At 38.2% G+C, this 256,096-nt stretch overlaps 4 protein-coding genes and 1 pseudogene across 6 annotated transcripts; 3 read left to right on the forward strand and 2 right to left on the reverse strand.

Annotated features, from left to right (window-relative positions):
• Positions 1 to 19,072: 19,072 nt before the first annotated feature.
• On the forward strand, positions 19,073 to 73,719 carry NPHP3 (nephrocystin 3). Of its 2 annotated transcripts, none has more exons than XR_011445986.1 (27): positions 19,073 to 19,528; positions 21,348 to 21,473; positions 22,192 to 22,342; positions 24,124 to 24,276; positions 25,456 to 25,589; positions 27,240 to 27,400; positions 37,227 to 37,383; positions 39,832 to 39,906; positions 41,399 to 41,572; positions 43,984 to 44,087; positions 46,048 to 46,162; positions 46,411 to 46,554; positions 47,019 to 47,116; positions 49,751 to 49,853; positions 50,296 to 50,378; positions 52,044 to 52,182; positions 54,047 to 54,211; positions 62,640 to 62,734; positions 63,355 to 63,477; positions 65,058 to 65,247; positions 65,404 to 65,645; positions 66,906 to 66,981; positions 68,660 to 68,787; positions 70,045 to 70,285; positions 71,249 to 71,394; positions 71,990 to 72,105; positions 73,065 to 73,296. XR_011445986.1 is itself a non-coding variant. In XM_069565544.1 (27 exons), the coding sequence occupies exons 1-27, from the start codon at positions 19,133 to 19,135 to the stop codon at positions 73,243 to 73,245; spliced, it is 3,996 nt and encodes a 1,331-aa protein (XP_069421645.1). In that variant the 5' UTR covers positions 19,073 to 19,132; the 3' UTR covers positions 73,246 to 73,719. The 2 variants fall into 2 exon arrangements, 1 of the variants encoding a protein (XP_069421645.1); XM_069565544.1 differs by having other exon boundaries at positions 71,269 to 71,394; positions 73,065 to 73,719.
• Positions 73,720 to 76,638: 2,919 nt separating this feature from the next.
• UBA5 (ubiquitin like modifier activating enzyme 5) lies at positions 76,639 to 111,109 on the reverse strand. Of its 2 annotated transcripts, none has more exons than XM_069565976.1 (12): positions 110,285 to 111,109; positions 103,695 to 103,740; positions 103,490 to 103,579; positions 100,441 to 100,550; positions 98,008 to 98,094; positions 97,288 to 97,372; positions 95,419 to 95,523; positions 95,113 to 95,240; positions 79,869 to 80,004; positions 78,591 to 78,666; positions 78,335 to 78,441; positions 76,639 to 77,809 (listed from the first exon to the last, which is right to left on the reverse strand). In XM_069565976.1, exons 1-12 carry the CDS (start codon positions 110,443 to 110,445, stop codon positions 77,726 to 77,728), a joined length of 1,215 nt encoding a protein of 404 aa, XP_069422077.1. In that variant the 5' UTR covers positions 110,446 to 111,109; the 3' UTR covers positions 76,639 to 77,725. The 2 variants fall into 2 exon arrangements, with proteins under 2 accessions (XP_069422077.1, XP_069422068.1); XM_069565967.1 differs by having other exon boundaries at positions 79,869 to 80,022; positions 110,285 to 111,050.
• On the forward strand, positions 82,094 to 85,116 carry LOC138427009 (serine/Arginine-related protein 53 pseudogene; annotated as a pseudogene).
• Positions 110,862 to 226,541, forward strand: ACAD11 (acyl-CoA dehydrogenase family member 11). The gene is made up of 20 exons (XM_069565630.1): positions 110,862 to 111,400; positions 128,894 to 128,993; positions 131,157 to 131,282; positions 140,202 to 140,363; positions 146,083 to 146,247; positions 165,057 to 165,198; positions 165,547 to 165,668; positions 167,502 to 167,608; positions 169,175 to 169,301; positions 177,650 to 177,727; positions 178,414 to 178,552; positions 180,449 to 180,556; positions 185,367 to 185,465; positions 199,750 to 199,816; positions 200,450 to 200,535; positions 202,320 to 202,391; positions 204,731 to 204,885; positions 221,792 to 221,908; positions 224,128 to 224,237; positions 225,365 to 226,541. The coding sequence occupies exons 1-20, from the start codon at positions 111,252 to 111,254 to the stop codon at positions 225,477 to 225,479; spliced, it is 2,346 nt and encodes a 781-aa protein (XP_069421731.1). The 5' UTR covers positions 110,862 to 111,251; the 3' UTR covers positions 225,480 to 226,541.
• Positions 186,019 to 190,985, reverse strand: ACKR4 (atypical chemokine receptor 4). Its single transcript, XM_069566105.1, has 2 exons — positions 190,647 to 190,985; positions 186,019 to 188,172 (listed from the first exon to the last, which is right to left on the reverse strand). The coding sequence occupies exon 2, from the start codon at positions 188,161 to 188,163 to the stop codon at positions 187,111 to 187,113; it is 1,053 nt and encodes a 350-aa protein (XP_069422206.1). The 5' UTR covers positions 188,164 to 188,172; positions 190,647 to 190,985; the 3' UTR covers positions 186,019 to 187,110.
• Positions 226,542 to 256,096: the final 29,555 nt, after the last annotated feature.

Here is a 256,096-nt window from a genome sequence, read left to right on the forward strand (position 1 = left end):
CCACTTATGGTTTTGAGTGGAATTTCTCATAGGTGAAGTTTCCCTTAAGTGAATTACTGATACATGGAAATGACAGTCTATAATGTTCATTGACTTAAAAAAAAATTTTAATGTATTATTGTCTGGGCAGAGGGGGTACTGTGCTATAGCTCTTCATTGCAGTGTGCCGGCTTAGCTGCACAGAGAAATGTGGGATCTTAGTTCTCGACCAATGACCTAACTCATGTCCCCTACATTGGAAGATGGGTTCTTTACCATTGGACCACCAGGGAAGAACACATTGATTTTTATCAATGATGAGTATAATGGCAGACTTAGATGGCAACCTATGGTTGCTTCTTCTGGGACCCCCTATAATTCAAATGTTGGTGTGTTTGATATTGTCCCTAAGGTCTCTGAGACTTTTCTCAGTACTTTTCATTCTTTTTACTTTATTCTGCTCTTCAGAAGTTATTGCCACCATTTTATTTTCCTGCTCACTGATTCCTTTTTCTGCTTCATATATTCCATTATTGATTTCTCCTAGAGTATTTTTAATTTCAGGAATTGTGTTGTTTGTCTCTGTATGTTTATTCTTTAAATCTTCTAGTTCTTTGTTAATTGATTCTTGCATTTTCTCCACTGTTTTCAAGGTTTTTGATCATCTTTACCGTCATTATTCTGAATTCTTTTTCAGGTAGTTTGCCTATTTCTTCTTCATTTATTTGGACTTCTATGTTTCTAGTTTGTTCCTTCATTTGTATAGTATTCTCTGCCTTTTCATTATTTTTATTTAAACTTACTGTGTTTGAGGTCTCTTTTCCTCAGTCTTCAAGGCTGAATTCTTTCTTCCTTTTGGTTTCTGCCCCACTATGGTTGGTGCAGTGGTTTGTGTAAGCTTTGTATAGGGTGAGATTTGTGCCAAATTTTTTGATTGTTTGTTCGTTTCTTTTTCCTTTGATGGGCAAGGCTAAGTGAGGTGGTAATCCTGTCTGCTAATGATTAGGTTTGTATTTTTCTTTGTTGTTTAGATGAGGCTGCACAGGGTGCTACTGGTGGTTGGGTGATGACTGGTATTGTATTCAAGTGGTTTCCTTTGTGTGAGTTCTCACTATTTGATACACCCTAGGGTTAGTTCTCTGGTAGTCTAGGGTCTTGGAGTCAGTGTTCCCACTCCAAAGGCTCAGGGCTTGCTCTCTGGTCATGAAAAAGATTCCACACGTGGTTTGTTATGGCATTAAGTGAGATTAAAATAAAATCCAAAAACAAGAAATCAAAGATGAACCCCAGATAAATGGCAGTTACAAAATAGGTACATAATAATTAAAATAATGGAATATACACATATACATATACATATACACCCATGAGCAAAGTCAAAATAGTCCAACAAAACTAAAGCACAATAGATTGACCTGGAGAACAAAAGAAATCAAAAATCATATTTCCCAGTTAAGAATAAAACTAAAGCACAAAGTGGAAAACAAAACTACATCAAGGTGCCAGATGGGGAAATAAAACAATGAAAACAAAACTAACAAATATGTTGAGAGGAAAGGAAAGCAAGAAAAGAAAGAAAAAACATATATGCAAAGTTAAAGAGAGGTAAATGAAGAAGATTTATATACATTAAAGATTAACTGCAAGGGGAAAAGAACATCAGGAAAGGCAAACAAAGGAATAAATGTAGAAAAATATAACAGGTTTAAAAAATTAAAAGTTAAAATTATAAAAAAGAGAAAAGAAAGAAAAAAAAATGGAAGAAGAAAGAAAAAAGGAAAATGCCCCAGAACTTTAAAAGCCCAATGTAGAGGCAGAGGTTTATAACAACGGTAAAAAGTGTGACTTAATATGCACGTATACATACACACCCATAAGCAAAATAAAAACAGTCCATCAGAAATAAAGTACAGTAGATCAACCCAGGAAAACAAAACTTATGTCTACCAGTACAAAACTAAAGCATAAACTGGAAAACAAAACTAATGCAAGGTGCCAATTCAGGAATAAAGCAATGAAAATAAAATTAGCAAATACGTTTGAGAGGAAAGGAAAGAAAGAATGAATAGATGTGCAAAGTTAAATAGAGGTAGATAAAGAAGATTTATATACATTAAAGATTAACTGCAAGGTGAAAAGAACAGTAGGAAAAGCAAACAAAGGAGTAAATGTAGAAAAAATAATAATAAGTTTAAAAAATTAAAACAAGAGAAAAGAAAATAAAGGAAAATGCCCCAGAAGTGCAAAAGCCCAACGTAGAGACAGGGATTTATAACAACAATAAAAAATGTGACTGAGAAAAAAAAGAAAAGAAAAAGCTCAAAAGTTTAATTGGATTTCACATTGCCAATAAAAACGACAGCTACAATGGGGTGGAGGTGGCGGGGGGAGGGGGGGAATCCAAAAGAGTCAGATTCTAATCTGGTCCTACTCCTCTTGTTCTTGCCTCCAAGATCCACAACTATCAGAACTAGTGCATTTTCTTTTGTGGGAGTTCTCAATGCCCTTTTATATATTCCATAGACAGTGAATCTGCCTAGCTGATTGTGTGAATTTAATTTGCAGCTTGTACAGCTGGCGGGAAGGTTTTGGGTCTTCTTCCTTAGTCACACTACCCCTGGGTTTCTATTGTGGTTTTATTTCCACCTCTGCATGTGGGTGGTTCACTGGGTTTTGCTCCTTGAGGCTGCCCTGGAGGACTTGAGTTTGCCCCTGTGAGGGCCAGTTGTGGAGGTGGTGCAGCTGCTTGGGTCACAGTGGTTCTGGCAGCACCAGGTACTCAGGGGAGTCGGCGGCTAGGGCAGCAGGAATTATAGTGCTCTAGAAGGGTATGGCAACTAGTATTGGCCAATACGGTCCAGTATCCTTGCCTGGAGATAACCTATCCCTCCCTGACAGAGAAGCCTGGCAGGCCACAGTCTACAGGGTTGCAAAGGGTCGGACATTACTGAAGCGCCCCTGCACACATAGATGCAAGCCTTTTTTTTTTTTTTTTTTGCTTGTGGCAGCTTTGCCCCAGTGAGAGCTGAGCATGAAGGTAGTGCAGCTGCTTGTCTTGAGGTGACCCTGGTGGCACCAAATGTGCAGGGACATGGACTGCCTCCACCACAGGAGTTATGGCTCTATCAGAGTCTTTTTTCCAGCCTCTTGTAGCTGGCAAACAGAAGGCCTCTTTGGCCAGTCTTTCTCCATAGCTTGGCCCATTCAAACACTTAGTGGGCTCCCTTGCCCAGGGTCCTTCTCTGTTGTTCTGCGTGTCAGGCACATAAAGGGTACCCCTTGCTGGCGTCCTACTCTGTAGATCAGTGAGTCAGGCACTTAAAGGGGCACCCTGGCTGGGGTCCTACTCTGTAGTTCAGTGCATCAGGCGTTTGATGGGCCAGCCTCTCTATATTGTTCAGCTGCCAATGCTGTGGTGGGGAGAGAGGCTATAGTAGTGGCTTCACCCCCTATGCATGACTCACCAGTATTGCCTTGCTTCCATGGCTTCCCAGCTTTCCTCCACAGGTATTTCCCACCACAGTCTCCTCCCTCACATCCCCTCCATCTGTCTCTCCGCAGTCATCAGAAGCTCTCGCCCAGGGATTGCCCCACAATCCCTAAACTCCAAATCCCAGTGGCTGTGCCTTCCGGGGGACCTGCGTCCCTGTCTAGGGTACGTGTGGCTGCACAAGGATTGTCTGATTCTCACTCCATTTAGGCTGCCACTGATCAGCGGTTTCACTGTCAGCCTTAAATGTTTCTCCTCTGACTCAGACAATCGCCCCGATGTGTGCTTCAGTTCCCCCATCCACCTCGGACAGGTCCAGTCCTACTAACACTCCTGTTTTCCCCCCTAGTTCCTTTGTCCTACTGAGTTTTGCGTGGGTCTATATATTCTCTTCCACTGGTCAGGCATTCCTGTCCACTCTCAGCTGGTATTCTGCATTCGCCTCTGTGTCTGAAGGTGTATTCCTGATATATCCATGGAGAGAGATGTACTCCATGTCCACCTACTCCTCCACCGTCTTGTTCTCCCCTGCCTTTGTTTCACTCTTGTACTCACTTAAGCATCAAAACCCTCCCCTTCACCAATTCCTGCCCCCACCTCAAAATAATGATAAAAATAAAATAAAAAATCCAGTACACAGTGAAGTTTTTTGTGAAAGTGGAAGTTTATTGAAGATTTGGGACATCTAGGAAAGCACTGCTCCATTTAATCAGGTGTGCTTGTCCAATAGGCATAGCTTTCCAGACAGAGAGCCCAGTGATTGTGAAGGGATGGGGAGGACTTTTTCTGAGTGGTTACTGAGTTGGGGTCAGGAGTGCTGGATTCTGTGGTTAGTTTAGGATTTCCCTTCTTGGTGGGAAGTTCCATTACTTACAATGTTGTAACCAACTTTCTATCAAAAGTGAGAATTAGGGGGGAAGGAAGGGTGGGAGTCCATGGGGTCGGGCACGACTTAGCGACTTCACTCTCAATTTTCACTTTCATGCATTGGAGAAGGAAATGGCAACCCACTCCAGTATTCTTGCCTGGAGAATCCCAGGGACAGAGGAGCCTAGTGGGCTGCCATCTATGGGGTTGCACAGAGTTGGACACGACTGAAGCGACTTAGCAGCAACTTAGCAGCAGCAGGAAAGCACTGCACATTCCATCATCTCTCTACATTCTTCCTTCCCTTTTCCCATTTCTTCAATCTCTTCCCCTTCCCTGTTCAAATTAATTCAGTATGGTCCTCTGTCAATCAGGACAGGCTGGGATGTGCTACAGTACAAAAAGCCCTCAAACCAATCGCTTAAAACAAACATTTATATGGGAATGAGACCTTCACTGATATGCTTTGAAAGTGCCCACAGAGATAATTTGAACCTTAAGCTCTACATATATATCTTTTATACCATGTATATAGAAAATAATTACAATATGCCAAGGAGGACCTTATAGTTCCCTAAAAGGAGAATTTTATTTTGGCCTGTGTGTGTGTGTGTGTTAGTCTGTCAGTTATATCCAACTATTTGCAACCCCTGTAGCCCACCAGGCTCCTCTGTTCATGAAACTCTCCAGGCAAGAATACTGGAGGGGTAGCCATTCCCTTCTCCAGAGGATATTCCCAACCCAGGGATTGAACCCGGGTCTCCTGCATTGCAGGCAGATTTTTTACCAACTGAGCCACCAGGGAAGCTCCTATTTGGGCCTGCTGCTGCTGCTAAGTCGCTTCAGTCGTGTCCGACTCTGTGCGACCCCATAGACAGCAGCTCACGAGGCTCCCCCGTCCATGGGATTCTCCAGGCAAGAACACTGGAATGGGTTGCCATTTCCTTCTCTAATGCAGGAAAGTAAAAAGTGAAAGTGAAGTTGCTCAGTCGCGACCCCATAGACTGCAGCCCACCAGGCTCCTCCGTCCATGGGATTTTCCAAGCAAGAGTACTGGAGTGGAGTGCCATTGCCTTCTCCGCTATTTGGGCCTAATGGTTGCAAAATTAGGACTTGCTTCAGAATCATGTAGGGACAAAAAAAAATTCAGATACTTTAAATTCTACGCCGCATTCTCAAATACTCTGATTCGGTGGATCTGATGTACATTCCAGGACTTTAAATTTTTAACAAGCTCCCCAGGTACTAGTAAAAGTTATCCAGGTTTGAAAACTACCCCTCTAATTCAGGCATCAGCAAACTATAGGCCTCAAGCCAAGTTAACCCTGCCATCTGTTTTTGTAAATAAAGTTTAATTAGAATGTGGACATGCCCATTCATTTATGTATTGTGTATGGATGTTTTTATGCTATAATGGCAAAGTTGAGATAGAAACCATATAGCCCATAAAATGTAAAGTATTTGTTATTTGGTCCTGTATAGGAAAAGTTCACAGACCCTTGCCTCTTGTCTATTTCATGACTAATTTCCAGAAGTCATGTTATCACTTGTGGTGGAAACTAAGTAAGGCAATGTAGTTTATCACTATTGAAAACAATATTACCTGTACTGAATTCTTTGCAATCTTTATCTTCACATGAGAAAAATGATTCTTTTTAATATATGCAAGTAACAAGCCAAATTTTTTCCTGAGTTACACTGCCCCCTGATGGTAGAAATGTTAAATCACAGATGTTTAATCAGATTAGGTGTTAAATAACAACCAACTCCAGTGTTCTTGCCTGGAGAATCCCAGGGACGGGGAGCCTGGTGGGCTGCTGTCTATAGGGTCACACAGAGTCGGACATGACTGAAGTGACTTAGCAGCAGCAGCAGCATTGTTACTCAATTCCTGAAATCAGTCTCTAGATTTGGTAACAGGGACTTTAGGAATCAGTTCACCTGGCAGAACTGAGTAGAACTAAATGGCCTTGGAGAAGGCTGGCAATTTTAATAAGAATTAGAATGTTTTCCCTTTGTGAAATTCTTTTATCTTCAAAGGCTATTAACTCTCTGTATGTACAATTAGACAGTCATTTATCCCAAGGTGGTATATTTTCTTGGGGACATTTTGGCCATTTGTGATGCTATGTCATCACCACAACTAAAGAACAATGCTATCAACATGGTCAAAATTACATGTGCACTCACTATGTGATGAAAGGAAGGGAAGCTTAAACAGGAATCAGGATGCATACAAACATCCCAAAGTGGTTTCTAAGGGGGACTGCACACCTGTTGGCAATAATGAGTTAGCAGAGGATAAAACCATTAATTTCCCCCTTTAACTATTGACTAAAATCTTCCAAGAAGCTTTTAAAACATGACAGCCAAATCCTCCCTGGCCCTTGACCCCTCCCTTACACCCCCCTCAACCCACCTGACACATTATGACCTAACAGGCAGCAGTGTTTTTTTTCTTTTTAAGTTCTGCAAGTGATTTTCTGTGCAACTAAGGTTAAGAACTACTCTTCTACAGCAGTTTCTCAAATTTTAAGGTATATTCAAATCACCAGGGGATCTTTCAGATGTGCACAATGATTCAGTGGGTCTGTGATGAAACCTGAGAATGATTCCTCAGTTCAGTCACTCAGTTGTGTCTGACTCTTTGCGACCCCATGAATCGCAGCACGCCAGGCCTCCTGTCTATCACCATCTCCCGGAGTTCACTCAAACTCACGTCCATTGAGTCGGCGATGCCATCCAGCCATCGCATTCTCTGCCGTTCCCTTCTCCTCCTGCCCCCTATCCCACCCAGCATCAGAGTCTTTTCCAATGAGTCAACGCTTCACATGAGGTGGCCAAAGTACTGGAGTTTCAGCTTTAGCATCATTCCTTCCAAAGAAATCCCAGGGCTGATCTCCTTTAGAATGGACTGATTGGATCTCCTTGAAGTCCAAGGGACTCTCAAGAGTCTTCTCCAACACCACAGTTCAAAAGCATCAATTCTTTGGCGCTCAGCTTTCTTCACAGTCCAACTCTCACATCCATACATGACTACTGGGAAAACCATAGCCATGACTAGATGGACCTTTGTTGGCAAAGTAATGTCTCTGCTTTTCAATATGCTATCTAGGTTGGTCATAACTTTCCTTCCAAGGAGTAAGTGTCTTAATTTCATGGCTGCAATCACCATCTGAAGTGATTTGGGAGCCCAAAAAAATAAAGTCAGCCACTGTTTCCACTGTTTCCCCATCTATTTCCCATGAAGAGACGGGACCAGATGCCATGATCTTCGTTTTCTGAATGTTGAGCTTTAAGCCAACTTTTTCACTCTCCTCTTTCACTTTCATCAAGAGGCCCTTTAGTTCTTCTTCATTTTCTGCCATAAGAGTGGTGTCATCTGCATATCTGAGGTTATTGATATTTCTCCCAACAATCTTGATTCTGGAAAGCAATCTTGAGCTTCCTCCAGCCCATGGTTTCTCATAATGTACTCTGCATAGAAATTAAATAAGCAGGGTGACAATATACTCCCTTGACGTACTCCTTTTCCTATATGGAACCAGTCTATTGTTCCATGCCCAGTTCTAACTGTTGCTTCCTGACCTGCATACAGATTTCTCAAGAGGCAGGTCAGGTGGTCTGGTATTCCCATCTCTTTCAGAATTTCCCACAGTTTATTGTGATCCACACAGTCAAAGACTTTGGTACACTCAATAAAGCAGAAATAGATGTTTTTCTGGAACTCTCTTGCTTTTTCCACGATCCAGTGGAAGTTGGAAATTTTATCTCTGGTTCCTCTACCTTTTCTAAAACCAGCTTGAACATCAGGAAGTTCACAGTTCATGTATTGCTGAAGCCTGGCTTGGAGAATTTTGAGCATTACTTTACTAGCATGTGAGATGAGTGCAACTGTGCGGTAGTTTGAGCATTCTTTCTTTTGGATTGGAATGAAAACTGAACTTTTCCAGTCCTGCGGCCACTGCTGAGTTTTCCAAATTTGCTGCATATTGAGTGCAGCACTTTCACAGCATCATCTTTCAGGATTTGAAACAGCTCAACTGGAATTCCGTCACCTCCACTAGCTTTGTTTGTAGTGATGCTTTCTAAGGCCCACTTGACTTCATATTCCAAGATGTCTGGCTCTATCAAGTGATCACACCATCATGATTATCTGGGTCGTGAAGATCTTCTTGTACAGTTCTTCCATGTATTCTTGCCACCTCTTCTTAATATCTTCTGCCTCTGTTAAGTCCATACCATTTCTGTCCTTTATCGAGCCCATTTTGCATGAAATGTTCCCTTGGTATCTCTAATTTTCTTGAGAGATCCCTAGTCTCTCCCATTCTGTTGCTTGCCTCTATTTTTTTGCATTGATCTCTGAGCAAGGCTTTCTTATCTCTTCTTGCTATTCTTTGGAACTCTGCATTCAGATGCTTATATCTTTCCTTTTCTCCTTGGCTTTTTGCCTCTCTTCTTTTCACAGCTATTTGTAAGGCTTCCCCAGACAACCATTTTGCTTTTTTGCATTTCTTTTCCATGGGGATGGTCTTGATGCCTGTCTCCCGTACAATGTCATGAACAATGTCCATAGTTCATCAGGCACTCTATCTATCAGATCTAGGCCCTTAAATCTATTTCTCACTTCCACTGTATAATCATAGGGGATTTGATTTAGGTCATACCTGAATGGTCTAGTGGTTTTCCCTGCTTTCTTCAATTTAAGTCTGAATTTGGCAATAAGGAGTTCATGATTTGAGCCACAGTCAACTCCTGGTCTTGTTTTTGCTGTATAGAGCAAAAACTGTATAGAGCTTCTCCATCTTTGGCTGCAAATAATATAATCAATCTAATTTCAGTGTTGACCATCTGGTGATGTCCCTGTGTAGAGTCTTCTCTTGTTTTTTTTGGAAGAGGGTGTTTGCTATGACCAGTGCATTCCTTTGGAAAAACTCTATTAATCTTTGCCTTGCTTCATTCAGCATCTGAAGGCCAAATTTGCCTGTTACTCCAGGTGTTTCTTGACTTCCTACTTTTGCATTCCAGTCCACTAATAATGAAAAGGACATCTTTTTGGGTGTTAGTTCTAAAAGGTCTTGTAGGTCTTCATAGAACCGTTCAACTTCAGCTTCTTCAGCGTTATTGGTTGGGGCATAGACTTAGATTACTGTAATATTGTATGGTTTGCCTTAGAAATGAACAGAGACCATTCTGTCATTTTTGAGATTGCATTCAAGTACTGCATTTCAGACTCTCTTGTTGACAATGATGGCTACTCCATTTCTTCTAAGGGATTCCTGTCCACGGTAGTGGATATAATGGTCATCTGAGTTAAATTCACCCATTCCAGTCCATTTTAGATCGCTAATCCCTAGAATGTCAACGTTCACTCTTGCCATCTCCTGTTTGACCACTTCCAGTTTGCCTTGATTCATGGACCTGACATTCCAGGTTCTTATGCAATATTGCTTTTTACAGCATCGGACCTTGCTTCTATCACCAGTCACATCCACAACTGGGTATTATTTTTGCTTTGGCTCCATCCCTTCATTCTTTCTGGAGTTATTTCTCCACTGATCTCCAGTAGCATATTGGGCACCTACCAAGCCAGGGAGTTCCCCTTTCAGTATCCTATCATTTTGCCTTTTCATACTGTTCATGGGGTTCTCAAGGCAAGAATACTGATGTGGTTTGCCATTCCCTTCTCCAGTGAACCACATTCTGTCAGACCTCTCTAGTTTGACCCTCCCATCTTGGGTGGCCCCACACGGCATGGCTTGGTTTCATTGAGTTAGACAAGGCTGTGGTCCTAGTGTGATTAGATTGACTAGTTTTTTGTTATTATGGTTTCAGTGTGTCTGCCCTCTGATGCCCACTCGCAACACCCACCGTCTTACTTGAGTTTCTCTTACCTTGGATGTGGGATATCTCTTCACAGCTGCTCCAGCAAAGCACAGCCACTGCTCCTTACCTTGGACAAGGGGTATCTTCTCACCGCCACCCTCCTGACCTTGAATGTGGAGTAGCTCTCCTCAGAATCATTAGAATGATTCCTAATAACCTTTAAAGTAGGGAGTACCCAGCCTCCAGTCTGAAGACTGGTGCCTCCTGTCAGATCAGTGCCAGGATTAGACTAGAAATATAGTGCAAAATAAATGTCATTCACTTGAATCACCCTCAAACCATCATCCCCACCCCCGGTCCATGGAAAAAAATGTCTTCCACGAAATTAGTCCCTGGTGCCAAAAAGGTTGGGGATGCTGCTTTAAGGTGATGTTGCTGCTGGACCACACTCTGTGTAGGAACGAAATAGATTATTGTTAGGGTATGGACCTTACAGAAGCAGAAGATATTAAGAAGAGGTGGCAATAATACACAGAAGAATTGTACAAAAAAGATCTCCACGACCTGGATAATCATGATGGTGTGATCATTTATCTAGAGCCAGACATCCTGGAATGTGAAGTCAAGTGGGCCTTAGAAAGCATCACTACGAACAAAGCTAGTGGAGGTGATGGAATTCCAGTGGAGCTATTTCAAATCCTGAAAGATGATGCTTTGAAAGTGCTGCACTCAATATGCCAGCAAATTTGGAAAACTCAGCAGTGGCTGCAGGACTGGAAAAGTTCAGTTTTCATTCCAACCCCAAAGAAAGGCAATGCCAAAGAATGCTCAAACTACCGCACAATTGCACTCATCTCACATGCTAGTAAAGTAATGCTCAAAATTCTCCAAGCCAGACTTCAACAATACATGAACCATGAACTTCCAGATGTTGAAGCTGGTTTTAGAAAAGGCAGAGGAACCAGAGATCAAATTGCCAACATCAGCTGCATCATGGAAAAAGCAAGAGAGTTCCAGAATAACATCTATTTCTGCTTTATTGACTATGCCAAAGCCTTTGACTGTGTAGATCACAATAAACTGTGGGAAATTCTGAAATTTCTGGGAATACCAGACCTCCTGATCTGCCTTTTGAGTAATCTGTATGCAGGTCAGGAAGCAACAGTTAGAACTGGACATGGAACAACAGACTGGTTCCATATAGGAAAAGGAGTACATCAAGGCTGTATATTATCACCCTGCTTATTTAACTTCTATGCAGAGTACATCATGAGAAACGCTGGACTGGAAGAAACACAAGCTGGAATCAAGATTGCCAGAAGAAATATCAATAACCTCGGATATGCAGATGACACCACCCTTATGGCAGAAAGTGAAGAGGAACTAAAAAGCCTCTTGAGGAAAGTGAAAGAGGAGAGTGAAGAAGTTGGCTTAAAGCTCAACATTCAGAAAACTAAGATCATGGCATCCAGTCCCATCACTTCATGGGAAATAGATGGGGAAACAGTGGAAACAGTGTCAGACTTTATTTTTGGGAGCTCCAAAACCACTACAGATGGTGACTGCAGCCATGAAATTAAAAGATGCTTACCCCTTGGAACAAAAGTTATGATCAACCTAGATAGCATATTCAAAAGCAGAGACATTACTTTGCCAACTAAGGTCTGTCTATTCAGGCTATGGTTTTTACTATGGTCATGTATGGGATGTGAGAGTTGGACTGTGAGGAAGGCTGAGCGCCAAAGAATTGATGCTTTTGAACTGTGGTGTTGGAGAAGACTCTTGAGAGTCCCTTGGACTTCAAGGAGATCCAACCAGTCCATCTGAAGGAGATCGACCCTGGGATTTCTTTGGAAGGAATGATGCTAAAGCGGAAACTCCAGTACTTTGGCCACCTCATGCAAAAGAGTTGACTCATTGGAAAAGACTCTGATGCTGGGAAGGATTGGGGGCAGAAGGAGAAGGGGATGACAGAGGATGAGATGGCTGGATGGCATCACTGACTCGATGAACGTGAATCTGAGTGAACTCCAGGAGTTGGTGATGGACAGGGAGGCCTGGTGTGCTGCGATTCATGGGGTTGCAAGGAGTCGGACACGACTGAGCTGAACTGAGACAGAATTTTTATGCAAACTCAGTGGTTATGAGATCTTAAAGTATGTGTCACTTGGGAGATAACTAAACATGCAGATTTGCAAGCTCCAGTCTCAGAAATTAAACCTTAGTGGATCTCAATAAACATCCCAAGTGATTTTGAGATTCACAGTCTGGGTACCAAACCTATACTAACCTACACAACTGATAGTTACTCTACAAATCACATTGTTTAAAAGATGGCAGCATTATTTACTAATTTTACAAGCTACCCTCACCAAATGTGGGGAAATTTTTCTCTTGCTCTCAGTATAAGAAGAAATTACCCTCAAATTCATTGGCTTAAACCAACAATTATATATATTTCATGATTCTGTATTTCAGGACTTGGGCAGAGGTTGACTGGGTGATTTTTCTACTCTCCTTGTGGTGCCAACTCAAGTCACTTAGTAGTATCCAGCTGGCAAATAGGCTAACCTGAAGAGTCCCAGATGGCTTCACTTCACATGCCTTGGCTGGAAGGCTGGGCAACTGTTGCCTGGAATGCCTACACACAAGCTTACCAGTCTGGCAGTTTTGGCTAAGGTAATAGATCTCCTTACATGGCAGCTCAAAGTTTCAAGTGTTTCAGGACACAGGAAGTGGAAGCTGCCATTCTCTTAAGGTATGGACTCAGAAACTGCCACAGTCATTTCTGCCATAGTCTATTGGTCAACGCAGTTTTACAGAGCCCAACCAGATTCAAGGAGAGGAGTCAATAAACAGAGTAGAGTAATGGGCATACAGCCCTCTGGAAAAACTCAAGGGCAATTGAATAGGGATATGAACGCAAAAGGATTCCATTCTTCATTTATTGCTATTTTAAAATTCTTTATAATTTTTGAATGAAGGTCACTAGATTTTCATTTTGCACTGCCACCCACAAATTATGTAGCCTGTCTTCATCATAAACCTCACTTTACAATGAATAGAGTATTTAACATTTTTTGGCCGTCTTTAACTGGCCATAAGCTTCCTCAATCCTTACCATCATTCTGTATTCAAAATTATCCTTTCAAAATGCAGACTGAGGTTTGTGGCATAAATTCAGCATAAAGAAGGGAAAAAAATTATAAGGTTGAAAATTGGAACAGATGCTATGGTAAGTTTAGGATTAAAAAGTGTTGGAAACCAACCACATTGATTGTCTGCTGACACCTTTTAACTGATCACCTCCGGGCCCACTCACTCAGTTAGGTCACTTAGGCAGTAGCCAACAGGTATCCAGGGTCAGTATCTGTGCTGATGTATATTGTCCTGGATGAGAAATTTCCTTGATGAGTATATTTTCCTTGATGAGAAGATAGCCAGTAATCACTATATAGAAAGAAGTCTCAGCAAACCCGGATTTGTTTTGGAGGCAAAACTATGCAAAGGTTATTAGAGAAGGCAGTGACAACTCCTATGCTTTTGGAGAACCCCAGCCACATTTGACATTTCTTTGGGTCATCAGCCATTTGTGCTACATTATATTCTCAGCAGGTGTCCAGTAAGGTTGCTGGTGATGAATCTAAGCAATAAATGGCCTCAAAACAGTAACAACTACCAAAAACCAAGACAGATAGAATCGAGACACAATTAATGGAGAACAAGGTCAGAAAAAGTTAAGTACAGATCTTTGCACAAAGATGAAGATTATTGAATTGAAACTATTAATAAGATAAACTCTTGAAAGATATGATTGTCCAGTGAAAGTTTCTTAGGCAAAGAAGTTAGACTTTGAAAGAAATGAGGGTTGGCAGAGTACTGAAAAGAAATAGAAACTATGTTGGTATAAGGACCAAAAGAAAATCAGCCCTGCTAGTGTGGAGGAACATGGGTAGAGGAATGTTACAAGACAAATTGGAGGTGAGGAGAGGAGAGCCATTGCTCCAGGGCACTGTTCCAAGGCTGCAGAATCTGAATTTACTCCACAAGCTATAGGAAGTTTGCTATTGGTTTGGAGGAAATGAGTGATGGCCTTTTACTCTATTATTCAAGCATAATAGTGGAAGTCTCCAGCTGATGCACATTCCTTATCTCAGGAGATTATTTGAAGAAGTTAATATGTATCTCTTGGAGTTTGAAGAACATAAGGGTCTGGTGTCTGCACTCCCACCTGAAGAAAATCTAAAGGGTCAAAGAAAAGATGACTAGCTACTGTGATGGAAGGAGTGAGAATTGGCCTGCATTTCCAGAGTTCTTGGAGGCGAAGAGTGTGTCTTGTGTGGTGGTAGATGTGATGCCTGAAAGACTTGTTTCTCCAACCACTGGGAGTGACGCCAGCAGACATTCCCCCATGATCAGTCTCCTGGGGATTGTTTTGGCTGAAGAAAGATGATAACTAGATGGTATAGGGGTATAAAGTCCCAGTTTAGGAAAATTAGAAAAATTCTGCAGGGCCAGCTTCAACACTTCCTGTAGCCTGGCTAAGGCCTCTGTTGAAATTGTAGCAAAGCTCAACTTCTCCTGCTAATCAATTTAGACTCTTTTCCTTCCTTTCTTTTTCTCCACTCTTCTCCAGGAGCATATTGGACACCTACTGACCTAGGGGTTCATCTAGCAGTGTCATATTTTTTTGCCTTTTCATACTGATAATGGGATTCTAAAGGTAAGAATGCTGAAGTGGTTTGCCATTCCCTTCTCCAGTGGATCACGTTTTATCAGAACTCTCCACCATGACCTGTCTGTCTTGGATGAGTCTACACAGGGTGGCTCATAGTTTCATTGAGTTACACAAAGCTGTGATCCACATGATCATTTTGGTTAGTTTTCTGTGACTGTGGTTTTCATTCTGCCCTCTGATGGATGAGGATAACACTGAAAGATGAAGCCCCCAGGTCAATAGGTATACAATATGCTACTGGAGAAGAGCAGAAAAATAGCTCCAGGAGGAATGTAGAGGCTGACCCAGAGCAGAAGCAATACCCAGTTGTAGATGTGTCTTGTGGTGAAGTAAAGTCCCATGCCATAAAGAACAATATTGCATAGGAACATGGAATATGAAGTCCATGAATCAAGGTAAGTTGGAAGTAGTCAAACAGGAGCAAAAGCAAGAGTGAAATAAACATTTTATGATTTGCTGAGCTAAATGGATGAGAAGGAGCAAATTTAACTCAGATGACCATGATATCTAATCTCTTAGAGAAATGGAGTAGCCCTCATAGTCAAAGAAAGAATCTGAAATGCAGAACTTAGGTGCAATCTCAAAAATGGCAGATTGATTTCAGGCTTATTTCTAAGGCAAATCATTCAATATCACAGTAATCCAAGTCTATGCCCCAATCACTAATACCAAAGAAGATGAATTTGAACAATCCTGTTCTAAAAAAAGATGTCCTTTTCAACACAGGAGACTGGAATGTAAAAGTAGGAAGTCAAGAGATATCTGTAATAGGCAAGTTTTGCCTTGGAGTACAAAATGAATCAGGGCAAAGGCTAACAGAGTTTTGCCAAGAGAACACACTGGTCATAGCAAACACCCTCTTCCAATAGCACAAGAGATGACTCCCCACATGGACATCACCAGATGGTCAATACCAAAATTAGATTGATTACATGCTTCACAGCTGAAGAGAGAAAATTTCTATACAGTTAGCAAAAACAAGACCTGGAGCTGACTGCAGGCTCCTTATTGCAAAATTCACGCTCAAATTTAAGAAATTAGGGAAAACCACTAGGCCAATCAGGTATGATCTAAATCAAATTCTTTATGATTTTATACAGTGGAGGTGATGGATAGATTCAAGGGACTAGGAGCTAGTCCTTTCAGAGTGACTGAAGAATTATGGACGGATGTTCATACCATTGTACAGCAGGTGGTGAAAAAAACATTCCAAAGGCAGGGGGAAATGCAAGAAGGCAAAACGGTTGTCTGAGGAGGCCTTACAAATAGCTGAGAAAAGAAGAGATGTGAAAAGCAGAGGAATAAAGGAAGGATATACCTATCTGAATGCAGAGTACCAAAGAGAAACAAGGAGAGTTAAGAAAGGCTTCCTAAGAAAACGCAAAGAAATAGAGGAAAACAATAGAATGAGAAAGTCTAGAGATCTCTTCAAGAAAATTAGAGATACCCAAGAGAACATTTCAAGCAAAAATGGGCACAATAAAGGAAAGAAACAGTACTGACCTAACAGAAGCAGAAGAGGTGGCAAGACTATACAGAACTGTACAAAAAATGTCTTAATGACCCAGATAACCATGACGTTGTGGCCATTCACCTAGAGCCAGACATCCTGGAGTGTGAAGTCAACTGGATCTTAGCAAGCATTACTATGAACAAAGTTAGTGAAGACGACGGAATTCCAGCTGAGCTATTTCAAATCGTAAAAGATGGTGCTGTTAAAGTGCTGCACTCAATATGTCAGCAAATTTGGAAAACTCAGCAGTGGCCACAAGACCAGTAAAGGTCAATTTTTGTTCCAATCTCAAAGAAGAGCAATGTCAAAGAATGTTCAAACTACCACACAATCTCATTCATTTCACATGCTAGCAAGGTAAGGCTCAAAATCCTTCAAGCTAAGCTTCAACATTGTGTGAACTGAGAACTTACGGATGTACAAGCTGGATTTAGGAAAGGCAGAGGAACCAGAGAAAAAATCGCCAACATCTGCTGAATTATAGAAAAAGCAAAAGAATTCAAGAAAAAACATCTACTTCTGCTTCATTGACTATGCTAAAGCCTTTGACTACACAGGTCATAATGAACTGTGGAAAATTCAAGAGATGGGAATACCAGACTTTACCTGCCTTCTGAGAAACCTGTATGCAGGTCAATAAACAGTAGTCAGAACCAGACATGGAACAATGGACTGGTTCCAAATCGGGAAAGGAGTACGTCAAGGCTGTCTGTTGTCACCCTGCTTATTTAACTTCTATGCAGAGTACATCATGTGAAATGCCAGGCTGAATGATGCACAAGCTGGAATCAAGATTTCTGGGAGAAATATCAATAATCTCAGATATGCAGATGACACCACTCTAATGGAAGAAAGTGAAGAGGAACTAAAGAGCCTCTTGATGAAGGTGAAAAAACAGAAAAAGCTGGCTTAAGACTCAACATTCAAAAAATTAAGATCATGGCTTCTGGTCCTATCACTTCACACCAAAGAGATGGGGAAAAAAAATGGAAACAGTGGCATATTTATTTACCTGGGCTCCCAAATCAATGCAGGCTGCATTGGTGACTGCAGCCATGAAATTAAAAGACTTGCTCCTTGGAATAAAAGCTATAACAAATGTAGACAGCATATTAAAAGGAGGTCCTTATAGTCAAAGTTATGGTTTTTTGTAAGATTTGAACCATAAAGAGGGCTGAGCATCAAAGAATTGAGGCTTTTGTGTTGTGGTGCTGGAGAAGACTCACGCGAGTACCCCTGAGAGCAAGGAGATGAAACCAGTCAATTCTAAAGGAAATCAACCCTGAATATTCACTGGAAAGACTGATGCTGAAGTGAAGCTTCACTACTTTGGCCACCTGATGGGAAGAGCCAATTTATTGGAAAACACTGTGATATGGGAATGATAAAGGTCAGGAGAAGTGGACGACAGAGGACAAGATGGTTGGATGGCAGCACCAATTCAATGGACAAGAGTTTGAGCATGATCCAGGAGATGAAGGACAGGAAGCCTGCTGTGCAGCAGTCCATGGAATCGCAGAGAGTTGGACACTACTGAGCGACTATTACCTGTCCTCCTACCAAGGGTTCCAAACCTGGAGAGGTTAGAAACTTGGCAGAGGGGCAAGAGCACAAGACAGCATAAGCAAGATGATAACCCCACTCTTTCCCTGACTTAAAAGTTTAAAACTGTTCCCCATCTCTTCATGTTTTATGATATGGCTCATAGTGGACCCTTTCCTTTAATGGGTTAAATGTACCATATTCTTCTGAAATGCAGGTCTCCAATGTCCCACGTTGCAAAAAAAAAATTGAACTTTCACTTTGTCTAAGGTGAAACTGGTGGTCCCAGTCTGTAAAACCTAGAAACATTGTCTTGGCTGATACTATGTCTCTCTGGTCATTCCAACTGCAGGCATTCTGAGAGCTGCATGCATGCTGCTGCTGCTGCTAAGTCGCTTCAGTCGTGTCCGACTCTGTGTAACACCATAGACGGCAGCCCACCAGGCTCCTCCGTCCCTGGGGTTCTCCAGGCAAGAGCACTGGAGTGGGTTGCCATTAATGAGAGGCATATAGCAGTCGCTCAATAAATTTCTGACTTCCTAACTGCCTTTGGGTTCGATCCTTGGGTCGGGAAGATTCCCTAGAGGAGGAAAAGGCAAACCCACTCCAGTATTCTTGCAGGGATAATCCCATGGGCAGAGGAGCCTGGCAGGCTACAGTCCATGGGATCCTAAAGAGTGGGACGCGGCTGAGCACACACGCATGCAAACAACCTTCGGAGAGGAGAGCAGCGTCTGGAAAGGCCGCAGCATATAAACTGCAGCAACAGAAGTTGAGCTACATGGGACCCAGGCCAGAGCTCGATGTGAGGCACGCACCCGTGGGGAAGTCTTGGCCAAATAGAGGGAACTGTGAGAAGCCTACTTGCGCCCTCCCGTAGGCACTGACAAAGTGCAGTGGCGGGCCAGAGCCACATCCCTGCTGCTCTGCGCGCCACGCCGATCGCTTGCCCAGCAACCCGCTGGCGGGCTCGGCTACGTAGCCCAGCCCAGTCCCGTCCCGCCCCGCCCCATCCGTTCTGCTCCTCTGGCCCCGCCCTGTCCTTCTTGCCCGCCCACTGGCCCGCCCCTCTTTGATATGCTCGCTCCGCCCCTTCCTGCTGCCCCGCCTCGTCTATCTGGTCGTGTCCCGCCCCCTCCTCGTACCCTGCTGGCAATTAGCAGCGCCAGCCGGCGCCATGGGTACCGCTTCGTCGCTCGTGAGTCCCGCGGGTGGGGAGGTGATCGAGGACACGTATGGGGCGGGCGGCGGCGAGGCCTGCGAAATCCCTGTGGAGGTGAAGCCCAAGGCCCGCCTGCTGCGCAGCTCGTTCCGCCGGGCCGCGGGTGTGGCGGCTGCGGGAGCCGGGCCCGGTTCGCTGCCCCGTGGAGCGGGCGGCGGCGGGCTGCTAGGGGCCAGTTTCAAGTCTACTGGCTCGTCGGTGCCCGAGCTGGAATACGCGGCTGCTGAGTACGAGAGGCTGAAGAAGGAGTACGAGATCTTCCGGGTCAGCAAGAACCAAGAGTTGTTATCCATGGGCCGTCGGGAGGCCAAGCTGGACACGGAGAACAAGCGGCTGCGGGCCGAGCTGCAGGTAATGCTGTGCCCGGGCACTCACCGGAGATGACCGCGACACCTGGGAACTGAGGCCCGGGGCCGTCTGCCCACCGCCCCGCAGCCGCATGGCGGCACTGCCAACTGGACCCTGAACGCCTGACTTCGTCCCTTGTCCGTCCTGCCTCATCTCCAAACCAAGAAGTTTTGAAAGTTAAGCAGAAACTGCTCTGCATTTTACTTTGAGACAGCATACTGCCTTGCGGTCTAAACTGATTCTTTAGGAACCACCGGCTCCCCCCACCTCCCCACCTTTTTTTTTTTTTTTCTGTCTTTGGGCCATTCATTCAGACACCTTGAAGCTATTAGCCCGGAGCAGCAAATGCTCGGGGCTTCCCTGGTAGCTCAGCTGGTAAAGAAAATGTGAAAGTGAAAGTCTCTCAGTCGTGTCCGACTCTTAATAGTCCATGGAATTCTCAAGGCCAGAATACTGGAGTGGGTAGCTTTATCCCTTCTCTAGGGGATCTTCCCAATCCAGGGGTTGAACCCAGGTCTCCCGCATTGCGGGCGGATTTTTTACCAGCTGAGCCACAAGGGAAGCCCAAGAATACTCGAGTAGGTAGCCTATCCCTCCTCCAGGGGATCTTTCTGACCCAGGAATCGAACTGGAGTCTCCTGCACTGCAGGCGGATTCTTTACCAACTGAGATATCACAGAAGCCCTGGTAAAGAATCCGCCTGCAATGCAGGAACCCCTGGCTGGATCCCTAGGTCGGGAAGATCCCCTGGAGGAGGGTATGGCAACCCACTCCAGGATTCTGGCCTGGGAATCTCCATGTATAAAGGAGCCTGGCGGGCTATAGTTCATGGGGTTGCAAAGGGTCGGACACGACTCAGCGACTAAACACAGAGCAGCAGCAAATGCTAATCTCCAGGGAAGTGGGTCTGCCAGGACCACACAGATACACAAAAGACTTTGGTGACATCCTGTTGAGGCAGCTCATCAAACCCTTCGTAGGTGTTTAAGACCCTGCCCCCCCACCCCCCCCCCCAAATGCAATTGCAACAGGACAGAGTGCACAGGGGTGACAAATGTTCCAGTCCCAGGTTATTTCTGTTACCAATCCTGATTTCTTATGTAACCTTTTTTCTTCCTTTTTCATATACCTAGGCATTTAAAACACACACACACACCCTATATTTATTTTATCCATTCAGTCAGACATTTACTGAAGACCTGCAGTGTATCAGCCTTGGAGCTAGCAAGAGGAGTGAGACATGGAGCCAAGGAGTTCACAGTCTCACAGAAATAATTATCCTTCAGGTTAAACCTTATAAATTGTGATTTGTTCTCTTAAAGGTGGGAAAACTGAGTTGTAGTGAAGATTCAGAACTGGTGCAGTATTTCAAAGAAAAAGTATTAATTTCCATTGAAAGCTTAATGTTGAATATCTTCATTTATAATTCAAGCACAGTTGCAGGGTTTTTTCCCCATTATATGTTTGAATAGAATGGCGGTATGCAGTTCTTGAAAACTGGTGAAAAACTAGACTGTTGATATTCTGAGACAGGCAATATGTATATGAGAGTGTTGGTTGCTCAGTCATGCCTGACTACCCCATGGACTATAGCCTGCCAGGCTCCTCTGTCCATGGAATTCTCCAGGCAGGAATATTGGAGTGGGTTGCCATTTCCTTCTCCACGGAATCGTCTGGACCCAGGGATCGAACCCAGGTCTTCCCACACTGCAGGCAGATTTTTTACCTCCTGAGCCAGAAGGGAAGCCCAATATGCATATAACATAATGTAAAATTTGGGAGGCATGCTATTTTTTAGAAATAACAAGGTAAAATATTCCAGGCACTTCAAAAAACTTACCAGAAGATACTTCGGGAAAAGGAAAGTGCTTTAGAAGCAAAATACCAAGCAATGGAGAGAGCAGCTACATTTGAACATGACAGAGACAAAGTTAAGAGGCAATTTAAGGTAAATTTCATGCATCTTTATCCCCAAAGTGACAGGGAATAAAGCAATATATTTTAAGATTTCATATAATACTGTGATGAGTAAATAGAAGTAAATGATGTAGGAGTCATGAAAGGTATAAGAGCTAAAGTCTTATAAAAAGTAAATACTTTTTACTTTTGAAGTATTTGAGTTGGACCAAGTAAACTTGAGATAATTTCAAAGAAAAGGTATAAAAGTGAACATTTTAGTCGGGGGGTGGGGGAGGGGAAGGAAAGTGTTTGTATTAGGGGAGAGCATGTAGAAATATTTGGGGATGTGTCCTTTGGGAGGGCATTACTGGCAATAAGTGTGCATGCTAAGTCAGTCCAGTCGTGTCCGACTCTGTGACCCTACGGACTGTAGCCCACCAGGCTCCTCACTCCATTGTATTCTCCAGTCAAGAATACTGGAGTGGGTAGCTGTGCCCTCCTCCAGGAGGACAATAAGTGGGAGGGGGGCAATTTGCTAAACATCAGGTAGCACACATGGCAGCCCCACACCTTAGATATATCCTTCTGGAATTCCACTGGGTTCCAGTTACAAAACAGTGACAGAGAGGTATTCGCCTTACAAAAGAGGGAGATCAAGTACCAAATGAATATTGATTTTATGAATGAAAGAATTTTCCCTTAAAAGTTGATGATATCACTTTTTGCTTATGGAAAAGGATTTCAAAATTAAAATATATCTTTTAAAGATTTTTAGGGAGACCAAGGAAAATGAAATTCAGGATTTATTGAGGGCCAAGCGAGAGTTGGAGAGCAAACTTCAGAGGCTACAGGCTCAGGGGATCCATGTATTTGATCCTGGAGAATCTGATTCAGATGACAACTGTACAGATGTCACTGGTAAGTTTATTTCCTATTTATAATGTTTTGAGATATCAAAATATTAATAGGTATAATGATTGTAGAGCCAGCTTTGAATCCTTGTACTGATAAGTAATTGCTCTTACAAATAGAGTTGCTCTTTCTTTCTCATGTTATAACAGGTCTTTTCTGTAGAAGTCTATGGCGTAGAAGCTGAGGTTCCTTCTATTTTGTTGCTCTGCCAACCTTAACCCATAGCTTTTCTCTCTCTGGTCTAAGATGGCCCCTCCAAGTCCCATCACATCTACAGTTTAGCTAGAGGAAGTGGGGGAATACATTACTTTCCTTGAAAGCACAATCTGAAAGATAATACACATTACTCCTACTCAAACCCCATCGGCCTATACCTTCCTCTACCTAGGAAGATGGGAAAGTGTAATTATTAGTAGAAGAGCCATGTATGCACGTAAAGTTTGGGGTTGTGTCATTAAAGAAAGGAGAGAATGGATGTTGGACAACAGTTAGTAGTCTCTGTCACATTTTCCCACATAATGGATGTATTCTTGCAGCTATCAGAGTGTCTACATAATGTTTCATCAAGTGGTTTCCAATACAGTTTTTTGAAATATTTTAAAGTTTTTGTTTTATAATTAAACATATTAAATGTCCTTCTAGAAATAAAGAAAAACTCAGAATCATAGAATGAAAATGTCCACTATGTTAATAGGAAATAATAATGAAGTGTGATTGACATTGAACAATATTCTATTTTAACTGTAGTGGGAAGATGCAGTCACTCTCCTATTTATAAAAAAACTGTAATTATATTCTTCCAAATTAATGTATTTTGGAGTAAAATATGGCAATTGATAATCCCCTCTTAATTTGCATTTTAGTACCATTGAAATTTGACCAGCGTTCTGAGACTTTTATTACTAACTTTTGAGGAAAAAAAGGTGAAGAGATTCTTAATGGCTTATTATGACTAAGACATTAGTCTTAGCGGTTATTTCAGTGTTGACATATGCTAAAATATAGTGTTTCAAAACTATTATATTCTAATTTTCTTGGCAAGTTAATAAAAACAAGTTAATATTTTCTCCTGGGTCTTTTTTCCTATTTTGATATAAACATGAAGGAGGAATGCTTGAAGGAATATTGCTCATTATTTGTCACCTACAAATAAAAATCAGTTTTGCCAGAGATTGTCACCCAAATACCAGTTTACTTAAGTTTAGTCAAGGACTCCATGTTATAGCAAATATTCCTTATTTTAAAAATGTTTGTTAGGAAGTACTCATTAATTCAGACATTAATTTTGTTCCTCTGGGAGGTTAAAGAGAATGTACTCTTTACATCTTTGGCTCATATCCTAGTGAATTACCAATATCAATTACTAATGTGCCAGTAATAGTCTTCCTTTGAAATTCATCCCTTCACATTTTACACTGATACCTAAATCATATGGTTAGAAAAGTTTTTTAGAAATTTTTGTTGGGGAGCATTTTTAATTCCTCTCTCTGTTATTATAATTTCTTTGGTTATTATATTCCTAATTTCTTTTCATCTTTCTCTCTTTAATCCCCCTTTTAAGATTGAGATAACCAAAACTGTGTTAACTACCACCTTAGAACATGCCAGAAGTTGGTGGCAAAGTACTTTCAGAATTATTCTTTTGATTTTGAAATCAAAGTTTTAATATTTGTTGTATTTATGATCTTATAGTACTTTTTTGGATTAGAAATCCTGTTGAGTATATTTGATAAGGTTTTGAAGTTTCAGTATTATTTGGTTTTCATCAGATGAAATCTGCTTTACAGCTGCTGGAACCCAGTGCGAATATTGGACTGGTGGAGCCTTGGGAAGTGAGCCTTCCATAGGGAGTATGATCCAGCTTCAGCAATCCTTCCGGGGCCCTGAGTTTGCCCACAGTTCTATAGACGTGGAAGGACCGTTTGCTAATGTCAACAGAGGTAATTAGCCATTTGCTAATTAGCTTAGTTAATGGTAATGATTGTTTGTGTACTACAGTCTTGTGCTGGGAGAACTGCCATCAGCAGAGCGTAAGACTTGTTTGCTGGGTGTCTTCCATGGTCAGGCCAGTATGTTCTGGTACTTGTCACTGACCAGAAAGGATGAAGTTACATAATTCACATCAGGATCAGATGGTGTGCCCCAGCCTGACTGACCAATGAGTTCTACTAACTGAAATTTTGGTCTGGATTCTCAGGCATTTTAGTTGAGTAGTGAGAGTTTACTGTAGATCTGCTGAAACACAGTGGTTTTCAGTCTTTTCTTTTGCATCTTTGATGGTGTTGAAACATTGTGTGTGCATGTGTGCTAAGTCACTTCAGTCACATGTGCACCCTATGGACTGCAGCTTGGCAGACTCCTCTGTGCATGGGATTCTCCAGGCAAGAGTACTGTAGTGGGTTGCCATGCCCTCCTCCAGGGGATCTTCCTGATCCAGGGATCGAGCCTGCGTCTCTTATGTCTCCTGCACTGGCAGGCAGGTTCTTTACCACTAGCACCACCTGGGAAGTCCAGTTTTACTCATTATCTTTGTATAATTTGGTATTCAAAGCAGCTCTTAAGATCTGTTCAGAATTTCAGTACCACAGCTGACCTGAGATATTATAGCTCCATTCTTTTCTTAAAACTATGAAATTATTTATCTATTAGCAAAATGAAAATTATTTTTTAAATAATGCATTTTCAATTAGTCAAATACATCTTAAAATATTCATTCTCACTATTTTTAGGTTACTTTTCATTTTATACCACTCTTAAACTTTCTTTTTGACTCAGTATATTTCAAGAATAATAAGTAAAACCAGTCTGGGAATGTAGGTCTTCCTCAAGTTACAAACTAACTGAACAGCCCATGTGGCCTAGTTCCCTGACATTTGACTGGAGCCATGGCTACCTCAGCAGAGACCACTGGTGACTGTGATTGCTTTAAACCCCAGGATAGAATTTGAGATTAGAGAACTGATTGCCTTTTAATATGTTATTCTAGAAGTTATGTCAGTATTACAAGTGAGATAAGATATCATTCTACGATGCCAGTTGTGTTTTTTCACTTTCAGACATCTTATCATATGGTCTTCTAATAATTCTTTTGCGGAACTTATGAGAAATTTTATTTTCAGATGACTGGGATATTGCTGTGGCTAGTTTATTACAAGTTACCCCCTTGTTTTCACATTCTCTATGGAGTAACACTGTCAGATGTTACCTCATTCATACCGATGAAACCCAGCCTGAAATGGATCTTTTCCTTAAGGTGAGGACATTTATAAATTTTGTATTCACTGATTTAAAATACAAGTTAATATTGTATTCTGGTTATGATACTACTGCATCTGAACCAGGTAGTTTACTACATACAAGATTACATCTTAAAGAGTAGGAGGCATCTTGGGCTTTTCTTAAGAAAATGTCTTAGTATTTTCAGTATATTCAAATTAAGTCCTTGGAACTTTATGCTTTTGAATGCTTTATTACACATTTTCCACAGTGTTTAGCTGTGCCTGCTTTAGTTAATCTCTGCCAGCCCTATTCTTGAATCTGTTTCAGATTATAACAAAATGTAATCCTTGTCATGATTTTCAATTTTTCACAGCAGCCATTGGGGTTAATCTAAGGCAGGGGTCAGCAAACAAAAGCCTGTTGGCCAAATCTGGCCTGAAGTCTGTTACTGTGTAACCTAGAGCTAAGATTGGTTTCTGCGTTTTTAAATGATTGAAAAAGAAATCAGAAGAATATTTTGATGTGAAAATCATATGAAATTCAAATTTTGTTGTCTATAAATTTTAATTAGAACACAGCCACATACAACATATTGTCTCTGGTTGCTTCACATTAATGGCAGAATAAAATTATAGTGGCACCTAAATGCACCACAAAAACCTCTGCCAAAACAGGCAGCTTCTTAAACTATTATTAATTTGCCATCTGGCTCTTCGCAGAAAAGTTCACCAGTTACGTTTCTAACTGAATTTTCAATAAATATGTGTGGCACATGCAATACCTTCAATATTAACATCCTCTGGATTGTTGATTAATAAGTCCATTTAGCTTTCCTTTTTGATATTACTCAATTTTGGTAAACAGACACAGTATTTTGAAAATCAAAGCTTCTACTCACTAACTGAGTATACATTATTCCCAAATACATGTTGAGGGAATTACTAATTTATTGCATAGTAATAATCAACATTACTAAGTAAGTTAATTTGTCATCAGTTCAGTCACTCAGTCGTGTCCGACTCTTTGCAACCCCATGGACTGCAGCATGCCAGGCTTCCCTGTACATCACCAACTCCCGGAGTTTACTCAAACTCATGTGCATCAAGTCGCTGATGACATCCAACCATCTCATCCTCTGTTGTCCCCTTCTCTCGCCTTCAATCTTTCCCAACATTAGGGTCTTTTCAAATGAGTCAGCTCTTTGATAATTTGTAATAGACCAGCATATTTTTATTTTATATCTGTTTGCTTTAGTGTTCATGGCAGACACTTTTAACTATATAAATTTATGGGTTTATGTTTGTCACCCTGTAACAATAAACAGAAGTTATTTGTAAGAATAATAATAAAAATATATACCACAGCAAAACAACTTAATACTGTACTCCTGTTGTTTTAAGTTTTATTATGAGATAAATCATTTTCTGAACTAGGAAACAGCCGAGCTGCTAAGCTATTACTATTTTCAATTTATAAAGAAGTTTGCCTTTCCTCTTAAAGATTTTTTTTTAATGTGATTATGATTTTTTTAGTTTTAAATCAGAGAATATCCAACATAACTTGTGATAAAGCATGTTTTTTTTATTTTAAGTAGATGAAGCTAACTAGATCTTCAGTTAAATAAGCTATGCTATCTTTCAATTTGCACATGAAAGATATTTGCTATGTTTCAATTTATTTTTAGGATTACTCACCTAAACTTAAGAGAATGTGTGAGACAATGGGATACTTTTTCCATGCTGTGTATTTTCCAATAGATATTGAAAATCAATACCTCGCTGTAAGAAAATGGGAAATTGAGAAAAGTTCATTAGTTATCTTATTCATTCATTTAACCTTACCAAGGTAAGCTGAAAATTCTATAATTTATTATAGGGGTTAAATTTGTAAATAGAATTAAGCTTGCCAAGTGAACTTGAAACGTAAGTTCTAATTGCATTCTTGTTTTTTTAACTTATTTATTTTTTAATTGAATGATGATTGCTTTACAGAATTTTGCTGTTTTCCATCAAACCTCAACATGAATCAGCCTTAGGTATACATATATCCCCTCCCTTTTGAACCTCCCTCCCATCTCCCTCACATCCCACCCCTCTAGGTTGATACAGAGCCCCTGTTTGAGTTTCCTGAAACATACAGCAAATTCCCATAGGCTATCTATTTTACATATGGTAAAATAAGTTTCCATGTCACTCTCTCCATACATCTCATCCTCTCCTCCCCTCTCCCCTTGTCCATAAGTCTATTCTCTATGTCTCTTTCTCCACTGCTGCCCTGCAAATAAATTCTTCGGTACCATTTTTCTGGATTCTATATATATGCATTAGTATACAATATTTATCTTTCTGACTTACTTCACTCTGTATTGTAGGCTCTAGGTTCATCCACTTCATTAGAACTGACTCAAATGTGTTCCTTTTTATCGCTGAGTAATTTCAGTTGTGTTATATTTATAAAAAGTAATGGATACTTCTTTATCCATTCATCTGTCGATGAATATCTAGGTTGCTTCCATGTTCTAGCTATTGTAAATAGTGCTGTAGTGAACAATAGGATACATATGTCCTTTTCAGTTTTGGTTTCCTTAGGGTTTATGGGTAGGAGTGGGATTGCTGGGTTATATGGTGGCTTTTTTTTATTCCTAGTCATCTAAGGAATCTCCATACCATCTTCCGTAGTGGTTGTATCAATTTACATCCCCACCAACAGTGCAAGAATGTTCCCTTTTCTCCACACCCTCTCCAGCATTTATTTGTAGGCTTTCTGATGATGGCCATTTGACCAGTGTGAGGAGATATCTCATTGTAGTTTTGATTTGCTTTTCTCTAATAATGAGTGATATTGAGCATCTTTTCATGTGTTTGTTAGCCATCTGTATGTCTTCTTTGGAGAAATGTCTCTTTAGATCTTTTTCCCACTTTTTGATTGGGTTGTTTGTTTTTCTGGTATTGAGTTGTATGAGCTACTTGTATATTTTGTAAATTAATCCCTTGTCAGTTGTTTCCTTTGCTATTATTTTCTCCCATTCTGATGGTTGTCTTTTCACCTTGCTTATAGTTTCCTTTGCTGTGCAAAAGCTTTTAAGTTTAATCAGGTCCCACTTGTTTATTTCTATTTTTATTTCCATTACTCTAGGAGGTGGGTCATAGAGGATCTTGCTTTGATTTATGTCATTGAGTGTTGTGGCTGTGTTTTCCTCTAAGAGATTTATAGTTTCTGATCTTACATTTAGGTCTTTAATCCATTTTGAGTTTATCTTTGTGTATGGTGTTAGGAAGTGTTCTAATTTCAGTCTTTTACATATAGCTGTCCCATTTTCCCAGCACCATTTATTGAAGAGGCTGTCTTCGCCCCATTGTATATTCTTATCTCCTTTGTCAAAAATAAGGTACCCATACATGTGTGGGTTCATTTCTGGGCTTTCTATCTTGTTCTATTGGTCTATATTTCTGTTTTTGTGCCAGTACCATACTGTCTTGATGACTGTAGCTTTGTAGTATAACCTGAAGTCAGGAAGGTTGGCTCCTCTAGCTCCATTCTTCTTTCTCAAGACTGCTTTGGCTATTCAGGGTCTTTTATGTTCCCATATGAATTGTGAAATTTTTTGTTCTAGTTCTGTGAATGATGCCATTGGCAGTTTGATAGGGATCACATTGAATCTGTGGATTGCATTTGGTAGTATAGTCAATATTGATTCTTCCTTCCCAGGAACCTAGAATATCTCTCTATCTGTTTATGTCATCTTTGATTTCTTTCATCAGTGTCTTATAATTGTTTGTGAACACTTCTTTTGTCTCTAGGTAAGTTTATTCCTAGATATTTTATTATTTTGTTGCAATGGTGAATAAGATTAATTCCTTAATTTCTCTTTCTGATGTTTCATTGTTAGTATATAGAAATGCAAGTGATTTCTGTGTATTGGTTTTGTATCCTGTGACATTGCTAAATTCACTGATTAGCTCTAGTAATTTTCTGATAGTATCTTTAGGGTTTTTTATGTACAGTATCATGTCATCTGCAAACAGTGAGAGCTTTACTTCTTTTCTAATCTGGATTCTTTTCATTTCTTTTTCTTCTCTGATGGCTGTAGCTAGGACTTCTGAAACGATGTTGAATAATAGTGGTGAAAGTGGACACCCTTGTCTTGTTCCTGATTTTAGGGGGAATGCTTTCAGTTTTTCACCATTGAGAATAATGTTTGCTGTAGGCTTATCATATATGGATTTTATTATGTTGAGGTAGGCTCCTCCTATGCCTATTGTTTGAAGAGTTTTAATCATAAATGGGTGCTGAATTTTGTCAAAGGCTTTTTCTGCATCTATTGAGATTATCATATAGTTTTTATCTTTCAATTGGTTAATATGGTTTATCACATTGATTTGTGTATATTGAAGAATCCTTGCGTCCCTGGAATAAACCCACCTTGATCATGGTGTATGAGCTTTTTAATGTGTTGCTGAATTCCGTTTCCTAAATTTTGTTGAGTATTTTTGCATCTATGTTCATCAGTGATATTGGCCTGTATTTTTCTCTTTTGGGGGGGTTGTCTTTGTCTGGTTTTGGTAGCAGGGTGATGTTGGCCTCATAGAATGAGTTTGGAAGTCTTCCTCTGCTATTTTTTGAAAGGGTTTTAGAAAGAAAGGCATTAGTGCTTCTCTGAATGTTTGATAGAATTCTCCTGTGAAACCATCTGGTCCTGGACTTTTGTTTTTTGGGAGATTTTTTATCACAGTTTCAATTTCAGTGCTTGTAATTGGCTTGTTCATAATTTCTGTTTCTGTTCCAAGAATCTGTCTATTTCTTCCAGGTTATCCATTTTATTGCCATATAGTTGTTTGTAATAGTCTCTATAATTCTTTGCATTTCGTTTCTAATTTTGTTGATTTGATTCTTCTCTCTTTTGTTCCTGATGAGTCTGACTAAAAATTATGGTTATCTTCTCAAAGAACCAGCTTTTAGATTTATTAATCTTTACTATTGTTTCTTTCATTCCTTTCTCATTTATTTCTGCTCTGATCTTTATCATTCCTTTCCTTCTGCTCTGTTTGGGTTTTTTTGTTTTTTTTTTTTGTTGTTGTTGTTCTTTTTCCAGTTGTTTTAGGTGTAGAGTTAGGTTGCCTATTCAATGTTTTTCTTGTTTCTTGAGGCAGGATTGTATTGCTATAAATTTTCCTCTTAGAACTGCTTTTGCTGCATCCCATAGGTTTTGAGTTGTCATGTTTTCATTGTCATTTGAATCTAGAAATTTTTTGATTTCCCTTTTGATTTCTTCAGTAACTGTTGGTTATTTAGAAACATTTAATCTTCATGTGTTTGTATGTTTTACTTTTTTTTTTTCTTGTGTATCTAGTCTCATAGCATTGTGGTCAGGATGCTTTCAGTTTTCTTAAATTTACTGAGGTTTGATTTGTGACCCAATATGTGGTCTATCGTGGAGAATGTTCCATGTGCAGTTGAGAAGAAGGTGTATTCTTCTGCATTTGGATGGACTGTCCTAAAGATATCAATAAGATCCATCTCATCTAATATATCATTTAAGGCATGTTTCCTTATTAATTTTCTGTTTTGATGATCTGTCCATTCTTGTGAGTGGGGTGTTAAAGTCTCCTACAATAGTAACCGTATTGTATTACAGTCAGTTTTGCCTTTTATGTGTTAATGTTTGTCTTACATACTGAGGTGCTCCTCTGTTGGGTGCATAGATATTTACAACTGTTATGTCTTCCTCTTGGATTGACCCCTTGATCATTATGTAGTGTCATTCCTTATCTCTTGTAATATTCTTTATTTTAAATTCTATTTTGTGTGATATGAGGATGTTACTCCAGCTTTCTTTTGTTTTCCTTTTGCATGGAAAATATTTTTCCATCCTCTCAGTTTCAGTCTATATGTGTCTTTAGGTCTGAAATGGGTTTCTTGTAAACAGCATATAAATGGGTCTTGTTTTTGTATCCATTCAGCCAGTCTGAATGGATTGGAATACTTAATCCATTTACACTAAAGTAATTATTGATATATATATTCCTATTGCCATTTTCTTAATTTTTTGTGGTTTTATTTTGCAGATCTTTTTCTTCTCTTGTATTTCTTGACTATATAAGTCCCTTTAACATTTGTTTACTAAATTCTCTTAACTTTTGGTTGTCTGAAAAGCTTTGGATTTCTCCATCAGTTTTGAAAGAGATCCTTGCTGGGTAGAGTAATCTTTGTTGTAGATTTTTCCTTTTTCAGTACTTTTAATATATCCTGCCATTCCCTTCTGGCCTGCAGAGTTTCTGCTGAAAGATCAGCTGTTAAACATATGGGGTTTCCTTGTATGTTACTTGTTGCTTTTCCCTTGCTGATTTTAATATTTTTTCTTTGTATTTAATCTTTGTTACTTTGATTAGTGTGTGTCTTGGCGTGTTTCTCCATGGATTTATCCTGTATGGGACTCTTTGCACCTCTTGGACTTGATTGACAAACCCTTTTCCATGTTGGAGAAATTTTCAACTCTAATCTCTTCAAAAATTTTCTCATACCCTTTCTTTTTCTCGTCTTCTTCTGGAACCCCTATAATTTGAATGTTAATGTGTTCGATATTGTCCCAGAGGTCTCTGAGACTACCCTCAGTTCTTTTTTTCTTTTTACTTTATTCTGCTCTTCAGAAGTTCTTTCCACCATTTTATCTTCTAGCGTGCTGATTCCTTCTTCTGCTTCAGATATTCTGCTATTGATTCCTTCTATTTTTAATTTCAGTAACTGTGTTGTTTGTCTCTGTATCTTTATTCTTTAATTCTTCTAGGTCTTTGTTAATTGATTCTTGCATTTTCTCTTCTGTTTTCAAAGTTTTTGAGCATCTTTACTATCATTATTCTGAATTGTTTTTCAGCGTTTGCCTGTTTCCTCTTCATTTATTTGGACTTCTGTATTTCTAGTTTGTTCCTTCATTTGTGTAATATTTTTCTTCCTTTTCATTATTTTTATTTAAACTTACTGTGTTTGAGGTCTGCTTTCCCCAGGCTTCAAGGTTGAATTCTTTCTTCCTTTTGGTTTCTGCCCCACTATGGTTGGTGCAGTGGTTTGTATAAGCTTTGTATAGGGTGAGATTTATGGGAAGTTTTTTTTATTTGTTTGTATTTCCTCTGATGGGCAAGGCTGAGTGAGGTGGTAATCCTGTCTGCTGATGACTGGGTTTGTATTTTTGTTTGTTGTTTGGATGAGGTGTCCTTCATAGGGTACTACTGGTGGTTGGGTGATGCTGGGTCTTGTATTCAAGTGGTTTCCTTTGCAGGAGTTCTCACTATTTGATACTCCCAAGGGTTAGTTCTCTGGTGGTCTAGGGTCTTGGAATCAGTGCTCCCACTCCAAAGGCTCAGGGCTTGCTCTCTGGTCAGGATCAAAGATTCCACAAGTGGCTTGTTATGGCATTAAGTGAGATTAAAACAAATACCCAAAAACAAGAAACCAAAGATGAACCCCAGATAAATGGCAGTTACAAAATCAGGCAAATAATAATTAAAATAATGGAATATACACATATACATATATACCAATAAGCAAAATCAAAACAGTCCAAGAAAAATAAAGTTCAGTAGATTGACCAAGCAAACAAAGAAAACAAAAATTATATCTAACGGTTAAGAACTAAGCTAACTAAAGCACAAACTAGAAAACAAAACTAAAGCAAGGTGCCAAGTGGGGAATAAAGCAATGAAAATAAAACTAACAAATATGTTGAGAGGAAAGGAAAGAAAGAATAGATATGCAAAATTAAATAGAGGTAGAAAAAGGAGACTTATATACACTAAAGCTTAACTTCAATGTGCAAAGAACAGTCGGAAAAGCAAACAAAGAATAAATGTAGGAAAATAATAATAGGTTTAGAAAAACTAATATTAAAAAAGGAGAAAAGGAAAAAAGGGAAGAGAAAAGGGGGAGAAAAAGTAAAAAGAAGAGAGAAAAAAAAGGAAAACTCCACAGAACTGCAAAAGCCCAACATAGAAGCAGAGGTTTATAACAAGGAAAATCGTGATTGAAAAAAAAAAAAATCAAAAGCTTAATTAGATTTCATGATGCCAATAAAATCAACAACTACAACAGGATGGGTTGAGGGGAAAGGACAGAAAAGGAGACAAAGGAAAAAGAAAAAAAAATCCAAAAGAAAGTACCAAACAAGTTAAAACATAAGAATAATAAATGTTTTTCTTGAGTCACTGCTGTTAAGATCCTTTCCCTCACTGGGAGTCACAGCCCACCTCACCTCCCTAGGATACCCTCCAACACTGTGCTGGTCTCTGGACCTGCTATGGGGGCAGCTCAGATTCTAATCTGGTTTTATTCCTGTGTGTTCTTGCCTCCATTGTCCACAGCTATCAGAACTAGTGTGTTTTCTTTTGTGGGAGCTCTCAATGTCCTTTTATACATTCCATAGACACACAGTCTGCCTAGTTGTTCATGTGAATTTAATCTGCAACTTGTATAGCTAGTGGGAAGGTTTTGGGTCTTCTTCCTTAGGCACCCTGCCCCTGAGTTTCAATTGTGGTTTTATTTCTACCTCTCTGGGTCGTCCACTGGGGTTTGCTTCTGAGGCTGCCCTGGAGGACTTGGGTCTGTCCCAGAGAGGGCCAGTTGCAGAGGTGGTACAGCTGCTTGGGTTGCAGGGGTTCTGGCAGCACCAGGTACTCAGGGGAGTTGGCAGCTAGGGCAGCAGGAAATATAGTTTTCTAGAAGAGTGCAACCAGTAATGGCCACAATACTCCAGTATTCTTGCCTGGAGAGCCCCGCTAATAGAGAAGCCTGGCAGGCCATAGTGCACAGGGTCACAAAGAGTTGGATATAACCAAAGCAACCCCGTGTGCATAGAGGCAAGACTTTTGTTTTGCTCGTGGCAGCTCTGCCCACGTGAGGGTTTAGCATGAAGGTGGTGCAGATGCTTGGTTTGCAGGGACTTGGCAGTGCCAAGTGTGCAGGTTCACAAACTGCCTTCGCTGCCAGAGTTATGGCCCTATCAGAGTCTTTTTTCAAGCCTCTGGTAGCTGGCAATCAGAAGGCCTCTTTGGCTAGTCTTTCTCTGTAGCTCCACCCATTCAGACACTTAGAGGGCTCCCTTGCCTAGGGTCCTTCTCTGTAGTTCAGTGCGTCAGGTACATAGAGGCTGGGGTCCTACTCTGTAGATCGGTGAGTCAGGCACTTAAACAGTCACCCTGGGTGGCGTCCTACTCTAGTTCGGGTGCGTCAAGGGCTTGGTGGGCCATTCTTTCTATTGTTCATCTGCCGATGCTGGCTGTGGGAGAGAGAGTAGTATTGCCTTGCTTCCATGGCTGCCTGGCTGCACCTTCTAGGGGACCTGCGTCCTTGTCCAGGATGCATATGGCTGCGGCAAGGACTGTCTGATTCTCATTGCATTCAGGCTGCCACAGGTCAGCTGGTTCACTCTCATAAATGTTTCTCCTCTGACTCAGACAGTTGCCCCAGTGTGTGGACTGGACCCCTGCTTCAGTTCCCCCACCCACTGCGGGCAGTTCCAGTCCTACTAACATTCCTGTTTTTCCTCCTAGTTCCTTCATCCTACTGAATTTTTGTGTGGTTCTGTATATTCTTTTCTGGTGGTCTGGTACTCCTGTCTGCTCTCAGCTTATGTTCTGCACACACGTCTGTGTCTGAAGGTGTATTCCTGATGTGTCCGTGGAGAGAGATATACGCCACATCCACCTACTCCTCTGCTATCTTGTTCTCTCTTTCTAATTGCATTCTTATAATCAAAGACAATCCTTGAAATTCAAAAAATTCTATGACTTTCCATACTTAAATATTAATAAAAACTTTCACACTGTTAGGCTTATTTTTGATAGGTTATAAGATTAACATCATTAATGTAAGATCATTTTAATCAGGGGTTAGCAAACCATGGCCCTCAAGTCAAATCCAGTCAGTCACCTGTTTGTTTAAATAAAATTTTATTGGAACACAGATACGTTCCTTTCTGTGTATTGTCTACAGCTGCTTTCACAGTGTACCACCAGTGTTGATTATTTCAGCAGAGACAGTGTGTCCTGCAAAGCCTAGAATGCTGGCTAGCTGACCCTTCACAGAAAAGGGTGGTAACCCCTGATTTCAGTAATTAGCATTAACCTTCATTATTTTCTTTGTTCAGGTACAGATTGAGAGGCAATTGAACACTTGTACAAGTGTTAAATCATACTTTTAATTTGCTGAGGAGGTAACTACTTAAATCCAGTAAAGTGAGCAGTTTTATTATAATGTGAATATAATCACACCAACGAATCTAATCTGCAAACAAAGTTGTTCTTTTTTTTTTTTAACCAGTTAGATATATAGATAGAAGACAGAATAGGATAGATAGAAGGTAAAATAAGGGGTTAAGTTTTCTTTCTATACTTTCTTTCTGATTGGATTTAATCCTTCCAAAGCATTTTTTCCTGTTTTTATTGAGGACCAACTCTGACTTTAACTGTGTATGGAAGTGTCTGGAGCCCTAAGCTTTACTAGAGACTCTGCAGTATAACCCATCCTTGATCCTTAGGACTATAGAGTATAGTCTGGATAGCCAGAGGCGAGGTGGCTGGGGAACCACCTGGTCAAGGAACCTTTTCCCAAAACAAGATTGAGGATTCCTTCAACTTGATTTCCTCCAGTTGGAGTTCTTTACCTCCCCTCCCTGTTTTCCTTTCTTGTTTTGTTTTTATATTTATTAAGAATATATCCTGTTTTATATTTAACATCTGGGTAATATTTTATCTCAGACCATAGTATATGTCATTTGTTGTTTTTCTCGTTAATTCTTTAATCTTTGCAACCATGTTTTTTTTCGGTTTTCCTCTTTGTTTTTTCTTCTGTTTTATATTAGGGCTGGTATTTTAGTTTTTTAATGAAAATTCTGAATCGTATAATGGCTTTCCCTTGTATATACACACTTATTTGCCTCCCTAGACAAACTTTGACTTAATGCCTTTTAGAAAGGGAAACTGTTTATAGTTTTCCTTGTGATATAGAAAATGCTAATAGTCTATAAGATTTCTAGAATTTAAATAGGAATAGTACAAACTATAGTTATAGTTATAGTACATTGTAACAGAATTTCTTTTTAACCTTTACCTTGGTCAAGATTTTTACTGGCTGCCTAGCCTTTCTCATTTACCTCTGGATCTTTCTTACAATGTATCTGGGGTATAAGGATTCAGGTCATTTATTGTATGAGTAAAGGCTAAAGAACTAGAGAAGAGAAAATCTTGAAACCTTGAGGCTGATAATATTTGTGTTTTAACTTGAGAATTATATAATTGTAAACGGAATTAGGTTTTCCATTGATTTGCAAAGTCTTATGAGTCTGGTCCATTATTTTGAGCAATGTTTAACAGTATTTTTGAGAAGTTTTTTTTAAAAAAATTATATTTAAATAAAGTTATGTATGATTTTAAATTTAATTTATTGCACAGTTTATTGTCTGCTATTGTCTAGTCTGTCTGCTAGTGAATATACTGTACTTAATATAAGCTAGAACAAAGCTATAAAAAGCATCCATTTTTGGAAAGTTTCACTTGTTCTGCAGCAGGGCCTTTCCTGGCCACTTGTCATTGTAGGAAATCCCCTTCTTGGCACTTAGGTAAATAGACTATCTGTGTGCTGCCACAGTGCAGTGTAGCACAAGAAATACTGATTTCCAATCTAGCCTTTTATTGGAAGACTGTGAAGAAGCTTTTCTGAAAAACCCCGAAGGCAAACCACGATTAATTTATCATCGTTTGGAGGATGGGAAAGTCAGTTCTAACTCTGTCCAGCAACTGATTGATCAAGTTTCTAACCTGAACAAGACCAGCAAAGCCAAGGTAAAGTTCATAGGTTGTTTTTAAGAACATTCTTGGGAGAGCAGTGTGCTGGGACGAAAGCCATGAGGGGGGAGTGAGCCTGGCATGTTTGAGGAAAGGAAGGAAGCTTGTGTGGCTGGAGCAGAGTGAGTGAGGGGACGTGAGTAGGAGAGGTCACAGGGGGCCAATCCTGAAAAACCTTGGTTTTCCTTACGTAGAGAGAGGTGGGGAGCCACTGAAGGACTTTAACCAAAGAGGAAGAAATGCTGTTGTGACCAGGCTGTCTTGGGCTGCTGTGTAGAGAATTGAAGGGAGGGCAGTGGATGGGTCAGAGCTGGAGAGCTCCTGCTGTTATCCAGACGAGAGTGGCTGGTGGCTCAGACCAAAGGATGTGATGAGAAGTGATAGGATTCTGGATAAACTGACAGAGTCAATAGAGTTACTAAGAGATCAGTTGTGGACTATGAGAGAATGAGACACAAATAGTGATATATACCTAAAAAGTGTATGATAGGTAAGTGGACAAATCAGAATCATTACTGTGCATTTTTCTCAAGCACAGAGTCCTTCTATCTATTATTGGCCAAGGATCAGTGTAAGGAAGAGCCTTTTCCTGGTAACCATTTCTGAGGGCTTTGGGAAAAGCCAAAAACTGATGGGAGAAGGATTTGATCATCCCTAGATGCAAAGCAGAATGTATTTTGGAATAGAGATTACAGGCTTTGCATTACTGCATGCTGAGATAACTTGGTAAATGTTTATAGTTAATGATAAGAATGCAATTAAATAACTCTAGGGTTTTCACAAAGTTTCTGTTTCTGTATGTCCAGCCAAAAAATGAGATCAAATGTGAATACAAACATTTTTCTTGAGGTCAGCATAATACAGTGAAGAGTCTAAGGAAAAAAGAGTACATTTTTATTATAGTTAATCTCCAGAGCCATTTCATCTTATTTTAATTTATTTTAGTACCAGTCTACATTACCAGATGCTATAAGTGAAGTTACTTATTCTCTAGATACTACTTTTAAAAATTAGTATACCACAGGTTGAATTTTTTTATATAGGAGTCACAATCTCTCTACTATGATTATAAATTTAAATGTAGGCTAAACTTCTTTGCTTTGTTTTGTAGAATTGTAGTTTTACTGGCATAAAGATGGATTTTGAATGTTATGTATATTGAATGGTACAGAAATACATAAGATGAATTAGCTGTTTAATTTATGTGTGTGTGACTGTGTGTTTAAGAAAAAAAAAATGCCATTCAGGACATCAAGAGAAGGGACATTCAGCAGAGTGATTAAAACAGTAAAGGCTGGTATTTGGCTTTGCCTAGCTTTGGAATGTTCATAACCCAAAAGATGAAGTGATTAGCAAGGTATCTGCAAGTTTTTACCTGAAACAAAACTATGAGAATTCAGCCACTGGAGTTTTCCTAAAAAAAAAGACTATTCCTTTCACCTGGGCCAAGCCCCCCAGCCAAACAGGGAAAGAGCTCAGAGTGGCAGTTGTGGGGGTACCTTGTCCTCTGCACCCCCACCTGCTCTCCAGGTGAAGGCCCCTCAGCCTTGGCACATGGCCCCCTCCCCCCACCACTCCTCTAGATCATTCTATAAATAACCCACAGATTTGCTGACCACCTAGGCCCCAGATCCACAGAGAAAAGCAGAGGAAGCCCCATTAACTCCCACTAAAGAAAGTCTGGTCCCCCCTGCCCACAACCAGGGACCCCAGCCCTTCCACATTTCTTCAGGTTATCCTGATTACCCTTCCAAAACACATATGCAGAAAGCAAGCAATATTCAGAGAGGGCTTTTATATGAGCCTACGTGTTGACGTTGCAGGACAAGAAGAAAGAAACAAAAATTATTTCCCCCAAGGCTGTGAGATAAAATCAAGCCAAACTTAGGAATACTTTCCACAGTCTTTGCTCCACATGATAAAATCTGCTTCTGTTTGCAGGCAGAGATGGAGGCTCCATGGCCTCGCAGCACACCCAGGGATGTAGACACTGCTACCAGGCCCCAGCACATACCATCCCACCTATCCAGGCCCTTAGTCGGTTCCTGCTCTCTCATGTCACAATGGTCAGCTTTGTGCATCAGTCCAGACAAGGTGGATTTTCAGTGGTGATACCAGGTCCTGGACAGAGTTTTGGCATCACCAATACCAGTCACCTTTCCAGATGGACACATGAACCAAAAAAAAAAAAAGCATACTTTTTGTTTTATTTGCAACATTGTTCACAAAAAATCCCTTGCGTGACCTTAGACAAGGTATTGAACTTGCCTCAGTTTCCTCTTCTAGAAAATGGAGAGAATAACAGGGTTGTGAGGCTAAGTGAGCTATACACATAGAGCACTTAGAACAGTTCCTGACACATAAGCCTGTGAAAATGTTCAGTACCACCTCCTCCTCCTGTTAGTACTGCTTTTGCTTGTTGTTAAACTTTTTCTCCCCCCCTAGATCATTGATCACTTGGGAGATCCTGCAGAAGGAGTCTATAAAACCTATATTTATGTAGAAAAGATTATTAAACAGGTAAATATGCATTCCCTGTAAGATTTCATCTCAAATATCTTGACTGATTTCAATATAATTGAGTTTTCCAGAGAAAATCACTTGTTTGCTTTTTTGAAAACAATACCTGGGTTGTGTGCCCTTATTTCTGGCAAGAGTCCATCCTGTAGTATTGTTGTGACATTCCCAGTACCGTGTATCTGTATCTCTGAGCTCACAAATGGTTTGATTCTTTAATACCCATCAGGTATAAAATGGATTACAAAAGTGGTAGGTAAAAAGCAAGTATTTGAGGGATAATGTTCGTCCTGTTCAGTAGAGAGTTTCCTCAGGTTCTGTGTGCACCTTGAGTTTTTGTAAACAGAAAAATTCAGGATGGATTTTACTATCCTCCTAACCATAGAGAGGAGTGAAAATATACCTCAGTGTGTCTGAGGTCATGGATCACAGAGACATCTCAAACTAAAAGTTTCTATGGTATCTCAGGATTATCTTGAAACTTTATATGAGTTAAATATTTTGCTTGATATTTACCTGTCTTTATTAGTATTAAAAATCATTTAAAATTATGTGTCAGCAAAAATGCTAATAATGATAATAAAAAGTGTTTCCTATCTTCAAGTAAAATGGGCACAAGAAGATGTTTAGCCTGTGTTTATTCTTACCTGCTGACCTCTCCCTCAGGGTACTGGGAACCCTATTTGAGAAGTAAGGGTTTAGATTATTTTTTAAAAATTAACTCGTGTTTAAGTATGGAGATATAGAGTGAGCCCTGAAATAAGATGAATTAAACAGAATAAATGGTAATAAATGAAAATGGACATACTCACCAACTTTACCACTTGTAGGACAATATATTTTCAGTGATTAGTATAACGAGTAGATATCACAGCAGAGATATTTAACATCAAAAAACTCTATCTTAGTAATTACATTCTTATAAAAATGTAAAGCAGCATATATCTTAGACATTAGCACAGTCTTTAAAATCGTTCACTAGCCAAATACAACCCTATTGTGTAATATTTTTCAAAAACCAGATTCCCTCTAACTTTAATGAAAGAGAGAGGTCTTTGTTTTTATTATTTTAATATTTCTTTGTGTTGTTCTGTTAGTGACTCAGTTGTGTCCAACTCTTTGCGATCCCATGTACTATAACCCACCAGCTTCCTCTGTCAATGGATTTCTCCAGGCACGGATACTGGGAGGGGTTGCCATTCCCTTCTTCAGGAGGTCTTCCTGACCCAGGGATTGAACCTGGGTCTCCTGCATTGCAGGCAGATTTTCTATTGTCTGAGCCACCAGGGAAGCCCTAATATTTCTTTACTTTTATTTTTAAACTATTGCTTAATTTTATAGTTACAAATTGATCCCTGGAGGTCCCATAAAAGGCCATAGGTTTGAACTTACCCTCCAAGGTAGATGAGGGCCACCTTAGGCCTGTGTGCTGACTATACTGTACAAGGTCTTCACTTCCTTCATTCACTTTTGCGTGCTTGCTCTTGGTGTTCAGGACATCCTGGGCTTTGAAAACACAGACCTGGACACCAAGGATTTGGGCAGTGAAGATTCTATTCCAGAAGAAGATGATTTCGGTGATGTTCTGTGGGACATACATGATGAACAAGAGCAAATGGAAGCTTTTCAGCAAGCTTCAAATTCAGCCCATGAGTTGGGATTCGAGAAAGTAAGCATTAGGTTTACAGTTCCAACAAAAATCAGTTGCACTTAAAAGCTGTAACATAATTGTGGTTTAATCTAATTATAGTCAAGGTTAAGGACTATGTTAGTAACTTCCTCATGGCTTAATTATTTATGTTGAGACATGTGCTTAGGTTTGTATCATGTGAAAAAAAGTGAGATTCAAATATACTTATGAACATCAAACATGTTTAGTTAGATTGTGCTTGTGTGCAAAGTCACTTCAGTCATGTCTGACTGTTTGTGACCCTAATTGCCGTAGCCTACCAGGCTCCTCTGTTCATGGGATTCTTCAGGCAAGAATACTGGAGTGGGTTGCCATGCCTTCCTCCAGGGGATCTTCCCAACCCAGGGATTGAACCCATGTCTCTTATGTCTCCTGCATTGGCAGATAGGTTCTTTACCACTAGTGCCACGTGGGAAGCCCTCTTTACAGATTAGGATTTGTCAACTATATGTTTATTATGCTACCATCTGCAATTCTCTAAGATAATATACCTGGGAAACCTGATAAAAATAGTAAGGCTATCTATTCTTCCAGTTCCTAGAGGAATCAAAATATCAAACATCCAGAAAACAAAGCAGAGTAGTTAATGCAATAGGCAGATCTGTCCTTCGGCGTCTTTAAATATCTAAGTGAATAAACAAGACTAGAAGTGTACAAAGAATCTACCTTCAAGTTTAAAAAGCACTTAATATTTAAAAATTAATAAAAGAATATCTTAAAGAATATTATGGTAACTGTCACTAACAGCTATGTTTTTATAGAACTTTTAATGGCTTTTATAATTTAGACTGTCAGTTTTATGTCTTGGTTCCACTGTTTCCTCACTATGGCTTTTGATCAAGCCACTTAGCTCTAAGCTTTGACTTTCTTGTGTATAAAATGAGGATGACTAATAGAACCTATCTCACATGGTTGTTGGGGGGACTAAACCAGATCTTGCACATATAGCACTTGACACAGTACCTATCACATGGTAATGTTAAATTGTTATTTCATAAGGAAGGCAAGATATCACTATTTTGTAATTGAAGAACCTAAGGTTCAGATTATAGTTTGCCTATGAGCCTACAGAGTGTAGATTGCAGGTGTAAGATTTTAACCTAGGTCTTCAGGCTATAAATCCTATGCTTTCTTCTGTGGCAAGGAGCCCTAATTTGGGAAACACAGGTCTATAAAAAGACTCTGTGTACGTGCTGCGTAGTATCTGACTCTTTGCTACCCTATCGACTGTAGCCTGCCAGGCTCCTCTGTCCGTAGGATTCTCCAGGCAAGAATACTGGAGTGGGTTGCCATTTCCTCCTCCAGGCGATCTTCCTGATCCACAGATTGAACCCAGGTCTCTTGAGTCTCCTGCATTGGCAGGCAGATTCTTTACCACTTTAAGCCACCTAGACTTTAGGTGGAGCCGTGAACTAAATTGTTAGGTCATACAACCTAACAATTTACGAGGTTTATGAGGTCATAAATCAAATAAGCCCTTTGTTTCTTGAGAAGCATCATTTCTATCAGAAATATTTGATTTCCTGGGAAATATGATACAACAAACAGAAAAACTGATTGAAAAACTATACTAAGTAATTATTTATTGTAATTGCTAGAAATCTCTGCTACCCTAAAGCTCACACAAACTGCTTATTATACATTCTTTTGATTCCTCATCAGTTATCATTTACACCACTGGTACACTTAAACATCCTAACCCCCAAGATGACTTTGGAAACTCCTTTATAACAACTGAGATATTGCAGTTTTCTGAGCAAGTTCCTTTTCAGCTCTGAACCAAGTTTTCCTATCAGGGAAGGCCTCGGAAATAAGAGTTCTTGGGCTTTGCATAGAATTCACTCAATTTCAAAAAGATCTTAGGTGACCTGTCATAACTTGATTCTCTGTAGTGAGTTCAGTGACTCCAAGGCTTCAGATAAGGCCTTCTCATTGTTTCTCAGGAATCCCTGGAAACTGAGATGGTCTTCAGAACAGGTATTCTTCTGACCAGGAGATATAGGATGCCTGCTGATGATTCCCTCAAGGTCTTCTGTGGTTCTTTCCAAGGTTCAGGAGCTCAGGGTAATACAGTAGCCTCCCTGCAACATTCTGCAGAACATCTGAATGGTGCAAAGCCCCACAGTGATCTGAAAGGCTGCCCCTCACCTATTAATTTACATTAATACTGTAGCAGAAGAAATTGGGGCCCATTCTTAGTTTACTCCTTTGGACATATTTAACCAATCATAAAAAATAAGCAATTATGAGGGTACTACTGATTAAAAGTAGATTTCATTTTTTCGTACAGCTTTTCTCCACTGATTTCAGAGGATAATTGGAAATTGACTCTGTTTAGTATTTGAAGAGGCATGTTCTTCCTCACAATTTAAATTTATTTTTATTTCTAGTACTACCAGCGCCTTAATGATCTTGTGGCAGCACCAGCACCAATTCCACCCCTTCTTGTATCTGGAGGACCAGGCTCTGGAAAGTCCCTTCTTTTATCAAAGTGGTATGATGCAGTGCAATTAAAAAGTTATTGTTGTCATCATTTGAACTACTGAACTCATTCAACAAAGTGAATTATTGCATGTCTACCTTCCTGCAAGGCCTGTATTGAATATTAAAAAAGCAAAAAGAGTAAAATAACAAACTCATGCCCTGAGAAATATAAAAATTGAATGTTAGGGAGAAGATGCAGAATGAGAAAGGAATAGCATTTGTGATTGTGTACATAAATTATGTTGTTGTTTAGTCTTTAAGTCTGACTCTTTTGCAACCTCATGGATGGTAGCCTGTCAGGCTCCTCTGTCCATGGGATTTCCCAGGCAAGAATAGTGGAGTGGGTTGTCATTCCCTTCTCCAGGGGATCTCCCCAACTCGGAACGAACTTGGGTCTCTTGAGTCTCCTGCACTGGCTGGCTGGTTCTTTACCACTGAGCCACCAGGGAAGCCCACATAAATTATATAGGTCAGAGCTAAGGGAGTGGTCAATATCAATATCAATAACCTCAGGTATGCAGATCACACCACCCTGATGGCAGAAAGCTAAGAGGAACTAAAGAGCCTCTTGATGAAAGTGAAAGAGGGAGTGAAAAATCTGGCTTAAAACTCAGCATTCAGAAAACTAAGATCATGGCATCTGGTACCATCACTTCATGGAAAATAGATGGAGAAACAATGAAAACAGTGACAGACTTTATTTTCTTGGCCTCTAAAATCACTGCAGATGATGACTGCAGCCACAAAAATTAAAAGATGCTTGCTCCTTGGAAGAAAAGCTATGACCAACCTAGACAGCATATTAAAAAGCAGAGATATTACTTTGTCGACAAAGGTCTGTCTAGTCAAAGCTATGATTTTTCCAGTAGTCATGTATGGATGTGAGATTTGGACCATAAAGAAAGCTGAGCACTGAAAAATTGATGCTTTTGAACTGTGGTGTTGGAGAAGACTCTTGAGAGTCCCTTGGACAGCAAGGAGATCAAACTAGTCAATCCTAAAGGAAATCAATCCTGAATATTCATTGCGAGGACTGATACTGAAGCTGAAGCTCTAATACTTTGGCCACCTGATTCGAAGAACTGACTCATTGGAAAAGACCCTGATGCTGGGAAAGTTTCAAGGCAGGAGGAGAAGGGGATGACAAAGGATAAGATGAATGGCATCAACAACTCAATGGACATGAGCTTGAGCAAGCTCTGAGAGTTGGTGATTGACAGGGTAGCCTGACGTGCTACAGTCCGTGGGGTCACAGAGTTGGACTGAGCAGTTGAACTGAACTGAAGGGAGTGGTCAGTGTGACAGGGAATTAGGTGAATTATAGAGGCATGTACCTTTATTTTCAGTTACTGGGCTCATCTTTAAAGATTAATTGGGATTTTAAATATTTGAAATAGGACAGACTATTTAGAGTGAAATAAATCATACAGAATATAAAAATAAAGGATAATCTTTACTATGAATATAAAACTAGTTCTTTAAATTATGGACTAAGTTTCCTTTAAGCTGATAAATTCTTATTTAGTCCCTCATGTTATTTAAAAACAAGAGGTAAGACCGTTTCCTTTCATTCATAGTTATTATTTACATTGAGGAGTTACCATATGGTATTTCCTTTTTATTGCCCTTTTATTCAAAGTTATATTTCAAAATATTAATTTTGTACTTACCATAGAAACTTCTTTCTTCCTAGGTTAATGTTCATTTTACCAATACTTTAACCTCAAATGTATAGTGTTTTGATTAACATTAGTCGCATCAACTTGTAAGTAAAGTGAAGCTATAATTTTTAATGGTTTATTTAAAAGAATCTAGAAGTGGAGTAAAAATGGAAGTTTCCCACATTAATTCAAAATTAACTGATCGTGTAATTACTGACAGGTAGCAATTGATGCTTCATGCATTGTGGATTCTTTTTTGTTGACAGTAAAGGAGGTTTATCATTCTTACAAAAGGTCTTTTTCTTTCAGGATCCAATTACAACAGAAGAATTCCCCTAACACACTAATTCTTTCTCATTTTGTGGGGAGGCCCATGTCAACCAGCTCAGAGGCTTCCTTGATTATTAAACGACTGACTCTAAAGGTAGAATATACCATTTTTGGAGTTAGTTACTACAATTTTTATTTAGATTCAGAAGTTGAGGACCTGATGATAAACTGATTTTCAGTATTACCCATTTGTTTTGGTTTTGCATACGGGTAAAAGTATATTTAATGCTATTGGGTCCTTCTGGTGACAATTTTGGTTTAAAATGCAGAGAGAGAAATATTTCTCACCAGCTGTGTGATAAAGTGTAGCTGCTTTAATTTGTATGTGTTCTCACCTTGTAGTTGATGCAGCATTCTTGGTCAGTATCTGCTCTGTCATTGGATCCTGCTAAGCTTTTGGAAGAATTTCCACGTTGGCTGGAAAAACTCTCTGCCCGTCATCAAGGCAGCATCATCATCATTATTGATTCTATAGATCAAATTCAGGTATGTTTTCACCTTGTAACCTGTTGATACACTCAGAAAGAGACAAAAATATCAGTAATGACAGATGTTTAAATCATGTTTGTGAGAAAAAAGTGTTGATTTTGTTTATTTCTGCTTAATTTATAGAGAGGAAGCATATGGATAATGCAGAAACACACACACACAAACATATATATATGCCAATAGACACTTGTATCTTGTTAGGAAGGACCAACTATATTTTCACAATTAGCAAATATTGTTCATTTTGACATAGTTTTAGGGCTTTGACATTTCCTTACATGCCCAGAATTCAGATCAGTGATGGTAGTGTTTTACCACTTGTTCTTCTAATATTCTGAGATAAATAATCCCCAAATAAGATTTTATCCTTAATGAGAAATATAATGAGAATTTCATTTTAATTGGAAAGCTTTTGGAATATTTTAAATTAATAGATGGAATTTTGTTTTTATATATTTAAGCAAGTTGAAAAACACATGAAATGGCTGATAGATCCACTGCCTGTGAATGTAAGAGTAATTGTTTCTGTGAATGTAGAAACGTGCCCTCCAGCATGGAGGTAAGCTGCTAACGTTAGTTATTTCTGGCTACATAAAATATTTTAAGTAGAAAGAAAGGTTTTTGATACATGATTATTTCTCATATTTTTCATGTAAGTGGGAGTGAGCATAGGGGAAGTGCACAAATTCAGGAAAAGGATACAATCTATAGCATTTTGTGGGAAGTTAGATCTGAGATGTGAAGGAGAAGACTAGGATGGCCCCCAGGTTTCTGGCTTGAGAAATAAAGTAAATTGTGGTTCCATGAACTAAGATGGGAAACACAGAGGACAGGCAGGTTTGTGAAGGAAAGGTCATGAGTTTTGTTTTCAGACATGGTTTGTTTGAGTTGTCAATTATAGCTCCAATTGGTGATTTCTGTCTGGTAGGCAGTGAAATTTATGGGTGAGGAAAACAAGGGCAGAGCTGGACCAGGAAAAATAAGACTAGCCAGCTGTGATCCTGAAATGCAAGTCCAGTACTTAAAAAGGGATGCAGTGGTTGAGTTCTGTGAAGTGGTGTTTCTCAATCTATTTTGTCTCCCTACCCCAGGAGCCTTTTTAGTAATGTTCTTCCTAATCACCTCCCTACCAAGAAATTTTAATATCACACATATACCATATATAAATTCATGAACATAAACAGATATATGTGTATTTGTTGTTCAGCTGCTAAGTCATGTCTGACTCTTTGCAACCCCATGGACTGCAACATGCCAGGCTTCCCTGTTCTTCACTATCTCCTGGAGTTTGCTCAGACTCACACCCATTGAGTCAGTGATACCATCGAACCATCTCATCCTCTGTCTCTCCCTTCTCTTTTTGCCTTCAATCTTTTCCAGCATCAGGGTAGCCAAAGTATTGGAGCTTCAGCTTCAGTCCTTCCAATGAATATTCAGGGTTGATTTTCTTTGGGATTGACTGGTTTGATCTCCTTGCTGTCCAAGGACTCTCAAGAGTCTTCTCTGGCACCACAATTTGAAAGAATCAATTCTTTATCATTCAGCTTTCTTGCAAAGATTAAAAGTATACTCAGTGCAATTGGGTCCTTTTGGTGACAATTTTGGTTTAAAATGCAGAGATAGAAATATTTCTCACCAGCTGTGAGAAACATGACTCATACCCATACATGACTATTGGAAAAAGCATAGCTTTGACTATATGGACCTTTGCTGGCAAAGTGATGTTTCTGCTTTTTAATATGCGGTCTAGGTTTGTCATAGTTTTTCTTCCAAGGAGCAAGTGTAATTTTGTGGCTGCAGTCACTGTCCACAGTTATTTTGGAGCCCAAGAAAATAAAACCTGTCACTGTTTCCACTTTTTCCCCAGCTGTTTGCCGTGAAGTGAAGGGCCCAGATGCTATGATCTTGGTTTTTTGAATGTTGAGTTTTAAGCCAGCTTTATCACTCTTTCTCCTTCCTCAAGATGTTCTTTAGTTCCTCTTTGCTCTCTGCATTAGGGTGGTGTCATCTGTATATCTGAGGTTATTGATATTTCTCCCAGCAATCTTGATTCCAGCTTGTGAGTCGTGCAGCCTGGCATTTTGCATGATGTGCTCTGCATATAAGTTAAATAAGCTGGGTGACAATATACAGACTTGATGTACTCCTTTCCCAGTTTTTAACCAATCTGTTGTCCCGTGTTCAGTTCTAACTGTTGCTTCTTGACCTGCATACAGGTTTCTCAGGAGGCAGATAAGGTGGTCTGGTATTCCCATCTCTCTAAACATTTTCCACAGTTTGTTGTGATCCACACAGTCAATGGCTTTAGCCTAGTCAATGAAACAGAAATAGATGTTATTCTGGAACTCTCTTGCTTTTTCTATGAGCCAGTGGATGTTGGATATTTGATCTCTGATTCCTCTGCCCTTTCTAAATCCAGCTTGTACATCTGGAGGTTCTTGATCCCATACTGTTGAAGCCTAGCTTGAAGGATTTTGAGCATAATCTTGCTGGCATGTGAAATGAGCATAATTGTACAATAGTTTGAACATTCTTTGGCATTGCCTTTCTTTGGGATTGGAGTGAAAACTGACATTTTTCAGTCTTGTGGCCACTGCTGAGTTTTCCAAATTTGCTGGCATACTGAGTGCAGCACCTTAACAGCACCATCCTTTAGGATTTGAAATAGCTAAGCTGGAATTCCATCACCTTCACTAGCTTGCTGGGGAGGGGAAATCTTACACTTTTTATGTATAAAGCACAGATTTGTGGTTTATAAAAAGCGTAAGATTTCCCGTCTCCAACAAAGAATTTCAGCATTTCACTGAGACTGGATGTTATAGGGTATTAAATTTGACTGAATTACAAGCAATGTTTGGTAAAAGACTATGTCTGGCACTATTCCTCATAGGTACCAATACTGATGTTATTTTACTGATCGTATAGAACATAGAACTAGAAATGTTTTACCAGTTTACTGTCAATATATGCGCATTTATCTTATAACAGTGTTTGTTGTGATTAATTGCTAAAAGTGATGACATGCATGTTATAACATGTATAAAGGAAATAATATTACTATGTTTAACAGAGATTAATTTTATGAAGGTAGTATAAAAAATTAATTCTTATAATGGACTTTGATTTGTATTATGGGAAGCTTTGTTGTTTCATTAGAAAAGAATTTGATTTTTCCTTTTTCTTTAAATAAAAGGCTGTGGCCTACACTTCATCTTGACCCTTTAAATCCAAAAGATGCAAAATCTATTATAATTGCAGAATGCCACTCTGTAGACATTAAATTGAGTAAAGAGCAGGTAAGTATTTTTAATTTTGCTGCTCTCTTTTACTCTCTATAGATTTCTTTATTTAAAAAAAAAATACCTTATATGAGACTTAAAATTCAATATAGGAAACTCTATGTGGTTCCAAGGAAAATTGGAATTTAGTTATTACTTTGTTAAATGGATTTACCCTTAAACTAATCAGATATAGAACAAGCAATAAAAAAGACTTTGGTCTTAAGGCTTACTTTACTGTATTATATTAAGCAGTATTTTAAAAGTGAAAAAGCATTTGTATGTTGACAGCACTTGTAGTTTACCACAGCACGGCAGTGATGCCACTGATGAGGTGGCAGGAACTGTGTTATTTCTTCAGGGGCATTTGCTGATGGCTCAGTTGTAAAGGCCACTTAATTCCAGGGTGGTTTTGTATTTTTGTTTTGTTTTGTTTTGTTTTTTTGGTTAACTGGTACAGGAGAAGAAGCTAGAACGACACTGTCGTTCTGCTACAACCTGCAATGCTCTTTACGTCACTCTTTTCGGCAAAATGATTGCATGGTAAGTGGTAGTTATTTTATGTCACCTTCAGCAATTTTGTGTTTGCTGCAGAATGCTTCCTCACTGGGTGAAACAGAACTGATCATTATGGCAATCTCTCAGGCCACTAAGATTCTGGTGTTCTAACTGTGATGCTATGACTTGACTGTGATACTGTAACTTGACATCCATGATAATGTGACAACTGAAAATTGCTAGCCCTTGAATATCAGAACTTGTTGGAAATATTTGTCTGGTTTTCATCACACTAACCTTTTCTCAACTTGGGGCTGCAAAAGAAGGCAATCTTTGTTCTAAATTGTCACCTTGAGGCCCGTAGTTTTGGGAAAGTGAGGAGGCAAATGAGGCATAAAAAATGTTATTCAGGTGTCTTTCAATATCAGTAGATAGATGTATTGGTAGGAATTTTTAATTGTCTCTGTTCCCACATCCTGATAAATGTTTCATCTTACAGCGGAGACTTCTATTTTAGACATTCATTTGTAATGTGCCTTTATATAAGCAGTAGAGAGTTTTACCTGGAGAAGGCAATGACACCCCACTCCAGTACTCCTGCCTGGAAAATCCCATGGACGGAGGAGCCTGGTGGGCTGCAGTCCATGGGTTCGCTGAGAGTTGGACACGACTGAGCGACTTCCCTTTCACTTTTCACTTTCATGCTTTGGAGAAGGAAATGGCAACCCCCTCCAGCGTTCTTGCCTGGAGAATCCCAGGGATGGGGGAGCCTGGTGGTCTTCCGTCTATGGGGTCGCACAGAGTCGGACACGACTGAAGCGACTTAGCAGCAGCAGCAGAGAGTTTTACTACCTTTACTTCTTCAGGACAGCCTCACCTTACGTTGTTTGCAACCAGAGGTAAAAAAAAGAAAGACTAATACTTGTTTTGGTATTCATCAGAGTAGGTTGTAATCCTAGCACAGTTCATATTGGGGAAACTGAAACTAGTACTGTTGTCTCGCAATTCCACATTCTCACCTGAAGGACCACATTTGAAATGAAAAAAATCTTTCAAAACTTTGAATTGCCTGTGATATTTTCACTGACCCCTCCCCCTGTCCCCAGAGTTGTAGCAGTGAATCTGAGAACAACAGTGGCTTGCATGAGTACAATTCAAGAGTGTTAAGTCATGCATTTCATATATTTTGAAGTAATCTCTTTTAAGAGGGACTATGGATGATTTTTTGTTTTTTCACCATTCTTTACATATTGAAAAAAGAAACTACTGGTAAATATGTAATGTTTTAAAACAAACCCTATCTACTGTTTTCTTTAAGCTGATGTTTTCCAAATTCTGGTTCTGTTAGTTTGCATGGCTAACTAATAATACTTACTTGTAATTATTTTCTTGCTTCCTGTATGTAGGTGGCGCACATCTAGATGTACCATGTCTTATTTTTATGTTCCACAGTGTGCAGTAATTACTTGATACGTAGTTAATTCCCAGCATATGTTTATTGCATTGAATTAAATGGTATACTAAAATAACTCTGATGATTCTAGCAGTCCCATAAAACTAACGTTTTCCTGAGCCATGTTTTATCGAATTCCTGCTGTCATCAGTTGAACAGTATAAAAAAAGATAAAGTAGAGCATTGTTTTTATTTACCTCCAATTATTCAGTTGTTGGCAGATTGTAAGAAATTAAATCTGTTCTCAATTCCAACAGTGCTGGGAGAGCAGGCAATTTAGATAAAATCCTTCTTCAGTGTTTCCAGTGTCAAGACACTGTTTCATTATACAGACTTGTTCTGCGATCTATCCAGGAGTCCATGGCAAACGATACAGATAAAGAACTAATGAAGCAGGTAAAATGTAATAAACTTATAAAGGGAAGATTATTTTGCCATGTTTGGATTTGTGTGTGAATTGAAGTAAATGGTAAATCCCTGTAATGTTATGTTTCAAGCATACCCACTGCCATAGCATGCTTATGACCAGAAGTGATATCTCAGAGAATCTTCATTTTCCTGATTATCATGGAGATTTTTCATCTTTTCATGCTTCTTGGCTATTCTTGTTTCATCTTCTGTGAGTTGCTGGGTCAGGTCCTTTACCCATTTTTTAACTGAGTTGACTTTTTCTTGTTGATCTGTTAGTTTTTAAAGGTTCTGCATATTGAATACAAATTCTTCTTTATAGAGTTTACAAATTAATGTCTTCCCTGTTCTTGTGTTTTAACCTTATGGCATCATTATACAAAGTTTTATTTTAATAAAGTGAGATTTAGCCACAGTTTCTTTTATGGTTTATGCCTGTTTATCTTTTTTTTTTTTATCCTTTGCTGTCATAAAAATGATTTGATATTTTTCCCTTCAAAATATTTTATAATTTTGTTCTTCATGTATAAGTCCTTAATGCACATTACATATTTTTATTTATTGTGTGAGGAAGGAATCTACTTTTTTTTTTTTTTTTTTTTTTGCCACGCTGCACAGCTTGTAGGATCTTAGTTCCCTGACCAGGAATTGAACCTGGGATACTGCAGGGAATTCCCAGGAGCCTAATTCTTAATCTTTTAAAATATAGCTAGTTAATTGTTCATTTTACTTTATATATCTTTTCTACTGATTTGGGATGCCACCTCTCAGGTATCAAGCTCATATATAAACATGAGTCTGTTTCTAGGCTCTTCTGTTCTAATTTACTATTCTTTATCAATACCACTGTCTTAACTATTAGAACTTGAAAGTAAGCTTTGATATTTCATTGGGCAAACCCCCTCTTAATATTTTTCATAGTTGTCTTGGCTCATTTCCCATGTGTATCTTTAGAGTTGGCTCAGCAAGTGCCACGGAAATTCAGTATGCAATTTTAATTGGAATTGCACTGAATTTAGAGGCGAATTTAGGGAAAATTATCTTATATCTTCTCCTTCATGAAAAGCTAGATAGTTCTCCATTTATTTAGTCATTGTCTTGAATGATTTTCAAATAACATTTTATCTTCTTTCCCATAAAAGTTTTGAACATCTTTTGTTAAAATTTGTTTCTAATAACTCTGTAGTAGTTAAAATAACTTGTAAAACTTTTTTTTGTTGCTGGTTATTCAACTTAGTTTTTGGAAATTCACTAACAACCTTGCTGAGCCCTTATGCTTTTAACCTGGATCCATTTTTGTGTTTATTTCTCAGCTTGGGGGGTTTCTGTAGTTGGACTTTAATTTCCACCTCTAAGCCCACAAGCTTCCTTCCTTGTCTTCTTGTTCTGCTATTTATCTACCTAAATTTTCAGTTTACTATTTGGGATACTTGGGGGATTTCCCTTTCTTTTCTGAAGGTTCAATTATGATTTTAGAAATGTTTTGTTACTTGTTGTTATCTGATATTAAGAGGCATTTGTACTAAGAGGGTTGTTTTCTTCCCCCATCTTCCCAGAATTGGAACTCTGTCATTAGTTTTAATAATACATTTCCTGCAGTTTTAATTTCACTAAACTTTTTCTATATGTATATTATCTTTGGCACGCTACATTTTATATATACACTGTCTTATTCTTGATTAGTGTCTTTTGGAAAGTGTGTTCTAAGAAATCTGTTTCTTGGTTTATTAAATCACTTGAATGATAAATTTGAATAAGTTAATAAGCTTAAAAGAATTATGGACATTTTAATGGCTATTAGTTAACAATAGAGGTACTGTATAATCACTGTTAATTTATTTTATCTACCTAGATTCTCTGCCTTGTAAATATTAGTCACAATGGTGTGAATGAGTCAGAATTGATGGAACTCTATCCTGAGATGTCCTGGACTGTCTTGACCTCCCTTATTCACAGTTTACACAAAATGTGTTTGTTGACGTATGGTTGCGGTTTGCTTAAGTTTCAACATCTACAGGTAAATGTTATCTTAGTAAGGTTTTTTCACTTATTGAAATGTCTACATATCATCGCATATGTATTATGCTATATAATACCATATTATTTCAAATATTTCAATTAAAAGACAAAATTGAAATCTCATTTGGCATTACAGATATTTTTCCAGTAATTTTAGGTTAGATACAAAATTTGGCTAGTATTCTTATGAAGTAAAACCTTTATGAAATGGCTATTACTTTAAAAAGTAGTTTTTTCTGAAAGAGAAAAATGTTTTTTCAATTTTATGTTTCATTGTATTGTTGGTATATTATACATGTTTTAGGAGCTTGGGTTCTGTCACTCTGCCTCAGTTCACAGCCCAGCTCTTTACAGCTTAATGTAACCCTGGGCAAGTTATCTGAGCCTTGGGCAGATGTTTCCAGCTCACCTCAGGGGTTGTGAAGATAATTAATTGAAATGGTGAATAATTAATTGGTCCTGGTGAAGTCCTAAACATGATTTCTAGCACCTAGTAAATAATGACTAATATAACTCTTTTTTTTGTACCGCATAATTTGCATCTGTTAATCCCAAATTCCCAATCCTTCCCTCCCCAACTACCCCTTCCCCTTGGAAAACGCAAATTTGTTTTCTATGTCTGTGATTCTGTTTCATAGATATGTTCCTTTGTGTCATATTTTAGATTCCACATATAAGTGGTAATCACAGTTTGTCTCTTTCTGACTTCGCTTAGTATGAAAATCACTAGGTCTATCCATGCTGCATTTTCATTCTTTTATTTATGGCTGAATAAATATTCCATTGCTTATATGTACCATGTATTTTTTATCCATTCTCCTATTGATGGACATTTAGGTTTTTTCCATGTCTTGGCTATTGTAAAGAGAGCTACCATGAACACAGAAGTGCATGTATCTTTTTGTTTGTTTTTTGTTTTGTTTTGTTTTTTGTTTTTTTTTATTTTTTTAATTTTAAAATCTTTAATTCTTACATGTGTTCCCAAACATGAACCCCCCTCCCACCTCCCTCCCCATAACATCTCTGTGGGTCATTCCCATGCACCAGCCCCAAGCATGCTGTATCCTGCGTCAGACATAGACTGGCGATTCAATTCTTACATGATAGTATACATGTTAGAATGCCATTCTCCCAAATCATCCCACCCTCTCCCTCTCCCTCTGAGTCCAAAAGTCCGTTATACACAGCTGTGTCTTTTTTCCTGTCTTGCATACAGGGTCGTCATTGCCATCTTCCTAAATTCCATATATATGTGTTAGTATACTGTATTGGTGTTTTTCTTTCTGGCTTACTTCACTCTGTATAATCGGCTCCAGTTTCATCCATCTCATCAGAACTGATTCAAATGTATTCTTTTTAATGGCTGAGTAATACTCCATTGTGTATATGTACCACAGCTTTCTTATCCATTCATCTGCTGATGGACATCTAGGTTGTTTCCATGTCCTGGCTATTATAAACAGTGCTGCGATGAACATTGGGGTACATGTGTCTCCTTCCATTCTGGTTTCCTTGGTGTGTATGCCCAGCAGTGGGATTGCTGGGTCATAAGGTAGTTCTATTTGCAATTTTTTAAGGAATCTCCACACTGTTCTCCATAGTGGCTGTACTAGTTTTCATTCCCACCAACAGTGTAGGAGGGTTCCCTTTTCTCCACACCCTCTCCAGCATTTATTGCTTGCAGATTTTTGGATCGCAGCCATTCTGACTGGTGTGAAGTGGTACCTCATTGTGGTTTTGATTTGCATTTCTCTGATAATGAGTGATGTTGAGCATCTTTTCATGTGTTTGTTAGCCATCCGTATGTCTTCTTTGGAGAAATTTCTGCATGTATCTTTTTGAATTACAGTTTTTTCTGGATAAATGCCAAGAGTGGAATTGCCAGATCTTATGATTACTCTATTTTTAATTTTTTAAGAAACCTCCATGCTGTTTTCCATAGTGGCTGTACCAGCTTACATCCCTACTAGCACTATGGGAGGGTTCCCTTTTCTCTACACCCTCTCCAACATTTGTTATTTGTAGACTTTAATGATGGCCATTCTGACTGGTGTGAGATGGTACCTCACTGTAGTTTCGATTTACATTTCTCTAAAAATTAGCAATAATGAGTATCTTGTCATATGCCTATTCACCATCTGTATGTCTTTGGAGATATATCTACTTAGGTCTTCTGCTCATTTCTTGATTGGGTTGTTTGGTTTTTTGTTATTGAGTTGTATGAGCTGTTGGTATATTTTGGAAACTAAACCTCTGTTGGTCACATCATTTGCAAATATGTTCTCCCTTTGTTTGTTTGTTTATGATTTCCTTTGCTGTACAGAAGCTTATAAATTTGATTAAGCCCTGTTAGTTTAGTTTTGCTTTTATTTCTATTGCCTTGGGAGACTGACCTAAGAAAACATTGTTACAATTATGTCAGAGAATGTTTTGCCTATGTTCTCTTCTATGAGTTTTATGGTGTCATGTCTTATATTTAAGTCTTTAAGTCATTTTGAGTTTGTTTGTGTGTATGGTGAGAGATGTGTTCTAACTTCACTGATTTACATGCAGCTGTACAGCTTTGCTAACACCACTTGCTGAAGAGACTGTCTTTTCTCCATTGTATTTTCTTGCTTCCTTTGCCGAAAATTAATTGACAGTAGGTGTATGGGTTTTTCTTGGCTATTTCATTCCGTTGATCCATAGGTCTGTTTTTGTGCCAATATCATGCTGTTTTGATTGCTGTAGCTTTGTAGTTTTGTCTGAAGTCTGGGGGGGTTATGCCTCCTGCTTTGTTCTTTTTCCTAAAGATTGCTTTGTCAATTCTGTGTCTTTTTTTGGTTCCATATAAATTTTTGGATCATTTGTTCTAGTTTTGTGAAAAATGTCATGGGTAATTTGGTAGAGATCACATTAAATCTATAGTTTGCTTTGGGTGGTATGTCCATTTTAACAATATTAATTCTTCCAATCCAAGAGCATGGGATATCTTCTATTTTTTGAATCATATTGTTTCCTTTATTAATGTTTTATAGCTCTCAGGATATAAGTCTTTCACCTCCTTGGTAAGATTTACTCCTAAGTAAATTTTTTGCTATGACTTTAAAAGGAATACTTTTTTACATTCTCTAATATTTCATTGTTAGTGTAAAGAAATACAACTGATTTCTTTATGTTAATCTTATATCCTACTATCTTCCTGAAATCATTGATCTGTTCTAGTAGTTTTTGTGTGGAGTCTTTAAAGTTTTCTATATGCAGTATCATGTCATCTGCATATAATGACAATTTTAAATCTTCCCTACCAATTTGAATACCTTTTACTTTTTTTTTGGTCTGATTGCTATGGCTAGGACTTCAAATACTATATTGAAGAGAAGTGGGGAGAGTGGGCATCTTTGTCTTCTTCCAGATTTTAGTAAGAAGGCTTTCATCTTTTCATCATTGAGTATTATACTGGCTGTGGGCCTGTAATAAATAGCTTTTATTATGCTGAGATATGTTCCCTTTGAATCTACTTTGGTAAGAGTTTTTATCATAGACGGATATTGAATTTTCTTTTTTTTTTTAATTGAGTTTTCTCAAGTGCTTTTTCTGCCTTTATTGAGATGATCATGTGTTGTCTTTTCTTTGTTGATGTGGTATATCACATTAATTAATTTGCATATATTAAATCATCCTTATGACTCTGGGATGAATCCACCTTGGTTGTGGTGGTGTATGATCTTTATGTGTCACTGAATTAGGTTTGTTAATATGTTGTTAAGAATTTTCGCAACTATATTCATCAAAGATGGCCTATAATTTTCTTTTTCAGAAGTGTCTGTTGTGGTATCAAGGTGATGGTGGCTTCATAGAGTTTCTTTGGGAATGTACCTTTCTCTTCAGTCTTTTAGAAGAGTTTAGAAAAGACTGGTATAAGTTCTTCCTTGTATGTTTGGTAGAATTCGCTTGTGAAGCCATCTGGCCTTGGAATTTTGTTTGTAAGGAGTTTATAAGTTACAGATTCTATTTTACTTCTAGTTATTGGTCTATTCAAGTTATTTATTTCTTCTTGATTCAGTTTTGCTGGATTGTATGTTTCTAGAAAGTTGTCCATTTCTTCTAAGTTGTTGAATTTGTTGACCTATAATTGTTCCTAGTATTCTCTTATGGCCCGCATACCAAAAAATGTTAAGTCCACACAGGCTACACAGGGATGCTCTGACATAAAAATGGTCCTCCAAGACCACAGTAGATAACTGTTTCTCCTAAATCCATAGAGTAAGAGAAATATAAGTAAAATGAAGCAGAGGAACCACTCCCAAATAAAAGATCAAGAGAATTCTCGTTAAATGAGACAGACTTCTTCAATCTAATAGACACTAAAACAACAAGATAATGAAAATACTGAAGGAATTAAAAAGGACTATTCATAGTAATGTAGGTTACTGTACAAAGAGACTAGAAACTAGAAGGAGGAGCTGAGAAAAATTAGAAAATTCACTTGCTGAAATGAAAGCTGAGCTAAAGGCAATGAATAGCAGAATAAATAATGCAGAAGAATGAATAAGTGATCTGGAAGATAGAATAATGGAAATCACCCTATCAGAACAGCAGACAGAAAACCAAATGAATTAAAAAAAAAAAAAGGCAATATAAGAGACCTATGGGATACTATAAAAGCATGTCAGTCTATACATAGTAGGGATCCCAGAAGGAGAAGAAAGAGAGAAGGGGGATTGAAAATATATTTGAACAAATTATGCCTGAAAATTTCCCAAACCTAAAGGAAGAAACATATCCTCCTGTGTACAGGAGGCACAGAAGGTCCCAAACAAGATAAACCCAAACAGACCTATATCAATACATACTATAATAAAAAATGGCAAAAGTTAAACATAAAGAGGGCTAGAGAATAAGGGGTGACAGAGAATGAGTTGGTTGGATGGCATCACTGACTCAATGGACATAAGTTCGAACTAACTCTGGGAAATAGTGAGGGATAGAGAAGCCTGGATTGCTGCACTTCATGTGGTCGCAGAGTCAGACATGACTTAGCAATTGAATAACAACAAAATATAAAGAGAAGATACTAAAGGAAGCAAGAGAAAAACAAAGAGTTAATTATAAGGGAATCCCCATAAGGCTATCAGCTGATTTCTCTACAGAAACATTATAGGCCAGAATAGAATGAAAAAATATATTCAAAGTCCTAAAACAGAAAAATCTGTAACCTAGGATACTCTACCCTCCAAGATTATCATTTAGAACTTTTCAGATGGGCAAAAACTTAAAAAAAAAAAAAAACAGCAATACTAAACCCATCCTAAAGGAAATATTGAAAGGCCTTATCTAAATAGGAGAGAAGTAAGAATCAATAGGGAAAAGAAAACCACAATTGGAAAGTAAATCATTTAAATAAGCTGGTTTGTTAGTTAGTCACAAAGTCATGTCCAGCTCTTCTGCGATCTCATTGACTGTAGCCCGCCAGGCTCCTCTGTCCATGGGTTTCCCAGGCAAGAGTACTGGAGTGGGTTGCCATTTCCTTCTCCAGGGGATCTTCCCAACCCACGGATTGAACCTGCGTCTCATGCATTGGCAGGCAAATTTACCACTGAACCACCGGGTATGCAGATATTTAAAAATTTCTGTGAAAGTGGTGATAACCACAACAAACAGCAAAAGGACAAACATGAAGATATAAAAGAGGACATCAAGATCATAAAATGCGGGGGACGAGCATAAGAAAATGTAGACTTTTTTCCCTAGAATGTGTTTGAGCTGTATAACTACCAGTCTAAGGCAAGCAGATATAGGAAGGGGGTTAGCATACATGAAACATAGGGTAACCACAAATCAAAAACATATAATAGATTTACAAAAACCAAAGAGAAGAGAAGAGAAGCATAATGCAAAAGGAAATCATCAAACCCCAAAAGGAAAAAGGAAAAGAAAGGAACAAAGAAGAAATATAAAATCATGGAAAAACATTATTTAAAATAATAATAAATACATTTCTATTAATAATTACTTTAAATGTCAATGGACTAGATGCTCAAATCAAAAGACACATAGTCACAGAAAGGATAAAAAAAAAGAGTATAGAATATGCTGCCTACAAGAGACTCATTTTAGGGTAAATGATACACATAGATTGAAAGTGAGAGGATGGAAAAAACCATTTCAAGCAAATGGAAATGACAAGAAAGCAGGGGTTACAATATTCATATCAGACAAAATAGACTTTAAGTCAAAGGTTATAAAGAGAGATAAAGAAGGATACTATATTATGATAAAAGGATCAATACAAGGAGATGATAGTACACTCATCAACATATATTCAGTCAATATAGAAGCAACTAAATACATAAAACAAATACTACCAGACATAAAGGGATAAATTGATGGGAATACAATAATAGCAGGAGACTTTAACACTTGACTCACATCAATGAACAGATCTTTGAGACAGAAAATCAGTAAAGCAACAGACAGCCAAAATGATACAATATAATAGTTAGACTTAGTTGATATTTTCAAGACATTACATCAAAAATGTAATGTCTTGAACTTCCTGATGTTCAAGCTGGTTTTAGAAAAGGCAGAGGAACCAGAGATGAAATTGCCAACATCCGCTGGATCATTGAAAAAGCAAGAGAGTTCCAGAAAAACATCTATTTCTGCTTTATTGACTATGCCAAAGCCTTTGATTGTGTGGATCACAATAAACTGGAAAATTCTGAAAGAGATAGGAATACCAGACCACCTGACCTGCCTCTTGAGAAATCTGTATGCAGGTCAGGAAGCAACAATTAGAACTGGACATGGAACAACAGACTGGTTTCAAATAGGAAAGGGAGTATGTCAAGGCTGTATATTGTCACCCTGCTTATTTAACTTACATGCAGAGTACATCATGAGAAATGCTGGACTGGAAGAAACACAAGCTGGAATCAAGATTGCCAGGAGAAATATCAATAACCTCAAATATGCAGATGACACCACCCTTATGGCAGAAAGCAAAGAGGAACTAAAAAGCCTCTTGATGAAAGTGAAAGAGGAGAGTGAAAAAGTTGGCTTAAAGCTCAACATTCAGAAAACGAAGATCATGGCATCCGGTCCCATCACTTCATGGGAAATAGATGGGGAAACAGTAGAAGCAGTGTCAGACTTTATTTTGGGGGGCTCCAAAATTACCGTAGATGGTGACTACAGCCATGAAATTAAAAGACGCTTACTCCTTGGAAGAAAAGTTATGACCAGCCTAGATAGCCTATTCAAAAGCAGGGACATTACTTTGCCGACTAAGGACCGTCTAGTCAAGGCTATGGTTTTTCCTGTGGTCACGTATGGATGTGAGAGTTGGACTGTGAAGAAGGCTGAGCGCCGAAGAATTGATGCTTTTGAACTGTGGTGTTGGAGAAGAGTCTTGAGAGTCCCTTGGACTGCAAGGAGATCCAACCAGTCCATTCTGAAGGAGATCAACCCTGGGATTTCTTTGGAGGGAATGATGCTGAAGCTGAAACTCCAGTACTTTGGCCACCTCATGGGAAGAGTTGACTCATTGGAAAAGACTCTGATGCTGGGAGGAATTGGGGGCAAGTAGGAGAAGGGGACGACCAAGGATGGGATGGCTGGATAGCATCACGGACTTGATGGACATGAGTCTGAGTGAACTCCGGGAGATGGTGATGGACAGGGAGGCCTGGCGTGCTGCGATTCATCGGGTCGCAAAGAGTTGGACACGACTGAGTGACTGAACTGAACTGAACTGAACATCAAAAATAGCAGAATACACATTCTGTTCAAGTGCACCTGAAACATTCTCTAGGATTGAGCACATGTGTGTGTGTGTGTTCAGTCCTGTCCAATTCTTTACAACCCCCTGGACTGTAGCCCACCAGACCCCTCTGTCCATGGAATTTTCCAGGCAAGAATACAGGGATGAGTTGCCATCCCCTTCTCCAGGGTATCTTCCCTTGAACTCGCATCTCGTAAGTCTCTTGCATTAGCAGGCAGGTTCTTTACCACTAATGCCACCTGGGAAGCCCTTCATTGCCATGGTTAATTTATATATGTAATCTAATGTAAATAAATTCTTTCATTTGAGTATGCTGTGTTATATGTAGGTGTAGAATATTTGTAATTTCACAGGCTTATCTTTCTCCTTTGTAGTATTAATACATCACTTAAATATAGTTTCCTTTTTTTGTACTTTTGCAGTCCACATTTCAGATTTTTAATGTATTCACTAAAAGTTTGAATTGTACTATATTTTGAGTTCTAACAAGAATTATGTCAGTTGTCACATAAATACATACTGAATTTTTAAATATTTTAATGCTATTTCTATTCTACAACTATAAATTGAAATAATTATAAGTTTCATTTTAAAAATTCATTGTTAGATGTACAGTGACTTACAGAAAATAGACTGTGATATTTTTTCTTTTTCTCCATAGGCTTGGGAAACAGTGAGACTAGAATACATGGAAGGCCCCACCATTATTGCTTCATATAGACAAAAGCTAACCAACTATTTTACCATGCAGCTAAGGTATTACAAACGTCCATTTTGTTGTTCTTAGCTTCTGCAACACACTATACCTCTGTGTCCTTATTTTTTTCTTTCTTAGAATAATTTAAAATATAAAAATTTACTTACTATTTTAAAGGTTAAGTTCTCTCCTGTTAATGCCGAAAGAACAAAATATAATTATGCAAGTCAGTCTTTTAATATTATGCTGAAGATTTAAGTGAAATCAATGCAGGATCATTTTATTATTTTTATTTTATTCTAGTTAAATAATTTAAGTAGTTAAAAAAATATGTGTATGTCTGTAAATACCTGGTTGTATACAGTTGTGTCCATTGATGGGGTATTTTTGATAATTCAATTTGTGTCCATTGATGGTTTTTTTAATAGTTCAATGCCTACTCTATAGGTATAGGAAAATACCTATAGAGTTTGATCAGTGGTCCTGAATATCACTTTATTTCCATAGTTAGGTTCATAAAGTTTCTGATTTTTACCTAATTTTCTCAGTATTATTCATCGAATCAGGGATAGGATATATATCAAATATGTATCTCCTCCTTTAACATTTGCCAGTAGTCTTTTGAAGCAATCCCACTGTGGGACAGCACTATTGAATGTTGTCCCTTCTCTTCTAATAGTCAGGACCGAGTGACTTGGAGGAGTGCAGATGAACTACCTTGGCTTTTCCAGCAGCAGGGAAGTAAACAGAAGCTGCATGACTGTCTTCTTAACCTCTTTGTGTCTCAAAACCTCTATAAAAGGTAAAAAACTTATTTGTAGGACATCTTTCCCCAGAAAAACAGATTCAAACAGTTGTTTGGGGTAACGGGAGAAAATGGCATTCTTCATTTAAAAATTAGTCCACTTTCAGTGGTAACCGTAGTATAAAACAATATGGGAGAAATTTTAAACAGTTTGCAAATTGCCATGTCTACTTTTCCCAAGAGGTAAACAAAAAAGATGCTGTGCTGTGCTTAGTCACTCAGTCATGTCTGACTCTGCAACCTCATGGACTGTAGCCCGCCAGACTCCTCTGTCCATGGGCGTTCCCAGGCAAGAATACTGAAGTGGGTTGCTGTGCCTTTTTCCAGGGGATCTTCCCAACCCAGGGATTAAACCAAAATCTCCCACATTACAGGCAGATTCTTTACTGTCTGTGCCACCACGGAAGCCCAAACAAAAAAGATAAAGAGTATTGTTTTTATAAAATCAGAGCTGGCATGCTCTCGAGGTAGCTTTGTATCTTAATCTTTCACTGAAGCAGGTTTAAATTCAGACCACCCAGAGAGGTGGTTCATGATGTCTACCTCTTAGGGCATCCAAGTATTTTAAAGTATAGCCTTCAAGCTAGACTTTGGGCTCTTCATAGGATCTGACTGGTGTCAGAATTTAAAGAAAGGATTACCCTTTTCTTATAATAATCTTTTTTAAGTTTTTATTCTATCTTTTTGGCTGTACCATGTGGCATGTGGGATCTTATTTCTCATACCAGAGGTCAAACCCACACCCCATGCAGTGGAAGCACCAAGTCTTAGCCACTGGCTAAGGGAGATCCTTTATGTCTCATTGGTATCTCCTGGTGTGTCTGAATTTGCGTCTTGCAGAATCACCTTTTTATGAGCCAACCTTCTGACCTCTAAGTCCCACCTCCGTCTCACCTAGAAATTTAGACACTTCTCATAACTTAGCTGCATGATTTGTTTTGTTCCTTAATGATCTCTCTCAAATTTCTTTGTTGCAGCTCATAAATTATTTCTGATCTCCATCCAGTTTCTCATGATTTGAAATGAGATTCATCCTTTAGTTTAACAGCTCTCCATCCTACTTAATACCATCTACAGATGAATAAGCTTACTTTTATCATTCCATTCCTTGATGAAAATACAAAGCAGGTATTCTGACAGCTTGCCTGTGCTTTGTTTCTTCTGTTCGTATTTCCATCATTTAAAATAATTTTGGGGTGAACTCAGCTGTTGACTGCATATCGTAAAAAATCTAAACAGGATTCTGATAGGGTTCCATTGGTGAATAACCATAATGGTATTCATGGTATCAGCCAGCACTATGGAGTACTTGCTACATGCCGTGGTCTCCTTAAAGCAACACTTGAGGCAGGTGCTGTCCGTGTGCTCTTTCTGCAGTCGAGAATGATGAGGTAGGAGAGAACACAGCTAGAGCGCTGTGGACTCAGATGGCAGGCCCGGTTTACACCTTTACCTCACTACACTGGACTGGCCTCCTAATACACTGTCAGTAGCTTGATATGAATTTGTGGCATCTTCACTCAGTAGTGGGGTTTAACATTTCTTTTTCATTATATCACTGTTATTTGTTGAAACAGAGGACATTTTGCTGAGTTGCTGAGTTATTGGCAGTTTGTTGGCAAAGACAAAATCGCAATGGCAGCAGAATACTTTGATTCACTGAAGCAGTATGAGAAAAACTGTGAAGGCGAAGAGAGCATGGTTTGCTTAGCTGACCTTTATGAAACCCTGGGGCGATTTCTCAAGGATCTAGGCCTTCTCAGTCAGGTAACTTCAGTAGGGAGTTAGAGGCTGTGGGTCTTCATGTTTACTCTCTTCTCCTTCCTAGGAATTGATGTAGCTTTCATTTGTTGTGCTAATCAGATGGCAAATCTTACAGGATTTCACTCACATTAATTGGTCTTTAACCTTTTTCTTCCCCAGGCTGTTGTGCTTTTGCAGAGGTCTCTGGAAATTCGAGAAACAGCTTTAGATCCAGATCACCCACAAGTAGCTCAGTCTCTCCACCAACTCGCAAGTGTGTATGTACAGTGGAAGAAGTTTGGCAATGCAGAACAACTGTATAAACAGGCATTGGAAATCTCAGAAAATGCCTATGGTTCAGACCATCCACATATTGCTCTCGAACTTGAGGCACTTGCAACTTTGTACCAGAAACAAGATAAGTAAGATTTCAATGAGTAATTCTCTGGTTTTTTGACAGGGAATTAGTGTTCTTAATGTACTTATGTGGGAGGCATTGTTTTGTGGCTGTGTACTTTTCTTTATCCTGTACTTTCCTTATCCTATATTCTTTTGAATCTACCATATTCAAATATTATTCTTTGTCTGGGTCTTCATGGGGTAAACAAAATTAGAACTGCAAGGTTCATCTCTGTTTCAAGGACAAGGTTCATCTCTGTGGAGGACAGAGCATGGACTTTGGAGTCATAGAGCTGGATGTGCAAATGAGCTCCTTTGCTGACTGGCTTTCTAATACTGAGTACTACTAATACAGGGGACAGCAAACCATCACCCACATGCCCAGTCCAGAAGGTCCCCCCCTGTTTTGGACCTAAGGTTGTAGTGGAACACAGCCATAGTTTTTTGTTTTTTTTTTTCATTTACATATTATCTGTGGCTGCTTTCATGCTTCAACAGTAGCTTTTTAGTTTGAACAGCAATCACATAACCCACAAAGGCAAAAATGCTTACTATCTAGCAGTTTACAGAAGTTTGATCCCTAGTATAATACAACCTCTGAAAGGTATCTCTTCTCTATCTGAAATCATTTCTTTTGCTCAATCATAAGCGACACATATTGGAATTTTTTCTTTTAACTTCTAAAAATATTGTTTCACACAGATTTTGTGTGAATTTCCCATTTCTATGTGACCAAAAATTAGTTGATATAGCAAACTAAAGTTTTGAATTTTCATTTAATTGGATTGCATTTTAGAGATTGCCTTTTAAACTCAAACTGAGTTTAATCAGCTAAAAAATAGTTAAATGTCAGCTAGTTGGAAGACGTGTTCTTTTAGTTGCTAAGTCATGACTGAGTCTTTTGTGACCCCATGGACTATATCTCGCCAGGCTCCTCTATGCATGGGATTTCCCAGACAAGAATATTGGAGTGGGTTCCCATTGCCTTCTCCAGGGATGCATTTCCCTTCTCCTGACTCAGGGATTGAACCTGCATCTCATGCATAGGCAGGCAGATTCTTTACCACTGAGTCCCATGGAAGCCCACTTGGAGGACTAGATTTATTAGATTTTGCTTTGTGAAAGTTTTTGGTTAAGATTTTTCATTCCATATGACTATCACTTCTAGAAATAATGTTGTATTTAATTAGCAAAAAAAAGACTTTACATTGGTGCTTTATTTCACTGAAGTATGAAACTTTGGACATGTTGCTTTCCTTTGACTTATTTTTTTTTTTTTTAAGATATGAACAAGCTGAACATTTTAGGAAAAAATCGTTTAAAATTCGTCAGAAAGCTGCAAGGAGAAAAGGCAACTTGGTAATGAGAGATTTCTTTTGTGTTGTATTTTGAACAAAAAGGAAAAGAACATCTCCATATCATAATGTAGATGCATAAACCTCACATATTTAAAAACTTTTGACTTTAAAAATTGATTTCTAGGGAAATACTAATTAATATTTTCTAATTTAAAATACATGTTTAAATATTAGTATCACTGAGAAGTACAAATTAGTGTATGTTTATAAAGTGGAACTATATATTTTGGTAATCATTTTACACTATATACATGTCATATCATAATGTTGTACACTTTACACAGTTTTATATGTCAATTATATCTCAATAAAGCTGGGGAAATTTTTCTTTTTAATTTTTAAAAAGTAGAACTATATAATCCAAAGACTAGATTTTAGTGTGAAGCAATTATACTCCAATAAAAATTAACAAAAATGATAAAGGTTAGATTTTAGAAGATGAACTTAAAAGCTGTTTCCATTTTTTAAAGAGCTGGAAAAGAGAATAAAAGAAATTTAGTAAACATTTAATGTTACATTCAAATGCCAAGAAATTATTATCCTTAAGTGTAAAAAATTTTTCATTTTTCTAAGCTGCTGACAAAATAAATATAGCATATTTATTTTAACTTAAAATGCTATATTCAGTTTTTTATTAAAATGTATTTCACATCTAACACTATGTAAATATAAGATGTACAACATATTTATTTGATGCATTTATATATTGTAATATGATTACACCATAACATCACATCACAAAATTATTTCTTTTTTGTGATTGGAATAATTAAGATCTAGTCTCTTAGCAAGTTTGATGATTATAATACAGTATTGTTGCCATTATTACCTATGCTATACATTTGATTTCCAGGACTTACTTGTCTACTAGTTGCAAGTGCTATGTGCAATTTTAAGTTCAGTTCAGTTCAGTCACTCAGTTGTGTCTGACTCTGCGACCCATGAATCGCAGCACGCCAGGCCTCCCTGTCCATCACCAACTCCCGGAGTTCACTCAGACTCACGTCCATCGAGTCAGTGATGCCATCCAGCCATCTCATCCTCTGTCGTCCTCTTCTCCTCCTGCCCCCAGTCCCTCCCAGCATCAGAGTCTTTTCCAAATGAGTTAACTCTTTGCATGAGGTGGCCAAAGTACTGGAGTTTCAGCTTTCGCATCATTCCTTCCAAAGAAATCCCAGGGCTGATGTCCCTTAGAATGGACTGGTTGCATCTCCTTGCAGTCCAAGGACTCTCAAGAGTCTTCTCCAACACCACAGTTCAAAAGCATCAATTCTTCGGCGCTCAGTTTTCTTCACAGTCCAACTCTCACATCCATACATGACCACAGGAAAAGCCATAGTAGTACTTGGTATTAAATGTTTAGTAATAGGGTTAATAAATATATGCACATTAATTCTGTTTCCTAATCTTTTTGATGCATTTAGGGATTCTGTTCATTTTGCTAAAATATCATAGTCATTTTCACAAAATAGTTTTAAATGAATTTAAGAATGTGATGTCACTGGGAAGTTTGTATACTTTTTAATAATCATTAGAGTAATTGAGTATACTTAAAGTAATTGTAATCTACTTTAAAGGAAACAAAAGGAGAAAGGATTTTTTCAGAACCCTAGTATATTGCTTCAGAATCAGAGATTGCACTTTCTTGATGATTGTTGTGAATTTCTGTGTTTCTCCAGTATGGATTTTCCCTTTTACGTAGACGGGCCCTACAATTAGAAGAGCTCACATTAGGTAAGGATACACCTGACAATGCTCGGACCCTCAATGAACTGGGTGTACTCTACTATCTTCAGAACAACCTAGAGTGAGTACCATACTGTTCATATTGAAAACAGGTATTCATTTCATCTCTTGCATCTATCAAGCCAAGCTAGAAAAAACTGACAGAATTTTTCATGTATGATATCTTATGAACATGGCCACATTTAACAAAGACCATGACAATTTCTCCACTGTTTTCTTTCACATTGTTTATTTAGTAACTAAGATATTCTGTAGTTTCCTTAGTATTTTATGTTTATAACAAGTGAGTTTGTGTAGATATTGTACAAAAGATCTCACATAAGAACAAACTTGGGACTGAGAGAAAATAAAGAAAAGAATGTAGATGGCTGCTAATTTTATTCTTCAATTTATTTGGGTGTAGACTCAAAAAGACTCTTTTATGATAAATGAGTGTTTTTTGGACTTCTTCGTATGTCAGCAAAATATAATAGACTTGACATTTTGGATATCAGAAAAATACAAATATTTAGCCCACTTCACAAAGGAGCAAGCTCTACTGTTTGTTGTGGTGCTCAGGCTTCTCATAGTGGTGGCTTCTTTTGTTAAAGAGCATGGGCTCTAGGGCACATGGGCATCAATAGTTGTAGCACACAGGCTCAGTCATTGCGGCTCCCAGGCTCTACATTATAGGCTGAGTAGTTTTGACCCACAGGCATATGTAGTCTTCCCAGACCAGGAATTGAACATGTGTCCCCTGTACCGGCTGGCGGATTCTTATCCACTGCACTATCAGGGAAGTCCCACAAAGGGTTCTTTAATTAAAACTTATTTAGTACTAGGGAGCTCCCTTGTAGCCTGGTGGTTAGGATTTGGCTCTTTTACTGGAGAGGCCCGGGTTCTACCCCTGGTCAGGGAACCATCTTGCATGGTACAATGCAGCCAAAATACCAAAAAAAAACTCAACCAGATTTAGTACTAACTCCAAAGGGAGGGAGAAAGAAAGGATACCAAAATCCTTTGAGTTTGGCTTAGTAATTTTTAAGATATAAAAAGTTTGTTTTGGAAACTATTTATGAGTTTGTCTTTTAGGAGAAGTGAAGTGGAGAACTGAGACAATTATCCAGATACTTTAGGGTCTCACACTACCAGGAAGGCATATTTAATTTTTGGAAAAGGGCAGAAAGAGATGAGAGATGGGAAAGAGGATTTTGAGCTGAATCCTTCATTTTAACTATCTTGGATTTAAGAATAAAAGTACTTCAGTTCTCCTCCTAATTAGGACTAGGGTTCTGACTTCTAGAGGATAGTTTAAACCATCCGGGTGTTTTGTTCATAGAACAGCTGACCAGTTTCTGAAGCGTTCCTTGGAGATGAGGGAGAGAGTTCTAGGACCAGATCACCCTGACTGTGCCCAGTCTTTGAATAATCTGGCGGCTCTGTGCAATGAAAAGAAACAGTATGACAAAGCAGAAGAACTTTATGAAAGAGCCTTAGACATTCGGAGACGAGCATTAGCTCCTGACCACCCTTCTTTGGCTTATACGGTAAAGCATCTTGCGATCTTATACAAGAAAATGGTAAGTAATCCACAGCATGCCTACATGTGTTTTATAATATACCAGTTAAGCCATAATTGCTGTAAGGAAAACAATTTATCTTCTGATGGATAGATTATTTTCTATCAGCTTTTAAATCACAATGATTTAATTATTTCAGACTTAACTAAATTAAGGTCCTAGTTTAGTTTTTAACAATACATTCTAAATACAAATGCATTTGTCAGCACTCCAGCTAGAACTTATTCTTCTTTTACATTTCAGAAGTTCTAAAATTCAACCAGTATTAAGTTTGCTGTGTTAGGCTACCACAGACATAACAAATCACCCAATTGTCAGGACTGAAGAAGTCTCCATAGCTAATGAAATGACCATTTCACTTTTTCTTTTCTTTGCTTACAGTTAAATGTAACCATTCTTTACCACAGAGTTCTAGCCTAAGTGATATTTGGAGTTTTTATAGCTGTCCTTAAAACAAATGAAAATCAGGAGAAAAAACTGCTTTCATTTAGTGTGGTTACAGAGTTGTATAGACTTTGTGGGACTGTTGCTAACCCTCCTAGTACTGAAGTTGATGTTTCAATATAAAGGTTGTTGCTATTTCTACCTAAATTTCAAGTAAAAAGAAATAATCAGAAAAATCGGGAAAGTATTTGGTGGAAAATGAGTTTTAAAATAAAAACTGATGCTACCTCTAGATTACATATAGTAGCAAACATACTTTAACTGGCATGTGTTTATGTCACCAGAAAGTTATAATGGGTGATCCTAAAGAACTTTCTGAGTTATCAGAGAAAATGTTCTTATATTCTATATAGCTTTACTTACATATTTTATTAGATTTCAGATATCCATAAACTTATCCATTAAACTGGGAGGAAATATTTCTGAACTTTTTTCCTCAAAATTACTTTTTACCATAAAGCTGTATTTATGGAACAAGCTCTGATCATAAAGTATTTATTGCTTTAATATTTTTGTTAGATTTCACTTTTGTGTTTTAGGGGAAACTTGACAAAGCTGTACCTTTGTATGAGCTGGCTGTTGAAATCCGGCAGAAGTCCTTTGGCCCAAAGCACCCAAGTGTAGCTACTGCCTTGGTGAATTTAGCTGTTCTTTATAGCCAAATGGTAAGTTCCCATACTATAACACTTTATAAATGAATAGTTTTAACATATGAAATATAGGTAAACATGTATTAGATATAGGTAAACATGTATTAGATATGACACAGTAAAAATAATTAAAGGACATTTAAGGCTATCTACTAATGTTCCCTTTAATACTTGAGAAATTATTAAAGTTACAACTCTAAGACAGCCCATTCTTCTTAGCGTGAAATACTGTTTAGTTCATTGCATAGGCTTATTTATTTCTGGAGACTCCCTACATCTCTTTATGTAATACTGTTTCTAAGATGTATCATTTGCTTGTCATGAGTAAGTGATATGGTACCCTGGGGTACCGCAAAGAAGTTTGTGCTTATATAATTGGATTAATGTCAGTTGTTACCAAGCCAAGTCTAAAACTTAAGTTTCTGAATTTTATTATACTACTTCTCCAATTATGATTACTCCAAAATTAATCAGTTTATCTACATCTTGTAGGAGGATATTAACTCTTTTAAAGTGCTTAGCCAAGTAGGTCAGCTCAGTCTAGAGTACCTTAAAAGTAATTTCAGAAACCCAATGTGTTCAAATGAGCATTGTTTTCTTTTTTAATAAGAAAAAACACAGTGAGGCCTTGCCGTTATATGAACAAGCATTAAAGATTTACGAGGACAGCTTGGGTCGGATGCATCCTCGTGTTGGAGAAACACTAAAAAATTTAGCTGTGCTTAGGTAAGAATTCTTCACTTTCCTCATATTAGCCAAAATCCCTTTTAGGACATCTTTGATTCATCATAGAACCCCACAAAATAGTTATTGCTGATATGCTTTTTATTGGAACAGAGGGTTTATTTTTGGCTGATCTAGTTCAAGACACATTGAAATAATATCCAGAAGTGAAATTGACGGTGGCACAACCTATTTTGTAGAGGAGAGTATCATGACAAATAAGAGGATGGATTACATTTGCAGCTAACTGGCTCTGGGGGTAATCTGGGCAGTTTGCTATGCTCAAAGTGGATTTACCATGTTGACTTTTGCATTCTGTTTCCCTCAGGATGCTAACTTCCTTCAGCAGTTTCACTGTACCCATTACAATATAGTCTTAATGGTGCCCCTATAAGACACTTGGCAGCAGACAAAAAGAAGAATTTGGGTATTCTGTTTTATTGGTTTGCCTGAAAACAGACTTTTCTTGCAGAGTAAAATTTACAAACTGAAGTTAAAATATAAAGTAAGATCATTTCTTAGGCAAAACACAAAACCTAGAAATGATCCACAGACTTTCCAAGTAATGGGTCAAGCTGCCTCTTGCATGTCACTGTGGGACCATTCACTATTTCACAGTGCACAGAAAACCCAGCTGTAGGGTTTTACACAAGGTGAGGTGGAGAGCACTTCTGGGTAGATTTCAGGTGGATTTTTTTTTCAATTATTTATATTTTGTCATATGGTTAAATGACTAGCAATTGGCTGAAATAATCTTGGAAATCCTGTGATAGTTGGCATTTTAGAAAATTTTGAAAGCATTCAACAAATATAACTTTTTCTATATGAAACTCTAATAATAAAAACCTCCAGTTTTTCAATCTTCAGCTTGGAAAAAAAGAGCACAACTTGTTTTTCTGTATCCTATAAGATCATTTAGAATTGTTAAAAGAGAATTTTCAGAATTTTTTTTTCTCCCAAAGCTATGAAGAAGGGGATTTTGAAAAAGCTGCTGAACTATACAAAAGGGCAATGGAAATAAAAGAAGCAGAAACGTCACTTTTGGGTGGAAAAGCTCCTTCCCAACATTCATCAAGTGGAGATACATTTAGCTTAAAAACAACCCATTCTCCTAATCTTTTCCTTCATCAAGGACAAAGGTGACAGCAGCAACTACAATTCATTGGAAATGCACCTTAGGATAAAAAAAATAAACATTTGGAACTTTAGAATTTAAAATTTATAAAAACTGTTAAGAAAATTTAATTTTACTTTGTGTGATTTAACTGATTATTTGTATGATATTGGACTACATTGAAGTTTGAGTCATGGCTATTTCAATTTTAGCTGTTTGAAACAATTACCTTTCCTATTGTGTGGGAACCAATATATACACCTTGGAATCCTAAGATGACATGAAGAATTAAGTGATCATGGAGAATAGACTGGTCTCTGTTCTGTAATAGCAGTTATAACTCTTTATTAGCAGTTAATACAAGTTGTTCAAGAATTCCATGATTCTTATCTTTCAAAATCTACTTTAGCCTCACCATTCCTCATCTTGCTATTCAGTAGCAGTCTGGCCCAGTTGTCTACCTCAAAGAAAAGTTTTGGAATAAAGGGATAATGTTTATGGGACATATGAATTGTCTTCTGTAAAATGAACTAGTATTAGGAATCTGTCTGCTACATTTCTTTTATTCTACCTTTTCCTTGAGCAGATATGGCTAAGCCCAGTGTTTTCTGTGCTTTCTACATTGCATATTGTTTTTGCTGTGTAGAATGTCCTTGCACAATCTGAAGTCAATATTGCAGTAACAAATCAAGCTCTTTGGCATTCTTTTAACTTTTCCCAAAATATGGACATGACCTTCTTCCTTAAATGGCCTAAATCTACCTCTTCATTTATCTTGAACTCAAATTAGTTGCCCATTTTATATTGAAAATTAAATATTTTTATAGGTTTTATAAATATTGCCAATCTGGGGTAGTTTCATGCCATTTATGTATTTATATATATATATATATAATAAAATTTTCAATTTTAATACTTGTAACATTCCAGTATGTATTAATTGTAAAGGTGAAAGATGTGATAACCATATTTCACAATTTTAAAATAAAGGTGAAATTTCAAGTTCTTTTTTCCACTCCAGTTTATACAAAAGGATTATATTTACATAATTAAGAAAAATGTTGAACACTACAAAAAAGAAGAATTAGCATTGTAGTTTGCTAATTCACTGAGTAGTTTGCTCAACTTGAGCTTCAGTAACACCTTAGGATTTTATGTTCTCTAAGGCTTGGCTACTCAAGGTGGTCTGTGGACCAGAATCATCAGTATTACCCTGGGAGCTTAGTAAAAATTCAGACAGGCACCCCCCACACCTACTGAATCAGCATCTGCAATGTAGTTAGATTCTCAGGTGATTCATAGGCACAGAAGTTTGGGAAACAGTGGTCTAATTTTAAGGCACTGGAGTGGTGACCTAAAGTAAATGAGGCAGAATCTTACAAAATGAGCATCATTCTTCTCCCTTCTGGCAGAAGTACAAGAGGGAAAAAAGAAGATTAACTACAACCATAACACGTATTTCTGGGTTTGTCAGCTATGAAAGGCACAAAGCAATTGACTTCACAAATATATCAGACACTGACTGATTTTATTTAATTTTTTATTTATGTTTTTTAGGAAACTGATTTTAGAATTAACCTTTTAGAGTTTAAAATTTGATTATTTAGTGGTATAAGTAATTTAACACATCATAAATAATACATTAAATTTAAATGCCTTAAACTTTAGAAAATAAACTGAGATTGATATCCTAGAAGAAGCCTGAAAAAAGGAAAAACTAGCAAAAGGATAACATGCATTTTTGTTTGTTCCTATAAAATTTGCACTTGAAAAATATACAAAAAGTGAAAACTTACATTATTCAAAGTGACTTTAAGTTATTAATTATACTTGAGGGGTGATTATTTCAAAAGGTTTAAGTTTAAATATAGTTTTTAAGACTATATTTACTAATTATACTACCAACTCAAATGTTTTCATGTAGAATGCCTACTTAAAAAAAGATAAAAAATAGGGACTTCCCTGAAGGTCTAGTGGTTGGGACTCCATGCTTCCACTATAGGGAGCATTATGATCTCACATGCCATGCTGCATGGCCAAAAAAAAGAAGTTCTCAAAAGGAATATTATGTGCACTTTAATATACACCTTTAACATGAAAAGCATAGGTTTAAAATAATTATAAATCTGAATTGGAATGCTTGAGTTGAAATATGGTAGTTATAATTAATTTTCATTCATTAATACTTTACAAAAAAAAACATGATGGGAGAAGTTAAAGCTTCATTAATATTCTCAAATATTTATTACATTTTTGGGTTGGTCAGTGTGTTTATAGGTATTCAGGAAGTAATATTTTTACTTAAAGAAACTCATAATACTTACTTTTTCTTTTACTACATAAAACATTTGAACAGTACCATGCCTGGCGTGCTGTGATTCATGGGGTCGCAAAGAGTCAGACACGACTGAGCAACTCAAGTGAACTGAACTGAACTTATGAATTAACCTCCCGTTAAATTAAAAGGGATTAAAGTTAAACATATTGTTTGTTTTACTCTAATTTAGAGTATTTGTGCTACGGCAATTTTGGGAGTGTGTTTCCATCTTTCACACTTGAAGCAATAGTGTTATAAATCTGGTCAAACACTATAGGTTTATTTAGTAATGTAAAATCCAGTGATGATTAATTTCTCATAGTCAGCTGTCTACATATACAAATTTTCATGACATACAGACTGTCAAGAGAGCACTCTAGATTACAAAAGATATTTGTTACCAGATTTTTTTCTGCTAAAATAATAACTTTAATGGAAAATAAAAGAAAAAAATTAGATAAGATTTTATAAAATATAAGATACCAGCAGGGTACAAATAAAGAACAGGAAAAAAAATCTTTAGAAGATAGTAGGTTCTAATATGTATAACTGATTCATTTTGCTGCACACCTGAATATAAACACAACATTGTAAATCAACTATACATCAATAAAAAAATTTTTTTAAAGACTGTAGGTTCTAGCTATTTATCAAACTATATAAACTTAAACTTGTAAGTATAGCCTTACCAAATTGGTGTACCAAAGGAATGTTATTTAGAAAGACTGCATTTCTTTGCTGAAATTCAAAGCATCTCTATGAACTAGAAAAGTTATTTTACAGATGAATATACTAAGCTTTTAAATAACTGCAATGACCTACCAAGGCAACATAAATACATTTCAAGCCTAGGAAGCTATCCCCATACATCCTGACATTACTGTAAACGTAAGAATCACAGTACCCTAAAATCTCAAAACTAATATATTAAACATATTTGATATTTGGAGCTTTCTGAAATTAGTTTGTAGAATCTTATTTCATAAATAGGAAGGGTACCTGTAATTTTCAATTACATTTTCCCCTAGAGATAGAATTTAGACATTCTCTCTTCAAAGCAAAAAAATCATCAAAATAGGAGACAAGCACAGTAACAGCCTACAGATAATGGTTACCCATGCATGTTTATTAGTCTTCAAACCATTTGGAATTTACTTCAACCGAGGCTCTCTAAGCCTTCATTATTTGTATGCAAACTCCAGAGAAAAGCAGTTTAGCAAATTACAATGATCAGGGAAAATGATACTCTTCCCTGTGAAGAAAATACACGTCAGTCATTTCAGAAGTAATGTAGGCTTCATTTATTATCTGCTACCCAGGACAAGCCTTTGCCAGTAACTAATTACCCAGGGAATCAAATTTGAATAAAGTAAAGTATTAGAAGGTAGCCCATATGATGGGTACAATTTAGGTGATCTTAAGCCTAAACTTATCTTTTGCTCCTCAGTAAAGCACACTGACTCAGACAGATGATATGCTTTTTCTTAGTACAGAAATACAATTTGTACATCCTGAAAATATCTTTATCTGACTATCCATGAAGGAAGTTTCTTTTTATTTGCCTGTCTTGCTTAGATTATATATATCACAAGTTTACAAACTTTTCCAGTGCCTACATTTCAGCTTATATTTCATCAGGAAACACTTGAGAGGATGTTTTTATTTTGTAGGTTTACAACTTGAAATTCACTATTGCTCAAGTTAGTCGTAGTGGGCAGTTTTCTTGTAGAGAGCAATTCCAAACACAATGAGTATGTGCCCGCTGGCTATAATAATCAACATGCTGTTCCTCTTGTTCTTTCCCTGTATTTGATCACACACTATTCTATCTATTGTCCATGGCTGCAGGCAACAGACTGCAAAGGATTATTGGAAAGAAAAGGAATATACCAGCAAATTGGTCCTTTCTTCTCACCCCCCCCACCCCAAAGGTCAAAACAGTTCAGTGGCTAACCTACAATTAATCCTTTGAAGTTTTCTTACTAGAATGAAACATGAGTTTTAAGAGAGTTTCTGATTTAGTTAAAGGAGGGGAGCAACAAGCAACAGTCACAGTATTTCCAAAGAGTTAATAACAACTCAGTGAAGATTACACATCAATTGATGTTAAGTTTTCTCAGTTTTTAAATGATTTTTTAATTGCAAGGGAATAGGTTTAAATATAGGAAATAAAATATAGGCCAGTCCATTATTTACATGTTCTTCATCTTGGCCATAAGGTCTTCCAAGCTTTCACCAGAATCTTCTACTGTTACTTCAGGTACAGAATCTTCTTGCTATCAATAAATGAGGGAAACATGGTGAAAAAATAATCAAAGTTCTTGATGCTTAGGAACATATCAGTAAGCTATAACTATGTTCAAAAAATTTACGAAGTAAACCTTCTTTCATAAATATGCCTTCTAATTTTTAGGAGAGATAAAGTCCTTTATTTTCTCCACCAGTCTTTTGACTCAAAAGGCAATAATTTCAGTTTTCTTGAGATCTCTACTGAACTGGTATTTTTAAATGGTTTTGTGGCCAAAACTATCAATATACAGAAAAGGTAGTCTTAATCAAAATCTATTTCACCGATCCATCAATGAATGAACAAAACTATTTTATGTCTACATTTTCAAACAGTTTAAAATGTGCTGTGCACATTTCCATATTAACACTGAATACCTCTCTCACAAATCTTAATGTAAAATATCTAAAATAAGAAATTCTGCATTGGCATTATAAAATAGGTTGAAGATATAAGAATATAAATAGACATTTTCTCTTACATCTTCTTATGGTAAATCGGATTTTAGATGTACCTTTTGGGGAACTGTATATGCCACCATAATTCCTTCAGGTAAGTCAGGGATTGGACCTGAAGAATTTTTCAATTCCTCTTCTGAAATCTCAGATACCAACTCAATACCTGTAAAGTTAAACTTAATCTTAAAACCGCTTTCAAGGAACTTAATGAGCAATAATCATTCAAAACTTGTATAATCTTAATAATAATTAGGTTCCCTCCCATAAAAGAATGTTTTTTGCTGCCATTTCAATTTATAAAACAATTCCTACCCCACTCATTGTCTTCATGTATTATCTCTCCTTCTTCTTGAATTACCTCCTGTTTGGGCAGTGCCGCTACCTTTTTCTGTAGAAATCAAACAGTTTCAGTGTTTTTACTCATTCTCAGTTCTCTGAAGCATTATTCAGACCTGATCAGAATCAAGAATTCAGACAGACTTTTTCTAAGGTCTATATACAGAGACTTTATGCAATACACAGACAGACCCAGCAGACATGTATCACTAATCATCAGGGAAATGTGAATGAAAACCACAATGAGATAACATTTGTCAGAATGACTACCATCAAAAAGACAACAAATAACAAGTGTTAGCAAGGATATGGAAAAAAGGCAAAACTTGTGCACTGTCAGCAGGATTGTAAACTGGTGCAATCACTGGAAAACAGGATGGAGGTGTCTCAAAAAACTAAAAACACAACTACCATGTGATCTAGCAATTTCACTCCTGGTTGTTTTTTTTTTTTTTTAAATGAAAACAAAACCACTCAGAAGATATATAATCCAATGTTCATTGCAGCATTATTTATAACAGCTAAAACATGGAAGTAAACTAAATGTCTATCAAAAAATAACTGGATAAAGAAGGTGTGGTACATATATATACAATGGAATATGACTCAGCCATAAAAAAATTTACTATTTGCAACATGGATGGAACTACAAGGCATTATGCTAAATGAAATAAGACAACCAAAGACAAACACCATATAATCTCACTTAAATAAAGGATCTAAAAACAAAACGAAAGGAAAACAGACTCACAGATACAGAGAACAAATAATGTTGCCACAGGAGAGGCAGGAGTGCAAAATAAGTGAAATGAACAAAAAGGTCTAAACCTATAATTATATAATAAGTCACAGAAATATAATTTACAGCATAGGGAATATAGTCAATAATATTTTAATAACTTTGTATAGGAAGAGATGATAACTAGACTTATCACAGTGATCGGTTGATAATGTATGCAAATGTCAAATCATTACGTGGTACACTTGAAACTAGCATAATATGTATGCAACCATATTTTAGCTTAAAAAATTAAAATTTAAAAACGGAATTCAGACAGGCTTTTTATCTTACAAAAAAACAAGAGAGGACTTTGAACAAAATTTTCATTTTTAAAGCACAGTGAATAAATTAGAACTTTAAAAATCCAAAATCCATTTACCTTGTATTCCAAATCTAAATGATTATTTCTTCTTTTTTAAGTTTCTGTCCTATGCAATATGATCTCTCATGCATTGTGACACATTGACATATACCTTATATTCCTCCTGCTGCTTCCTACAGTTTCTGTCATCACACTGAGGATTTGGCTTCATGGACATAGTAGGGAAAAAATCCTGCATTGCATTGTATCCAAGGTAAAAACTAACAGTACCAAAATTTAACAGAAACCTAGAAAAACAAAGCAGACTTAAAGAAACAAAACCATAAAAATATTAGAAAAAACTGATACTTAAAAAAAAATTCTTTTGAAGGTAATGATTTCTGTAACAAGAACCCAGAAAATAATTTTTTTATCTTGTTTATAGTAGATTTTCTTGAATTAAACAACAGAATGCACTATTATTTTTTGAACCTGTAATAAAGATAAAATGCTACCAATTAAACTATGACATGTCAACAACATTAAGAAGCATATTAATTTCAGAGAAGCTCAAATGTGAGATATCAAAGATATCTTAAAAACATCTTTTGAGATATGGTTCTAAATCTCATTTTTAAAAGTTTTTTACATATGACACTGCAAAGTTTGCTATCTTAAATTTGTATTAAATCTCAATAAAATTTTACAGAAGTATTCACTCATGTAATAATCACTACCAGATCAAAATATAGTTGGCCCTCCATACCTATGAGGAATTGATTCCATAACACCCCCAACCCAGGATACCAAAATCAAGTCCTGCACAGTATTTGCAGATAACCTGTGCACATCCTCCCATATACTTTAAATCATCCTGGTGGCTCAGACAGTAAAGAATCTGCCTGCAACGCAGGACACCAGGGTTCGACTCCTTGGTCAGGAACATTTTCTGGAGAAGGGAATGGCCACCCACTTCAGTACTCTTGCCTGGAGAAATCCATAGACAGAAGCAGGCTACAGTCCACAGAGTCACAAAGAGGCTGACATGACTGAGCAACTAAGCACTGAGCACTTTCACTTAGATTACTTACAATATCTAATATAATGTAAATGCTATGTAAAAAGAAAGTGAAAGTGAAGTCACACAGTCGTGTCTGACTCTGTGACCCCATGGACTGTAGCCTACCAGGTTCCTCCATCCATGGGATTTTCCAGGCAAGAATACTGGAATGGGTTGCCATTTAATAGTTCTAAATAAAATGCAAATACTATATAAACAGTTAACAGCTTGTGGCAATTCACATTTTGCTGTTTAGAACTGTATGGATTTTTTTTTTTGATCCACAACTGGTTGATTCTGCAGATGCAGAACCCAAGGAAATAAAGGACCAGCTGTATAGTACATTTCCAATATGCCACAAAGCACCCTTGCTCCCTTACATTTAAATCTGATTTTTTTTTAAAGTTTTTATTTATTTATTTATTTTTGGCTACCCTGGGTCTTCATTGCTGCACACTGGCTTTTCTCCAGTTCAGTGTGTGGGGTTCTTATTGCAGTGGCTTCTCTTGTTGCAGTACATGGGCCCTAGAGCACTCAGACTTCAGTAGCTGGGGCATGTAAGCCCAATAGTTGAGGCATGTGGGGCAGGCTAAGTAGTTGTGGCACATGGGCTCAGTTGCCTCTTGGCTTCCTAGAGCAGGAATTGAACCTGTGTCCCCTGCATTGGCAAGGGTATTCTTAACCACTGGACCACTGGGGAAGTCCCTGATTCCTTTTAGAAGCTTATAAGTAGAGGAAAAGTCATGTACAAACATAAACAACGAAAGGAAAAAAATTGAAAAATGTATAGTCTCAACATACAACAAAGAAAGACCAAAAAAAAACTGAACAGAGACAGAACAAGGTGGCAGAGCAGAAGGTGGACATGGAGTACTTCTCCCTCCACGGATGTGCACACCACCAGCTGAGAGTGGACAGGAGTACCAGACCAGTGGAAAAGAATATATAGAACCATGCAAAACTTGGTAGGGCGAAGTGGGGGAGAAACAGGAGTGGTACTAGGACTGGACGTGCCCTCGGTGGGTGGGGGAACTGAAGCAGGGGTCCGATCCCCACATCAGGGCAACTGTCTGAGTCAGAGGAGAAATAGTTAAGGCTGAGAGTGAAACAGCTGATCTGTGGCAGCCTAAATACAATGAGAACCAGAGGTTCTTGCCACAGCTGTATGTACCCTGGACAGGGAAGCAGGTCCCCTAAAAGGTGCAGCAGCTGGGAGCTGGAGCTTAGGGACTGTGGAGCAGTCCCCGGGTGAGGGCTGTTCACTGCGGAGAGAGGGACCCAGGGGATGTGAGGGAGGAGATTGTGTTGGGAAATGACTGTGGAGGAAAGCCAGGCAGCCATGGAAGCAAGTCGATACTCTTAAGTCAAACATAGGGGGTGTAGCCATCACCATAGCCTGTCTCTCCACACATGCCAACATAAGCAGCTGAACAACAGAGACTGGCCCATCAAGCACCTGATGCACCGAACTACAGACTAGGACCCCACCCAGTGCACTCCTTTAAGTGACTGATGCATGGAGCTACAGAGTAGAACCCCACCCAGGGTGCCTGTTTAAGTGCCCGACACACCAATCTACAGAGTAGGACCCCAGCCAGGGGGGCCTTCTATATCACTGACATGCTGATCAACAAAGAAATACCCCAAAAGGGAGCCCTCTAAGGGCCTGAACAGGTGGAGCTATGGAGAAAGACTAGCCAAAGAGGCTTCTGATCGCCAGTTACCAGAGGCTCGAAAAAAGTCTCTGATAAGGCCAAAACTCCTGTGGCTGAGGCAGTCTGTGTCCCTGCAGACTTGGCGCCACCAGGGTCCCAGAGACCCAAGCAGCTGTGCCACCTTCATGCTCAACCTTCACTGAGGGAGAGCTGCCACAAGCAAAAAAGTCTTCCCATCTATGCACGGGGAATAGATGGGAAGGCTGAGAGTGAAACAGCTGATCTGTGGCAGCCTAAATACAATGAGAATCAGAAGTTCTTGCCGCAGCCATATGTACCCTGGACAGGGAAGCAGGTCCCCTAGAAGGTGGGGTCCCTTCCATCGTGTCTAACTCGCTGTGACCTTGTGCACTATGGCCTGCCAGGCTTCTCTGACAGGGGGCATTCCCCAGGCAAGAACACTAAAGTGTATTGGCCATTACTGGTTTCCATACCCTTCTTTGCTGCTAAGTCGCTTCAGTCGTGTCCGACTCTGTGCAGCCCCACAGACGGCAGCCCACCAGGCTTCCCCTTCTCTGGGATTCTCCCGGCAAGAACACTGGAGTGGGTTGCCATTTCCTTCTCCAATGCATGAAAGTGAAAAGAGAAAGTGAAGTTGCTCAGTCATGTCTGACTCTTAGTGACCCCATGGACTGCAGCCTACCAGGCTCCTCCGTCCATGGGATTTTCCAGGCAAGAGTACTGGAGTGGGGTGCCATTGCCTTCTCCAATACCCTTCTTTAAAAGCACTATATTTCCTGCTGCCCTAGTCGTTGACTCCTCTGAGTACCTGGTGCTGCCAGAAACTCTGTGACCCAAGCAGCTGCACCACTTCCACACCTGGCCCTCACAGGGGCAGACCCAAGTCCTCCAGGGCAGCCTCAGGAGCAAACCCCTGTGGACAAACCACATGCAGAGGTGGAAATAAAATCACAAATGAAACCCAGGGGCAATGTGGCTAAGGAAGAAGACCTAAAACCTTCCTAGCAGCTATACAAGCTGCAGATTAAATCCACATGATCAACTAGGCAGACTTTATGTCTATGGAATATGTAAAAGGACACTGAGAGCTCCCACAAAAGAAAACACACTAGTTCCGATAGCTGTGGAAAATGGAGGCAAGAACACACAGAATAAGACCAGATTAGAGGAAGGCGGTGAGCTTAAACTGAAGCAAGGTCGGTGAACGCCGGCGGCGCCCAGATTTGAAGAAACATTTCTAGGTCTGCGGCGCTTTCAAGTCTACTGGAGGTGTAAGCCCGAAGGCCGGAATCCAGAAATGGGCCGCCGGTCATCAGATACTGAAGAAGAAAGCAGAAGCAAGAGAAAAAAGAAACACCGTAGACGATCTTCTTCCAGCAGTTCTTCAGATAGTAGAACGTACAGCCGAAAGAAAGGCGGAAGGAGATCAAGATCAAAGTCAAGATCTTGGTCCAGAGATCTTCAGCCTCACTCACATTCTTATGATAGAAGACGCAGACATCGATCAAGCAGTAGCTCTTCTTATGGCTCTAGAAGAAAACGAAGTCGAAGTCGTTCACGGGGTCGAGGAAAATCATACAGAGTTCAGAGGTCTAGGTCAAAAAGCAGAACAAGAAGGTCCCGATCAAGACCTCGGCCACGTTCCCATAGTCGAAGCAGTGAAAGGTCAAGTCACAGAAGAACACGTAGTCGGTCTCGGGATAGAGAACGACGTAAAGGCAGAGATAAGGAGAAAAGAGAAAAGGAAAAGGATAAAGGCAAGGACAAGGAATTACACAACATCAAACGTGGGGAATCTGGAAACATCAAAGCTGGATTAGAACATCTGCCACCAGCTGAACAGGCCAAACCAAGACTGCAATTGGTTTTAGAAGCTGCTGCAAAAGCTGATGAAGCATTGAAAGCCAAAGAAAGAAATGAAGAAGAAGCAAAGAAAGGAGGAAGACCAAACCACCCTGGTAGAACAAGTAAAAAGAGTCAAAGAAATTGAAGCCATTGAAAGTGATTCTTTTGTTCAGCAAACATTCAGATCAAGTAAAGAAATCAAAAAGTCAGTGGAAGCTAGTGAAGTGAAGCATGCAGCAGCCACACCAGGACCAGCATCAGTGGTGTCTGATCCACCGAGTACTGAGAAGGAAATAGACCCAAGCAGCATCCCTACTGCTATCAAGTACCAAGATGACAATTCTCTGGCTCATCCAAATTTATTTATTGAGAAAGCTGATGCTGAGGAAAAATGGTTCAAGAGATTAATTGCTCTCCGACAAGAAAGGCTAATGGGCAGTCCTGTGGCCTAAAGTAATATTCACGTGGTTGAATTAACAGTAACATTGCAAATTTAGGTTTTTAAATCCTAGTATTAACTTTTTACTCTTAAAAATAATTTAGCTGATTATATAAAAAGGGTAATCTCATTTCATTCTTTTCTCATGTAGGCTCTACTAGTTGTTGATTTGAACTTAATCAAACATTGTGAATTTTGAAACTAGTATAAAGTTTAAGAATGCATGAAAATGTCATACTGTTAATAAAGCTAATCCTAAAAGTATTAGTATTAAAATAAATGGTATACAGTAGTGTTTCTGAGTACAATTTGAAAAATATCAAGTTGCTGTTTAAAGACAATTTTGATTGGTCATGAATATAAAAGAATCAAAATATTAAAAAAAAAAAAAAAAAAAAAAGACCAGATTAGAATTTGAGCTGCCCCAACAGCAGGTCCAGAGACCAGCACAGTGTTGGAAGTACCCTAGGTGGGTGAGGTGGACTGTGACTCCCAGGGAAAGGACCCTGACAAAAGTGATTCAAGAAAAACATTTATTATTCTTATGTTTTGACTTCTGTAGTTTCTTTTTGATTTTTCTTCCCCCCCGCCTCTGTTGCAGTTGTTTTTAATGGCACTATGAAATCTAATTAAGCTTGTAGGTTTTTCTTTTTCCAATCACACTTTTTATTGTTATAAACCTCTGCCTCTTATGTTGGACTTTTGCAGTTCTATGGAGTTTTCCTTTTTTCTTCCTTCCCTCTACCTATTTTTTTCTTTTCTAATTTTAATTTTTAACTTTTAAAAACCTATTATTTTTTCTACATTTATTCCTTCGTTTGCTTTTCCTACTGTTCTTTTACTCTTGCAGTTAATCTTCAATGTATATAAATCTTCTTTCTAAAGCTATGTTTAACTTTTCATATCTATTCTTTTTTTCTTTCCTTTCCTCACAACATACTTGTTAGTTTTGTTTTCATTGCTTTATTCCTCATTTGGCACCTTACTTTACTTTTGTTTTCCAGTTTGTGCTGTAGTTAGTTTTGTTCTTAACAGGTAGATATGACTTTTGGATTGCTCTGTTCACTCTGTCAATCTATTGTACTTTATTTTTGTTAGATTGTTTTGATTTTGCTAATGGATGTATATGCATATGTGTATATCCCATTATTTTAATTATTATTTGCCTGATTTTGTAACTGCTATTTGTCTGGGGTTCACCTTTGGTTTCTCACTTTGAAGTATTTGTTTTAATCTAACAAATAATGCCATAACAAACCACTTGTGGAATCTTCGTTCCTGACCAGAGATCAAGCCCTGAGCCTTTGGTGTGGGAGCACTGACTCCAACCCTAAACTACCAGAGAACTAACCCTAGGGAGTATCAAATAGTGAGAACACACACAGAGGAAACCACTTGACTACAAGACCAGGTATCATCCAACCACCAGTAGCACCCTGTGCAGGACACCTCATTCAAGCAACAAACAAAACAAAAATACAAACCCAATCATCAGCTGACAGGATTACTACCTACTCAACCTCATCAGAAGAAACACACAAAAAAACTTAGTACAAATCTCACCCTATACGAAGCTTACACAAACCACTGCACCAACCTGAAGAGGGCAGAAACCAAAAGTAAGAAAGAATTCACCCTTGAAGCCTGGGAAGAGGAGACCTCAAACACAATAAATTAAAAATAATAATGTAAAGGTAGAGAAATACTGCACAAATGAGGGAATAAGCTAGAAACACAGCAGTCCAAATAAATTAAGAGGAAATACGCAAAGTACCTGAAAAAGAATTCAGAATAATGATAGTAAAGATGATCAAAAACCTTGAAAACAGAATGGAGAAAATGCAAGAATCAATTAACAAAGACCTAGAAGAATTAAAGAGTAAACATACAGAGACAGACAACACAATTACTGAAATTAAAAATACTCTAGAAGGAATCAACAGCAGAATATCTAAAGCAGAAGAACAAATCAGTGAGCTGGAAGTAAAATGGTGGAAATAACTTATGAAGAGCAAAATAAAGTAAAAAGAATGCAAAGAACTGAGGAAAGTCTCAGAGACCTTGGGGACAATATCAAACACACCAACACTGAATTATAGGGGTCCAAGAAAAAGAGAAAAAGAAATGGTATGAGAAATTTTTTGAAGAGGTTACAGTTGAAAATTCCCCCAACATGGAAAATGAAATAGTCAATTAAGTCCACGAGTGGCAAAGACTCCCATACAAGATAAACCCAAGAAGAAACACACCAAGACATACACTAATCAAAGTAACAAAGATTAAATACAAAGAAAGAATATTAAAAGCAACAAGGGAAAAGCAACAGGTTACATACAAGGGATACCCCATATTTTTAACAGCCGATCTTTCATCAGAAACTCTGCAGGCCAGAAGGGAATGGTAGGATTATATTTAAAGTACTGAAAGGGAAAAATCTACCACCAAGTTTACTCTACCCAGGAAGAACCTCATTCAAAATTGATGGAGAAATCAAAAGCATTTCAGACAAGCAAAAGTTAAGAGAATTCGGTACCACCAAACCAGCTTTATGACAAGTGTTAAAGGGACTTATATAGTCAAGAAATACCAGAGGAGAAAAAGATCTACAAAATCAAACCCCAAACAATTAAGAAAATAGCAATAGGAACATATATATCAATAATTACTTTAAGCATAAATGGATTAAATGTTCCAACTGAAAGACACAAATTGGCCAAATGGATACAAAAAGAAGACCCATATATATGCTGTCTACAAGAAATCCACTTCAGACTTAAAGACACATATAGACTGAAACTGAGAGGATGGAAAAATATATTCCATGCAAATAGAAAGCAAAAGAAATCTGGAGTAGCAATCCTCACATCAGACAAAATAGACCTTAAAGTAAAGAATACTACAAGAGCTAAAGAAGGACACTACATAATGACCAAGGGATCAATCCAAGAGGAAGACATAACAATTGTAAATATTTATGCACTAAACATAGGAGCACCTCAATACATAAGACAAACACTAACAGGCATAAAAGGAGAAATGGACATTAACACAGTAATAGTAGGAGAGGTCAACACCCCACTCACACCAATGGACGATCATCAAACCAGAAAATTAATAAGGAAACACAAGCCTTAAATGATATATTAGATGGATGAATCTCACTGATATCTTCAGAGCATTCCACCCAAATGCAGAATACACCTTCTTCTCAACTGCACATGGAACATTCTCCACAACAGACCACATCTTGGCTCACGAATCAAACCTCAGTAAATTGAATAAAACTGAAATCATATCAAGCATCTTTTCTTACCACAATGCTATCAGACTAGATATCAATTATTGTGTAAAAAAACACAATACTATGGAGATTAAACAATACATTTATAAATAACCAATAGGTTACTGAAGAAACCAAAAGGGAAAGAAAAAAATTTCTAGAAACCAATGAGAATGAAAACACAACTCAAAACCTATGGGAAGCAGCAAAAGCAGTGCTAAGAGGGAAGTTTATAGCAATACAATCCTACCTCAAGAAACAAGAAAAACATCAAGTAGACAACCTAACTTTACACCTGAAAGAACTGGAAAAAGAACAAAAACCCCCCAATTAGCAGAAGGAAAGAAATCAAAAAGATCAGAGCAGAAATACATGTAAAAGAAATGAAAGAAACAATAGTAAAGATTAATAAAACTAAAAGATGGTTCTTTCAGAAGATAAACATAGTTGACAAACATTTAGCCAGATTCAAGAACAAAAGAAAAAGAATCAAATCAACAAAATTAGAAATGAAAAAGGACAGGTTACAACAGACAATGCAGAAATCCAAGGATCATAAGAGACTATTATGAACAAAAACATGGCAATAAAATGGATAATCTGGAAGAAATGGACAGATTCTTAAGAAAGTTCAATCTTCTGAGACTGATCCAGGAAGAAAATAGAAATTATGAAAAATCAAATTACAAGCACTGACATTGAAGCTGTGAACAAGTATCCCCCAAAACAAAAAAGCCCAGGGGCAGATGGTTTCACAGGAGAACACTATCAAACATTCAGAGAAGAGCTAATGCTCAGAGCCAAAACTCATTCCAAAAACTGCAGAGGAAGAAACCCTTTCAAATTCATTCTACAAGGCCACCAACACCCTGATGCCAAAAGTAGACAAAACAACACAAGAAAAAGAAAACTATAGGCCAATATCACTGATGAACATAGATGCAAAAATACTTAACAAAATTTTAGCAAACAGAATTCAGCAACACATTAAAAAGCTCATACACCATGATCAAGTTGGGTTTATTCCAGGGATGCAAGGATTCAATATATGCAAATCAATCAATGTGATACACCATATAAGCCAATTGAAAGATAAAAAACATATGATAATCTCAGATGCAGAAAATGCCTTTTACAAAATTCAGTACCCACTTATAATTAAAACTCTTCAAACAATGAGCATAGAAGGTACCTACCTCAACATAGTAAAAGCCATATATGATAAGCCAGCAAATTATTCTTAATAGTGAAAAACTGAAAGCATTCCCTCTAAGATCAGGAACAAGACAAGGATGTCTACTTTTGCCACTGTTACTCAACATCATTTTGGAATTCCTAGCTACAGCAATCAGAGAAGAAAAGAAATAAAAGGAATCCAGATCTGAAAAGAAGCAGCAAAGCTCTCACTGTTTGCAGATGACATGCTACTATACATGGAAAACCCTAAAGATAGTGTCAGAAAATAACTAGTGCTAATCAGTGAATTTGGGGCTTCCCTGGTAGCTCAGACAGTAAAGTGTCTGCCTAGTAAAGTCACAGGATACAAAATCAATACACAGAAATCACTTGCATCTCTGTATACTAACAGTGAAAAATCAGAAAAACAAATTGAGGAATCAATCCCATTCATCACTGCAACAGAAAGAATAAAACATTTAGGAATAAACTTACCTAAGGAAACAAAAGAAATATACACCTAAAATTATAAGACGCTGATGAAAGAAATGAAAAACGACATAAATAGATAGAGAGTTTTCCATGTTCCTGGGTAGGACGAATCAATATTGTGAAAATGACTATACTACCAAATGCAATCTACAATTTAACATCGTCCATATGAATTTACCAATAAAATTTTTCACAGAACTAGAACAAAAAATTTCACAATTCATATGGAAACACAAAAGACCCTGAAAAGCCAAAAGATTCTAGAGAAAGAAGAATGGACCTGGAGGAATCAACCTTCCTGACCTCAGATTATACTACAAAGCTATAATCATCAAGACTATGGTACTGGCACAAAAACAGAAATATAGACCACTGGAACAAGATAGAAAGCCCAGAAATAAACCCATATACCTATGGGTATCTTATTTTTGACAAAGGAGGCGAGAACATAAGATGGGGCAAAGACAACCTCTCCAACAAATGGTGCTGGGAAAACTGGACAGCTACATGTAAAAAAATGAAATTAGAACACTTCCTAACACCATATACAAAGATAAACTCAAAATGGATTAAAGACCTAAATGTAAGACCAGAAAATAAAACTCTAGAGGAAAACATAGCCACAACATTCGATGACATAAAGGAAGATCCTCTATGATCCACCTTCTAGAGTAATGGAAATAAAAACAAAAGTAAACAAGTGAGACCTGATTAAATTTAAAAGCTTTTGCACAGCAAAGGAAACTATAAGCAAGGTGAAAAGACAACCCTCAGAATGGGAGAAAATAGCAAATGAAACAACAGACAAAGGATTAATTTCCAAAATATACAAGCAGCTCATATAACTCAGTACCAAAAACACAAACAGCCCAATCAAAAAGTGGGAAAAGGTCTAAACGGACATTTCTCCAAAGAAGACATACAGATGGCTAACAAACATGTGAAAAGATGCTCAACATCGCTTGTTATTAAAGAAATGCAAATCAAAATTACAATGAGCTATCTCACCTCACACCAGTCAGAATGGCCATCATCAGAAAGTCTACAAACAGTAAATGCTGGAGAGGGTGTGGAGAAAAGGGAATGTTCTTCCATTGTTGGTGAGAATGTAAATTGATATAGCCACTATGGAATATGACACAGAGATTCCTTAAAAAACTAGGAATAAAACCACCATATGCCCAGCAATCCCACTGCTAGGCATATACCCTGAGGAAACCCAAACTGAAAAAGACACATGTATCTCATTGTTCACTGCAGTGCTATTTACTATAGCTAGAAGATGGAAGCAACCTAGATGTCCATCAACAGATGGATGGATAAAGAAGCTGTGGTACATATATGCAATGGAATATTACTCAGAGATAAAAAGGAATGCATGTGAGTCAGTTCTAATGAGGTGGGTGAACCTAGAGCCTATATACAGCATGAAGTAAATCACAAAGAGAAAGATTAATATTGTATACTAATGCATACATATGGTATCTAGAAAAACAGTACTGAAGAATTTATTTGCAGGGCAGCAGTACAGAAACAGACAGAGAATAGACTTATGGACATGGGGAGAGGGGAGGAGAGGGTGAGATGTATGGAAAGAGTAACATGGAAACTTACATTACTATATGTAAAATAGATAGTCAATGGGAATTTGCTGTATGGCTCAGGATATTCAAACAGGGACTCTATATCAACCTAGAGGGGTGGGATGGGGAGGGAGTTGGGAGGGAGGGTCAAAAGGGAGGGTGAAAAGGGAGGGGATATATGTATACCTATGGCTGATTCATGTTGAGATTTGACAGAAAACAACACAATTCTATAAAAATTAAAATTAAAAATATTACAAATTAAAAATTAAAATATAAATAATTTTTTTCTAAAACTGAGCAGAGAATATAAGAAGACAATTCACAGAAAAATATAAATGTTCAAGACTTTGCACAACTAGAAATTAAAATGAGATACCCTTTTCTCACATGTCAAATTGACAAAGAGTTTGATGACTAACATCATATACAAAAATAAAATCAAAATGGAGTAATGATCTAAATCTAAAACCTAAATGTTTCCTAGAGGGAAACATAAGCAGAACACTCATTGACACAAATTGTAGCAGTATTTTTTTGGATCTGTCTCCTACAATAATGGACATGAAAAGAAAAATAAACAAATGGGACCTAATTAAACTTTTGCACAGCAATGGAAACCATAAACAAAACAAAGACAAACTATGACCTGGAAGAAAATATCCGCAAACTATGCTACCAATAAGAGGTTAATTTCCAAAATATACAAACAGCTCATATAGCTTAATATCAAAAAACAATCCAATCAAAAAATAGGCAGAAGACCAAAACAGACTTTTCTCCAAAAAAGACACACAGATGGCCAACAGGCACATAAAAAGATGCTCAATATAGTTAATCGTTAGAAAAATGCAAATCAAAACTACAATGAGATATCACCTCACAGTGGTCAGAATGGGCTTCATCAAAAGGTCTGCAAATAATAAATGCTGGAGAGGATTTGGAGAAAAAGGAACCCTCTTACACTGTTGGTTGGGATGTATGTTGGTGCAGCCACTAGGAGAACAGTATGGAAGTTCTTTAAAAAATTAAGAATAGAGTTCTCATATGATCCAGGAATCTCACTCCTTGGCATATATCCACAGAAAACGCATCTGAAAAGATACACAATGTTCACAGCAGCACAATTCAAAATAGCCAAGACATGGAAGCAACCTGAAAGTCCACTGACAGATAAATGGATAAATGTGTGGTGTATATATATAAAATGAAATATTACGCAGTTATTAAAACGAGAATGAAATAATGCCATTTGCAGTAACACAGATGACCTAGAGATTATCATACTAAATGAAGTAAACCAGACAAAGATCAATATCATCTGGTATCACTTATATGTGGAATCTAAAAAGCTTGATACAAATAAACATTTACAAAACAGAAACAGATACACATAGAAAACAAATTTATGGTTACCAAAGGGGATGGGAGGTCGGCAGCAAGGGAGGAGGATAAATTAGAGGAGTATGGGATTAACATATACACACTAAATATATAAAATAGGAAAACAAGGACCTAATATATAGCACAGGGAACGACACTCAATATCTTGTAATAACTTATAAAGGAAAAGAAGCTGAAAAAGAATATATATGACTTTGCTGCAAACCTCAAAAATAAAAGTTTGACAACACCTAATGTTACTAAAGGTGTGGACAAACCAGGTACTCTCAAAACTGTCATGGAAATGTACAATCCTTTTGAAGGAGAAATTTAGTAGTATCTGTCAAAATAAGTATTGCATAAACTTAGAAATTATACTTCTAAAAATTCACACTATAAAAATCTAGTTTACAAAGATAGAAGGCAAATTGTTTTTTGCAGCATTGTTAATAACAGAAAAAAAAAAAATCTGTAAGTAGCCTAAATGTCCGTCAACAGAGAGCTGGCTATATATGATATATCTAGACATACAGATGTACAGAGAGATACTCTATAGAAATGACTATTTTCCCCCTTCTTCATAACATACAATAAAATATTGTGTTTAGATAGGACCTATTGAAGTCTGACAGACTATTTGTCTTATATGAAATAGTCACAGAGAAATAATGCCATTTGCAGTAACAGAGAGAGTTGCCTTGAGAGTTCTTATGTGTGTTGGTATTTCTTTGCTGATAGGTGATACTAAGATTAGAGTGCCTCTCTGTATCATGTAGCAATTTTTTCTTTTTATATTAGATGCTGAAAAAATATAATTAAGCTTATTAACACTGTAAAGTGAGGTAAAAAAATGGCCTGAGTTAAGGAACAACTAAAGTAGTTCTGCTTTTCATAAAGTATGAGTTGGTTCAAAAACTGATATTAATTTTAGCTGCAAAGAAACATTTGTCCTAAAAAAAAAAAAGAAGAAAGAAAGGACATTTGTCCTTATTAGCTATAGTTTAGATGCGTGGTTGCAGGAGTATCTATTTATGGATAACTTAGATATTACCCTAGTTAAAGTTTAATCACATATTATTTTTATTAATAAATAATAAGCATCAATGGCAGAAAGTGAAGAAGAATTAAAGAGCCTCTTGATGAAAGTGAAAGAGGAGAGTGAAAAAGTTGGCTTAAAACTCAACATTCAGAAAACTACAATCATGGCATCCGGTCCCATCACTTCATGGCAAACAGATGGGGAAACAAACAATGCAAACAGTGACAGACTTTATTTTGGGGGGCTCCAAAATCACTGCAGATGGTGAATGCAGCCATGAAATTAGAAGATGCTTGCTATGACCAACCTAGATGGCATATTAAAAAGCAGAGACGTTACTTTACCAACAAAGATCTGTCTAGTCAAACCTATGGTTTTTCCAGTAGTCATTTATGGATGTGAGAGTTGGACTATAAAGAAAGCTGAGCGCCAAAGAACTGATGCTTTTGAACTGTGATGTTGGAGAAGACTCTTGAGAGTCCCTTGGACAGCAAGGAGATCAAACCAGTCAATCCTAAAGGAAATCAATCCTGAATATTCACTGGAAGGACTGATGCTGAAGCTCAAACTCCAATACTTTGGCCACCTGATGCAAAGAACCAACTCAACGGGAAAAACCCTGAGGCTGGGAAAGACTAAAGGTGGGAAGAGAAGGGGATGACAGAGGATGAGATAGTCAGATGGCATCACCAACGCGATGGACTTGAGTTTGAGTAAACTCCAGGAGTTAGCGATGGACAGGGTAGCCTGGCGTGCTGCAGACCATGGGACTGCAAAGAGTTGGACACAACTGAGTGACTGAACTGAACTGAATAAACATCAAATCAAGCGAGTGTGTCTGTGCCTAGGTCTTCACCCTTTGGCCAAACCTGCAGATGTAAATCATTTGGTTAAGGCTTCATAAATAAATATACCAGTACCACTGTAGCATTTAACAAGAGCTATTCCAAATGGAGAAAGTAACACAATTATGTGTGTGCTGATGTGTGTAAATTAATATATATTTAAATTAAATATATTAGATTTATTTATTTATAAATTAAGGGCTACCCTGGTGGTTCACTCGATACAGAATCTACCAGCACTGCAGGAGACCCAGATTCAATCCCTAGGTTGGGAAGATCACCTGGAGAAGGAAATGGCAACCTGCTTCAGTATTCTTGCCTGAGAAATCCCATGGAAAGAGAAGCCTGGTGGGCTAAAGTCCATGGGTCACAAGAGTTGGACACGACTTAGTGACTAAACCACCACCACATATATAAATTATATTAAAAATATATAAATTAAACCACTACCATATATAAATTAAAAGTATACATATATTACACATGTAAAAAATGTTAAAATATCTGTAAAATTAAATTTAAAAATTAAATAATTAGCTGGTAACTCCAATTTTGAAATGTTTGTCAAAAGTAAACAGAAAAATTACTTTTCACTCACTTTAACACATTTTGTACCAAGATCCCAGCAACCACTCCCATAGTAGTAGGAAGACTGGCTGCACAAACACCTTCTCGTTTCAGAGTCTTCTCATCAATATTTGCAGCAACTACAAGTGGTGGAGCACACTACAAGAAAAGAATTAAAAAATGTGTATTTCAAAAGAAAGGGAAAGAAGTATTCAATGTTCCAAATAGTATTCCACCACATTCAAAGTTTGGTTTTCCTTTGAACTATAAATATTTTCCCCTAGGAACTCTAGTACTTAACAGTGAAAAATAATAACTCAAAATGAATCATGCGTACCGCAAAACAAGCAGATTCTCCAGGAATTATGAGCTGTATATGCCCTGAAACTGCATTTTCACTGACCCCAGACTCCATCCATGTTTGTCCAAGCTCATTACAAGCCTTAAAAGAAATAAGGGAAAAATAAGGACATTAAAACAAAAAAGTAATTTACCATAAGTTTTTTTCATGAAAAAGTGGAGTTTAACTAAATGAATTACAACGAGTTTTTAAAAATAAATTTTAAGAAACAAGAAACTGTAAATAATGAAATTCCTTAGCAATTGACACTTTCCTTAGAAAAGTAACCAATAGCATTCAGGTAAGCAGTCAATAATTAAACTGAACCAAAGCATACTGGATTTCTTATTAATGTAAAACTTCACTTATCTAAAATAATTTCAGCAACAAGAAACTGCAAAATGTTATTTGCAAAGTTGAAGATACAATAATTCAAAAGAAGAATTCAGTTTTATTTTTGAGAAATCATGTGTGTAAGCTATTTATACATATTTATACATTTACTTATAAGTAACAAAAGTTAAAACCAATGCTGACCAAGAATAAGGCAGTATTATAAGATATTCATTATTTAAAAAACTGTACATCAGAATTATCTACTGTTTAATAGTTTCCTCTACTGGCCTAAGACAAAGTAGGATACTGAAACATATGCCTTACCAGCAAGGCTAGACAGGTCCCCTTAGAATAAATTTCAAAAATAGGATGAGATCACATTAAGAATAAATAAAACACATTATCAAAGGGCTTAAATGCAGAAATACTTTCAGAAGGTGGAATATATACTGACAGAATACACAGGAAAATAGTGAGAGGGTAACAAGCAGGAAGGCCAGGGGTCTCCAAACAGAGGAGGTAGGCTGCAAGCGTGAGACATTTTTTATCTCTCTCTTATGAGCCAGGAGGAAACAAACTAGTGATATATATTTTTTTCCCTTCCCTATACAAATTTAAAAACAGGTTTCTCTTAAAACACTGTGTTGCCATAATGATACCTGGTTCCACCTGAACTTAACTATATTCTCAAACCTTGAGCTAACCAATGCATTTTTCTTATGGAAATGTTTGTCTTAAGCTTTGTTAATATATTATGCATTTACCCCAGACTCTGTCTTCAAGTCCATTTGCTAAAGGCTCAGAACTGACTTGAAAAACCAGTATGTTACACTCATACACTGTTCTCTTAATGAAACTATATATTTGTATGGGAATCTGCCTTTTTCAAGATTCATGTCAATCGTTTTATGGCCCGGGATGACTCACCTGGTGCCAAGATTATCTCAAAATGCATCTGGTAGGTAAGGGGCCTGGTGCCATTCTCTGAGTTTTAAGACATTTCCTTTCTTTAATTAGCAGACAGCTGCTGCTGCTGCTGCTGCTGCTGCTGCTGCTGCTGCTGCTGCTGCTGCTGCTGCAGCTGCTAAGTCACTTCAGTTGTGTCTGACTCTGTGTGACCCCACAGACGGCAGCCCACCAGGCTGCCCCGTCCCTGGGATTCTCCAGGCAAGAACACCGGAGTGGGTTGCCATTTCCTTCTCCAATGCATCTAGTAGCTATATATACATCCAGCTAAAGGCTAGCAGTGGGGTATTCTTTCTGCCCCCTTCTGATGTCTATGTCAGAAGTTTTCTCTATCTCCTCATACTTTAATAAAACTTTATTACACAAAAGCTCTGAGCTATCAAGCCGCGTCTCTGGCCCCAGATTGAATTCTTCTCCTCCAGAGGCCAAGAATCCCGGCCAAGACCAAGAATCCCGGCCAAGACCAAGAATCCCGGCCAAGACCAAGAATCCTGGTGTCTTTTCCGGGTTCAGCAACAACCTTTCAACAGGTAAACCCATGAGTATAACACAAAAGATACTCACTGTATTTATTGTCATTCGAGCTTCAAAATTATCCACACAGCTAAGAACTAGGTCAACAGGTTTTCCTTCTTCTAATCCACCATTACTAGGCAAAGAAAACAAGTTTTATTGGAAAAAATCAGGACACAAAATACAATCTTATTTGTTCAATCAACACATTTAGTCTTTCAGTAAATTTTTGAGTATAATTGTAACATAGAACTTAATATTAAAGATCAAGTATATATTAAGTATTCACTGTTATAAATATCAATAATATTACAGTATTACTTAAACTGTAAAGATGTACAGGGGTACCAGAAATATAAACTGTGTTCACAAAAATTGCCATTTCTCTGTCAGCTTTTATAGACTTTTATTCATGTTTCACTACAAATGTAAATGTAATAAAAGTTAATTGAATATAATTTCAATAGTTTAGGTCTGCAGAAAACCATATTCAGATAGAAATATAACCTATAACACAGAACTTATAATGGAGGACCCCTTGCTATATCATAATAACAGACATTTTGAGGATTATTTTTTATTTTGTTGTTACTATTGTTTAATGGACCATATATACTATTTACTGAGCTCCCACTATATAAAACTTACACAAAATATTAACTATTTTAAAAATAAAATATATATCAACCTTCTCATTGAATTAATTGATAGATTTTCTAACACTGAAAGTGAGATGGACATTGTGCAAAATACTCATAAATAAAATTTTACCTTATTCTATTCATAAAATGTTCAAAGTTTTCTACTGTGGTTATATTGTAGTTGTGTACTTCAAAAAGAACATCAGGATTTATGTTCCTAAAGGGAAAAGAGAATGATTATAAAAACTACAAGTAGAACAGTAAAATAAAGCAAGAAAAAGCACTAAAAATAGCTAAAGATCATTTAACAGATATTAGAGAAACGGAATTCAAGCAATTCAAAGAAAATCCAAAGTCCTCTTCTATCTTTCATCCCACTGCAAAGACCAAGTTCAAAACATGTAGAGTGTCAGAAAGTGAAAGTGAAGTCACTCAGTCGTGTCTGATTCTTTGTGACCCCGTGGACTGTAGCCTACCAAACTTCTCTGTCCATGGGATTCTCCAGGCAAGAGTACTAGAGTGGATTGCCATTTCCTTCTCCAGGGGATCTTTCCGACCCAGGGATCGAACCTGGGTTTCCTGCATTGGAGGCAGACGCTTTAATCTCTGAGCCACCAGGGAAGAAAAAATATTCCCACAGTCTCAGTTCAGTTCAGTCACTGAGTCGTGTTTGACTCTTTTCGACCCCACGAACCGCAGCACGCTAGGCCTCTCTGTCCATCACCAACTCCCAGAGACCACCCAAACCCATGTCCATTGAATCGGTGATGCCATCCAACCATCTCATCCTCAGTCGTCCCCTTCTCCTCCTGCCCCCAATCCCTCCCAGCAACAGAGTCTTTTCCAATGAGTCCACTCTTTGCATCAGGTGGCCAAAGGATTGGAGTTTCAGCTTCAACATCGGTCCTTCCAATGAACACCCAGGACTGGTCGGTCTCCTTTAGAATGAACTGGTTGGATCTCCTTGCAGTCCAAGGGACTCTCAAGAGTCTTTTCCAACACCACCGTTCAAAAGCATCAGTTCTTCTGCGCTCAGCTTACTTTACACTCCAACTCTCACATCCATACATGACCACAGGAAAAACGATAGCCTTGACTAGATGGACCTTTGTTGGCAAAGTAATGTCTCTGCTTTTGAATATGCTGTCTAGGTTGGTCATAACTTTCCTTCCAAGGAGTAAGCGTCTTTTAATTTCATGGCTGCAATCACCATCTGCAGTGATTTTGGAGCCCCTCAAAATAAAGTCTGACACTGTTTCCCCTGTTTCCCCATCTATTTCCCATGAAGTGATGGGACCAGATGCCATGATCTTAGTTTTCTGAATGTTGAGCTTTAAGCCAACTTTTTCACTCTCTTCTTTCACTTTCATCAAGAGGATCTTTATTTCTTCTTCACTTTCTGCCATAAGGGTGGTGTCACCTGTATGCTGCTGCTAAGTCGCTTCAGTCGTGTCCGACTCTGTGCGACCCCATAGACAGCAGCCCACCAGGCTCCACCGTCCCTGGGATTCTCCAGGCAAGAACACTGGAGTGGGTTGCCATTTCCTTCTCCAATGCATGAAAGTGAAGTCGCTCAGTCGTGTGCAAATCCTAGTGACCCCATGGACTGCAGCCTACCAGGCTCCTCCGTCCATGGGATTTTCCAGGCAAGAATACAGGAGTTGGGTGCCACTGCCTTCTCCCGTCATCTGTATATCTGAGGTTATTGATATTTCTCCCAGAAATCTTGATTCCAGCTTGTGCTTCCTCCAGCCCAGCGTTTCTCATGATGTACTCTGCATAGAAGTTAAATAAGTAGGGTGACAATATACAGCCTTGTAGTACTCCTTTTCCTATTTGGAACCAGTCTATTGTTCCATGTCCAGTTCTAATTGTTGCTTCCTGACCTGCATACAGGTTTCTCAAGAGGCAGGTCAGCTGCTCTGGTATTCCCATCTTTTTAAGAATTTTCCACAGCTTATTGTGATCCACACAGATGTGCTGGGAATTAAGCTTTTATCACCTCTGTTAACTACACAATTCAGTCTAACAAAAGGGCTTCTTTGCTTCTTATTCAATTCAGTGCAAGAACGTTTAGGAACATAAAGAAACATCCCAGAGTAAGAGCTGCCCAACTAGGTCCCTTGGGCCAAATCTGACTACCACCTTGCGACATTTTTTTGTCGCAAACTAAGAGTAGTTTTTATATTTTTAAATGGCTGCAAGAAAAGAAAAAATCAAAAGAACATCAATATTTCATGATGTGAAAATTATAAGAAATTTAAATTTTAGATTCCATAAATAAAGTTTTATTGGGGCACAGTTTTGCTCATTTACTTTTATACTGCCTATAGCTACCACAACTGTATAGCTGAGCAGTTTTGACAAAGACCATATGGCCCTCAAAGCCTAAAATATTTACTATCTAGCCTTATAGAGAAAAAGGCTGCCAACCCATATCTTTATGCATAAGTGAAACCAGCATTTTTATACAGGAAAATTCAGTTCCATTATAAGTTAGGTGACTGAATACATACAGGAAGATTTCACCAATTTCACTGCCTTCAACTTCTATTCCATTTACCTCAAAGTATGTTCTGCTGCTTGAACTTTACTTAATCCTGCTTGATGAGGTTGGAAGAAAAGTCTATTCATATTGGCCAGTTCCACCTTGTCATAGTCAAAGAGTAGCAACTAAAATGAAAATAGTGGTAATCTGATGAAAAGTGTACCAAAAAAGAAAAGAAAAATAACGAACTAGTCAGCTAGTTAAAATCTGATAGGTTTAACTCTTTAACAGTAATAATATTAACTAACTTTGAAAAACTAGATGTCATATATTAAGTCATTTAAGGATCACATGCAGTAAGTATATAGGTACTCTCCTCATTTTAGAAATAATACAACTAGGGTACTTCCCCAAAAGCTACTCAGCTAATATGTAGTAAACATGGGGTTCAAACTGAGGCATTCTCTGCTGTACTGCCCCTCTAAATGATTATATCAAAAATTAATGTTCATTGCATTTTTTTTAATTATTATGTTCATTGCATTTCATGACAATTTTTACAAACTGTGCCAAAATCTTACTTCATTTCAATTATTGGCCAAAAGCCAACCGCCCATTAGATAAATGAAAATTTTAAATAAGATTCAAAAAATGCTATAACTTAAAACCATGGTATAATACAATGCCCTTCATGAATATGGATACTCACGGCATGGCTCAAACATTATTCCAAACAGAATGATTAACAAGTTAATTTATATTTCCTGCTATATATTTAGGCATGATAGCATTTGTCAAACCTGTTCACGCAACTTTAAAATGGCCAAAAGGTCCATTTCCTATCAGTAAGAGCTGGTTGAACTCAAAGATATCCAAAGTCCTTTCTTATTTTTTTTATTATCTAAAATTAAATTTTTATTGGATGAGACTCAGAGTAGACTAGAGGGGGGGAGAAAGGGGCAGGGGGAAAAGAGGATCAATGAACGTGAACGCACAGCAATGCAATTAATCCAGAGTGAAGAAAAAAAGAACCAAAAAGAAATTGATCCTCTAGACCTATGGAATAATTCAAAGCAATGTAAAAGTGATATACTTTGCTATCATTGCCAAAGTCACTTCTTTATCTAAAATTCTGTGACTTTGTGATACAATTCTCAGTGTTCCAAATCTAACAATAAAAACAAAAATGGGATGTTCTTCTTCTCAATATAAAAACTAAAGAAAGTTAACCCAGCCCTTAGTATCTTGCTAGAAAAGACATTGCTTTATTCTCTGTAACTTTCTAACCCTACTTAGTCTCTTCAACATTTGGTTTATTTAAGCTTATTCAAACAGTATTTATTAGGTCAGGCCAAGTATTAAGTTTGAGTTTCAGCCTCATAGCTATATGAGTAAATTGTAGGAAATCCTAAATTTGAGGACAGGAGGTGTGAGCTGTAACTGTCAATAATTAGCTCTGATTCTGTAAGTCACTTTAACTGTTTAGGTCTGTATCCTCATTTGTAAAATAAGGCAGTTGATCTAGATCTGGTTATCCAGGGTACCTCAGGAACTCAGGAAATTTTCAGGGATAAGAAGTGGGCTCTGGATCTCCAGTCCTCCATTTCCCTACTTAACCACATGAAACAGCTTCTTGTTTCTCTGTTTTATACATTGAAGAGAGAGTTCTGAAACTAACCTATGCAGATTCTCAGCTTACAAACTTGAGTGCACTTGGAATCACTGTATTTAAAAATACAGATGTGTGGGTCTTATTCCCAGAGGTTCTGATTACCTATTATGGGGTGCAGTCTGGACATAAGAACTGTTTTTTTAATATCCCAGGTGATTCTAACTACAGCAATATCATCTGGAGTTTGTGTTAAAATACAGATTCTGATTCAGCATGTCTTGAGTGGGACCTGGGAATCTTCCATTCTAACAAGTTCCCAGGTGATGCTGGGACCAGACTGAATAAGCAGTTCTTAAAGCACAGTCACTGGAGTATCATCAGAACCACCTGGGAACTTGTTAGAAATTCTTAGGTCCATTTGAAACCTACAGAATCAAAACCACTGGGTTAGAGTTCAGCAATCTCTGTTTTAATAAGCCTTCCAAGTGACTCCAGTGCACACTCAAACCAAAGACCCACAAATCTTCATGATCTCTACCACCCTTGGTCAAGCAACCAGGGCATGTCAGCTGTAAGCAATTGTTGGCAGGCATGTATAAACTTCTTGAAAGATATTAAAATGTTAATAAACATTTTTAGTACTTTGGTGTTGTCTTTTCTATATTGATAAATAAGTGCCAATTTTGAAAGCACTTTAAGAATCTGGGACATGGAATGGACCAATGTATTAAAGAGCATTGATAAAGCAAGCATTTTCCCACAAAGTTTATCAAAATGATATACAATTGTGGAAAACTTTTATATTCAGCCACTATCTATCTAACATCATGGACTTTAGATTTATAAATATAAGATTGGTACACTGATTTCTGGTATAAAGTCAACTTTTCCTCCCTCCTCACAGTCACAATCTGAATCAATTTTAGAAAAAAGGAAGGAACTTCCTGGTGCTCCAGTGGTTAGGAATTGGTGCTTTCACGGCCATGGCCTCAGAGTTCAATCCATGGTAAGGGAACTAAAATCTCACAAGCCTCACAGGGCATGACCAAGAAAATTTAGGGAAAAAAAAAAATGCCTGAGTTAAAAAAAAATCTGGAGCATTCAGCAGTTCAATTTCAAGAGTAAGAAAGGCACATGCTTTCTAGTTTGTCTTGTAAATAAGTTTTTAAAAAAATTTTGGAGGATGTTTCAGTGTTTCACTACACACTTTTCCAATTTAACAGCCTTCTTTCCTAAAGGTCTTTAATCAAAACACTTAAGTCCAAATTGTTTACACATTATCCCAAACAACAAAGTTCCTGAACACAATCAGACAGTCCTTATTTAATCAGCAGCAATATTAGTTTCCTCTTGGGTGAGTTTATGTCTTAACTGGGGTAGAAAAAACAATCTGAATGAATACACCACAAATCAATGTGCCATTAATAAAGAGAAAAAAATCCTAATTTGTACCTTATTTACTCCACAAGTGAATGGGTTCTGAATACGACAGAAAATGAGAAATGCTTTTACCTTACCAATGCCACAGCGTGTCAGCATTTCAGCAGTCACACTGCCAACTCCACCAACACCTACTATTGCTACAGTAAAGGTACGAATTTTCTGTAAAATGCAAAATTATATATGCGTTGGTTAATAATTCTTCACTGAAAATGTCATTGAAAATTATTTTCATTTACTGAAATCATCTTCAAAAATTTGGAAGAGTTTATCATACCTCATAGTCGCTCACAATTCCCATTCGTTTCAAAGCCATCAGGCGGCTTAAAAAAAAGGAGGAAAAAAATGTTTTAAAGTTTACAGTATTTTAATTAATAGTGACATAGGTAAACATACATCATCACAGAAAATAAACTTTAAGAGAAGAAACAGTGAGGGGAGTGGGGGTTGGAGGAGAAATCTTTCAGTTAATTTTTACCAGATGAAACTAAATCACCTCAGCAATTTTAAAAAGTACGGATGCCCGAATATCCTCCAAGACAGAGCCTGTGCAATACGATTTTTTTTTCAGTTCCTCATACATTCATTCTAATGTGCAGTGAAGATAGAGACCTACTGACTGAAATGTTAAGTTTCCAGATAAGAACGGGTCAAAGTGAAATTTCAGCATATTCCCATGCTTATTAATGTAAATATTTAATATTTGATTCAGATTTTATATTTAACATCAAAATAACCTCATGACTGGAATTCTATTGACTTGTTGCCTCTGCCCACAATGGTAAGTCTTTTAGTAAACACCTTTATTCAACGACTCTAAGAGGTACTTTAGATATCTAGTTACTGCTAGTCTGTTCCCTTCTTCAGCCACCAAGCCAATCAAACTCTGGATGGGAGGCCTAACAATCTGTGTTTTAATAAGCTCCCCGAATGACTGTGATGCACACTAAAGTCTGAGAACCTTTACTGTAGATTACTTAATTTATTCTCTTGTTATGGTTGGAAGAACATCTTCCCAAAGTTTTGTAAAGGGTAAATTTTGGAAGGTAAATTTTGAGAACTTGTATGTCTGAAATGTTCTTTACCTAACTTCTTAAAAACGTTTTATCAAAATTCTATTCTTAGAAATATATTATAAAATGACAAACTAAAGGGTATATAATTGTTGAAAGCTATACCTACACACACACACTCTTAGTTGATAGTTTAACTAGATATATAATTTTACATTAGAAACAATTTTCCTTCAAAATTTCTAACATGATTTCTAGTTTCTGAAACTTCAAAATGTGCCTTAGAGTGAAACCATTCTCATCAATTGTGCTGAGTACTTACTGGACTCTTTCCAATCAGAAACGTATTTAAGTTGTAGAAAATTTCCTTGAAGAATGTGGTGACTTCTTTGGTTGGTTGGTTGGTTTTTCCTGAACTTTCTGGAGCTCCTATTGTTTGGAAGTTGGACCACTTGGACTAGTCCTCTACTTGTAATGTCTTTCCTGTTTTCCATTTAGTTTTCTGCTTTCTCCGGATTTCTTTCAATGTTATTTTCTTTTATTGAGATTTTCACTTTTGTTATCATTCTCCATTTGCAAGAATGATTCTTCTTGTAGTACTCTGTCCTATTTCATTTATACATATATCTTTCTGAAGATATTAATGATCATGTTGGGGTTGCAGTCCCCTTATACAGTCTATTAATTTTTTTTTCTTCCTTTCACATTAGGAGGTTCTCTCATCCTTTCTGCTCATATTTAAAAGTCAGACACTAATAAAGGCAAGGATGTGGGCGCTGCTTATCTGACTTTGGGCTTCACTATAGCGTGATCTTGGAGAAGGCAATGGCAACCCACTCCAATACTCTTGCCTGGAAAATCCCATGGACGCAGGAGCCTGGTAGGCTGCAATCCATGGGGTCACGAAGAGTCGGACATGACTGAGCAACTTCACTTTCACTTTTCACTTTCATGCATTGGAGAAGGAAATGGCAACCCACTCCAGTGTCCTTGCCTGGAGAATCCCAGGGACCAGGGGAGCCTGGTGGGTTGCAGTCTATGGGGTCACACAGAGTCAGACACGACTGAAGCGACTTAGCAGCAGCAGCAGCAGCATAGCATGATCTGGCTGGGCTGTTTAGTTGAGAAACCCACAATGTCAATGTCTCTCAGTCTTTCTTCTTGGCACTCTCAGATTCCCTACAGAAGAATCTTTCAATTTCCAGCCTGAAAAGTCTTTAAGCTGATCAGTTTTGGGGTGTTAAATGGAGAAGCAAGGCTGGGAGTCCTAGCATTCAGTATGCAAACATTTAGTTAATTCCCTTCCTTCAGGCATGAAGACTTGCTTTAATTATTAATAGAAATACTCTATTTTACTCTCTAATGAGTAAATCTCTAGTAGTCTCTCCTGACAGAGAAGAGGCATTTGCCTCGCTACTCAAAGTGAAACAATGAACTTGGGTTGCTTCTTCAACAGATTTTCAGCCATCTCATTTAGTCCTACCTTAAGCCCTTCTTGAAAGACCTATGCCTGTTCTTGAGCTTTGAGAGAATTCTATTGTATGAGTCGGGTTGCAGGCTTTAGAGTGAATTTCTTGGATCGTTTAAATCAGGATCATCTATTAGTCATCTGTCCCTTTCTAGTTTCTAAGACTGTTTTACTATAATCATTCAAGTACAGAGACTCACCCATCCCCCAATTATTAACAGAAACTCTATTTTTTTCCCAGTGGCGATTTATTCCTTTTATTTTTTTTATTCCTTTTTAAAAATTATTCCTTTACTTTCATTTCACTGAGATTGGGTAGACAGTGATATATGTCTGTGATCAATCTGTCTCTTTACCTTGATGCTGTCTTTAATCTTTATAAATAATCCTGAGAAGAATGCATTGCTGGAGAAGGAAATGGCAACCCACTCAAGCATTCTTGCCTGGGAAAGCCCATGGAACATGGACAGGACTTAGCAACTAAACAACAATAACAACATCCAATTGTTCCAGCAACACTTGTTGCAAAAACAATCCTCTCCATAAACTGCTTTGGTAACTTAGTTAAAAATCAATTGACCATATTTATATGGGTCTTTTACCAGACTTTCTATCCTAGTCCATAGAAATATTTGTCTAGCTTTATACTTATATTGTAGTCTTATTCTCTACAACTTTAAAATGAAATTTTAAAATAAAGTTTCCTTTCCTTAAAAAAAAAAAAAAGAATACATCGCAACCTCCTTTTATAAATGGGGCCAGCTGGGGGAAAGGGAGGGGAGTTTCAGGTTAATTAACTTGCCCAAGATTAGTCAAATGGCAAACAATTATTCAGAGCTGGGTTTTGGAGCTAGTATTTAAAACCAGGTTTTCTAATTTTAAAGACTCTGCTCACCTTTTCATTTAGTTAACATGCTTCGAATTATATTCCTTACCACACAATTTTACAGTTACTTGTGTTGATCATTATTCTGCAACCATTGAATCTCCCAAATTAAAACAAAAGGTCTTTGAGGGTCAGGAACTTTGTATTTCAAAATGTCACTTGATGCAATTAAAATAACGTAGAATACCTACAAATCCCTCTATATTTTTCTGATAATCATGTGCTGTGCTTTATCATAATTCTTACCACTTATACTGTAATCCCAAGTTTACCTTTGTATCTCACACTTATCTGGTAACCTCTGGAAGGAAATGACCATGTCTTTGTATTCCCAGTGTCTGTGCAAATAATAAATGGTAAATAACATTATTCAGGAAGGCTGGAAATGAAAAGGTGCTCACTAAATATGTGCTGAATGTACAACAATTCAAAAAATAAGGCTGACCTTATCAAGTTTCCATGTACTAGTACAGAGCTTTGGGTGTCAACTGCCATCTCCAAAGTAGCAGTTTTAATAAAGACAAAATGGTGCAAATAAGATAGAAAATACTAAATGTTTAAATTTGAGTACTGAAAGATTTGTGGTTACTATAATGTCAAGTAATTGTCTCTGGAGAAGGCAATGGCACCCCACTCCAGTACTCCTGCCTGGAAACTCCCATGGACGGAGGAGCCTGGTAGGCTGCAGTCCATGGGGTCACAGAGTCAGACACGACTGATGTGACTTAGCAGCAGCAGCAGCAAGTAATTGTCTCACATTAAAATGATGTCTGAAAGATGATTCTAAATATATGATTCACATTCCTTTGCTTTTCTCAGAGGAAGCATTTCAAAATTTTCATTTTTTTTTTCCTTTAACTGTTTTTTTTTTTTAATTTACCAACAGACTTTTATTTTTTTTATTTTTTATTTTTTTTAGTTTTTTATTTTTTAAATTTTAAAATCTTTAATTCTTACATGCTTTCCCAAACATGAACCCCCCTCCCACCTCCCTCCCCATAACATCTTTCTGGGTCATCCCCATGCACCAGCCCCAAGCATGCTGCATCCTGCGTCAGACATAGACTGGCGATTCATTTCACATGATAGTATACATGTTAGAATGTCATTCTCCCAAATCATCCCACCCTCTCCCTCTCCCTCTGAGTCCAAAAGTCTGTTATACACATCTGTGTCTCTTTCCCTGTCTTGCATACAGGGTCGTCATTGCCATCTTCCCAAATTCCATATATATGTGTTAGTATACTGTATTGGTGTTTTTCTTTCTGGCTTACTTCACTCTGTATAATCGGCTCCAGTTTCATCCATCTCATCAGAACTGATTCAAATGAATTCTTTTTAACGGCTGAGTAATACTCCATTGTGTATATGTACCACAGCTTTCTTATCCATTCATCTGCTGATGGACATCTAGGTTGTTTCCATGTCCTGGCTATTATAAACAGTGCTGCGATGAACATTGGGGTACATGTGTCTCTTTCAATTCTGGTTTCCTCGGTGTGTATGCCCAGCAGTGGGATTGCTGGGTCATAAGGTAGTTCTATTTGCAATTTTTTAAGGAATCTCCAAAACTGAAAAATGTTTAAGCATGCTAAATGGAATCAAAGTGACTAACGCTCAGTCATGTCTGACTCTGTCACCTCGTGGACTGTACCCCACCAGGCTCTGTCCATGGAATTCTGCAAGCAAGAATACTGGAGTGGGTAACCATTCCCTTCTCCAGGGGATCTTCCCCCCAACACAAGGATCAAACCTGGGTCTCTTGCATTGCAGGCAGATTCTTTACCGTCTGAGCCAGGAGAGAAGCCAAATGGAATAGTTACTACTTATTCTGATTAATGAGATGGTAAACCTTTCACATGTGCCAAGTAAAATACATGCACTATCGTCAATTATATCTCAAAACTGAAAGAAAATTTTTGTTAATGTAGTAAGATAAATGAGAGAAAATCAAGAATCTGGCATGATTTAATGTAGGTTAAAATAAACTCTTCTGTAATTATAGAACAATTATAATTTTGGTCAGGTTTTCTATCACAAATAATATTGTAATTAACAGCTTTGTGCCTAAATACTGTGTCTGCATTTTATGTTGCAATATATATGAAGCGAAGTTGCTCAGTCATGTCCGACTCTCTGCGACCCCATGGACTGTAGCCGACAGGCTCCTCCGTCCATGGGATTTTCCAGTAATGAATACTGGAATGGGTTGCCATTTCCTTCTCCAGGAGATCTCCCCAACCCAGGGATTGAACTCGGGGCTCCCGCATTATAGGCCAATGCTTTACCATCTGAGCCACCAGGGAAGTCATATATATATATACATATATATATATATATACACACATACATATATATATATAGACACACACACACACATATATATATGCATCCTAAGACATTTACTGAGGCTTTATGTCATGAATAAAACCTTTAAAATCCAAATTTCTGCTCTTTGAAGGGAAAGAGCACCAATAATACCTTTCCTGTTTCACCTATTCTAAAACTGTCCAGTTTTTAGCCACACTACTTAAGGGCTTATTTATTTTTACTGGGGAGACAGCTCCATGGGAACTTTGGAGCAAAACAAACCTAATGGCAGTCCAAGCCTTTTTCGCTACTGTTAGCTCTATGGCTTGAAGCAGGTCACAGCACCTCTCCAAGCCTAATTTATCTCGCCTATAAAATGGGGGTAAAATGACAGCAGCAATCTCCAAGGGTTGCGGTGACGAGGAAAAGTGACAACGCATGCAAAGTGTTTAGCGGGTGGTGAAAGTTCAGTAACTGTTACTATACTGCCTAGCATCGAAAGCTCTATTCTAAGAACTTTACATATACTTGTATTTTCAATATTCACAACTCCACAGAAAGAGATACTACAAGCAAGAAAGTGAAGGTACAGAACTCTCACCAGGTTACTCAGTTGCCAAGATTTGACTCCAGTCTGGGCCTAGGTTCCTTACCGTCAATCACTAACCTACATTCAACTACTACCTTATAGTCAACCTGCTGAATTAACAAAATCTTGGGAAATGAAGAAAGGAGAGGTACGGATAGGACTAGTGAAGTCCAAAGGTTTTAGAGCTAATCTAGCTGTTTCCACCACACTAATTTAAGAAACACAGAAGACTCCATGAAGCTCCCAAGTTTAGCTTAGCAGGTTTTACATTCGGTGTCCTAGTCTGAAAGTTTCTACTATCAGTTTCATGCTGAGCGAGGAAGACTAAAAGAGGCAGGGGCGGCAGGAAACCGGATCCGTGTCCTCAGCAAGCACAGGAGCAGCACCATATGGCTGATTTAGTTGAGTTTCTTTAAAAAGAGAAAGAACACCTTTTGACCAAGACTAAGACTTGGCCTTGCTCGTTTGGAAATAAGACCCTAGAAGAAGAAAAGGGAGGTGTGAGCTGTCAGTTGGACAGCGGCGGGAAGCGCCTCACTTCTGACCACCTGGAGACCGTGACCTCGCCCCTCTTCCGGCCCCGACCCGTCCCGCAGGTCACCTGTAGGGGTTGGAATCCACCACCTCGGAGCTCATATTTTCAATGCGGGCCCGACCTCCTCCTCCGTCGCCGCTCCCCAGGGCGCGGCGACTTCTCTCCTGGGCCAGTTCCCGCTCCAGCTCTTCGACCCGCTGCTGCAGCCGTTCCACAGACTCGGCCATGGCTGGGACCCCGGCCGCCAGCGCTCCCAGCCCCGGCCGTCGCCGTCGTCGCCGCCCCACGCTGCTGGCCTGCTGGCCCCGAGAGGGATATGTGGAGAGTCACCTTGCTGCAGCTTTCCCGGCCCACAAATCTGGGGAAGCGCTCCCAGCGAGCCCCAGACCGACACGTCTCAGCCGCTCCTGCGGGTCTCCCAGCGTGCCACTTCCGGTGCGTTGCAGTCAAAGGTCCGCCTCAGGGGGAAAAAAAAAAGCCCCCTACTTGCCCTCTTCGCCAGGGCCTAAGAGTCCAGGGAGCTCTAGGGCTCGGGTCATAAGTGTCCAGAACCAGCGGCCTGCGATGTTGCCTTTCCAACCTGGCGGCCAGGAAAAACCCCAGAATCTTTTATTCCTAGGCTCGAGGTCTTGACGGGCTCTTTTCTGCACCGGACCCGGTAGGTCTTCCGCCTGCCAGTGCTTTCAATTTGGAGACGGACCAGGCCTCGGCGTTCTAATATGCTCTTGTGACTAACGTGACTTTGCTTTCTTTAGAATTGAGGTCTCCATCTCTGAGGCTGACTGAAAAGTTTAAATTCGAACACACAAGGCCCTTCTAGCATTTCCTGAATAGAGCCCAAGTCCAGGAGACAGCTGGCCAGTGCTGCCGGCCAGCGGCCTGGCGATGTGTAATTGGCTGGAGCCGCGGGCCCGCCTCCACCTGGGCGTCTCGGTCTCGCCCCTGTTTGTGCAGTGGCGTTCTCCTAGACATACCGGATCCCAGGAGTCTAGTGAGTTCTGTGACTCTGTGGTCTGAAGCGGCAGCGTAGACCATGGAAACCGCTGCCTCCCGCGAGCCCAACACTATGGAAGTGCTGCCCCAGCACAAGTTCGACTGCAGGTCCCTGGACGCCTACCTACACCAGCACTTGCCCGGCTTTGGGACCGAGCCCGAGGCCAAGCTGACGGTTGCCCAATACAGGTATCGACGCCAGCCTTCTCCAGCAGAAACAAATCTGTACTTTGTGCTTTTCTTCCTCTGGCCCTGGGTGGTTTTCCAGTTTCTTCCACCCTGTTTCTTTTTTCCGTAGTGACCTACTCTGCCGGCGGGAGCTGCTGTCACTGGCTCCCGCGTTACATTCTGAGTATTTCCAATTCCAGCGCGGTAATGGAAGCACTATAACGTTCACGATTCCAGCTATGAGAAGGAATCTTTGTTAACAGCTATATACTTTGAGAATTCACTGAGGCAGTTAAGGTTGGAAGCTCTGTGTGATATAGAGAGGCCGTTTGCTCAACCTTTGTTCTATAACCTTTTTTTCCCAGAGAAGCGGATGTAATTCCATTCACATTGGCTATATTCTTAGAGGCTGAGTTAACGGTACCAGTTGGGGGATCCGAATTCTTATCCTAGATATTCCATTTAGCGAATCACAGCACCACTTTGGGCTTTAGTTCTTTTGAAATAGGGGAATGGAACTAGATGACGGTGCTGAGAGTACTGTCTGTTCTCCACAGTGAATCTGCCTCTAGTCTGATGTTGTTGTATAGTAGAAGGTAATTTACAAATAGACTTTGCTCTAAAAATAGCATCTTGATAAACACAGAACTTATAGAAGCAATCCTGGCTTCCAGAAGAATTAGGTGTGTCACTTACTGACTGGAAATTTAAGTACTGTGGTACATGAACTCTTTGATGACTAGTTTCATAACCTGTAATAAATACTTGCCTGCTCAGTATAATCCTGATAAATGAAGTAATATAGATGGAAGGGCTTAATGTTGTAACAGCACTGTTTACCAGTGGCCTTATCACAGGGGTTTATATTCCTTTACTACTGATTTCAGAGAAATTAAAAATAGTGGAAAGGTGATGGATCAGAGAGGGTTTGACGAGGTAAAATTAAAAAGCACCATGTGGAATTACCTAGCTGTCCAGTGATAAAGACTCAGTGCTTTCACTGCTGGGGCCATGCAGTGGCCAAATTAAATAACAACCAAAAAATAAAAGGCACTGTATCACATAGATATTATAGAATGAAGCAGCAAGTGGAATAAAAAATGGCAAAGGTTTCTAGCCTGAAGACTTGGGTTGTAAACAGACTAATAGATCAAAGTTCAAATCAGCTGGACAAGTTATTTAACTCTTTTGAGCACTGAACCCTTCTTTGGCAAAGTGGAGATAATATTTATTTCCTAGGGCTGTTTGAGAATTATCTAACTGAGAGTTAATTCTGAATTAAGTTGAATGTTAAATCAGAATTGTGCTTGATAAATGGAATAACTAGTATAGAACTAGTTAGATAGATAGATAATATAGAAGTATAGACGGTATAGAACTATCCCCACAGAGAATACACATTTATTTCCAGGACACATTGAAAAGTTTATAAAAATTGAAGAAATGTTAGGCCACAAAAGAAGTTTCAAAAATTCAAAAATGTCATTCTTTAAAAAAAAAAAATCAATATAAATGCCAAAAGTTTACAAATCAAAAAAGGATAGCTAATGAACACATTTTAGAAAACTAATTGATACACAAATTAAAGAGCCAATAGTCTACAGAAAATAATGGAGTTTATCAAATTTCAGTATGCAAAAATAATTGAATTTCTCAACTTTAGCGGCAAAAATGTAAAGATATAAATTTTAGAAAGACCAAATTAATAAGAGCATCAGAAATATAATTTTCTCAAACATTAATAAAATATTTGCAAGACCTTTGTAGAGGAAATTATAAAACTATTAGAACCTTAGAACTAAATACAATAAAAGATGCCATGTTCATGAATAGGAGAATTCAGAATTGTATGTTTCCCTTTTTTTCCAATTGTTATATAGATTCAGTGCAATGACAGTCTTAATTTTTCCCCTAATTCGAAAAATTACTCCTAAATTGTATGTGCAAGAGCAAAGGGTTAAAAATAAAGGAAAACACTCCTGAGGAAGAACAAAGTGGGAAATGTGAATTAAGATGGCTTATTTTTTCAGAGAGATAGACAAATCAATAAAACAGAAGAGAGAATCCACAAAAAGACCCACATATTTATAGAACTTTGACATATGACAGTGCTGGCACTGAGAATCAGTCTTTAGAGAGTTGGAGAGAGAAGAGATCTTTCAGTAAATTATACAGGGATAATTATATATATGAAAAAAATTGAAATTAGACCCTTTCCTTACTCTGCCTTACTCAGTTCTAGGTGGACTACAGAGGAACAGTAAAAGCAAAACTATAAACATTTGGAGACTTCCCTGGTGGTCCAATGGTTAAGAATCCATGTTGCAGTGCAAGGGACACTGATTTCAATCCCTGGTGCAGGAAGTTTGCACATGCCTCAGAGCAGCAGAGCCAGAGCACCACAACTACTGAGCCTCTGTTCCAGCACCCAGGAGCTACAACTACTGAGCCTGCAACAAAGAGTAGCCCCCTGCTTGCCACAACTAGAGAAAGCCCATGTGCGGCAGCAAAGACCCACCACAGTTAAAAAATAAATAATAAAAACATAATCTCTTAAACTGTAAACATTTGGAAGACATATAGAAGCTCTTTAGACTGTGGAGTAGAGAATAAAGTCTTTAAAAAGACAAAAGCGCAAACTGTGAAGGAAATGACTAGAAGAATCCTTTAAATGAAATTATAGATGAAAATAATTTCAATGTATAGAATGGATAAAAGATTAACCTCCAGAACATATGAAGAACTGCACTAGCTCAACAGAAAAATGAGCAAAAGACTTGAAGACACTCAGCCTCATTACACTGTAATAATTGGGGAAAGTGCAAGTTAAAATGACAAGATACCATCTCATAGCATAATTTTTGACTTTTTTAAAAATATAAGTTTATTTATTTTAATTGGAGGTTAATTACTTCACAATATTGTATTGGTTTTGCCATACATCAACATGAATCCGCCACAGGTATACACGTGTTCCCCATCCTGAACCCCCCCTCCCTCCCCGTACCATCCCTCTGGGTCGGTCGTCTCAGTGCACCAGCCCCAAGCATCCAGTATCATGCATCGAACCTGGACTGGCGATTCGTTTCATATATTATATTATACATGCTTCAATGCTATTCTCCCAGATCACCCCACCTTCTCCCTCTCCCACAGAAACATAGGCAAAACACTCTCCGACATACATCACAGCAGGATCCTCTATGACCCACCTCCCAGAATATTGGAAATAAAAGCAAAAATACACAAATGGGACCTAATTAAACTTAAAAGCTTCTGCACAACAAAGGAAGCTATAAGCAAGGTGAAAAGACAGCCTTCAGAATGGGAGAAAATAATAGCAAATGAAGCAACTGACAAACAACTAATCTCAAAAATATACAAGCAACTCCTGCAGCTCAATTCCAGAAAAATAAACGACCCAATCAAAAAATGGGCCAAAGAACTAAATAGACATTTCTCCAAAGAAGACATACAGATGGCTAACAAACACATGAAAAGATGCTCGACATCACTGATTATCAGAGAAATGCAAATCAAAACCACAATGAGGTACCATTTCACGCCAGTCAGAATGGCTGAGATCCAAAAGTCTACAAGCAATAAATGCTGGAGAGGGTGTGGAGAAAAGGGAACCCTCTTACACTATTGGTGGGAATGCAAACTAGTTCAGCCACTATGGAGAACAGTGTGGAGAGTCCTTATAAAACTGGTAATAGAACTACCTTATGACCCAGCAATCCCACTGCTGGGCATACACACCAAGGAAATCAGAATTGAAAGAGACACGTGTACCCCAGTGTTCATCACACCACTGTTTATAATAGCCCGGACATGGAAGCAACCTAGATGTCCATCAGCAGATGAATGGATAAGAAAGCTGTGGTACATATACACAATGGAGTATTACTCAGCCATTAAAAAGAATACATTTGAATCAGTTCTAATGAGGTGGATGAAACTGGAGCCTATTATACAGAATGAAGTAAGCCAGAAAGAAAAACACCAATACAGTGTACTAACACATATATATGGAATTTTTGACTTTTTTTGAAAAAAAATCTGATAATATCAAGCAGAATATGAGATAACAGGGACTCATCCACTATTGGTGAGGGTGGCGCCCTGATGCTGGGAAAGATTGATGGCAGGGGGAGAAGGGGTTGACGGAGGATGAGATGATTGGATGGCATCACTGACTCAACAAACGAAGTTTGGGCAAACTTGGGGAAATAGTGAAGGACAGGGAATCCTGGCAAGCTGTAGTACATAGGGTCAGAAAGAGACTTGATTTAGTGACTGAACAACAACACAACAACCTTGGAAAACAATTTGGCACAATCTTGTAAAGATAAAATGGGAAGATATACATGTTGCATGACAAAGCATTTCTATTCCTAGTTGTGTACTCCTGAGGAATTCTTGTACTGTGGTATCACGAGATAACCTACAAAAATCTTTGCACTGTTTGTAACAGTAAAAATAGAGTAATAAAACAACATTAATTAAAGAATGGGTGAATAAATTATAGTATATTCACATGAAGAAACACAGCAGTGAAGATTATTCAACTGCAGCTATATACATCAACACAAATAAAAATTGGATAAATAAACAGTATATTGTTTAAGGGGATAAACTTCAAGGGAATGATAAATGTAAAAATCAAAATGATAGTTACTCTGAAGAGAGAGACAGTGGTGGTCCAGTGGTTAGGACTCAGTGCTCTCACTGAGGTGGCTCAGGTTTGATCCCTGGTTGGGGAACTAAGATCTTTTAAGACATGTGGTACAGACAAAAAGCAAAAATAAAAAATGAAGGGAAGGATACACAGAGGGCTTTAGAAATGGTAATTTTTTCTTTCTCAAATTGCGTAGTGAGAACACTGGTATTTGTTGTGTTACTGTTCTCTCAAATATTATTTTTTACCTATGCAAAGTTTATTTTTAGAATGAGCAAAATTTAAATCATATTAGAAATAAAAATATTTTTACTTAAACAATAATGAAGATGTTGTATAACTTGATACAACAAACCCTATGATTTCCAAGTATGTGTATTATGTGCCTGGCGCTGCTTCAATCACTGAGAATTTAACAAAAAAAAAGATCCTGCCTTTTTGGAACCTGCATTCTATCTGGAGAAGACAGAGGATAAATAAAATCACTTTCTAAATATTACAGTGTATGAGAAAGTAATGTGTATTATGGAGAGAAACAAAGGAGAATAGGAAAAGAAGGTGGCATTCAGCAAGGAGAGATATGGATGTAAGCCTTATAGCTATCTGGGGAAACACTATTCCAGACAGAGGGAAGAGCAGAGGCTCTGAAGAGAGAGTGTGCCCAGTGGGTGGAGAGAATACAAGCCAGGGTGCCTGCAGTTGCATAACAAGGGCAAGAGAAATTCTGTTGACTCTTATAAGGGCTTTGGCCTTTACTCTAGCTGACACTCTTCCCAGGTGGTGCTAGGGGTAAAGAACCTGCCTGCCAACGCAGGAGATGTAAGAAATGCAGGTTTGATCCCTGGGTCAGGGAGATCCCCTGGCAAAGGAAATGGCAACCCACTCCAGTATTCTTGCCTGGAAAATCCCATGGACAGAGTAGCCTGGTGGTCAACAGTCCAAAGGGTCACAAGGAGTCAAACATGACTGAGTGACTAAGCACACAAAGTTAGCTGAGATGGTGAGAGATTAGGGATTTAGGGGCAGAGGAAAGAAGTGATTTGTTTTTTTGAGTAGAATCTGTTTCCCTATTATTGTTTGACTGAAGGAGGCATACAAAAGGAGACCAGTTTGGAGTGTATTTTGATGACCTAGTAGAGAGTAATTAGTGGTATGGAACAAGGTGGTAGTGTAGGATAGGTGCAAAGTGGTCATATTCTGGATTTATTTTGGAGGATTTATAACTGATCACATATGGGATATGAAAAAAAAAGAGGAAACCAACAGTATTCCATTTTTGTCTTGGCAACTGAAAGGATGGATTTATCATGCAATGAAGTAGAGATAACTGTAGACAATCAGATTGGAAAGGAAATATCAGGAACTTGGTTTTAGAATGTTGAATTTCAAGATGCAATTTAGACATGGGAGTGGATATGTAATAGTAAGCAGGCAGCTATATGAATCAAGAGGTCAGAGCAGAGATCTAAACTAGCCACATACATTTGGAAGTCACTGAGATAGAGAAGGTATTTAAAGCCATGAGATTATAAAGCTTACCTAGAAGATGAGTCTACATAAAGAGAAAGTCTATGAACTTAGTCCCAGGAATCCCAGTATTGAGAATTGAAGAATTAAGGATTAACATACAACAGAGTCTCAAAAGGGGTGGTCCAAGAGGGGGAAACCATGATCTGATACCATAGCAGTACTGCTGCTGCTGCTGCTAAGTCACTTCAGTCGTGTCCAACTCTGTGCGACCCCATAGATGGCAGCCCACCAGGCTCCCCCGTCCCTGGGGTTCTCCAGGCAAGCACACTGGAGTACTAGTAACCTTGAAAAAAGTCACTTCACTGGAAAGATAGGAATGAAAGCTTGATTGAAATGGGTTCATGAGAAAATAGAAGAATAATTGTACCAAACAGTGTAAACATTTTGAGTTTATACTCCTTGCTCTAAAGGGGGAAATAAATGTTTTCTGTAGAGGGGGAAGTGGGGTCAAGTTCAGTTCAGTCGCTCAGTCATATCTGACTGTTTGCAACCCATGAACTGCAGCACGCCAGGCCTCCCTGTCCATCACCAACTCCTGGAGTCCACCCAAACCCATGTCCATTGAGTTGGTGACGCCATCCAACCATCTCATCCTCTGCTGTCCCCTTCTCCTCCTGCCCTCAATCTTTCCCAGCATCAGGGTCATGGGGTCAAGAGAAGTCTTTTTAAAAAAAGAAAAAGGCAGCATGTTTGTATGCTGATGGCAGTGATCCAAAACAGTGAAAAATCTGTGGAAGAGAGAAGGCTAGAATTAAGTCCTTGAGTAGACAAGAGTAGAATGGGATCTAATTCACAAGAGAGGAATTGTCCTTAGAAAGAAATGTAGGCATTCTACAGACTCTGCAGGGAAGAGAGAGTATATGGATATAGGTGCTTCTATTTTTCCAGTAGTAATGTATGGATGTGAGAGGTGGACTGTGAAGAAGGCTGAGCACCGAAGAATTGATGCTTTTGAACTGTGGTGTTGGAGAAGACTCTTGAGAGTCCCTTGGATGGCAAGGAGATCCAACCAGTCCATTCTGAAGGAGATCAGCCCTGGGATTTCTTTGGAAGGAATGATGCTAAAGCTGAAACTCCAGTACTTTGGCCACCTCATGCGAAGAGTTGACTCATTGGAAAAAACTCTGATGCTGGGAGGGATTGGGGGCAGGAGGAGAAGGGGATGACAGAGGATGAGATGGCTGGATGGCCCACTGACTCGATGGACGTGAGTCTGAGTGAACTCCGGGAGTTGGTGATGGACAGGGAGGCCTGGCATGCTGCGATTCATGGGGTCACAAAGAGTCGGACACGACTGAGCGACTGAACTGAACTGATGCCATAGAAATGGTAGTGTCACCTTGTGGAAGTTCTCACCTGATTGTTCGCATTTTCTCTGTGAAATATGAAGCTAGGTAATCAGCTGAGTGAAGATGGTGGAAGAAAGTGTTCGAGGTTTGAAGGAAGAGGAGGAATTGTGAAATAGTCATCTAAGAGCATGGGAAATGCATGAAAGGACTAAGGAAGTATATTATGATTGCAGCATGATTCACTTTGAGGTTCACAGTCATGAATTTGAAGTAAGAGTAGTTATTTTAGTAGGTATTATTGATCCTTTGCTCAGATTCTCTTGGATTGCTTTTTACTGTTTTCATGTATACCCTGCTTTGGTGGCTTCTGCTTCCAGTAGCCAACACATATGGCTCTTTTATAGACTGTCCTTGCCTTCTGGAGCCTCTTTTGCCCTGAATGTTGTAGTGCCCAAGATGGCTCTTAACCAGTGACTCATGGGTTTAGATGTATGAAATTCCCACTATTTTTGCTTTAGAGATAAGACAACTCTCAGGTGTACCTTACACTGTTGAGTCCCCTCCTTACCATGAAATCAAGCTGAAGTTACCCTCTAAGGAACTTTGTCTCAGATCATAATTTTGCTTAGCATTCTCCCCTTCCCTGACTTGCTTCTCTCAATTCCTTATTGGTTTCCTAAGCATTTCCTTACTAAGTTGCTTGCACACAAATCTCTCAGGATCTGCTTCTAGTGGACCTAACCTAAACAATAATTATGGCTATGTGTTTCTTTCTCCAGCTACATTCAGGCAAACAGTTGGATTTAACCAGGATGGGGGACTCCAAGCAAATAACATGAAGTGAGAGAGGGCAAGTGTATTAAAGACGTATTCAAGGGAGTAGTTATGTAACTGAGCTTCGAATTTAAGCTAGTTAAGGATGGATATCATAGGGAAAGGGAGAACCAAAGGCCATGATAAGGTAGTATGATTAATGGTTGGTAGGTAGGTAGGTCCAGGGATCAAAGAATTGTTGAAATTGAGGTACTAGGTGTGTGAGTGAAAAGAGGTTATGATGAGAATTGCTGCTGCTGCTAAGTCGCTTCAGTCGTGTCCGACTCTGTGCGACCCCATAGACGGCAGCCCACCAGGCTCCCCCATCCCTGGGATTCTCCAGGCAAGAACACTGGAGTGGGTAGCCATTTCCTTCTCCAATGCATGAAAGTAAAAAGTGAAAGTGAAGTCACTCAGTCGTGTCTGACTGTTAGCGAACCCGTGGATTGCAGCCTACCAGGCTCCTCCGTCCATGGGATTTTCCAGGCAAGAGTAATGGAGTGGGGTGCCAGTGCCTTCTCCATGATCAGAGTTAGAAATGCTTAAAAAATAGGATAATGCCATGCTTGAGTTGTTGATAAGATATAAGGTGTGTCCCAGGGCTTTCCACGTGGTGCTAGTGGTAAAGACCCCGCGTGTTAGTGCAGGAGACATAAGAGATGCTGGTTCAATCCCTGGCTCAAGAAAATCCCCTGGAGGAGGGCATGGCAACCCACTCCAGTAGTTTTGCCTGGAGAGTCCCATGAACCGAGGAGCCTGGGGGTCTACGGTGACTTACCACCACCACCACGGTGTGTCCCATAGAATGAGTGACAGGTAGTATAATCACTGGAGGTGAGAATTCAAGGAACTGATAGGCCTAAGAACAAATATCTTTATGGATTTTAATGCCATTAATAATTAGGATGGGGGTAGAGTTTTGGCCATCTGATACAAAGAGCCAGCTTACTAGAAGACCCTGATGCTAGGAAAGATTGAAGGCAGGAGGAGAGGAGGATGACAGAGAACGAGATGATTGGATAGCATCACCAACTCAATAGACATGAGTTTGAGCAGGCTCTGGAAGATGCTGAAAGACAGGGAAGCCTGGCATGCTGCAGTCCATGGGTTCGCAGAGTCAGACATGACTGTGCGACTGAACAACACAGTGTTAGTAAGAGTGAAAATCCTTAGGCATTGAGGGAGAATGATCTATGAATTAGTGGGTGACTGCAACAAGAATGGGTAGAGGGTGGCAGAGTCTCTATGACATGAAATTCAAAGCTGGGGAAGAGGTGTTTAGACAGGATGGAGGGCAGAGAGACTGGAACTGGCAATGAGTATCAAGAAGGACACAGACTCAATTTCCAGGTCACTGGATGAGTGATGTGGGGCAAAATCTACCACATAAGAGACAAGGGAAACAGGATCCTTGTGGAACATTCAGGTTTTAGTTAGAGCAAGAAGGCGAAGGGTCCTTTCGGAGAAGAGATTGGCACTGTATGTGATTGTGGTGCTGAAAGACAGTGAGTTTCAGGGTGCATGATGTAAAGGTGTTGGGAGTTGGGGGCATGAGGGTCGGGGTGAGAGAAGACTAAGGACTGTATAGAGCCTTATGGGAATTAGAATGCAGAGGATAAATGGTGACATGAGCATGTAGGTCTTTTGTTTGATAACATAAACAGAGATAAAGAGCATTATGAGACCAGTCCTGGTGGTTTTAAGACAGCAGTGCTATGAGTGATGGGAAGTAGGAAGAGATAGGTGTTTGGGAATGGGGATAGGCAGTCTTATTCTAAGTACTCCAAGTTAACTTTTTTTCCCCCCACAACTGATGCCAATATAAAAAAGAGCTTTGTGTTTTGACATGAATAGCTCTTTCCACTTATTTATTATGTGGATAAAGTGAACCTGTATTATTCTCTTTCTCTGTGTGCATTTAAGTATACAGATGTCTATTTGTTGGTTTTGTTCATTCGCTAAGTCATGTCTGACTCTGCGACCCCATGAACTGCAGCACTACAGGCTTTCCTGTCCTTCACTATAGCCCTGAGTTTACTCAAATTCCTGTCCACTGAGTCGATGATGCCATCCAACCATCTCATCCTCTGTCACCCCTTCTCCTCTTGCCTTCAATCTTTCCCAGCATCAGGGTCTTTTCCAATGAGTCAGCTCTTTGTATCAGGTGGCCAAAGTATTGGAGCTTCAGCTTCACCACCGGTCCTTCCAATGAATATTCAGGGTTGATTTCCTTTAAGATTGACTGGTTTGATCTACTTGCTGTCCAAGGGACTGTCAAGAGTCTTCTCCCGCATCACAGTTTGAACACACAAAAAAAGTTCTTCAACACTCAACCTTCTTTATAGTCCAGCTCTTACAACCATACATGTAAGAGCTGTATGGAAAAACCATAGCTTTGGCTATATGGACCTTTGTTGGCAAAGTGATGTCTCTGCTTTTTAATACACTGTCTGGGTTTGTCATAGCTATTCTTTGAAGGAGCAAGCGTCTTTTAATTTTGTGGCTGCAGTCACCATCTGCATTGCTTTTGGAGCCCAAGAAAATGAAATCTGACCCTGTTTCCATTCTTTCCATATCTATTTGCCAAGAAGTGATAGGATTGGATACCATGATCTTCCTTTTTGAATGTGTCGCTCAGTTGTGTCCGACTCTTTGTGACCCCGTGGACTGCAGCCCACCAGGCTCCTCAGTCCATGGGATTCTCCAGGCAAGAATACTGGAGTGGGTTGAATGTTTAATTTAAGCCAACTTTTCACTCCTCTTTCACCTTCATCAAGAGGCTCTTTAGGCTCCTCTCTGCCTTCTGCCATTAGAGTGGTATCATCTGCTTATATGAGGTTGTATGTATTTTTCCCAGAAAGTTTGATTCCAGTTTGAGCCTCATCCAGCCTGGCATTTCACATAATGTACCCTGCACATAAGTTAAATAAGCAGAGTGACAATATACAGCCTTGATATACTCCTTTCCCAATATCAAACCAGTTCATTGTTCCACATCCATTTCTAACTGTTGCTTCTTCTCCTGCATACAGGTTTCTCAGGAGACAGGTAATGTGGTTTGGTATTCTTTAAGAAATTTCCACAGTTTGTTGTGATCCACACAGTCAAAAGCTTTAGTGTAGTCAATGAGGCAGAAGTAGATGTTTTTTTAGAATTTATTTGCTTTTTCTATGATCCAGCGTATGTTGGCAACTTGATCCCTGGCTCCTCTGCCTTTTCTAAATCCAGTTTGTACATATGGAAGTTTTCAGTTCACGTACTGTTGAAACCTAACTAGAAGGATTTTGAGCATATTCTTGCTAATGTGAAATGAGTGCAATTATATGATAATTTGAACATTCTTCGGCATTGCCTTTCTTTGGGATCGGAATGAAACTTGACCTTTTCTAGTCCTGTGCCACTGCTGAGTTTTCCAAGTTTGCTGGCATACTGAGTGCAGCACTTTAGCAGCAGCATCTTTTAGGATTAGAAATAGGTCAGCTGAAATTCCATCACCTCCACTAGCTTTGTTTGTAGTAATGCTTCCCACTGCCCACTTGACTTCACACTCCAGGGTGTCTGGCTCTAGGTGAATGACCACACCATCATGGTTATCTGCGTCATTAAGAACTTTTTTTATACAGTTCTGTGTATCCTTGCCACATTTTCTTAATCTCTTCTGTTTTTGTTAGGTCCTTGCCATTTTTGTCCTTTATTGTGCCCATCTTTGTATGAAATGTTCCCTTGGATATCTCCAGTTTTCTTAAAAAGATCTCTAGTCTTACCCAGTTTATTGTTTTCCCCTATTTCTTTGCATTGTTCACTTAAGAATACTTTCTTATCTCTCCTTGCTATTCTCTGGAACTCTGCATTCAGTTGGGTATGTCTTTCCCTTTCTCCTTTGCCTTTCGCTTCTCTTCTTTTCTCAGGTATTTGTAAGGCCTCCTCAGACAATGACTTTGCATTTCTTCTTCTTGGGGATGATTTTGGTCACCACCTCCTGTACAATGTTATGAACCTCCATCTATAGTTCTTTAGGCACTCTGTCTACCAGATCTAGGCCCTTGAATCTATTTATCACCTCCACTATATAATCATAAGGCATTTGATTTAGGTCATACCTGAATGGCCTAGTGGTTTTCCCTACTTTCTTCAATAAGTCTGAATTTTACCACAAGGGGTTCCAGATCTGAGCCACAGTCAGCTCAAGGTCTTCTTTTTGCTGACTGGGTAGAACTTCTCCATTTTGACTGCAAAGAATTTAGTCAGTCTGATTTTGATATTGACCATCTGGTGATATTCATTTGTAGAGTCATCTCTTGTGTTGTTGGAAGAGGGTATCTGCTATGACCAGTGCATTCTCTTGGCAAAATTCTGTTAGCCTTTGCCCTTCTTCATGTTGTACTCCAAGGCCAAACTTGCCTGTTACTCCAGGTATCTCTTGACTTGCTACTTTTGCACTCCAGTCCCCTATGATGAAAAGGACAAATGTCTGTGATTTTAATATGTTAAATAGTTATAATTTAATTAATATAGTAATTGTAAATAGTATATTAAGAAGCTTAAATAATGATTTTTTAAACTGTCAGTGAACCGGCTTCCTACAAATCAGAGTCCTTCAAACTTCATGACTCTGCGAAATGTGCTGTATTGTGTTTTGTTCAAGTTGGTTGATTTTTGCAGTCATGGATCCAGAAAAGGCACCTCTGAAGATTAGCCACCACTTCCAGGGAATGCCCAGCAAAGCACCTATCATGATGCCTGTTCTCTGATACACTATGGTGGAGTTTTGGATCCTCTCCAGCTTTTTCTGCTGATGTTAAATTCTTCCTTGTTAATAATCTGATTCTCGGCCAGCCGTTTGTTGCTTCCATTGCAGTTGTCAAGAATCTTCTGACTTCCTTTGATTCTGCCTTGACATCTCTTCTACCATGGCTCTGAATCCTAGTTTGGGGCAAGATTTTTGGGGATATTTTGCGTCTTCTCATCTCCAGCTTTGTATTTTTAAGTCTTTTGAACTATATACTCAATATTTTCTATGCTTAAACACCATGATATTCGTCTTTTAGTCTTCTCTTCTCTCGATCTCTAATCCACAGCAAATACATTTGAAGAACTATTGGCATCAGTATCAAAAGTTACTGTTTCAAAGAACACCATAGCAGTGCCTGTGAGTTCAGTTGCCAAGCTGGTTGTTATCCTGCATCATTGCTCACTCAGTTCCGTATACCTCAGTGAGCATACCAACCTGACTTTAAGAGTAGATATGAAGGTCTAAGTCCACTTGGTATTAACTGCTTGCTATGGTGCACTTGGTCAGAATAGTCATGACTCCACAAGTAGTTTCAAAATTAAAGAAAAAGGAGTGATATCAAAGAACAGTAAATTCTAAATAACTTCAAATTTATCTCCAGACAAGGGACAAGATGGCTATCTTCAGTTCAGTTCAGTCGCTCAGTCGTGTCCGACTCTTTGCGACCCCATGGACCACAGCACACCAGGCCTCCCTGTCCATCACCACTCCTGGAGTTTACTCAAACTCATCTCCATTGAGTGGGTGATGCCATCCAACCATCTCATCCTCTGTCGTCCCCTTCTCCTCCTGCCTTCAATCTTTCCCAGCATCAGAGTCTTTTCAAATGAGGCAGCTCTTCACATCAGGTAGCCAAAGTATTGGAGTTTCAGCTTCAACATCAGTCCTTCCAAAGAACACTCAGGACTGATTTCCTTTAGGCTGCCTACATAGCTGCAAACATATGTGACCTTTATCAGGACTGATGCTTTTTAAAAATTTCTTGCTATTGAAAAAAATCTTATAAGAATATCTCCAAGCTTGGAAGCTTGGAGATGCAAATAGAGCCACCTGGCTCTAGTAGCCAACTAGTAGGATTACATCATGGATCTGAGGCTAGCATGTTGTGAGAAAAGTGTTTAAAAAAAAAAAAACCACAAAACTTTTCTCCTGTTCTATAGACTTCCTTCATAGCTCATTCGGTAAAGCATCTGTCTCCAATGCAGGAGACCTGGGTTCAATTCCTGGGTCAGGAAGATCCCCTGGAGAAGGAAATGGCAACCCACTCCAATATTCTTGCTTGGAGAAACCCATGGACAAAGGAGCCTGGCGGGCTACAGTCCATGGGGTCACAAGAGTCAGACACGACTTAGTGACTAAACCAACCAACCATAAACAAATTAACTTTCTAACTCTGTTACTCTGGAAACTTGGTAAGGTGGAGTGTCAGCTGTGTTTCCAAGCAAGAGCACTTATGTTGAAAGTAACATCTATTTGATAAACTGCATCTGAACTGGAAGGCCTGTAAATGTATCTGGTCAGATATTTTATGCTTAACTAAAGTATCTGGTCAGATATTTTAGGCTTAACTTGGGGCTTTTCTACCTTTAGTCTGTTCTTAAAATTGGTCATGTCTCTTGTTAGAGGACTGCTCCTGGAGATGATGGAGTCATCATGGTGTGGAGCATGAGGCTTCTAAGCCAGGGCGGCACTCACACTCATCCACTGTGGTCTCATTCCTTCAAACCTGAGCCATCACCATAGGGACACAGGAGTTATAAGGTAGATCCTAGACTGCTGCATGGACCTACTGTAAGGACCTTACCAAAGAAACTCATCTGATGCTATCCCGCTGGCATACTGTATCTCCTGTCTTCCTGTGCTTCTAAGTAAAACCAGTGCTAAGATTCTTTGAGATTTCTTGTCTAGTCAAATGAGTCTACCAAATGAGTGTTCCTAACTGAACACTTAAATGCAAAGATTCCATCTTTGTAATTAAGGTTCAACAAATCAAAAGTGTCACATGTTTGATTATAAATCAAGCCATTTCTTTTAGTATTAAATGTCTTGTTCAAGTCCTAACAGTCTTGTTCAAGTCCTAACAGTCTTGTTCAAGTCCTCAAATAGTTATGACCTTTGACTCATTGATGATTCTTATCATATTGATACCATCAGTGGATTCTATACTATATGGAGGCCTGATGGTTAGAGTGGTAAAATGTAGTCAGTAATTTGTTCACAGTGCACAGTGTTGGTGATGGTCTTCCCCTGCTGGGATTCTGCTTTTTTAATCTTTTTTGTCTTTGTTAGAACCATGGATGGTGGATACTTGCTCAAAGGAGATGCTTTTAGTTTGGTGGGGTTTTGTTTGTTTGTGTGTTTGTCTGTTTGGATAAAATTCATGCTATGTTAAACTTGAAATTTTAACTATTTTAAGTGTATAATATAGTGGTTTTTATTAATTCACAATATTCTGCAGTCATCACCACTATCTAATTCCAGGAAATTTCCATCACCCTACGAAACCCTTATCTCACAATTTCCCCTTCTGCTCATCCCCTGGAAACCAATAATCTACTTTCTATCACTATGGATTTACATATTCTGAACATTTCATAGAAATGGAACCATATAATATGTGACCTTTGGTGACTGTTGTTTTTTTTTTTTCACTTAGCATAATGTTTTCAGAGCCAATCCATGTTTTAGCATGTATCCAAACTCCATTCCTTTTATGGCTGAGTAATATTCCATTATATGAATATATCATATTTTGTTTATCCATTCATCTGTTGATGAACATTTGGATTGTTTCTACTTTTTGGTTGTTGAAAATAGAGCTGCTATGAATATTCATGTACAATTTTTTGTTTGAATGTGTTTTCAGTTCTCAGATATATATGTTAGAGTGAAATTGCTGGGTCATACGGTAACTATATATTTAATAAAAAGCTTTTAGTTTTTCTTTTATATTTCACCTTGGTCATTTACCATCACAAAACACCAGTGCTTCATAAATGACTGCGTTATCAGAAATGCATCGAAGCAGACATTTGGCATTAAAAAATGTCTTTGTAAAGTTCATCGCAACTTGACTCTTTGGAGCATCACAGATAAATTGTCCCGTGTCAAGATAGACAACACAGGGGCTTCCCTGGTGGCTCAGTGGTAAAGAATCCACCTGCCAATGCAGGAGACATGCATTTGATCCCTAATCTAGAAAGATCCACATGTCACAGAGTAACTAAGCCCGTGAGCCACAACTACTGAGCCTGGTCTCTAGAGCCTGGGAACCGCAACTACCAATTGCCCTGCAACTACTGAAGACTGTGGGCCTAGAGCCTGCACTCTGCAACCGGAGAAGCCACATCAACAAGAAGCACATGCACCACAACTAGAGGATAGCCCCGGCTCTCCACAGCTAGAGACAAGCTCCCACAGTAATGAAAACCCAGCACAGCCAAAAATAAACAAATGAATTCATATTTTAAAAAGATTAACAATACAGCTTGATGTTGTCCCATTTGCTGACACTGTGGCAATGATTTTCACTTTCCTATGCTTAAAGGTGCTCACCCAGGATTAGATGGTGCTTTTTAGTATGACTGCTGGAGAGGATGGGTTTTGCTTATCTGAGTAAGATGTAGAAACTGCAGGTGCTGCTGCATTCAATCTGCTTTTGTTCTTTGCAGATGGAGGCTGGAAGCCTAGGGTAAAACTTCAGAGAAAAATGTTTTTTAACTTTCTCTTCTTACCTATTACCTCAGGGATTAATTCTTCTGCTTTTTTAGTTCAAAGCCTCTCTTTCATGCTATTGAATTCTTTAAAAGTTGGGTAAATGAAGGTATAGATTAAATAATTTTGGCAGCTGGAGTGTATTTTCTTAGCCCGTGTGAGAATTTCTGTCCACAGAGCAGGGAAAGTCAGTGCCCTGGTGTCTGTGAGTTACCTGGGGCACTATTGCACTTCCTGGCCCAAATACCCACTCTAGGACCTTGCTTATCAGAATTCCCATTTCAGAGAGCTGTACTCGCAGTTCTCTCTCCAATGGAAGATGAGGGAACAGTTGTTTCAGCATCTTTTAATTAATTTGCTGACAGATCCCCTACAATCTCTTCTCCCAGCCTTTCTTTACTTAGATCTAGACGTTTTTCTAGGGATACTTCTGATAAAACTCATGATTTGCAGGCGGGAAGTAAGATCTTCTCTTTTACCTGTGTGGATTATAGATTTTCCAGCTGCCAATGTGTTACCGTCTGCTGTATATAATCCAAAAATGAATGTTCTCAGCCGCTGGTAGCACCCCTCTTGGCTTTCTAGCATTGAAGTGGGTTTATTTTCATTTTGTGTTTTCTTCTGAAATTTCAGCAGAATGTGGGAGAAAAGAAAAATATATCTTTGTTATTGGCCTTTTCTCTGTTCTTATCTAGATCAGGACAGTCCAATCCAACCTTTTATCTCCAGAAAGGCTTTCAAGCATATGTACTCAGAAAAAAACCACCTGGTTTACTTCTTCCTAAAGCACATAAGGTATGATATACAAATGCAATGTTAAATTCCTTGTTGACTAATAAATGCATTTTATACTCACAAAACAATTTAAATTGCTTTTAAAAGTACTCTCACAATTGTTAAATATAGAGAATGCATTTTATTTCTTAGATGAAAATTTCACTTGAGTTGTATTCCCACCCCCTTTTTGTTTTTATCACTGATTTGAGTTTGAAATCTAAGGCTGTGTTTAAGCTGGTAATCTTGAGCACTATCCAGTCCTCTTGTGGATTTGATTCCTTTGTATACAGTTAGCTAGAAATACAGTTAGCTAGAAATACGGTCACCTGATGAATATTTTCAGAGCTGCTCATTTATAGATGTTTTGTACTTTGATTAAATTATGTTTTAAAAGGTACATTATTATATCTTATAACAATATCTATTCACTGAATACTTTAATATATTTGATGTAATAATCCTCTGATCTTTTGGTGATAAAAATAAATATTTGAATAATCATAATATGCTGTAGGACAGGGAGGCCTGGCGTGCTGTGATTCATGGGGTTGCAAAGAGTCAGACACGACTGAGTGACTGAACTGAACTGAATATGCTATAAATATTAGACAGTGAGACTTATAAAAGATTTTTGTTAAAAACTGATTCTTTTCAGAAAACGTATTATCTATGGATTTTTAGAGAAAAGAACATTAAAATCATGATGCATATTTTGGATATTATTATAATCATGTATAACAGATTATACATGCTTCCCAACCCAAACTGACTGGAGATGGGCCACTGAAAGGTGGGTTTAATATCACAGTAATAGAAAATGCAGATTCTGACTATGATATTCCCAGAAAATGAAGTGACCTGCATGCTTAAGATCGAAAAAGTTCAGGAACTTTTCTTAAGCCTCAACAAGGCATGGATGAAAGAGAATCCCCACCTGCAGGGAGAGATTTATGCCCCAGTAAACAGCTGGATTTGTCTCTCTTCTTGATAATACCCTGGATATCTAGAAGACATCAGAACATAACATAATGCTTTCAGCCCAAAGATCTAAAGTACTTTTGTTTCAACTCCTTTCATTTTTCCCATATCTGCATTGGAAAAAAGCAGTGTTCCCACATGACATCTTCTTTATGAGCAGCCTCCACCGCCCCATGCCACCCCTATTTCACAGCACCAGAAAGCTTCTTTCTATAGCTGTTGGCGTCTCTGACTGCTCTCACCTTGGTTATGGGTTTAGTCATTTCCCTGCTCTAGTTATTGCAGCAGTGGCCGGTTTATCCCTCTGGTCAAAGTGAACTGCATGGTTTCTTCTCCTTAGAAGTGATCAGCCTGAGTGTGGGGAAGGGGACTTTGCAGGCAGATTAGTTGGCATCAGTGTTCTGCTATAAGCTGTGTCCCTGGATTCTGAGTGATAAATGTGTACATCTTTCCTGGTTGAGGAAGGCCTTTTCTTCACCTATCTTAGCTGAGCTTCTGTGTCAGTACCAAGTTGCTTCTCATTGTCTTCTTACCCAGTAGTTATCTTGAGTTCCATGGCAGCCCTGGGTGCCAGGAAGAATCCCTACACCACTGCCTTGAAAACAAGTCCCTCCATTGATCTCCAGACAGAGGGGGTACATTTCCTTTCTACCAGCACCCACAGGCTTCCACCAGTACCCTCTAGTTGACTATGCCCAGAGCGTTGAAATAGAGACTTGCCTGAGCCCCATGGTAGACTGGAAAGGGATTGGTGGTGGGGAGCAAGAGCAAGAGTGAGTCAGCAAGCAGGGACTGATAAGAAAAAAATGTTGTTTTCGTTTTTGTTTTTGTAATGATATCTGCAAAAGTTTATGGTCAGAAACTGTCACCTTCATATTATCAGTCAGATTAAGCCCCACACATAAGCCTGTCCTTTTAGCCTAATTAGCAATTATTGTTGTTGTTTAGCAATTATTGTTGTTGTTTTTATTTTAGTTGCTAAGTTCTGTCTGACTCTTTTGCAAGTACCAGCCTAATTTATCATTGTAATAATCGCACTAAGACTACTTTTATGGACAATACTAAGGAAATTATTATCCTCTGGGTTATATTGTTTGTCACATTTGTTGATACCGTTTTAAAATTAATTTCTAGCCTTAATGTCAGCTCACAAGTAATTATTAAATTTCTGTATTTCTGATTTTTAATTATCATCTTATTTAGATTGATAGAGAATTTAAAGTCCAGAAAGCCTTGTTTTCAGTTGGATTCCCCGTTCCCAAACCTTTATTGTACTGCAGTGATCCATCTGTCATCGGAACAGAATTTTATTTGATGGAACATGTACAGGTAAATTAACACTTAATTGTGCTTTGTTGCTTTTCTTTTTAGTTGTGAAATTACATGTTAATAAATGATAGCTTATCAGTCAGCATTTTAGGTAGTTTGCTTTGCAAGGGCTTAAACTTTTTTTCTTTTTATTAAAGCAACAGAAATGTATCCTCTCATTTCCAGAGGCTAGACGTTTGAAACCAAGGTATCAGCAGGATTGGTTCTTTATGGAAGCTTTTATTTTTGTTTTGCTTTTTAAATTATTTTTTATTGAGATACAGTTAATGTACAATATTATATGTTACAGATGTATTACATAGTGATTCACAATTTTTAAAGGTTATACTCCACTTAGAGTTATTTTATTTTATTTTTTTTTTGGCTCTAGTCTATGTTTTATTTATTATTTTATTTATTTATTTTTTATTCTTTTTTTTTTAACTTTGCAATACTGTATTGGTTTTGCCATACATCAACATGAATCTGCCACGGGTGTACATAAGTTCCCACTCCTGAACCCCCCTCCTACCTCCCTCCACATACCATCCCTCTGTGTTATCCCAGTGCACCAGCCCCAAGCATCCTGTATCCTGCATTGAACCTAGACTGGTGATTTGTTTCTTATATGATATTATACATGTTTCAATGCCATTCTCCCAAATCATCCCTCCTTCTCCCTCTCCCTCACCCACAGAGTCAAAAAGTCTGCTGTGTACATCTGTGTCTTTTGCTGTCTCACATACAGGGTTATCGTTACTATCTTTATAAATTCCATATATATGTATTAGTATACTGTATTGGTGTTTTTCTTTCTTGCTTACTTCACTCTGTATAATCAGCTCCAGTTTCATCCACCTCAATAGTACTGATTCAAATGTATTCTTTTTGATGGCTGAGTAATACTCCATTGTGTATATGTACCACAGCTTTCTTATCCATTCATCTGCTGATGGACATCTAGGTTGCTTCCATGTCCGGGCTATTATAAACAGTGCTGCGATGAACATTGGGGTACACATGTCTCTTTCAATTCTGGTTTCCTCGGTGTGTACGCCCAGCAGTGGGATTGCTGGGTCATAAGGCAGTTCTATTTCCAGTTTTATAAGGACTCTCCACACTGTTCTCCATAGTGGCTGAACTAGTTTGCATTCCCACCAATAGTGTAAGAGGGTTCCCTTTTCTCCACACCCTCTCCAGCATTTATTGCTTGTAGACTTTTGGATCTCAGCCATTCTGACTGGTGTGAATGGTACCTCATTGTGGTTTTGATTTGCATTTCTCTGGTAATGAGTGATGTTGAGCATCTTTTCATGTGTTTGTTAGCCATCTGTATGTCTTCTTTGGAGAAATGTCTATTTAGTTCTTTGGCCCATTTTTTGATTGGGTCGTTTATTTTTCTGGAATTGAGCTGCATAAGGTGCTTGTATATTTTTGAGATTAGTTGTTTGTCAGTTGCTTCATTTGCTATTATTTTCTCCCATTCTGAAGGCTGTCTTTTCACCTTGCTTATAGTTTCCTTTGTTGTGCAGAAGCTTTTAAGTTTAATTAGGTCCCATTTGTTTATTTTTGCTTTTATTTCCAATATTCTGGGAGGTGGATCATAGAGGATCCTGCTGTGATTTATGTCAGAGAGTGTTTTGCCTATGTTCTCCTCTAGGAGTTTTATAGTTTCTGGTCTCACGTTTAGATCTTTAATGCATTTTGAGTTTATTTTTGTGTATGGTGTTAGAAAGTGTTCTAGTTTCATTCTTTTAAAAGTGTTGACCAGTTTTCCCAGCACCACTTGTTAAAGAGACTCTTTAATCCATTGTATATTCTTGCCTCCTTTGTCGAAGATAAGGTCTCCATAGGTATGTGGATTTACCTCTGGGCTTTCTATTTTGTTCCATTGATCTATATTTCTGTCTTTGTGCCAGTACCATACTGTCTTGATGACTGTGGCTTTGTAGTAGAGCCTGAAGTCAGGCAGGTTGATTCCTCCAGTTCCATTCTTCTTTCTCCAGATTGCTTTGGCTATTTGAGGTTTTTTGTATTTCCATACAAATCTTGAAATTATTTGTTCTAGCTCTGTGAAAAATACCGCTGGTAGCTTGATAGGGATTGCATTGAATCTGTAGATTGCTTCGGGAAGTATACTCATTTTCACTATATTCATTCTTCCAATCCATGAACATGGTATATTTCTCCATCTATTAGTGTCCTCTTTGATTTCTTTCATCAGTGTTTTACAGTTTTCTATATATAAGTCTTTAGTTTCTTTAGGTAGATATATTCCTAAGTATTTTATTCTTTTCGTTGCAATGGTGAATGGAATCGTTTCCTTCATTTCTTTTTCTACTTTCTCATTATTAGTGTATAGGAATGCAAGGGATTTCTGTGTGTTGATTTTATATCCTGCAACTTTACTATATTCATTGCTTAGCTCTAGTAATTTTCTGGTGGAGTCTTTAGGGTTTTCTATGTAGAGAATCATGTCATCTGCAAACAGTGAGAGTTTTACTTCTTCTTTTCCAATTTGGATTCCTTTTATTTCTTTTTCTGCTCTGATTGCTGTGGCCAAAACTTCCAGAACTATGTTGAATAGTAGCAGTGAAAGTGGACACCCTTGTCTTGTTCCTGACTTTAGGGGAAATGCTTTCAACTTTTCACCATTGAGGATAATGTTTGCTGTGGGTTTGTCATATATAGCTTTTATTATGTTGAGGTATGTTCCTTCTATTCCTGCTTTCTGGAGAGTTTTTATCATAACTGGATGTTGAATTTTGTCAAAGGCCTTCTGTGCATCTATTGAGATAATCATATGGCTTTTATTTTTCTATTTGTTAATGTGGTGAATTACATTGATTGATTTGCGGATATTGAAGAATCCTTGCATCCCTGGGATAAAGCCCACTTGGTCATGGTGTATGATCTTTTTAATGTGTTGTTGGATTCTGATTGCCAGAATTTTGTTAAGGATTTTTGCATCTATGTTCATCAGTGATATTGGCCTGTAGTTTTTTCTTTTTTTGTGGCATCTTTGTCAGGTTTTGGTATTTGGGTGATGGTGGCCTCATAGAATGAGTTTGGAAGTTTACCTTCCTCTGCAATTTTCTGGAAGAGTTTAAGTAGGATAGGTGTTAGCTCTTCTCTAAATTTTTGGTAGAATTCAGCTGTGAAGCCTTCTGGACCTGGGCTTTTGTTTGCTGCAGGATTTCTGATTACAGTTTCAATTTCCGTGCTTGTGATGGGTCTGTTAAGATTTTCTATTTCTTCCTGGTTCAGTTTTGGAAAGTTGTACTTTTCTAAGAATTTGTCCATTTCTTCCACTTTGTCCATTTTATTGGCATATAATTGCTGATAGTAATCTCATATGATCCTTTGTATTTCTGTGTTGTCTATTGTGATCTCTCCATTTTCATTTCTAATTTTATTGATTTGATTTTTCTCCCTTTTTTTCTTGATGAGTCTAGCTAATGGTTTGCCAATTTTATTTATCCTTTCAAAGAACCAGCTTTTGGCTTTGTTGATTTTTGCTATGGTCTCTTTTGTTTCTTTTGCATTTATTTCTGCCCTAATTTTTAAGATTTCTTTCCTTCTACTAACCCTGGGGTTATCCATTTTTTCCTTTTCTAGTTGCTTTGGGTGTGGAGTTAGGTTATTTATTTGACTTTATTCTTATTTCTTGAGGTATGCCTGTATTGCTATGAACTTTCCCCTTAGCACTGCTTTTATAGCGTCCCACAGGTTTGGGGTTGTTGTGTTTTCATTTTCATTCATTTCTATGCATATTTTAATTTTTTTTTCTTCAGTATTTTCTTGGTTATTCAGAAGCATTTTGTTCAGCCTCCATATGTTGGAATTTTTAATAGTTTTTCTTCTGTAATTGAGATCTAATCTTAGTGCATTATGGTCAGAAAAGATGCTTGGAATAATTTTGCTTTTTTTGAATTTATCAAGGTTAGATTTATAACACAGGATCTGATCTATCCTGGAAAAGGTTCCGTGAGCACTTGAGAAAAAGGTGAAATTCATTGTTTGGGGGTGAAATGTCCTATAGATATCAATTAGGTCTAACTGGTGTATTGTATCATTTAAAGTTTACGTTTCTTTGTTAATTTTCTGTTTAGTTGATCTGTCCATAGGTGTGACTGGGGTATTAAAGTCTCCCACTATTATTGTCTTATTGTTAATTTCCCCTTTCATGATTATTAGCATTTGTCTTACATATTGTGGTGCTCCTATGTTGGGTGCATATATATTTATAATTCTTACATCTTCTTCTTGGATTGATCCTTTGATCATTATGTAGTGTCCTTCTTTGTCTGTTTTCACAGCCTTAGTTTTAAAGTCTATTTTATCTGATATGAGTATTGCTACTCCTGCTTTCTTTTGGTCTCTATTTGAGTGGAATATCTTTTTCCAGCCCTTCACTTTCAGTCTGTATGTGTCCGTTGTTTTCAGGTGGGTCTCTTGTAGGCAGCATATATAAGGATCTTGTTTTTGTATCCATTCAGCCAGTCTTTGTCTTTTGGTTGGGACATTCAATCCATTTACGTTTAAGGTAATTATTGATAAGTATGGTCCCATTGCCATTTACTTTATTGTTTTGGGTTTATACACTTTTTTTGTGTTTCCTGTCTGGAGAATATCCTTTAGTATTTGTTGGAGAGCTGGTTTGGTGGTGCTGAATTCTCTCAGCTTTTGCTTGTCTGGAAAGCTTTTTATTTCTCCTTCATATTTGAATGAGATCCTTGCTGGGTACAGTAATCTGGGCTGTAGGTTATTTTCTTTCATCACTTTAAGTATGTCTTGCCATTCCCTCCTGGCCCGAAGGGTTTCTATTGAAAGATCAGCTGTTATCCTTATGGGAATCCCCTTGTGTGTTATTTGTTTTTCCCTTGCTGCTTTTAATAGTTTTTCTTTGTGTTTGATCTTTGTTAATTTGATTAATATGTGTCTTGGGGTGTTTCACCTTGGGTTTATCCTATTTGGGACTCTCTGGTTTTCTTGGACTTGGGTGATTATTTCCTTCCCATTTTAGGAAAGTTTTCAACTGTTATCTCCTCAAGTATTTTCTCATGGTCTTTCTTTTTGTCTTCTTCTTCTGGGACTCCTATAATTCGAATGTTGGAGTGTTTCATATTGTCCTGGAGGTCTCCGAGATTGTCCTCATTTCTTTTAATTCGTTTTTCTTTTTTTCCTCTCTGCTTCATTTATCTCTACCTTTCTATCTTCTATTTCACTAATCCTATCTTCTGTCTCCGTTATTCTACTATTTGTTGCCTCCAGAGTGTTTCTGATCTCATTTATTGCATTATTCATTATATATTGACTCTTTTTTATTTCTTCTAGGTCTTTGTTAAACCTTTCTTGCATCTTCTCAATCCTTGTCTCCAGGCTATTTATCTGTGATTCCATTTTGATTTCAAGATTTTGGATCATTTTCACTATCATTATTCGAATTCTTTGTCTGGTAGATTCCTTATCTCTTCCTCTTTTGTTTGGTTTGGTGGGCATTTCTCCTGTTTCTTTACCTGCTGGGTATTCCTCTGTCTGTTCATCCTGTTTATTTTGCTGCATTTGGGGTGGCCTTTCTGTATTCTGGCAGTTTGTGGAGTTCTCTTTACTGTGGAGTTTCCTTACTGTGGGTGGGTTTGTATCAGCGGCTTGTCAAGGTTTCTTGGTTAGGGAAGCTTGTGTCGGAGTTCTGGTGGGTGAGCTGGATTTCTTCTCTCTGGAGTGCAATGACATGTCCAGTAATGAGTTATGAGACGTCAATGGTTTTGGAGTAACGTTGAGCTGCCTGTATATTTAAGCTCAGGGGTGTGTTCCTGAGTTGCTGGAGAATTTGCATGGTATGTCTTGCTCTGGAATTTGTTGGCCTTTGGGTGATGCTTAGTTTCAGTGTAGGTATGGAGGCGTTTGATGAGCTCCTATCAATTAATGTTCCCTGGAGTCAGGAGTTCTCTGATGTTCTCAGGATTTGGACTTAAGCCTCCTGCTTCTAGTTTTCAGTTTTATTTTTACAGTTGTCTCAAGACTTCCCCTTCTATACCACACTGTTGATAAAACATCTAGGTTAAAGATGAAAAGTTTCTCCACATTGAGGGACACCCAGAGAGGTTCACTGAGTTACATGGAGAAGAGAAGAGGGAGGAGGTAGTTAGAGATGACTGGAATGAGATGAGCTGGGATCAAAAGAGGAGAGAGCAAGCTAGCCAGTAATCACTTCCTTATGGGCGCTCCACAGTCTGGACCGCTCAGAGGTGTTCACAGAGTTATACAGGGAAGAGGAGAGGGAGGAAATAGACAGAGGATAAAAGAGGGAAATGAAAAGGAGAGAGACAGATCCAGCCAGTAACCAGTTCCCTAAGTGCTCTCCACCATCTGGAACACACAGAGATTCACAGAATTGGGTAGAGAAGAGAAGGGGGAGGGAAGAGACAGAGGCCACCTGGTGGAGAAAAAGGAGAGTCCAAAGGAGGAGAGAACAGTAAGGCCAGTAATCTTGCTCTCATGCATAAATATGTACTGAAGATTGGGTTTTTAAAGGTACAAAATTGATAACAAATACCAAAAAGCAAACAGTGAAAATCTAGAATAGAGGTTGGATTTTCAAAAATACAGTATTAAAAAAAGAGAAGAAGAAGAAAAAAAGTCACAAGAATTATTTTAAAAATTATAAAATTAAAATATATATATATATGAAGTTTGCTTTAAAAATTGGGTCTTTTTGGGGGGAGAAATTAATAGTAGGTTATAAAAATGAAAACTAAAGGAGAAATAGAGGATTTAAAAATTAAAAAGTGTTAGAAAAGAAGAGAAAAAGAAAAGAAAAAACAAACATCAAAAAAGAATGATCGTAAAAATGGTAAAGATGTATCTAGTACTTTCTCTGGTGGGATTGTGGGCAGTGTGGGATCAGTTCATTTTCAGATAGTTCCTTGGTCCGGCTTATATTTCTCAAGATCTATAGGCCCCTTCCTATGTAGTGGGTACTAATGACAGGATTTTAATCTATTGCACCTGTCAATTCCAAGGCGGTTCCCTCTGTTTTAGCTTCTTCTATTTGCTGGTCTCTTCAGTGTCCGATTTTCACCCTGACGCAAGGTGGGTGGTGGTGGACATTTTTTTTTTTAGGCTGACTTGTTCAGTCGCAATGTGCAGAGGGAGGGATGCTGCAAACAAATAACACTAGTGAGTGCTCGCAGTGTCCCAGCCACACTGGGCCTGACTGTGCACACAGCTCAGGCTCTAGCTTGCTCCACTGGGAACCATCCGAGGCCGGCCCTGGTCTGCATGCACCTCCTAGGTCTAAGCAGCTCAGGCTCAGGCACTCAGGTAGTCCCCAGAGGCACAGACTGGTTGGGCCTGTGTTTTGTGCCCTTCAGGTCCGAGTAGCTCAGGTGTTTGGCGAGCACGGTCCCTGCGACTTATCACCTCTCCCATCCCTGCTGCTCAGTTTTCTGGGTGTGCAGCTGGCGTACTTTCTCAGGTGGATGATGACTGTCCAGAACTCCAAGAAGTCTTAGTTAGCAAACAAGCCTATTTGCAGTTTCGTAGGTAATGTCTCTCTGGGGCTGCTATTGCCCCCTTCTGGCCCTTCTGACTCTGGCTGCCTGTCACCAGAGGGGGATGGTCTGCAGCTGGCTAATTCTGTTCCATCCTTTGTTCTGTGCGCGGTCCTGGCGGTGTCTTATGTTAGAGCTTTTCGCGTGGTAGCTATCCTATAGTCTGGTTTGCTAGCCCAAGTTAGCTCGTTCTGGTTACACTTGGGGCATTCAGGCCAGATCCTTGTCAAGCAATGCAGCCCGCGCCTCCCTGCCCAGCCCCTGCTTGCTAGTGGCAGATGCAGGTGTCTGCACTGCTTCTCCGCTGGGGGAGTTACCGTTGGGCTCGTAATCTGTGGGTTTTAATTATTTATTTATTTTTCCTCCCTGTAATGTTGCCCTCTGTGCTTCCAAGGCTCACCACAGAATCGGCAGTGAGTGTGTTTCCTGGTGTTTTTGAAACCTCTCTTTTTAAGACTCCCTTCCCGGGACTAATCTCCCTCCCTACCTCTTTTGTCTCTTTTTTTGTCATTTATATTTTTTCCTACCTGTTTTCGAAGACAATGATCTGCTTTTCTGGGTGCCTGATGTCCTCTGCCAGCATTCAGAAGTTGTTTTGTGGAATTTACTCAGCTTTGAAATGTTCTTTTGATGAATTTGTGTGGGAGAAAGTGGTCTCCCCATCCTATTCCTCCGCCATCTTAGGACCACCTCCCACTTAGAGTTATTTTAAAATACTGGCTATATTCTCTGTCTTGTATTAAACTTTCATTTTAATTTGAGAACACAATTTGAGTGAGATAAACTAGGAACATATTTACTAATTATAGCATATTGGCCTATTCTTCCTCTAGGTGTCAGTAAAGAGACATGTAATGGCAATAACTAAACTGTCCAGATAGTAGAGGGAAAGAAACTACTCCAAATAAGAAACCAGTCCATTAATAACAGTATATCCAAATTGTTTTAAGATTTTTTATTTGGTAAAATGTTACTGGAGAGTAGTTTTTATCCTTAAAGTTAATCTTGGTGTATCCTTGTATTTTGCCTGTGGCATATATGTGTTAGTTGCTCAGTTGTGTCCAACTCTTTGCAACTTCATGGATTGCAGCCCACCAGCCTCCTCTGTGCATGGGATTCTCCAGACAAGAATACTGGAGTGAATTACCATTTCCTTCTCCAAGGGATCTTCCAACTCAGGAATCAAACCTGGTGGGTTTCCTGCATTGCAGGCAGATTCTTTACCATATGAGCCACAGGGAAGTGCTGGCACATTCTACAGAGAATTGGTTTTGATTGCAAAACTGTACCTAATCTTTGTATGAAAGAGTATGATGACACAGCAAATAATTGGTATGAAAAGATTTATTTTGTTTAAAATTATCTGTTGTAATTGCTTCCATAGGGCCGAATCTTTCGTGATTTGACAATTCCTGGAGTTAGCCCAGCAGAACGTTCAGCCATATACGTGGCCATGATACAAACCTTGGCTCAGTTACATTCCTTGAATATACAGTCATTGCAGCTGGAAGGATACGGTAGAGGTGTTGGGTATTGCAAAAGACAGGTAAGGCATCCACACAAAGAGTTTCTTTTCTCAAGTTCTTAGAAACAAAATATACATTTTTAATTAAAGTAAAAACCTATTATTTTATACTTTTCTGAAATCTGGCTATAAATTTGAACCTTCAGATAGACTTATTTTAAACATAAAATAATGTTATAATTTTTAGATCAGCAAAAGCTTCTATAACTGACAGCATATATAAATGCAAATTTAAAGCTATTTCTATCTCTTCACTTAATTTACCAATACATTTTCTATACAATTTTCCTTTTTTAAATTAGTTTGACAAATATTTGTTAAGCATGTGTTTAATAAATATTTATTAAGCATATAAGTATGTTTAATACATGCTAAGTACTGTGTTAAATTTCAAGAAAATAGAAATCAATTATTCCCCTAAAGGAACTTAACATTTTTGAGACACCTCTACATGAAACTCATTTACATGAAACTTGAAAATGGTATAAAAGAATATGTAATCTGGTAGTGGGGTGGTCGTGAGGAAATACCCCTCGTCCAAGGTAAGGAGCAGTGGCTGCACTTTCTGGAGCAGCCATGAAGAGATACCCAACGTCCAAGGTAAGAGAAACCCCAGTAAGACGGTAGGTGTTGCGAGAGGGCATCAGAAGGCAGACACACTGAAACGATAATCACAGAACACTAGCCAGTCTGATCACACAGACCACAGCCTTGTCTAACTCAGTGAAACTAAGCCATGCCTTGTGGGGCCACCCAAGACAGGAGGGTCATGGTGGAAGGTCTGACAGAATGTGGTCCACTGGAAAAGGGAATGGCAAACCACTTCAGTATTTTTGCCTTGAGAACCCCATGAACAGTATGAAAAGGCAAAATGATAGGATACTGAAAGGGGAGCTCCCCGGGTCAGTAGGTGCCCAATATGCTACTAGAGATCAGTGGAGAAATAACTCCAGAAAGAATGAAGGGATGGAGCCAAAGCAAAAACAATACTCAGTTGTGGATGTGACTGGTGATAGAAGCAAGGTCCAATGCTGTAAAGAGCAATATTGCATAGGAACCTGGAATGTCAGGTCCATGAATCAAGGCAAATTGGAAGTGGTCAAACAGGAGATGGAAAGAGTGAACGTCGACATTCTAGGAAGCAGCGAACTAAAATGGACTAGAATGGGTGAATTTAACTCAGATGACCATTATATCTACTACTGCGGGCAGGAATCCCTTAGAAGAAATCAAGTAGCCATCATGGTCAACAAAGGGGTCTGAAATGCAGTACTTGGATGCAGTCTCAAAAACGACAGAATGATCTCTGTTCATTTCCAAGGCAAACCATTCAATATCACGGTATTCCAAGCCTGTGCCCCAAACAGCAATGCTGAGGAAGCTGATGTTGAACGGTTCTATGAAGACCTATGAAACCTTTTAGAACTAACACCCAAAAAAGATGTCCTTTTTATTATAGGGGACTGGAATGCAAAAGTAGGAAGTCAAGAAACACCTGGACTAACGCAAATTTGGCCATGGAGTACGGAATGAAGCAGGGCAAAGGCTAATAGAGTTTTGTCAAGAGAACGCAGTAGTCATAACAAACGCCCTCTTCCAACAACACAAGAGAAGACTCTACACATGGACATCACCAGATGGTCAACACTGAAATCAGATTGATTATATTCTTTGCAGCCAAAGATGGAGAAGCTCTATACAGTCAGCAAAAACAAGACCAGGAGCTGACTATGGCTCAGATCATGAACTCCTTATTGCCAAACTCAGACTTAAATTGAAGAAAGTGGGGAAAACCACTAGACCATTCAGGTATGACCTAAATCAAATCCCTTATGATTATACAGTGGAAGTGAGAAATAGATTTAAGGGTTTAGATCTGATAGATAGAGTGCCTGATGAACTATAGATGGAGGTTCGTGACATTGTACAAGAGACAATCACCATGGAAAAGAAATGCAAAAAAGCAAATTGGCTGTCTTAGGAGGCCTTACAAATAGCTGTGAAAAGAAGAGAGATGAAAAGCAAAGAAGAAAAGGAAAGATATAAGCATCTGAATGCAGAGTTCCAAAGAAGAGCAAGAAGAGATAAGAAAGCCTTCCTCAGTGATCAATGCAAAGAAATAGAGGAAAACAACAGAATGAGAAAGACTAGAGATCTCTTCAAGAAAATTAGAGATACCAAGGGAATATTTCATGCAAAGATGGGCTTGATAAAGGATAGAAATGGTATGGACCTAACAGAAGCAGAAGATATTAACAAGAGGTGGCAAGACTACACAGAACTGTACAAAATAGAGTGTCATGACCCAGATAATCATGATGGCGTGATCACTCACCTAGAGCCAGACATCCTGGATGTGAAGTCAAGTAGGCCTTAGAAAGCATCACTACGAACAAAGCTAGTGGAGGTGATGGAATTCCAATGGAGCTATTTCAAATCCTGAAAGATGATGCTGTGAAAGTGCTGCACTCAATATGCCAGCAAGTTTGGAAAACTCAGCAGTGGTCACAGGACTGGAAAAGGTCAGTTTTCATTCCAATCCCAAAGAAAGGCAATGCCAAAGAATGCTCAAACTACCATGCAGTTGCACTCATCTCACACGCTAGTAAAGTAATGCTCAAAATTCTCCAAGCCAGGCTTCAGCAATACATGAACCGTGAACTTCCAGATGTTCAAGCTGGTTTTAGAAAAGGCAGAGGAACCAGAGATCAAATTGCCAACATCCGCTGCATCAAGCAAGAGAGTTCCAGAAAAACATCTATTTCTGCTTTATTGACTATGCCAAAGCCTTTGACTGTGTGGATCACAATAAACTGTGGAAAATTCTGAAAGAGTTGGGCATACCAGACCACCTGACCTGCCTCTTGAGAAACCTATATGCAGGTCAGGAAGCAACAGTTAGAACTGAACATGGAACAACAGACTGGTTCCATATAAGAAAGGAGTATGTCAAGGCTTCATATTGTCACCCTGCTTATTGAACTTCTATGCAGAGTACATCATGAGAAATGCTGGGCTGGAAGAAGCACAAGGTGAAATCAAGATTGCCGGGAGAAATATCAATAACCTCAGATATGCAGATGACACCACCCTTATGGCAGAAAGTGAAGAGGAGCTAAAAGACCTCTTGATGAAAGTGAAAGAGGAGAGTGAAAAAGTTGGCTTAAAGCTCAACATTCAGAAAACGAAGATCATGGCATCTGGTCCCATCACTTTATGGGAAATAGATGGGGAAACAGTGGAAACAGTGTCAGACTATTTTGAGGGGCTCCAAAATCACTGCAGATGGTGATTTTAGCCATGAAATTAAAAGACGCTTACTCCTTTGGAGGAAAGTTATGCCCAACCTAAATAGCATATTGAAAAGCAGAGATATTACTTTGCCAACAAAGGTCCATCTATTCAAGGCTATGGTTTTTCCAGTGGTCATGTATGGATGTGAGAGTTGGACTGTGAAGAAAGCTGAGCACCAAAGAATTGATGCTTTTGAACTGTGGTGTTGGAGAAAACTCTTGAGAGTCCCTTGGACTTCAAGGAGATCCAACCAGTCCATTCTGAAGGAGATCAGCCCGGGGATTTCTATGGAAGGAATGAGGCTCCAGTACTTTGGCCACCTCATGAGAAGAGTTGACTCATTGGGAAAGACCCTGATGCTCAGAGCGATTGGGGGCCAGAGGAGAAGGGGACAACAGAGGATGAGATGGCTGGATGGCATTACCGACTCAATGGACATGAGTTTGTGTGAACTCTGGGAGTTGGTGATGGACAGGGAGGCCTGTCATGCTGAGATTTATGGGGTCACAAAGAGTCGGACATGACTGAGCAACTGAACTGAATTGAACTGTATCTGGTAGTAAATTGTTTGTTACCTATCATGAGAGCTGTTCTATTTGGAGGGTAGATACAAGTATGCCCTTGTTAAAGTTGAGGAATGCTTCGTATGATAGATATGTCTTGTACTGTATATTTAAGGAAGAGTAAAATCTACAGTGATAGGGAAAAGATGATGAGAATTTCACATCAAAGGAATAGCAAGACCAGGTAAGTATGGGGCTGTTTCCCTTTGTACATATGTCTGTTTCAAGGGGAAGAAGGAAGAGAGGCAGGAACTAAGGTTGAAAGAATACTCACTACATACCAGGTCCCATGCTAGATGAGTTATAGACCCAATGTTTTTTCATCTTTGTAACAACCCTATTACATAGATTTTAATACCCTCATTTTACAGATGAGGCAACTGATGCTTGCAGGTATTAAGTAACGTACAAATAAGCGGCCTAAACATAATTTAAACCCAGCTCTCCCTGATTCCAAAGATGAAGGTCTTTACTGTACTAAATTGAACAGAGATACCTTAGAAAGTAGAGACAGAGATAAGTAGGTAAATATTATTTCAATTGGTGGAGGACTTTGAGAACAGGTTGACTTAATTGCATTCATTCTAAGAAAAATAGGAAAAAACTTTGCATTTTCATGTCTGTAATATATTTCAAAGATTCTTTAGAAGATTCTATGGGTAATTTAAAAAAAAGGAGATTAAAATGAGAAATAAGTCTCCCTTATTTTTGTAATCTCCATATAACATTTTTCAGAGACTACTTGTTTCTTGTAACCCTTTCAGAAATTTTCTATTTTTTTCATATGTAGGTATATGTGTTTGTTCTTTTTTTTTTTCCTTCTACAAAATAATTGCCACATAAAGGCTAGAACCTACATTTCTTGATTCCTATTGTTGTTGTTCAGTTGCAAGTCGTGTCCGACTCTTTGTGACCCCATGGACTGCAGCACACTAGGCCTCCCTGTCCCTCACCATCACCTGAAGTTTGCCCAAGTTCATATTCATTGCATTGATGATGCCATCCAGCCATCTCATTCTCTGGCACCCTCTTCTCCTTCTGCCCTCAATGTTTCCCAGCATCAGGGACTTTTCCAATGAGTCGGCTGTTAGCACCAGATGACCAAAGTACTAGAGCTTCAGCTTCAGTATCAGTCCTTCCAACAAGTATTCAGGGTTGATTTCTCTTAAGATTGACTGGTTTGATCTCCCTGCTGTCCAAAGGACTTTCGGGAGTGTTCTCCAGCACCACAGTTCGAAGCATCAATTCTTTGGCATTCTGCCTTTTTTACAGTCCAGCTCTCAAAACCACACGTGACCACTGGGAAGAACCTAGCCTTGATTATACAGACCTTTGTTGGCAGAGTAATGTCTCTGCTTTTCAACACACCGTTTAGGTTTGTCATAGTTTTCCTGCCAAGAAGCAATCATATTGTGGTTTCATGGCTGCAGTCACCATCCACAGTCATTTTAGGGCCCAGGAAGAGCAAATCTGTCACTACTTCCACCTTTTCCCCTTACTTAGTTTTAAGCTGGCTCTTTCACTCTCCTCCTTCACCCTTATCAAGAGGCTCTTTAGTTCCTCATCTATTTCTGCCATTAGAGTGGTATCATCTGCATATCTGAGGTTGTTGATGTTTCTTCCACCTCTTGATTCATAGGCCATTTTTTTTTCCCCCTGATAAAAGTCTAGGTAAGTAGAATGGAACTAGATGGGAGAGAAACTTAAGTGTTGAAGTTTTTAGGCCTATGCAAGTGTTTCAGACTAAGTATCATAGGCATTATTCCTGAATATTAAAGACTGAACCTAAATTTGATATAATTGAATTTTGTTTTATTTTAAAAATTGCTGAATCTTATGTTCTACTTTCAGCTCTGTCATTTTAAAAATTTATTTATCTTTAGGTATCAACCTGGACAAAGCAATATCAAGCTGCAGCTCATCAGGACATCCCTGCCATGAACCAGCTATCTGATTGGCTAATGAAAAACTTGCCAGATAATGACAATGAAGAAAATTTGATTCATGGAGATTTCAGACTAGATAACATAGTTTTCCATCCGAAAGAGGTATTGGAACCCCTGTTTACAAAAATTGAGTATGTCTGACTTGTACTAAGTAGATGTTCCCCTAGAGTGCTGAAAAAGCCCAAACCATCCCCATTCTTCCTCTACATTCAAGACTGTCTTTACCGCTCACAATTTTTGGAAATGAGCCTTGTAGATTTTCTGGCATAGGTATCTTCTTATCTTTAAGGCCAGGTCTCATACTGGCCTTTGCTCATAAAGTTGTAAAGTACTTTAAAATAATTTGGGAATTTACATACATGTTGCTATTTTCTTCAAAGATGTTTTTCAACTACTCAATATATTTAGCTTATACATATTCTTGCTCTTTCTTCTGGTTTATTTTCATTTTTTACCCCTGTTGGAGAATTTTTGGTTTGATTATTATTAGCTCAGAGAGGACAGAATTCCAAAAGATTCTTTTGAGGCTTCAAAAGAACATGTATGAATTTAATGGAACCTTGCTCTGTATAAATGTACTGAGTGTAATTTTCATAAAGAGTACAAACAAATCAAAACTATAATCTTCCTCCACTGAGCATAGTGAGGCCTAGAATTGAAAGGGTGCGGTGGGACTAAAGAAAGTACTTCAGTTTACCTACATGCCTTTGGGCAAGACATTCGGCCCTTAGTATTCTAACACTGATGTGAAAGATTTACAGTTCCTGAATCCTCCTCAGGGCAAGATTTTCTGGGTTCATTAGTTTTCTCAGAATGCTGAAATGTTGTAGGGCCAGAAGAGCTGCTCTAAATTCACGTGCTGAGCTTCTGGGTTTCATGTTCTTTTCCTGTAGGAAGAGGATGGAGGAAAATAGCATTATAAATTCTATTGTTGTCATAATTCAAAGTAGTACTATATCTATTGAAAGTTCAAGTATGAGCACATTTACCATTAAAACAAAAATTTTCATAGAAAAGTCAGTTTGGGTATTTAATTTATGTATATGTAATTATATGTATATGTGTGCATGTAATTTTTTGTTAATGGCATGGATGGATTCTGAATTCTAACTTTGTTAAATATAGAATAGGAAAATGAAAGACCACTAATTTATAACAGAAAAATTGTAAAAGCTTATGCTTTAAAACTGGATCTGGTCTATATTTTATCTGTATCATTTGATTCATTAATATTTTTGGAGCCTGTCTTTGAATAGGTCACTGTTCTTTATGTTTTCTGTAGTTTTAATACTTTTCTTTCATTACTTAATCAAGGAAGGAAAATTTCAGACCTAAATCTCCTTGTTATGTGTTTTCTACCAAGATGTTTAAATATGCTAAAATTAAATATTAAGTATGCTGAAAATAATGACAGACTACAGTAAGTTCCAAATAGTTATTTCCCTTTTATATTTAATCTCATGTTAGAAAACCATTTCTTATAAAATTCAAGTTACCAAACAAGGATCATCTTTCTTAAGTTCTGTGAAGGCAATGCTAATTTGTAACGTATGTCTTTTCAGTTTTAAATTTATATGTCTTTTATGTTTTAGGGTTATATAATAGCTAGTAAAATGTCTTCTACTTTATACCCAAGAATCCCATAATTATTAGTGATATAAAATTTAATCAATTTCTGTCTCATATAAATATGGGTAGCTAATTTTTTATGGAAATAACACACAGTTGGCAAAGTACCAATCAACTAGCATTTATTTATTACCAACCATGTGCCCTGAAACATGTAGTTAGAAGGCAAAACAGCTCTTAATGAGCTCAAAATACAGATGGAGAGAAAAGATAACTGTGGTAACAGCGGAGAACAATACATACTCAAGTGCTAAAGTATATCATACAATAAAACTAAGACTAGTCAAAGAGGGAAAAGATATCTACTATGGTCTGACTTTCAAAACTATGAAATATTACAAATTAATTTTAGTCAATAATTTACTATAATTATTCAATAAAATATTGAATAATAGTTTAAAATTTCATAAATAAGTGGGGAATTAGACTATTTTTCTTTTTCATGAAGGCACTTCACAAATTGAAATATCAGTCCCTGGATTATAACAAGTTTAGTATGTATATGTTTGTGCTCAGATATACATGTTCCTAAGAATATGATTGAAAGCTTTTTATTTTTCCTTTGAGGGTAAGGATTGTATCTTTAATTTTTTTCTTACTTTTGTTTCTAAAGCCTATATGGTAAATGCTGAGTAAATGGGGACCTTCTAGACTAAAACCTCCTATAAAGCAGTAAATGCATCTTACTCATTTATACAACAGTTACATGTTTCTGAGTGAATCTATGCTAAAAGAACTGATTATAATTAATCACTAAGTAACTGTTTCCATCTCATCTATTTATGCTTAATTTTTGTTCTCTAGTAATATGGCTCTCCCCACCTCTGTGCCTCCATTTTTGTTGTAGCTTTTAATTTTGAAAATCTTTAAAGATTCACAAGAAGTTATAAAAATAGTATAGAGGGGGCTGTGTATCCATCATCCACATTCCCCTAAGAGATCTCACACAACTATAGTAAATTATTATCAAAGCCAGGAAATTGATATTGTGTGCATTTTGAATTGGGGGGAAAAACAAAATCAGGGTTCCCAAGAAGCTAAAGTGAGGTAATTGATATGGAGCTGATGCTGACTTTATTTTAATTCTTTTCTTCTTTTCCCCTCTGTTTTTATATTCTAGTTTTCTAAGATATCCTATCAAGTTCTATTATTTAGAAAAAATTAGGACAAAGTAAAATCTTTACTCTTTGGTAAATATGTACTAAAACCTAAACAGTGGTATAGGGAATGGGAATATAGGAGGCTTATGAACTTACATTCCTGTGATGTTTAAGGTTTGATGTTTTATTTTTTTTCCCCAAGCAATAGCTTATTTTTGTTTTGTCATCAGAAAACTCAGTAATTAAGGAATAAAAACAAAAATAATTTTGAATGATAAACCATCCAGGAATGCGTGTGGTAAGCCAATAGAAAATTACTAAAGGGAATAAAAAAACCTGAACCATGTTACTCAGTTTCACAATCCCTAGTTAATTTGTAGTTACTGATATATAAAGTATTTGAAGCATATTTGAGCAAGTGTTTCAGTAACAACATGCTCAATGAAATGTTTAAACGAACTCCAGTTTTCCTGGAAAAGATTATTAACTTTCCAAATATAAATCAGCCATCTGGCAGAGAAATGTTTAAGATCTTGGAGTTTAGTATACATATTGCCATTTCAGCTTGAAAGATAAATAGGTTTAACTAGGAACAGATAAACCCATAGATATTTCATCTGCCTTCAGTAATTAGTAGTCAGATGTATTTTAGATAAATATAAGTACACTGGTTCTTCTGAAGTCATCTGCCTTGCAGCATTTTATATGTTGTCTTATGAAAAAAAAAAGATTTGATATGCAAAGCACAATGTATTTTTAATGGTTTTTTTTTTCTTCTTAATTCCCCCAGCATTTCTAAGATGCCAGTGTAGTTGGGGAAAAGTTTAGTTATAAAATTTAATTTTATTGCTACAAAATACATGGGGATGTGTTTTTCCCAATCTTTTTACTTTACAAATAGTTTCAGATACCCTTAATATGCTCTTTGGTCATAAAACCAAGTTTTGAACACAGGCCTACTGACTTCATTCTACACTGTCCTGCTTCTCATCTCCTCTGGAACTGGTCAGTTTTGGTAATCTAGAAACTTAGACCCTTGTCTTTGACCACATCCTCACTACCTTCTGGGCTTCCCTGATGGCTCAGATGATAAAGAATCTGCCTGCTCTGTGGGCGACCTGGGTTCTATCCCCAGGTCAGGAAGATCCTCTGGAGAAGGGAATGGCAACCCACTCCAATATTTTTGCCTAGAGAATTCCGTGGACAGAGGAGCCTGGCAGGCTACAGTCTATGGGATAACAAAGAGTCGGACACGGCTGAGTGACTAACACTTTCACTTTTCTTTTCACTACCTTCCACTTCTCTTATTTATATCTCACCTGAGATGCTACAAATTTGATTGCTCTTACTTTAGAATTCATGAACCCCTTATGACTTCATCTGACTTCTCACCCTGCCTGGCCTATTTGGGCATAATCAGTCATTTAAAAAACTACCTTCTTTATTATCAATGAAAAAATAATTTTTTGACAATGAATGTGTGTGAAAATAATGTAAGAGTTACAAAGTTTCCTGACCTTAGCTTACTTGTTATTCCAGAATCTTCTCGACTCTTGACTATATGTATAATCTCCAACCCTGATCTTGATTCATCATATTTTTGCTGCAGAATAAAGTCATAAAGTCAGATTAATAGGGTTTGGGACATATTTTTGCTGCATAATTTCATCTAGGCTCTAACTTCTCTCTATAAAATCTGTGAAAAAATTTTAATCCCTTTTTCAAATCTTTTCTGTTCTTCTCAAACTGTCAAGTTGCTTTTTACATCTAGACTCTTATTCTCAGCATTTAGACTTGATTCATTTTTGTCTTTTTAGTCACTTTTCAGCATAAGCTGCTTTATAGGGACATTCCTTGGAAGTTCCCTTGATATTGCTGAAGATATTTCAGTCCTCTCCTTCATGCAGACTGCTGGGTGACATTTTTCCTAAGCCGCTACCAAGAAAAGTTGTTACGTTCTAAAAATTAAAGTATAGTTGATGTACAGTATTATATATTGACTTCCCTGGTGGCTCAGACGGTAAAGCGTCTGTAGACAATACAGGATACCTGGGTTTGATCCCTGGGTAGGGAAGTTCCCTGGAGAAGGAAAAGGCAACCTACTCCAGTACTCTTGACTAGAAAATCCCATGGACGGAGGACAGTATTATATATTACAGATGTATAGTATAGTGATTCATGATATTTAAATGTTATATTCAATTTATAGTTATTATAAAATATTGGCTATATTCCCTGTATTGTACAATATAGCTTATTTTATACATAATAGTTTGTACCTCTTTATTCCCTACCACTGTATTGCCCCTCCCCTTTCCCTCTTCCCATGGGTAACCAGTAGTTTCTTCTCTGAATCTATGAATCTGTTTCTTTTTTGTTATATTCATTAGTTTGTTTTATTTTTTAGATTCGACATATAAGTGATATCAAGCAGCCTTTGTCTTTATCTGTCTGACTTCTTTTACTAAGCATAATACACTCCAAGTCCATGTATGTTGTTGCAAATGGCAAACTTTCCTTCTGTTTAATGACTGAGTAGCATTCCATTGTGTATGTATAACACGTCCTCTATATGCATTCATCTGTTGGCGGACACTTAGGTTGCTTCCATATCTTGACCATTATAACTATAAATAGTGCTGATGTGAACACTGGATTCACGTATCTTTCCAAATCTGTTTTTGTTTTGTTTCAGATATGTACTCAGGAGTGGAATTGCTGAGTCATATAATAGTACTAGGGCTTCCCTGGTAGCTCAGTTGGTAAGGAATCAGCCTGCCATGTAGGAGACCCTGGTTTGATCCCTGGATTGGAAAGATCCCCTGGACGAGGGCATGGCAACCCACTCCAGTATTCTTGCCTGGAGAATCTCCATGGACAGAGGAGCCTGGCAGACTACAGTCCATAGAGTCACAGAGTCAGACACAACTGAGCAACTAAGCCCAGTACAGCACACATGATAGTACTATGTTCAGTTTTTTGAGAAACCTCCATACTGTTTTCAATAATATTGGGCTACAGGAATTTATATTCCCACCATTATATGAGGAGTTCAGTTTCTCTACATTCTCACCGGCATTTGCCGTTTGTGTTCTCTTTTCTGATAGCCATTGTGACAGATGTGAAGTGATACCTCATTGTGGTTTTGATTTGCATTTTCCTCATGATTAGCGATGTTGAACATTGCATGCCTACTGGCCATCTGCATGTCCTCTTTAGAAAAAGATATATTCAGGTTTTGTGCCCAATTTAAATCATATTTTTAAAAAAGATTTAAATACTTATCTTTGGTTGTTCTGGGTCTTAGTTGCAGCACGTGGGATCTTCAGTCCTTGCAGCATGCAAATTCTTTGTTGTGCCATGTGAGATCTAAATCCTTGACAAGGACTTTAACCTAGGCCCCCACCTCCAGGGAAGTCCCTAATCAGCTTTTTTAAAAAATATTGAGTTGTATGGGCTGTTTACATATTTTGGATATTACCCCCTTATTGGTCATATTATGTGCAAATATTTTCTCCCATTTAACAGGGTGTCTTCTTATTTTGTTGATAGCTTCCTTTGCTGTGCAAAAGCTTTTAAGTTTAATTAGGTACCATTTGTTTGTTTTTGCTTTTATTTTCTTTGTCTTAGGAGACAGATCTAAAAAAATATTGCTACAGTTTATATCACAGAGTGTTCTATGTATTTTCCTCTAGAAGTTTTGTTTCCAGGCTTATACTTAGGTCTTTAATACATTCTGAATTTATTTTTGTTTTTGTATGAGAAAATATTCTTATTTCATTATTTTACATGTAGCTGTTCAGTTTTCTCAGCACCAGTTGTTGAAGAGACTGTTTTTTCTCCATTGTATATTCTTGCCTCCTTTCTCATAGATTGATTGAGTATGGATTTATGTCTGCATTATCAATTCTGTTCCATTGATTTATGTGTGTATTTTTTGTATCAATGCCATACTGTTTTGATGATATGATACTATAGCTTTGTAGTATTGTCTGAAGACAGGAAGCATGAGTCCTCTACTTCTGTTCTTTTTCTCAAGATTGTTTTGGCTATTCCAGATCTTTCATGTTTCCATAAAAATTTTATTTTATTTTGGCCACACTGCACAGCTTGTGGTATCTTAGTTCCCTGACCAGGGATTGAATTCAGGCCTTCAGTGGTGAAAGCATGGAGTCCTAACCCCTGGACCACCAGGGAATTCCCTCCATACAAATTTTAACATTATTTGTTCTATTACTGTGAAAAATACCATTGGTATTTTGATAAGTATTGCACTGAATCTGTACCTTGCCTAGAGTGAAAGTGATAGTCACTCAGTCATGTCTGACTCTTTGTGACCCCATGGACTAGATAGTCCATGGAATTCTGCAGGCCAAACTATACAGTCCATGGAATTCTGCAGGCCAGAATACTGGAGTGGGTAGCCTTTCCCTTCTTCAGGGGATCTTCCCAACCCAGGAATCAAACCAGGGTCTCCTGCATTGCAAGCAGATTCTTTAACAACTGAGCTATGAGGGAAACCCTCATAGTTAAAGGAGTTAAAGTGGTCATTTTAACAATATTAATTATTCTAGTCCAAGAACATGGTACATCTTTTCATCTGTTTGTGTTACCTTCATTTTTTTCATCAGTTGCTTATAGTTTTCCAACTGCAGGTCTTTTACCTCCTTAGATAGGTTTATTCCTAGGTATTTTGTTCTTTTTGATACAATAATAAATGGGATTATTTCCTTCTTTTTTAAGTACATTGTTTTTAATTTTATTTATTTATTATTGGCTATGCTGGGTCTTTTTTACTGCAGTCACTTATTTCTAGTTGCAGGGAGCAGAGGCTGCTTTCTAGTTGCAGGGCGTGGGCTTCTCATTGCAGTGGCTTCTCTTGTTGCAGAGCATAGCTCTAGAGCATGCGAGTTTCAGTAGCTGTGGCATGTGGGCTCAGTATTTGCAGCTCTCAAGCTCTAGAGCACAGGCTCAATAGTTGTGGCACATAGGCTCAGCTGCTCTGCGGCATGTCGGATCCTGCTTGGTCAGGGATTAAACTCATGTCTCCTGCATTGGCAGGCAGATTGTTTACCACTGAGCCACCAGGGATTTCTTTTTCTGATAGGTCATTGTTAGTTATAGAAAAACAACAAATTTCTGTGTATTAATTTTATGTCTGCAGCTTTACCAAGCTTTACCAAATTCACTGGTGAGGTCTAGTAGTTTTCTGGTGGCATCTTTAGGATTTTATATGTATAGCGTTTGTCATCTGCAAAGAGTGACAGTCTTCTTCCTTTTAAATTTAAATTCCTTTTGTTTATTTTGTCTGGATTCTATGACTAGGACTTCCAATACTATATTAAATAAAAATAATAAGAGTTGGCATCCCTGTGTTGTTCCTAATCATTGAGGGAATGCTTTCAGCTTTTCACTGCTTTAGTATGATGTTAACTGTGGGTTGTCATTAATGACTGTCATTATGTGAAGGTATGTTCCCTCTGTGCCAACTTACTTCAGAAAAATGTCATAAATGAATGTTGTTGTTGTTCAATCACTAAGTCATGTCCGATTCTTTGCAACCCCATGGACTACAGTATGCCAGGTTTCCCTGTCCTTCACTATCTCCCAGAATTTTCTCAGACTCATGTCCTTTGATTAGGTGATGCTATCCAGCCATCTCATTGCCTGTCACCCCCTTTTCCTCGTGCCCTCAGACTTTCCCAGCATCAGAGTCTTTTCCAATGAATTGGCTCTTTGCATCAGATAGCCAAAGTTTTGGAGCTTCAGCTTCCTCATCAGCCCTTCCAATGAATATTTCAGGGTTGATTTTCCTTAGGACTGACTGGCTTGATATCCTTGCTATCCAAAAGACTCTCAAGAGTATTCTCCAGCGCCACAGTTTGAAAGTATCAATTCTTTGGCACTCAGCCCTCTTTTCGGTCCAACTTTCACATTTATACATAACTATTGGAAAAACCATAGCTTTGATTATATGGACCTTTGTCAGCAATGTGAAGTCTACTTTTTAATACACTGTCTAGATTTGTCATTACTTTTCTTCTTTTAGTTTAGTGGCTGCAGTCACCGTCAACAGTGATTTTTGAGCCCAAGAATAAAAAGTCTGCCACCATTTCCACTTTTTCCCTGTCTATTAGCCATGAAGTGATGGGACTAGATGCCATGATCTTAGTTTTTTGAATGTTGAATTTTTAAGCCAGTTTTTTCGCTGTCTTCCTTTACCTTCATCAAGAGGCTCTTTAATTCCACTTCCCTTTCTGCCATTAGCATAGTATCATCTATATTTCTGAAAATGTTAATATTTCTTCTGGCAATCTTGATTCTAGCCTGTGACTCTAGCCCAGTATTTTGTATGATGTATTCTGCAGAGAAGTTAAATAAGCATGGTGACAATATACAGCCTTGACACACTTCTTTCCCAATATGGAAACAGTCTGTTGTTCCATTAAGGTTCTAACTGATGCTTCTTGACCTGCATACAGGTTTCTCAGGAGAAAGATAAGGTGGTCTGGTATTCCCATCTCTTTAAGAATTTCCCACAGTTTGTTGTGATCCACACAGATAAAGGCTTTAGCGTAGTCAATGAAACAGAATTAGATGCTTTTCTGGAATCCCCTTGCTTTCTCTGTTTCCAGCAAATGTTGGCAATTTGATCTGTGGTTCCTCTGCCTTTTCTAAATCCAGCTTGTACATCTGGAAGTTCTTGGTTCACATACCATTTAAGCCTAGCTTGAAGGATTTTGAGCTTTGCCTTGCTATCATGTGAAATGAGAGCAATTGTATGGTAGTCTGAACATTGTTTGGCACTGCCCTTCTTTGAAATTGGAATGAAAACTGACCTTTTTCCATCTTGTGGCCACTACTGAGTTTTCCAAATTTGCTGACATATTGAGTGCAGCACTTTAACAGCATCATCTTTTAGGGTTTGAAAAAGCTCATCTGGAATTCCATCACCTCCACTAGCATGTAGTAATGCTTCCTAAGGCCCACTCGACTTCACATTCCAGTATGTCTGGCTCTAGGTAAGTAACTATACCATCATGTTTATTGAGGTCATTAAGACCTTTCTATACAGTTCTTCTGTGTATTCTTGTCCCGCTGCCCTTTTTAAATAATTTTAAATTTATTTATATTCTGCTTGAAGGATACTTGCTTTACAGAATTGTGCTGGTTTATGCCAAACATTTGGAGAAGGCAATGGCACCCCACTCCAGTACTCTTGCCTGGAAAATCCTATGGACAGAGGAGCCTGGTAGGCTGCAGTCCATGGGGTCGCTAAGAGTCGGACACAACTGAGCAGCTTCACTTTCACCTTTCACTTTCATGCACTGGAGAAGGAAATGGCAACCCACTCCAGTGTTCTTTCCTGGAGAATCCCAGGGACGGGGGAGCCTGGGGTGGGCTGCTGTCTATGGGGTCACACAGAGTCGGACACAACTGAAGCAGCTTAGCAGCAGCAGCAGCAGCAGAGTCATACAGCAAATTCCCATTGGCTATGTGTTTTACATATGGTAATGTAACTTTCCATGTTACTGTCTCCATATATCCCACCCTCTCCTTCTTCCTGCCACCCCCATGTCCAAAAGTCTGGTTTTTGTGTCTGTGTCTTGATTGCTGCTGCTGCTGCTAAGTCGCTTCAGTCATGTCCAACTTTGCGACCCCATAGACGGCAGCCCGCCAGGCTCCCCCGTCCATGGGATTTTCCAGATGGCCATTCTGACTGGTCTGAGGTGATATCTCTTTGTAATTTTGATTTGCATTTCCTAATAATGAGTGATGTTGAGCATCTTTTCTTGTGTTTGTTAGTCATCTGTATGTCTTCTTTGGATAAATGTCTTTTTCCCACTTTTTTATTGGGTTGTTTGTTTTTCTGGTATTGAGTTGTATGAGCTTCTTATATATTTTGGATATTACTCCTTTTTCAGTTTTTTCATCTGCTATTATTTTCACTCATTCTGAGGGTTGTCTTTTCACTTTGTTTATAGTTTCCTTTGCTGTGCAAAAGCATTTAATTAGGTCCCATAATCATATGGGATTTTTGAGCATAAAGATAAAAATATGTTTTTTTTAAATTTCCATTATGTTATTTTATTTCCATATATTTATTTTTATTTCCATTATTATAGGAGGTGGGTCAGGGAGAATCTTGTTGTGATTTTTGTCATAGAGTATTTTGTCTATGTTTTCCTCTAAGAGTTTTATAGTTTCTACTCTTCATTTAGATCTTTCATCCATTTTGAGTTTATATTTGTATATGGTGTTAGGAAGTGTTCTAATTTTATTCTTTTACATGTAGCTGTCCAGTTTTCCCAGTACCATTTATTAAAGAGGCTATCTTTGCCCCATTGTATATTCTTGCCTCCTTTGTCAAAAATAAGGTACCCATGGGTTTATCTCTGGGCTTTCTATTTTGTTCCATTGGTCTATATTTCTGTTTTTGTGCCAGTACCATACTGTCTTTATGACTGTAGCTTTGTAGTATAGTCTGAAGTCAGGAAGGTTGATCCTCTAGCTCCATTCTTCTTTCTCAAGATTGATTTGTCTATTTGGGGTCTTTTGTATTTCCGTATGAATTGTGAATTTTTTTGTTCTAGTTCTGTGAAAAAATGCCATTGGCAATTTGATAGGGATCACATTGAATCTGTAGATTGTGTTTGGTAGTATAGTCATTTTCACAATATTGATTCTTCCTACCCAGGAACATGGAATATCTCTCTATCTGTTTTATGTTCTCTTTGATTTCTTTCATCAGTGTCTTATAATTTTCTGTATACAGTTCTTTTGTTTCCTTAGGTAGGTTTATTCCTAGATATTTTATTCTTTTTGTTGCAATGGTGAATGGAGTTGATTCATTAATTTCTCTTTCTGAGTTTTTCATTGTTAGTTTATAAAATACAAGTAATTTCTGTGCATTGATTTTTGTATCCTATGACTTTGCTAAATTCACTGATTAACTTTAGTAACTTTCTGAAAGTATCTTTAGGGTTTTCCATGAATAGTAGCATGTCATCTGCAAACAGGGAGAGTTTTACTTCTTCTTTTCTGATCTGGATTCCTTTTATTTCTTTTTCTTCTTTGCTTGCTATAGCTAGGATTTCCAAAATATGTTGACTAATAGTGGTGAGAGTTGGTACCCTTATCTCATTCCTGATCTTATAGGGAATGCTTTCAGTTTTTCACCATTGAAAAACTGATGTTTGCTGTGGGCTTATCACATACAGCCTTTACTATGTTGAGGTAGGTTCCTTCTATGCCCCTTTTTTGAAGAGTTTTTCATCATAAATGGGTAGTGAATTTTGTCAAAGGTTTGTTCTACATCTATTGAGATTATCATATGGTTTTTATCTTTCAATTGGTTTATTTGGTGTATCACATGGATTGGTTTGCGAGTATTGAAGAATCCTTGTATCCCTGGGATAAACCCAACTTGATCATGGTGTATGATTGGCCACCTCTTCTTAATCTTTTCTCTTTCTGTTAGGTTCTTGCTGTTTCTGTCCTTTATTGTGCCCATCTTTGCATGAAATGTTCCCTTGGTATCCAATTTATTTTAAAAGACCTCCTCTAGTCTTTCCCATTCTATTCTTTTCTTCTATTTCTTTGTATTATTCACTTAAGAAGGCTTTCTTATCTCTCCTTGCTTTCTCTGGAACTCTGCATTCAGTTGGGTATATCTTTCTCTTTCTCCTTAGCCTTTCACTTCTCTTCTCTTCTCAGCTGTTTGTAAGTCCTCCTCAGACAACTATTTTGCATTTTTGCATTTCTTTTTCTTAGGGACGGTTTTGGTCACTGCCTCCTGTACAGTTTATTATCTATCAGATCTATATCTTGAATCTTTGCATCACTTCCGTTCTAAAATCATAAGGGATTTGATTTAAGTCATACCTGAATGGCCTAGTGGTTTTCCTTACTTTCTTGAATAAAAGTTTGAATTTTGCAGCAAGGAGTTCATGATCTGAGCCACAATCAGCTCCAGGTCTTGTTTTTTGCTGACTGTATAGAGCTTCTCCATCTTCAGCTGAAAAAAATATAATCAATCTGATTTTTATATTGAGCATCTGGTAATGTCCATGTGTAGAGTCATCTCTTGTGTTGTTGGAAGAGGTTCTTAGCCATATTCTGTTTGCCTTTACCTTGCTTAATTTTGTACTCCTAGGTCAAACTTGCCTGTTCCTCCAGGTGTCTCTTGACTTCCTATGTTTGCATTCCAGTCCCCTATAATGAAAACGACATCTTGTTTTGATGTTAGTTCTAGAAGGTCTTGGAGGTCCTCATGGAACCATTCAAGTTCAGCTTCTTTGACATTATTGGTTGGGACATAGACTTTGATTACAGTGATGTTGAATGGTTTCCCTTGGAACAAACCAAGATCATTTTGTCATTTTTGAGACTGCACCCATGTACTGTATTTTGGACTCTCTTGTTGATTGTAAGGGCTGCTCCATTCTTTCCAAGGGATTCTTACCCACAGTAGTAGATATAATGGGTATATGAATTAAATGGATTTTGAATTTTTCAAAAGCCTTTTTTTACATGTATTGGGTTGTTCATGTTTTTAATCTTCAATTTGTTAATGTGGTGTATCACATTGGTTTTCAGATATTACAAAATCTTTGCATACCTAGGTTAAATCCCACTTGATCATGGTGCATGATCCTTTTATCGTATTGTTATATTTAGTCTGCAGTTATTTGATTTACTAGTATTTGGTTGAGGATTTTTGCATCTATGTTTATCAGTGATAATGGCCTATAATTTTCTTTTTTGCAGTATCTTTGTCTGGTTTTGGTATCAAGGTGATTCTGGCTGCAAAGGACAAGTTCAGAAATGTTCTTTCCTCTGCAGTTTTTTGGAATAATTTAAAATGGATAAGCATTAACTCTTCTGTAAACTTTGGTAGACTTCATTCATGAAGCCAACTGGTCCTAGATTTTGTTTCTTAGGAGTTTTAAAATTACTGATTTAGTTTGCTTACTGGTAATTGATCTGTTCATATTTTCTATTTCTTCCTGGTTCAGTCCTGGGAGATTGTACCTTTTTAAAAATTTGTCCATTTCTTTGAGGTGGTTCATTTTATTGGCGTATAGTTTAATAGTGGTCTCTCATGAATCTTTATATTTCTGTGATGTCAGTTTTAACTTCTTCTGTTTCAATTCTGATTTTATGGATTTGGTTTTCTCCTTTGTTTTTTAATATATCTGGCTAAAGATTTATCAATTTTGCTTATCTTTTCAGAGAGTGAGCTTTTAGTTTCATTATTCTTTTCTATTGATTTTTTAGTCTCTAATTTATTTCTACTCTGATCTTTATGATTTCTTTTCTCCTGTTTATTCTTCTTTTTCTAGTTCCTTTTAGTGTAAAGTTAGGTTGTTTGAGATTTTCTTTTCTGATTTAGCTTTTATAAGTGTAAATTTCCCTCTTAGAACAGGTTTTGGTAAATCTTATAAATTTCAAATCATGTTTTCATTTTGTCTTTAGGTATGTTTCTATTTCCTGTTTGACTTCCTCAGTGATGCATTATTTAGTACTTTATTGTTCAGCCTCTATGTGTTTGTGTTTTTTGCAGTTTTTCTTTTTTTGTAGTTGAGTTTTAGTCTCACAACATTGTGGTCAGAAAAGATGCTTCACATGATTTCAGTTTTCTTAAATTTACTGAGGATTGTTTTGTGGCCAGCATATGATCTCTCCTGGAGAATGTTCCATGTGCACTTGTAAAGAAAGTGTATTCTGCTGCACAATATTCAGATGAATAGTCTATGTATATATCAATTAAGTCCATCTTTTCTAATGTGTCATTTTAGGCTTATTGATTTTCTGTCTGGATGATCTGTTCATTATGTAAGTAGGATGCTAATGTCCCCCACTAATATTGTGTTACTGTTGATATCCCCCTTTATGTCTGTTAATATTTGCTTTATGCATTTAAATGTTCCTATGTTGGGTGCATATGTTGTTACATATATGTACAATTATATTTTCTTCTTGGATTGTTCCCTTGACCATTATGTACTGTCCTTCTTTGTTTCTTGTGACAGTCTTTATTTTAAAGTCTATTTTGTCTGATATAACTTTTGCTACCTCACCTTTTTTTTTTTTTCCACCCCCTCACTTTCAGTCTGTGTATATCTTTAGATCTGAAGTGAGTCTCTTGTAGGCAGCATCTATTTGGGTCTTGTTTTTATATCCATTCAGCTACTCTGTGTGTTTTGATTGGAGCATTCAGTACATTTACATTTAAGGGAATTATTGATATGTATGTTATTATTGCCATTTTGTTAATTATTTTGGAGTTGTTTGTGGGCCTTTATGTTTCCCTTTCTTCTTCTTTTGTTCTCTTGTGATGTGATGACTATCTTTAGAGTTATATTTGGATTCCTTTTTCTTTTTGTGTGTATATATGTTATAGATTTTTTGGTTTGTGGTTACCATGAGGTAAATAGGTGTATGAGTATGTGTATTATTTTAAGTTGCTGATACCACAATGTCAAATGCATTTTAACCACCCTGCATTTGTACTCTCCTCCTCTCACGATACTGTTATTTATATCATATTTTACATCTAAATGGTTTCTGTATTCTTTACGTGTTTATTGTTGATATCAGTGGCTTTACTACTTTTGTCTTTTAACCTTCCTGATAGCTTTGTGCATGGATGGTCCTGGGGTTTTTTCCAGACTCCTGGAAGGCAGAGCAAGTCTTGGAGTCTAGTTACAGGATCCAGGGATTCTAGGGCTGGTGTCAGATTACTGCCAGTGGTAGGTGGGTTTCTGACACAGAGGCTGGGGTATCCAGAAGCTTGAATTGGCCTGCTAGTGGGCAGAACCAGGGCTAAGTTTGTCTCAGGGAAGGGTATGGCCTTTTGGTCAATGATCTGGGTCTGCAGGCTGCAGGATTGTGATTTTTTTTGCATCTGGTGTCTGCCTATGGTGGGTGGAGGAAGTTCCTGGGCCCTCTGTTGGTAAGGGCTGTGTCCAGAGGCAGCTTCAGGCTCATGGGGTCTTCAGGCAGCCTGTCTTCTGATGGATGGCCCAGTTAGTTGCATGGCCTAAGGTGTCCCAGGACTGGTGACTATAGTTTGTTGGGGCATGGCTGGGTCCTAGGGCTAACTAGAGGGAGGATTCCGCAATGACACCTGCCAACACCAATGTCCACGTGGTAGAAAGAGCTCCCTAGAATGGTTGCCACTAGTGTCTTTGTCCCCAGGGTGAGCTGCAGTTGCCTCCTACCTCTCTGAGAGACTCTCTGAAACCAACAGTTAGATCTGACCCAGGTCCCTATGAAACTATGACTTTTTTTTTGAGATCCTGGAAGGTGTGAGATTTTGTGTGCACCCTTTACAAGTGAAGTCTATATTTTCCCCAGTCCTCTGGTACCTTCCAAAAGTAAGCTCCACTGACCTTCAAAGCCAAATAAATGCTCTGAGGGTTCATTTTCCTGGTACAGGACCCCTAGAATGGGGAGCCTCACATGGGTTCAGACCTCATACTCTTGTGGGAGAGCCTCTGTTGTGGAATTATTGTACAGTTTGTGGATATCTACCTAGGGGTATGGGACTTGACTATATTGCAAGTCCACCTGTCCTACTCATCCTGATGTGGTCCCTTCTTTTGTCTTTAATTGTAGATGATCTTTTCTGGTAGGTTCTGGTCTTTTTCATCAGTTATTGTTCTGCTTATCATTGTTATTTTGATGTGCTCATGAGAGGAGGTGAACTCATCCCAGATAAGTTATTATAAGATATTGGGTATAATTCTCTGTGCTATACAATATATTCTTGTTGCTTATCTGTTTCATATATAATAATTTGTATCTGTTAATGCCATATCCCTAATTTGTCCCTCCCCCTTCCCTTTCCCCTTTGGTAACCACAAGTTTGTCTTCTGTATCTGTGTCTTTATGTTTTATATATGCTTTCATTTGTGTTACATTTTAGATTCCACATGTAGATTATTTCATGCAGTATTTGTCTTTCTCTGATTTATTTTACTCAGCAGATATTCCTTAAGTCTCTCCCTGTTGCTACAGATGGCAATATTGCATTCTTTTTTATGGTTGAGTAATATTCCCTTATGTATATACCATGTCTTTTTAAACCAGTCATCTGTTGATGTATACTTGGAATCAACCCAGTTGTGGCTAGTTTGTTTTTAATCTACATGCACTATAAATATTGTGGCTGATTATCAACGAAATGAAGCTTCTGTTGAGCTGGATTAAGTTTAGTCGCTCAGTTATGTCTGACTCTTGTGACCCCATGGACTATAGGCTTCTCTGTCCATGGCATTCTCCAAGGCAAGAATACTGGAGTAGTTTGTCATTTCCTTCTCCAGGAGATCTTCCCAACCCAAGGATCAAACCTGGGTCTCCTGTATTGTAAGCATCTCTTTACCAACTGAGCCACCAGTGAAGCCCATAGGCCAGTTGTGCTGAGGAAGTGCTAGTTTTCTTTGGATGTTAGGAGCACAGAAAAAACAGAATGGTATGGACAAAAAGGCATCCAATCCTTTTTTTTGAAGCAAATTTAACTGATAATTCAGTATAATCACAACCATAAAAAGTCCTATGAAGTCAAATCATGGAGGAAGTAATGATCAATTTTTCCATAGTCATAATAGAAAATTTTTTATTGCCTGTCATATGCCAGGCTCTGTACTTATTCATTGGATAAATACATTTTAGCCGCCTACTGTGTGCTAGGTACTTAAATAGACTCTGATAAACAAAATGGACATATTACCTACCTTTATTTCATATTCACACTAACTCTACACCAGATATGTTATGGTTACTTAAATTGAAAATCTGAAGTGTTAACTAGTCCAGAACTGCAGAGTTAACTGTCCAGAATTACACAGCTAGTAGATGATGGAGGGCTTCCCTCATGGCTCAGCTGGTAAAGAATCCACCAGCAATGCAGGAGACCTGGGTTCAATCCTTGTGTTAGGAAGATCTCCTGGAGAAGGGAACAGCTACTCACTCCAGTATTCTGGCCTGGAGAATTCCTTGGAATGTATAGTCCATGGGGTCACAAAGAGTCAGACATGGCTGAACAAGTTTCGCTTTCTTTCACTAAATTGTAGAGCTAGGATTTGAATTCAGGTCTGTGTGGTTTCACAGTCCACATTTTCCTTAAAGCTACAATAATGTGTACAAATATGTGACTGAAGTAAGGGAGTACAAACACATACAAAGATACATAAAGGCATGAAATGCAATAATATGCATTGCCTGAATGAACTCTGCTATTTTATATGGCTTAGATAATCTTGGCTAAATTGTTGCTGCAGTCTCCTCTTTGCTCCCCTACAATCTATTCAAAACATAGCAGCTAGTGACCTTAAAATACAAATCCTATTTAGTTACTCTTCCTGTACAGACCCTCCAGTGGAGTTCCTCCTCCCATATCCCATCCCTCCTACCTAACTTGAAGCAACCATAGTCATTGTAATCAGTTTGGTGTGTATTCTTTCAACTTTGAGTATTCATTTGCAACCTTTTTATTTAAATAGGATCATAGTACACATATTATTCTGCAGATTGCTTGTATTTTCAGTTGAATGCCCTATGTTCCTAACATAAAAATTTATATTCCTTTGATATATATTGTTACAAAGTAGCATGAGGAAAGCTGTTATTGATTCCAAATTACACAACTCTTTTATCATGTTACTATATGATGATTGATTTTATATTCATAAAACAAGCAGCATCTTTTATAACAATTACCTTTTTGTATCTGCAGCATAAAATAACTTACTTTAAAAAATTACTGTTTCCATAGGAGTGAAATATTTGTCATGTTGCTAGATTCATTATTAGAGCATAGATTCTTAAATTATAAGTATTTGTTAGAATTTCTTCTTTTATCATAGTTAACTTCCAGTCAAATATTTTCAACTGCTCTTGCCTCCGCTCTTTAGTAGACATGTTAAGGCTATGTAAAGTAAAATGAAGAACTGAGGGCCAATCATGGAAGCAGGGGACTTGGCTTTACTCATTCAAGGCTATTAAAATTAGTTATTTGATAAGTGAATTGTGCCACTGTGGGTAAAAACTGCAAACTACAGCTTCACATTTGCTTTTGATGGAAAATATGATTTTCAATATATTCTATTTCATTTTTTTCCTTATTTTAGTTCTTTTGGATTTAATATATTAAAACCTTTTTATTTTTAATTACAGTCTCGAGTTATAGCTGTGCTTGATTGGGAGCTTTCAACCATTGGTCATCCTTTGTTAGACTTGGCTTATCTCTCCATGTTCTACTTTTGGCCAAAGACTGTTTCATTGGGAAATCAAAGCCATCATTTGCAAGAAAACATAGGTATGAAAACATAATGTTGCCTAAATTTCTATTAAGGTAAAATTGTCTTTATTTCTCTCCATAATTAACAAAAGATAATTTTATAATCTTAGATAACCAGCTTTTATTTGTTTCTTGAAATGTTTTTAAATAATCTTTATCAATTTTTTTAAAGTGTGCCATTCCACTTTTAGTAATTTGTGACAAAATGTAATCATTTCTATATAGTATCCTTTTGAAAATAAATACTTGGAGCATGTTTTGCTTTGTAGAAAATGGCTTTATATTCAATTTTATATGTATTATGACATTTAAAATTATTCACCCTGACATTTTTATTAAAGTTCATAGTATGTACTATTTTTATAGGGATACCATCAATGGAAGAACTGATTTCAATATATTGCCACTGCAGGGGAATTAATCCTAATCTTCCTAACTGGAATTTCTTTCTTGCCCTTTCATATTTTAAAATGGCTGGAATAGCACAGGTAATTAATTTTTTAGCATGTGTTTCACTGTTACTTACTAATATACTCTTGAAAATATTTTTGGTTTTGGGGGGTGTTACATTCTTTTTTTTTTTTTGGCTTGGCTTGTGGAATCAATTCCCTAACCAGAAATTGAACCCAGGCCCCTGACAGTAACAGCACAGAATCTTAACCACTGGACTAGAGAATTCCCTTATATAATATCTTTAGATCAATTTATTTTCCACAATGACAAATACCAAACATGGATAAAATATAAACCCAGAGTTTACAGAATAGGAATTTGGCAAGGGAAAAAGTTGAGTAGCAAATGTGGTATAATAGACCAAAAAGATGGAGGAAGGGAGAGAGAAAGACATAATGACAAAAAGAAGAAAAGCATGTGAAAATTGGTTATTTCCTGAATATCAATATAAGAAAGAGCTAAACTCCTAATGTGATGTCTGATTCAGATTGTAAAGCCATTTATTAATCAGAGCTGATAGTGAGGAAAGAATTATCATTGTATTTCCCAAAGCCTAGCACAGTACCTAGCATACAGAAGCCTCTTAACTATATTTTTGAGTGAAGATAAGCAAAATTGTCTTTTTTCCTAATAATATGACAAATTTTGAGAGAAAGTTGAATATAAGTACAGTTTTTTTTAATTTACAGTTTAAACAAATGCATTCTTCATTATACTACCTTGTTAAACTAATTTTTCATTAACCTAAGTTTGAATCTTTGTTTATTTAAGAAATTAAGATGCTTCATCACTGGCAAGGGGTTAGGATTTATAGGAAGAACAAGTAAATAAGAGATTTTAGAAACAAAGGGAATGGGAAAAAAAAGATTAAGGAAAATTATGGTTATTTTTCCCTGTCCTCAGAGTCCATGCTGTCCTCCAATACTTGAAATATCTTCTAAGAAATTGTTGTGTTACATCTCATCCTGCAGTTTAGAATCATATTAATCATATTAATTAATCTTGTTGCTTAGATAGATTTCTCACAATAAGGTTTATGGTATGTTTCTGTATTTGTCAGTTTCCACAAAAAAGATACCAAATAGGCTTTCAACTTAAAATGGATTTTCATTTCAAATGAAAACTTGACATGGTTTATGATTGAAATTAATATGTCATAAACTACTATACATCATAAACTATAAAGTAGTAACTTTAGAGATGATCATAAACATTCCATGTTAACTAGAAATGTGAAATTGGATTACAGTGTTAATATTGTACAAAGAATTATATACAGAAATAAACTAATGAAATCAGTTGATATTGTTTGGGGCAGGGAACCAGAGAATATATTATGATGGAGGCACAGAATAGGGAGAGGTAAGGGAAAAAAGAAAGTTGAGCATTCCACTAACACTATTCAAAGGAGAAGAGTTTCACCTTAATTAAAGGTCCAAAAAAGGGGATACAATATTCTTAGAAGTCATTTCATTGTCTTCTTTTTGTTTTGTAATTTTTAATTTTATTTTGATTTCTTTAGTTTTTTTTTTTTCTCCACTATGAAGGTAGAACAGTGATCTTTACAGATGATATAACTTGCCAATTTGGTATCTTTGGTAACTGCTGAAGTAATTTTGAAGTTTGGTTTGATTTCCAGCTATAATTCTGTTATGATTAGAGTATGTTAGCCAGATGAAAAGCGTGTAATACTTTCATTTGGAGTGGCATGATTTTTCCTGCATGTAAATTAATAGAATTGATAGTCTGATTTATATCTTAGTACTTTGTAAGTTTAGTGATTCACATAGCTGGGAAACTGGGAAGACTGGATAGCTGAAGAATACTTTTCATTGAATTTTAATCACTTTGTGTTAATTTACTTATAGGGAATTTATAATAGATATCTTCTGGGAAATAATGCATCTGAAAATAGCTTCCAGTATGCCAATGTTGTGCAACCTCTGGCAGAAATTGGATTGCGGCTCTCTAAAAGGCAAGCAAAATATAGATTCCATGTTTAATTCAAATAGAGCCTGTATTAGGTATGTGAGGGTCATAAGCTTTAGAAGGATAGGGATTGTTTTTATTGCTTACAACACAAGGATTACTGCTGTCAACCATGGTTATTCTTTTTTTTTTTTTAGTAAATCTCTTTTATGCTTGAAAATAGTTGACTTCACATATAAAGAAATATCAATTTAATATTAAGAGGTTTCTCTTTTGCCAAGTGGAAGTATAAACTTTTAAGGATATTGATAAAATTCTGAAATGTTCCCTTCTAATGTTTGTTACTTACATATACCTATTTAAAATTACGTATTATATAAGATGATTTATTAAGCTTAAAAATGTTGCTCTCTTCCACCATCAAATTGCATGAAACTGTATTCAGACATTTAAGCATCTTTTAATTCATATGTCCATTAGTGGGGCACTTCTGAGGCATCTAATAACACTTTTTCAAACCATACCTCCATCTAACAAGTGTGATGCAAGGGGAGGGTAAATTAGGGGATTGAGATTAACATATACACACTACAATACATAAAATAGATGATCAACAAGAACCTACTGTATAGTGGAAGAAACTCTACTCAATATTCCCATAAGCTTTATGGGAAAAAAAATCTGATAAAGAATAACTATATGTATATATATAATTGAATCACTTTGGTATACCTGAAACTAACACATTGTAAACCAACTACTCTCTAATGTAAAATAAAAGTTAGAGGGGAAAAAAAAAACCAGTGTGATATATAGCACTTACTGAACGCATGAATCATGTTGCCCCTGGAAATTTTGCCCAAGCCACGAGTTTCCATGACATCACCTTGAAAGTGAAAGTGTTAGTTGCTCTGTGTGTCTGACTCTTTACGACACCATGGACTGTAGCCCTCCAGGCTCCTCTGTCCGTGGAATTCTCCATGCAAGAATACTGGAGTGGGTTGCCTTTTCCTTCTCCAGGAGAACTTCCTGACCCAAGGACTGAACCCAGAGCTCCTGCGTTACATGCAGATTCTTTACCGTCTGAGCCACCAGGGAGGCCTGACATCACCTTAGGACCATTGTATTTTACACTTCATCTTATACATGAATATTTATGATCTATATAACATAATAAATGACAGTGCTGCTCTTCATAATGATCTTTAAAGGTCTTACTTATAATGACATCCTGCAGTTGTATTTGTGAGGCAAATACTAAGAATGTCTAATTCTATTTGTGTCCAATTTCTTTGCCTTCTTGTTTAGATATTTTGATAGGTGAATTCAAAAAAGATTTTAAACTCCCATTGATTGAGGTCATGCCAGGCTACGTTTTCTTCAAAAAGTGCTTTAAGCACTAAAGTTTAATGTTCAAAATAAAGTGATTCTGCATTCCTCTCATAACCGTGAAAGGTTAAAAAAAAAAAAGCTCCAAAATACAGAAGCTCTGTCTGAGAGATATTTACGGGGAATTGGGGGAAGACTTCACATTCTATTCAGAAATCTGTAATAATGATTTTGGACATCTTTGTAACTTTTTTCTTTCTTTGTAATTTTTTTTTAAATAAAGATCTTTCAGCACTGCGCTTCCACAGACTGATACTACCCGTCAGTTGTTTGTACAGACTAGGACAGGTCAGGAAGTTCTTACTAGGGTGAAGCAGTTCATGAAACAACATATCCTCCCAGTAGAAAAGGTAAGTATTCTATAAATAAACAGAATGTATTTGCGCTTCAAGACTATTGATGAATTACTTCTGTTATCTCTTCTAGGAGTACCCTGGTATCATTTCTTTGCAGTCAATCCTTACCTAGATGCCACTTCTCACCTTAGCACTGAACTGCTACAGAGCCTAATCCTGAAAAATTCCAAGCTTCTATAATATGCCAAGGGAATGCCACATAAATCTGTGGAATTAAAACTAAGTCAAAGGGAATTAGCTGTTTGTAAAGTTAAGATCTTTGAATAGAGTAAAACATTACTTTGAGGGTCTTTTCCTAAGGCAGTGACAGCCTTTTTTTTCTTTATGAGCCCCTTTGAAAATTAAAAGGAGTTTATGTTAAACAAAAAGGGCATACCCAGAAAATTTTGTATATCATTTGAAACTGTATATGGCTACTACCACTGTTCCCCTCACAGGCTTCTGTTCTAAGGTGTTCAGTTCAGTTCAGTCGCTCAGTCGTGTCTGACTCTTTGCGACCCCATGAATCGCAGCACGCCAGGCCTCCCTGTCCATCACCAGCTCCCAGAGTTCACTCAGATTCACGTCCATCGAGTCAGCGATGCCATCCAGCCATCTCATCCTCTGTCATCCCCTTCTCCTCCTGCCCGCAATCCCTCCCAGCATCAAAGTCTTTTCCAATGAGTCAACTCTTCGCATGAGGTGGCCAAAGTACTGGAGTTTCAGCTTTAGCATCATTCCTTCCAAAGAAATCCCAGGGCTGATCTCCTTCAGAATGGACTGTTGGATCTCCTTGCAGTCCAAGGGACTCTCAAGAGTCTTCTCCAACACCACAGTTCAAAAGTGTTAAGTTTCAGTAAATTCACTGAGAGTAGACAAGCAATGTGACACACTCATTCATTCAGTTAACAAATAATAATTGGGTACCAAGTAATGGATTAGGCACCTAGCAAGCCATTGAAAGTAAAAGGAAGAACAAGAAGACAGGATTTTGTACTCCTATAGAGCGTATACTTTAGCATGAAAGAAAAGCATTAAGAGATGATAAATGCTGTGAAGAAAAGATAAAAACTATTATGACTATATAAGGCCTTCCTGCCTCAAATTAGGTGGTCTTGGACAAATAACTTTATCTCTCAGAGGCCCAGTTTCTTTATCTACAGTATGAAGAGGTATGACTATATACATAATAAATTCCCATTTAAATCTTTTGTGATTCTGAGAACTCTAGAGCTAGGTGAGAAAAATTAAATAGGAAACTGAAAATGACTAAAATTCTTTCAACAAAAATTGTCAGTGTTGATATGTGTTTATAGAGCAGTTACTATTGTTGCTTGAATTATATGAATAATTATAGTATTTTTAGTGAAGATCCAGAGTAAGATGAATTTGGCTCACCGTGTGGAATATAGCTTAATATGAAGAAGTGCTTTCCAAAATAGTCACTTCTTAAATGTGGTCAGTGGTTAAGGTATCACTTTGCAGACTTTCTGCTCTAGTTAGTATATATACAGTTTTGATTTTTAAAATTCTGAACTTCTGATGACCAGAATGTAAGATGATAGTATAAATCTTGTAGAGGAAAACGTAGGCAGAACAGTATCTGACATGAGTTGCACCAGTATCCTTTTGGATTCACCTTCTGGAGAATGAAAATAAAATCAAAAACAATTGGAACCTAATTAAACTTAAAAGCTTTCACACGGCAAAGGAGAAAACCATGAAACAAAAAGACAGCTCACAAAATGGAAGAAAATATTTGCAAATTATGGAACCAACAAGGGATTAACCTCCAGAATATACAAACAGCTCATGCAGGTCAATATCAAAGAAACAAACAATGCAATCAAAAAATAAGCAGATCTAAGTAGGCATTTCTCCAAAGAAAACATGGCTGAAAAGCATATAAAAATATGTTCAGTATCACTACTTTTATTAGAGAAATGCAAATCAAAACTGCAGTGAAGTATCACTTCACAGCAGTAAGAATGGCAATCAAAATCTGCAAACAATAAGTTGTGGAGAGGATATGGAGAAAGCAGAAACTTCCTACACTATTGATGAGAATGTAAATTGGTGCAGCCACTGTGAAGCACAGTATGGAGATTCCTTAAAGAACTAACAATAGAGCTACCCTATGATGTAGCAGTCTCACTCCTGGGCATATATTCAGAGAAACTCTAATTCAAAAAGATACACCCCAACGTTCATAGCAGCACTATTTACAATAGCTAAGACATGGAAGCAACCTAAATGTCCATCAACAGATGAATGGATAAGGAAGATGTGGTACATATATACATGGAATATTACTAAGTCATAAAAAAGAATGAAATAATGCCATTTGCAACAACCCGAATGGACCCAGAGATTATCATGCTAAGTGAAGTAAGTCAGACAGAGAAAGACAAATGTCATATGATATCACTAATGTGTTGAATCTGAAAATATGATGCAAATGAACTTATGAACTTATTTATAAAATAGAAACAGATTCACAGACTTAGAAAACAAACATATTTACCAAAGGGGAAAGGTGAAGGAGAGGGATAAATTAGGAGTTGGGGATTAACATATATATATTACTATCTATAAAATAGATCATCAACAAGAGCCTACTGTATAACATAGGGAACTCTACTCAATGCTCTTTAATAACCAATATGGGACTGAAAAAGAATATGTATATGTATAACTGAATCATTTTGCTGTAAACCTGAAACTAACAACATTGTAAATCAACTCTACTCCCTGTAAAATTAAAATTTAAAAAATAAAATTCTGAACTTTGAGGTATTAAAAAGAAAATACAACACTTTGAGTTGAAGATAGCAGACTGAAATCTTGGATGAATAAAATCCCCTTGAATTAACAATAAGTTTTTTAAACTGTATTTTTAAAAGCACAAAAATAGGAGAAGTGCACATCAGAGGACTAAAGATTTTGAAAAGAGAATGGAAATTGGATTTGGAAAGCAGGATGGATCATACCAAAGACTAAACCTTAACAGAAAGCCACATTTCAAGAGAATTTCACAGTGAGAGAGGTCTTTAATACAGGTGGTAACCAATTTTTTCTTTTTACAATGGACCCCCTACGATTGCCTGTTAAGAAGAGCAAGAATGAGAAGAGGAAGAGAAATCAAGATATTTGATTGAAGAATAAACCTGTAATATGTGGGCTGCTTGGGCTGGTTTCTAACACTCCTGGGTAGCAGCAGTGATTGCTCCATACAAAAGGCTGCCAGCGTACTCTAAAAAAGCAGATGATCTGTTTCCAAAAAACCAGGGCTTCAAATGATAGTGCTCCAGAGAAGAGTTCTCCACTTTTTTTTTCCCCAGTGGGGGATTTGGTGTAGACCCCAGCTTGCCTATCAGCCTACCTGATTTATTCAAAGGAGAGTCAACTGGCAGAGGAAACCAAGTAGCCTTGTTCTTTCATTCCTAAATGTAAATGAGCAATCCAGGGAAGCAGAGAAGAGGTTTTACAAGTTGGATTATGATACATCTGCTGAACCTCATCTCATGCAGCTACTAAAATATTTACAAAGAATTTTCAATAAAATGCTTTGTGATAAATTTAGAAAAAGCAGTCTGTAGTTTTCAAGGAAAGGTTTGTCAACATTTTGTGTGGCAAGGAAAGCCATAACCATTTTCTGTTAGCACATTTTTCAAATTTAAATTATATCTAATGAGAGCTTTTTCTTCCTTTAAAAACTTGTACTAACATCTGTAAATGTTTTATCCTGTAGAATGATTCTGAACAGTACTAATCCCTATCTCTGAACACACTCGTTTGAAATGATGCTTAGAGAAAAGTAATTAGCTTTTTCAAAATAGAAGGAGAGAAAGCCTATAAAATTCTGTCCACTATTTTTATAACTATATTTATAAAAACTAGAACAGTCATATCTAGAAAATAAGGTTATACCATTTAATACACTAACATCTTAATATTATATATCTTTAGTAGTAAGACTCCTGATGATTTTTTCTTAATGCTTTATATATCTTCCCAACTTATAACAGGAAAAAAATAAGGTTCAATTTATGCTCTTCTAATGACCTTTTAAATTTCTTTGGATATCATAAAGTAAGAACATGAGAACCCATTATCCATTAAAATGTTAAAAGGTGATTCTTCCTGGAGGGGAGGGAGAGGGAATTGGTGGTAATCAAAAGTTATAAACTTCCAGTTATAAGATAGATAACTAGGAATGCAATACACAGCATGATAAATACAACTTACAGTTATGTGTGAAAGAAAGAATTTTTTCTATTTCTTTCATTTTATATCTATATGAGATGTGTATATTCACTAAACATTGTGATCATCATTTCATGATGTGTGTTAGTCAAGTTATTATGCTGTATACCTTAAATATATACAGTGCTATTCAGTTCAGTTCGGTCACTCAGTCGTGTCTGACTCTTTGCTACCCCATATATCTCAGTAAAACTGGAAGAAAAAAGGAAATGAAATAAAGGCAATTCTTCTTATTTAAAATGAATAAGGAGTCTTAAAATAGCATGTAGAACAGAAATTAGCAACATGACATACTTGAGAACACACTTTTAATATAATGGTAACATTAGTCATATTTTTTACTGAATCTAATAATATATTAGGGAAGAATTCTTGCTTCTTTTTTTCTAACAGACTTAAGTTTAAAGTGAAAAATGTATTATATTGCAAAATTACTTATAGGCTCAGATTTAAGACTATGAACTAACATACTCCAAAGCAGTGTGTCTGTCAGTGAATGAGAAAGTTAAATATTAAAGGTGATATCTAGGGAGAATTGACCAGGCACCAAGTATATTTTCTGTTTTCCTTGTCCATTAATAAACTATTTTTTCATACTTTAAGAATTAAAGAAAGATTCTTTGTGATAAATTATTTTATTTTAATTCTGACTTCTACCATACCACATATTGTTGTGTTGTTCAGTTGCTAAATCTTATCTGACTCTTTGCAACATATAGATTTTGCAAAATTCCAAATCATACTTCCCTCATAGCTCAGCTGGTAAAGAATCCGTCTGCAGTGAAGAAGACCCCAGTTCAATTTCTGGGTCAGGAACATCCCCTGGAGAAGGGATAGGCTACCCACTCCAGTATTCTTGGGCTTCCCTTGTTGCTCAGCTGGTAAAGAATCTGCCCGCAATGTGGGAGACCTGAGTTCGATCACTGGGTTGGGAGGATCTCCTGAAGAAGGGAAAGGCTCCAGTATTCTGGCCTGGAGAATTCCATGGACTATATAGGCCATGGGGTCACGAAGAGTCAGACACGACTGAGCAACTTCCACTTTCACTTTTCACTATTAAATAATACAAATTTTTAAATAATTATATAAATGGCATAAAGAAAACTGAGCGCCAAAGAATTGATGCTTTTGAACTATGGTGTTGAAGAAAACAAGTGAGAGTCCCTTGGACTGCAAGGGGATCCAACCAGTCCATCCTAAAGGAAATCAGTCCTGAATATTCATTGGAAGGACTGATGCTGAAGCTGAAGCTCCAGTACTTTGGCCACCTGTTGCGAAGAACTGACTCATCAGAAAAGACCCTGATGGAGGGCTTCCCTGGTGGCTCAACTGGTAAAGAATCTGCCTGCAGTGCAGGAGGTCTGTGTTCGATCCCTGGGTTGGGAAGATCCCCTGCAGAAGTGAATGGCTACCCACTCCAGGATTCTCGCCTGGAGAATTCCATGGACCTCAGTCCATGGTCTCACAAAGAGTGGACATGACAAGCAACTTTCACTTTCATTTGATGCTGGGAAAGATTGAAGGCAGAAGAAGGGGACAACAGAGGATGAGATGGTTGGATGGTATCACGGACTTTATGGACCTGAGATTGAGCAAACTCTAGGAGTTGGTGATGGACAGGGAACCCTGATGTCCAGTCCAGGGGGTCACAAAGAGTCAGACGTCATTGAGTGACTGAACTAAACTGACAAATGGCATAGTGTAATTTCTCACAACTATAGAGTCAAACAGAGGTAGTCACAGATGGGAATTTGTACACGTATTACATAACACATTTCTTATCAAACACAATTGCATTACTATTTCCATGGCAACATGAGGGATGGAAATGTTAATAATTAACAACCATAAACAGGAAGTCTTCCAACTTAACTTACTTCCTGACAGAAATGACAAGTACTGTTCATTGTGGTGCTTGTGAAAGAGCCATCCTTTGTCTTCTTGAAGTTTTAGACTAGCCATGCTTCAATAAAAGAAACATTTTAGCATATTTACTTATATGACTGTAATTTGGTGAAACAATTTTAGAAAACAATTTTGTAATACAGAGTTTTGACCAATGTTCATAGCCTTATTTCAGTAATTCTATTAGCCTATATGTAGAAAATAAGTACAGAGTTGTTATAAGAGCAAAATATTGGAAAACGTCCTTATAGTCCAATATTTTAGTTCACAGATTAGAGATTACTGTTATTGTTTTTATGTAGCTAGTTGTTAAATTTCAACTTACCCTTGTATTTATCACTTTATTTATTTACTATTCTTTCTTACAACCCAGATGTTCCTTCTTGGATCAAAATCCTCTAATGAGAATCTGCTAGTAAATGCTTATTTTTCTTTGTTTTTTCCTTTTTTTTCCCCACATCTGAAAAGGGAAGCAATGATTCTCTCTGTATCCATCATATCTTAACCACTCATATTTTCCTTCCATTGAATTCCTGTGCTTCATTGAAGAAAGGAGTAATTTCTTCAGATCCTTCTTTCAATTTATTATTATTTGAATGTAACTAGTCCATCATTCAACCTTGCATAGAGGGGTGTATCTCATTATTTGGATTGTGTCAGAATTGCCTAGAGAGCTAGTTAAGATTACAAAAATAGGAATGCACAAGTAGACTCATCGAGGAAGGATACAGCCTGAACCCTTGTGTTTTATCAAGTGATTCTGATACCCACCAAAGTTTGAGAATCACTGCCATTGTGTTTTTAAATTTAATTACTGTGATTTTTCTTTGCCTCACGTTGTAGTCAATCTTTTTCAGGTTTGTCTGCCCAAGTTTGATAGTCCTTTGTCAGCCTCTTAATTCCTTCTTTTATTCTTGGAATCTATTGGACACAAATACTTTTTATTCTGTATTTAATCATTATTCTATCTGTGGCCTTTGGGGGTATGATTCTATTTTGTTGAACTTTTGTTTTTGCTAATTCTTGCTAATGGTGGTTTGTTACCTTGAGTGTTTAGTTTTTTTCATTCTGGAATCACGTTCTTTGGAATGGAATTTTATCTGCAGGGATTAGTCAAGACTCTTTTAAAAAAAGAACTTTTCCTCCAAAGTGAATTTGCTTTTGCTTCTGCAGTACTTTTAGGCACTGCCACCAGGAACAGTGTAGACTTAATTTTTGACTTGAATCTTTAGGGCCACATAGGTCTGTGAATTCAGATCTCAAACTTGATTAAAGACAGGCTTCAGGTTAGGAATGTTTCTTTTTTCTGTTCCATCCTGTGAATGGTCTTATTCAGCTTTTTGTTTTTATTTTCTACTTTTTTCCACTTAGGTTTTGCAGATCAGGCATCCTGGCTTTGATGCAGGGAAGTGGTGGTCTCTGATCCTCCTCTTGCCGTGTTTCTGACATTTGGTTTTGCCTGCCTATGTGGCCCATTGGAAACTAGGATCTAGGCTAATATAAATCAGCCTACACCCTCCAGACAAACTTGGTTCCAGTGCTCACTCACACCTAAAGTCAGACATTTTTATTCCTGGCCTCTGAGGAGTTTCCTTATTTTCCTTTCAGCACAGCTATGTAGTATTACATGTATTTTTAAAATTATTTTAAATATTCTACCCAGCATTTTTAGTTGTATTACCCTGAGAGAGGATTCTATGACCATCCAGTATGCCATCTTACTGAAAATGGAACACTCGAATCTTGGTGTAGGATTTTGAAAGTTAATTCTCTAATACCAAGGCAGCATAATTTTGTGAAGAATAAAATATTGTATTATTTATTATATATTACATATGATTATATATTACACATAGAATTATATGTCTTAGCCTGGGCCTTAGTTTCCAATGGGCCACATAGGCAGGAGTCAGGAAGCAAAAACAAATGTCACAAATAGGGCAAGAGGAGGGATCAGAGATCACTGCTTCCCTCTACCAAAGCTAGATGCCTGATATGCAAAAAAAAAAAAAAAAAAAAAAAAAACCTGTAAACTTTTTTATAATTCTGTGTCTGATTTTAGAAAGAAATTTTACTGATTCAATAGCAACTGAAAGAGCTTTTCACTTAAATATGTTTATTTACTTTGGATATTAGCAGCTTACGGCATTACTTTTATTAACTCTAACTAATGAACTTTTTTATACTTTTAGGAGGTAATTGAGTTCTATGTTCAAAATGAAAATTCAGTGGACAAATGGAAAAAACCTTTAGTAATTGATAAACTCAAGGTAAGAAAAATAAGAGGACCTTAAAACTGGACAATTTATATGCAGGGTTTTTTTTTGAGAACTTTAGTTTGTTGTCGCTTCTCTTGTTATGTAGAGGATAATTATATCAATGATGACTTTTGTTATATATGTAGAGGATAGTTTTTCAAGTATACTTTTTTAAAAAGAAATTTAAAAATAGAATCTGTAACATACAAGTTAGTTTACATAGTGTGTTGTGTGTGATATGTAATGAAGACAGCTTCTTATAGCTATTCAAATTAAAAATACAATCAACACTTTCACTTGAGACTGAAGTTGAGGCAGAGTATTTGTCCCACATAGGCTTAATCCAAATTTCATGTTTTCAAATGGTAACACATGTTAGAAATTGAAGTGCACAAAATAGTGTATTTGGCATAATTATACTCAAATGGAAGAGATTTTATAATAGCTATGATTCAATAAGAACCACTCAAGTAACTAAATTTAGTTTTTAAGCCAAATATAAGGAAGCTTTGTGGAAAAGTCATTTATTTAACCATTGAGAAAATGTTGATTTATAATGAATTAATGACTGCACATTGTAGGATATGATGAAATAATTTCATAAGTTTGAAAGGCACAAATACCAATATCTTTTAAAAGTAAACTATTTTAGGTTGTGATAAATTATGGTCACTCTGGCATATTCATCATCTTGACAGGAAATGGCCAAAGCAGAAGGCCTCTGGAACTTGTTTTTGCCAGCTGTAAGCGGTCTCACCCAGGTGGACTATGCCTTGATTGCTGAAGAAACAGGAAAATGCTTTTTTGCTCCAGATATCTTTAACTGCCAAGCACCAGGTTACAACATTATTTTAAAGCATAACTTTTCTCAGATATTTTAAGCAGTGTTTAAAATTTCTCTATTTTTTAACAAGGAAATTTTTCTACACAAAGTCATTGATTTATAAATTTGTAATTTTACTTTTTAGTTACTTTCATTTAAATGTTAGAAAATGGATCTAATGTTCTCATTGTATTATTCTTTTATTAAACATCATTACATTGAGTATTAGTGAATAGAAGTTACCATCAAAGGGATTGGCATTATAAAGTTTCCCTTTTTCTGACTCGGTATTAAATATATCTATGGTTAGTTAGAATGAATAGAGTTTTTAAATCTTTTGGTTAGCCTCACTGACTCTCCATTTACTTGCTCATTCTTTATCAGTTGCCTACTATATGCTAAGTACCATTTTAGGAACTCCGGATAGATCATGAAATAAAATATACAGTTTTCTGCCCTTATGGAGCTGACATTCTAATAAAAAAACAAAAATAAACACCAGATAAATAAGTAATTTTACAGTAAGTTTGAAGATGAAAAGTTCTTTGGAAGAAAAAACCCAGTGGGGTAGGGAAGTGCTGGAATGCTGAGAGATGCGGAATATGTATTACAATTTATTATTAAGATGAAAGGCACAGGACAGGCCTTATTGAAAACCTGACATTTGATAAAGACTTAAAGAGGGTGAGAGAGTCAGCCATGCTTAGATCTGAGGGGAGAGTTTTGATAGCATAGAGAACATAAAATACAAAGGCCTTAAAGCTTGACTGTGATTGGTGTATTTTAGGAATAACCAAGGAGGTTATTGTGGCAGGGAAAGAAAAGTAGAAGATATCAGAGGGAAAGGGTCTTATATGTCTTAACAGGCAGATGACAGCTTATACTTTAATGAAATGGACATTTGAGCAGAGGAGTGACAATATGCCTCTTAATTTTTAAAGGATCCCTTTGGCTGCCATGTTGAGAATTAACTAAAAGAGAAGGATATAAGCAGGGAGTCTTGTTGTGATGGTCCTGAGCAATGGATGAGAGGGATATGTTCAGAGAAGTAGCAGTGAAAATAGTGAGAAGCGAAAGATTCTAACTGTATTTTGAAGGCAGAGCTAAGAGGATTTCCTGGTTGGTTTTGGGGTATTAATGGAAGAACCAAGGATGCCTTCAAGGACTTCAGTTCAGTTCAGTTCAGTTGCTCAGTTGTGTCCGACTCTTTGTGACCCCATGAATTACAGCAGGCCAGGCCTCCCTATCCATCACCAACTCCCAGAGTTCACTCAAACTCATGTCCATCGAGTTGGTAATGCCATCCAGCCATCTCATCCTCGGTTGTCCCCTTCTCCTCCTGCCCCCAATCCCGCCCAGCATCAGAGTCTTTTCCAATGACTCCACTCTTCGCATGAGGTGGCCAAAGTACTGGAGTTTCAGCTTCAGCATCATTCCTTCCAAAGAACACCCAGGACTGATCTCCTTTAGAATGGACTGGTTGGATCTCCTTGCAGTCCAACGGACTGTCAAGAGTCTTCTCCAACACCACAGTTCAAAAGCATCAATTCTTCATAGCTCACACAGTCCCAACTCTCACATCCATACATGACCACAGGAAAAACCATGACCTTGACTAGATGGACATGAGTCTGAGTGGACTCCGGGAGTTGGTGATGGACAGGGAGGCCTGGCGTACTGCGATTCATGGGGTTGCAAAGAGTCGGACACAACTGAGCGACTGAACTGAACTGATTATGTTTAGTCTATGGCCATGCCACCCTGAACACACCTGATCTCATCTATTATGTTTCAAAATATTTTTGTTAGTAAATATTAAAAAGATTCATGTATCTTATCAATATAAAGTTTGAATTTCATATTAGTACATTTTTAAATGCAAAATAAATGCTTTTCTTTATTACATGTAGACACAGGGAACATGGAGGTGCTCCACCTATATGGAAGTGAGAAACAGAAGCAGCAGTGGCTAGAGCCTCTTCTTCAAGGGAGTATTGCCTCCTGTTTCTGTATGACAGGTAAGAGCAAATCAGTCACATTCTCCCATTGTACACTCTTGAGGTTATAAGGAGAAACTAAAGAAATGTGGAATGTGGCTTTGTGTTTAGGCAAATTTTCCTATGACCAGAAATATGAATGTGTTTGTTGTGAGCCCAGTTTTAATATTTTGGCATTTTTAAATGTGCAGAATAAAATCATCCTCCACTTTGGGAGGATACCAGATGTTTTCTGGTAGCCTGCTTTAGCAGCAGAGTACCAGATCACCTGACCTGCCTCTTGAGAAATCTGTATGCAGGTCAGGAAGCAACAGTTAGAACTGAACATGGAACAACAGACTGGTTCCAAATAGGAAAAGGAGTACGTCAAGGCTGTATATTGTTACCCTGCTTATTTAACTTCTATGCAGAGTACATCATGAGAAATGCTGAGCTGGAAGAAACACAAACTGGAATCAAGATTGCCGGGAGAAATATCAATAACCTCAGATATGCAGATGACACCACCCTTAAGGCAGAAAGTGAAGAGGAACTGAAAAGCCTCTTGATGAAAGTGAAAGAGGAGAGTGAAAAAGTTGGCTTAAAGCTCAACATTCAGAAAACGAAGATCGTGGCATCTGGTCCCATCACTTTATGGGAAATAGATGGGGAAACAGTGGAAACAGTGTCAGACTATTTTTTTGGGTTCCAAAATCACTGCAGATGGTGACTGCAGCCATGAAATTAAAAGACACTTACTCCTTGGAAGGAAAGTTATGACCAACCTAGATAGCATATTCAAAAGCAGAGACATTACTTTGCCAACTAAGGTCCATCTAGTCAAGGCTATGGTTTTTCCAGTGGTCATGTATGGATGTGAGTTGGACTGTGAAGAAGGCTGAGCGCTGAAGAATTGATGCTTTTGAACTGTGGTGTTGGAGAAGACTCTTGAGAGTCCGTTGGACTGCAAGGAGATCCAACCAGTCCATTCTGAAGGAGATCAGCCCTGGGATTTCTTTGGAAGGAATGATGCTAAAGCTGAAACTCCAGTACATGGGCCACCTCATGCGAAGAGTTGACTCATTGGAAAAGACTCAGATGCTGGGAGGGATTGGGGGCAGGAGGAGAAGGGGACGACCGAGGATAAGATGGCTGGATGGCATCACTGACTCGATGGACTTGAGTCTGAGTGAACTCTGGGAGATGGTGATGGACAGGGAGGCCTGGCGTGCTGTGATTCATGGTGTCGCAAAGAGTCAGACACGAATGTGCAACTGAACTGAACTGAACTGAAACCTAGTTTCGTAATCTTTTGACTTGCATTTAAAATTGCCTTCTAAGGACATTTAAGATCTTTTTTACCTTAGAATATGAAACATTCATCTTTGTGATAATTTTATACTGACACTTAAAAAGTACTCCACTCTGCCATAAATTGAAAAAAATAGAACTTTTACCCGTGTTGGTCATATAGCTCAAATTATAAATTATAATCATGTGGGCTGATGAAAGTAGGAGCATGTTAATAAAAGTGGGTCTTGGTATATTTGTACATAGGAAACAGTTATTAAGAACTCTTACTCAAAGAACAAAGTCATTGTTTTATAATTGAGTTAGAATTAAAGTAAGTTTCATCTGGCCATAAATTTATCAGAATTTATCATCCTTCTGTAACACTGAATGTGTTTATAATAGTAAAACTGGGACCTCCCTGGTGGTACAGTGGATATGAATCCACCTTCCAGTGCAGGGGACATGGTGTGATCCCTGATCCAGGAAGATAGCACATGCTGCAGAGCTACTAGACTTGTGCATTCCGACTACTGCAGCCCATGCACCTAGAGCCTGTGCTCTGCAGCAGGAGAAGCCACCACAATGAGAAGCTTGTGCACTGCAACTGGAGAGCAGCCCACGCTCTCCACAACCAGAGAAACCCAGTGCACAAAAACGAAGACCAAGCACAACCATAAATATAAATTAAAAAAAAGAAAACAAGTAGACAGCTCCTTTTCTAAAGAAAGAGTGTCTCTAGTTTTAGAAGGGGAACACATAAACTATTTGAAGGATACTGCTCAGAAGAGCAGCATATTAACAAACGCAGATTACTATGATTTAGAACTAGCCTGTTAAGTTCTAAAATGCAATGCTGTAAAGCAGTCTTGTAAGGCTGTCCTATGGAAAGCCTTCTGAAGACAGTAAATGTAGAGCTGGTTTTATAGAAAGCAAAATAGATTGATGACAGCATTACTGATGGAATTTGAAAGGCGCAGTTAGAAGTTGTCTAAGATACTACAGAAATAGTGTCAGAGATGTAGAAAACAAGCTATGGTTACCAAGGGAGCAAGCGGCAGAGAGGGGTAAATTGAGAGACTGGGACTGACATACACACACACACACACACACACACACACACACACACACATACACACACACGTATATAATAGATGCCTACTATATAGCACAGGGAGCTAATGACCTGTAGGGGAAAAGAATCTAAAAAACAGTGGATATTATGATTCACTTTTCTGTACAGCAGAAACTAACACAACATTGTAAATCAAAGATACTCACAAAAAATTAATTTAAAAGAAAGCTGGTTAATATACTAAACCTACGGTGATCAAGACCATCCCAAGAAAAAGAAATGCAAAAAGGCAAAATGATTGTTTGAGGAGTCCTTACAAATAGCTGTGAAAAGAAGAGAAGCAAAAGGCAAAGGAGAATACGAAAGATAGACCCATTTGAATGCAGAGTGCCAAGAATAGCAAGGAAAGATAAGAAAGCCTTCCTCAGTGATCAATGCAAAGAAATAGAGGAAAACAATAGAATGGGAAAGACTAGAGATCTCTTCAAGAAAATTAGAGATACCAAGGGAACATTTCATGCAAAGATGGGCTCGATAAAGGACAGAAATGGTCTGGACCTAACAGAAGCAGAAGATATTAAGAAGAGGTGGCAGGAATACACAGAAAAACTATACAAAAAAGATCTTCACAACTGAGATAATCACAATGGTGTGATCACTCACCTAGAGCCAGACATTCTGGAATGCAAAGTCAAGTGGGTCTTAGGAAGCATCACTATGAGCAAAGCTAGTGGAGGTGATGGAATTCCAGTTGAGCTATTTCAAATCCTAAAAGATGATGCTGTGAAAATGCTGCACTCAATATGCCAGCAAATTTGGAAAACTCAGCAGTGGCCACAGGACTAGAAATGGTCAGTTTTCATTCCAATCCCAAAGAAAGACAATGCCAAAGAAAGCTCAAACTACCACACAGTTGCACTCATCTCACACACTAGCAAAGTAATGCTCAAAATTCTCCAAGCCAGGCTTCAAGAGTACATGACCCATGAAATTCCTGATGTTCAAGCTGGATTTAGAAAAGGCAGAGGAACCAGAGATCAAATTGCCAACATCTGTTAGATCATCAAAAAAGAGAGAGTTCCAGAAAAACATCTACTTCTGCTTTATTGACTAAGCCAAAGCCTTTGACTGTGTGAATCACAACAAACTATGAAAAATTCTTCAAGAGATGGGAATACCCAACCACCTGACCTGCCTCCTGAGAAATCTGTATGCAGGTCAGGAAGCAACAGTTAGAACTGGACATGGAACAACAGACTGGTCCAAACTGGGAAAGGAGTACATCAAGGCTGTATATTGTCACCCTGCTTATTAAACTTATATGCAGAGTACATTAAAAAAAAAATATGTCAGGCTGGATGAAGCACAAGCTGGAATCAAGACTGCCAGGAGAAATATCCGTAACCTCAGATATGCAGATGACACCACCCTTATGGCATAAAGGGAAGAACTGAAGAGTCTCTCTATGAAAGTGAAAAATTTGGCTTAAAACTCAGCTTTCAGAAAACTAAGATCATAGCATCCGGTCCCATCATTTCATGGCAAATAGATGGGGAAATAATGGAAATAGTGACAGACTTTATTTTCTTAGTCTTCAAAATCACTGCAGATAGTGACTGCAGCCATGATATTAAAAGATGCCTGCTCATTAGAAGAAAAATTATGACCAACCTAGACAGCATATTCAAAAGCAGAGACATTACTTTGCCAACAAAGGTCCATCTAGTCAAGGCTATGGTTTTTCCAGTAGTCATGTATGGATGTGAGAGTTGGGCTATAAAGAAAGCTGAGCGCCAAAGAATTGATGCTTTTGAACTGTGGTGTTGAAAAAGACTCTTTGAGAGTCCCTTGGACTGCAAGGAGATTCAACCAGTCCATCCTAAAGGAAATCAGTCCTGAATATTCATTGGAAGGACTGATACTTTGGCCATCTGATACGAACTCTGATGCTGGGAAAGATTGAAGGCACGAGGAGAAGGGGATGACAGAGGATGAGATGGTTGGATGGGATCACTGACTCAATGGACATGAGTTTGTGTAACCTCTGGGAGTTGGTGATGGACAGGGAAGCTTGGCATGCTGCAGTCCGTGGGGTTGCAAAGAGTTGGACACGACTAAGTGACTGAACTGAACTGAACTGATGGTGGGGAAATCTGGCTTGCAAATACAGGTTTCCATTGTGGGAAGTAAACAATGATATTTTCAATGTATGTTTGATGATTAGGGAGAGGATTAAGTGAGTTGTAACCCAAGTTATATGTCACTGAGTAAGCCAAAACCACACAATTTCGATAGCTGATCTGAGTTGTTCTAAATATTTCATTCATTCTCTCAGTGCACATTTATTGAATACCTACTATGTATAATGGTAGGAAGATGAAAAAGACAAAGATGCCTCTGTCATCAAAGAGTTCACATTTCTTTGAGTATCTTTTATAAACCAGTGGTATCTGCCTGCCTGTAAATTCAGCCTTTGCTTATTTGTAGAGCCCGATGTAGCTTCAAGTGATGCCACAAATATTGAATGTAGCATCCAGCGAGATGGAGACAGCTATATAATTAATGGCAGGAAATGGTGGAGCAGTGGTGAGTATTCATAATGATCCTTCATGCCAGATGCTGTGCTAGAATAATAAGATACATAGTTATTCCTTTCATGACCACAGTTCTTTAAATTCTACCTTTGAAAGCATTTTCAAATTTAGAAATAGTTGATAAAAGGAAGAAAGCTGAATGCTGAAGAATTGATGCTTGTGAACTGTGTTGTTGGAGAAGACTCTTGAGATTCCCTTGGACTGCAAGGAGATCCAGCCAGTCCATTCTAAAGCATATCAGTCCTGGGTGTTCATTGGAAGGACTGATGCTAAAGCTGAAACTACAATACTTTGGCCACCTCATGCAAAGAATTGACTCATTGGAAAATACTCTGATGCTGAGAGGGATTGGGGACAGGAGGAAAAGGGGACAACAGAGGATGAGATGGCTGGATGGCATCACCAACTCGATGGACATGAGTTTGAGTGAACTCCAGGAGTTGGTGATGGAAAGGGAGCCCTGGCATGTTGTGATTCATGGGGTCTCAAGGAGTCGAACACGACTGAACTGAACTGAATCGATAAAAGGAAAGTAATCTTAAAATAATGTCTTGATTAGGCAATGTTTATTTTAAGAACAGAAAACATCTATTTTTTTTACAGTTGGTGAGGTAAAAATTTATATTAGTGCATACCATGTTTAGCCATTGTCATTTCTACCAAAATTAAATTTTAGTAGGGGCATATTACCTGGACTATAATAATTTATACATAATTTTTGAAGAGATAAGCAATACATGTTATCAAAATTTATTTGTGGTACATATTTTCATTGCTTAAAAATACAAGTGTTTAAGTGAAAAGTAAGAGTCTTTACATATAGGAAAATATTTAATCAACCCTCAGTAATAGAATCACATATGTGGATAAATCCTTTAGGCAATTATAAAAATTAAAACCTGTGCTTGTCTGAGGATTGCTTCTAGAGTATACATGATAAGTCTAATAGGATAACCAGCTTATTACTAAAGAAAGTTGACATAAAAGTAAATTATATGTTAAGAAACTTACTAGTAATATATTAAAATGGCCAGAAAACCTTTTTTTTTTTTTTTGCTAGTTTTTATTCTTTCTGGAGTTTTATGAAATCACTTACACATTAGAAACAGGAAAAAGAAAAAGACAGCCAGAAAGCTTATTTTTTTGTTTCTGATTGCTAATTTTTACTCTTTCTCAAGTTTTATGAAATCACTTATACATTAGGAACAGGAAAAAGAAAAAGTCATTAAATGTTGCTGCATGATTATTCAAGTATTAAAATTATGCAGAAAAATTGTTATATTAAAATTTAGAAAATTTAAAATAACTGTAAATGACCCTTAAATTAAACCTCTTTAATAATCTGTTTTAGATGACCTGACTTGTAGTGTTTTTCTTATGTATGACTGTTAATACTATTTTCTTATATGGTTAGCTTTAATTTCTATGTTTTATGAGTTTATTATTTTGTTTCCTCTTTTTCTTGGCTTCTACCCCACTCCCCTTTCCAACCCCAACCTCTTCTTTGCTACAAGTTGCCACCACAGTGTTTGAAATTTGAATTTCTGAAAAATGCAGATGTTTGATGCAGATGCAAATGTTCTCAGCGGGAAGCATCATTCATGTGTATTGAAGCAAGAGAGAGTTGGGTCTTACATTTAAATGCTGAACGTACTGGTTGGCTCTGTAGCATCTTCAGATTCGAAAGGAATCTCCTCCACATTTTGTCTTTGTCTTCTCCAGGATCCATATTTCTTGGCAACTTTCATGATGTAGTTTTTAAAAGAGGTTCCCATGAAAACATACAGGACTGGGTTGAGGCAGCTGTGGAAGAGTGCAATACTCTCTGTGATTTGGATGGCAACATCCATGCGTTTGCTCATGTCACAGTCAGTGATCAGGGAGTAGATGATGTCTATGGCTTGGCAGAACTTGACAATGTTATAAGGTAATTGAGTGACGATGAAAACTATGACCACTGTGAGCAGAACTTTGAGGGGCTGAGATTTTTTAATATTAGGCATCTTGATGAGTGTCTTTGCCGTGATGAAGTAGCACACTGCCATGATAAGAAAGGGTATTACAAATCCAATGCAGATTTCCAGGATTTGAATTGATGCTTTCATTGATGTTCCTAGGTGGTATGGAAAGATGGGAATGCACCTAGCTTTATGATTTACTGTATAAAAAACCAACTGAGGGATACTCAACAAGATGGCAGCCACCCAGACACAGAAACAGATGACCCAGCATGGTTTTCCCACTCCCGATTGACTGGGAGCTTTAGTTACTGCCCAGTATCTGTCTGTGCTGATACAAGCCAGAAACTGCATTCCAGACACAAAATTGACTGTGTACAAGGCTGAAGTGACTTTGCACATGAATTTCCCTAAAACCCACCCATGAACTGCATTAACTGCCCAAAAAGGCAAAGTGAATAGAAGGAATAAATCTGCCACTGCCAAATTCAAGATGTACACATCTGTTTTGGTTCTCCGCTTTTTGTAATAGGCATAAATCGCCACTACAGTGGAATTGCCTGCAAGTCCAATGATGAAAGCTATTGTGAAGAAGGCAGGTAGGAAAACTTTTGCAAATTTTCTGACCTCTTCTTTTATACAGATCACTTCATACTGACTATAGTCATGAGTGTCATTCATTTCATTTTCCTCATAATAGTAATCTGTTGACTGGTTGTATTCCAAAGCCATGGTTCCAATCTAAATGGCAAAAAGAATACAGTATGTTTATTTTAATATTGCTTAAATGGAAACACTTCTGCTCTAGCATATGTTTTATGCTTTTATTAGAGAATAGTTTGTTGCCATAACATATGTGAGCCTGAGTCTGCCACTCTTTGAAACTCTTTAATGGAAGTCACATTGGAGTATATCCTCAAGAGTAGTTTTTCATCGCTTGTTTTTATAAGTCTGTACAGGAAATGGGATTTACAGATGGAAGATAAAAAATAATACCCTGGGAAATGTTCTTAATCATTAAGCCCTAAAACTTACATACACAACTTTGTGATTCTTATGCAGTATATCAACAATAAATTAAAATAAATTATTTAAAATAAATATTTTACTTATATTTATTCATGAATTTATTTTAAATTAAGTTAAATTATCTCAGAATTGTACTTAGTTTTAGTTGTTGGCTTTTATAAAACAAAGTCTGCTCCAGTTAGCTTCCCTCCAAAGCTTGCTACTGCATGCTGATTGTAAACTACTATTTGATAGAACTGTTGTTCCACTAGTCACCTAAGCCTTAAGCCTGCACCATCCTTGATTCCTCTCTTATCTTCATCCCTTCATCCAAGATTTTCAGTCTGCTCCTAAATTCTGACTTTAAAATCTGTCTCTTCCTTTTCACATAATTGAGCCACATTATTACCTGGCCTATTACAATGTCTTCCCAACTGGTATCCTGCTGTTCTCATTCCTTCTTACCCCTTCCTTGTCAAAAACATGTTTCTTACTGCCATCAGTGTGCTCTGTCTCTAACATGTCAGTCTTATCACTCTCCTGCTTAGCTCCTCACCTAAAAGACACATCTCTCTGAAAGATACAATCGAAGTTCTTTACCATGATACCCAAGGCTCCATAATGTAGTCCTACCCATGGTTCCTGTACCCCCTCTACTGTACACCTTACACTGCAGACGATGATAGTACTGATTTGCCAGTGGTTTGGGGGCACACACCATGCCGTAGTATGCATCTACATCATTACTCATTCTGCTCTTTTATCTGATATGCTGTTTCCTTCCCGTCCCTTGAAAGGCCATTTCCTATTCAGTTAACTCAAATTTCACTTTTCTAGAAGACTTTCCCAATCCAATAACTGTATCTATGTATCAATTGTATCTACATATCAAAGAACTGACCTGGTCCTGTGGAGTTTCCCAGACTATCTTTTCCCTCTCTGGTCTAAGTTCCCTAAGACTGTGACCTATTGGATTTCTGTTTGTAATTAATAACTGAAGAGAGTGCCTGGTACACTCTAGGTTGCCAGCAAATATTTCTCAACTACAACATTTACTAGTAAGTATAAAGCTGTTACTCTAGGAATGGAAAGATGATATTCCAGGAATCTCGTGTCTCATCATTAAGTTATTCTACTATGTTGTCAATACCCTGTAGTATAAAGATAAGCTTGCACAAAATTCACATTTTAAAATATATATAATAATAACTTTTAGTGTTTTTATTAGCGCTAAGCTTTGTTATGCTTTTTCCTTAGCCCTTCTGTCTTTCTTGGATTATTTTTTGTCCTTGGAAGAATCTCAAATGTTCTTATAGAATCATTAATGAAGAAATTATTTTCAAAACAGTACACCAGCTTATGCTACATTTTCAAAAGAATACTCTTATACTTGCTAACCTTTTGTAAATGAGTAAAGCAAAATGAAGAAGGCTACATAGAGGAAAAATACCACATAGAACTGCTTTCCTTTTATAAAAACCAGGTGCTCACAATTTAAAATGACTGTTTTATCCTTATAGTTATTTGAAAAGTTCCAATCTAGAAGACCACTCTAGGGTTCATTTTCTTATATGTTAATTATTAACACAATATGAACTTTGTTCTTTCCTTCCCGACTGTTTTATCCTTATAGTTATTTGAAAAGTTCCAATCTAGAAGACCACTCTAGGGTTCATTTTCTTATATGTTAATTATTAACACAATATGAACTTTGTTCTTTCCTTCCCTTTTATCACAGAAATCTTAAACCTGGTGATAAGGTATAATATGGCCAAACAGTAAAAAATATTAAGGAAAGATATTTTAAAAGAATTAATCATACTAAAAATATGAGTAAATAAAAATAGAACTGGAAATTATTTGCAGAAGTGATCCTTCTGGCAGATAAATAGAAACAAATTTAAATGCCTTTATAATTATTACAAGAATTTTAAAAATTGGTGTTTATAAAACAAAGCAAGAAAAAAAATGGTATAGCAAAACCTGTTAACAAAGCTTTATAGGCAAGTGATGGTATTAAAATAATATTTTCTTCTAGCTATATTCATATTTTTAATGTTGAAGTGTATAACTTTTCAAATAGCTCTTTTTTGCACATGTAAAGTTTTATGCCTCGACTCCCTCTGCATAGGTAAATATACAAAATCTTTGGGCTTTAAAAAAAAGTCATATCCAACTCTGAATGAAAAAGAAAGAAAAAAACCAACCTGTTTCAGTAGGCAGACAGGAGCAATCTTGAATGCAGAGAGTAAAATCAAATGACAAATCTCTCTAACTCAGACTACTTTTGTTTTCGTTTTTACACCCCGCCTTTGTCTTACATCCAGGAGGGCTTTCCGGAAATGTAATCTTGTGAGCACTTGATCTTCTATTTATGTATAACCGTCCTGTGAAGTCATATCCAAGTTCTTAAGTATCCTTGGTTATAAACTTGAAAGAATTCAATCTTGTTTCAAAAGCTACAGACCTTTCCAAGTTTCCACTTAACTGAAGGGAATGGGAACATGTCTGCAGCTGAGGTACTGACTGCCAAACCAAGAGAATTCACCAGAGCACCTCAAGGCAGCTAATAAGTACTTGTAGGTAGTATCTAGACAAATACTGTCTAAAATTATTTTATCTAGGAAAGAAAACAAAAATGATTGTAATTAAGACAATTATCTTTTTGAAGACTAAATTATCAAAAATAAATTCTGAGTAATTAGTAGAATTTAAATTTTTATACCAGATCATTTTATATTTTATTAATACTTAAACTGTGAGACTCCTTGGCTTCACTGAGCTCCTCCTCTGTCCTTGACCCCAGAGTATGCCTTTCCCCATGACTTTAAATTCTTGTGCCTTCTTGTAATCTTCAATGACCAGCCACAAACTTTTCACATCCTTCTGCCTGGGAAGCCTATCTCAACTGTCTCCCGCTCCCCCCATTTCCAAACAAATGAAAGTTAGAGAAAGAAATGCATGCAGATTTAACACTAGTAGACTGTTTGACCTGGACTCTCCTCACATTTGCATAACAGTCCCCTTATTTACTTTCTCAGAGGAGACTAGGCTTAGAAGTTATTTCAGACCCATTCCTTTTTTTCTCTAAGCAGTTGATCTAATATTCCTGTTGATTCACAGAAAAGAAGCTCTAGGTCACTGAGGTCTTCACCTTCAGACAGTGTGTATCTGAGGGTACAGCCAGGTTCTCCTCCTTGTTATCTACCAGTCTTTGAGGAAGAGTTATTTGCATGCAGCTAAACCATCTAACCAAGAAAAAAACTACCTAGATTTGCAGTGTTTGCCATTCTTCATGGTGTAAATACTCCCACCATGGCCAGTTTCAGCTACCAATGTGAATTCACTGAGGGCAACTTTGCTAAGAGATGAGTATTTTCAGCCTTTCTTAGGAGGCTCTAGCACAATTCTTCAAAGGAGGCATCTCTTCTCCTTACCATAGCTGATCATTACTCTGATCTCTTACGAAGGATACTGCTCTTAATATTATCCCTGCCTCTCTAGAGGCTTCCCAGGTGGCTCTGTTGTAACCACGCATTCCGGGAAACAAACTCACTCAGAAGGACAATGCAGATAGTGGAGTGCAGTTTATTATACCGGTGGGCCCAAGGCAGAGTCTCCTCTTAGCCAAGGACCCCTACCAGCATTTGTGAAAATCTTTTATACCCCATGTGTACATGTCCAAACCTACCACCCCAAATTCCTTGAGACTTACATAAACCAAGGAAAATACAATCCCCAAAACCCCATCATTCATGTGCTATGTGCTTATGTGCTCAAACAGTCAAACAATTAGCCAATAATCAATAAACCTGAGGTTACACCCCAATAGATACAGAAAAGTTTATGGCCTGTCTGGAGGAAGGGGTGATTAGTGTATGTTTTCTCTTCGGTGATGAGTAACCTAGATATGATCTTCAAGGTTCTCCTGTCTGGAGGGGGTCTTATCCTTCTGTTGTGTTTTCATAGGCACTAAACACAGAGTTCAGAGTCCATTGGAAAGGTGGCCAAGCATGATCAGCATGAACAGGCCTAAGATGGAGTCCAGGCCCTATGAATTCCTTCTTCAGCTCAGTGGTAAAGAATCAGCCTCCCAATGCAGGAGATGCAGGAAGCACAGGTTCGATCCCTGAGCAGGGAAGATCCCCTGGGGTAGGAAATGGCAACCCGCTCCAGAATTGTTGTCTAGGAAATCCCATGAGCAGAGGAGCCTAAGTCCAGGGAGTCACAAAGAGTCAGACACAACTGAGCATACATGCACGCCCTCTCTAGACTCTCTGGTCTTTCGCTTTCTCTTACCTTTTATTCTTTTTTTTCTTATGTATTTTGGGGCCAGGAGGAAGCAAACAAGCAACTTCCACTAAATTCTTAGAATGATCTACAAGTTCCCACAAGGTCTCCCTCCATCCCTCATTACTTCTCTGACTTATTTCCTTTTACTCACCCCTTTGCTTGCTTATTCTGCCGCACCAGCCTCCATGCTGTTTTGAAATGTACCGGGCACATTCCTTCTTAGGGCTTTTGTATTGGCTCCTCTATCTGCCTGGAATGTGCTTTCTTTTAATATCCACAAGGTTCACTCCCTCATGTCTTTCAAGTCTTTGTCCAATCACCACCTCCTCACTGAGGCAACCTCTGACTATTCTATTTAAAATACTGTCACAAAACAAATGAACAAACATTAAACAAAACAGAAACAGTTATTGATACAAACAAAAAACAGATGTTTGCCAGATGGGAGGAGGAAGATGGGGGAAAGAAATAGGTGAGGGAGATTAAGAGATTACAAACTCTTAAGAAGGAATTACAAACTTCTAGTTGCAAAATAAATGAATCATGGGGATGAAATGTACAGTGTAAGGAGTATAGTCAATAACTAAGTAATTTTTGTATGGTGACATATCATATAGGTTTATCATAGTGGTCACTTTAAAATGTATAGAAATATCCAATCACTATGTCATATTATGGGAACTAATATAAAGTCATAGGTCAATTGTACTTTGAAAACAAACAACCATTTAAAAAAAGAGATCAGATATGTGGTTATCACAGGCAGGTGTGGGTGTGTATGCATGCTCAGTCACATCCAACTCTTTAATATCCATACTACATATTGAATTAGTGTTTTATATGATGGGGGGGGGGGATGTTGACTGTGCTGCATGGCTTGTGGGATCTTGGTTCCCTCACCATGGATCAAACCCATGACTGCTACACTGGAAGTGTGGAGTCTTAACCACTGGATCACCAGAGAAGTCCTGTATATGAGTTTTTTACTTAGCATTTTTGCTTAAGTGTTATGCCAAACTCCCTATAAATGACATTTTTGTGTTATGCCAAACTCCCTATAAATGACATTTTTAGTAGCTAAATAATATTTTGTTGTATGGATTACCATAATTTGCCTTACTGTTCAACTATTATAAGATTTTTCTAGTGTTTTGCTATTACAAATAATGTTATAGAGAGCATCTTTGTAGATGTAGTAGGAAATGGTACTTAATCTTATCTTACTGAGAGATTTTGAATAATGGGACTAACCATGTCTAACTATCACTTTTCTTGTTACACGAAAGATAGCATTCTGTAGAATAATCTTAGAGTTCTTTCAAATCATTGCTTAGATGATTTGAAAGAACCCTTTTTTTAAGAAGGGTTCCATTATATGAACACACCCATATAATTGTCTTCTGTTGATGGATATTGATTTGTGCCCAATTCTTTCCTCTCTCAGTTCATTCATGCATGCTAAGTCACTTCAGTCATGTCTGACTCTTTGTGAACCTATGAACTGTAGCTCACCAGGCTCTTCTGTCCATGGGACTCTCCAGGCAAGAATACTGGAGTGGGCGGCCATGCCCTTTTCTAGGAGATCTTCCCGACCCAGGGATTGAACCTCCATCTCTTATATCTCCTGCATTGGCAGGCAGGTTCTTTACCACTAGCAACACCTAGGAAGTTCAGGAGCAGCTATATCTGTAGGATAAATCTCAGAAGTTGAATAGGTGGATTAAAGACTAAGTGAATCTGTAATTTTGATGGATGTTGCCAAATTGTGCTTCATAGGGATGGTATTACTTTGTACTCTCACCAATAATGTATGAAAGTATCTATTTCCCTAGAACATTACCAGTTGAATGTCTTGTTCCACTACCATTTTGCTGTCTTAAAAAACTTGTAATTCAGTTCCAGTTCAGCACCATTCCCCTTCCCTTGCCAGCTGTATGTGAGATATTTTTCCTAAATTGTTGGGGGTTTTTTTGTTTGTTTGCTTGCTCTAGTCTTGTTTCTTTGTTGTTATTGTTTAGTTGCTAAATCGTATCCAACTATTTGTGGCCCCATGAACCATAGTCCACCAGACTCCTCTGTCCATGGAATGGGTTGCCATTTTCTCCTCAAGGTGATCTTCCTGACCCAGGGATCGAACTTGTGTCTTCTGCACTGGCAGGAAGATTCTTTACTGCTGAGCCACCAGTTCAGTTCAGTTCAGTTCATTTGCTTAGTCGTGTCCGACTCTGCAACCCCATGAATCGCAGCACGCCAGGCCTCCCTGTCCATCACCATCTCCCAGAGTTCACTCAAACTCATGTCCATCGAATCAGTGATGCCATGCAGCCATCTCATCCTCTGTCGTCCCCTTCTCCTCCTGCCCCCAACCCCTCCCAGCATCAGAGTCTTTTCCAATGAGTCAACTCTTCACATGAGGTGGCCAAAGTACTGGAGCTTCAGCTTTAGCATCATTCCTTCCAAAGAAATCCCAGGGTTGATCTCCTTCAGAATGGACTGGCTGGATCTCCTTGCAGTCCAAGGGACTCTCAAGAGTCTTCTCCACCACCACAGTTCAAAAGCATCAATTCTTTGGTGCTCAGCTTTCTTCACAGTCCAACTCTCGCATCCATACGTGACCACTGGACTAGACGGACCTTTGTTGGCCACCAGGGAAGCCCAATTTTGTTTCTTACTGTATAGCAGTTTAATACAGATCAGCCAATCAGTCTCTTTTAATTTAATTTATTTTTTCTTTTTGGCCACACACAAGGATTGAACCTGGGCCGTTGGCAGTGAGATCATAGATTCCTAGCCACTGAAGCACAAGAGAATTCCTATGTTTATTATTTTTGAGGTTTAAATTATTATTTTTGAGGTTTTCCATTCAGAAATTTCATAGATACTAAGTTGTTTTTTCTTCTAGTTCTTTTATGTCTTGATTATTTAATTTTTTTAAAATTTCAATTCTGATCTATTTGGACCTGATTTTGATTCAACTATATTTTGCAGCAGTGACAGCATATAACATTTATAGAATACTTTTTAGATGTAAACCTTCCTAGAGGAAGAATAAGTGAATTTCAAAGTTGTTTCCCCTATTAACAAGAGCACATATAATCCAAGGGAACACATGAGATTTTCTTTTTTTTCCTTAATGAAGTGAAAATTGCTCATTCGTGTCCGACTCTTTGTGACCCCATGGACTATACAGTCCATGGAATTCTCCAGGCTAGAATACTGGAGTGGGTAGCCTTTCCCTTCTCCAGGGGATCTTCCCAACCCAGGGATTGAACCCAAGTCTCCCACATTGAAGGCTGAGTCTTTACCAGCTAAGCCACAAGGGAAGCCCACTTTTTTTTCCCTTAACTGTATGATAAACATTTTTTTAACAAGTGGAAATTTCATTGTAAAATATTAGTTAACACATAATTGTTTTTAAAATCTGCCTGCAATGTGGGAGACCCTGAAGAAGGAAATGGCTACCCACTCCAGTATTCTTCCCTGGAGAATTCCATGGACAGAGGAGCCTGGTGGGCTACGATCCACCAATGCACAATGAGTCAGACACGACTTAGTGATTCACTCTTTCACTTTTCATTAGTATTAATGGTAAGACCAAATGAAGTTTATATATGTCACATCAGAAGTTCAATATTGGTAGAAATAACCTTGATGCTTTGTAAATGACTAATTGTACTTCATATTATATTATTGTTTATATCACTTTCCTTATGGTTGCAGACCACATCCATACTCAACAGTTATGTTTTTCTCCACCTGTCATATTTCCTTGTGTTATAGAATGATTTTGTTTGATAGTCATGTGGTTGTAAGAATCTGTGAAATTAAAACTCATCAGCAAATATCAGGAAAATGTCCCTTTCAGCCTAACTTAATCCTGGCACTTGAACAGTCTTGAAATACCACACAGTCTGGATTAAAAACAAAATTATTTTATCTGTGCCATCTGTTTTCACTCATGAAGGCCTGTGACACAGCAGATAAATATTTAAATGCTTTCTGATCTATTCAGATTTCCTTTAATATATTTAATTTGTGACATTTGGTATCCTGTCCATTAATTAAAATAACATGAGAACAAAAACTCTTTAGAAGAAGGACATTTCAGCAGCTGTACCTGCCAAATTATGCTAGTAGCTAAGATGAGATGATATATTTGTGAGAGGGTTTTCCCATTTTCTGAAACATCAAGGTTAAATCAAAATATTTCAAAATTTACAGCTTATGCATTCATCCTTACTTCCTCTATTTAATGACCCCAAAAAGGAGAGCCAATTTAGAAGTTTCACTTTTTTAGAATCTGAATTGTTTTCCATATTAGATTAGGCAAAGCAGAATTGAAGAACTCTTTTCCTAGTTTCTTGAGTTTCATCAAAATTTACCTAATATCTGAAATATGTTGAGTACTTAAAGTTGTGCCAACAATTTTTCATGATAAAAAGAGCAGGACAAGAAATCCTATTGGGAAATATTAGAGAAAAAATATGGAATTAGAAAAGGAGTGCTTTCAGTTAGGGTTTAAGGGAGTTATAGAGAAGACTTTACTTTTGAAGGATTAAGATCCATGAATCCTTAAAAGATGTACCCAAAGTGGTTTTGATTACCAGGATAAAGTGGACAAAGAAAAGATCTCTAATGAAATGAACCCCAAGTCATACCATTATGTCCTAATCTGATTTTTAAATGTACACCCACCAAGGAGACAGTGTGTTATATGGAGCAAGTGGCCGGACTCTTCATTCTTAGAACCTCAAGTCTTCCTACAAGTAAAACCTAAAAAACTTCAAGTGGAAAAATATCCAGTTGAAAAATTAAAAATAAGCCTTTTTGAAAAAGATTCTTTTGTCTATAATTTCTAGAAAAAATCAAAGCATGATTGCATAACATTGTAGAACCAGAGTCAATCAAGGGTAAAAAAAATTCCCTCTGCTCAGCATTTTCAGATAAGAAATTTACATTAATATCCACATTGAAATTTAAGTTTTATCATCTACTGTTTGAATCATCCTAATGTTTTTTGGGTTGATCCTCAGAATTGTAGAATTCATTTTCTCTGTATTAGCATCTGTAAAAATCAGAAGGACACACTTTTGTAAAAATAACTAAACACAATTTGGAAAGTCAAACATGGTTCAATAAATGAGGATAGTCAAGTGGACTGAACATCAAGAGTATAACATCTGAGATTTTTAAAACTTAATTTTGAGATATGTGAGTGGGGAGATCTTTTTTCACTAAAATCTGGAAGATGTAGCAGCTGATACATCCATCTTATAAAGAGTCCTTTCAGAACTGATTGAAAAAAAAATAGTTTCCATTAAATTTGAAGAAACCAAAATTAGAGCTTTGGTTTTAAAACAATTATATTTAACTTTAACCGTATTTAACTTTACATGTATAATTCACAATACAGAATAATTGAGGGGAATAGAATGATAAGCTCTTGGTTTTATTGATTTAAAATTTTTTAAGCTTCTAAGATTCCTAATTCTGCCTCTTATCTGATCATATTTTGAGGTGATCATTGCATTTCTAAAACTTCAGCTGACACTAATGATAGGTACCTGATTTAAGAAACCATCACATGAGATAAGTGAAAACCTGGTTTGGGCAAAGTTTTAAAAACTCGAGGGGAGTTCCATTTCTGGTGTGGTGGATTAAGCACCTAAGATTGACCTTCTCACAGATAACAACTAAAAAACTACAAAAAATAACTACCTGAAGAGCCTGTAGAGTGACCAAAGACAGGCTGGTTTTGTAGCAGAGTCAGAATTTAGAAGATGAGATGGGCCCAAGGTCTCATTTTAAGAATCTGGCCTAAGGACTCAATGTGGTGTGAGAATGCTGAAACTTCTCTAGATAATGCAGGTCTTTGTGTCCTAAGGAACTAGAGGATAGTAAGGCAGCCATTGCTCCCAGAAAAATGATAGAGTAGGGTGAGATTCCAGGAAAGGAGAAACCGGAGAAAGAGAGCTCTGTCTCCTGTGTAAGCTTTGCCCAAGTCTCTGGCTTACTCATGAATCAAAGTAATTCACAAAGCAGACTCAAAGCACCTTGCAGCTAAATCAAAGAGCTAAAGTGAAATGTGGCCTCTCATTCACCTTAACTGAGACAGACTCTGCAGTTTGACTCTACCTAAGTTAATTGCCTCTTAAAACAATAACATTAACCGTCTTCAGAGAGAGAGAACAGAATCCAGAGTCTTCAAAACAAAGGAATTATTATGTCCAGAATACAGTGGAAAATTATTCATTAAATGAAGAAGCAGGAAAACACTTTCAGGGCACCAACCTTGCTTCATCCCTATTCCCATTTCCTCCTCTCCACATTGTTTTGAAATAAATCCCAGGTATCATATTATGTCTCTCAGGAACATTTCAGTGTGCATCTCAATAAGAGCTCTTTTAAAAATGTAACCACAATGTCATTAGCACACCTAAAATTACTTAGTATCGTTACATATCCAGTAAGTATTCAAGTTTCTAATTGTTTGTAGATGGATTAATGCTTTTCAGTTTGTTTAACTGAAACAGACTCACCCTCATCCAACTCCATGGCTAGGGAAGTTAAGTCTTTCTCAGTCACTGGTTGAGGAGTAAATATCATGAGTTTTGGTACTGTTGTCCATAGGTCAGAGAATATGAGATCTAAACAGGAGGAAATACGCTAGAAGAAGTTCATAATCTTTCCAGCATGCTGATGTTTGAAATGGTATGAATGGGAGAGCCATCACTTTGTCTTAAGGGCTGCAGTTCTTTCATGGCTTCTTTGACTTCTGGTTATTTACATGCAGCAGTTCTCACTGAAAAAGTCCATTCTTGGCCTAAGTTAGTCAATTTTCTTGAGTGATATACAGTTTTGTACATAAGCATTTCTTTTTTTGATGATCAAGGGCTTTCTTCCTATGTGTTTGTTTTTACCAGAGGTAAACTTTGAAAGATTAGAACCTTTAGTGTGAAATGTCAGACTAAAAATTTCTCTTATGATGTACTCTTTTCATTGTCTCTCTGATTTTAGGAGCTGGGAATCCAAAGTGCAAGATTGCAATTGTTATGGGAAGAATTAATAGTAACTCTGAAACCAGGTAATAAAACAATAGGGATTGAGAAATCTATGAGGAATAAGAGTCAGTCTTTTTTTGTACTCACTTAATTGACTTAAAATTCACTATTTAGGCCCATAAATTATAATAATATAAAGTATATCATGATATTAAAAGTCATATATCTGTTGTTTCACAATTATTTTGCTAAAGATATATTTAGAAAACATTTTAGGAAGTGTTGGTATACATTCTTCACTGTGAAATTTCCTGTTTTAAAAAGTGTTGCTGAATTCTCAAAGCTGTTTGGATCCAATTATAAGATATATAAACTTTTTCAAAACTGTCTGTAAGTAATTAACTGATTAGATATTTAGATCCAAGGCAATAATCTTGAAATGTTTAATATATTAAATATCAGTTCCAAGTTACCATTCTGAGCAAGGAGAAGCCTCAATTAAATAACTTTCACATATTTTCAAATCATTGTTGTTCCAGATCACAGCCTGCATCTGAATGTACCTAATGATTTTTATACAATTCCTATTCCAGGCATCATTACTTACATGATTACATGATAGCAACAATGAAAAGATGACAGTTGAGTCTCCACCTAACATTTGTTTTATTTTTCCACTTAGCAAACTTCCTAACATCTACTTTTCTTTTGACCAGACACAAACAACACAGCATGATTCTTGTTCCCATCAACACACCTGGAGTAAAAATAATAAGGCCCTTGACAGTTTTTGGCTACCTGGGTAAGTGTTCAATCAATTTGTCTGTGTATTTGCAAGTAGGAAACCTAGAATATGCAGTAACTCTGAAGGAAATAGATAACATTTTAGTGCATGAGATGGATTCTTAGAAATCCTTTGACCCTTAGTATAAATTACCAGTGGAGTTCAGAATAGAACAAATGAAAAGAGAGGTGGTGCAGCATTCTACCACATTTTGTCTGCTTTGGGGAAAGGGCAAACTGGCATTTAAGGCACAGCAACTCTGTGTGCCAGTCTTCTTTTCATCATCCAGGAGGAAGGGTTAATGAAATAGATGTGAAAAATTAAGTAACTCACAGTAATATTCATTTTTAACTTTCTTAATCAACCTACAAGAGTTAATAAGCAAAGGGTTTTGATTGATTTGAATGCAGAACTTTTCCTTCCTTCTGTCCTTGGGTGGAATGTCTAAGAAGCAAGGATACTTTTGCTTAGTCTCATGTTCACTGTTTCCTTGCTGCTCAGGTTTCTCACTCTGCAAGTATCTGTTGAGCACTCAACCCACTGCAGTATGCTTACCTGGAGAATCCCATGGACAAAGGAGCCTGGCAGGCTACAGTCCATATGGTCGCAAAGAGTCAGATATGACTGAAACGACTTAACATGCACGCACACACACAAGCACTGTTACAGGTGCTCAGAATACAATAGTGAACACGGTAAACTAAGATCTCTGCCCTTGTGGAGCTTACTTGCTGGGGGACAGACAGAGGATAAATACAGATATGTAAATAAGCTAGGTAGCTGTCAGCAAATGATAAATGTTATTAAGTTTACTGAACTTTAGGTTTTGTGGTGACCCTGGCTTTTTCTTTATTGTTAAATGTAGCTAATGCAAATATTCAAGAGATGGATTGCTTTTTATAGGCTGCAGCTAGAAAACGTACCCACAGGTTAAGTGGTTGGCTTGTAGAACAATAGCCTAAAAGACCATGAAAATGGGTTTATAATGTTGGTTGGCTATTAATACCCACCATTGTAGAGCCTGTGTTTCAAATTTCAGTATGACCGTTTCACCAGTATCTCTCCAACTCTCTGTGCCAAGGCCAAAAGAAATAGTGTGGACGGAGTTGATTATTAATGTCTGTTCTGACAGGAAAAGGGTGGGGAGTTAACTAGAGATTATCTCCAGAACTTGGCGAGGAGGAAGGATGATGTAAAGACAAAGTGTGGATGTGTTCCCAGTCTCTGTCACATGCCAGCATTTTCAAGAGGCAAACAAGCCTAGACTGGAAGCAAATATACTTGCAGGTCCAGCCTTGGCTTTGTCTCTAATGCTAAACCTGCTCTGTTCCTTCGAGCAGGTTCTTTACATCTTCAGGCATTGGTTTCCACAGTGATAAAAAAGAATTATATAATTCACTTGCAAATTTTGAACCACTGGAGCCTTCTTTTTTTTTCCCCAAGCAAAATTTTCTTCAGAAGCCTGTATATTAAAAATTTCAAAGAAGAAGCAATAATAACACAATAATAAGATGATCTAATTTGAGCTATGGAGCCATCTTCTTTTTCACAGCTCTACAATCTCAGAGGATCCATTCAAAACCTCTGGATGAAATGATATCTAAAATTTCTTAAACAGTTGATAAGTTTTTTGGGCTGCACAGCACTGGGGGTTCAGGGCTCAGATCTACCTAGAAATGTCTGACATATGAGGCCTTTAAATTCCACTGTCTTTGAGAATCGTATTTCAGTAGATTAATTATCTCTGACTACCTTTTTGTCACCTCATTTTGTTCTCTAAACTCTCATTCTCTATTTTATAGATAATTTCCATGGAGGACATTTTGAGATCCATTTCAATCAAGTGCGAGTTCCTGCCACCAATTTAATACTAGGTGAGATAAATTGAACACATGATTCCCTAGTAATTTAAAAAATATATTTTCAGGTCTAAATCTGAAAAAGATGTGAAGTCTACCATAATTTAGATACTTTCCTTCTTGTTTACTCCATTTATAAGGGAAAATTATTTCCTTTGGTAATAATAACAATAATAAGGTTTTATTTAAGTATTTGACATGGTATCACATCTATTGAAAACATAGCTAAATACAAAAATTATACAATTCGGAGCAACATACTTTTTCCTAAAACATGATCGTCAAGCCTCTACTTGTTTTAATAAAACCTCAGTAGTTTCTGAACACTGTGTTCCTTGAATGACTCCATCCTCTTGCTTGTTGGAATCCTACCCAACCTTCAGGGAACATCTTTGATGCCACCTCTTTCAAGAAGGTTCTTGTATTCCTTATCTCATCCATTCGATAAGCCCCTGATCCTGCCAGGCCCTCAGGTTACCATGATGAACAGACACCTTTCCCTCCTATGCCTTTCTTGCCCTTCTCCATATCCCTTATCCCTAGCATCCTTGCCCCTCTTCTAGTTTCTAAACTCAGGACTGTTTCTTATGTGCCTTGGTAACCATTGCAACACTAACAAAAAAACTTATGCAGAGTAGGTACTGAAGAGAGAGTTTTTGAATGTGATCCAAGTTTTTTTTTTTTTTTTTAAATTTTTATTTTTTTTAGTTTTTTATTTTTTAAATTTTAAAATCTTTAATTCTTACATGCATTCCCAAACATGAACACCACTCCCACCTCCCTCCCCATAACATCTTTCTGGGTCATCCCCATGCACCAGCCCCAAGCATGCTGCATCCTGCGTCAGACATAGACTGGCGATTCAATTCACATGATAGTATACATGTTAGAATGTCATTCTCCCAAATCATCCCACCCTCTCCCTCTCCCTCTGAGTCCAAAAGTCCGTTATACACATCTGTGTCTCTTTCCCTGTCTTGCATACAGGGTCGTCATTGCCATCTTCCTAAATTCCATATATATGTGTTAGTATACTGTATTGGTGTTTTTCTTTCTGGCTTACTTCACTCTGTATAATCGGCTCCAGTTTCATCCATCTCATCAGAACTGATTCAAATGAATTCTTTTTAACGGCTGAGTAATACTCCATTGTGTATATGTACCACAGCTTTCTTATCCATTCATCTGCTGATGGACATCTAGGTTGTTTCCATGTCCTGGCTATTATAAACAGTGCTGCGATGAACATTGGGGTACATGTGTCTCTTTCAATTCTGGTTTCCTCGGTGTGTATGCCCAGCAGTGGGATTGCTGGGTCATAAGGTAGTTCTATTTGCAATTTTTTAAGGAATCTCCACACTGTTCTCCATAGTAGCTGTACTAGTTTGCATTCCCACCAACAGTGTAGGAGGGTTCCCTTTTCTCCACACCCTCTCCAGCATTTATTGCTTGCAGATTTTTGGATCGCAGACATTCTGACTGGTGTGAAGTGGTACCTCACTGTGGTTTTGATTTGCATTTCTCTAATAATGAGTGATGTTGAGCATCTTTTCATGTGTTTGTTAGCCATCCGTATGTCTTCTTTGGAGAAATGTCTAGTTAGTTCTTTGGCCCATTTTTTGATTGGGTCGTTTATTTTTCTGGAGTTGAGCTGCATAAGTTGCTTGTATATTTTTGAGATTAGTTGTTTGTCAGTTGCTTCATTTGCTATTATTTTCTCCCATTCAGAAGGCTGTCTTTTCACCTTGCTTATATTTTCCTTTGTTGTGCAGAAGCTTTTAATTTTAATTAGATCCCATTTGTTTATTTTTGCTTTTATTTCCAGAATTCTGGGAGGTGGATCATAGAGGATCCTGCTGTGATTTATGTCTGAGAGTGTTTTGCCTATGTTCTCCTCTAGGAGTTTTATAGTTTCTGATCTTACATTTAGATCTTTAATCCATTTTGAGTTTATTTTTGTGTGTGGTGTTAGAAAGTGATCTAGTTTCATTCTTTTACAAGTGGTTGACCAGTTTTCCCAGCACCACTTGTTAAAGAGATTGTCTTTACTCCATTGTATATTCTTGCCTCCTTTGTCAAAGATAAGGTGTCCATATGTGTGTGGATTTATCTCTGGGCTTTCTATTTTGTTCCACAGACATATAGATCAGTGATCCAAGTTTTTAATGATGGTGGTTTACATTTCTATGTATTAGAAATCAAAGTTCCATAAATGTATAATGAACCTTATTACAGAACTTACTTTTTTCCTACTGGAATGCCATTTTTATTGAGGAGAGTTCATTATTTTCTCAGGATCTGTGTAAATAACAAAAGAAATAGGCTGTGGTCATGTTCTCCTTTCTTTTTCACAGGTGAAGGTAGGGGATTTGAAATTGCCCAAGGCCGGCTTGGACCTGGCAGAATCCACCACTGTATGAGAACAATAGGTTTGGCTGAACGTGCTTTACAGATCATGTGTGAACGAGCAAACCAAAGGGTGGCCTTTAAGAAGAAACTTTATTCACATGTAAGAATAATTACTTATTTGAATTTATTGTAGCCCAATGCACTATACTAACCTTGAACCAAAATAACATTATTTGGTCAGAAAGAGATTTCCTCTGCATAAACAAGGTGATTCTTTTCCACAAAATATATTTATCTGTAGTCTGTACTTAAATGTAGTCTGATGATGTGGATGGACCTAGAGACTGTCATACAGAGTTAAGTCAGAAAGAGAAAAACAAATATAATATTCCACATATGATTCCACTTATATGTAAAATTAGAAAATGATACAGGTGAACTTATTTGCAAAGCAGAAATAGAGACACAGAGGTAGAGAACAAACATGGATACCAAGGTGGGACAGGGCAGGATGAATAGGAGGGTTGGGATTAGCATATATACACTACTATGTATAAAATAGATGACTAATGAGAACCTTCTGTATAGCACAAGGGACGCAATGCTCTGTGGCGACCTAAACAGGAAGGAAAATCCAAAAAAGAGGGGATATATATATATACATGTAGCTGATTCACTTTGGTACAACAGAAACTAATACAACATTGTAAAGCAACTATATTCCAATAAACATTAATGAAAAATCCTAAGATTCAAGCTATGTGTGAATATATATATATATATATATATAGGCTGATGAGAGATAGTTATCTTTGTGCAATATTTAATAATTCCTTAAGCGCTTCAACACCTCAGCACACAAAGTGTCGATAATCTGTTCAACTTTTCTCCGGTTCTCGTTCTCTAGAGAACTTCATAGAGTAGCCCTCTCTGTGGACATGAGAGGGCTGTTTTAAGGAAGAATGAAGCCTTATTCTCTGGCTCTGTGGAGGAATTAAGACAGATAAGTGGAGAGATATAGGAAAATAGCCCAAAAGTCAGTGAAAGAAAAGAGATCTAAAAATGGAAAGGACTGCTTTATAAAGAAGTGAGCTCCCTGTCACTGGAGAAATGCAAGTAGAAATGGGACCGGCATTAGCTGGGGTGTTCATGATATTTTGAATTTTTACCTCTAAGTTATGTACTACTGAGCCTATTGTTTACAAAGAACAATACTTACATCCAGGCACTATAATCCAAATTAGAAAATATTTATCAAGAGGGAAAAGATGCTACCATATCAGACTTCCTTGCTTACAAGAAATATTCAAAGGAGCTTTAAGCTGAAATGGAAAGCTTCTTAAGAACAATGAGATAGCCAAATCATCCCCCTAAAAGCCCTTCTAAGAAGGTAAGAAAAATTATTATTAAATATTTAATACTTAAGATTGCTAACATGTACTGTTAGGTCAAACTTGTAGTGGTAAATTGTATCCATATTTGCTGGACATATATATTTTAGTACATTTTATAAGATTGTCTCAACTGTACTTTACAAGGAGTTATAAAGTTCATTTGTGATAACCTTATAAATATTTTACAGTATATTTTTTACCGTGAATTCTTACAGGCCATGCTTTCTTTTTTATGAAATATTATTTAGCAAATCTATGACTTAGTTATAACATTGTTCTTATGAAAAAATATAGCGTGCTTTATGGCACATACCTGGGAATAATTTGTAGAAAACCCTTTTAGTAAACAGTGAGGGCAAGTGTTCAACTGTTGGATGGGCACTCCTGGAGGTAAAATGATGTGAAAGTTTGAGGCTATAAGTACAACTCCACAATGCTGCTGGAGTAAGAGCTAAAGAGTTGTTCATGGCATCAAATGTCACTTCATGAACATTTCTCTTCTCAAATTTGCCACCCAAACCCCGAGAGGGGTGCAAGGAGGAACAGAAAGGTTTACCTACAGGCATCTTGAACACACAAAAGCACTCTCAAGTGCTGCTTTCATGACAGATGTTTTAATACTGTGCTAAACAGAAATTTCTTTTCCACTTTGTAAACTTAATGTAGCAAGCATAACAAGCCTGGGCTTTTCAAAAATATGCCTCCCTTCTCTGAAAACCTCTTGCATTTGGCATAAAGGAAATGATCTGGCAAGAGCTAAAGAGATGTGTGAACAGGTCAAATAAAAATCTGGGCTCGCTTTTTTTCCCTTTTTTAATTTGTCAAAGTAACATTCCACTTCCCTGAATTTGGAGATCCTTTCCAGCTGCCTTCTAATTTATTCCAGGCACTAAAGCAAAAAGTTCTTTATCAAAGTTCTCTCCTAGTAAATAAATCTGGCGCGTTCTTAGAGCACCCATTTAATTCTTCTTAGATCATCTATCAGAGATAGAAGCAAGGTCTGATGCTGTAAAGAGCAACATTGCATAGGAGCCTAGAATGTCGGGTCCATGAATCAAGGCAAATTGAAGTGGTCAAACAAGAGATGGCAAGAGTGAATGTCGACACTCTAGGAATCAGTGAACTAAAATGTACTGGAATGGGTGAATTTAACTCAGAAGACCATTATATCTACTACTGCAGACAGGAATCCCTTAGAAGAAATGGAGTAGCCATCGTGGTCAACAAAAGAGTCCGAAATGCAGTACTTGGATGCAATCTCAAAAACAACAGAATGATCTCTGTTCATTTCCAAGGCAAACCGTTCAGTATCACAGTAATCCAAGTCTGTGCCCCAACCAGTAATGCTGAACAACCTGAAGTTGAACTGTTCTTTGAAGACCTACAAGACCTTTTAGAACTAACACCCCCCAAAAATGTCCTTTTTATTATAGGGGACTGGAATGCAGAAGTAGGAAATCAAGAAACAACTGGAGTAACAGGCAAATTTAGCCTTGGAATATGGAATGAAGCAGGGCAAAGACTAATAGAGTTTTGCCAAGAAAATGCACTGGTCATAGCAAACACCCTCTTCCCATAACACAAGAGAAGACTCTACACATGGACATCACCAGATGGTCAACACTGAAATCAGATTGATTATATTCTTTGCAGCCAAAGATGGAGAAGCTCTATACAGTCAATAAAAACAAGACTGGGAGCTTACTGTGGCTCAGATCATAAGCTCCTAATTGCCAAATTCAGACTTAAATTGAAGAAGGTAGGGAAAACCACTAGACCATTCAGGTATGACCTAAATCAAATCCCTTATGATTATACAGTGGAAGTGACAAATAGATTTAAGGGACTAGATCTGATAAGAGTGCCTGATGCACTATGGACGGAGGTTCGTGACATTGTACGGGAGACAGGGATCGAGACCATTCCCATGAAAAGAAATGCAAAAAAGCAAAATGGCTGTCTGGGGAGGCCTTACAAATCGCTGTGAAAAGAAGAGAGGTGAAAAGCAAAGGAGAAAAGGAAAGATATAAGCATCTGAATGCAGAGTTCCAAAGAAGAGCAAGAAGAGATAAGAAAGCCTTCCTCAGCGATCAATGTAAAGAAATAGAGGAAAATAACAGAATGGGAAAGACTAGAGATCTCTTCAAGAAAATTAGAGATACCAAGGGAACATTTCATGCAAAGATGGGCTCGATAAAGGACAGAAATGGTATGGACCTAACAGAAGCAGAAGATATTAACAAGAGGTGGCAAGACTACACAGAAGAACTGTACAAAAAAGATCTTCACAACCCAGATAATCACGATGGTGTGATCACTCACCTAGAGCCAGACATCCTGGAATGTGAAATCAAGTGGGCCTTAGAAAGCATCACTATGAACAAAGCTAGTGGAGGTGATGGAATTCCAGTTGAGCTATTTCAAATCCTGAAAGATGGTGCTGTGAAAGTGCTGCACTCAATATACCAGCAAATTTGGAAAACTCAGCAGTGGCCATAGGACTGGAAAAGGTCAGTTTTCATTCCAATCCCAAAGAAAGGCAATGCCAAAGAATGCTCAAAGTGAAGTGAAGTTGCTCATTCGTGTCCGACTCTTTGCAACTCATGGACTGTAGCCTACCAAGCTCCTCTATCCATGGGATTCTCCAGGCAAGAATACTGGAGTAGGTTGCCATTTCCTTCTCCAGGGGATCTTCCCAACCCAGGGATCAAACCCAGGTCTCCCAAATTTCAGGCAGACACTTTAACCTCTGCACCACCAGGGAAGCCCTTGCTCAAACTACCGCACAATTGCACTCATCTCACACACTAGTAAAGTAATGCTCAAAATTCTGCAAGCCAGGCTTCAGCAATACGTGAACCATGAACTTCCAGATGTTCAAGCTGGTTTTCGAAAAGGCAGAGGAACCAGAGATCAAATTGCAGAAAGTGAAGAGGAACTAAAAAGCCTCTTGATTAAAGTGAAAGTGGAGAGTGAAAAATTAAGTTCAGCTTTCAGAAAACAATCATGGCATCTGGTCCCATCACTTCATGGGAAATAGATGAGGAAACAGTGGAAACAGTGTCAGACTTTATATTGGGGGTCTCCAAAATCATTGCAGATGGTAATTGCAGCCATGAAATTAAAAGACACTTACTCCTTGGAAGAAAAGTTATGACCAACCTAGATAGCATATTCAAAAGCAGAGACATAACTTTGCCAACAAAGGTCCGTCCAGTCAAGGCTATGGTTTTTCCAGTGGTCATGTATGGATGTGAGAGTTGGACTGTGAAGAAAGCTGAGCACCGAAGAATGGATGCTTTTGAACTGTGGTGTTGCAGAAGGCTCTTGAGAGTCCCTTGGACTGTAAGGAGATCCAACCAGCCCATTCTGAAGGAGATCAGCCCTGGGATTTCTTTGGAAGGAATGATGCTAAAGCTGAAACTCCAATACTTTGGCCACCTCATGCGAAGAGTTGACTCATTGGAAAAGACTCAGATGCTGGGAGGGATTGGGGGCAGGAGGAGAAGGGGATGACAGAAGATGAGATGGCTGGATGGCATCACTGACTTGATGGACGTGAGTCTGAGTGAACTCCGGGAGTTCGTGATGGACAGGGAGGCGTGGTGTGCTGAAATTCATGGTGTCGCAAAGAGTTGGACACGACTGAGTGACTGAACTGAACTGAACTGAGGGCCTGTAAAGATCCACCTAGGACCACTTTCCTTTATTCTAAAGCTAAGAAGTAATTGCATATGGTGGTTTGTTCATGAAGTTATAATCACCTAGTTTGATCAGTTCAGTTCAGTTCAGTCACTCAGTCATGTCTGACTCTTTGTAACCCTATGGACTGCAGCACACCAGGCTCCCTGTCAATCACCACCTCCTGAAGCTTGCTCAAACCCATGCCTATCCAGTCGGTGATGCCACCCAACCATCTCAACTTATCTCATCCCCTTCTCCTCCTGCCTTCAGTCTTTCCCAGCATCAGGGTCTTTTCCAGTGAGTCAGTTCTTCGCATCAGGTGGCCAAAGAATTGGAGTTTCAGCTTCTGCATCAGTTCTTCCAATGAATATTCAGAATTGATTTATTTGAGGATTGACTGGTTGGATCTCCATGCAGTCCAAGGGACTCTCAAGAGTCTTCTCTGACACCACAGTTCAAAAGCATCAGTTCTCTGGCACTAGCTTTCTTTATGGTCCATCTCTCACATCATGCATGACTACTGGAAAAACCATAGCCTTGACTAGATGGACCTTTGTTGCCAAAGTCAAGTCTGCTTTTTACTATGCTGTCTAGGTTGGTCATAGCGTTTCTTCCAAAGAGTGTCTTTTAATTTCATGGCTGCAGTCACCATCTGCAGTGATTTTGGAGCCCAAGAAAATAAAGTCTCTCACTGTTTCCATTGTTTCCCCATCTATTTGCCATGAAGTGATGGGACCGGATGCCATGATCTTAGTTTTCTGAATGTTAAGCTTTAAGCCAACTGTTTCACTTTCCTCTTTCACTTTCATCAAGAGGCTGTTTAGTTCAGTTTCTGCCACAAGGGTGGTGTTGTCCGCGTATCTAAGGTTATTGATATTTCTCCTGGCATTCTTGATTCCATCTGGTGCTTCATCCAGAATGGCATTTCGCATGATATACTCTGCATATGTTAAATAAACAGGGTGACAATATACAGCCTTGACATACTCCTTTCTCATTTTGGAACCAGTCTGTTGTTACCTAGTTGGATAGCCATTAAAAAAAGACACTGACTGCTGGAGTTTTGTTTGACATTGTCAATTCAGAGCTTGGTTTCAACATCTAGGACAGTGCCATCCAACAGAAATAAATAGGGTAAGCCAGAAATGTAATTTAAAATTCTCTGCTGCTGCTGCTGCTAAGTCGCTTCAGTCATATCCGACTCTGTGTGACCCCATAGATGGCAGCCCACCAGGTTCCTCTGTCCCTGGTATTCTCTAGGCAAGAATACTGAAGATGGTTGCCATTTCCTTCTCCGAAAATATTCTAGTAGCTACATTTTTCAAAAGTAAAAAGAAACAGATGAAATTGATTTTAATAATACATTTTATTTAATCCAATATATCTGAAATGTTATCATTTCAACATGAAATCAATATAAAAATATTACTAGTGGTTATTTTACATTCTTTTAAAAACTGATTCTTCTAAATTAGATGTACATTTCACACATGTATAATACATCTTGTTTCAGACTAAACATATTTCACATTGCATATGATTATTGGCTACCATGTTGAACATCACTGTGATAGGGAAACTGATCAAAATATCCACCACTGAAGCAATGTACTGTAGCAAACATGTTGTTGTTCAGTTGCTAAGTCATGTCCAGTTCTTTGTGACACCATGCACTGCATCATGCCAGGCTTCCCTTTCCTTCACTATCTCCCAGCGTTTCCTCAAACCCATGTCCACTGACTCAGTGATGCCATCCAACTGTTACATCCTGTATCGCCCCCATCTCCTCCTGCCCTCAGTATTTCTCAGCATCAAGGTCTTTTCCAGTACGTCGACTCTTCCCATCAGGTGGCCAAAGTATTGGAGCTTCTGCATCAGTCCTTCCAATGAATATTCAGGATTGATTACCTTTAGGATTGACTGGTTTGATCTCCTTGCTGTCTAAGGGACTCTCAGGAATCTTCTCCAGTACAATTTGAAGGCATGAATTCTTTTTCTTTCAGCCTTCTTTATGGTCCAGCTCTCACATCTATACATGACTTCTGGAAAAACCATAGTTTTGACTCTATGGATATTTGTCAGCCAAGTGACATCTCAGCTTTTTAATATGCTGTCTAGATTTGTCATAGCTTTTCTTCCAGAGAGCTAGCATCTTTTAATTTCATGGCTGCAGTCACCATCCACAATTATTTTGAACCCCAGGAAAATAAAATCTGTCACTGTTTCCACTTTTTCCCCTTCTATTTGCTATGAAAAGATGAGACCGGATGCCATGATCTTAGTTTTTTGAATGTTGAGTTTTAAGCTGGCTTTTTCAGTCTCCTCTTTCACCCTTATCAAGAGGTTCTTTAGTTCCTTTTCACTTTCTGCCATTAGGTGGTATCATCTGCATAGCTGAGGTTGTTAATATTTCACCCAGCAGTCTTGAATCCAGCTTGTGCTTCATCCAGCCCAGCATTTCACATGATGTACTTTGCATAGAAGCAGAGTGACAATATACAGCCTTGACATATTATGAACCATTTCCTTTCCTAATTATGAACCATTCTGTTTTTCCATGTCCAGTTCTAACTGCTACTTCTTGACCTGCATACAGGTTTCTCAGGAGGCAGGTAAGGTGGTCTGGTATTCCCATCCCTTTCAGAAATTTTCACAATTTGTTGTGATCCACACAGTCAAAGGCTTTTGCATAGTCAATAAAGCAGATCTTTTTCTTGAATTCTGTTACTTATTCTGTGATCCAATGAATGTTGGCAATTTGATCTCTAGTTTCTCTTCCTTTTCTAAATCCAACTTGTACATCTAGAAGTTCTTGGTTCACATACATTGAAGCCTAGCTTGAAGGATTTTGAATATAACCTTGTTAGTGTATGAATTGAGCTCAATTGTGTGGTAGTTTGAACATTCTTTAGCATTGCCCTTCTTTGAGATTGGAATGAAAACTGAGCTTTTCCAGTCCTGTGACCATTGCTGAGTTTTTCAAATTTGCTGGGATATTGAATGCAGCACTTTAACAGCATCATCTTTCAGGATTAGAGATAGCTCAGTTGGAATTCCATCACCTCCACTAGCTTTGTTCATAGTAATGCAAAAAGAGTTGTTCAAAGAGTTGTTCATAATATTCTCCTATTATCCTATTGATGTCTGCATAGTCTTCTGTGATATCCCCTAAAGGATACAAAATTGTTTATTTGTGCCTTCCTTCCTTTGTCTGTCTAGTTAGAGGTCTGTCAAATTTATTGCTCTTTTCAAAGAATATGTATTAACTATTAACATATAAAATTATACAATATAATAATTGATATGTTATGAGTTAATATTAATAAGATCTTTGTTTCATTTTCTCTTTTGTTTTCAGTGTTATTGATTTCTGCTGTTTATCATATCTTTTCTTTTGCTTTCCTCAGACTTATTTCGCTCTGTTTTTCTAGGTTCTTGGTATGGTAGCTTGGATTATAGATTTTAGACTTTTCCACTTTTCTAGTCTATGCATTTAGCACTGTAAATTTTCCTCTCAGTACTGCTTTATTTGTATCCCACAATTTGTATGTATTGTATTTTCATGTTCATTCCATTCAGTGTATTTTTCAATTTCCCTTGGAATTTCTCTTTGATACATGGAAGTGGGTCACGAGAATGTGTAACTGAATTTCCAAGTGTTTAGAGGTTATCTTGCTATTTTTGATTCCATTGTGGTCACAAAACAAATTCTGTATTATTTCAGTTCTTTAAAATTTGTTGAGGTTGGCTTTATAGACTAAGATATGGTTTATCGTATTATGTGTTTTATGGATACTTGAAAAGAATGTAGATTCTGCTTTTGTTGGGTGGAGTGTTCTGTGAATATCTACTAGATCCTGTTGGTTGATGTTATTGTTGAGTTCTTCTATATCCTTGCTAGTTTTCTAATTGTCCTATCAATGATTGAGAGAGGGGTGTTGAAGTCTTCAAGTAGAACTATGGATTTGTTTACTGTTCTTTTCAGTTCTTTCTGTTTTTTATTTACATATTCAGCAGTTCAGTTATTTGTTGCATACACATTTAGGATTGCTAAGACTTCATAAGGATTTACCCTTTTATCATTATATAATGACTTTCTCTGTCTCTGTGCTTTGACCTCCAAGTAATTCTCGGTACTTTGAAGTCTACTTTTATCTGGTATTAATATAGGAAAGCAGGAGCTTTCCTTTGATTAATGTTTGCATGATATATTTTTTCATTTTTGGTAGGTTGTTTTCAACCTGCCGATATCATTATATTTGAAGTGAATTTCTTGACGACATATAGTTAGTTGGGTCACATTTTTTAGTTCATTGTCTTTGTAATAAGATTGAGGCTAGTGCTTAAGGCTGCCACTTCATGTTTGTTTTTAGTTTCTGGTTTTTTCCTGCATTCCAATCAGTTAATTTAACGCTTTTAGAAGTCCACTTTGTTTTATCTAGAATGTTTCTGATTGTATCTCTTTGTAAACTCTTTTAGAGGTTGCTCTGGGTATTATAATATAGATACATATGATATATAATAATAATACATATATTAATATATGTATGTATATATCTCACTAATCTATTGGTATCGTCATTTGACCAGTTTGAATGAAGAAACTTTACTTCCCTTTAACCTCCACCATTTTTAATATAATTGTTTTAAATATTTCCTCTGTGTACATGTAGAATGACATCACATAGTATTAAAATATTTACTTTAAACATCAAACAAAAAAAAATAAACATCAAACATAGTGTAGAAAATTCAAGAGAAAAAGAAAAACCAATTTCTGTAGCCATATTTTTCTTTTCATGGTTTATTCCTTCCTGATTTTCCTAGGTTTCCCTTTAACCCCTCTGTTTAGAAGGCTTTTTTTAGCAGTTCTTATTTAGGGTCTGTAGGCAAGTGTTCTCTGTTTTCCTTTATCTAAGACTGTCTTGATTTCTTCTCCTTAAGGAGGGTCACAAAAAGTCAGACACAACTGAGCGACTGAACAACAAGGATATCTTCACTGAGTATAAGGTTGTGTTGACAATTCTTTTCTTCCAGCACTTGAAAAATATCCTGCCATTTCCTCCTAGCATATGCATATATTTTCATTCTTCACTGGCTGCTTTTAAGATTTTGTCTTTAGTTTTTAGAAGTTTAATTGTGATGTGTCTTGGCATGGATTTCTTCTATTTATTATGCCTTAGGTTTACTCAGCCTCTTAAATCTATAAGTTATGTCTCCTGCCAAATTTGGGAAGTTTTCAGCCATTATTTCTTTGAGTATTTTTTCAGTCTTGCCCTCTTTCTCATCTTCCCAGAGATGTTAGATATTAAATGTTAGATAAATGTTAGATATTTTGTTATAATTCACATGTCCCTAATGCTAGTCTTTGAAAGAATTTTTTGCTCTATTTTCTCTCAGTGGTCTAGATTGATCAATTTCTATTGACCTGTCTTACTGTTCATCGGTTTGTTCCTTTGTCTCCTCCATTTTGCTAAACCATCCACTGCCCATTCACTGAGGTTTTTATTTAAATTGTTATATTTTTCAGTTATAAAATATCCATTTGGTTCTTTATTTCTTCTGTTTCATTACTAATATTTAAATTTCTTTACTGAGACTTTCTATTTTCTCATTTGTTTCTACTGTGTTTACATTTACTAATTGAAGCATTTTTATTATAGTTGCTTTAAAGTATTTGTCAGAAATTATAACATCTCTGTCACCTCAGTGTTCACATAATCATTCATTTTCAGACCTCCTGGGTTTTGACATGACAAATGATTTTTTATTAAAACCTAAACATTTTCATAATATATTTTGAGACCTTATTTAAACTTTCTATTTTAGCTGGGTTTATCTGGCAGTACTCAGTTAGAGGAAAGGGTTGCACTACCTCTGCCAGTAGGTAGAAGTCCAGGTTCCCGTTCCGCCTACATTGATACCTGAGGAGAGAGATGTATTCTTATCACTGAGTGGTTCCCACTGACATCATAGAAAGGAGAGAACTTGTTCCTGGTGTCATTCCTTACTTGGCACTGTCTGATACCACCCTGGATGGGGTGTTGAGGTACCTCATTACAGCACTCAGAATGGTGGAAGCCTGTGTTGGCATGAGTTGGGATGGGGCCAGTGATTTTTTTCTGTGGTATTTGGCATAGATAGAGTGGTTATTCTCTAAGTTTTCTGTCTTTCTAGCTGCGCTTTCCCAGTCCTTCAGCTATAGACAGTAGACTTTTGTTGATGCTCTTTTTCATTTGATTTTGGTCTGTGCTCGTTGGCATTTTCAAGTTGCTGGCTTCTTCAGCTCCAAGTCTGGGATATATGAGACAAAGAGAAAATCCAGGGAATTTAATCTCCTGTTCTTTTTCTGGTCCAAAATTCCCTTGCAGTCTACCTTCTTCTCTCTACCTTTCAGAGTCTTGTTATGCTTGTTTTATAGACAGTGCCCATTTTTGGTTTGTACTTTGTTGAAGGACTAGGGGAAAGTACATCTATTCCATCTTCTTAGAAACAGAAGTCTTTGGAAGCATGAGTTTCTTAATTTGTGCAGGTATTCTCTAAACTACTGTCTAAAGTTCTCTGGGAAAGGCTAAACTAGAGAATGGGGACTGGTGCTGAAGCTTGAGTAGAGTCTCCTTTACTCTAGGTCTGGATCTTGGGAAACACACCCTCAGGCATGTATGCCGATCATATAGATTTAGCAACTTAGATGAAATGGACCAACTCCTCAAAAACTCACAAACTACCAAAGCTCACTGAATATGAAATTGTTGTTGTTGTTCAGTCACTCAGTTGTGTCCGACTGTTTGTGACCCCATGGACTGCAGCACGCCAAGTTTCCCTGTCCTTCGCCATCTCCCAGAGCTTGCTCAAACTCATGACTGTTGAGTCGCTGATGCCATCCAACATATCATCCTTTGTCGTCCCCTTCTCCTCCTGCCTTCAATCTTTCCCAGCATCAGGGTCCTTTCTAATGAGTTGGCTCTTTGCATCAGGTAGCCAAAGTATTGGAGTTTCAGCTTGAGCATCAGTCCTTCTGAATATTCAGGATGGATTTCCTTGAGGATTGACTGACTGGATCTCCTTGCAGTCCAAGGGATTCTCTAGCGTCTTCTCCAAAACCACAGTTCAAAAGCACCAATTCTTTAGTGCTCAGCATTCTTTATGGTCCAGCTCTCACATCCATACATGACTACTAGAAAAACCATAGCTTTGATTATATGGACCTTTGTTGGCAAAGTAATGTCTCTACTTTTTAATACACTGTCTTGGTTTGTGTAACTTTTCTTCCAAGGAGCAAATGTCTTTTAATTTCATGACTGCAGTCACCATCTGCAGTGATTTTGGAGCCCCCCAAAGTAAAGTCTCTCACTGTTTCTATTGTTTCCCCACCTATTTACCATGAAGTGATGGGACTGGATGCCACAATATTAGTTTTTGAATGTTGGATTTTAAACTAATTTTTTCACTCTCCTCTTTTGCCTTCATTAAAAGATTCTGTAGTTCCTCTTCACTTTCTGCCTTAAAGGTGGTTTCATCTGCATATCTGAGCTTGTTGATATTTCTCCTTGCAATCTTGATTCCAGCTTGTGCTTCATCCAGGCAGCATTTCATTTGATGTACTCTGCATATAAGTTAAATAAGCAGGGTGACAATAACAGCCTTGACATACTCCTTTCCTAATTTTGAACCAATCTGTTGTTCCATGTCTGATTCTGACTGTTGCTTCTTGACCTGCATACAGGTTTCTCAGGAGGTACATAAAGTGGTCCGGTATTCCCAACTGTTTAAGAATTTTCCACAGTTTGTTGTGATCCACACAGTCAAAGCCTTTAGCATAGTCAATGAAGCAGAAGTAGATGTTTTTTGAAATTCTCTTGCTTTTTCTATGATCCAACATATGTTGGCAATTTGATCTCTGGTTCCTCTGCCTTTTCTCAATCCAGCTTGAACATCTAGAAGTTCTTGGTTCATGTACTGTTGAAGAATAGCTTGGAGAATTTTGAGTATCACTTTGCTAACATGTGAGATGAGTGCAATTGTGCAGCAGTTTGAACATTCTTTGGCATTGCTTTTCTTTGAGATTGGAATGATAACTGACTTTTTTCAGTCCTGTGACCACTGCTGAGTTTTCCAATTTGCTGGTGTATTGAGTGCAGCACTTTCACAGCATCATCTTTTGGGATTTGAAATAGCTCAACTGGAATTCCATCACCTCCACTAGCTCTATTCATAGTGATTCTTCCTAAGGACTACTCAACTTTGCACTCCAAGATGTCTAGCTCTAGGTGATAGATCACACCATCACGGTTATATGCATCATGAAGTTCTTTTTTGTATAGTTCTGTGTATTCTTGCCACCTCTTCTTAATATCTTCTGCTTCTGTTAGGTCCATACTGTTTCTGTCCTTTATTGTGCCCATCTTGGCATGAAATGTTCCCTTGGTATCTCTAATTTTCATGAAGAGATCACTAATCTTTCCTATTCTATTGTTTTCCTCTATTTCTTTGCATTGTTCACTTAGGAAGGCTTTCTTATCTTTTGGAACTCTGCATTCAGATAGATATATCTTTCCTTTTTTCCTTTGCCTTTCATATCTCTTCTTTTCTCAGCTCTTTGTAAGGCCTCCTCAGACAACCATTTGCCTTTTGCATTTCTTTTTCTTGGTGGTGGTTTTGAACACTGCCTCCTATACAGTGTTACAAACTTCTGTCCATAGCTTTTCAAGCACTCTGTCTATCAGATCTAATCCCTTGAATCTATTTGTCACTTCCACTGTATAATCATAAGGGATTTGATTTAGGTCATAGCTGAATGGCCTAGTGGTTTTCCCAACTTTCTTCAATTTAAGTCTGAATTGTACAATAAGGAGTTCATGATCTGAGCTACAGCCAGCTCCTGGTCTTGTTTTTATTGACTGTATAGAGCTTCTCCTTCAACTGTGAAGAATATAATCAATCTGACTTCAGTATTGACCATCTGGTGATGTCCATGTGTAGAGTCGTCTCTTGTGTTGTTGGAAGAATATGAAATAGATAACCCTAAATGTTTCTGTTAAAGAAGTTGAATTCACAATTTAATATATCTTGAAAAAAGAAATCTTCAGGCCCAAATGGTATCAGTGGTGAATTCTGATGAACTACTAAAGAAGAAAAAACACCAATTCTACACAATCTCTTCCAGAAAAATGAAGAAGAGGAAGCACATTCCAGCTCATTTATGAGACCAGAATTACCGAACAACAAGCTACAGACCACTATAGATGCAAAAATCTAGAGTAATCTAGCAGTATATAAAAAGAACAACCAAGTGATGTTTATCCCAGGAATACAAGGCTGATTCATATTCATATGTCAATCATTAAGAAAATTATTCATTGTAATCTACCATATTAAGTGCCTAAAACGAAAAACCACATGATCATATCAACTAATGCAAAACGGCAACTGACAAAATATCAACATCTATTCATGAGATATTAGAGATACAAAGGAATTTATTTAACCTGATTCAGACCATCTAAAAATTCTATAGCTAACATCATACTTAATATGAAAGACTGAGTGTTTTAATTCCTGAAATTGAGAACAAAAGATGTTTACTCTCACCATTGCTCTTTATCTTCATAGAGGAAGTCTTAGCCGTTGCAGTGAGACAAGAAAAAGAAAGTTCCTAGTTGAGGAAAAAAATAAATAAAAATATGCCTCTTTGCAGACAACATGATTGAGTATAATATCCTTAGGAATCTACCAAACAAAACAAACAGTCCCTCCTAGAACTAAAAATAAGTGAGTTTAGCAAAGTCTTGGAATTATATCAACATATAAAATTAATTTTATTTCTAGATACTGCATGCTAAGTCACTTTAGTCATGTCCAATTCTTTACGACCCTATGGACTGTAACCCACCAGAATCCTCTGTCCATAGTTAAGAATACTGGAGTAGATTGCCATTGCCCTCCTCCAGGAGATCTTCCTGACCCAGGGATTGAACCCACGTCTCCTGTAGCTCCTGCATTGGCTAGCTTTACCACTAGCTAGCAGTGAACATTTGGAAGCTGAAATTTTTTAAATACCATTTTACAATAGACTAAGAAAGGAAATAGGTACACATATAACAAAATGTATGCTATCTATATGCTAAAAATTATAAAAGTAATGAAAGAAGCCTAATAAATACAGAGAAATATAGAATGTATAGATGGCAAACAAACACATCAGCAGCTGCTGCTGCTGCTGCTAAGTCGCTTCAGTTGTATCTGACTCTGTGCAACCCCATAGATGGCAGCCCACCAGGCTCCTTCGCCCATGGGATTTTCCAGGCAAGAGTACTGGAGTGGGTTGCCATTGCCTTCTCCGACATCAGCAACTAGGGAAATACAAATTAAAACCACCATGAGATATCTCTGCACATTGTGAAAATGGCTAAAACTTAAAAGTACTCACTATACCTAGTGCTGATAACTGGAACTCTCATATACTGCTGGTGGGAAGGTAAAATGGCATAGCACTCTGGAAAATGTTGACAGCTTATAAGTATTTACCAGATGACCTAACAACTCCACTTCTGCTATTTGCTTTTAAAAATGAAAAGCTATGTTCACACAAAAACTCATATACAGATATTTACAGGAGCTCTTTAATAATCACCAAAACTTGAAAACAGCCCAAATGTCCTTCAACAGATGAATGGATGAACAAATTGTGGTACATCCCTACAGTGGAATACTACTCACTGATAAAAAGGAATGGACAGTTGATAAACAGAACAATTTGGATGACATTCAAATGAATTATGCTGAGTGAAGGAAGCTGGCCTCTAAAGAACACATGCTAAAGAATTCATTTATATGACCTTCGGAAAAAGGCAATAGTATAATAACTGACAAACCTAGACAGCATATTAAAAAGCAGAGACATCACTTTGCCGACAAAGGTCTATATAATCAAAGCTATGGTTTTTCCTGTAGTCGTGTACAGATGTGAGAGTTGGACCATAAAGAAGGCTGAGAGCTGAAGAACTGATGCTTTTGAACTGTGGTGTTGGAGAAGACTCTTGAGTCCCTTGGACAACAAGATCAAACCAGTCAATCCTAAAGGAAGTCAACCCTGAAAATTCATTGGAAGGACTGATGCTGAAGCTGAAGCTCCAATACTTTGGCCACCTGATGTGAAGAGCTGACTCATTAGAAAAGACCCTGATACTGGGAAAGATTGAGAGCAGGAGGAGAAGGGGGTGACAGAGGATGAGATGGTTGGATGGCATCATTAGTTCAATGGACGTGAGTACTCAATGGACATTAGCTCAGTGGACATGAGTGCTCAAAGGACTGCATGCTGCATTCCATGGGATCGCAAAGAGTTGGACACAACTCAACAACAACATAATAACTGAGAACTATTCAGTGGTTTCTACAGATTAGAGGTAGGGCTATTAAGGGGCAGTATGAGGGAGTTTTGGGGGGAAGATGAAACTGTTTTGTCTCTTGATTGTAGTTATACCAGTCTATGAATGTGTTAAAATTCATAGAACTATTCACCAAAGAAAAAGTCATGTTTACTAAATAAATAATAGTAACAGTATAATGAAGGACTGCTGGACCATTCTCACTGAAATTGTCTTGGGAATTATGTAGACTGTCTATAAGCAGATCCACCACCTTACACTTAACAAGTTTCAATGGGACTATGCAGTTAGCATTTAAAATAGCCAGTATGGAGAGTCTTGGCAACAAGACAGTTGCTCAGTTTGGCTGTCTTGACTTTAGACACCAGAATATCCAAAATAAATTATTTTTATGAGCAAATAAAATTTTTTTTCTAAAATCTTCCAAAGTTACCTGCAGCCATACCAAATGCTGTGTATATGGTTGGGTGGTTATATCAAACTAAGTCTTCCATTTAAAAATATTAATGTATAGAATAGGTTGTTTTCATGTGTTATATGTGGACCTCAGACACCAGCTTATCTCCTCCTTCTTCTGCTGCCCTTTGTTCCCCTCCAGGAGGTAGTAGCTCACTGGATTGCTGAAAGCCGCATTGCCATTGAGGAGATCCGCTTGTTGACCTTGAAAGCTGCTCACAGCATTGATACTCTGGGCAGCGCTTGTGCTAAGAAAGAGGTGAGAACCTTTGGACTACCATCTGCCAAGTCATACGTTTCTCCCACACTTTGGGCATTCCAGGTTTCATGGTAACTGGAGGGCACTCAGAATACTGGAAGCTTCCATTTGATTTTGGTTTAAAGATTATAAATGTATGTCATTTGCCAGTTTTCCTTTCACTGGGCTGCTTTAGGGAAAGATTTTCAGGATGAAGAATATCTTCAACTTTCTCAAGATGCCACAACAAAAAGTAGGAAAATACTAGACTTTATACAGACTTGGAATTGTACCTGTTATGTCACCTTCTGTCAACCTCTTGACTTTGAGCAAAGTATCTAACTAATCTGCCTATGACCTAGAGTTCCAATGAAGAATAACCAAGTTGATGTAGAATGCAGAGCACTATGCTGCCACATAGAAATGTTTCATAGAAAGTCCTTCTTGTCATCTGTTTCTGGCTTATTTGGAATAAGAGCATAATTATATAAGAGCATAACTATAAAATCAATGACACTTCCATGTTCTAGCTATTGTAAATAGTGCTGCAATGAACAATGGGATACATGTATCTCTTTCAGTTTTGGTTTCCTCAGGGTATATGCCTAGGAGTGGGATTGCTGGGTCATTTGGTGGTTTTATTCCTAGTTTTTTAAGGAATCTCCATACCATCTTCCATAGTGGCTGTATCAATTTACATTTTCACCAACAGTGCAAGAGTGTTCCCTTTTCTCCACACTCTCTCTAGCATTTATTGTTTGTAGACTTTTTGATGATGGCCATTTTGACCAGTGTGAGGTGATATCTCATTGTAGTTTTGATTTGCATTTCTCTAATAATGAGCAATATTGAGCATCTTTTCATGTTTTTGTTAGTCATCTCTATGTCTTCTTTGGAGAAATGTCTGTGTAGGTCTTTTTCCCACTTTTTGATTGGGTTGTTTGTGTTTCTGGTATTGAGTTGTATGATCTGCTTGTATATTTTGGAAATTAATCCTTTGTCCATTGTTTCATTTGCTATTGTTTTCTCCCATTCTGAGAGTTGTCTTTTCACCTTATAGTTTCCTTTGCTGTGCTAAAGCTTTTAAGTTTAATCAGGTCCCACTTGTTTACTTTTGTTTTTATTTCCGTTACTGTAGGAGGTGGGTATAGAGGATCTTGCTTTGATTTATCATCAAGCATTGTGGCTATGTTTTCCTCTAAGAGTTTTATAGTTTCTGGTCTTACATTTAGGTCTTTAATCCATTTTGAATTTATCTTTGTCTATGGCACTATTTACAATAAAAACAGCACTATTTACAATAGCCAAAACATGGAAGCAACCTAGATGTCCATTGACAGATGAATGGATAAAGGAGTTGTGGTACATATACACAGTGGAATATTACTCAGCCATGAAAAGAAACACATTTGAGTCAGTTCTAATGAGGTAAATGAACCTAGAACCTATTAAACAGAGTGAAGTGTATCAGAAAGATAAATACCATATTCTAATATATATATATGGAATCTAGAAAAATGGTACTGAAGAATTTATTTACGGGGCAACAATGGAGAAACAGACATAGAGAATAGACTTATGGACATGGGAAGAGGAGAAGAGAGGGTGAGATGTATGGAGAGAGTAACATGGAAACTTACAGTAGCATATGTAAAATAGATAGCCAATGGGAATTTGCTGTATGGCTCAGGAAACTCACACAGGGGCTCTGTATCAACCTAGAAAGGTGGGATGGGGAGGGAGATGGGAGGGAGGTTCAAAAGGGAGGGGATATATGTATACCTAAGGCTGATTCATGTTGAGGTTTGACAGAAAACAGCAAAATTCTGTAAAGCAATTATCCTTCAGTAAAAAATAAATCAATTTTTTTAAAAAATCAATGACACTGCTAAGGGAAAATGATTAGTGAAGACTCTTTACCTCTTTATGATCCCTAACATGATAAGTATCATTTATCAGCTGCCTAAAATCCTTCTGCAAACAAGGCAAGGCAAGTTATAAATAATAGAATGTAATTTGGATGAGGTATTTCTTTCCAGAAGGTCTATGTTGACTGAAATATGGCCTAATGGCTGCATTAGCGGATCTTTGTTGGCTTTCATCAAAAATCCTGTTTCAGTGGTGAGTGTTTGTGGAAAAGTTCTCTTGTTTCTTTTCACAGAGAAAATACAGATTAGATCAAATTCTGTCACACATATTGTCTAAGAAAAGAACATTCTTCTTACATCTTGTTTATACAGATTGCAATGATTAAAGTGGCTGCCCCCCGTGCCGTCTGCAAAATTATTGACCGGGCCATCCAAGTGTGTGGAGCTGCGGGTATTTCCCAGGATTACCCTCTGGCTAGCATGTGAGTTCTGTGTGCTAAGTAGTTTCAGTCATGTCTGACTCTTTGCAACCCTATGGATGATAGCCCGCCAGGCTCCTCTGTCCATGAGATTCTCCAGGCAAGAATACCAGAGTGGGTTGCCATGCCCTTCTCCAGGGGATCTTCCCAACCCAGGGATCCAACCCACATGTCTTACGTCTGCTGTATTGGCAGGCAGTTTCTTTACCATTAGCCCCACCTGGGACCCTCTGACTAACATGTCATCTAATCACCATCTATATTTAATGGTGTTGGGGTTAAATATCTGCAGATGCTTTGATACTATTTACAAAGAAAATAAAAATAACTAACTTACTTTAAAGCCTAATTGAAAGCTAACAGGTAATATAGGTACTTTACAGTAGATCTGTGTATCAATAAATAGTTTTATGATTACAATTGTCATTTCCCTCAATTATGTTCACTTTTACCCTGAGAGGATGCACCAAGCGTTCCTGGACTGTAAATAACTCATGAGGGTTCACCCTGGAACAGAAAGGAGGACAGGAACAGAGCTGGTCAAAGAGGGGCCCAGAGCCAGGCTTAGGCAGGCACTAAGGATGCTTTACCACCCACACCCATAGGTGTGGCCAGACTGCGGCCATTCCTGCCAGCCAACACATTGTGTCCACACGGTAAGTGCTGAGATCAAGAAGGTACACTAACCACTGGACATGATACCACCTTCTCTGTCACACCGGAGATAAGAATCTGGTGCCCCATCAGTTTTTCCTCCATCAATTTTTAATAAGAAAGAACTGAATATATAGTACTATGTATTTATATTATATAAAAGTTATATATTCTTCATGGCCTGTGGCTTACCCAAGATGTCTCCTAGCAACTTCTAGTACCTACAGCAAACCAAGAATGAGATTAAGCCCACTGCACCATGCCGTTTAAGATTCCACTCCCAAAGTGAGGACTTTAAAATGACATTTCACAAGCCCTTGGGCTTACTTTTCTTGATTTTCCCTGTGCAGTTTTTCTTATCACTGTCTTGGTGAGATTTCAAACACTAATAATCTTGGCTTAGAGTTAGAGTGACTGTTGAAGCGTCAGGTTTCTCTATGATAAGTCCTGACACTCTGTTCTTTATGTTTTTGCAGGTATGCCCTAACACGGACTTTGCGCATAGCAGACGGGCCTGACGAAGTCCACCTCTCAGCAGTTGCAAAAATGGAGCTGAGGGACCAAGCCCAAAACCTGAGGGCCAAGATATAGGAGATGACACCACCTCACCTTGATACACACATCATCAGTGCCAGCATTTGAATATTTTTCCACTTTTGCAACAGCTTGAGCACAGGATTAATTACTCTCTTTGGTAAAAATTTGAGCATCTGTTTTAATCAGTGGCTTTTATCATTTCAAGGATCACACTTGAAATTTTATAATCTCAAGGGTTTAAGTGAAAAAGGAAATTTTATAGCTTCAGTCTAACACCTAAACGTATATAACATTTAGTTTTTAAACACACTACTTGTAAAGAAATCATGAAGTAGACTGGAGAACTAAATCATGAGCATACAAATATTTTTACTTTTTTACTTTCAGGAATTGTTCCACTTAAATAAATATTAAATAAATATTTAATCACTACTTTGTAAAAATATAGTGGGATCTCCTTTTGGTCATTGGTTTTAGGGGTTGGTTTAACACTGTGTGGTATTGTTTGCATTGAAGGAGACATGACTGATTGGGTCATTTTAGAGTTTATATTGTTATAAGTCTCTTCATAATTCAGCAGGAAGCATTTATCCATAAAATCTGATTATGGTTGAAAGTTTGCTAGAAGACATGCATCTTATGAGAAAATAAAATTAAGAAAAATTTTAATTATGTATAAAATATTGATATGAACAATGGATGTTTTAACCTATAAGAAAGTTATATAGTTTTGAGAGGAGATTAAAAACAATCTGCTCTGAACACTATTTTGTTAAAAGCAATACCCTAAGCCAACATCCTTGTGGCCTGTTAAATCAGTGCTGCCAGAACTACAGCCCTGGACCACTTGTGAATCTTGAGCACCTGAATTATATGATCAGCATAACTTAGGAACTGAATTTCTGATTTTTAAAAATTTTAATTAATTTAGATTCTCAGTTCAGTTACTGGAAAACTTTTAAGTATGCTCAGAATAACTTGGGTATGTTAATTGTCTTTGGCAAATGTAAATTTTTTGAAGTCTAAATGCAAGTATTTTGAATGAAAATTTAGCATCCAAATTAAGAAAGTACAAAATATACACCAGATTTTGAAAACTTAGTACAAAAAAATAAATGTTTCATTAATACATTTTAATATTGATTACATGTTGAAATGTTAATATTTTTGATATACTGAATTAAATAAAATATATTATTTAAATTAATTTTACCTGTTTCTTGTTACATTTTTAGTTTGCCATTAGAATCAGTTCAGTTCAGTTACCAACAAATTTTTTTAATTTTCAAATGAAAATATTTTGAATTCAAAAAGCTTTAAAACTGTACATGAATTTATTGATGTGCATAAGTTATTTCAGTCATTATTTAAATATTTTCTTGGAGTGGGAGTGGGTACCCAGCATTTGACAAAGACCCAGGTTCTGAGTCTTGTGTATCATGTGGGCTTTGTAAACATTTGCCTTTGCGCCTTAACCTCACGGTATCTCGTATTTCCTTCTGTATGTTGGGATTAACTTTTAAACTTAGAGGACCTTTATCTACTGAGGGCTTGTGTGATAATCACTGAAGCTGTATAAAAATACTTTGATACTTCTGAACCACAATAAAGCCTTCTATAAGGCATCCTTTTTTAGGTAGATAAAATCTTATAACCCAAGCTATTCAGTCTTATTACTAGTTTTAAAAATTGCAACTTAGAAGAAATCAAGATTGTTTCTGACCGGTTAGGATTAAAAGTTGTATCTGGTAATTGTAATTTTGTGATAATTTTTTCCTCCTTGAGAAAAACTGGCTGAATTGGTGGTTGACTTATTTCAATTGATCTGTTTCTATCTGTCATATACACAGCTGTCCTCTCCCCATGTGATCCATATCACCTCTCTCACCTACCTTTATTTATTTTTTTTTTTTTGATACATGGCATGGCCAAAAGCTTTTTATTTTTTATTTTTAATTTTTTTTATTTTTTTAATTTTAGTTTTTTATTTTTTAAATTTTAACATCTTTAATTCTTACATGCATTCCCAAACATGAACCCCCCTCCCACCTCCCTCCCCATAACATCTTTCTGGGTCATCCCCATGCACCAGCCCCAAGCATGCTGCATCCTGCATCAGACATAGACTGGCGATTCAATTCACATGATAGTATACATGTTAGAATGTCATTCTCCCAAATCATCCCACCCTCTCCCTCTCCCTCTGAGTCCAAAAGTCCGTTATACACATCTGTGTCTCTTTCCCTGTCTTGCATACAGGGTCGTCATTGCCATCTTCCTAAATTCCATATATATGTGTTAGTATACTGTATTGGTGTTTTTCTTTCTGGCTTACTTCACTCTGTATAATCGGCTCCAGTTTCATCCATCTCATCAGAACTGATTCAAATGAATTCTTTTTAATGGCTGAGTAATACTCCATTGTGTATATGTACCACAGCTTTCTTATCCATTCATCTGCTGATGGGCATCTAGGTTGTTTCCATGTCCTGGCTATTATAAACAGTGCTGCGATGAACATTGGGGTACATGTGTCTCTTTCAATTCTGGTTTCCTCGGTGTGTATGCCCAGAAGTGGGATTGCTGGGTCATAAGGTAGTTCTATTTGCAATTTTTTAAGGAATCTCCACACTGTTCTCCATAGTGGCTGTACTAGTTTGCATTCCCACCAACAGTGTAGGAGGGTTCCCTTTTCTCCACACCCTCTCCAGCATTTATTGCTTGCAGATTTTTGGATCGCAGCCATTCTGACTGGTGTGAAGTGGTACCTCATTGTGGTTTTGATTTGCATTTCTCTAATAATGAGTGATGTTGAGCATCTTTTCATGTGTTTGTTAGCCATCCGTATGTCTTCTTTTATTCAGATAAAATCATATTAAAAAACATAGTAAAGATTGTTGAAAGAAAAAACTCCAGTCAACAAAGACTAAAGTAAGATCAAGGGCCCTTTCCCTTAATCAGTGAGTGAATGACTGACTGTAAACACGGGAGTGACAGGTCCCTTTCCAGGGTCTCCCCACGCTGTCACTGCAGGTCACTCTGAGCAGTCCACCCAGGACAGTCAGCCAGGTTTGCCAGTCTTTTGAGCCCTCACAGGTTTAAGATGAGAAGTCGTCCTTCAGGTAACCTCACATAGGAAGGCAGGAAGAGAGGGAGAGCTCACCAGTTAGTGGGCAGCAGCAGGGAAGGAGGGGAAGCGGCTGCCCAACTGGAAGTCACCATAAGGCTTTACACGAAAGTGGCCACAGAGGCATGGCTTGTCCAGGGAGTAGCCAGGTAAGGATCTCCAGGAGTTGATGGTTTAACCTTTGAGAACACACAAGAGAAAGTTCAGGTAATCGTGGAGGAGCTGAATTTCTCATCAGCCTGTTTGTAAGGCTTCCCCCAGGCCCGTGTCTCCCCAGCTCTGCCCACAACTCTGGTCTACTTGCATCTCATAGGCCTGTCCTGTTCAGTCACTCAGTCATGTACGACTCTGTGCAGCTTCATGGACTGCAGCACACTAGGCTTCCCTGTCCTTCACTGTCTCTGGAGTTTGCTTGAACTCATGTCCATTGAGTCAGTGACGCAAACCAACCATCTCATCCTCTGCCGTCCCCTTCTCCTCCTGCCCTCAATCTTTCCCAGCATCAGGGTCCTTTCCAGTGAGATGGCTTTTCCATCAGGTGGCCAAAGCATTGGAGTTTCAGCTTCAGCTTCAGTCCTTCCAATGAATATTCAGGGTTGATTTCGTTAAGGATTGACTGGTTTGATCTTGCCATCCAAGGAACTCTCAAGAGTCCTCTCGAGCACCACAGTTCAAAAGCATCAGTTCTTCAGTGCTCAGACTTCTTTATGGTCCAACTCACATCCATACCTGAAAAACCATAGATTTGACTATACAGACCTCTGTTGGCAAAGTAACATCTCTGCTTTTCAACACACTGTCTAGGTTTGTCATAGCTTTTCTTCCAAGGAGCAAGCATCTTAATTTCATGGCTGCAGTCACCATCCCCAGTGATTTTGGAGCCCAAGAAAATGAGGTCTGTCACAAAGATCCTCTCTTGACCACTTGTTCTGAACTAGCATCACCTGCTCTCCAGCCCCTTTACCTACCATTCTTCTCACAGCACTGATCACTTGGCATATCTATTTATTTATGGTCTGTCTGCTCAGTAGAGTCCACTTTTTGTGTGTATTGGAACCATGCATGCTAGCATGCACTCAAAAAAAGTATGAATGAATGAATTCATGTGCATGATTGCTTTCCTGATCCCTGATTTGCAGTTGTTGAGAGGGCCAAGCATTTATTTGTAAGTCTGCAAACAAAAGCAGAACGGAAGCCCGAGCATTAGCCCAAGAACACAGAGGCTGGGCAACAGACCCAGACTGAAAGCGAACATGAAAGTCTTCTCTGGGACTGAGAAGGGATATTAGAGCCCCAGCAGTGGGGGCACACAGCAGTTTGGGCTGATCAACTGATGAAATACTTGTTTTTAATGAGTATTTAACAATTCAGAGAATGTACATTTACTTTTTTTTCTTTACTAAAAAATTCAGTTATTTAGGAAAATTCAGTTATTCAGGAAAATTGCATTACAATATTGGTTTGATTTTTGCCATACATCAACATGAATTAGCCATAGGTGTATATATGTCCCTTCTTTCTTGAACCTCCCTCCCATCTCCCACCTTTTCCCATCCCTGTAGATTGTTACAGAGCCCCAGTTTGGGTTCCCTGAGTAATACAACAAATTTCCACTGGCTATCTGTTTTCTATATGGTAGTGTGTATGCGTCCAAGCTACTCTCTCCATTTATCTCACCCTCTCCTTCCTGCCTTGTACCCTTGTCCATAAGTCTCTTCTATGTCTGTGTCTCCATTGCTGCCATGCAGATAGGTTCATCAGTACCATCTTTCTAGGTTCCATGTATATGTGTTAATATATGATATTTGTTTTCCTCTTTCTGATTTACTTCACTCTGTATAATAGGCTCTGGGTTCATCCACCTCATTGGAACTGACTCAAATGTGTTCCCTTTTTATGGCCAAGTAGTAGTCCCTCGTATATATGTACCACAATTTTTTTATCCATTCATCTGTTGATGGACATCTATGTTGCTTCCATGTCCTAGCTATTGTAAATAGCGTGCAAGGAACATTGGGATACATGTGTCTTTTTCAGTTTTGGTTTCCTCAGGTATATGCCTAGAAGTGGTATTGCTAGGTTGTATGCTGGTTTTATTCCTAATTTTTAAAAAAATCTCCATACTGTCTTCCATCATGGCTATATCAATTTACATTCCCACCAACAGTGCAAGAGGGTTCCCTTTTCTCCGCACCCTCTCCAGCATTTATTGTTTGTAGACTTTTTGATGATGGTCATTCTGACCAGTGTGAGGTGATATTTCATTATAGTTTTGATTTGCATTTCTTTAAGAATGAGCGATGTTGAGCATCTTTTCTTGTGTTTGTTAGCCATCTGCATGTCTTCTTTGGAGAAATGTTTGTTTAGGTCTTTTTCCCACTATCTGATTGGGTTGTGGTTTTTTTTTTTCTGGTATTAAGTTGTATCATCTGCTTGTATATTTTGGAAATTAATCCTTTGTCCATTGTTTCATTTGCTATTATTTTCTCCCATTCTGAGGGTTGTCTTTTCACCTTGTTTATAATTTCCTTTTCTGTGCAAAATCTTTTAAGCTAGTTAGGTCCCACTTGTTTATTTTTGTTTTTATTTCCATTATTCTAAGAAGTGGGGCATATTTTTTTAAATTTTCTTGATGTGGAGTCCAACCTAATCAGCCAGAGTGCTGTGATCAGCTCAAGGTACAGAGGGAAGACAGGATAACTAAGAAAAACAAAACCACATTCAGTAATCATTAGAATTCTCTAATTTTCCAAATTAGGATTCAGGGAAGAGTCCTCACTTAATTCAGGGCAAAAAGCATTCAGGGTTTATGATCCTGCCATAATATTTTTATTTCTTCAGGATACCCCTTTCTCATAATTTTGTGATTATCATGAAGAAAATCCATAAACATTCTAGTGTAAGAGTGTGGTTGCAATAAGTTTTCTGAAACAAGAGTTTCTTTTAAAAATTTATTTTTAATTGGAGGGTAATTCCTTTACAATGTTGTGTTGGTTTCTGCCATATATGACTCAGCCTTAAGTATACATATATCCCCTCCTTCTTGACTCTCTCTCCTACTCCATCCCCCGTCTCACCCCTGTAGGTCATCACAGAGCACCAGGTTGAGTTCCCTGTATCATACAGCAGTTTCCCAGTAGCTATCTATTCTTTTTTACTCTCATTATACACTTTATTCAAGGAATCTTTGTTGAAAATATAGTCCTACAATATAAGATTCTTATAGATAGTAAGTTAAAGTAGATGTACAACAGTATATGTGTGAAATCTTGGATACTATAGAAACAGACCGTTTATAGTGGTGAGGGATCTGTACACAAAACATGGACAAGGCTTTGCTTTATTCCAACGCAGCACAGTCCACATTTAAAGATACATATGATCTGAGAGAACAATTCTGCAAGTTAAAGACACTGATGATGTTCCAAAGATTCTGGTTGATAATGCGTGTGACTTGGAAGACGACAGAGTTGTAAGAAGGGAACAAGTCAAAATCCAGCAAGAAAATAGAACAACTGTGTATTCTTTGACTCCTCTGGGAGTGTTTGAGGGTCTCCTGCAGAGGCACGGGTCAGCATTGGCGTGCCGCTGGGACAGGGCACTGGCCAGCAGCCTCTACCACTAGCTATCTACTTAACATACGGGAATGTGTATGTTTCCATGCTACTCTCTCAGTTCATCCTACCCTCCCTTCCTCCACTGTGTCCACAAATCTATTCTCTGTGTCTCTATTCTTGCCCTGCAAAGAGGTTCATCCATACCATTTTTCTAGATTTGTATATATGTGTTAATAAATGATTACACTTCCCTGGTAGCTCAGATGGTAAAAAATCTGCCTGCAGTACAGGCTCTGCACTGGTTCGATCCCTGGGTTGGGAAGATCCCCTGGAGAAGGGAATGGCGGCCCACTCGAGTGTTCTTGTCTAGAGAATTCCAAGGACAGAGGGATTCTCTCACTTAGAAAACTCTCCCCGAGTCCTGTATTCTCAAGGCTTGCTCCCTTCCTGTAAATGTAACATTTTAGGTGTTTTCTCTGTGATTACCCCATCCAAATGTCTCTGCCCTTCTAATATATACACACATACACTCCTTACTGCTTCCTCTGGTTTGGCTTTCTCCTGAGAATGACCAGCTTGTAACATACTATGTATCTTTCTTTTTTATTTGGCTTATTATCCCCCCACTTCCCATTAAGAAGTATGCTTTGGCAGAGAGGGGATTTGTGTATTTGCCTCAATGCTACACACTTGGTGTCTAGAACAATGCCCAGCCAGTGCGTATTAGATCCTCACTAAACATTTGTTGAATGTGTCAACGGAATTCTTCCAGCTACTGGAGTGCACAGATCCCAGGAAGTCTGCCTTCCTCTCCATCAGGAGTGTGCAGCACTGACTCGTGTTTACTCATTGGCCATGTGTGTGCTTAGTCACTCAGTCCTGTCTGACTCTCTGCGACTCCCTGGACTGTAGACTGTCAGGCTCCTCTGTCCATGAAATTCTCCTGGCAAGAATACTGGAGTGGGTTGCCATGCCCTTCTCCACTCACTGGCCATGCAGAAGCCTAAAAGACCTAAAGCCCTGTTTCTCAATCTCAATTCTGGTTGAACATCAGAATCCCAGTTTAACGAAGACTCAAGTGCCCCAGCCCAACCCAAATCCAGTGCTGGTGATGGTGACTTCAGGAGTGACTTGAAGGGATTCTGAAGAAACGAGGGCCACTCCCTGCAAATCCTGATCAGGTCTGTTTTAGAGTGTCTGGCTGAAAACCCCAGGAAGAGACTGGCTAATGTGTGCTAAGGGAAATCTGCTAGGCAGTATGGAAGCAGAAGACCAAGAAAGCCTGGAGGCTCTTCCCAGGAAAGCCCACAGGGAGGGAGAGCAGCTGACCAGCAGAGCTGACCTCCCTGGGCCCCACGCTCCTCAGCTGTACCTCTGCCCCACCCAGCCACTCAGGTTCCGAGGAGCGCCTGGCTGGCCAAACTCTTTGCAGAGATCACCGGGGTCTGTTCTGCAACAGAGAGAGAAAAAAGAAATAGCATCTGCCACATGTATGGTTTTAACTTGTCTAGTGCCACATTTCAATTCAGTTCAGTCGCTCAGTTGTGTCCGACTCTTTGCGACCCCATAAACAGCAGCACGCCAGGCCTCCCTGTCCATCACTAACTCTCAGAGTTCACCCAAACTCATGTCCATTGAGTCAGTGATGCCATCCAATCAGCTCATCCTCTGTCATCCCCTTCTCCTCCCACCCTCAATCTTTCCCAGCATCAGGGTGTTTTCAAATGAGTCAGCTCTCCGTATCAGGTGGCCAAAGTATTGGAGTTTCAGCTTCAACATCAGTCCTTCCAATGAACACCCAGGACTGATCTCCTTTAGGATGGACTGGTTTGATCTCCTTGCAGTCCAAGGGACTCTCAAGAGTCTTCTCCAACACCACAGTTCAAAAGCATCAATTCTTCTGCGCTCAGCTTTCTTTATAGTCCAACTCTCACATCCATACATGACTACATTTAAAGAAACATAAAAAATTAATTTTAACTATATATTTTACTTAACCTAATATATCCAAATATTGGGGCTTCCCTGGTGGCTCAGCAGTAAAGAATCTGCCTGCAATGCAAGAGATGCCAGAGACACAGGTTCAGTCCCTGGGTCAGGAAGATCCCCTGGAGGAGGGCACGGCAACCCACTCCAGTATTCTTGCCTGGAGAATCCCATGTACAGAAGAGCCTAGTGGGCTCTAGTTCATGGGGTCTCAGAGTCAGACATGACTGAAGTGACTGAGCATATACACACACAGACACACACACAGACACACACACACACACACCCATATATTATCATTCCAACATGTAATCAATAACAACAATTACCAGTAAGATATTTTTCACTTTTCCCCCTAAAATCCAAAGTATATTTTACATTTACAATACATCTCAATTTGGAAGCTAATTTTTCAATGCAAATACTTGAACTGTAAAAAAGTTAATTGTAGTTTTCATAAAACTTACAGTTGAAAAAATAGATTCATATACTTGAATTGTTTCATGCACATTAAAAGTTTTTAAAAGCATCAGTTTTTAAAATTTAAAAAAGTTAATTAAAATGAAATTAAGAAATTAGTTCATCAGATACATTTCAAGTGCTCAGTAGCTACAAATGGCCAGTGGCTATTGTGCTGGCCAGTATGCCCATGAGACGCTGACCTGCCGCACTAAATGAAGGAAAGGCCTTGGGGCATTAAATATGGAGAACAGATGCCAAAAGCAACTGTTTACCACTGTGACTAAGGGAAGGCAGTATTTTTATATCTTCTATGTTTTGGTCTGGTGAAGGAAGGTTAACTCCAGGGCATTTCCTTTATTTAGAAAAGAAAACAAAACAAACTCATAATGAAAAGGAACTGCTAAGTATTTCTAGTTATCAAGGGTCCTGTGGTAAGCCATTCCTAAAGATCATGCGAAGGGAAAATTGGTATCTATTCAGGGTGGTTAAGGTTTCCAAGTAGGAAAAATGCTTGGCTCTAATACATAGTAACAGAAGGGTGTAAACTCAGTCTCTTGAGATCACATGTTTGATTCGTGAGCCAGAGTCCTCCCTGCTTCATGGGAATTAATAATAATCTTGTCACAGAAATGGAGGCAACACTTTGAATAAAATTCAAAACTGTTATCATCAGTTATTCTCTCCCAACCGATCCTCTACAAACTGTTTATGATGAAGTTTTGGGCTTCAGGAGAGATGACTCCCAAATGGTCTACTTGCTGCATTTCATTCCATTTAGTCCATTATAACTCATATGTCTGTCTCCAAGACACTGAAGGAACGTTCTATTACTAAGGGACGAAGCCATGAACGAGGCTGAAGGGATGACCCTCATATCTGGTGTAGATATTCAGTGCTTCCTTCTCAAAGCGCTGACTGCACATGAGTTAGGTTTAAATTCTAAATCCATTTGAAACCTTTCTGCAAGAAGTCTCCTGCCAACCCATCAAGACAGCTAGACTAAAGCCCAAAGGAGTAAATAATTTAACAGGCAAAACCACAACATGCTGCGGTCCTCACACACTAAGTTAATGGGGATTTTTTGTTCTTTTTAACCTTTCTTTTAGGGTTAGAAGTATCTCAGCTGGAATTCCATCACCTCCACTAGGTTTGTTTGTGGTAATGCTTCCTCAGGTCCACTTGTCTTCACATTCCAGGATGTCTGGTTCTAGGTGAGTGACCCCACCACTGTGGTTATATGGGTCATTAAGAGGTTTTTCGCACAGTTCTTTTGTGTATTCTTGCCACCTCTTCTGGTAGGTCCTTGCCATGTCTGTCCTTTATTGTGCCCCTCTTTGCATGAACTGTTCCCTTGGTATCTCTAATTTTCTTGACGAGATCTCTAGTCTTTCCCATTCTATTGTTTCCCTCTATTTCTTTGCATTGATTGCTAAGGAAGGCTTTCTTATCTCTCCTTGCTATTCTTTGGAACTCGGCATTCAGTTGGGTGTATCTTTCTCTTTCTCTTTGCCTTTTGTTTCTCTTTGTTTCTCAGCTATTTGTAAACCCTCCTCAGACAACCACTTTGCCTTCTTGCATTTCTTTTTTTGGGAAGGGCTTTTGTCACCGCCTCCTTTAGTCACTGCTTCCTGTACAATGTTACGAACCTCCATCTATAGTTCTTCAGGCACTCTGTCTACCAGATCTAGCCCCTTGAATCTATTCATCATCTCTGTATAATCACATACGTCACCTCACTGTATAATCATTAGGGATTTGATTTAGGTCATACCTGAGTGGCCTAGTGGTTTTCCCTACTTTCTTCAATTTGAGCTTGAATTTTGCAATAAGGAGCTGATGATCTGAGCCACAGTCAGCTCCTGGTCTTATTTTTGCTGACTGTATAGAGCTTCTCCATCTTCAGCTGCAAAGAATACAATCAATCTGATTTTGGAATTGACCATCTGGTGATGCCCATGTGTAGAGTCGTCTCTTGTGTTGTTGGAAGAGGGTGTTTGCTGTGAACAGTGCGTTCTCTTGGCAAAACTCTGTTAGTCTTTGCCCTGCTTCATTTTCTACTCCAAAGCCAAACTTGGCTGTTACTCCAGGTATCTCTTGACTTCCTACTTTTGCATTCCAGTCCCCTATGATGAAAAGGACATCTTTTTCTGGTCTTAGTTCTAGGAGGTCTTGTAGGTCTTCATAGCATCGTTCAACTTCAGCTTCTTCAGCATCAGTTGGGGCATAGACTCAGATTACTGTGATATTGAAAGGTTTGCTTTGGAAATGAATGGACATCATTCTGTCGTTCTTGATACTGCACCCAAGTGCTGCATATCAGACTTTTCTACTGACTATGAGGGCTACTCCTTTCCTTCTAAGGGATTCTTGCCCACAGTATAATGGCCATCTGAATTAAACTCACCGATTACCATCCATTTTAGCTCACTGATTCCCAAAATGTCGATCGATGTTCACTCTTGCCATCTCCTGTTTGACCGCATCCGATTTACCTTGACTCGTGGACCTAACATTCCTGGTTCCTATGTAGTATTGTTCTTTACAGCATGGGACTTTATTTTCACCACCAGACACATCCACAACTGGGCATAATTTCTACTTTGGTTCTGCCTCTTCATTCTTCCTGGAGCTATTTCTCTGCTCTTCCTCAGTAGCATATTGGACACCTACCAACCTGGGGGCTCATCTTTCATTGTCATATCTTTTTGCCTTTTCATATTGTCCATGGGGTCCTCAAGGCAAGAATACTAAAGTAGTTTGCCATTCCCTTCTCCAGTGGACCACATTTGTCAGGCCCTGACTAGCTGGGACCTGCCCTTGAGTAGCTCCACATAGCTGGAAGACATGCTCAGTGCTCTGGTTATCCCACTGCTGATCCTTGTTGAGTGTGTAAACCTTAACTGGCCAATGGATATTGGCTGTTGGACGCGGTGCTGGAGAAGACTCCTGACAGTCCCTTGGACAGCAAGGAAATCAAAACAATCAATCCTAAAGGAAATCAACCCTGAATATACTTTGGAAAGACTGATGCTGAAGCTCCAATACTTTGGCAACCTGATGCGAAGAGCCAACTCATTGGAAAAGACCCTGATGCTGGGAAAGACTGAGGGCAAGAGGAGAAGGGGGTGACAGAGGATGAGAAGGTTGGATGGTATCACTGACTCAATGCATTCATGTGCATTTGAGCAAACTCCAGGAGACTGTGAAGGACAGGGTAGCCTGACGTGCTGCAGTTCACGGGGTCATAAAGAGTCAGACATGACTGAGGGACTGAACAGCAGCAACACGCTTTCTTTTGCAGACAGTTTGGAAAAGCCATCCAGAAGAGAGGCAGAAACCACAGGTTACATTTACCATTTTTCTCCAATAGTTTCTTCCTATTCAGTGTTGCCGCCTCATGATTCTTTAAAGTATTAAATCATAAAGACTTTGTATTTATATAGAGATGAAGCAACATGACCCTAGACCAGCTGGAATTGACAGAACACCAGATTAACTTTAGAGCTGAGGAGGAAAAGACCTCAGTCCCAAGCAATTCACCCAGTCCATCTGAGTGCCCATGGGGGACACACTTGCCCACAGACCTGGGGTGTCCTGGCCCCCAGGAGGTCTTTCAGCCAATTGACAACTCCCTTAACCTGAAACCCCCACCCATTTTTACTAGCAAGTGCCACGTTTTCATCAATCACATGACCTTGAGAAAACAAACTGGTACTTACATGGAAAATATTTTTCAAATTTCTAAGATCCCATTTCCACTGCAATGGTGAGCAAGATGAGTCTGAAGCAACTTCAGCTGAAGGATCTAGAAGCAGGAAGCAAAAGAGGATCAGAGATGGGATTTCTCCTCACTTTGGACCTCCAGCCCCAAATCTAAACCTCAGGGGGTCAAATTCTGAGCAGCTGGCATTGTTGAAAATACCTGGAAGTCAGAGGAGACTGTCCTTGAACAGCAATCTATAATTCTGTGAATAGTCCATGCTGTTTATAGCACTGAGCAGCGCTGGCTCAGGCACAGCCCAGGGTTCCATTAATGCCAGTTGGTAAAACTTTGCCATTAACTATCAATTGTATAATGTTAATTTATTTTTTTGCTTTTTACTGAGAAAAACTGATTTATACAAGCACAGTTCAATTCATTCACCAAATACTTAGTGAATTCCTACTATGTTCTAAGTATAATACTAAATTCTGGGGGATCCAAGATGGATAAGACAGACATGATCCCTGAACCCACAAAACTTACTTCCTGTGGGGAGATGGTCAGGTAAATACAAGGCTTTCATTAACAAAGTCCAAGATATCAAGGGGGGCATGGGAGGCTCCCAGACCTGAAGAACAGTGCTATGAGGAGAACAGTACTATAAGAAGATTTGGAGGAAAAGGTTGGCAAATTCTAGAAACTGAGCAGTTCACTATTTGGGGGATGATACAGAGATAGCAGGAGAGATGATGCCAGAGAAAGAAGGGGCTGGAACATGAAGGGCCCTGGGGCCAAACACAAGCTGCTGGACTTGGTCCCGAGAGCAGTGAGGAGTCAAGGAAGTGAACGTGGGGTTAAAAAGGTCGCACCTGGTTTTAGAACTATTGCTCCATGAAATATGGATTAGACTCAGACCATATTAGAAGTCAGACACCAAACAGGATCCTACTGCACTGAACTAAGGCAACATGTTGGAAGGTTTTGCAGTGGGGAGACAGACTGGAGATGGATGCTGGAGATATTTAAGGTGTAGAAGAAATAAAATGTAGTTAATTAAAAGTGATGTTGTAAGAGAGGCTGAAATCAAGGATGATGCTCATGGCATGGCATGGCAATTGGCCAGGAATAGAAGGTTAACTCTTTTATTTAATGGATTTTATTTGTTTTAGTTTTCACTTTAAACCTTTGATATCACTGAGATATACATGCATGTAAGTAAATAAGGTGGGACCACTCTATGGATCTTTTCTTATACAGGGTGGGATCTATATGAAGGTAGCCAGTTGCCTCATTAATCCATTTCTCTTCTCTCACCCACATACACACACATGCCTAGGGGAAAGGGCATCTTTATCACATGCTATTTATCATGTGCTTGGACTGATAGTTTGACTGTTTGCTTCGGTTGACCTTTATGTTTACAGTGCCTATGCCAAGTTTCAATTTTCTGTACCCTTTTAATATACTTTAAAAACTGGTTGAACACAAAGATAAACTCAAAATAGATTAAAGACCTAAATGCAAGACCAGGAACTATAAAACTCTTAGAGAAAAACATAGGCAGAACATGTGTTGACATAAATCAAAGCAAGATCCTCTGTGACCCACCTCCTAGAGTAATGGAAATAAAAACAAAAGTAAATAAGTGGGACCTGATTAAACTTAAAAGCTTTTGCACAGCAAAGGAAACTATAAGCAAGGTGAAAAGACAACCCCCGGAATGGGAGAAAATAATAGCAAATGAAACAACAGACAAAGGATTAATTTCCAAAATATACAAGTGGATCATACAATTCAATACCAGAAAAACAAACAACCCAATCAAAAAGTGGGAAAAAGACCTAAACAGACATTTCTCCAAAGAAGACATACAGATGGATAACAAACACATGAAAAGATGCTCAACATCGCTCATTATTAGAGAAATGCAAATCAAAACTACAATGAGATATTACTGCACACCAGTCAGAATGGCCATCATCAAAAAGTCCACAAACAGTAAATGCTGGAGTGGGTGTAGAGAAAAGGGAACAACACTCTTGCACTGTTGGTGGGAATGTAAATTGATACAGCCACGATGGAAGATGGTATGGAGATTCCTTAAAAATCTAGGAATAAAACCAGCATATGACCCAGCAATCCCACTCTTAGGCATATACCCTGAAGAAATGAAAATTGAAAGAGACACCTGCCTCCCATTGTTCATTACAGCACTACTTACAATAGCTGGGATTCCCTGGTGGCTCAGAGGTTAAAGCATCTGCCTGCAATGCAGGAGACCTGGGTTCAATCCCTGGGTCGGGAAGATCCCCTGGAGAAGGAAATGGCAACCCACTCCAGTATTCTTGCCTGGAGAATCCCATGGACACAGGAGCCTGGTGGGCTACAGTCCACGGGATTGCAAAGAGTTGGACACGACTGAGTGACCTCACTTTACAATAGCTAGAACATGGAAGCAACCTAGATGTCCATCGACAGATGAATGAATAAAGAAGTTGTGGCACATATACACAATGGAATATTACTCAGCCATAAAAGGGAACACATTTGAGGCAGTTGTAATGACGTGGATGAACCTAGAACCTATTATATAAAGTGAACTGAATCAGAAAGAGAAAGATAAATATCATATTCTAATGCATATATACGGAATCTAGAAAAATGGTACTGAAGAATTTATTTTCAGGGCAGCAATGGAGAAACAGAAATAGAGAATAGACTTATGGACATGGGGAGAGGGGAGGAGAGGGTGAAATGAATGGAAAGAGTAACATGGAAACTTACATTACCATATGTAAAATAGATAGCCAATGGGAATTTACTGTATGGTTCAGGAAACTCACACAGAGGCTCTGTATCAACCTAGAAGGGTGGGATGGGGAGGGAGATGGGAGGGAGGTTCAAAAGGGAGGGGATGTATGTATACCTATGGCTGATTCATGGTGAGGTTTGACAGAAAACAGCAAAATTCTGTAAAGCAGTTTTCCTTCAATAATAAATAAATAAATAAATAAATTGGTTGAGTAATTCATTATCCAGTTTCTTTCTAATATTTCTGTTATATTTTTACAAATGAGCCATTAATCATTTTGTTGGGGTTTTGATGAGATTGTGTTAAGTTTACTTTAGGGACAACTTATATCTCTACAATATTTAATCATCCTACCCAGGAATAAGACATGGCTGTCCATTCAAGAATTCATGTATGTTGCTCAGTAGAGGGCTAGTCATCATAGAAAATTGCACATTCCATATTAAAGTTACTCCTAAATGTTTTCTTCCTTTTTTGTGGATAATATTTTGTCTATTGTATTTTCCACTAGTTTGTATGCACAAAAGCTGTTTTACCTTTTAAAAAAACAAATTGATTGATAGTTGATTTATAATGTTGCATTAGTTTCTGCTACACAGCAAATTTATTCAGTTATACAAATATATGTTCTTTTTCATATTCTTTTCAAATATAGTTCATTATAAGACATTGAATATAGTTCCCAGTGTTATACAGTAGGTCCTTGTGGATTATCTATTTTACAAATAGCAGTGAAAGTGAAGTCGCTCAGTCGTGTCTGACTCTTTGCAATCCCATGGATGGTAACCTACCAGGCTCCACAGTCCATGGGATTTTCTAGGCTAAAATACTGGAGTGGGCTGCCATTTTCTTCTCCAGGGGATCTTCCCAAACCAGAGATTGAATCCGGCTCTTCTGCATTGCAGACAGAGGCTTTACCATCTGAGCCACTAGGGAAGCCCCCAGATAGCAGTATATATATATGTTAATCCAAAATTCCTACTATTTCCTCCCAGGCCCTTTCCCCTTCAGTAACCATATGTTTGTTTCTTGTATCTGTGAGTCTGCTTCTGTTTTGTAAATAAGTTTATTTATATCATATTTTAGATTCCATGTATTCAGTTCAGTTCAGTCGCTCAGTCGTGTCTGACTCTTTGCAACTCCATGAATTACAGCACGCCAGGCCTCCCTGTCCATCACCAACTCCCGGAGTTCACTCAAACACACGTCCATTAAGTTGGTGATGTCATCCAGCCATCTCATCCTCTGTCGTCCCCTTCTCCCCCTGCCCCCAATCCCTCCCAGCATCAGAGTCTTTTCCAATGAGTCAACTCTTCACATGAGGTGGCCCAAGTACTGGAGTTTCAGCTTTAGCATCACTCCTTCCAAAAAGCACCCAGGACTGGTCTCCTTTAGAATGGACTGGTTGGATCTCCTTGCAGTCCAAGGGACTCTCAAGAGTCTTCTCCAATACCACAGTTCAAAAGCATCAATTCTTCGGCACTCAGCTTTCTTCACAGTCCACCTCTCACATCCATACATGACGACTGGAAAAACTATAGCCTTGACTAGACGGACCTTTGCTGGCAAAGTAATGTCTGGGGAGGCCTTACAAATAGCTGTGAAAAGAAGAGAAGTGAAAAGCAAAGGAGAAAAGGAATGATATAAGCATCTGAATGCAGAGTTCCAAAGAATAGCAAGAAGAGATAAGAAAGCCTTCCTCAGTGATCAATGCAAAGAAATAGAGGAAAACAACAGAATGAGAAAGACTAGAGATCTCTTCAAGAAAATTAGAGATACCAAGGGAACATTTCATGCAAAGATGGGCTCGATAAAGGACAGAAATGGTCTGGACCTAACAGAAGCAAAAGATATTAAGAAGAGGTGGCAAGACTACAGAGAACTGTACAAAAAAGAGCTTCATAACCCAGATAATCACGATGGTGTGATCACTCACCTAGAGCCAGACATCATGGAATATGAAGTCAGTGGGCCTTAGAAAGCATCACTACAAACAAAGCTAATGGAGGTGATGGCATTCCAATGGAGCTATTTCAAACCCTGAAAGATGATGCTGTGACAGTGCTGCACTCAATATGCCAGCAAATTTGGAAAACTCAGCAGTGGCCACACAACTGGAAAAGTCAGTTTTCATTCCAGTCCCAAAGAAAGGCAATGCCAAAGAATGCTCAAACTACCTCACAATTGCACTCATCTCACACACTAGTAAAGTAATGCTCAAAATTCTCCAAGCCAGGCTTCAGTAATATGTGAACCGTGAACTTCCAGATGTTCAAGCTGGTTTTAGAAAAGGCAGAGGAACCAGAGATCAAATTGTCAACATCCACTGGATCATGGAAAAAGCAAGAGAACGTTCCAGAAGTGTATCTATTTCTGCTTTATTGACTATGCCAAAGCCTTTGACTGTGTGTATCACAATAAACTGTGGAAAATCCTTCAAGAGATGGGAATACCAGACCACCTGACCTGCCTCTTGAGAAACCTATATGCAGGTCAGGCAGCAACAGTTAGAACTGGACATGGAACAACAGATTGGTTCCAAATAGGAAAAGGAGTACGTCAAGGCTGTATATTGTCACCCTGCTTATTTAACTTATATGCAGAATACATTATGAGAAACGCTGGGCTGGAAGAAGCACAAGCTGGAATCAAGATTGCCGGGAGAAATATCAATATCCTCAGATATGCAGATGACACCACCGTTATGGCAGAAAGTGAAGAGGAACTAAAAAGCCTCTTGATGAAAGTGAAAGAGGAGAGTGAAAAAGCTGGCTTAAAGCTCAACATTCAGAAAACGAAGATCATGGCATCTGGTCCCATCACTTCACAGGAAATAGATGGGGAAACAGTGGAAACAGTGCCAGATTTTATCTTTATGGGCTCCAAAATCACTGCAGATGATGACTGCAGCCATGAAATTAAAAGACGCTTACTCCTTGGAAGGAAAGTTATGACCAACCTAGAAAGCATATTCAAAAGCAGAGATTATATGTATAAGTGATAGCATATGTTATTTGTCTTTCTCTGACTTACTTCGCTTAGTGTGTTAACCTCTAGGTCCAACCATATTGCTACAAATGTTATCATTTCATTCTTTCATATGGCTGAGTAGTATTCCATTTTATACATGTACCACATTTTATCTATTCATCTGTTGATAAGTGATATCATATTTGTCTTTCTCTGACTTACTTCACTCAGTATGACAGTCTCTGTATCCATCTATGTTGCGGCAAATGGCATTATTTCATTATTTAACGGCTGTGTAATATTCCACTCTATATATAGACTGCAAGGAGATCCAACCAGTCCATTCTGAAGGAGATCAGCCCTGGGATTTCTTTGGAAGGAATGATGCTAAAGCTGAAACTCCAGTACTTTGGCCACCTCATGCAAAGAGTTGACTCATTGGAAAAGACTCTGATGCTGGGAGGGGTTGGGGGCAGGAGGAGAAGGGGATGACCGAGGATGAGATGGCTGGATGGCATCATGGACTCGATGGATGTGAGTCTGAGTGAACTCCGGGAGTTGGTGATGGACAGGGAGGCCTGGCGTGCTGCGATTCATGGGGTCGCAAAGAGTCGGACACGACTGAGCGACTGAAGTGAACTGAACTGAACTGATATACGTACCACATCTTCTTTATCCATTTCTCTGTTAATGAATATTTAGGATATTTATGTCTTGACTATTTTAAACAGTGCTGCTATGAACATTGGGGTGCATGTATCTTTCCACTAGTTTTCTTTGGATATATGCCCAGGAGTGGGATTGCTGGATCATATACTAGTTCCTTTTTTTTTTTTTTTAAAGAATCTTCATACTGTTCTCTAGTGGCTGCACCAATTTACATTCCCACCAACAGTGTAGGAGGGTTCCCTTTTCTCTACACATTCTCCAGCATTTATTGTTTATAGACTTTTTGATGAACAGTGTGAGGTGGTACTTCACTGTGGTTTTGATTTGCATTTCTCTAGTAATTAGAAATGCGGAGCATCGTTTCAAGTGTCTATTTGTCATCAGGATGCCTTCTTTGCAGAAGTACCTATTTAGGCTTTCTTCTATTTTTTTGATGCTGTTGTTTCTTTGATATTGAGTTGTATGAACTATTCGTATATTTTACAGATTAATTCCTTGTCAGTTGCATCATTTGCAAATATTTTCTCCCAGTCTGTAAGTTGTCTTTTTGTTTTGCTTATGATTTCCTTTGCTGTGTAACAGCTTATAATTTATTTGTTTATTTTTACTTTCATTTCTATTGCCTTAGGAGACTGACCTAGTTATGTCAGAGCATGTTTTGCCTATGTTCTCTTCTAGGCGTTTTATGGTGTCATGTCTTATATGTAATTCTTATAAGATATTTTGAATTCATTTTTTGGTATGATGTGAAACTTCATTCAAACTTCACTAATTTACATGACGCTGTCCAACTTTCTCAATACCACTTGACAAAGAGATTGTCATTTTTATCCATTGTATATTCTTGCCTCCTGTGTCAAAGATTAATTGACTGAACTCTCTAATCTGTTCCATTGATCCATATGTCTGTTTTGGTGCCAATACCACATTGTTTTGATTACTATAGCTTTGTAATATTATCTGAAGTCTGGGAGTGTTTTGCCTTCAGCTTTGCTCTTTTTCTTCAGGATTCTTTTGTCAATTCCGGGTCATTTGTGGTTCCATATAAATGTGGGGATTATTTGCTGTAGTTCTTTGAAAAACCTCCTAGGTAATTTGATAGGGATCACATTAAATCTGTAGATTGCTTTGGTAACAATTAATTTTAACAATATTAATTCTTCCAATCTAAGAGCATGAGATATATATCTATGCCTTCCATAAAAAGTTTCTTTTTAAAAGTTTTTATTTTACTGATTTTTAGTTTCTCCTTAATATGCATTGACTTTTTAAATTTAGCTTTTTTTTTAAATAAAAAATGTACGTGTCTGAATTCAACAGTTCGGTTCAGTTCAGTTCAGTCGCTCAGTCATGTCTGACTCTTTGCGACACCATGAATCGCAGCATGCCAGGCCTCCCTGTCCATCACCAACTCCCGGAGTTCACTCAGACTCATGTCCATCAAGTCAGAGATGCCATCCAGCCATCCAGCCTCTGTCGTCCCCTTCTCCTCCTGCCCCCAATCCCTCCAGCATCAGAGTCTTTTCCAATGAGTCAACTCTTTGCATGAGGTGGCCAAAGTACTGGAGTTTCAGCTTTAGCATCATTCCTTCCAAAGAAATCCCAGGGCAGGTCTCCTTCAGAATGGATTGGTTGGATCTCCTTGCAGTCCAAGGGACTCTCAAGAGTCTTCTCCAACACCACAGTTCAAAAGCATCAACTCTTCGGTGCTCAGCCTTCTTCACAGTCCAACTCTCACATCCATACATGACCACAGTAAAAACCATAGCCTTGACTACACCGACCTTAGTCGGCAAAGTAATGTCTCTGCTTTTGAATATGCTATCTAGGTTGGCCATAACTTTTCTTCCAAGGAGTAAGCATAGTTATAAAAAACATCAGTGGTTCATCCTCCCACCCTTTCAACATGCTAACTTCCCATTCCCACAGGCAAACATGTAAAACTTATAAGCTAATTGTTAAGTGTGACTACCTACTTCTAAATATCCAAGTATGCTGCTACTCATCTCCCAGTTTTTACTAGAAAAAATTTCAAACCTTCAGAAAAATTTCAGGGAGAGTAAAATGAACACCCGAATATTCTCACCTAGATTCACGTTTCTTTCTCTCTCTGTCCTCTTCTCTCTCTCTCTCTCTCTCTCTCTATCTCTATCGCTCTGTGGTATTTGACAATTAATTGCAGATATCATGTCATCCCTAATACAATGACCACACTTGGGGAATTTGACTTGGAAAATATTGCTATTCAAATGCATGCTCACTTGCTCAGTTGTGTCCAACTCTTTGCAAGACTATGGACTATAGACCACCAAGCTCTTGTCCATGGGATTTTCCATGTAAGAATACCTGAGTAGGTCATTTCCTCCTCCAGGCCATCTTCCCAACCCAGGGATCAAACCTATGTCTCCTGCATTGGCAAGTGGATTCTTCACCACTGAGCCACCTGAGAATCCACTTATCTTGCTACTCCTTGTTTTCTGTTTTAGCTATAACTGAGTGGTCATTCATCTTCTCCCTCCACCAAACTTACATTCCCTCACATATATCCTTCCTGTTTTTCCATTCTCCCCATATAATCATATTGGCATTATAATTATCACTCAGAATCTTACGGGTCATATGTACAATGGTTATTTTTCTGACTCTCCTAAATTCCTCAGATACATCTACCTCCTTCATGTTCAAACACACAGATTGTCTAAGTGTTTCATCTTCCTAAAGAATTTGTTTCCCAAGCCTCTGACCTGCTTTGGCCTGGTCCAGTCTGGTCATGCTCTAAGTCAGCTACAAACTGTTACCTTACTTTGGGATCTCTTTTCACCACCATTTGGAGAATTCCTGCTTCCTTTCTTGGTTACCCTACTTTGGTGGAAAACATCCTTCAGGAGCTTCTTACAAAACATTCATGGGAGGTATTTCTGAGACCTTATTTGTAAATGTCTTAATTTACACCCCACCTCCCCCAACCCCGCCACACACACACACACACACACACACACACACACACACATTTAACTGGTAGTGTGGCTGGATCTAGAATCATCAGCCGGGACATTATTTTCCCCTAGCTTTTGAAGGCATCACTTCCTTGTCTTGTAACCTTCAGTGTTATTGAGAAATCCAGTGTTATCCTGATTCTTGTTCCTTTCTGAGACATGTTCCCCCCTTCTCCTGCCACACCCTGAAAGCTTATAGAAACTTCCTGTTTCCATGTTGTAAGATTTCACAATGACATGGACGTGTCAGGGTTTATTTTCATCTACTGGGCTGGGCACTGGGAAATTTGACTTTCTGATTATGTTTTCTGCTCATCTTAGCTCACGCTGCTATAACAAAACAACATATACTGGGTGACTTAAACATACTTTATTTCTCGCAGTTATGGAAAGTGGAAGTCCAAAATCAAGGCACAAGCAGATTGAGCATCAGCTGAGGGCTGTTTCTGGTTTTCAAATGCTGCTTTCTCGTATGTTCTCATATGGCAGAAAAATCTCAAAAGAGGTGTCTAGGGTCCCTTTGATAGGGTGCTAATCCCATTCATAACTCCACTCTAATTCCATCATCTTGAAGCTTAGAATGTCAACATATGAATCAGGTTGGGGTACACAAATTCAGTCCATAATCAGTTCAGTCGCTCAGTCATGTCCGACTCTTTGCGACCCCATGAATTGCAGCATGCCAGGCCTCCCTGTCCATCACCAACTCCCAGAGTTCACTCAGACTCGCATCCATCGAGTCAGTGATGCCATCCAGCCATCTCATCCTCTGTCTTCCCCTTCTCCTCCTGCCCCCAATCCCTCCCAGCATCAGAGTCTTTTCCAATGAGTCAACTCTTCCCATGAGGTAGCCAAAGTACTGGAGTTTCAGTTTTAGCATCAGTCCTTCCAAAGAAATCTCAGGGCTGATCTCCTTCAGAATGGACTGGTTGGATCTCCTTGCAGTCCAAGGGACTCTCAAGAGTCTTCTCCAACACCACAGTTCAAAAGCATCCATTCTTTGGCGCTCAGCCTTCTTCACAGTCCAACTCTCACATCCATACATGACCACAGGAAAAACCATAGCCTTGACTAGATGGACCTTAGTCAGCAAAGTAATGTCTCTGCTTTTGAATATGCTATCTAGGTTGGTCATAACTTTCCTTCCAAGGAGAAAGCGTCTTTTAATTTCATGGCTGCAGTCACCAACTGCAGTGATTTGGGAGCCCCCCAAAATAAAGTCTGACACTGTTTCTACTGTTTCCCCATCTATTTCCCATGAAGTGATGGGACCAGATGCCATGATCTTCGTTTTCTGAATGTTGAGCTTTAAGCCAACTTTTTCACTCTCCTCTTTCACTTTCATCAAGAGGCTTTTTAGTTCCTCTTCACTTTCTGCCATAAGGGTAGTGTCATCTGCATATCTGAGGTTATTGATATTTCTCCTGGTAATATACCCCTTAAAAAAGTAGTATCTCTTTCAGGATCTAGAATTTTTGGATAATGAGCCTCCTAGACTGGGCCTCTTGTTTAACTTTCACCTCCTGTTTTTCCATCTTTATTTTTTTACTCTGCTTCTTAAGGAAATTTCCTCAACTTTACCTTTCAGTGTCTTCCATTGTTTTTCATTTCTATTTTTATTTTTTTTATTTGTAACACCTGGTTTTAATTCGCTGAAAAAGTTTTTTTTTGAAGTGGCATCCTGTTCTGTGGATGCAATGTTTATCTCTGTGGTTAACCAACAATAGCTTTCTTCTCCAATGTTTTCTTCTTCCTTCTTTGTCCGTTTTCTCCAAACTGCCTTTTTTTCTTTCCAGTTTTGACCTCTTCCATGCTTCTACTCTCCTGCCTGAAGGTGTACATGTGTCAGTATTCAATGTAATGAGGTCTGACTTCAGAGGTTTTCCACCACACTGAGCTACTCTAGGATACTCTGTCACATGAAGAGTGTGGTATCATCCAGCTCTGTAGCAAATGATGGTTTTCTGTAAACTCAAAAGGTCCATAAATACTCGGAACTCATCTTGCTTATTTTAGGGTTAATGAGATAGTCTGCCCACCTCTTGCATTTAAAGTCAGAGAATATTATCTATTTCCTGTCTTGGAATGCTGGGACACTAGGTAAGTGTATACTAGGGGCTGTTTGGAGTCCTGTAAAATATTAGTGTGAGGGTAGGGCCTGAGTTTAAATTTCTAAATTTATGCACAACCAAATATTTGTAGAATTACTTCCATATGACCTTTATTTTAAGCTAAATGACTCATTTCTTCACTGACTCATAAACTCATAAAAGCTTCATAAACTTTTTCCTGAAACAGAGGTTGAGAACATGGAGTTCCTCTTCTGCTCACAGATACTGCCACATTTGATGGTGCCAGGGAATGAAGCAAATATTCCTCACAGACATAGGATTTTTGTATATAATCACTGAAAAGTAACTGAAAAGTGTCAAAAATTTACACAGAGTAACCAGATAATCATGTTATAGAAGCCATACACTTTTTCAATGTTAAAAAATAGAGGCATAAACACGAATTCTTCTTTGTATATATAACTGAAACTTTCCATTAACAGTTTTGGGCCTCTATCTGCTCTTATGTCATTTCCCTAAGTTGGGGCTTTGTACAAATGGTGGAAATGTAGACATCTTTTGTAAGCCAGATGGAAAAACAAACTTTTTAAAACGGTCATCCTACTTCCTGAATGTGTGGAGCCCTGGATCCCACAATAACCTGGTCCCACTGTTTACTCCCTAAATTTGAAAATTCTGCAGAGTCTAGACATGAAGTTCTTTCCTCTAAATGCTAGATGACATATTAGACAACATATGCAGTAAACATTAGCAAGAGGAAACTGCTGGTGAGGAGGAGAATCCTGGATGTTCCCAGTGGAGGAGAGAGTCTGATTCATGAAATAAAGCCCGGTTATTTGTTAGAAACAGGATCAGAATTCTTAGAAGTGATTTAGCACTGGGGTTAGAGAGGGACTGACTTTTCCAGTATATTTAAAAATATGTACCTTCATACATCTTTGCATAGATGGCTTATATTATCTTTTGGGTGCTCAGTTGCATCTGACTCTTGGCAACTCCATGGACTGTAGCACACCAAGCTCCTCTGTCCATGGGATTTTACAGTCGAGAATACTGGAGTGGGTTGCCATTTTTTCATCCAGGAGATCTTCCCAACCCAGGGATTAAACCCATGTCTCTGTCTCCTAAACTGGCAGGTGGATTCTTTACCACTAGCACCATCTGGGAAGCTCTATATTATCTTTTATGAGATACTTACTAACTGAAAGTATTAAATATTAAATGAAATATTAATTGATCAGACCAACCTAGGCATTTTAGAGAAGAAATTGATGACCAACATCAGATTGGCAAGCCAGTGTTTTCTTTTCTCACACTATCTCACTGTCTAGGAGGCTAGCACCATCAAGGAGGTGTTCGGCGTTTACGTCTATTATCTCTGATCTACAGAACAGAGAGAGGCGTTACTCATCTCCATTTAAAGATGAGCAGTCACTAGGTGAGGGCTAGAATCACAGCCTGGATGGCCCCAACTCCAGGACCTATGGTGATTCCAAGATAACTTGTTGCCTCTCTCTTGCTCTCAATTAAAGACTGGGTGACACAAAACCACAGTGAGACACAGAATTCAACACCAAGGTCCGAGGGCCTCCAGCAGTGATTCTGCTATAACCTGGATACTCAAATTTTAACACCTACTTGAGAAAACCAACAAAACAGGGGCCACCAGTTACCTCCTTATAACCCAATGTCCATTCCAAATTCCAGTGTGTGCTGCAGACCAGCCTTGGCAGTTTGCCTTCCCAACTTCATGACACGCTGTCCGTTCTTTACAAAAGTACTTAAGCTGCATCTATACCAAGTGCGGTCAATGCCCAGGTGGCTCTTATTCTGTAACCTCTTGTCCTGCTAATCTATGAGCAGACTTTCCTTTCTGCCACTGCTCCTCCAGTCAGCACCAGTGCATCAGTCAGCTCAGATTGCCACGCTGGGTGGCTTAAACAACGGACATTTATTTCTCACAGTTCTAGAGGCTGGGAAGTCTGAGATCAAGGTTCTGGCAAGGTAGGTTTCATCTGAGGCCTCTTCTTGGCTTATAAGCAGCTACCATCTCACTGTATGAGCACATGACTATTTTGTTTGCACACAGGGAGAGAGCAAGAGCAAGCTCTCTGGTATCTCTTCTTCTTAATCCCATCATGAGGGCTACACCCTCATGACCGCATCTAACCCTAATCACTTGCTAAAGACTATTTCCAAATACACTCGGGCTTTGGGATTCAACATGAGTTTGTAGGGGTGAGGAACAAACATTCAGTTCATAACAATGGCTTCTCAGAAGTCTTCTTCCCTCTCTTCATAAAAGCAGCCTGAGTACACCTGACGGTAAAACTACCCCATACTGTAACAGGAGTTCAGTCACTTAAAAATACAAATGATTTAACAGTTAAGTCATTAGACAGAAAGCTAACTCATCCAACTCCTTGCAACCACCATTTTTTAATCTCATGTTAAGGGAACTGAAACTCTTTGTGTCAAATCTAATTTGCAGGTACTCTTTGCATGTCCCATTTGGTTTTAAAAACTTTGAATGGGTTGCCCAGATTTTAAAGTCCAACTTCACACTGAAATCAGGATTTGATTCAGCACCCTGTGACTGCTCTGCCCTCAGCTCAGTGGAGCCGAGCAGAGGCTGCTCTCTGATCAGCACGACTGCCATCCCTCTGTACCCACCCACTGGACCTTTGCAGGCCAAGGTTTTTCTGGTCTTTTCATATAGAAATGCAAATAAGAGGCTGGTTGCTGTTGTCCAGGCAGCCCTGCCTGCTAGATGTCAGTTTCCCAAGAAATTCAGGATTCTCTAGCTTTTTCTAATCCACGGATTCCAAACTGAATTCTACATTTACAACAAGACTCATTTGACTGTGTAAACAGTCTATGTTTTAGTTTTAGGACAGAATTCTTCGTTCAACTTGGTTGTCAGGCATGCTTCTCCATTTGGAAGTGAATTTAAGTCATTCTTGCTTCTTGGACCTATCTACTGGTAAACAGGCAGATCAAGAGAAAAGATGTTTCAGTTTGTAGGAAACAGATGGTCTTGCTGAGCAAAGATTATGGCATCTCTGATTCTTCAGCCAAGATAATGACTTTTTAGTTGGCAATTATATAGCAACATAACTACTTAAAAAAAAATTACAAATCCCTTTAGGTTGATCTAAAGGTCCTTGAGATTTGTTTTACCCTCTTCCTGATCCCAAGAATGAAAACAATGAGAACTACTGAAACAGCAGCTCAACATTATCACTTGGATCAGGCCTCACATTTACCAACCTTTTCTCACAGCAGTATTTAATTTTCACAGCAGTATTTAATCCTCACAACAGCCCTGGGAAGGATGGGTTAAGGATTCAGTTTAGTTCAGTTCAGTCGCTCAGTCGCGTCCGGCTCTTGCGACCCCATGAATTGCAGCACGCCAGGCCTCCCTGTCCATCACCAACTCCCAGAGTTCACTCAGACTCACGTCCATTGAGTCAGTGATGCCATCTAGCCATCTCATCCTTGGTCGTCCCCTTCTCCTCCTGCCCCCAATCCCTCCCAGCATCTGAGTCTTTTCCAATGAGTCAACTCTTCGCATGAGGTGGCCAAAGTACTGGAGTTTCAGCTTTAGCATCAGTCCTTCCAAAGAAATCTCAGGGCTGATCTTCAGAATGGACTGGTTGGATCTCCTTGCAGTCCAAGGGACTCTCAAGAGTCTTCTCCAACACCACAGTTCAAAAGCATCAATTCTTCGGCGCTCAGCCTTCTTCACAGTCCAACTCTCACATCCATATATGACCACTGGAAAAACCATAGCCTTGACTAGACGGACCTTAGTCGGCAAAGTAATGTCTCTGCTTTTGAACATGCTATCTAGGTTGGTCATAACTTTCCTTCCAAGGAGTAAGCGTCTTTTAATTTCATGGCTGCAGTCACCAACTGCAGTGATTTGGGAGCCCCCAAAAAATAGAGTCTGACACTGTTTCTACTGTTTCCCCATCTATTTCCCATGAAGTGATAGGACCAGATGCCATGATCTTAGTTTTCTGAATGTTGAGCTTTAAGCCAACTTTTTCACTCTCCTCTTTCACTTTCATCAAGAGGCTTTAGTTCTTCACTTTCTGCCATAAGGGTGGTGTCATCTGCATATCTGGGTTAAGGATGATCAACATTATTTTATAGATAAGGGAATAAGCCCAAGGAAGTCTTTGCATTCATTGCTTACAGCCCCCAGCCACTAAAAGGAAAGTTTATGCCATATAGGAGGCTTCCGAGGTGGCGCTCACTAGTGGTAAAGAATTCGCCTGCCAGTGCAGCAGATGTAACAGACACGGGTTCAATCCCTGGGTTGGAAAAAAGACCTGGAGGAGGGCATGGCCACCGACTTTCTTGCCTGGGAAATCCAACGGACAGGGGAGCCTGGCGGGCTACAGTCCACGGGGTCACAGAAGTCAGACATGACTGAAGCGCCTTAACACACATGCATTCCTAAAAACGCAAGCAGGAAGTTAAATTCCTCGTCAATGGGATGCCAGAAACAGACTCAGGTTATCTGTAATATTTTCTGCAAATTGCTCTTCCCTAAATCCTAATAAAGTTTAGGCATTTAGATACATTTCATCACATAATGGACAACTTATGCATCAGGAAAGGGACTGTAGAATTTTCTGGCTGAAAAGCTTCTTAGGCTGACTAGCGACAATCCTCACTCGGGCTTACAGGTGACATCCAGGAGTGGTCTTCTGCCCATTTCAGGGTTCGTCCCCTGCACTGCTCCTGAGATGGTCTGTGTGTTATTAGTGTCCTTCAGCTTTGCCACTTCTCACCACCCTCCCCCTCAACAAACACACCAAACTGATCACAGCCCGCTGTATTTAAAAGCACAGCTCTCATTTGTGAATCACATTGAGGCCTGCTGTGATGCTATTGCCTCAGCTTGGCACTCAGGACACGGCTGAAGCGGCTCCTCCCTGGGTCTCAGGTTAGGTTCTCTTTGGATCCCTATATGCTACCCACACCGTAATATCCTACCCCTCCAGATGTTCTATACTTACTTTCCTGTTACCTGGCTCATGCTGTCTTACTTTTTCCTCTCAGGGCAAATCTCCCCATGCATAAACCTCAGATAAAACCTCTACCCCCAAAGAGAATAGAGGACAAGGCTGAACTGCATCAGAAGTATCTGATCAGCAATTTCCAACTGTGGGAAAATCAACAAGCTAGATGGTCCTGGGGACTTCAACAGACAAGTGATGGGGAAAAGGGAAGGAAAGGTAGCCAGATTAACAGACTTGAAGAAATTTTAAAAAGAAAAATAGCAAGACAACTCTGGTGTCCAGGGATGTACACACTGGGTGATGAACTAACGAACACAAGGAAGTGTCAGACAAGTGGTCACTTTCGGAGGGAGTGGAGATGATTCTGACTGGGGAACATGATGGGGCTACTGGAAAGGCTGGCGAAGTTCTTCACCTGGCTGGGAGCTCAAAGGTGATTTGCCTTATAATAACTGATTAAACTAATTTTTTCAGTAAGACTTTCTGTACCTGTTTAAGTTTACAATAAAAATGTTTAAAAATGGGGACTTCCCTGGTGGTTTTCACACTCCCAATACAAGGAGCCCGGGTCTGATCCCTAGTCAGGGAACTAAGATCTCACATACCTCACAGTACGGCCCAAAAAAACATTACAAAACAGTTTAAAAATGAAAAACAAGCAACTTACTCTTCCTAGTCACATATACCTATTTGATATTATGGTTACCTCCAGAGAGTGGCTCAGAATAGTGTCAAGTAAAAGTAAGTTTTGATTTTCTACTCTGTTACTTACTAATAATATGACTTTCAGTAAGTCTGCCTCTGAGCATTGTTGCCTCTCTGAGCTTCTTATTCTTCACCTGGAAAATGGGAATTATATCAGCAACATAGCTAATGTCAAATGAGATTTGCTCTGAGGATTAAACGAAGTTATGCATGTACAACACTTTATAAAATGTTTGGCATAATGTTTAATAAAGATGAGCTGTTATTGATATTCAAACATCAACAACCACATATTTATTTAAATTGATCTTTAAATATTATAATTATCCACAAGATCCATGTTCCTTTAGTATTTAAAGGAAATATATTGTGCTGAGTTATGCTCTCCTAAAACACCTACTCAAAACCAGCTGTTAGAATCTCTCAATGAACATATTTTTATGACAAACTATTGCCTTTTAGAAACAAATCCTAATTATATGTTAAAATATTTACATGGGTGTATTACTCCATAATCTTTAAATTAAGAAATAATAAATCTGATGTAAAATTTTCAATCAGCAAGTTATGATAGGAATT

This window comes from Ovis canadensis, chromosome 1, assembly GCF_042477335.2.
Source record: "Ovis canadensis isolate MfBH-ARS-UI-01 breed Bighorn chromosome 1, ARS-UI_OviCan_v2, whole genome shotgun sequence".
NCBI lineage: Eukaryota > Metazoa > Chordata > Mammalia > Artiodactyla > Bovidae > Ovis > Ovis canadensis.

What these genes read in the sequence shown, in the direction of transcription:
- ACKR4 (XM_069566105.1), bottom strand. Translation starts at nt 188,163, where the DNA reads ATGGCTTTGGAATACAACCAGTCAACAGATTACTATTATGAGGAAAAT.
- UBA5 (XM_069565967.1), bottom strand. Translation starts at nt 110,445, where the DNA reads ATGGCCGAGTCTGTGGAACGGCTGCAGCAGCGGGTCGAAGAGCTGGAG. An exon ending in GAATTGTGAGCGACTATGAG is followed by an intron (nt 103,580 to 103,694) that starts GTATGATAAACT and finishes TGCATTTTACAG; the next exon opens with AAAATTCGTACCTTTACTGT. An exon ending in CTCGAATGACAATAAATACA is followed by an intron (nt 95,524 to 97,287) that starts GTGAGTATCTTT and finishes ATTTCTTTTAAG; the next exon opens with GCTTGTAATGAGCTTGGACA.
- NPHP3 (XM_069565544.1), top strand. Translation starts at nt 19,133, where the DNA reads ATGGGTACCGCTTCGTCGCTCGTGAGTCCCGCGGGTGGGGAGGTGATC. An exon ending in GGCTGCGGGCCGAGCTGCAG is followed by an intron (nt 19,529 to 21,347) that starts GTAATGCTGTGC and finishes AAAATATTCCAG; the next exon opens with GCACTTCAAAAAACTTACCA. An exon ending in CGATCTTATACAAGAAAATG is followed by an intron (nt 70,286 to 71,268) that starts GTAAGTAATCCA and finishes TTTGTGTTTTAG; the next exon opens with GGGAAACTTGACAAAGCTGT.
- ACAD11 (XM_069565630.1), top strand. Translation starts at nt 111,252, where the DNA reads ATGGAAACCGCTGCCTCCCGCGAGCCCAACACTATGGAAGTGCTGCCC. An exon ending in GGATTGCGGCTCTCTAAAAG is followed by an intron (nt 167,609 to 169,174) that starts GCAAGCAAAATA and finishes TTTTAAATAAAG; the next exon opens with ATCTTTCAGCACTGCGCTTC. An exon ending in TGCCACCAATTTAATACTAG is followed by an intron (nt 202,392 to 204,730) that starts GTGAGATAAATT and finishes TCTTTTTCACAG; the next exon opens with GTGAAGGTAGGGGATTTGAA.